This window comes from Rhinatrema bivittatum, chromosome 8 (assembly GCF_901001135.1).
Source record: "Rhinatrema bivittatum chromosome 8, aRhiBiv1.1, whole genome shotgun sequence".
NCBI lineage: Eukaryota > Metazoa > Chordata > Amphibia > Gymnophiona > Rhinatrematidae > Rhinatrema > Rhinatrema bivittatum.
The window spans coordinates 216,727,624-217,015,981 of record NC_042622.1 but is presented as its reverse complement, the minus strand read 5'-3'; the positions used below and the strand labels follow the sequence as shown (position 1 = coordinate 217,015,981).

Below are 288,358 nucleotides of genomic sequence, written 5' to 3'. Positions count from 1 at the left end.
TTTACGGAGGTTCTTAAAATGGGAAATATAACCACAGACTATCCACTGGCAGAGACAGTCATGCTGCTGGGGTTTTTCCTTACTGTCTTTGTTGAGCAAGCAGTCTTGGTCTTTCAGAAGGAGAAGCCTGCTTTCATTGACTTGGAGACCTTCAATGCAGGATCAGATGTTGGCAGCGACTCAGAATATGACAGCCCCTTCATATCATCCCCGCGTGGGCACAACCTTTATGAGATGGGCCACCGCCACCGCTCCCACAGCCATGGCCTTAATATGGCGCTGACCACTTCCAGTCCCTTGCGACTCTTCAGCCTCGTGTTTGCCTTGTCGGCGCATTCTGTCTTCGAGGGCCTGGCTTTGGGGCTGCAGGAAGAAGGCGATAAAGCTGTGGGCCTCTTTATCGGCGTGGTCATCCATGAAACACTGGTGGCCGTGGCCTTGGGAGTCAGCATGGCAAAGGCGTTGCTGGCACTGAAGAATGCTGCTAAATTAGCCACTCTGGTGAGCATGATGATTCCCGTGGGCATAGTAATTGGCATGGGCATCCAGAGTGCTCAAAACCTAGCCAGCAGCGTGGCCTCGGCATTGCTGCAGGGCATGGCAGGCGGCACGTTCCTCTTCGTTATCTTCTTTGAAATTCTGGTGAAAGAGCTAGAGGGCAAGAGTGAGCGCCTGCTAAAAGTGCTCTTCCTGGTACTGGGTTACGCCGTCTTTGCAGGCCTGGTCTTTTTTAAGTGGTAGAGATGGAAATAATGAGATCCCAGACTGAGCAGCACCCCCTGGGACCAGGCAGAGTCATTTCTAGTAGGAAGACAATTTTCCATGCATTAAAGAAAACTACTGAAGTAGAAAATATTGAACGCCAGAAAATACGGTGTTGGACGCTCATGAAGCGGTTTCCTCTGGTATGGGCTCGTAGCGTTAGGGGTGATGGGGTGTTTTGCATAGACTGAAAGGTGGGTAACATTTGTTTCAAAAAATAATACCAGAAGCAGCCCTATGGCTGATATCGGTGCCGCGCACTGCAGGGTGGGGATTCTGGGCTTGGCACCCCTGTTTGTCAGGGATCAGTTGGGCCTAGGTGTGTCACAAAGGCAGTGGTGGCGGGGAAGGATGGAAGGCAGTGGCAGCTGCTGAGGTGGTCCCTGTTGGCTGAGGGTGCAGCTTAGAGGTTTCCTTCAGCTCTTAGGTTGATAATAAGGCTTTCCTTGAGCCACCTTGGCCTGCTTGCCTTGGTAGTAAGGGAGAGTGAGGATAAGTAAGGGAGAGTGAGGATAAAGATTAAAAAAAATTGAAAGAATGATACCGTGGCAGTGATGCATTTAGGCCCAGCAAGAGAGGAAAGCCATCTGCCGTTACTGTGGCAACTTCTACCACTCAGAGAGAGTGGTGCTAAGAGAGGGCCAGTGAGAGTTCCCTGTGCTACCTGACCATGCTGTTTTGGGGTGATGGTATTTGATTAAGTATTGGATAAAAATGTGCAGAAAAAGATGTTGGCATTCTCTCTCTGGGGAGAATTAAATAGAGTCCTCTGAAAGCGTCACCACCGTATGCCTTGTATGTGAATATTGCTAAGGTTTGTCTATGGGTAGCATGAACTTTCTGACTTGGGTGTTCAGGAGTTTCATTCACTCCCAAGCTTAGAACAACCTCAGATGCACATGCGACTGCTCAAACTCAAAAGTATGCTACAAGGAAAACTTGGAGTAGAGTTAAGGGGAGCCCAGGGCCACCACCCAGGAAAGAAAAAAAAATACACTGCCTGTATTAAAACTTCACAGTAAAGAGCTAGAAAATGTCCAGCATGCTGTCAAGTGGAAATATGCTAGAGTGAAAGCTGCCTGTGCTGTATTCTGTCCAGAGTCCCACCCTGCCTGGAGCACCGGCACTGCCCAGAGCTGTTGCTTGCATGCATTTACTCCCTGTCTGGAGCTCTGGGACTGCTGTTGCTCTCTTGCACTGCCCAATCACCAAGTTTCTTGGAATACAAGGTGGGTTTTGTTTTTTGTTTTTTTCAGTCCATATAAAAGCAATTGTATGTTCACGTTGAGCACCCTTTGTGCTGTATCTGAATTTATCATCCTAGGAATATCTTGTTTGTTTTCCACTTTTTAGTGTTCTTTAATTAATTTTTTTTTTCAGTTTGCACTAATCACATTTGAAATCTGTTTTCAGAATTTACATCTTCCTATTTTGTGGGAATTTTCAACATGTGTGATTTGTTTCTTCCCTGCTTCCTTTATGCAGTTGGCATTGATTCATTAAGATTTTTAAAACTGTATTTCACTGTTTATTGAAAGCTGAATTGCATAGAAACATTGAATACATAGTTGTACGGTTATTGTTGCATAGTAGTGTACCTCTGTTTAGTACTCACATATGACCTCCTATCCTGGGGCTCCTGAAAGTATTCTGTGCAATCCATTACAGTAATACCATCTGCTGAAGATCAAGAGAACTGGGAGGCTTAATTATGTCCAAGTGGACAACCGAAGTCACTGACAGGGAATGAACTCTGTGGAAAACAGTGATCTTGTCCTATTACCTCAGGGCTTTCCAAACATGCCCTGATGTCCCCCCTGCCAGCTTTCAAGGTATTGAGATACATTTGCATAGACTGGAGAACCAGTACATGCAGCTCTATGCTATCCAGTTTTGGGGAGCCCTAGTCAGTTACTGAAAGCCTGCCTCTGCTGGGACGTAAGGAACTGGATTTGGAAAAGGGTTTCTCCCTCTTTGTAAGTTTGGCCCTGTTCTGTGTTTAATGTTGACATTTTACTTTGTCTCTTCTTATAATATTCTTATTAAAGTATGGTACATAGATGCATATCAGAAGAGATTATATGCACCTTATGGCTTGTATATCTGGATAGAGTTTGGTGTGGTACCTTATGGGTTATGATGTAGGGCCAGCTAGTCTGGATAAGATGCATACTTATTTCTCCCATCTGGTTTGCTTGTAGTGTGCTAGGCTAGAAAGTTACTGAGTGGTTTATAATCTGTCTCTTGCCCGTGCCATTTAGTATCTCACCTCCTTACTGAATACTCCAAAACTGCTTTATGCTTTGTAGGCTAAAGAGATGACTGGGTTTCTTGATGGCAGTATGTAATTCACTTTCTGTGTGTATGGGACTGTACCTATTACTTTCTTCAGAAAAGAGGAAAAAAAAAACGTGGCCATAAGGTATCAATAAATCATTTGTGCATTTCTTCTGTGTCTTGCTCTTTTTTTTTGTCTGTCATTGTTTAGTCATAAAATAGAAGTTACAATTTTAAAATTAGTTAAATGTAAACCGATATGAGTTAAATGTAAACCGATATGATGTCTCGACGAATACCGGTATATAAAAACCTTAAATAAATAAATAAAAATAGTGCAGAAATTTAGATTTCCTAGTATGTAGCCAGATGGACTTAGGACCAATGGGTTGTGCTCTCTTGCCAGCAGATGGAGACTGAGGCAGGTTTCAAAGCTGACGTCACCTTAGATACACTCCTGCAGTGATCTTAGCCCTTCAGTATTTCTCCATCTCCAGCAGATGTAGACATGCTTTTTCCCTATGAGGATCACTGTACCTTTTGGAAGAAGAAATTCTACTTTTATATTGGAGAAAAGATTGAGCCCCACTCTCCTGTGGTGATACCAAAAGGTCTCTCACCCAGTTGAGAATTCCAGAGGTGATTTCCGAGATCTCTGAGGTGTTCCTTGGTCCGGTAGCTGGTTCCCATCGTGGACTTTACTGCTTAAGCAGCTGAAAGGCAGCGATTGCAGGAAGCCAAGTGTGGCATTGATGGCCAAAGCCCTCTCCCCCCACAGGCGGAGACCGTCTCTGTACTCAGCTGGTAAGCACTTAACCCAGGTAAGTTTAAAAAAAAAAGGAAGAATATTTACCTTCAAAGAAGAGGGGTTTCAGTAAGACTTCCTCTGGTCTCCTTGCTTGGCGCGCCATACCAATGTTGTTCCCAATCCTATTTTGGGCATAGGAAAGTGGGCTTACGAGTGGGTTGAGCGCCCCCCCCGATGGACTAGGTCCTGCTTTAACTTGGCACACCACGTAGTAGGTCACAGCGGCACCATCTTGCACGAATCTTTCTGCGTCTCGTATTGCCTGTCATAGGACATCGGTATGTGCAATGTGTTGGCTCTGCGCACGCATAACGTACGCTTACACATACAATAAAGTAAGCGCAGGATACAGGAAAAGCAGGGCACACAGGCTGTGCATTCACCTCGCCGCACCCCACCTATGTGCTCAAAATTGTGCACATAAAGTTTTAAGCACGAGCCGATTGAATTCAGTTACCATCGCCAATGGCTTCGGCAGCCAAGAAACAAGCACCTTGCTCTCTGCGCTGCGTATCATATTAGGGCTTCTCAGCCTGACCTGGATTCCAATTTTTGTCAGCACTGTGAAGAAGCGCAAGGGGCTTTGGCCTTCTCAGTCTTTGCTGAGCCCAGCTCCTCCCATTCAGATGATGGATTGGCAGCCTTAACTGGAAGTACTCGTTACCCTTTGGTTGGGTCTTCCATGGGAGAGGGAAACTTGCCTGGCCCCACCCCAGTTCCCTCTGGGCTAGGCATGGCCCCGGCGGCCTTTTCTTGGGTGGAAATTTTCCAGGGACTGCAGGCCTTTGTACAGGTGCAGTCTACTTCCTTGCTTATTTGTTTATTTATTTAAAATTTTTGTATACCAACATTCATTAAGCAAACATCACATCGGTTTCCATGTAACATAAACTGGCCAACAGGGCTTTACAATGAAACTGATAAGGGAACTGGGTAGTGGGAAGGAGAGGGAAAAACGGATGGAAAGTACTGTACAAATATACTTGTCCGAACAGAACCCCAGCCGGACCCCTCTCCCTTTCCTGTTGGCAGTCCTCGAGGCATGCCCCGCCTGACTAAGGGTATCCCTAGTGGGGAACCTAATGGCACAGACAAGCAAGATCCCTTGGAAGAAGGGGAAATTCCCCTGGGATTAGAACTGTATCGAACCATGATATGGTTCTTTTATAGAGATGAATTGCTGGCCTTGGTTTTCCAGACCCTGAAAACACTGGGAGTTCCTGGAGTGGAATCTATGACTGACCCAAAGAAGAATCCCATTCTGATTTCCTTGCGCAAAGCCTCTTGCTACTTCCCAGTACTGGAAGCCATCCATAAAAACATAGAAATGATGGCGGAATAAGACCAAACGGCCCATCCAGTCAGCCCAGCAAGCTTTCAGAGTTATTTTTCTCATACTTATCTGTTACTCTGACCGTTGAGGTCAGGGCCCTTATTGGTAACTTTTTGGTTCTAATTTCCTTCCACCCCTGCCATTGATGTAGAGAGCAGTGCTGGAGCTGCATAAAAGTGAAGTATCAAGCCTAATTGGTTCGGGATAGTAACTGCCGCAACAAGCAAGCTACTCCCATGCTTATTTGTTTACCCAGACTATACAATTCAGTCCTTTTGGCAGTAGGAGTTGATTGACTTGGAATGGGATGCCCCAGAAGCAAGTTTTAAAGGGAGCTGGGCTTTAGAACCTCTATACCCGCTGGATCCAGCAGCGAGAGAATGTTTGTGTTTCCCTAAAGTGGATGCACTGGTCTACATTGTCTCTAAGCGACAACTATCCCAGTGGAAGGAGGCGTGGCCTTAAAGGATGCGCACAATAGACGGAGTCTATCCTTAAACAAGCCTTTGTCACAGTATCAATGACCTTAGAGATTGCTGCTTCTTGTGCCCTGGTAGTGCGTTCATGCACTTCTCTCTCAGGAGGTGGATGACTCGGGGTTGAACTCCAGAGCAGCTATGGAACCCGCCGCCGCTTTTTTAGCAGATGTGGGCTTGGATTTAGTCCATATTTCAGCCAGAGGTGTGGCTTTGGTGCTAGTGGCCAGAAGACAGCTATGGCTGCGGAATTGGTCAGCCGACGCAACCTCCAAGGCCAACCTTACAAAAATGCCCTTTAAAGGATCACTCCTATTCAGAAATGAATTGGAAAAATTGGCCAGTAATTGGGGAAAATCTCCAGTCCCCTGGCTACCAGAAGATAAGAGGAAATAGTTGCAAAGCCCCTTGCCTATGAGGGGCTGGTCCAGGGGCTCTCAACGTTTCCGCCCCTACAGAAACTCAACATTTCAGAGGTATTGGCCCTTTGGAAGAACTTAGTCCTTTCATAGTTGACAGCCCAAGAGAGGGGAAGTTCAGGATCGTCCCAAACCTCCCAATTAAATTTTACCAACCCATCTTCGGAATGAGGAGATAGGGGGTCAACTGTCTCTCTTTTCCCAAAGATAGGCCGAGATCACTTCGGACAAGTAGGTACTGGAAGTCATACGAGAAGGATATGCACTGGAATTTCGCAGCACTCCTCGGGACGTATTCATGATGTCTCCTTGCCACTCCCAGCACAAAAAGCAGGCAGTGGAAATTACTCTTTTAAGGCTTCTCAGGATGAGGGCAATAATCCCAGTATCTATGCCTCAGGAAAATAAGGGATGTTATTCCACCTATTTCATTGTACCCAAGAAGGAAGGTTCCTTTCTTCCCATCCTGGACCTCAAGTATGTCAACTGTCACCTACGAGTGAGTCATTTCTGCATGAAAACCTACACTCTGTGATAATGGCTGTACAACCAGGAGAGTTCCTATCTACATATTCCAATCCGTCAAGAACAACACTTCCTACGCTTTGCCATACTGGCTCACCATTATCAGTTTCAGGCACTGCCCTTTGGCCCCAAGAACATTTTTCAAGATTATGGTGGCCGTGGCATCAGTGTTGAGAAGGAATCCTGGTACACCTATACTTGGACGACTGGTTGATCCAGGCCAAGTCTGTGGAAGAAAGTCTCCAGGTGACCAACAGGGTGACCTCCTTGCTTCAGGAACTCGGTTGAGTAGTAAACCTGGACAAGAGCAGTCTCGAGCCTTCCCAGTCGCTGGAGAATCTGAGAGTCCGGTTCGACACCAGGCAGGGCAACGTCTTCCTCCTGACCACACAGATACGGAAGTTGATAACCCAGGTGCGTCAGTTGATGAACACAATATGCCTGACAGTGTGAAGCTATCTTCAAGTTCTCGGTTTGATGGCGACAACTTTGAAGTAGTGCTGTGGGCGAGAGCACACATGCGCCACTTCAGTGCTTGCTGCTGTCACGTTCGAACCTGCAGTCTCAAGAATATTCGATTTGGCTCCACTTACCGATGGGAGTCTGCTCTCACCTCAAGTGGTGGTTGCAGGAAGCTCATCTGAGCAGGGGGTGTCCCTGTCCTGCCCAAAATGGTTCTTACAGTGGATACGAGTCTCCGGGGCTGGGGAGCTCACTGTCAGGAACTCATGGCCCAGGGACGTTGAACGGAGGAAGAGGCCCCCTGGAACATCAATCGCTTGGAAGCCCAGGCAGTGAGGCTGAAATGCTTGCAATTCAGCTATAGACTCCAGGGTTAAGCGGTACGCATAATGTCGGACAACACAACAAAGGTAGCCTACATCAACTGCCAGGGAGGAACCAAGAGCCAGCAGGTGTCTCAGGAGATAGATTTCCTTATGGAACAGGCAGAAATAATCTACAGCCGAAATCAGCCTCACACATCACAGGAAAAGACAATGTCAGAGCAGACTTTCTAAGCAGGGAAAGTCTAGATCCAGGCTGTTGATTGAAGCCTTTCAACTAATAGTAGATCACTGGGGCCTCCCGTCCATCAACCTGCTGGCTACATTTTGCACTGCGAAGGTTCCCTGATTCTTCAGTCACAGAAGAGATCCGTGGTCCCTGGGGATCGACACTCTCATTCAGACCTGGCTGGAAGAAGACTTGCTATACGCCTTCACTCTGTGGCCCCCTGCTGGGCAGGATCCTTTGCAGAATCAAGCACCACAGGGGATTAGTCCTGCTAGCAGCTCTGGATTGGCCCAGGTGTCTGTGATATGCAGACATGTGGAGACACCGTCCCCCCCTTGCCTCCCACCGCACAGGGACTGGTCCTTCATGAGGATCTGACTCGATTCTGTCTTACAGTCTGGCCCTTGAGAGGGCTCGCCTGATGAAGCTAGGATATTCTGTGGCGGTAATTGCTACCTTATTCCGTGCTTGGAAGTTCTCTATGGCCCTAGCATATATGCATGTCTGGAGAGTATTTGAGGCCTGGTGCGAGGAACGCGGTGTCCCCGTCCCCTTCCTCTCAGTCGGTCAAAATCCCACTTATTCTGGAATTTTTGCAGGACAGCGTGAATAAAGGTTTGGCCCTTAACTCCTTGAAAGTGCAGGTAGCGGCTCTCTCCTGTATCAGGGGCAAGGTGAACGGAACCTCCCTGTCGGATCATTTGGATGTGGCCCATTTTCTGAAAGGAGTGCAGTACCTTCAGCCCCCCTTATGGTGGCCGGTTCCCTTGTGGAATCTTAATCTAGTATTGGAAATTTTGGCAGGGCTCTACTTTCAGCCACTGCACAGTCTTTCCTTGCATTTATTAACCTTAAAAATAGTGTTCCTGGTGGCTATATGCTCGGCATGTGGCCTCTCTGAACTGCAGGCATTGTCTCAGGAACCGTTCCTCTGGATGACTCCAGGAGCATTTCAGCTTCATACTGTTCCATCCTTCTTGCCCAGGGTAGTCTCAGAGTTTCATTTGAATCAGTCCATTTTTTTGCCTTCCCTAAATAAGCACAGGGATGCAGAGGAATACCGCCGCCTCCTTCATTTGAATGGCAGTAGACTTTTGGTGCTGTATCTGGAAGTTTCAGATCCAGGGCTGAAAGATGGACCGCCTGTTTGTCCTTCACAGCAGAAGAAAGCAGGGCGAAACCAGCTTTGTGGGCTTCCATAGCTCGCTGGATTAAGGAGGTGGACATGGCAGCCTTTGTGGAGGCAGGAAAGCCATTCCCTTCTCAGGTTAAAGCTCATTCCACCAGGGCTCAGGCGGTCTCATGGGCGGAAGTAAGACTGCTGTCCTACCTTAATATCTGCCGAGCGGCGACATAGTCCTCCTTGCACATCTTCTCCAGGTTCTATTGCCTGGACGTACAGGCCCAAGAAAACGCAGCCTTTGCAAGGGCGGTATTAACCAGACTACAGGCAGCCTTCTGGGAGTAGCTTTTGTACATCCCATTGGTCCTGAGTCCATCTGGCTACACACTAGAAAATGGAGAAATTACTTACCTGATAATTTTGTTTTGCGTAGTGTAGCCAGATGGACTCAGCAAACCGCCCACAGCTGCCCAAGAATGGTGCCGAGGATTCGCTGGTGGAGTGGATCTCGATTCCAAGAGATTACCGTTAAGCCATCATCCAGTCCCTAGATAAGGGCATTTATAATCTTACTGGGTGGGGTTCAGTTTTTGGATGAGTACAGTTACTGTTATTCGTTTTTAATCAAGCTTATTCAATAGTATGTCCACAGTGGCTTTTGAAGAGAGTATTGAAGGACTGAGGTCACTGTAGGGGTGTATCTAGGGTGACCCCAGCTTTGAAACCTGACTCTGTCTCCCTCTGCTAGTAGGGGAGCACAACCCATTGATCCTGAGTCCATCTGTCTACACTAAAGAAAATGAAATTATCAGGTAAGTCATTTCTCCATTGAAAGCTGACCCTTTATTTTTAATGTTCCCTCTTTTTGCACACCATCTATGTGTACAAAGCATGCCATCTCTTACAGGGTTTCTTATTGCACCCCTAACCTGGCCAAGAATCTTTTTTTAAGATGATTCCGCCCTGCCTGCATTGTTGCAGTTTGTACAACAGAGGCTAAGAGACAGCCAATAAAGACCACAAGTCTGCCCCTTGTGTATTTATTTTTATTTATATTTCACCTTTCAGACACTTCAACGCAGATTACGGTGTAGGTATTTCACCCATGTACTGCTGCAAACATCCAGGTGAATATCTGGACAAATAAGATATCACCATCTTAATTCTGTATTTTGATTTCATTCTTTAGGAAAATTTTGTTTAACGTTTTCTCCTGATAAGCCATGTCCACGGGCTGCAGCCACATCATTTGCAACCTGTGCTGGCAGCACTCTTACCTTTCTAACAGGTCAATACAGTAAAGTGCGGCCGCGGTTACTCTGCTCCTAACCCGCTTTCTACTCACTTTTCGGCCGCGTTGAATAGGTTAAAGGGGATAGTGTATCGTGGGTTGGACCAACCTACTGGTCTTAAGGCTTTGCGAAGATTTCTCGGATTCACAAACTACTACAGGTCCTTCATTCATCACTACTCCACCTTGACCACGCCTCTTACAGCCATGACGCAGAAGGGAGCCAATCCTTCTCATTGGTCTACAGAAGCCGTTGACACCTTCCATAAACTTAAAGAAGTGTTTTTCCAGGAACCATGTCTACGCCATCCCAATCCCCGACAACCTTTCATTGTTGAGGTAGATGCTTCGGACATTGGAGTTAATGCTGTCCTTAGTCAACACAGTGACACCCGCACATTACATTCCTGCGCTGCCTTCTCTCAGCAGTTCTCCCCTGCTGAGCGGAATTATGGGATAGGAGACAAGGAGCTACTTGTCATCAAATTGGCATTCGAAGAATGGCACCCATGGCTCGAAGGTGCACAACACCAGATAGCGGTCTACACTGACCATAAAAATCTTGAATACTTTCGTCATGTGCAACGCTTGAACCATAGGCAAGTGTGCTTGTCTCTATTTTTTAATTGATTTGATTTCTTACTGAAGTATTGTCCACCAGATAAGAATACCTGGGCAGATGCACTCTCCTGTTCCTTTAAGAACATAAGAAATTGCCATACTGGGTCAGACCAAGGGTCCATCAAGCCCAGCATCCTGTTTCCAACAGTGGCCAATCCAGGCCATAAGAACCTGGCAAGTACCCAAAAACTAAGTCTATTCCATGTAACCATTACTAATGGCAGTGGCTATTCTCTAAGTGAACTTAATAGCAGGTAATGGACTTCGCCTCCAAGAACTTATCCAATCCTTTTTTAAACACAGCTATACTAACTGCACGAACCACATTCTCTGGCAACAAATTCCAGAGTTTAATTGTGCGTTGAGTAAAAAAGAACTTTCTCCGATTAGTTTTAAATGTGCCCCATGCTAACTTCATGGAGTGCCCCCTAGTCTTTCTACTATCCGAAAGAGTAAATAACCGATTCACATCTACCCGTTCTAGACCTCTCATGATTTTAAACACCTCTATCATATCCCCCCTCAGTCGTCTCTTCTCCAAGCTGAAAAGTCCTAACCTCTTTAGTCTTTCCTCATAGGGGAGTTGTTCCATTCCCCTTATCATTTTGTTAGCCCTTCTCTGTACCTTCTCCATCACAATTATATCTTTTTTGAGATGCGGCGACCAGAATTGTACACAGTATTCAAGGTGCGGTCTCACCATGGAGCGATACAGAGGCATTATGACATTTTCCGTTTTATTCATCATTCCTTTTCTAATAATTCCCAACATTCTGTTTGCTTTTTTGACTGCCGCAGCACACTGCACCGACGATTTCAATGTGTTATCCACTATGACACCTAGATCTCTTTCTTGGGTTGTAGCACCTAATATGGAACCCAACATTGTGTAATTATAGCATGGGTTATTTTTCCCTATATGCATCACCTTGCACTTATCCACATTAAATTTCATCTGCCATTTGGATGCCCAATTTTCCAGTCTCACAAGGTCTTCCTGCAATTTATCACAATCTGCTTGTGATTTAACTACTCTGAACAATTTTGTGTCATCTGCAAATTTGATTATCTCACTCGTCGTATTTCTTTCCAGATCATTTATAAATATATTGAACAGTAAGGGTCCCAATACAGATCCCTGAGGCACTCCACTGTCCACTCCCTTCCACTGAGAAAATTGCCCATTCAATCCTACTCTCTGTTTCCTGTCTTTTAGCCAGTTTGCAATCCACAAAAGGACATCGCCACCTATCCCATGACTTTTTACTTTTCCTAGAAGCCTCTCATGAGGAACTTTGTCAAACGCCTTCTGAAAATCCAAGTATACTATATCTACCGGTTCACCTTTATCCACATGTTTATTAACTCCTTCAAAAAAGTGAAGCAGATTTGTGAGGCAAGACTTGCCCTGGGTAAAGCCATGCTGACTTTGTTCCATTAAACCATGTCTTTCTATATGTTCTGTGATTTTGATGTTTAGAACACTTTCCACTATTTTTCCTGGCACTGAAGTCAGGCTAACCGGTCTGTAGTTTCCCAGATCGCCCCTGGAGCCCTTTTTAAATATTGGGGTTACATTTGCTATCCTCCAGTCTTCAGGTACAATGGATGATTTTAATGATAAGTTACAAATTTTTACTAATAGGTCTGAAATTTCATTTTTTAGTTCCTTCAGAACTCTTGGGTGTATACCATCCGGTCCAGGTGATTTACTACTCTTCAGTTTGTCAATCAGGCCTACCACATCTTCTAGATTCACCGTGATTTGATTCAGTCCATCTGAATCATTACCCATGAAAACCTTCTCCATTACGGGTACCTCCCCAACATCCTCTTCAGTAAACACCGAAGTTCAGTAAACACCGAAGTTCCAGAGGACAGTAAACATCCTCTTCAGTAAACACCGAAGTTCAGTAAACACCGAAGTTCCAGAGGACATCCCGGACATACCACGACATATCATTGACCCTACCAACGTTCTTCTTGCAGCTACACACACGGTTCCTGCCAGGAAGACAGTGGTACCTCCCTCTCTCAGGAAGAAGATCCTCAGATGGGCCCATGACTCTCTGCTTGCAGGTCACCCTGGACAGTCCAGAACACTCATCACCTTACAGAGATATTATTGGTGGCCTTCTATGAAGGAAGAAGATGTCGGGCCTACATCGAGTCATGTCCTACCTGCTCAACACAGAAACCACCAGTCGGCCATCCCTGGGGACTCCTCCAACAATTGTCTGCTCCTAGTGAACCGTGGACACACATTGCCATGGACTTTATTGTTGATCTGCCCTTGTCCAACAGTAACAATACCATCTGGGTTACCATTGACCGTTTTTCTAAAATGGCAGATTTTGTGGCACTACCCGGCTTACCTTCTGCCCTGGAGCTAGCAAGGTTGTTCATCCGGCACATCTTCGTCTACATGGCATGCCTAAGCATATCCTCTTGGACAGAGAGGTTCAGTTTACAGCTAAGTTCTGGAGATCTCTGTGCAAAAGATTTGACATCTAATTGAATCTTACATCAGCTTACCACCCGCAAGCCATCAGACAGATGGAGAGAACGAACCGCACATTAAAACAATTCCTCTGTGCGTATGTCAACTCCAGACAAAGCGACTGGTCTGAATTGCTCCCCTGGGCCGAATTCGCTCTGAACTCACATCAGTCCGCTTCAACTGGGTCAACTCCTTTTCAACTAGTTTACGGACATCAGCCATTACCTCCACTACCATTATGCATCAGTTGTGGGAACACCCAAAAGAACTTCTCCAGAAGGCTGGACAACAGGCCAAGAAGTTCTATGATGCCCATCACAGAGCCACACCGCAGTTACAGCCCGGCGACAAGTTATGGCTTAGTACCAGCTTCATCCACCTTAAATTGCCATCGGTTCACTTTGCACCAAGGTACATGAGACCCTTTTCAGTTCTCCGCCGCCTGGGTCCAGTCACGTACAGTTTGAAGCTACCACCAGCACTCAGATTACATATTGCATTCCATATCTCCCTCCTGAAGCCACTCATCCTGTCAAAATTGTCCAGGAAAACACCGGAGCCCCAACCTCTCTCTGCCAAAGAAGACATCACATATCAAGTAGAAGACATCCTTGATGTAAGAAAACATGGCAGACAATGGGAATATCTTATTTCCTGGGAAGGATTCAGTCCTGAGGAAAACAGTTGGGAGCCTGCATGTAACATCCTTGACAAGGAGTTGATCCAACAGTTCCACAGGACACATCCTAGGAAGCCGAAACCCCCAGAGAGGAGCCCTAAGAAGGGGGGTACTGTTACACCTGTCAGTCGCAGACGGCTGCGACCTCTCATGCTCACTTCTTCTTTTTTTTCCCTGCTCCATCAAGTCTGGGAAGAATGGTTGTCTCTGCCAGTCCCCGTCGACCTCTCTGGTGTTCCCGGGACAGCTTGGGCGCTGGCGACCGCCATCTTGGACCCGAAGTTACCTAGACGCATGCGCAAAGGCCTCATTTGAACATGTCTTGACGGGACCCTTCACCACCAATAAGAGAAAAGTGCAAAACTTTATTATCACAACTTTCAAAAGTGTTTTGGAAATGTGTCCATACAATATAAAATCGCACACACTCTCTCATTCACACCATAAAAACATTAGAATGCACACAAGTGCCAGCATACCAGGCTCCAATGAGCCTATATAATTGTACAATACCTTTTGAATGTAACATGTACTTAAATACCCTGTGGATATATCCACTTACAATCTACATATTTCTGACTCCCACCTCTGTTTTCTACTTGTAATAAACTCGGTATATCAATTTAGCACATTAATAATATATGCTAATAACAACGCTGGACACTATGTGGAATTCTTATCCTTGTAATGTCCGTTTTCAACTTCACCGCAGATGTAACTTCACGTGGTCTGACCCCAACAAGCGGCCCCTGTTTCACATGCACTTGTGTGCATTCTAATGTTTTTATGGTGTGAATGAGAGAGTGTGTGCGATTTTATATTGTATGGACACATTTCCAAAACACTTTTGAAAGTTGTGATAATAAAGTTTTGCACTTTTCTCTTATTGGTGGTGATGATATATAATATAGAGAAAATAGTTCTCGTTCCCCTGTGAGTGTACCTTGACGGGACACTTGACATTTGAACATGTCTTGACTTCACCCAATGACGTCAACCTGCTAGTGTATTTAATCTAACCAGCCCTTGCCATCCTCGAGTTAGCAAGGAGTTCCATCCTGATGAATTCTCCACATTCAAGGACTTGCTGTTCCTGACTCGGTCTTGGCATCTGGACGCTCTGAGTAACCGCTCCTCGGAAGGCCTTCCTGCCTGACTGCTACTGGATCTGCTTCTTAGGTCTCTATCCTTTTCCAGGAACCATCTACTCTGAGTACCTCTACTGGCTTCTACTATACAGTCTGCATTGAGGATTCCATGCGGCGTACCCCGAACCTCAGGCCACTACCGCCTTTCTTCAGTGGAAGTCATTCAGCCTTCCTGCTCTACAGCCTACCTACATACCATCTACAGGAGCCAATTCCGGGTTCCGGCATCACTAACAGTTCTTCAACATCTACTGTACAGACATCCTCGGCATACCCCACTCCGAGGGCCATTACCGGATCTTCTCAGCTATGTCTCACTCTGGGTAATTCCCATCGCCCAGGTCTGTACTACTATATCTCCAATTCTGTGGACATTACTTTTCCTTCCTACTTAATAAAAGTCTCCATTTCTAGCTGTATCCCACACCACTGAGACTGTGCCTGCTGACGGTGAGGCTCACAGGGCTCCTCCCTGTGGGCGGAGACATCTCTCATCTCAGCCCAGGGTTCATATCTATCGTTAAACATAACAATATTAGTAACTACTACCACTTGTCACGTCTAAAGTGCTACTAGATGTGTGCAGTGCTGTACCGATAACTATGAGAGATGGTCCCTACTCAATAGAGCTTACAGTTTAGTCAGGAATCTATAGAAAATGTAGAGAAGGGGTTTTATTTTTCAGTATTTATTTAATTGATACCATATTAGCTGATAACAATAGTAAGTATAGCCAAGCAAGCATATAAAAGCTAATTTTTAATAATATAACAAAGCCCAGCTCTTTATAGATTCCCAATATTGCATCAGTATTTTCAGATTCACACACAATTCACCCCTCATTCAGTCGTATACTTTACATATGCAGCCTTATTTGGTATTAAGCTACCCAATTAACAGAGTATCCTGCTTCTTGTTACTTCTCTGACAGTCATTAGCAATAAGAAATAAACATTTCTCCAAGCTTGCACATAGTCTTTTGTTACTCTTCATGCAGTATAGACTATTATCAAGGTGTTCAGTTTGATTCCATTTCACCATATGCTGTTGCCACAACACTGCTGAAGGCACTTTATCTTTGAGCCAATGCAATAAAACACAATGCCTTGCTATTAATATTACAATTTGCACAAACTTTTAATAGCCTACAACTAGACTAGTCACCCATGAAATAGAGCCCAGTAACAACCATTTGCTATAAAAGGGAAGTTTGGACATGATTTGTTCTAGTATTTTAAATATTGCATCCCAATTACATATCTTAGGACACAGCACAAAATTATGTATCAAATATCCATTAGATGTATGGCATTTAAAGCAAGCAGCAGCAGGAGTATTGTCCATGTTGCATGCTTTTGCTAAATCTATATAAGAGTGATGCAAAAGCTTAAATTGCATTTCCTGGTAACCAGCATCAATAGATATTTTACCAATACTTGAAAAAAACGAATCATGTCATTGGGAGAAGCAGTAAATCCTATTTCTTTACTTCAATAAACAGGCATATTTTCCATCATTTTGGGTCCTATCTTAAGTAATCTCAGTGTATACCAGTAGGATAATTTATTTCTTCAGCTGCCACTAACATTCATTTTGTTCTCCAAAGTTGCAGACTGAAATAGAAACATCGTTTTGCAAAGAAGTATAATGTTGGACTTGCAGATAACATTTTACACTTATTAGAAAGATAAATTGTTCTCTCAGTTGTTCAAACATATAAAGGCTCTCTCATGCTCTATTATAAGACATGGAGATATTCCTTAATCCTTCCATTCCTCCATAAACACTATTTCCATGTCGGCAATGAATTCACCATTACCTACTAATGGTAAGAATTTGGATATTAAATGAGACTTGCACACCATTTATAAAAATATCCCCGTGCTTGCAGAGTAAATTGAGATAAGGGGCAATCCCACTATCATAACTACATCACTCATATGTATTGCATGTTTTAAGGAGTATGTGCAATGACTGTGAGCCCTTGTGCTGTGGTGTAGTTGATGCAGCCTAGTAGGCAGATCTACTAGATCCATGCCAACAGCTGGCAAACACGCCCTGGTCTGGGGCAAGCGGGAGCTTTGCCTTTACCAGCCCTGTTCCCCACAGGTTAAGCCCTTGGGTTCCAGGGCCCAGCAGGACATAGGAGAGTCCCAAGAGCAGTCCGAGAGAGAGTCTGGAAACGGGCTAAGGTCAGGGCTGGCAGCAATCAGAGTGGTACCGGATTTGGGCCGAGGTTTGGGCAAGCAGAGCGTAGTCCGGGTACATAGCGAAGGTCAGGTCCAGGTGGCAGGCAAGAGAACAGGCGAGGTCCATAGCAGAGGTGAGGTCCAGGTGAGCAGGCAGAAGGACTGGAAGGATACGGAAGAAGGCTGGAAGAGGCAAGGCTGGAAGGCAGGACAGGACAAGCAACAAGCACTGTGCTAGGCAGGAGGACCTGTTGCTGAGGCGATTTGGTGGTGAGGCTGGGTTTAAATGCCAGTGATGTCATCAGGGGGTGCTGGTGCTGGGCTTTCCCACTGTGGAGCTTGTAAAGGCTGGTGTGCAGTGTGTGCGCGTGCCTAGGGAATGGCATGGCAACAGGAGATATGATTGCGGTTTTCAGGCCAGGAAGAGGAGTCAGGGTGCGTGCCAGTCACGGGGCCACTCTGCAGCTGGCCAAACATAACAACATGGAACTATATGAGCCTCTACCATTTCCTGGGTACAAAACTTAAAAGTCTAAAGTAAGCCACTCCCGTAAAAAATGCATCTGACAAGCTACATTGTAAAACTGAAAATCTAGTCAATTTAAATCCCCCAAAATCTTTAGTGAGCAAAAGTATGCTATAACTAATCCTGGCCCATCTTTTTCCCCAGACAAATGAAATTAGAGTTGATTTTAACATATTAACATCTTTCTTTGATAGTCAACAAGGAACCATTTGCCTAACAAAAAGTAATTGTGGAAAAAGAATCATCTTAAACCACATACATCTCTCGAATAAAGGCAAAGAAGTTCAGCCCAGGCTGTCATCTAGTCTGAAATAGTTCTTATTTTAGGGGCCACATTCAGCGAGTATAATAATGTGAGATCTACTGCAATACATACACTCAGATACTTAATATAGTCTATTTTTTTTTTTGTATTTATAAATTTACTCATTACATTTCAAGAAATACTTGAATTTGCAAGTAGAGAAAAGGTAATATAAAAAGAAAGAAAATAAGCAAAAACAACAAAATACTTCTGTATATCCAGTCCCCACCAAATTAATCCAAACACACCCACAGGAATATCATAAATGAAAATAGAAATATAGGGTCTGAAACAGGAGCTAATATTAAATGATGGAGTACAGCTACAGATAAATAGTGCATAATCAGCAACTATAGGAGAGGAAGAAGTTACAGGTAATTCTTCACCCTTCAAAAACGGAATAAGTTGAGAGGGAGTATAGAAAATATAGGTCAAATTCTGATACTTAACCATACATTTGCATGGATATTTTAATAAGAAAAAGGCACCAAGTTGTAAAACTTGGGGCCTTCATTGAAGAAATTGTCTCCTTTTCAACTGAGTTGATCTTGCCAGATCTGGAAAGGCACTGATTTTCATATCCAGGAACGTCTCTAGATGATGTCAAAAAAACATCCTCAGGATCCATTCTAGTAAAAATTAAATTATTAAACTAGAAGGTTTAACTTGTTCTCTTTGGGTTGTTTCAAGAATATTAGTAATGTCCAAATCTGGAATTGCCGGTGTCAAAACCTGAAAACCTTTTTGAGAAGGAAAATCCATTTTAAATGGAGGAATATAGTAGGCTCTGGAGACCAACGGCATGGCTTACTCAGGTATTTTCAAAGTTTGCATAAGATATTTTTTCCACATATCTTTGGGTGGTATCAATGGATCTTTAGGAAAGTTTATAACCCTGAGATTCTTTCCCCCTTATTTTTTCTCTAGGTGCTCCATCTTGGAAATAGATTGATTCTCTCCAATAACATTCTGAATTAAGTTGGAATAGGATTAAATGGACAATTTTCTCAGTGGAAGGGAGTGGACAGAGGAGTGCCTCAGGGATCTGTATTGGGACCCGAGCTTTTCAATATATTTATAAATGATCTGGAAAGAAATACGACAAGTGAGATAATCAAATTTGCAGATGAATCAAAATTATTCAGAGTAGTTAAATCACAAGAAATATGATAGAGGTGTTTAAAATCATGAGAGGTCTAGAACAGGTAAATGTGAATCAGTTATTTACTCTTTCGGATAATAGAAGGACTAGGGGGCACTCCATGAAGTTAGCATGGGGCACATTTAAAACTAATCGGAGAAAGTTCTTCTTTACCCAACGCACAATTAAACTCTGGAATTTATTGCCAGGGGATGTGGTTAGTGAAGTTAGTATAGCTGTGTTTAAAAAAGAATTGGATAAGTTCTTGGAGGAGAAGTCCATTACCTGCTAATAATTAAGTTGACTTAGAAAATAGCCACTGGAATTACTAGCAACAGTAACAAGGAATAGACTTAGTTTTTTGGTACTTGTCAGGTTCTTATGGCCTGGATTAGCCACTGTTGGAAACAGGATGCTGGCCTTGATGGACCCTTGGTCTGAGCCAATATGGCATGTCTTATGAGATTAGGGGCCTCATTCTCCAATATCGCATTGGGGGGCGTTACCAATGCAAATGAGGCTTCTTTCGTGCAGTGGGGAAACATCGCGTGCGGCGATGTTTTCGCCATTCGCGAAAACATTAGCACTGCACAGACAGGCTCCGGGGTGGGGGGAGGAGAGAGAGAGAGAGAGAGAGAGAGAGAGAGAGAGAGAGAGAGAGAGAGAGAGAGAGAGAGAGAGAGAGAGAGAGAGAGAGAGACTTACTATAGTGCCTATGCCCTAGACAGGTATTTGAATCCGTATGGGAGGGCCACCTACTAACTCGGGGTGGGGATTAGGTATGAGCGTCGGGGGTTGGGGGCCACTTTCGCATTGCACATGAGACCTATGGACAGAACAGTGGTCTCTAGTGCAGATTTGCTGGCCGTCGGAGTGAGGACGCTCACTCCAAGAAGTGGTTTGGGCAACGTTCTCTCTACCTAGCTTGATGGACACTCTACCTGGGCAACAACATGCTAGGTGGAGAGAATGTTGCCCAAATCTCCTCTTGGAGTGAGCGTCCTCACTCCGACGGCCAGCAAATCTGCACTAGAGACCACTGTTCTGTCCATAGGTCTCATGTGCAATGCGAAAGTGGCCCCCAACCCCCGACGCTCATACCTAATCCCCACCCCGAGTTAGTAGGTGGCCCTCCCATAGGGATTCAAATACCTGTCTAGGGCATAGGCACTATAGTAAGTCTCTCTCTCTCTCTCTCTCTCTCTCTCTCTCTCTCTCTCTCTCTCTCTCTCTCTCTCTCTCTCTCTCTCTCTCTCTCTCTCTCTCTCTCTCCTGAAACAGGCTGTCCGGAACTATCGTGGATGGCAATAATCCCCCGTAGTGCAGGCCCTAGGACTCTTCACCTTGGAGAAAAGACGTCTGAAGGGAGATATGATAGAGGTCTATAAAATAATGAGTGGAATGGAACAAGTAAACATTAATCAGTTGTTTACTCTTTTGAAAAGTACAAAGACCAGGAGACATACAATGAATTTATTGGGTAATACATTCAAAATTAATAAGAGAAAATATTTTTTTACTCAAAGCATAAATAAGCTCTGGAATTCATTGCCAGAGAATGTGGCAAAAGCTATTAATATAGCTGCGTTTAAAAAGTGGACAAGTCCCTGGAGGAAAAGTCCATTAACAATTATTAAGGGATTTGCAGAAATTCACTGCTTATTCTTGGGATAAGCAGCTTGGAATCTGTCTACCCCTTGGGATCCTGCCAGGTACTCGTGGCCTGGCTTGGAAACAGGATACTGGGATTGATGGACCCTTGGTCTGACCCAGTATGGCAAACCTTATGCTCACTCCAGAACTCCCCAGTGCCTTGCAGAAGCCTGGGATGGAAGCATTCCAGAGCAGTGGTTCTCAACCCAGTCTTCAGGACACACTTAGCCAGTCTGGTTTTCAGGATACCTGCAATGAATATGTATGAGGTAGGTTTGCATACATGTAATGCAGGCCGATACAGTAATCTAGGTGTTAAGAAACTGTGCACTGGCTTTCAGTACACATTGTTAAGGTCCAGATTATTATTTTGTTTAAATCCCAATGCAGTAAACTGTTTTAAATGTGCCACATGCTAACTTCATGGAGTGCCCCCTAGTCTTTTTATTATCCGAAAGAGTAAATAACTGATTCACATTTACCTGTTCTAGACCTCTCATGATTTTAAACACCTCTATCATATTTCCCCCTTAGCCATCTCTTCTCCAAGCTGAACAGCCCTAACCTCTTTAGTCTTTCCTCATAGGGGAGCTGTTCCATTCCCTTTATCATTTTGGTTGCCCTTCTCTGTACCTTCTCCATCGCAATTATATCTTTTTTGAGATGCGGCGACCAGAATTGTACACAGTATTCAAGGTGCGGTCTCACCATGGAGCGATACAGAGGCATTATGACATTTTCCGTTTTATTCACCATTCCCTTTCTAATAATTCCCAACATTCTGTTTGCTTTTTTTGACTGCCACAGCACACTGAACCAACGATTTCAATGTGTTATCCACTATGACGCCTAGATCTCTTTCTTGGGTTGTAGCACGTAATATGGAACCTAACATTGTGTAACTATGACATGGGTTATTTTTCCCTATATGCATCACCTTGCACTTATCCACATTAAATTTCATTTGCCATTTGGATGCCGAATTTTCCAGTCTCACAAGGTCTTCCTGCAATTTACCACAATCTGCTTGTGATTTAACTACTCTGAATAATTTTGCATCATCTGCAAATTTGATTATCTCACTCGTCGTATTTCTTTCCAGATCATTTATAAATATATTGAAAAGCTCGGGTCCCAATACAGATCCCTGAGGCACTCCACTGCCCACTCCCATCCACTGAGAAAATTGTCCATTTAATCCTACTCTGTTTCCTGTCTTTTTTAGCCAGTTTGTAATCCACGAAAGGACATCGCCACCTATCCCATGACTTTTTGCTTTTCCTAGAAGCCTCTCATGAGGAACTTTGTCAAACGCCTTCTGAAAATCCAAGTACACTACAAACGCCTTATTCCAAGTACACTACAAACGCCTTCTGAAAATCCAAGTACACTACATCTACCGTTTCACCTTTATCCACATGTTTATTAACTCCTTCAAAATCTCCTTCAAGCAGATTTGTGAGGCAAGACTTGCCCTGGGTAAAGCCATGCTGACTTTGTTCCATTAAACCAAGTCTTTCTATATGTTCTGTGATTTTGATGTTTAGAACACTTTCCACTATTTTTCCTGGCACTGAAGTCAGGCTAACTGGGTACTTTTTTTGGGGTACTTGCCAGGTTCTTATGGCCTGGATTGGCCACTGTTGGAAACAGGATGATGGGCTTGATGGACCCTTGGTCTGACCCAGTATGACATGCTCTTATGCTCTTATGGTCTGTAGTTACCAGGATCGCAGCTGGAGCCCTTTTTAAATATTGGGGTTACATTAGCCATTCACCAGTCTTCAGGTACAATGGATGATTTTAGTGATAGGGTACAAATTTTTACTAAAAATCAATAATTTCATTTTTTAGTTCCTTCAGAACTCTGGGGTGTATACCATCTGGTCCAGGTGATTTACTACTCTTCAGTTTGTCAATTAGGCCTACCACATCATCTAGGTTCACTGTGATTTGGTTCAGTCCATCTGAATCATTACCCATGAAAACCTTCTCCGGTATGGGTATCTCCCCAACATCCTCTTCATTAAATACTGAAGCAAAGAAATCATTTAATCTTTCCACGATGGCCTTATCTTCTCTAAGTGCCCCTTTAATCCCTCGATCATCTAACGGTCCAACTGACTCCCTCTCAAGCTTTCTGCTTCGGAAATATTTTAAAATGGTTTTACTGAGAGTTTTTGCCTCTACGGCCAACTTCTTTTCAAATTCTCTCTTAGCCTGTCTTATCAATGTCTTATATTTAACTTGCCAATGTTTATGCTTTATCCTATTTTCTTCTGTTGGATCCTTCTTCCAATTTTTGAATGAAGATCTTTTGGCTAAAATAGCTTCTTTCACTCCCCTTTTAATCATGCTGGTAATCGTTTTGCCTTCCTTCCACCTTTCTTAATGTGTGGAATACATCTGGACTGTGCTTCTAGGATGGTATTTTTTAACAATGACTAGGCTTCTTGCATACTTTTTACCTTTGTAGCTGCTCCTTTCAGTTTTTTTCTATTTTTCTCATTTTATCAAAGTTTCCCTTTTAAAAGTTTAGCACGAGAGCCGTGGATTTGCTTACTGTCCCCCTTCCAGTCATTAATTCAAATTTGATCATATTATGATCACTATTGCTAAGCATCCCCACCACCGTTACCTCTCTCACCAAATCCTGTGCTCCACTGAGAATTAGATTTAAATTGCTCCCTCTCTCGTCGGTTCCTGAACCATTTTGCTCCATAAAACTGTCATTTATTCCATCCAGGAACTTTATCTCTCTAGCATGTCCCGATGATACATTTACCCAGTCAATATTGGGGTAATTGAAATCTAGCTTTAAATCAAGGGCGAGTCTAAACAGTTACCCACACTAGTAAACTGTAACAAAAAAATGAAAACAGAACACTTAATTTTCTTCCGTATCTTCCAATGGGCTTTCATGCATCTTCAAAGTTCTTACCATTTCTTTAACTGCATGGTATAAAATATTTTTGATTTGCAGTTTATCATCATAATATATCATTCTATATACTCTATGGATCGGGGATACAAAATATTAAAAATTCTAAGAGGACTAAGGATTTTATAGAAATAAACAAAAAAACAACAATCTTTTCTAAAAAAATATTTTTGAATGAGATTAATAAAAGTAATTTTTGTGAAGGTGAATGATTAGAAGACCGGTTGGTTTCTTTTGAAACATACAATGTCAGACTTGCTGACATCTTCACCTAGGCTTTTGTAGAATATATTCTATGGTTCCCATTTTTTTGTTACAGGTAACTGAAATCTCCCATTATTACCGTACTACCAATTTGGTTAGCTTCCCTAATTTCTCTTAGCATTTCACTATCCATCTTACCATCTTGACCAGGTGGACTGTAGTATACTCCCATCACGATAGTCTTCCCCAACACGCAAGGGATTTCTACCCATAAAGATTTGATGGTGCATTTAGTCCCATGCAGGATCTTTATCCTGTTGGACTCTATGCCATCCCGGACATAAAGCGCTACACCACCTCCCGGGTGCTCCTTTCTGTCATTGCGATATAATTTGTACCCCTTCCACCATGTCTCTGAGATGCCAATTAAGTCTATGTCATCATTCGCTGCTATACACTCTAATTCTCCCATCTTACTTCTTAGACTTCTGGCATTAGCATACAGACATTTCAAAGTGTGTTTTTTGTTTGTATTAACTTTTTGCTTTTTAATTGATAGGGATAAGTTAGAATTTTTTAGCTCAGGTGAGTTTTTAGTTACAGGCACTTAGACTACTTTTCTTATTATTGGAACCTCACTGTTGGGATGCCCTAATTCTAATGCATCATTAGTATCCTTTGAAGATACCTCCCTCCGAACCATGCGCTGCTGAGCGACTGTCGGCTTTCCCCTTTGTTCTAGTTTAAAAGCTGCTCTAGCTCCTTTTTAAAGGTTAGCGCCAGCAGTCTGGTTCCACCCTGGTTAAGGTGGAGCCCATCCCTTCGGAAGAGACTCCCCCTTCCCCAAAAGGTTCCCCATTTCCTTACAAAACTGAATCCCTCTTCTTTGCACCATCGTCTCATCCACACATTGAGACTCCGGAGCTCTGCCTGCCTCTGGGGACCTGCGTGTGGAACAGGGAACATTTCAGAGAATGCTACCCTGGAGGTTCTGGATTTAAGCTTTCTACCTAAGAGCCTAAATTTGGCTTCCAGAACCTCCCTCCCACAGTTTCCTATGTTGTTAGTGCTCACATGTACCACGACAGCCATCTCCTCCCCAGCACTGTCTAAAATCCTATCTAGGTGACGCGTGAGGTCCGCCACTTTCGCACCAGGTAGGCATGTTACCAGGCGATCCTCACGCCCACCAGCCACCCAGCTGTCTACATTCCTAATAATCGAATCACCAACTAGGACGGCCGACCTAACCCTTCCCTCCTGGGCAGTAGGCCTTGGGGAGATATCCTCGGTGTGAAAGGACAATGCACCACCTGGAGAGCAGGTCTGTACTACAGGATCCTTTCCTGCTGCACCAGGTTGATGCTCTCCGATTATGAGACCTTCTTCCTCCTGCTATGATAACATGTGTTTTGTGGATCCTTGGGTGCTGTGGAGATGACTACGCCCACGGGGAGGAGCCCCGTGAGGAGCCACAGCACTGGGCTAAACTCGTACACACAAAACACAGGACAGTGCTTTATTGTACAGCTTGAAGATCTCCACCAGAGGTGGCAGTAGTGAGGCAGTCTATGGTTGTATTCTCAGGGACCTCGGCAGAGGGAGCCCTTCTCTCTTTGATGACATCAGGAGGTTCCGCAGCAGGTCTCCCAGCGAGGAAATACTGTGGATGAGATTAGACTGAGAGAGGGCTCACTAGATGTTGCTGTTGGTATGCGATTCCACCAGGTATGTTGTAGAATGTACAGGCACCGAGGCAGGGAGAGCAGGCCCTCGAGGAGCGAGTACCTGTTCCCTGTAAGGCACCTGAAATAAAGCAGAGGGCCCCCGAGGAGCGGGTACCCAGGTTAGCGATTACCCCGAAGGGCAGAAAGAGAGCTTCCTGTGGCAGCATGGAAGTGGCAGAGTAGCGTAGACAGGAACGGATTCGAGTCCTTGCTAACTCTGGGAACTAGCAAATGAATGAAGGTAATATACCCGGATGGCATGACGTCAGCATAAGGGAACGCCCTCAAGGTTCACGCCAAGGGTGGTACAAAGACGTGGGTTGCACAGGCGCACTCTAGTAGATACCTGGTAGGAGCAATGGTGGGAGGCTGCACCATAGCCGTTCTGGGGACGCCAGAGAGGTTGGCTTGACGACGCTGTGATAGCCATCTTTCCCAGGTAAGCGGGAGGAGCCATGAATAAGGTGAGGCAAACGGGGCGAAGCCGTCGAGGACCGATGGACGCAACACCTCCAAGGCAGCACCAGGGCTGCCAGTCTGAAGTTGGGACTTGGCTACTATGTCCCTGAAGGTCTCATCTATATACCTCTCTGTCTGCCTCAGCTCCTCCAGGTCTGCCACTCTAGCCTCCAGAGATCGGACTCATTCTCTGAGAGCCAGGAGCTCTTTGCATCGCATGCACATGTACAACTTCTCACCGGTGGGTAAAAAATCATACATGTGACACTCGATGCAAAAGACTGGGAAACCCACCTCTTGCTGCTGGACTGATGCCTTCATCTCAAATTTGTTCAGTTCCTACTTAAGTTTTAGGTTGCTATGGGAGTAGGACTGTGACTAGTTAATATCCTTTAAATGTATTAGTGAATTCACTATATGACTGGTAGTGGCCTACAGGGGAATGATCAAACTCTTAATAAGGTTTTGGGGTTTTTTTTGTGTGAAAGTGGCACCTGCCTATAAATTAAAGGATGAGCTAGGGGTGGGAGGGTTGGGAAATACAAACAGTCTAACTTCAGTTAGTCTCTTGATTAACAAAAGAGATGGATTTGTATATATTGGAGACCCAGGACATGCAAATCTATCTCAAACCAAAGATGATTTTTTGATATAATTCCTGGATGAAGTGATGCCCCTGTAGAAGAATTTCATCTTTATATAAAGGCTCTCGCATCTGCATATGTGGCCAATCGTACACCATTTACAAAGACCTGGAGGTGTTTTTTGAAAGTCTACAACTGCTGGCGTCCCACAGTTGGCAGAGAGGGCATTAATTTCATTTCACAGAAGTCTTGAAGACTGGCACTACTGCTCCCAAGTTTCAACATGTGCTAACTTAACCCCTTCTTGTATCTGTTACTGTGTCCAATATTTGTGCACATACCTTTCTGTGTAATTAACAGCATGACAAACTGCTGATACTGAGGGCATTCTCAACATACTTGGAAAGATGACAAGGACTTTCTCAAGAAAATATATAAAGGATGGTTGCACTATTTCAATTCAAAACTAAAGTTACATTTCAAAATTAAAAGACTTCATAAATTGACAATTTGTGGACTTAAAACATTTTTTAATTTGTATATTGTTTATAAACTAAACTAACAATATGAATGTTTTTTTATTTAAAATGTTGACTTTTTTTCCGGTCAGAGGTGTGAATCTTTATGCAAACTATGCAAATTTGCCCCAGAATCTTGAAAAATCTGTCACAGGAAACTGGGAGTTCTGCCCTTGAGCTCGGGCTTATGCAAATCACCGGGGTGCACACGAAGTGCTGCCACGCCAAGCTTCTGCAAAAAACTAGAGCAGGGGTAGGCAACTCTGGTCCCGGAGTGCCACAAACAAGTCTGCTTTTCAGGATATCCATAGAGAATATGTATGAGGTATATTTGCATGTGCTGCCTCCATTATCTGCAAATATATATATATTTATTTATTTATTTTTATATCTTTATATCTTTTATATTTTTATATCTTTATATCTTTTATATTTTTATATCTCATGCATATTCATAGTGGACATCCTGAAAGCCACACCTGGTTGTGGCACTCCAGGAGCAGAGCCGTCTACCCCTGCACTCGAGCGCTCTGCAGTGCTGCTATCCCAGGCTTCTACAAGGCACTGGAGTGCTCTGCCAGCAACTATTATTAGCAGCTGCTTCTTTTAATTGCTGTTGAGCTGAAGTGAGTATGAATCATGCTTTCTGTCTTTAGCCAAATGTGTGAGTTTTCAGCAAGGCACAAAGCAAAGCCTGCAAAGCAATCTGGCAATCCTTTCTGTATGGGAAACCTGCCCTCCGTGCCACCCTCACGAAAATTCCCCTTTTGTGTTACAGTTCTGTTATAACAATAACCTCCATTTATAGCTTGTCCTGCAACCAAGGTGTCTCTGTAAAGAGTGCGTGCAGGTGGTGGTGCACAGGGACTTTGAAGAAAAGACAGATAAGAAGGTCAACAGCAAATAAAATAATATACCAGTCTGTCCCTTCAGAAAGACACAGGCACAAATCAAGTTAGGAGTAAACTGAATTTAGATACTGAAGGGAATTCTTTAAAAAAAATAAAAGCACTGACGTAGTAACCTAGAAACATAGTAATGATGGCAGAAAAGAACCAAAATGGTCCATCCAGTCAGCCCAGCAAGCTTCTTACGGTAGTATCTGCCGCGCTGGGCAGGTTACCCCCTGTTTCTCTTTTACTATTGTTTAATGTAACGCCTTACCGGCGACAGTTTTGCTATATGGAAACCGACTTGATTTGATATGTATATCGAGAATGTCGGTATATAAAAACCATAAATAAATAAATAAATAAATAAATACTGTGTTATGAGCCTTCTTGAAAATTAGACAGTGCTTTGCTTATGGACGGCCGTAGAAGCAGTCCTGTGCTTTCCCCCTCCTGTCTGTGTATCAGTACCTCTGGCCGTAAAAGTCAGGGACCTCGTTGATTTCATCTGACTCCATTACCTCTTTCCACCCCCACCCCCACAAGCCCGCCATCAAAGTGGAGCGTGATGTTGCAGTTACGTCAAAGGAATCAAGTAAACCCATGCCTTATGTTAAGGGTAGTAACTGCCAGTCCGAGCAGGTTATCCCATGTTTATCAGTTTCCCAGACCATAAATGTTGGGGCCTTCGTTGGTTGTTGTCTGAATCCAATTCCCTTTTTCCCTCTGCCGTTGGAGCGGAGAGCGATGTTACAGTTGCATCAAAGCATCAAGGCTTATTGGTTAAGGGTAGTGATCTCCAAGCCTTCTGCTAAGGGTAGTAACCGCAGCCCCAGCAACTTACCCCCATGCACTCTTTTTCTCTTCATTTACATCCTCCAGCCTTTAGGGATCCACAATGTTTATCCCATGCCCCTTTGAAATCTTTGACTGTTGTCGTCTTCACCACCTCCTCCGGCAAGGCATTCCAGGCCTCCACCTGACATTGGTTCTGAGTCATGCCCCTTACAGTTTCATATCATGACCCCTACTGATTTCTTTCCACCGGAAAATGCTTGAAATTCATGCATCATTAAAATCTTTCAGGTATCTGAATCTGAAGGTTTGTATCATATCTCCCTTGCACCTCCTCACTGCAACAACTCAGCAGCATTGGGAGGTTCTTAAGAAAGAGCTAAAAACAGGAATAGTAGGAGGTGCTGTGGGATAGTTATTTGAGTGCACTGGTAGAACGCCCTGTGTCAGATTAAGGGATATGGAGAAAGGAAGTACCTGAATATCAGGAGGTCTTGAAAGGCAGGACTGAATTGTATCAGCAGAGTTCTGTGTGTGCTTCTCAGTACTAGAAAACAGGGGGGGGGGGGGGGGTATTCAGGGCAGGATGAGGGAAACTGGTAGAGGGGTGTGTGTGTATTGGAGCTGGGGGGGTGTCAGAGTTCTGGAATACCACAATGTGCTTCAAGGTCAATGTTTCCTCTAATTTTTTTGTGGGCCGAGTGTGCAAAACATTTCTTGTGTGCAATATAGGTGTACACATTTGTGAGCCATGTTACTTATTTATTTATTTATTTATTTATTTATTTAAGGGTTTTTTATATACCGAGGCACGTTTGCAAAACATCACTTCGGTTCACAATGTAACATAACTTAGCAACAGGCTTTACAATAATAACATTTTTTAACAGGGAGAGGGTTAACAAGGGCAGGAGTATGGAATGAGGTGCCTTGGTAGAGCTGGGAATGGGAAATTTGCCCAGTATATACACTTACTTTAAGTCATTCTGAGAACTTTTTACTTTACTATTGCATTGCATCCCTCCAACATGTAAAAAGACCTTTAAAAAATGTCCCATTGTCTGTTTAATGGTGCATTGACTGAAATAATAATAAAAAAACAAACTTTCTTAAATGTGTTTTAAATCTGCTTTTAGTTTCATGGGATGCTCCCTAGTTCTTGTATTATCTGAAAGGGTAACTAACCATTCCCTGTTTACCTGTTCCACCCACTGACAATTTTATAATCCTCTGTCATATCCACTCCCAGTCATTTCCTCTCCAGTTTAGTCTTTTTTCATAAGGGAGCCACTTCATCCCCTTTATCTCTCTATCTTGTCTACTTTACCTGTATATTTTTTGAGATGAAACAACCAGAACTTCACACATTGTATATAGAAACATAAAAATATGATGACAGAAAAAGACTATACAGCGTATCCAGTCTGCCCATCCACACACACTGCTCAGCTCCGCAATCCCCACCACTCCCTCAGAGAGATCCCCTGTGCACGTCCCATGCAGATACTGTCCTTCACCATTTCCACTGGGAGGTGCTTCTATGCATTCACCATGCTTTAAGGTGAATTTTAAAACCCATGGGCCAGATTTTAAAACTTATGCGCGGGCATAGATTTGTTTGCGCAACCCGGCGCGAACAAATCTACGCCCGATTTTATAACATGCGCGTGCTGCCACGCGCATGTTATAAAATCCAGGGTCGGCGCATACAAGGGGGTGCACACGTGAACCTTGTGCGCGCTGAGCCCGAGGGGAGCCCCGATGGCTTTCCCCGTTCCCTCCAAGGCCGCTCCGAAATCGGAGCGGCCTTGGAGGGAACTTTTTCTCCGCCCCCCCCCCCGCCACCTTCCCCTCCCTTCCCCTATCTAACCCACCCCCCAGCCCTAACTAAATCCCCCCCCACACCTTTGTTGAAAAAGTTATGCCTGCCCGAGGCAGGCGTAACTTGCGCACACCGGCGCGCCATGCCCCGGCACAGGCCACTGAGCACTCGACACCACCCCCGGACAGCCGCCACGCCCCGTCCACGCCCCCGGACCACAGCCACGCCCCGTCCACGCCCCGGACCATCCCCGATCCGCCGCCACACCCCTGGACCGCCCCTTTTTGCAAGCCCCGGGACACACGCGCGTCCCGGGGCTTGTGCTCGCCGCCGAGCCTATGCAAAATAGCCTCGGCGCGCGCAGGGGCAAATTTTCTCGGGTTACGCACATATGTTGCACGTGTAGCCTTTGAAAATCTGCCCCCCAGTGTGCACATTAATTAGAGGATGTGCGAATACATTGGGCTTGCGCATGCCGGCCATATTTTAAAAAGCACCCGGATACGCACGTAAATGCCGTGGCGTGCATATCTCAAAACTTTTCTAAAAGGGGAGGGGTGTGGGTGTGGGATGGGTGGGGCATGGGCGGGTTGTGGCCGGGCCAAGATATGTGCATGTAAATACTTTACACGCCCCAGTGCGGGTGCTAAGGTCCCCTACCATGTAACTTTACTTCTGCTATGGATGACTTGTAAGTTATAAAATAAAAGGATCGAGCCATTTCTGAGGGGTTTTAAAGGGTCTTCGGTAACTGGGGAGAGTGTAGGCTATCAAACTGGGATGGGGATTGGAGGACCCAGCTGTTAACTGGGTGAACTGGGAATGGCATGGGCATGCACTCCTTTTAAAATCCCCTGATTCACGCAGCAGAAGCGAGATTAGTGCACCTATGCATGAGCCCACATAGAATTCAGCGTACGTGTGTGTGCGGTGAGGCTATTTTATAACATGCACGCATGCAAGTTAGAAAATAGCTGTGTCCCTGAACATGGCCGACATACAGGCACAAATGTGCACCCATGCACCGGTTTCAAAGTTTCCATCCTTCTGTAAATAAATACTTCCTTAGATTAGTCCTGAGTCTACTCCCTTTCACCCTCATGTCATTACTCCTCAGTCTGGTGTCTCCTTTCCTTTCAGGCCGATACAGTAAGGTGCGGTAGAAAGAGGTGCGTTAGTGCCGGGCGCACCCGCGTTTGCCGCACGCACAGTTCGGATCACATACCGCTCGATACTGTATTTAAATGGCATGCAAATGCAAGCCGCGTCCAATGTGCGTCTTGCATTTGCATGCCTTGTACCTGTCATTTCAAATGACATTTGAAATGACAGGTACAAGGAAGTGGATACAGGAGAAGGGCTGACTGACCCCCTAACTGACCCCCTAACTCCCCCCAAACTTTCCGCCAGCCCCCGCTCACCTGCCCTGGCCGCGTCCATCTCCCGCGCTGACAGCTCCGGAGCAGCCCCAGCCAGCCCCGCTTCACTGCCTGACCCCCTAACTCCCCGGGACAAGACTGAAGTGAATCGGGCAAACTTTCCGCCAGCCCCTGCTCACCTGCCCTGGCCACCTCTCCCGCGCTGACAGCTCCGGAGCAGCCCCAGTCCTCTCTCCCCTCCTCCCGGGGACAGCCGGCGGCGAGAGCAGCTTCAGCAGCCCGGGACAGATCGGGCGCTCCCCATGGCTCCCTAATCTCTAAAAGGTAATGAGTGCACGCCGTGACCTTGGATGTCCAGCCGGGTGCTCAAGTCACGGCGTGCGACGTCCGAGGTCACGGCGTGCACTCATTACCTTTTAGAGATTAGGGAGCCATGGGGAGCGCCCGATCCGTCCCGGGCTGTTGAAGCCGCTCTCGCCGCCGGCTGTCCCCGGGAGGAGGTGAGAGAGGACTGGGGCTGCTCCGGAGCTGTCAGCGCGGGAGATCGGCACCCATGGACGCGGTCAGGGCAGGTGAGCGGGGGCTGGCGGAAAGTTTGCCCGATTCACTTCGGTCTTGTCCCGGGGAGTGAGGGGGTCAGGCAGTGAAGCGGGGCTGGCTGGGGCTGCTCCGTGGCCCGTGAAATTTCATCTCGGCTTGCCTGACGCTCCACACTAACGCAGGGGTAAGGGTAGGCGGTAAATTTGCAGGTTAAATGCGCGGCAAAACTGCAGGTTTAAAAAGCGATAATCGGGGAACCCGTTACTGTATGGGAGGGAATAGCTAATCCGATCGTTTACATCTCATATACATGCCGCGGGCGGAAAGGGTTACCCGTTGATTTAAAGAGGCGGTAAGGATGGGTTAAAAGGGATAGTGAATCGCAGGTTGGAATAACGCGGCAAAATTGTGAGTAGAAAGCGGGTTAGAAGCAGGGTAACCGCGGCCGCACTTTACTGTATTGGCCTGTGTTGAAAGAGACCCCACCTCCTGTACATTGATACCTCTGAGGTGTTTAAATGTCTCTATCTTATCTCCCCCCTCTCACCTTTTGTGTACGGTATACATGTTTAGATTTTTAAGTTTGTCTCCATATGCCTTACAGTATAGATCTCCGACTATTTTAGTAGCCACTCTCTGCACTGACTCCATCCTGTTTATATCCTTGTGAAGGTCCAGAATTGTACACAGTATTCCAAGGGGGGTCTCACCAGGGGCTTATACAGGAGCAATAGCAGCATATTTTTTCTGCTGACCATTTCTCTTTCTCTGCACCCAAACAACTTTCTGGCTTTTATGTCACCTTATCCCCCTGTTTGGCCACCTTGAGATCATCAGATACGATCACCCCCAGATCTCACTCTTGTTTTGCGCAGAGAAGATTTTCACCCCCTTGAATGTATTGCTCCCTTGTGTTTTGCATCCTAAATGCATAAACCCTGCATTTTTTAGGATTACATTTTAGCTGCCATTCTAGACCATTCCTCAAGCTTTGCTAGATTCTTCCTCATGTTTTCCCACACCTTCTTGGCTGTCTACCCTGATGCAGATTTCGATATCAACCACATAATGACCTTTCCTGATAGTCCTTCCACAATATCACTTACGAAAATGTTGAAAAGAGCCGGTCCAAGGACCAATTCCTATGCCACACCACTAGTAACACCCATTTCCATGGAGCGAGTTACATGTAACACCACTGCTTATGGAATTGTATTGGTTGCTTGTAGAGTACAGAATCTTTTTTTAAATTTTGACATTGAAATGAAAGTGGTTCATGGAGGTTTCCACAGTACTTGGCCACACCTCTGCCTCCTTACCAGCCACGAATAACTTTACAATCTCTTCATCTGGAATTATTAGTAATCCCTGTGCCAACTGTGGCTAAAGTGGAGCTTACACGTTCAACTGCTTTTAGTTATTGTGCACCTGCTCTTTGGAACTCGCTCATGTTGGATTTATGGCAGGAAAGGGACTATATAAGAAGAATTGGGAAAGTTGGCTGTTAGTAAGGCCTTTTATGAATATTTGTATTGTGGGATTTTTATCATTGGGTTTTAGGTTATTAGAATTTGGAAGAATGTTATATGTATATATATTTTTTTTTGTGAGTCCAAAACTTCTATTTTGGCTTCACAATTAGAAACTTGTTTTTCAATAGCCAAAATTCGGTGTTTAATGTTCAAAGATATATATAGTTAACAAGGAAATAGAGGCTTCAAGGGAGACCATGGCATTCCACACTGCATCCAGTGTAATTACAGCAGGTTTAAGCAACACTGATTTCGCAATCAGGTTATTCTGTGCCCCACCACCAAAACTCTGTACAGTGTCCCCCTCGGCCGGTGTTGAGGCCCGAATCACCGCTCCAGGAGCACCCACAAAAGCGGGGCCTTCCACACCGGCAGGATCCAAGTCTGCCGAGGCGGCAGGACAGGGTCCCCCAATCTCTTCCGCAGCTATCCTCTCTGGCACTGGGATTCCCGGACTTACCCCGGGGGGGAACTGACAAGAGTTCTGAATGTTCCAATTGTGCCTGGTTAGAGGGAGAAGGAGTAGCTAGCGCTCTGGGGCTTAAAGAAGTTTCCTTGGCCAGCAGAGTTGACTTCCACTCCTCATCAAATCCCGCAGCAGCCATCACAGCCAAAGTAGAAGTCGGCATTGTAGTAAAAAACCCTTCAATCCATGGCTGGTGAAGATCCGACGAAGGAAAATTATTAAAAATCTCCCTTATTTTAGCCTTACGCTTTGTATGTGTTGCACTCGTCGGTCGCAGACGGCTGCAACCTCTCATGCTCACCTCTTTTTTCCCTGCACCTTCAATCATTGGGAGAATGGGGGCCTCCGCCAACCAATGCCGACTTCCCCGGCGTCCCCGGGACAGTGTGGACGCTGCGGACTGCCATCTTACTTCCAGCATCACCTAGGCGCGCGCGCACAGGGCCTCCTTATGAGTACATCATGGCGGGAACCTCGGGGGCGCCCCTCCCGATGACGTTAACGCCGCTAGTGTACTTATACTGATTGGCCCATTGCTAAGACGAGTTAGCAAGGAGTTCTCTCTCTTGTTAAATCCGCTCTAACTTGGATCTTCTGTTCCAGACTCTCCTCCTGGCATTCGGATGCTCTGAGCACCCGCTCCTTGGGGGGGTGTTTATCCCATGCCCTCGTCTTTGCTATCCACTCCTCGGAGGGCCCTCCTGCCTGGGACTTCCTGACCTGCTCCTCGGGTATCTCTGCTGGGACTTCCTTGTGTGAGTACCTTCGCCAGCTTCTATCTATGTACTGAAGATTCCATGGTGTACCCCATCCTCAGGCCACTACCGTTCTTCAGCCTGTCTACTCTACTCTATCTGTGCCTCAGGATATTACACCATCCATCCAAGGTCTACGGCTTGGCTCCTGTATCACTGACCTCTGCCTCCTTGGCATCTTTAGTACAGTTTCCTTGGCATACCCTGCGCTGCGGGCCACTACCGGATCTGCACTCAGCCTGCAGGAATCCCCGGTGTACCCCGCAATGCGGGTCACTACCAGACCTTCGGATCTACATCATCATCCTGACTACTATATTTGCTCTAAGACTGTGTTTATTACATTTCCTGCTCCTCGGGTTATGTACTATATTCTCTCCTTAATAAAGTCTCTCTCACAGCTGTGTCCTACGTTGCTGAGACCATGCCCATTGATGGTGAGGCTCACGGGGCTCCTCCCTGTGGGCAGAGACATCTCTCACCTCGGCCCGGGATTCACAAATTCATCAAAACCATAACAGTATGTGGCATGGTAAGAAAAGGTAATACGAAGACAAACCAGTGGTAAAAGTCCAAAGCGGGACAGGGCTCCTCACACAGCGGCCATCTTGGTCTCCGAGAATTTTATATGTTGATGTAAACTGTATGTAATTTTTTTTTTTACTGGAAACCACTTTGATATTAATTTGAGATTGAGGTATATAAAGAATCTGAATAGACTAAACTAAACATTTACCACTACCCTTTGTCACATCCCACTCAACCAGTTTCTAACCCAATCAGTCACTATATCAAAGATGCTCATTATTTATAAGTCGTCTATGTCGAATGGTGACAAAGGCCTTACTGAAATCCAAGTACACTATTTCTAACATGCTCCCTGATCCAATTCTCTGGTCACCCCGTCAAAAAAAAAATTGATCAAATTTATCTGTGAAGAGATCAAACTCGATTGTATGATTTGATTTGGGGCCCATATTAGAACTTTTATAACTCTCTGTGACTTGGTTGTCATTATAATGCCTGCTGTTATGTGCCGACTGAGGTTAAATAAAAACTTACAAATTTGTCTGAGAGAAATAATAGAGGTATTACACTATTCCTTTCTGAATAATTCTTAACACTTTATTTGCTTTTTTTTTTGTAATCTGAGATTTTGAATGAGGAAGTGCATCAATACATTCAATGCCAATAACATAACATAATATATATATATAGATAGATAGATAGTTATACACATAATACCATTCAAACAGTGCACAGACCAGTGTGCCCCAATTACCTATCTCCATTATTGGTATAACTATAAAGGCATCTTAATTGTGGCATCCCTCCATCCCTGTTTAAACTCCTTCCTTTCTACATCATCCTCTAATCTGATTCTTTCCTCTCACAGCCTTTCCTAGGCTATTCCTCAAAATTAGGCATAATTAATAAATTATTGCTATTTGCTTTTGTGACTGCTGCTGCACACTGGGTGGAGGATTTCAATTTATTGTCCACAAAGACTCCAAGGTCTTTTTTCATCATCATCATCATCTTTATTTATGACACACTTTTCCAGCTGGGGAGTTCAAGGTGTTACAAAATCGGACTGTTCTATACAGTGCAACCCAATACACTGTGCAACTACAGGAGCACTTAATAAATATGGGTTACAGTGTGGCACAGTGTGATTAAGTACAACACAGCTGCTGATTGGGGTCAACATAACACAGTATAATGATTAAAGGCATCATAGGGTTTCTGAGTGGTATCTTCTAATACAGAATCCAGCATTGTGTATGTGTAGCTATGATTAACATTTTTTTCTAATGTGCAGGAACTATGTATTCTGCTTATGTCATGTGGGAATGCCTTTTTTTAGAGAGATGCTCTTTGAATTTCTCATTTGGCTGATTCAAGCTGTTTTATAATTGTCCTTTTTAATTGTTTATTTAACTTGATAGCAGCACAGTTAGCTGCATCTTCCATTCAGAGACTATCTCCATAGTTATACACTGAGACTAGCCGGCTTCAGCCCTCCTTGAGCAGTTCATCCTCTTATCTGCATAGAACAATTGTTAAAATAAGACCAATATTTTAGTCCAGATTTTATTGTAAATATCGTTTCCCATTAAGAGTGAAAGCTAATGTATCAATTAATGTGACTTCAAACACCTGTTTTCTCCAGCACTGAACATTAGAAGTCTCCTTCCATACAGACCAATGGTATACCTCTGGATCTTCGTTTTTAGATTTTTTTGAAATTTTTGCCCAGAATGTATCAATGTTTATTGCAACAAAAACAAATTATATTTATCTGAAAAAATGGTGAGTCTTTTTTTCATTGATTTTTCCTGGTTTTTTGCTCTTGATGCAATAAACATTGATAAATTCCTAGGGGAAAAAAAATAAAATAAAAACTGAAAACGATAGTCCCTGGGTATTTCTCATTGTATGGATGAAATGATTACTAAGCCTCATATCTCTTGCAGATATGTTTGCATCCTGCGGTAATCCCAGTGAACAAATGATGGCTGTTATGGTCCTTATCCTTTTGATGATATTAATCTCCTCGGATTGACTAAAATAGTCCATTCTAGCATTCCATTCTACCTTGAACACAGGGATTAAACACATAGAAAAGGTTCAGAATGGATCCTGAAAGTGTATGCAATGGTTACTACACTATGAGGCTAGCTGCGTCTCTCTCTGTATCCCACTGGCGCAGTCATCCCCCACCTGACCCACGGAGTACGCCAGACCGGTCAGTAGTGCCTGTTTGCAAGCACTTGTTCTGATGAGCTCAGCACATTTCCCTTCTCCTAATTTTAGCCCGGGACCCTAAATCGGCCGAAGCCCTGGGGGAAGGACCGCTGGCGTTGGGTTTGCAATCCAACGGCGTCAGTCTCTGCCTCCTTCTGCCCCCACTTCCAGAAAAAGACGGCGCGTGGTTATCAGTCCCTTTTTGTAAGGCGGTAATGCAGAAATCCGTCAGATGGTCCCTGCTACAATGACAGCCTGAAAGGCGCTCGAGGTTCACAATCACGACACCATTTTGCGGGGCTGCTCCGTAGTCGCGTTGCCGAGGCAGGGTTATCAATGCCGCTATTTATGGCTTTTTGTCATAATGTTTATCGCCACGCGAAAGGAGTTGCCCCCACACCGCCAGGCAGCTCTGAAAGCAGCCGGGGCGAGCTGATCCCGGCGCTCCCCAGAAGCACTGCTGCCACCTTCCGAAATCTACCTCCCCCCCAGCCCCCCCCCAATAAAGGCTAATGCCCAGGGTCCTCATGAGGGTTATTGACCTCTTCCCGCCCGCGGGCCTGAACGCCCGCAATCTCTCCTTCCGGAGCCGAGCGGTGGCCGACGAAAAGCGTCCCTCCCCGCCCCCCCCCCCCCCCCCGCGTGATTAATCGCCCGAGGAGGCGAGCGCGCTGGGCGAAAGTGCCGCGCTGGGGCTCTCTCTAAGCGGGGCGCGCAGCCGGCGGAGGGCTGGGACTCAAGCGCCCCCTTCGGCAGCAGCGGCGGCGGCAGCAGCAGCAGCAGCAGCAGAGGGCGAGACCGGCGCCGAGCCCGGAGGACCCATGTAAGCCCAAGCGAGAGGCGCTGGAGAGCAGCAGCAGCCGCAGAGCCGGGAGGGGAGGACGCGCCAAGGTAAGGGGCAGCGCGGAGGGGGAGAGCGCGCGCGCGCTGGCATCCGGGCGCGGTGGCAGATCAGGAAACAACAACAACAACAACAACAAAAATCCTTCCGCAAAGGCTGGGTGGGGGGCGATAGGGAAGGGAAGCGCCCCCCCCGCCCCGGGTGCCAGGGGCTGCTCAGCCGAGGAGGGATCGCTGGGGCTCGGTCCGGCAGCGCCCGGGGCAGAGCCGCCCCCTCGCTCCTTGGCTGCGGTTTATTCGTCCGGTTATCGGTCTGCAGCTGCAGAAGGGCGCTCGGTGCCGGGGCGGGGGAGCGGTCCTGGTAGTAGCAGCGCGCACGGGGGGGGGGGGGAGGCGTTCGTGCCTGGGTCCCGTTCGTGACTGTGGTTCGCCCTCCCGGGAGCAGGAAAAAGGCAGCGGCTGCATTCCTTTAAGCAAGGTGATGAAAACAGGCTCCTGCCCCCGTGACTCGCCGAAAGCTCGCATTAACTCGCAAATAAGAGCAGTTTTATGATGCCTTTGGATAAGCGAGATGCAATATCGCATTCCCTCAGCCGTGAAGATAGTGATGAGAAACAGAAACCGTGGAAGGCAGCCTCTGAAGGATGGCAAGCAGTCGCAGCCATGGCCCTGTCTCTGCCCGGTCCTCATCTTTCCCTACCCGGTCTTCTCTAGCCTGCCTATCCATCCTCCCCTTGCGGAGTCCCCTCTCCTCCATCTCCCTTGCCTGATTCTCCCTTTCTCTGCATGATCCTTTCTCCTACCTTGTCCATCCTCCCCTCCTCCATTTACCCTGCTCAATCCTCCTATATCTACCCTGCCTTTCCACAGGCCCAGACAACAGGCAGTTAGTTGCCTAGTAGGGCACCAGCTTTTGAGTCTGCCTCTTCTTGCTTTAGGGCCATGAGCTGGCACTCTGCTACTGGGTGCCCACATGTTTAATTCCGTCCTACCTCTCCATCCTTGACTCCTCTAGCTACCCTGCCTGATACTTTCTCTCCCTACCCACCCTATCCATTCTCCCCTCCAGTATCTCCCTTACCTGACACTCACCGCTTGTACCTGCCCTGCCTGATCCTTACCTCTCCTGGCTCCCCTATCTGATCCATTCCTCCTTCTCCTTTCCTCTACCTACCCTGCCCTCTCCTACCTATCCTGCCTCATCCTCCCCTCCTCTAGCTCCTTTGCTCCATCCTATTCTGATACCTCTCTCTTTCCGTTTTTCAGTTCTCTGCCTGTCCCGCCTGATCCTTCCTCCTTCTGCTTACCCTGTCCCCTTTTCTGTCAGCCTCTCCTTAACCTATCCAGTCTTCCCCTTGTCTCCATACCCTTTCTGATCTTTCCCTCCTCTGTCTACTTTGCCTGGTCATCCCCTCATCCATCTTCCTTGCCTTCCTTGCCTCTTCCTTGCCTCTCTTCCTACCCTGCTCTTCCTCTCCCTATCCTGCTGGCTCTCCTTGCCTCTTCCTTGCCTCTCTACCTACCCTGCTCTTCCTCTCCCTATCCTGCTGGCTCTCCTTGCCTCTTCCTTGCCTTCCTTGCCTCTCTACCTACCCTGCTCTTCCTCTCCCTATCCTGCTCGCTCTCCTTGCCTCTTCCTTGCCTCTCTACCTACCCTGCTCTTCCTCTCCCTATCCTGCTGGCTCTCCTTGCCTCTTCCTTGCCTTCCTTGCCTCTCTACCTACCCTGCTCTTCCTCTCCCTATCCTGCTGGCTCTCCTTGCCTCTTCCTTGCCTCTCTACCTACCCTGCTCTTCCTCTCCCTACCCTGCTGGCTCCTCCCACCCTTTCTTTTCCTCTTCTCTCCTCCTCTGCTTTATCTACTTGGATTCCTCTTCCTCCCTTGCCCTTTCTTCCCTCCCTCCCTCTCCCTGTCTTTTCTGTTCCTTCCCTCCTCTGCCTGATCCTGCTTGACCTCACCTCCTCTTCCTAGCCTGATTTTCCTTCAGTCCTCCTTTCTCTATCTACCCTGCTTCCTTCTGTCTGTCTACTCTTCCATACTTGGACCTTCCTTCTCCTACCTAGTACCTTGCACTTTGTCTCTCAAGAGACTTAAATCAGGAGTAAGAACAAACAGTGTTCCTGATTATAAGAATGTTAAACGGTGATCATATAATACAATTCAAAAAATCTCCTTGAAGCAGGATAATATTGCTGAAATATGGCCATGTGAGGATTGGTTTTTTTTATATTGTGTAATTTGAAATGTTTTCATTTCTTAAAGCTTTTGAATAATAATTAAGTTGTATCGTCTCTGGGAGCATCCTTGTACTGTCCAACCAGTGAATAGGAGGACAGATGCAACTTAGTTTTAATGATCCATGGTCATCAACAAACCTTTTCCATTGGAAACAATTTAGTAGAACTAGGGGTCATGATTTGAAACTCCAGGGAGGAAGGCTTAGAACCAATGTCAGAAAATATTTCTTCACAGAGAGGGAGGTGGATGCCTGGAATTCCCTTCCGGAGGAAGTGGTGAAGATTAAAACTGTGAAGGATTTCAAAGGGGCATGGTATAAACACTGTGGATCCCTAAAAGGCTAGAGCAGTGGTTCTCAACCTTTTTTCGGCCGGGACACACCTGACAGATGGTTCTCACATGCGTGACACACTGAACATGTGACCATCACGGGACAAAATGTAAATATACATTCTGCATCCTCAGGAACCACGTCGACCCCCAAAAATGGGTGCAGAGCAGAACTAGGGCATTACCCGTACGGCTCACCATACAAAAAAAAGATATTCTGGATCTGATGACATCTCAGTAAAAGCAAAGCAAACTCTCTTTACTGGCAAGCACAATACCCCTCCTTATGAAAAGACAGTAATTAACCAGGCCCTAAACACTAATACACCTCCTATTGGGAAAACAGAGCAAGCCAAGCTGCTATAGATACCCACTTAGAAATAATTGTAAAACTATACTAATAAATGTTACAAAACAGCTGATGAACGGAATAACATCCAACAATTAAAAACTCATAAAAATTATTAAAAATTGTCTAAATATCAAAATATTTCAAAACAGCAGACACATCACATAACACCCAATAATTAAAATGGCAATCAATCAAGAAAAATAAACTTAAAAAGCTGCCTTTACTTACCTTCTCCAGCAACTCTCCTACTCCTTTCCCTTGCAGACCAATAGCACTCACCAGAAGCAGCAGTGGCTGCTGAAGCTCTGTCCTCACAGTCCTCTTCCTTAGGGCCCACAACCAGTCACAACCAGTCTCTGTCTCACACAGACCAGTAACTTCCATAACTAGTATCTCTTCCTCACACACACACCAGTCACCTCCCTGACCAGTCTCTGTCTCTCACACACACACACCAGTCACCTCCCTGACCAGTCTCTCTCAATCACACACATGCTGTCACTTACATTCAAGCACACACATACTCTGTCACTTACAACCACACACACTGCCACTTATGCACCCATTGTACCACACACACACACACAAGCTATCACTCATGCACCCAGGCACCCATTCTACCACATACACACACACACTGCCACTCATGCAACCAGGCATGCATTCTAACACACACACACACAAAGCTGCCACTCACGCACCCAGGCATGCATTCCAACACACACACACACACACACACACACACAAAAAGCTGCCACTCACCACTCAGGCACCCATTCTACCACAGGCACACAAGCTCTCACTCATGCAATCAGGCACCCATTCTAACACACACACACACACACACACACACACAAAGCTGCCACTCACGCACCCAGGCATGCATTCCAACACACACACACATAAAGCTGCCACTCACGCACCCAGGCATGCATTCTAACACACACACACAAAGCTCCCACTCACGCACCCAGGCACCCATTCTACCACAGGCACACAAGCTCTCACTCATGCACCCAGGCACCCATTCTAACACACACACACACACACACACACAAGCTCTTACTCATGCACCCAGGGACCCATTCTACCACACACAATCACACAAGCTCTCACTCATGCACCCATTCTACAACAGGCACACAAGCTGTCACTCATGCACCCATTCTACCACACACACACAAGCTCTCACTCACGCACCCAGGCACCCATTCTACCACAGGCACACAAGCTCTCACTCATGCACCCAGGCACCCATTCTAACACACACACACACACACACAAGCTCTCACTCATGCATCCAGGCACCCATTCTACCACACACACACACGCACACAAGCTCTTACTCATGCACCCAGGCACCCATTCTACCACACACACACACAAGTTCTCACTCATGCACCCAGGCACCCATTCTACCACACACACACACAAGCTCTCACTCATGCACCCAGGCACCCATTCTACCACACACACACACGCACACAAGCTCTCACTCATGCACCCAGGCACCCATTCTACCACACACACGCACGCACACAAGCTCTCACTCATGCTCCCAGGCACCCATTCTACCACACACACACACGCACACAAGCTCTCACTCATGCACCCAGGCACCCATTCTACCACACACACGCACACACACAAGCTCTCACTCATGCACCCAGGCACCCATTCTACCACACACACACACGCACACAAGCTCTCACTCATGCACCCAGGCACCCATTCTACCACACACACACACGCACACAAGCTCTCACTCATGCACCCAGGCACCCATTCTACCACACACACACAAGCTCTCACTCATGCACCCAGGCACCCATTCTACCACACACACACACAAGCTCTCACTCATGCACCCATTCTACCACACACACATGCACACAAGCTCTCACTCATGCACCCATTCTACCACACACGCACTCAAGCTCTCACTCATGCACCCATTCTACCACACACACACGCACACAAGCTCTCACTCATGCACCCAGTCACCCATTCTACCACACACACACACGCACACAAGCTCTCACTCATGCACCCATTCTACCACACGCACACATGCTCTCACTCATGCTCCCAGGCACCCATTCTACCACACACACACACGCACACAAGTTCTCACTCATGCACCCATTCTACCACACACGCACACAAGCTCTCACTCATGCACCCAGGCACCCATTCTACCACAAGCACACATGGAGCCTCTTCTCATTGTTTGGCCTCCACTTCTCAGCCACCTCTGGCCTGACCTCCCGCGGTACGCAACGTCTCTCCAGCCGCCTCCCGCAGTGTGCAGGGTCTCTCCGCTCTTCAGCCGCCGGCAGCGGCGCACAGTGTGTCTCTTCGTTCTTCGGCCCCGCCGCCGGCAACGTGCAGGTCTCTGCGCTCTTCAGCCACCGGCAGCGGCGCGCAGCATCTCTTTGTTCTTCGGCCCCGCCGCTGGTGACGCACAGGTCTCTCTGCTCTTCAGCTGCCGGCGGCGCGCAGCATCTCTTCGTTCTTCGGCCCCGCTGACGTCGGCGCGCAGGTCTTTTCGTTCTTCGGCCCCGCTGGCGTTGGCGCGCAGCGTCTCTTCGTTCTTCGGCCCCGCTGACATCGGCGCGCAGGTCTTTTCGTTCTTCGGCCCCGCTGGCGTTGGCGCGCAGCGTCTCTTCATTCTTCGGCCCCGCCCCTAGGGAGAAGGGAAGCACAAGCGGGGCAGTGGAACACCGGGAGCCGCGACATACCTGCCGGAGCTTGGCGACACACTGGTGTGTCGCGACACACCGGTTGAGAACCACTGGGCTAGAGGATGGGAATAAATAAAAAAGCTAAATCTAAGAAAAACATGGGGGTAACCTGCACGGAGCAGCAGTTACTACCCTTAAGAGAAACATGGGGGTAACCTGCACGGAGCGGCAGTTACTACCCTTAAGAGAAACATGGGGGTAACCTGCACGGAGCGGTAGTTATCACCCTTAAGAAAACATGGGGGTAACCTGCACAGAGCAGCAGTTATTACCCTTAAGAGAAACATGGGGGTAACCTGCACGGAGCGGCAGTTACTACCCTTAAGAGAAACATGGGGGTAACCTGCACGGAGCGGTAGTTATCACCCTTAAGAAAACATGGGGGTAACCTGCACAGAGCAGCAGTTATTACCCTTAAGAGAAACATGGGGGTAACCTGCACGGAGCGGCAGTTACTACCCTTAAGAGAAACATGGGGGTAACCTGCACGGAGCAGCAGTTACTACCTTGGGAAGCTTGTTGGGCAGACTAGATGGACCATTTTGGTCTTTTTCTGCCATCATTACTATGTTACTATTTTAAAGATTTTTTTTTAATAATAATATAATGGACAGTCTCATTCAGAACTGATGCTTATTACCAACAGGTAAGATCTCGTTAGTAGCCTTGCATGGTACATATGATTGTCCCATGTTAATCAATGTAAACATTTTTTTCCTCTCAGAAATGACATTTTTAGGTTCACATTTTGTCTCCAGTGCTATACTTTTAACATACATAACTGTACGGTTGACTATTTAGTTAGAAAGAGAACAATTTGCAATGTGGCCATCTTGACTTTTGCTTCATTGTCCTGTCTTTTTTTTTTTTTTGCAAGTATTTTGCAGTCCTCCTCATTTATTCTCGGAGCATCTGCTCAATGCTGGGTTTGGGTTTTTTTTAATCGTAAAGACTTTACATTTTTTATTTCTCCCTTGAAGCTTTTGAAAGTGGATTAGTACTGTTCCTGCTGCCTGACTCAGAGATACCTCAGTCCCTGCATCGCTGCTTTTTCTTTGTCTCACTGGTACCTTAGTCACATTACTGCGCTCAGGATTGCCAATTAACTCTAAGTCATTATGAGCGACACATTCAGTTCTGGTGGGGTTTTGTTTTTTTTTTTTGTAATATCCCTTTTCTAATTATTCTGGGATTTCAATGCTTTTATTGATGTGAACATTTGAAGAAGGGAGATTAGAATAGCTCCCTGGATTAGAGCACTTCTCAGAACTTGGTCAGCAGCTCTGGGCTGGCTCCAGACGTCCTGGTAGTATAGGCCTTCAATCCAAATCAAAGACTAGCACAGGGGTGGCCAACCTCAATCCCTTGAAAACCGCAAGCAGGCCAGGTTTTCAGGATATCCACGATGAATATGCCTGAAATAATGTGTATGCACTGCCTCCAATGTATGCAAGTCTATCTCAGGCAGAGTCCTTGTGGATATTTGTTTATTTACAGTCATTTACAGACTGCTCGTAAAGAGAAAACCTGGCCTGCACGTGGTTCTCGAGGACTGGAGTTGGCCAGCCTTGGACCAGCAGACGAGAGACCTCTTATAAAGAGCAGAGGCGTCTGGAACTCATACCCAGGGGTGGATTGGCCTATCGGGGGATCGGGCATCCCCCGGTTGGCCGATCGCTCCAGTCACGTGGTCTGCCGTGCGCAGCCGTGACAGAGCCGTGCTCGGCAGACCACGTGACATGTCCTGGGCTGGCGTGGGCGGCAAATACCCGGGCCGGTCCGACATCGTGAGTCCACCGCTGCTCATACCTGGTGGGATCAGTTAGTGTAGGAAGGATCTGGCGTTGATGTGCTCACAGGTGCTGCTGCTCCAGCACGAGGCCAGGCTATTGCTAGAGGAGGAAAGAGTATGATACATCCACTGGTCCTAACCACGTTAGTACTTTCAGCTTTGGAAGTTGCTGCAATTTGGGTTTCTTTCCTTGTGTTTGTAGCAAAACTTCAGAGCAAACATAGGGGGTCATTTATTAAGTATTTTTCTCATAGACACAGAAAGGGAGAAAACCTTTAGCAAATGACCCCCATGGTTTCAAAAAACAAACAAACCAGTGACTTAGGAATATGGAAGGACTGGATCTAGTAAGGGCAGCTGAAAAGCTGCAGTCAGCCAACAAAAGCAATCCTAGCTACCAAGCAGGACTGATAGCAACAGCACAATACGTAAACTAGATTACCAGATAACCTTGTTTTTAAAGTGATTGTTGCCCGTTGTATTATATTTAAAGAAATCTTATTTGGGTCCGTGCCTCTGGCTGGAGTGCTGTGCCCCGTGGTATGGGGGATCCAGCTTTGAATCGCTCATCTGTCGAGGCCGCCTCGTTCTGGAAGTGATGCACTTAGGCTCAGGGAAGGTAGGAAGGTGGCTGCTGCTGCTGCTGTGGCAAGTGCTGTCAATAGAGGGTTTCCGATGGAGGAGGCACTCCTCCAGGCTTTGGACCAGTGAGGGTCACCTGACCTGCCATCTAGGAAGGGGTAAAGAAAAGCTATAGACATCACTGTAGAGAAAAAGGGGAAAAGAGAAAAAACAAATGAAATGAATTTGCGCTGGGTCCTGGGAGTTTATAAGAAGGATCTTCTTAGTGTTTGGGTAATTGTCAGGTTCTTGTGGCCTGGATTGGCCTCTGTTGGAAACAGGATGCTGGGCTTGATGGACCCTTGGTCTGACCCAGCATGGCAATTTCTTATGTTCTTATGTTCCCTATTTCAACATGTTGCATGTACTGTCTCTGCCTGTGTGTTTGTGGATTTTAATAGTTGTATGTCATAGAAACGTGGAAATGATGGCAGATAAGGACCTAATGGCCCATCCAGTCTGCCCAGCAAGCTGCCATACAGGCCGATACAGAACAGTGCGCTCGGCTGAGCGCACCGTTTAGCCCCCGTTTGACCTCGTGTTTTACACGCGCTATAAGGGGTAATAACGTAATAACGCTCCTCCCCCTCCCCTACCAACCCCCGCCCTCCTGAACCCTCTCCTATACTTTCCTATAAGTAACCCACTTAAATTTGTATTCTTTCCTGTAAATAGCATGTTACAGCCTCAACTCTTGTAAATAATCTGCCTAAACTTGTATATAGTCCTCTAAATAGCTCGTTACAGTTTTAATGCTTTCATTTCTATGCCCCCTGCTCTATGTATAATCCTCCTTGTTTTCCCCTCCCTGTTGATTGTAATTTCTGCCTTTAGTTACAATGTGAACCGGTATGATGTTTGCATACTAATACCGGTATATAAAAGTTTTCAAATAAATAAATAAATAAAACGCGCCGCCAACCCTCCGAAAGTAATAGCGCTCATCACATGCAAATGCATGTTGATGAGCCTATTAGTTATCCCCACGGGATACTGAAAGTAAAATGTGTGTCCAAGCCGCACATTTTACTCTGAAATTAACGCCTGTCCAAAGGCAGGCGTTAATCATGGACAACACCGGGAACGTGTACAGAAAAGCAGAAAAAACTGCTTTTCTGTACACCCTCCGTCTTAATATCATAGCGACTTAATATCATAGTGATATTAAGTCGGAGGTCCCAAAAATAAAAAAACCCCCCACAAACTTACAAAAACCCCCCAAAAAACTGTCCGCCAGCCCACAGGTTGGAAAACGGACACTCAATTTTACCGGCATCCATTTTTCGAACCCGTGGCTGTCAGTGGGTTCGAAAACTGACACCAGTAAAATTAAGCGTCAATTGTCGGACCCGCTGACAGCTGCCACTTCCACTAATAAGGAGATGCTAGGATGCGTTAGTGTCCTTAGCACCTCCTTCTTAGCGTGGGCCCTAGTTTAAATAGAGAATCACGCGCCCAGGAGAGGTGCCTGGACGTGAGTTGGGAGAGCGGGTGCTCAACATGGAGCACCGGCTCTCCTGCGGGTTTTTTTGAATCGGCCTGATAGTTATCAGTTTCCCATACTTATCAGTTACTCAGATCGTCAAGGTCAGGGTTCTTTTTGGTTACTGTTGAGTTCAATTTCTTTTCACCCCCCTGCAGTTGAAGGAGAGAGCAATGTTGGAGGTGCATCAGAAGTGTAGTATCAGGCTTTTTGGTTAAGGGTAGTAACCGTCGCATCAAGCAAGTTACCCCCATGCTTATTTGTTTTCCCAGACTGTACAGTTCAATGTCCTTGATGATTGTTGTCTGAATCCAAGTCCTCTTTTCCTCTTTTCCCCCTGCCTTGAAGCATCGAGCATTGATGGAGTTGCATCAACAGTATGAAGGCTTATTGGTTAAGGGTAGTAACCGCCACACCAGCAAGTTACCCCCATGCCTCTTACTACATTCCCCTCCCCCTTGCCTTTAGGGATCCACAGTGTTTATCCCATGCCCCTTTGAAATATTTCACAATTTTTGTTTTCGTCACCTCCTCCAAAAGGACATTCCAGGCATCCACCACCCTTTCTGTGAAGAAATATTTCCTGACATTGGTTCTGAGTCTTCCTCCCTGGAGTTTCATTTCATGACCCCTAGTTCTATTGGTTTCTTTCCAGCAGAAAAGGTTTTTTGTTGATCGTGCATCATTAAAACCTTTCATGTATCTGAAGGTTTGTATCATATCTTCTGTGCTCCTCCTCTCCTCTAGGGTATATATTTTTAGGTCCTTCAACCTCTCCTCATAAATCATTTGATGGAGACACCCCCCACCACCATTTTGGTCGCCCTTCTCTGGACCGCCTCCATCTTGTTCTGTCCCTTTTGAGATACGGTCCCCAGAACTGAACACAGTACGCCAGGTGAGGCCTCACTAAGGACCTGTACAAGGGGATACTCACTTCCTTTTTCTTACTAGATAGTCTTCTCTCTGTGCAGCCCAGCATTCTCACTCCCAAGCTTCTCATTTTGTTCATGAGTCTTCTGTGCGGGACCATATCAAAGGCTTTACTAAAATCCAAGTAAATCACATTGAGCGCTCTTCCTTGATCCAGTTTTCTAGTCACCCGATCAAAGAAATCAATCAGATTCGTCTGACAGGATCTTCCCCTGGTGAATCTGTGCTGTCTCGGATCGAGCAACCCACCAGATTGTAGGTAGTTCACTATCCTTTCCTTCAGCAGAGTTTCCATTAATTTTCCCACCACCAAGGTGAGGCTAACTGGCCTGTAGTTTCCAGCCTCCTCTCTGCTCCCACTCTCGTGAAGCGGGACCACCACCGCTCTTCTCCAATCACTCGGCACCACTCCCGTTTCCAGGGATCTATTGAACAGGTCACTCAGCAGACCCACCAGTACATCTCTGAGCTCCCTCAGTATCCCATGATGAACCTCATCAGACCCCTTGGCTTTGTCCACTTTCAGTTTTCCTAGCTCTTCCCATACATTCTCTTCCATAAACGGGGTTTTGTCAAATCCATCTCCATCCACAGCCTTGTTAACCAGCGACGATTTTCTCCAGGGTCTTCCTTAATGAACACTGAACACTGAACTGAAGTATTTGTTTAATATTTTTGCCTTTTCTTCATCTCTTTCCACACATTGATCCTTTTCACCTTTCAGTTTCACTATACCACTGCAGACCTTTCTCCTTTCTCTGATGTATCTGAAAACATTTTTGCCACTTTGCTTTACCTCTTTGGCAATCCTTTCTTCTGCCAGATTTTTTGCTTTCTGATTACTTTCTTCGTCTCCCTCAGTTTCACCAGATATTCTTCCCTGAGTTCCTCTTTTTGTGATCCTTTATATTTCTTGAACACTGTTCTTTTTATTTTTATTTTATCAGCCACCTCCTTTGAGAACCAGATTGGTTTCTTATATCTTGTTAGATTCTGCAGAAGGGATCCTCCAGTCTACGTCCAGAAGATTAAAATCTCCAACAATCAACACATCTCCCTTCCTTCCCACTGTTTGGATGTCTTCAATCAGGTCTCTGTTTAGTTCTTCTGTTTGAGTCGGAGGCCTGTAAACCACTCCAGTAAAAATTGAAGCACCATCCTCTTTTTTTTTTAGGCTGGCCCATAATGCTTCTTCTCTACCCCCTATTCCTTGCGGTTCAGTTGCCTGGATACTGTTTTTGACATAGAGAGCTACTCTTCCCCCTTTTCTGTCCTCTCTGTCCTTCCTTAACAAGTTATAGCCCGGTATGGCCGTATCCCAATCATGAGATTCCATGAACCAGGTCTCCATAGCAGCACCAATGTCCAAGTCCACCTCCACCAATAGGGCCTGCAGATCAGGGATTTTATTGCCCAAACTACGAGCATTTGTGCTCATAGCTTTCCAGTTTCTCTCCTTCCGTTTACTGCTTTTCTTGGACTTGTTTTTTGCCTTATTCAGCTGACTTTTTAAACCCCCTTCACCCTTTTCCTTTGTTTTTGTATATTGTTTTGTTTTGTTGTTGTTGTTGGGGGTGACATTTCAATTTCCTTCTGCCACCCCAGTTGTTTAGTTTAAATGCCTTATGGCATAGGATTTGAACTTATCCCTTAGTATCCTTTTTCCTGCCACAGACAGATGTAAGCCATCTTTGACATGGAGTCCTTTTCTGTTCCATAAATGGCCCCAGCCTCCAATGTATCCAATACTTTGTTCCTTACACCAAGTTTTGAGCCATGTATTGAATTTATCTATATGGCTTAGTCTCTCTTTCCCCATTCCATGAACAGTTAAGACTTCTGAAAAGGCAATAGTCTTCACCATGTGACTAATCTGCTTCGCCAGGGACCGGAAGTCTCTCTGTACCACTTGGATGTTGCTTCTAGCAAGGTCGTTGGTTCTCAGATGGATGATAATATCAGCTTCAGAGTCCTGACTGTCTGGTGGCACAGACAAGCTAGAATTAAGATGACTCGTTTATGGATGTCAAAGAGATGTAGAGGCTTGGCCTTGCCTAATTTTCAAATACACGTTTAGTGTGCTTGAAGGACTGGTTTGGTTTAAACAATGTCTTGTGCCTGCATATGGAGAAGGAACAGGTGGAAGGAGTCAATTTGGCAATTTGCTTTCCTTTTTTGCCTCCCACTTCCCCTAATCGCAGACTCATCTCCAGCGCGAATGCAATTTTAGCTCACCTTCTTCACAATATGGGATCTTGTTACTAAATTTCTTGGCAAAGATTGGGAGGTTATCTTCTCCTATTGCCCCCATATGTGAGAATCCTGCCATTATGGGATGTACTTTTGTCCCCCGTAATCATGAAATGGGGAGATAAAGGGCTCGTCTTGATCGCTCAGCAATGGCATGACCTGAAGTTTCAGTCTTTTTAATATCTTTGACAGGAGTTTGAGTTGCCCCCTCAATCACATGTCACATATTTATAACTGAAATTAGCACTAGGGACTCATCTTGTCCTAGCCCAGCCCCTCAGACCCTTGAATAGTATGGAGGACTGATGCTTCAGGCAAGGGTATCGAGGCTATCTGGGGCATATTCGCAGACAAATACGGAATGAGACCCCCACAAACTATTATTAAATGCCTAGAACGCAGACTTAAATGTTACCCTAAATACTAGGGCCTGAAAATTTTATATGGGTGTCAGCCCAACACATCTCAATATGTACCAGACGGACCAAATTGATGGTCAAACTATTACACAGAACTGGAGGGGATGCGGGGAGTCAGGCACATTTTTTCATACGTGGTGGCATTGCCGGAACATGCATCAGTTCTGGTTACAAGTAACACAGATGACTGCAGATAGTCCTAGACCTCTCTATTTTCGTGGGCTCATTGCTAGCACTGTTGGGTTGTTGGCATGGCTCTGCTGTTCCAGTTAAATATTGCTCTCTGATCAATCAGCTCCTTTTGGCAGCCTGTTTTACCATAGCCACTTTTTGGAAATCTTATCCTGGTTTAGAATACTGGCAAGCCCAGGTATGGGACATAGCGGATCTAGAGAAATTGCAATGTGCTATAAAAAATGAAACCTTTAATTATAATATGATATGGGATCCCTATAGCACATTTTATGGTTTGACATAGGTTATCTGCACTTATGTTTGCATAGGAATTATCTGCAGAGTATATTATATGGTAGATTTTAGTGATCTACTTATTGTGAAAACATTATATTTTTCTCTTCTCTTATGCCCTTTTCAAGCTCTCGTGTGCTGTGACCATTTGTACAGATCCAGTATGCTGCACTGTTCAATTGTATGCCAAAAAATTTACTTAAATAAACAGTTTGAAAAAATACTGTATATTGCAAACACTGAGGAATTTTGAAGTTGATGTAATATGCAGGGCACCAAACTAAATGGACTGATACAATATTGATAAAGACTCTCACGGTGCACATAGAGCAGATGATGTTCTTGCAAATCCCCATTTCCTCATTTAGAAATCCTGCAAAGGCAATTCAGACCAACATACCAGAAAGGGCATCAGAATAAAACCTGTAATGCCAAGAAACACTCCCCACTGTGGGAAAGTCTTGACTGTTAATGGAAGGTTTTATCTTCTGAGGCAGATTTTATCTTACATAGTTTTTCAGGGTTTTTCAGTATTTAATTCTCTATACCATGTGATAATTATTATTATACACCTCTTCCGACAGCCTTCCAAAAGCTGGCGAGGTAGTGTATAAATGGTTAAAATAAATAAAGTAGGAAACACTTCCATCATTGGTTTTTCTCCTCCTGCTGACAAAAGACAGAGGCATTTGATAGCTCATGGTCCTCTCTAATGGTGGCTAGCTATTAGTGCCCTTTAGTGGTGGCTAATTCACAATCCTACGGGCCGATACAGTAAAATCGCACGTGATACAGTATTTTAATTTATTAAAATTAGGGCCGGCGGTAAAAAGAGGCGCTAGGGACACTAGCGCGTCCCTAGCGCCTCTTTTTTGACGGAAGCGGCGGCTGTCAGCGAGTTTGACAGTGGACGCTCAATTTTGCCGGCGTCGGTTCTCGAGCCCGCTGACAGCCACGGGTTCAGAAACTGGACGCCGGCAAAATTGAGCGTCCGGTTTTCGACCCGCGAGCAGCAGGCCAATTTCAAATATTTTTTTCTATTTTTTTTTACTTTTTTTAACTTTTGGGACCTCCGGAGAAATTAGCGCCTACCTTTGGGTAGGCGCTAATTTCTGAAAGTAAAATGTGCGGCTTGGCTGCACATTTTGCTTTCTGAATCGTGCGGGAATACCTAATAGGGCCATCAACATGCATTTATATGTTGCGGGCGCTATTAGGTTCAGGGGGGTTGGACGCGCATTTTGGAAGAGCTATTACCCCTTACTGAATAAGAGGTAAAGCTAGCGCGTCGAAAACGCACGTCCAAGCGCGGGTTAACAGTGCGCTCCACCGGAGCGCACTGTACTGTATCGGCCTGCTAGTTAGCGGTGATTAGCTCATGTGTCTCTTTAGCAGTAGCTACCTTGAGATCTTCCTTTGGTGTGACTAGCTAACAATTCTTTGTAGGGTTGACTACTTTACAGTCTTGTGGCTATTTTTATTGATAGATTGATAGGCTACTAGCAATCTGTAACCCATTGTTAAAAACAGCCGCAGTATCTGAAGCGTGAAGGGTGATCAATGTAATGACAATTTTTAAAAAGGGCCGCTAGGATGATCCAGGAAACAATAGACTGGTGAGTCTGACATCAGTGCTGGGCAAAAAAGTAGAAACCATTCTTAAAAACAAAATTACTGGCTACATGGCTACATGGTGAGGAGCCAACATGAATTTAGCAAAGGAAAGACTTGATTTATCAATCTACTGCAGTTTTTTGAAGATTTTAATAAACACATGGATAGAGGTGAGTTAGACAGTAAAGTATATCTTCACTTTCAAAAGGCATTTGACAAAGTCCCATATGAGAGACTGCTAATATAAGGACATAAGAAATAATATATGGGTCATACCAAAGATCCCTCAAGCCCAGGATCCTGTCTCTGACCCAGTAGGATCCCAAGGAATAGATCCAATCCTTCTTGCTCATAACCAGGGATAAAAAGTGGCTTTCCCAAGGCTTATAACTTGTCCTCCGGGAACTTGTCTAAACCCTTTTAAAACCCAGGTACACTAACTGCTTTCACCACATCCTCCAGCAACAAATTGTGTGCTGAGTGAAAAAAATACTTTCTCTGTTTTAAATGTGCTACCTATTAGCTTCACTGAGTGTACCCTAGTGCTAGTACTGTTGCAAAGGGTAAATAAGTGTTCCCTATTTACCCATTCCACCCCAATCATGAGTTTATAGACCTCTATCTCAGCCATCTCTTCTCTAACCTGTTTAGCCTTTCCTCATAGGGAACAGGTTCTTTCCCCTATTATTTTATCTGCCTTTCTCTGTACCTTTTTTAGTTCCACTATATCTTTTTTGAGATGGGTCAATCAGAACTGCACACAATATTCAAGATGCAATTGTACCATGGATTGAAATAGAAGCATTATGATATCTTCTGCTTTATTTTTCATTCCTTTCCTAATAATACCTAACATTCCTTTTGCTTTTTTGACTGTAGCTGCACAGTGAGTTGAGAATTTCACAACATTGTCCACAGTGACTCCAAGATCATTTTCCTGGGTGGTGACACCTAATATGGAACCCAGCATCATGTAACTATAATTTGGATTATTCTTTCCTATAAGCATCACTTTACATCTTTCCACATTAATATAGAAACATAGAAATGACGGCAGAAGAAGACCACACTTATTTTTCTCATACTTATCTGTTACTCTGACTGCTGAGTTCAGGGCCCTTATTGATAACTTTTTGGTTCTAGTTACCTTCCACCCCCGCCATTGATGTAGAGAGCAGTGCTGGAGCTGCATCAAAGTGAAGTATCAAGCCTAATTGGTTAAGGGTAGTAACCGCCGCAATAAGCAAGCTACTCCCACGCTTATTTGTTTACCCAGCCTGTGCAATTTAGTTCTTGTTGGTTGTTGTCTGAATATACATCCTCTTTTCTTCATTCCCCCTATCATTTATATCCCCAACTCCCCAGTCTCACAATGTCCTCCGGCAATTCCTCACAATTGACTTGTGATTTACCTATGAATAACATTTTATCATCTGCAAATCTGATCACCTTTACTCATCACTCCCTTTTCCAGATCATTTATAAATATATTAAAAAGCACCAGTCCCAGTAGAGATGCCTGAGGTACTCCATTATTTAAGTTTCTCCACTTAGAGAAATGACCATTGAGTTCTACTCTGTTTTCTGTCTTTTAGCCAATTACTAATCCACACTAAGGCATTGCTTCCTATTCCATGTCTTTTTTTTTCCCTGATGAGTCTTTCATAAGAAATTTTTTTTCAAATGCCTTGTAAAAATCTAGATACACCACATCAACTGACTCACTCTTATCCACTTTTATTAACCCCTTCAAAAAATTCTAACATATAGAGAAGACAAAACTTCCCTTTGCTAAATTCATGTTGGCTATGCCCCATTAATCTATGTCTATCCAAATTTTTGCGGTTCTGGCCGCGAGCACCGAGGCCAGGCCCTTACCTCCGGGCTCCCGGACCTGCTCCCGCTTCCAGAGGCCTGGTTTGCGGCCTGGTTGGCGGCGTCCCCGCTGGGGCTGTGCCGCTGCGAGCTCTCCCCTGGACGCTTGGCTCCTAGGCGTGCGCGCGCCACTTGGGCGCTTTTCTAGGCCGTTTCCCGCCAGTGGTGACTCCGCCCAACTCCTGACGTCAGACGCCGCGGCCTTGATAAGCCGGCCGCGGCCATCCAGTCTTTGCCTTGCAACGGGTTAGCCTCCCGGTTTCCTGTTGCGCTGTGCCCCAGAGTGACTCGCTTTGCTTCGTCGCTCTGTTCCTGCTACAGTACCTGCCTGGTTCCTGTCTGCCTGCTACAGTACCTGCCTGGTTCCTGTCTGCTTGCTACAGTACCAGCTTGGTTCCTGCTTGCTTGCTACAGTACCTGCTTGGTTCCTGCCTGCTACAGTACCTGCTTGGTTCCTGCCTGCCTGCTATAGTACCTGCTTGGTTCCAGCCTGCCTGCTACAGTTCCTGCCTGGTTCCAGTACCCGAATCCTGCCTGGTTCCAGTACCCGAATCCTGCTACAGTTCTTACCTGGTTCCAGTACCCAAGTCTTGCCACAGTTCCTGCCTGGTTCCAGGACCTGAGCCCCGTTACAGTATTGCACTGTCCTAGTCTGGTTCCAGTTACCTGTTCTGACCCCCAACCCACCTAAGTCCCAGCGGCCGGGCACCTATGGGCTCCTCCTGGGGGGGCTTCGGCTTCCAAGGGTGAAGCCACCTAAGTCCCAGCGGTTGGGCTCCTACGGGCTCCTCCCAGGAGAGTACCAGCTTCCAGGGTGAAGAGCATCTACATCCTGCCTGAACATCTGCCTCCCGGCCTGCTGTTCACTAGAGACATTGACCACCTTTCCCAGTCTCCAGCAGGTCGGCCCAAGGGTCCACTAAACAGAGACTCCCATAACACAAATAGCCAATAATTTTGTTGTTCAGAATAGCTTCTACCATTTTGTCTGGTACCAACTGCAAGCTCACTGGTCTGTAGTTTCCCAGATCATGCCTGGAGCCTTTTTAAATTGGATGTTATGCTGGCTACCCTCCAACCCTCAGGTACTGTAGTTGATTTGAATGAGATGTTAAAGATTATTAGTAATAAGCCTGCAATTTCATTTTTGAGCTCTTTCAGATCTCCAATATTTTGTTACCCTTTAGAATATCAGTTTGCTCTATTACATCTTCCTGGTTCACTGTCATTTGTTTCAGTTCTTCTAATTCATCAACCTCAAAATAATTTTTCCAGTGTAGGCACCTCTCCAACATCCTTCAGAATAAACACCAAAACACAGAATTCATTTTGTTTTTCTGCTATGGCCTTGAATTCTCTGAGTGCCCCTTTTACCCCTAGGTCATCTAGTGGTCCAACAGACTCCCTCAAAGGCTTCTTGTTGCGCTCCTGCTCGTGGGCCTAGCCACGAGCAGGGGCTTACCTACGTGGCCCGGAGGCCACCATCTTGCTGCCATCGTGCTGGCACGGCAGGAGCCGTACCGGGGTTCTCCTTCACGGCAGGAGCCGCCTGAGTGTCCTCTCAACGCGGCAGGAGGCCGCCGATGCTCCTTCCATGCGGCCCGGAGGCCGCCGACGTCCGCCTTCTCTCTCACGGTCCGGAGACCGCCATTGTTCCTCCATGTGGCCCGGAGGCCGCCGAAGTTTCCTGACCCTTCCATGGGGAGGGGCCTTCAGCTCCGGCTCCGCTGCGGCAGGGAGCCGCCTTCAGCTTCACCTCTGTGGCCAGGATGCCGCCGCCCCGATGTCAGGCCTGGTCACGGCCTGCTCCAGCGCCTCCTCTTCTCTGTGTCATCAGCAGGGTCGCTGTCCAAGGTCCTGCAATCCTGTTTCCTGTTCCTTAGGTGTGGGGCCGCGCCCCCTCCTTGTTTTAAAGGGCCAGCGAAGGAGTGGTCCACTGGATGATATCACATGGGTGTTTTCTGTTCAGCCCTACAAAAGGGCTCAGTTGCCATTCCAGCTTTGCCTTCGCAAGGAGTTGGTCCTTCCTGGACTTCTTGCTCGCTGCTCTTGCTTGGCATTCTTGTCTTCTTGGGATCCCTCGACGTTGTTCCTGTTGTCTGTTCATTCCATGTTCCTGAAATGTCCTGATGTTCCGGTTGTTCCTGTCATCCTGCTGTTCCTGATGTGTCCTGATGTCTTCGTCTATGTTCCTGATGTTCCTCATCTAGAGGTTTTCTGAGACTCCGCTATCCCATCCCTGCGTGGTCCGCGACCAGCCTGGCTGGGCTGAGTAGGGCGCGCAGTGGCCCAGTGGTCCGCGACCATCCCCGCTGGGGTGTGTAGGGTGCTTGGCGGGATTCCTCCATCCTATGGGATTGAAGATCCTCCTCGCCCGTCGTGTCTTGATGTCCTCTGTCTTGGATGTCCAGATGTCCTTGTCTCATTCTGGGTTCCGGATTGACCCCTAGTCCATATGTATTCCGCGCATTAAGAAAGGTGGAAGGAAGGCAAAACGATTACCGTCATGGTTAAAAGGTGAGGTGAAAGAGGCTATTTTAGCCAAAAAAACATCCTTCAAAAATTGGAAGAAGGATCCATCTGAAGAAAATAGGATAAAACATAAGCATTGTCAAGGTAAGTGTAAAACATTGATAAGACAGGCAAAGAGAGAATTTGAAATGAAGTTGGCCATAGAGGCAAAAACTCATAATAAAATCTTTTTAAAATATATCCAAAGCAAGAAACCTGTGTGGGAGTCGGTTGGACCATTAGATGACAGAGGGGTTAAAGGGGCTCTTAGGGAAGATAAGGCCATTGCAGAAAGACTAAATGAATTCTTTGCCTCCGTGTTTACTAATGAGGATGTTGGGGAGATACCAGTTTCGAAGATGGTTTTCAGGGGTGATGACTCAGACGAACTGAACGAAATCACTGTGAACCTGGAAGATGTAGTAGGCCAGATTGACAAACTAAAGAGTAGCAAATCACCTGGACCGGATGGTATGCATCCTAGGGTTTTGAAGGAACTCAAAAATGAAATTTCTGATCTATTAGTTAAAATTTGTAACCTATCATTAAAATCATCCATTGTACCTGAAGACTGGAGGGTGGCCAATGTAACCCCAATATTTAAAAAAGGCTCCAGGGGCGATCCGGGTAATAGACCAGTGAGCCTGACTTCAGTGCCGGGAAAAATAGTGGAAACTATTCTCAAGATCAAAATTGTAGAGCATATAGAAAGACATGATTTAATGGGACACAGTCAACATGGATTTACCCAAGGGAAGTCTTGCCTAACAAATCTGCTTCATTTTTTTGAAGGGGTTAATAAACATGTGGATAAAGGTGAACCGGTAGATGTAGTGTATTTGGATTTTCAGAAGGCGTTTGACAAAGTCCCTCATGAGAGGCTTCTACGAAAACTAAAAAGTCATGGGATAGGAGGCGATGTCCTTTCGTGGATTACAAACTGGTTAAAAGACAGGAAACAGAGAGTAGGATTAAATGGTCAATATTCTCAGTGGAAAAGGGTAAACAGTGGAGTACCTCAGGGATCTGTATTGGGACCGGTGCTTTTCAATATATATATAAATGATCTGGAAAGGAATACGACGAGTGAGGTTATCAAATTTGCGGATGATACAAAATTATTCAGAGTAGTTAAATCACAGGCAGACTGTGATACATTACAGGAGGACCTTGCAAGACTGGAAGATTGGGCATCCAAATGGCAGATGAAATTTAATGTGGACAAGTGCAAGGTGATGCACATAGGGAAAAAATAACCCTTGCTGTAGTTACACGATGTTAGGTTCCATGTTAGGAGCTACCACCCAGGAAAAAGATCTAGGCATCATAGTGGATAATACTTTAAAATCGTCGGCTCAGTGTGCTGCAGCAGTCAAAAAAGCAAATAGAATGTTAGGAATTATTAGGAAGGGAATGGTTAATAGAACGGAAAATGTCATAATGCCTCTGTATCGCTCCATGGTGAGACCGCACCTTGAATACTGTGTACAATTCTGGTCGCTGCATCTCAAAAAAGATATAGTTGCGATGGAGAAGGTACAGAGAAGGGCAACCAAAATGATAAAGGGGATGGAACAGCTCCCCTATGAGGAAAGGCTGAAGAGGTTAGGGCTGTTCAGCTTGGAGAAGAGACAGCTGAGGGGGGATATGATAGAGGTCTTTAAGATCATGAGAGGTCTTGAACGAGTAGATGTGACTCGGTTATTCACACTTTCGAATAATAGAAGGACTAGGGGGCATTCCATGAAGTTAGCAAGTAACACATTTAAGACTAATCGGAGAAAATTCTTTTTCACTCAACACACAATAAAGCTCTGGAATTTGTTGCCAGAGAAGGTAGTTAGTGCAGTTAGTGTAGCTGGGTTCAAAAAAGGTTTGGATAAGATCTTGGAGGAGAAATCCATTAATGGCTATTAATGAATTATACTTAGGGAATAGCCACTGCTATTAATTGCATCAGTAGCATGGGTTCTTCTTAGTGTTTGGGTAATTGCCAGGTTCTTGTGGCCTGGTTTTTGGCCTCTGTTGGAAACAGGATGCTGGGCTTGATGGACCCTTGGTCTGTCCCAGCATGGCAATTTCTTATGTTCTTATGTTCTAGTGGCCGTCTTCAGTCCAACTTCGGGATATCCCTCTCTTGCGTCTTCCATGCTAGGTCAGAAGTTCCTCTTCCATCTATTGACCTGTCTGGTGCGTCAATCATGCCAGGCTCCCAAAGCTCAGTCCAAGACATCGCTCCTTGGAGTGTTGGCCGGATTCCTTCATCCTTCTGTCCAGATGTCCGTCTTCCCATTCCCGGATTCCTTGTGGAGCCATCGTCTGTCCTGTGCTCATGGCTGCTCTTCAGTGAAGTGTCTACCAGCAGCGGGAGGTCCTCCGCCCTCCTGGAGTCTCAGACTTTTAATTGTCTGATTTTAGCTTGACTATGTCACCGTCAGTCCCAGAGTCTTCGTCTGCTCCGCTGTCTTCAATATCCACGCTTGTTTGATGTCCTTGTCCTCCTCTGCCTCATGTCCAGCCTGCCGCCTCTGCCGTTACCCAGCAGCAGGTCCAAAAGGGATTAGAGTGGTCGGAGGACTACTCAGAGACCAACCTTGCGTGGTTGGCCTCACTGAGGCTGTGCAGGTCGGCATGGGTCTGGACTCCTGGTCCCAGCCCAGATGGGACATCATCTCACCTGGCTCGGTGCTTCCTTGGAGCTCCTCTCCAGGTTCGCCGAGGACCAAGGGTACACCTCCCCAGAATCGGGAGCGCCCCCTAGTGCTCCCACCTACAGTTCCAGAACACGTCTTGCTTTGAATATACTTGAAAAAGTTTTTAGTTTGAGATATTACCTCTCTGGCATGCTTCTTTTCAAATTCTCTTTTGGCCTTCCTTATTAATGCTTTACATCAAACTTATTACTGCTTATTTTCATTATTATTTTCCTCATTTTAATCTGCTTTCCATTTTCTGAAAGATGTCCTTTTGGCTTTAATAGCCTCTTTCATCTCACCATTTAAGTATGCTGGCTGTCATTTGGTCTTCCTTGTACTTATTCTAATGAATGGAATACATATGTTATGAATGGGCCCAGCAAGCCCTGGGAAGGGCGTAGAGGCACAATCGCCTGCTCCTGAGAGAGAGTGAGCCCTTGGGCCCCGAGGTGGCTCAGGTAGGAGCCCCAAGACACACCCCGAGGGAGGGGAGCAAGTACAGGCATGGGCGGAGCAAGAACACAGGAGAAGGATGAAGTGGGTCAACTCTCTGTTAAAGCAACATGTACTAGTGAGGACAGATGGAAGCAGAGGGCTGGAAACTATGAGGCAAGGTACTGGAGTAGGAGATTCCAGACTCGAGAGAGTAAAAGAGTCAGAGTACATAGGGGAACGAGGACTTCTGGAACTTGGACAAGAAGAGGACTCCTGGACTGGAGGAGACGAGACGAGACTCTTGGAGACTTGGACAAGATGAGACTCTTGAGACCTAGACAAGATGATACTCTTGAGACTTGGGCAAGACGATACTCTTGAAGACTTGGATGAGACAGAACTCTTGGAGACTTGGATGAGACGGGACTCTTGGAGACTTGGGTGAGACAAGACTCTCAAAGACTTGGACAAGATGGGGCTCTTGAGGAGGGAGAGTGCTGTCCCTCAGGGCGCCCTACACAGCCCGGCATGAACTGGTCACGGACCACCCTGTCCCACTACACGCCCTACACAACCTGGAAGGCTGGTTGCGGACCACACGGAGAGCGTGACATGCACGGAATGGGGAAGAGGGTGTGCAAGAGGGGAAGCCTCAAGCGCAGGTCATCTGGACATCTGGAACTTAGAACCAGAGGATGATCTGACGAGGAATGAAACCTGGAGCATCATATGGAGACATCAGGAACAAGAAGACATGGAACATGAAGTCTTCCGGACAGGAGCAGCAAGATGGACTACGATGGACGCAGTGGAACTCCATGGACGAAGTGTAACTCCATCCGAAGGCACTGAGGAACTGAAGCAGAGCCTTTAAATAGGGCAGGTCCAGGAAGAGCCCTAAAGACATCATCTGGAGGGTACAGGAGTACTTCCTGTCTCTGGCCCCTTAAGAAGAGGAGAGAGATGCACGGCCAGCCCCTAGGGGAAGCCCTGGAGGAAGATGGGTGGAGCTGAGGCCTGCAGCGGCATCCTGGAGGAAGGAGAACACTGGCGGCAGCTCCTGCCGCTGAAGAGGAGCTGCGCTGGGGCAGAATCCGGCCCCAAAGAAGAGGAGACAGCGGCGGCGGCTCCCTGCCATGAAGAGGGACTCCAGCGGCAGCAGTCAGGCCGCAAAGGAGGGGAATCCCAGCAGGGAATTCCCCCATAGGAGGAGTCAGTGGCATGGCTCCAGCCACACAGGAAGGAGCAGCAGCAGCAGCAGCAGTGTCGGCAAGGCCATGTGAAGATGCAGAGAGGCACGGCTCGGTGGCGGTCCGGGCCATGAGGGAAGCAGCTGCGTCGGCCCAGCACCAGAAAAAGGTGAGGGACTGCCCACAGAATGAGGTCCGCGGGCAGGGGCGTAACAGTGCCCCCCTCCCGGCCTGTTTACTGGCAAAGGGTGGAAGGCATAACTCCAATGCCAGGTAGAGCTACTGGAGATTCGGCCACAGGTCTTCAGTGTTGCGAGGAGTTGAAGAAGGACGAAGCAACGTGTTGATGACTTGACATAGACACAAGAAGTTATAAGTAGGACGATCCAAGTACAACATAAACACTGCCCTGAGGAGCGGGGAGCATAGACAGTCTCTTGTGTAAAAGGTTGGCACTGCCCCGAGGAGCGGGGAAGGGCAGGAGACAGTCTCTGAAAAGAGCGCATGCAGGCCCCCGAGGAGTGGGTACCTGAACTAGAGGCCAGGGCGTTTGGTGAAACAAGAGAGTCCAAGGAATGTGGTACCAAAGGTGGAAAGCTTGTCATAGCGGTATGAAGATCCTTTGCTGAAAGGTCAAGTGAAAGGTCAAGTGGAAGGAAGCTCAAAGTTACCAGTTCCAATTCTTTTACGAGGACAAGCGGTAATAGCGATTCCTCTTAAGTCTCTGAAAGGAGAAAAATGTCTTTCAGGAAGACTACATATAGATGCAGACTCCCGTATGGTAAAGGAGCAGTTCAAAAGGAGCGTGGAAGGATAGATAGCTGGGTGGCTGGTGGGCGTGAGGATCGCCTGGTAACATGCCTACCTGGTGTGAAGGTGGCGGACCTCACGCGTCACCTAGATAGGATTTTAGACAGTGCTGGGGAGGAGCCGGCTGTCGTGGTACATGTGGGCACCAACGACATAGGAAAATGTGGGAGGGAGGTTCTGGAAGCCAAATTTAGGCTCTTAGGTAGAAAGCTTAAATCCAGAACTTCCAGGGTAGCATTCTCTGAAATGCTTCCTGTTCCACACGCAGGTCCCCAGAGGCAGGCAGAGCTCCGGAGTCTCAATGCATGGATGAGACGATGGTGCAAGGAAGAGGGATTCAGTTTTGTTAGGAACTGGGGAACCTTTTGGGGAAGGGGGAGTCTCTTCAGAAGGGATGAGCTCCACCTTAACCAGGGTGGAACCAGACTGCTGGCGCTAACCTTTAAAAAGGAGATAGAGCAGCTTTTAAACTAGAACAAAGGGGAAAGCCGACAGTCGCTCAGCAGCGCATGGTTCGGAGAGAGGTATCTTCAAAGGATACTAATGATGCATTAGAATTAGGGTATCCCGACAGTGAGGTTCCAATAATTAGAAAAATAGTCCAAGTGCCTGTAACTAAAAACTCACCTGAGCTAAAAAATTCTAACTTATCCCTATCAATTAAAAAGCAGAATGAAAATACAAACAAAAACAAACTTTGAAATGTTTGTTTGCTAATGCCAGAAGTCTAAGAAGTAAGATGGGAGAATTAGAATGTATAGCAGTGAATGATGACATAGACTTAATTGGCATCTCAGAGGCATGGTGGAAAGAGGATAACCAATGGGACAGTGCTATACCGGGGTACAAATTATATCACAATGACAGAGAGGAGCACTCGGGAGGAGGTGTGGCGCTTTATGTCCGGGTTGGCATAGAGTCCAACAGGATAAACATCCTGCATGAGACTAAATACAAAATTGAATCTTTATGGGTAGAAATCCCTTGTGTGTCGGGGAAGACTATAGTGATAAGGGTATACTACCGTCCACCTGTTCAAGATGGTGAGACGGACAGTGAAATGCTAAGAGAAATTAGGGAAGCTAACCAAATTGGTAGTGCAGTAATAATGGGAGACTTCAATTACCCCAATATTGACTGGGTAAATGTATCATCGGGACACGCTAGAGAGATAACGTTTCTGGATGGAATAAATGATAGCTTTATGGAGCAATTGGTTCAGGAACCAATGAGAGAGAGAGCAATTTTAGATCTAATTCTCAGTGGAGCACAGGACTTGGTGAGAGAGGTAATGGTGGTGGGGCCGCTTGGCAATATTGATCATAATATGATCAAATTTAATTTAATGAAAAATTAACTAGCTATGTGAATCAGCATGGACTGCAAAGTGAATAAATAAATGAGATTGGTCTCTATTAACAATAGATGAGTACTGTGACAATAATTTTTATTTGGAGATAAGACCTCAGTATTGGCAGGAGATCTGAATTAACAGAAACTTCTTATGGCCAATTGGTCCAATCATCAGTCTTATAATCTCTAGTTTTAATTTTTAATAAAAATGATTTTATTGAATTCAATTTTAACTTTTATCACAAACTTCCATTTTAATTTATTTTTATTTTTATTTTTAAAATTGGACACGTGTCTATAGACAGTTGTTTAACAATACTGTGAATTTGAATATATTGGCTGTTCTAAAATTGCTTTAATCAAGCTTAGTTTATTTTCTGTTTCTGTAAAGGATTTATTTATTTATTTATTTATTTATTTATTTAAAAGAATTTATATACCACTTTATAAATTAGTTTTTTGTCAAAGTGGTTTACATTGGAGAAAATACTAAAATAAAAGAATAAAAAGAAAAAGGTAATAAATAAATAAAATTAAAAGTACATAAAATTACTTAATAGCTGGAACGAATTCCAGCTAGAAATAAACACGTGTTTACTAAAGTAAATAAAAATAAAACTGTTGCCGTGGAACTTTACTAATAATATGGGAGGAAGGGAAGAGGGTAGAGAAGTGACAAAATGAGTCCGAAAGCTAGGGAACAGATGGGAGACGAAAGGAAGGGAGGGGAAACGAAATGAAAATGAGACGGGAAGTATGATGGTGGCTGTAAATGAAGTAGTGGATAAGACTTTATGTTTGTTCTGGAGTAAGTGTTTTAAATGCTAATTGAAAAAGATGGGTTTTGAGTGATTTTTTGAAATGGGAAGGATTTGAAATTGAACGAAGAGGGTTGGGAAGGGAATTCCATAAAATGGGTCCAGCTACCGAGAAAGCTCGTTTTCGGGTGACTTCTAGCCTTGCTAATTTAGGAGAGGGGATATCTAGAAGATTTTGTGTAAGAGAACGTAGATGACGGGTAGGTTTGTAGATCCGCAATGATGAGCAAAGCCAGATGGAGGTTGGGTTATGGATCAGGCCATGTATAATAGACAGAATTTTAAATTGTATCCTAAATTTTACTGGGAGCCAATGTAACGATTGAAGGATTGGGGTGATATGGCAGTGTAGAGGGGTCCTGGTTAATATTCGGGCGGCACTATTTTGAATCAATTGAAGGGAATGTAGAGAGGAATCAGGTAGTCCTAGATAGAGTGCATTGCAATAATCTAATCCAGAAAATACTAGTGATTGAAGAATGGTTCTATAGTCACGGTAAAAGAGTAATGGTCGAAGATGTTTTAATAGTCGTAGTTTATAGAAGGATTTTTTGGTGAGTGAAGAGATTTGCTGTTTCATGGAGAGATCTGAATTAATAATTATGCCTAGATTAGTAGCATAACGAGTTATGGGGATAGATATATTATTTATTGTCAACTGTGCAGGTGGACCTATTGAGGAATCTGTGATAGAGGAGAGATGTATGATTTCTGTTTTTGAAGAATTTAATTTTAGACGGTTGTGAGAAAGCCATGAATTTATAGTGGAGAGATAAAGAGAAACCAAGGCTAGTGTTGCAGACCAGGATGTTTTGTATGGGACATAGAACTGAATATCATCTGCATAAATTTTGAATTGTAAATTTAGAGAAGATAGGATATTACATAGAGGAAGAAGATATATATTAAACAAAATAGGAGATAATGATGAACCTTGAGGGACGCCGGAATTAATAATATAAGAAGTGGAAGTGTGTTGATTAAAGTTGACTTGCTGAGGGCGGTCTAAAAGAAATGATGAAAACCAGTTTAAAACTGTACCTGTGATGCCAATGGACTTTAAACCAGAAGTGAGAATTTGATGGTCTATTGTATCAAAAGCTGATGAAATATCTAAGAATACTATAATGTAGTCAGTGTATGAGTCGAAAGCACGGAAAAAAGTGTCAAAAGATGATAGTAGAAGTGTTTCTGTTGAATGTCCCTTTCTAAATCCATGTTGAAATTTTAATAATGCTGCAATGCTAACTATATAAGAAAATGATGTTGCAATATTACTTTTGTTTCTTAGATGATGATCGTGGAGCAATTGTTTTTGTAGCTTATTGTAGCTAATTTAAAGAGATGATGTAACAAATTTGTTCACAAACCAAAACAGACGGCTATGCTGCTTAAATGGACCCGATCGTCTCAAAGGAATTTCATTTTGTTACTCGTCGGCAACTTTGTAACATCTTGTTAGGCTGAAATGTCTCAATATAGATTAAAGCACAGTGTTTGCTGGTAGAACTTTGCCAAACTCAAAGATCGGACGAATGGTATTAATCACTCCGTCTCACATATGATTTTGAATCCCGACAAATTTTCAGTCTGAACCCGACCATAGTAGAAGAAGTTTCTCTCCAAAAATTAGTCCGCCCTGAAGCAGCGTTTTTTGCGAAACGCCGGCCGCGTTGGCGGCGGTGACCAGATCCTCAGGGTCCAAGTTACGGCAGAGCAGAGTGGTGAAAAATCCTAAATGCATGTGATCATCATGAATTTCAGATAAGTGCTCTGTCGTTTTCAAATTTGTTGGGATTCAAAATCATATGTGAGTCGGAGTGATTAATACCATTCGTCCGATCTTCAAATTATGAGACTGAAATGCGATTGCTAAAGTTTGTACAACAAGCCTGGCTGCAGAGAATTTTGTTCTATTGATCTTGAGATACTGTGCCATTGGACTAGTTTGGCATGGACTCGATTTCCTCTTGCTTCCTGGAGGCCGCTCCTCTCACTCTCTTCACCGCGGCCAGAGCCGCGGACTTCTCTGTTCTTCTATGCAGCACGGAGCTGCTGCCGACGTCCTCTTCAACTTCCCGGCTGAGGCTGCAAGCCCTGGACTGGATTGGTGGCTGGAGCCGCCCCCGGGGCCTCCTGCAGCGGCTGGAGCCGCTGCCGTCATCGGGGCCTTCCTTCAGGCTCAGCCCTGCTGCTTCGCGACGTCGACATCGAGCAGGACCGCTGTCCACAGTCCTGCACAGCTTCCTACCTCCTTCCTCCTAGGCGGGCGGCCACGCCTCTCTTCTATATTTAAAGGGCCCACGGCCAGATATGCCCTGGGCCCCACCTAGTGACCATTTCCTGTTGCAGCCCTATAAAAGGGCTGGTCTTGCCATTGTTCTTTGCCTTGCATCAGAGTGACTTCAGCCCTGGAGGCTCCTGCCTGCCAGCACTCCGACAAGTCCTTGATCTTCTTCGTGGAGCTCCTCATCTCGTCTGCTTCGTACCATGTCTTCGTGTCATGTCTTCATTGCCTGAGGTCCCCGTCTAGGTGTCCTGGTGTCTCATCTCCTGGTGTATCGCTTCCTGGTGTTCCAGCCCTCCTTGGTGTTCGTTTTTGCTCCGGAGCCTTCTGTTCTGCCGGCCGTGGATCTCCGGGTGATGTAGCTTTGTCATGGGAGATGCCGGCAGTGGACTGGTGTCCTGTGCTCCTGAGCCATCTTGTCCTGCCAGCCTTTGGGATGCTTCGGATGACATCTGGCTCCGTCGTCGAAGTTCTGCCTCGGCTGGATTCTTCCCTGCGCTCATCCCGCTCTCCTCATGGTCCGTGACCAGCCTCCTTGGGCTGTGTAGGGCGCGTAGTGGGACAGGGTGGTCCGCGACCAGCCCATTGGGTCCGCCAGTGAAGGTGGGCTGAGTAGGGCGCCCTGAGAGACAGAGCCAGTGTCTACCTGCCCAGCTTCTCGTCTCGTCTGGACCTTGTCAAGTTCCTCATCTCGTCCCTGATGCTGTTGCATCAACCCTGGTGTCATGTCTTCACATCAACCCTCATCGGTGATGCTGTCGCATCAACCTTGGTGTCATGTCTTCGTGTCAAGGCCTCCGCCTGCCCTCATCCTCAGGCCGGCCTGCTGCTCCATGCCGTTCCAAGCGGCAGGTCCGAAAGGGCTCGGAATGGTCAGAGGACCGTTCTCTTTCCAACATCATCATGTTGTTGGCGCTGGGAGCTTGCAGGCCTGGCAGAGGGTAAGACCGTGTCTCTGCCATCCTGGGACACGTCGCCAACCCTCGGTTCGGTCCTGGATCCATCTGGGGTCGGGCTGAAGCCCAAGGGCACACTAAAACACCCTTCTCAACAGAATGCAAGGCTTCTCGAGGCCGCCTACACAACAGAATGCAAGGCCTTCCGAGGCCGTTCCGACTGTTACACAACATTGAGGAGAGTCTGTGAGTGAGATTAGAAGAGTTTCAGTACTGAAGAATTTATGGAAACCAAATTGGGAGGGGAATAGAATATTATGTTTTTCCAAGTGGTCAGAGAGTTGGAGGTTTACTACTTTTTCGAGGAATTTTGCTAGGAAGGGTAAATTAGAAATTGGCCGAAAGCTGGCAAGGTCATTTGGGTCGAGATTAGGTTTCTTTAGTATGGGTTTGACTATGGCTTGTTTTAAAGAATCAAGAACATTTCCATGGGTGAGGGCGCAGTTGATGATACCAGCTAGTGGTTGGGCTATTAAGTTTGGGATGGACAGGAGGGATTTAGTTGGGATAGTATCAGATGGGTGCAATGAGAGTTTTATTTTCTTTAAAAGGGATTCTGTCTCGGTGGCAGAGGTGGTCTCAAAAGAGTTCATAGTAGTGTGAGGGTTTATTGGGCAAGATTTGGTGTGCGGGGTGGCTGGTGGAAAACGTAGTATCAGTTTTGCAACTTTGTCGTGGGCGAGGTCATCACATTTTGATTTGGAGTCTTCATCTGATATTGGTGGGTGGAAGTTTTAGTTAGTTCAGAAACGTATGCGAATAGTGCTTTGGAATTGTATTGCAGGTTGTGGATTCTAAGGGGTAGATTTTAAAAAATAGTGCGATCGCGTACTTTTGTTCGCGCACCAGGCACAAAAAAAGTATGCTGGATTTTATAAGCTACGCGCGTAGCCACGCGTATCTTATAAAATCCGGGATAGGTGCGCGCAAGGCTGCCGATTTTGGCCAGCCTGCGCACACCGAGCCGCGCAGCCTGCCTCCGTTCCCTCCCCTCACCTTCTCCTCCCTTCCCCTACCTAACCCACCCCCCCGGCCCTATCTAAACCCCCCCCTACCTTTATCCATGGATTTACGCCTCCCGGAGGCAGACGTAAATCCGCGCATGCCAGCGGGCTGCTGGCGCGCCAAGACCCGACCCGGGGGCTGTTCCGGAGGGTGCGGCCACACCCCCGGAATGCCCCTGGGCCGGCGCCACGCCCCTGGGCCCGCCCCCAAACGCCGCGTCACGCCCCTGAAACGCCGCGTCATTTGGCCACGCCCCCGACACGCCCCCGACAGGCCGGTGGCCTATGCAAAATAGGCGCGCCAGCGCACGAGGGCCCTGCTCGCGTAAATCCGGCCAGATTTACACGAGCAGGGCATTTAAAATCCGCCCGTAAGGGCGTAGAAATCTCATTTGGTTTTAAGGATAGTCTCTCGGTAGAAGTGCAAGGAGGATTTGTATATTGCCAGCTTAGTGGGGGTGGGATCTTTGCGCAAATTTGTTGCCTGCTGAATACCCTTTTGTCCTGACACCTCTGTAGGGTTGATTGGCTCACAATCCTCATTAGTGGTGGATAACTCACAGTCCTCATTAGCAATGATTAGTTTACAATCCTCTTTAGGGTTGACTAGTTCATAATGTGTTTTATTTAAGTTTTTTATAAACTAATGTTAGTTATATCTATTTTTTAAAATTTGGTTTTGTTGGATTGATCATGATGTTTTAATGTAATTTTGGTTTTTATTTTAGTTAAAGAAAGTTTTATTTCATATTTGTTTTTATTTTATTTTCTATAAAACTTACAAATTTAAATTTCTTTTGAAAATATTGTAAACCGCTTCGGTCATTTCTAGTATTTGGTGAAACGGTATATAAATGTATTAAATAAATAAATAAATAAATAAATAAATAAATTTTCATTAGCAGCATCTACCTCAGGATCCTCTTTAGGGTTGACTAACTCACAGTCCTCTTTAGTAGTCATTAGCTTACAATCCATGAAGGTCAAAAACTTACTGTTTAGATATGGATATGCTCACCTGTCTGGAAAGAAATTACTTTGACTTTTGAGACTGATATTCACTTAACATTGGTGAAGAAAGACAAACAGTATTCTAATTGAGGCACCTGAAAACTTGTCAGAGAGAATTATTTGGTAGCTATTTGAATTGTAGTGTGCCCTCTGGGTCTCACAAGGTAGCATGCACCACTTGATCTGTTTTTGGAATTAAGTGTAGGAGAAAATCCATTAATATCTTATGACTACAGTATACTGGCTCCATCTCTCTTGAGGTGGAAGCCAGATAGCAGTTTGTTGGGTTGATGTGGAATCTAATAGTAAGGAAGAAGAGCAGAAGCCTTAAAGAAAAGTATTATAAACTAAATGCATTGGCTAATAGTTGTTTTTTTAACTCTTTATTTTTTTATTTGTTTTTAATCACCAAATGTAACAAGGACAACACTTCTTTTCTATAGTACAATACTCTGCAGGAATCATACAAATGTCGAACAAGCTTATTTGTGAGTAGCACAGACACTAATTTTAATAACAGACCTTGTTTCCTCTTTGTCAGAAGTGATTTTTTATTTTACCAGTTTGTTTACACATTGTTTGCTATTATTTTCAACTCTCATTATGTTTTTCCAATTTATATTTTAGGTGTGAAAGAAGCTGCCGTTAAAATGCCTGAGCAAAGTAATGATTATCGGGTGGTGGTGTTTGGGGCTGGGGGTGTTGGCAAGAGCTCCCTTGTCCTGCGCTTTGTGAAAGGGACATTCCGAGACACATACATCCCTACTATCGAAGACACCTACCGGCAAGTGATCAGCTGCGACAAAAGCGTCTGCACACTGCAGATCACCGACACAACTGGTAGCCACCAATTCCCAGCCATGCAACGACTCTCTATCTCTAAGGGCCATGCCTTCATCCTGGTCTTCTCTGTCACCAGCAAGCAATCTGTTGAAGAGCTGAAGCCCATCTACCAACAGATCCTGCAGATCAAGGACAGCATTGACAGCATCCCTGTCATGCTAGTGGGCAACAAGTGTGATGAGACTCAGCGGGAGGTGGAGACCAAGGAAGGTGAGGCCCTGGCAAAGGAGTGGAAATGTGCATTCATGGAGACCTCAGCAAAGATGAATTACAATGTGAAGGAACTGTTCCAAGAATTGCTCAACCTGGAAAAAAAGAGGACCATGAGCCTCAACATTGATGGCAAGAGGTCCAGCAAGCAGAAAAGGGCAGAGAGGATCAAAGGGAAGTGCAGCCTCATGTAGATGTGCTGGAGAAGTCATTTCCATCATTTCCTTTCTCTTTCCTTTTTTAATTCTTTCAGTGAGTCAGAAGTTAGAATTTTGGCGTCAAAGATCCAAAATGCTTTGTTCTTTGATGCTTTTTATCACTGTGACTGCACTGGGAAGTGGCCAGGCACTTTTCCCTTGCAGCATTCTCATGTGCTTTTGTCCACCTAAACTACCATCACTCTCTCATAAAATTACGTAAGATGTGGGATTTAATACAGGTCACTTGGACTTACTGATCTGATGAAGGAGAAAGAATCTTCCGACAAATCGGTTGCTGATTCACGTGTTCATGGATTTATCTCCATCCTACTTCCCTGATGATGTTGGCAGCCTGTTCAGTTGAGACATTCAGCACTGCATCTTCTAGAAGGGTTCCTGAGCATGGCCACTGCCTCTCATGGAAGGAGGCTTCCCTGAATATGACATTGCCCCTAGTGGAAGACAAGTCTATAAGCTAGACAATGCTTTGGGTGGCTGGAGACTCCCCTGGTGGAAGAAGTGTGTGTTAGCAATGGTATTACTTCTGGTGCAAGGAGCATCTCTGAGTATGGCACTACCTCTGATGGATGAAGTATCCCTCAGCATTACATTGCCTCTCATGGAAAGAGACTTCTCTTAATGTAACATATCCGGTGAAAGGCGTGTCCCTAAGCCAGGAAGAAGCATCCCTGGGCATGGCATTACCTCTGGTGGAAGAAGCATCCCTGGGCATGGCATTACCTCTGGTGGAAGGAGGTTCTTCCGAGGCTGCTGCAGATGGGCAGTGAAAGCATTCACACAGATCCCTTGATTTCTTAGTGTAATCTGAAGAGTGACCCTTAGCCCTTCAGATTTGCATTTTTACAGTTTTCATCTGGTGACTGATGTAATTTTTTTTTTTTTTGAAGAAGTCCAAGTCCAGACAAAACAATACTTGAAAGTAGAATATTTTTGCCAAGTTGGTGAGACACACCGCACATAATGCTCCTTTCTATATAATATACCAGGGAAAAATCACTAGTAGACTGATCCTAAAGGGAACATTAAAGAACCTCTTAACGTGAAGCATCGTATGATGTGAGCATTTTCTCAGATCTCTGCTCCATTCTTGAGAGGAAGCAAATGTCAGCAGAAGATGGGTTGGAAAGTCACATACTCCCCTTCACACCTGGCCTTTAAAATGTAAGAGGAAGGGATGGACTTTGAGATCCCACCAGAAGATCAAAGATGTTTCCTGGGGAGACAAAAAAAAAAAAAAGTATATCTGGCTTCTGATTTTTACAGTCAGAGGGGAGATGCAGCTACTGCTGGACATAAATAATGGAGAAACTGATGTGGCTGTCTTGGGAGTTGGCTTCCTGTATCCTTCCATCCATGTAAAAAAACTTTGTTTAAAACATACCAAAACCAAGGATGCTCTGCTTATTAACTTCAGTAACAAATGTAATCACTACAGTTCACCCTACTTTAAATTAAAAGTATGTGTATGTATATCTGTCTATATAGATAAATGTAGATACATATGCACACACATATATGAAGTTTGCCTTCTGTAAATAGGTTAAATGTCAATAATATAACTTATGAGCTAATTAGTGTGAAGTTAAGAGCTGCACTTATCTCCAGCTGGACGGATTGCCAGTAGCAATAGGACTAGACAATGGGACCAACGGCCAGTGTCTCCCAGTCTCCTCATTCAGGTACTGAGTGATCACACCTCCTGTTGTCTTTGGTACAGATGGGATTGTATTGAGTGGTTATGACACTTTTCATGCATGCTTTGCTCTAGTGTCTTCTCTGGTGCACTCCTCTGATACCTGTAAGAGGCAGCATTGTGGCATAACAGATTGATCCTAACACACCCATTTGGCTTCTGTTGCTTTTCAGGTGTGTGTTTGTATGTGAACACAGCAGCACAGTTGGAATCAGGAAAACCATCTTTCCTTGTATCTTTAGGGTGACCGATTGACTCTGATTTACTTCCTAATTCTTGCACTCTGAAAAGATTCAAGGAGACAGCCTTAGTCTAACCACACTAACTGTGCTTGAATTCATTGCCTCCTTCCTGGCTATCAGCAGCATTGTGTAGGTTTTGAACACTTACTGGGGTAGTTTGGCCTGGTTAAAAGCTGACCTCCTCGGACTGACAGAGAGTACACACAGGCTTCCACAGTGCAGGTACTTTTAAGCCAGGGTGGAAACAGGAATTGCCAAGAGCGTGGTTTAGCCTGGGGAGAGGAAATATGCGTTGTGGGTGCATTGTCATTTTCAAATATATGTGTACTGATGCACCCCTGATTGTCCATCCACAGGAATAGCAGGTGGGAAGTATGTACACCATTTGTGCACACACATACTTGGAGCTAATTTTTCAAAAGACACCGATCCAGGCAGTTTCTCTTTGAAGATCAGGTGCAAGGTACATATACAAAAGTGCGCACCTATCTTGCAACTAGGCAGGCTAGTCAGAATGGTTCCCCAGGACTGATTGGAAGTCTTCTGTGGTCTCAGATTGCAATGCGGTAAAACAATTCCTGCCTCACATACAAACATTCACACTGTACATTAGAAGGCCTGAAGTGCTTGAATGAGCTGTCCCACTTGGTTGTGAAATATAATGTGAGTTGAAATGATTCCCACTCACTAGCCAGTGTTCAACTGTGAAACGGCAGTCTCTGGACATGCTCCAAAATGTTTTTTGTTTTTTTTTTGAGGGGGAGAAGGAAGAGGAGAGGAGAGATTAGGAAGTGGAAAGATTTAATTGCAAATAGCTGCTATTTTGCACTATTATGATTTCACTAAAATGCAGAGAACAGGTAAGTGATCTAGTGATAGGGTTCAACAAGTTCTCTAATATTCAAACTACTTAAATATACAGAAAGAGCACCTCAGACCCAGCAGTCCTCTCTCTCTGTAGAAGCTTGTAGCTTTTATTACATCCTGCATTTCAAAACCTCAGGCAAAAAGCACAATTTCTATATTAGCTCTTTATCAAATATTGAAAAATAAACCCCACTCACCAAAATAGCACAAATTCTAGCAATTAGGATCCTGCCTTTAATCCCCTAGAAGTAAGACCAGCAATATTGACTCCGAGAATGCAGCTTGGAATGCACAGAATGATTTTATCAGAGGTGATGCACAAATGTAGGGAATTCGGAACTCAGGTTTTCCAAAGGAAAAACTAACTTCTTTAATCCAGCATTAAAAAGTCCTTTTTGTTCCTCGTTTATTTTTGGCTGATTTTTTTTTTTTAACCAACCAGCCTCCTTATTGGAACTCGATTCTGCCCTGACTGTGGTCTGGAGCTGTACATTTCTATTTATTGTTTAATTTTATTTAGGTAACAGGACTTTTTGCTTTAAAGCTGCACCTCTGATGGATGAAATTAGTCTACAATCTCAGTTCGTGTTGAATGACACCCACTTTCTCCTTCCCCACACTCACAGATCCCCTGCTGAGTGGTTTTCACAGAAAAGCATCTGTGGATTATTCTTTCTGGTGTGTGGGGTTTTTTTTTTTATTATTCTGGATGTTTCAGCTATTGTAGTCACATATGGACAAAGAGATAAATCTCTTTTGTGATTAAACACCCAGTTCGTTTGTCAAATAAAGATCCAGAATGAGGTAGGGAAGTCCTAGCATGCATTCCAGGAGCAGCAGAACACAAGCACTTATTTCTTTCCTCTCTATGATACTTTTCTCTTTAGATAGCAGACATAGCATAGAGGTGTAGGCTACTGGTTAGGCCAGCAGACTGAAAAGGAGAGAAACCAGGGCTCATATCCCACCAGTGTTCCTTGGGCCAAGTCCCTTAACCCTTTTATGACCTCAGGTACAGACACAGGGCCCTATTATTAAGCATTCTCCCCACAGACATAAAAGAGGAGACAGGTTTTAGTACAATAAGCCCTCTGGAGACAGGGAAGTGCCTGCAGTACCTGCAGGTCATCCGCTTTGAAGTGGCTGACCAGCCACAAAAAGGTGGAGCATACATAAAAAAAAAAAAAAGGAAATCAAACCAAGTCTCAATCTATGCAGCAAGATTGGACATGAAACCTCTGCACAAGGCAGAAGCCTTCCTTCAGCACATAGGAAACAGGTCCCAGGAGAGGGCATGCACAGTCTTTCTAGGACATGATGGTGAGCTCCAGTCTTTGAGTGTATCAAACAGACATGGGCTTCTGCAGGGATCCAAAATAAGATTTATTCACCTAATTTGTCTCTCCTGAATACCAGACCTGTTTGTAACACTTGAGGACTTGTTTGCCATTCCCAGGGTATATAAAGTGTCTGAAGGAAAACAAAGGTACTACTGCTATTTAACATTCCTATAGTGCTGCTAGATATATGCAACACTGTACAGATGCACATAAGCGAGAGTCCCTGCTCCATGGAGTTTACAATCTAGTCAACCACAATTTTACAATAATTCAGTTGGCAGCTAGAGCTAATACAATTATTAACATTCTGCTTTTCTTTCCAATGTTTATTTTGCTTTGAAGGAGAAATAAGAATTTGAAGCTTTTGAATATCCCCTACTTAGCCTCTCCCACCACTATAGGTCTGTGGCCAGGAACACCAGGGTGGTGGTGTACTGATCATTATCAGAAACATTTGCTAGAACCACCCTGCTAAGTCTAAATTAGGAGTAGAGTATGAAACAGCTGAACATGTTTGTGAACGAGAGGAAATAGAGCTGTAACAAGAGCTGAATATCTTTTATTCCAAATTAAGCACTAGTCCATGCACAATCCAGTTTTCATAAGAATAAAGATAAGATGCTCTTGTTCTCACATATATCAAACACTTGCATAATATTAAAGAAAACACAGTGACAAATAAGATTACTGTTTAATATTTTATGATCTTGTACTTTGCATCATTTGACTTGTAAATCTCTGTAACTTCTGATATTATGGCCCCAAATGCCAGCATGCGAGAAGTAACAGGCTAAGATGCATCAGAGACTTTTATAAAAGTGCAATGTAGCATTTATTCTAGAAATAGTCTTCCTAAAATTAAATAAACTGCTCCTGCATCCCACATGATGTGTCTCTTAAATGATTTTGCAATTAAATGAAAATATGTATTTTATTTATTAGTATTTATGGGGAGGGCAATAATGAAAGACCTTTTTTCTGCTGGTAAAAGATGGTTTTACTCATGGACATGCGCCGTTTGATTATCGCCCACTCTCTGCGCAGGCAAAAGTATGTGCGTATGTCAACAACATGCATACATTTACCTGTGTACTTTGTAGGCGTTCCCAGGGCAGGGATAGGTTGGGAGAGTCAACTACCCATGTAGCTTTTGTGCCAAAAACGTATGCACAGAGCAAACAGGCACAAATCTGAGCATAATTTTTTCCTTTGGGCAATAATTCCAATAAAACTATCGGCATAGTTTTGCTTTGATTACTGGTAGAAACCCCATGGGTAAAAGCAGCTGGGGAGTTAGCACCAAGCTCTCCGTTTTGATTATTTACCCCAGAGCGTTTCAGAGCAAAGCACCATGGTAACATTGTGGGCAATTTCCAAACAGGATTTCTGTTGGTACCTGCAGAAAAACCCTTCTGACAATGACTTCTCCCTCTCCATTACAGTGTGTGCTGCAAAGTGGATGAAGTAAACCATTGCTTTTGAAATTCACTTGCAGGCTCAGGGGTACAGAGACACCCTAGGCCTGCAAGCACCATGGATGGTTCCAAAATTGCCCTCTTTGTTAATGATAGCAGACGAAGACCCAAAGTGGCTCATCCAGATGAAATTCATCCGCTTTGGGTAGATACACATACAAATTCCCAAATGCGAACCACCACCAGCTCCCTTCCATATATGTTCCAAGCATTCCAAAAATCTTGTTACACCGATGGCCGTTTCAGGACTTGCCATCTCATAGGTGTCAGAATGGGCCACTGGGACCATGGCCCGACCAAAATCTGGCCCTTCTCACAGACTTTCTGCAGGAGACCTGGGGCCAGATTGGGCAGGACGCAGCTGTTTAGCCGCTGGAGGAGAGTCGACAGCTCCACCTCTGCAGCTCTGGGTCTGACTTCTGCTTTGAACTGCTCAGGACTCAGCACAGCCATTTGGTTCAGAGGCGCAGTTGGACCGGTTGCCTCCTGCCACTGATCAGCACGGGGAGGGAAGAAGCAGGTGGTAAAGGAGAAAGGGAAAGAGCAAGAGGGAATGGGGAAGAGACAGGGAGCAGGGGAAGAGAGAGAGAGAGAGAGATGTGGCACGAGAGGGAGGGGAGAGGATTGTGGGGCAGGGAGAGAAAGCAAAACCAGTGAGGGAAGGGTGAAGCTTGGTTGGCTTGTGTGTGTGCCCCCCCCCCCCAACAAAAAGGCATTCTGCTGTCCCTGTGCCACCTTCAGCTTCGATTCTTGCAAAAACAATAGTGAAACCAACACAGAGGCCCCTTTCTATAACTTATGACTAAGCTTTGCAATAATCCCCACAGCCGCCAAGGTTAGCGATGCTATCGTAAAAAAATAAAGTTCAAGCTGCCCCATGCTCACTGAAGTTTGGGTTTTACCCAAGGTAACTTCGTGCAGGTCACCCCAGCCTTCTTGGAAGCCCAGTGTTGTTTAAGGGCATAAACCACCGCTCTGTGCAGGTGACCCCCAATGCTTTCTTGGAGGCGCGATGCCGTCATACCACTGCTGTTTAGGGCTGTAACTGCTGTTCTCTGCAGGAATCCCTTCATCGGCCACACTAATGCCTTGGTGGACTCACAATCCTGTGAAGCAGAACAATCTGGGTCACTGATTTGGACATTGGTGTGATCTCTAGAAAGTAATGACGTAAGTTGAACATGATTTCACTTCTTTGGAAAACAACATACAATATTCTGTTAGGTACCACGTCAACCTTGATTTTTGAAAACTTGGAATGTATTCTGTATTTTACAGGTCTGTTCTTGCTTACTGCAGTTTTTTCTAGAGTGTAGCACCGCTGATATACTGCCCAGTAGCATGTTATATAACCAGTCTCCAAAGCAAAATGGATAGGTTAACAGTTTGGAGTCCTACAACCACCAGTTTGATTCCCAGGAAGGCAAAGAGTCAGAGGATCAGAATGACTGGGTGGGTCAATCAGGGCCAGGGTAAGGGTCTGTAGTGCCCTAGGCAGACCAATGTTACACTGCCCACCCTGACTCTCTCTTATATATATAAATAAATATATGTGTCATGCAAACCTAGTGAGTGCTCCGTGATTGCTTCTTTCACATTTTTTAAAGTGCCGTCCTCACGCGCTCTGGTGGTGCCCCGCCCACTACACTGCCCTAGGCAACCTCCAAGTCCCATCTAATGGTCATGTCGGCCCTGGGGTCAATTGGTCTTTATGTCAAAACCAACCAAATAAATGAAAGAATTTGCCCTGCCGGTGCCATTCATCTATCTCTTCAAGCATAGGCAGGGCCGCTGGAACCACTAGGCAAACTAGGCGGGGGCCTAGGGCACCAGGGGCAGCAGCTGCGGCAGCAAGAGCCAGCAATCTGCCCGTCCTCACCTGACCCAGCGCTTCTCTCAGCCATGCGGTAACCTGGTCCCCTCCCCCCCCCCGTGGCGGCTCCGTCAGGCCAGACCCTGGCTCGCGCCGCCTCCCACCATCTTACTCCGGCTTCCTCTGCGTGAAGGTGTGGGAGAGAGTGCACGAGCCCGGGTACAGCGGGGTGGCATGACGGGACGGGAAGGGGGGGGGGGGGGGCAGGTGCAAGGCAGAAGGCACCTAATACCCTTGCACTGGCCCTGTGCATAGGAATGTATGGAGACTGTCAAGAAGAGCCTTAATTGTTCACTGAAAGCAATTTGGGCTAGGGAATTTTAGTGAGAAAAAGAATAACTTTTGTCCAAAAAGAGGAGGGAGAAACGGAAACTGCATGGCCTCCTGTTTTCATGTTCTCTTTGCCCCTTACTTTCACGTATCCCTTGCAATCAGCCCCCTCTAGTGAGGAAAGCCTGGAAATGAGCAGCTAGGACTGCTCTCCACTCTGCCTATACTATTTTGGTTTGTTTAAAGCATTGGGAGGGAAAGATTTTCTAGTGCAGTTTTTCTTGCTTTGCATATGTACCACTTTAGAGAGCAGTAGGTGGCAACCAGAGGTGGGGAGCGATCCCAGGATCTGTGCGAAGGGCAGTTTCTCTCTGCTCTTGGGGCTTGGAGAGAGGATTCCTGGCCCCGCACTCACTCGTTAATCCCTGGGAAGCACTCGCTGCCTTTCTCTGCTCCCGGGGGCCTGGAGAATGGATTCCCAACCCCCCCCCCCCCGACTCATTTTCTTTCTTCTCCTGGGGAAAGGATCCCCATCCCTTTTGTCTGTCTGTTTCCAGGATCTAGGGAGAGGAGCCCGGTCTCCTACTCGCTGTCTTCCTCCTCTCAAAGCCCACAAAGAGGATGCTATGCCACACACACACATTTTTCTTCTAGGGAGCAGGGAGGGATTCCTAGCCTCCGTTCACTGTCTTTCTCCTCCCAAGACCGTAGAAGGAATCTCCAGACGCACACTCTTTCTTCTGGAAAGCAGGGAGGGTTGTTGTATTTTGATTATATAAGTCAGAGCATGGCAGAGATTCACTGAGATGCTAGTTGGTATAGATAGAGGGCATAGTGCATCTCCCAGAACACTTGTCTTGGAATTTCTTATAATTTTTGAAACACTTATGGGAGATACTCAGGGTATCGCTAGCTCCTGCTCACTGATCCTCTCCTTCCAAGGCCCACTGAGGAATCGCCAGCCGTGCACTCTTTTTTTGTTTTGCTGGGAAACAGGGAGGAGATCCATAGCCTCTGCTCGTTGCCTTTCTAATTGGTCAGTTTTTCCTATTGTGGCATGCCTTGGGAATCTGAACCGGGGCCAAGGTTGTTTAACTTAATTCCTTAACGAGCTGGAAAAGGGAGACACAAAAATATTCAAGGTGGTTAAAACACAAACAGACTCGGGCCAATACAGTATGGTGCGCTCAGCCGCGCGCACCGTTAGCCCCCGTTTGGCCGCGCGTTTTCGACACGCTATTTTTACCCCTTATACAGTAAGGGGTAATAGCGCATGGAAATCGGTGCGCACGGCCAAACACCCCCCCCTCCCCGAAACTAATAGCACTCATCACATGCAAATGCATGTTGATGAGCCTATTTGCTATTCACCCGCAATACAGAAAGCAAAATGTGTGGCCAAGCCGCACATTTTACTTTCAGAAATTAACGCCAGCACAAAGGCAGGTGTTAACCATTGACGGCACCAGGTAAGTGTACAGAAAAGCAGAAAAAACTGCTTTTCTGTATACCCTCCGACTTAATATCATAGCGATATTAAGTCGGAGGTCCCAAAAATAAAAAAATCGGCCCGCGGGTTGGAAAACGGACGCTCAATTTTGCCGGCATTTGTTTTCCGAACCTGTGGCTATCAGCAGGTTCGACAACCGATGCCGGTAAAATTAAGTGTTGGCTGTCAAACCCACTGACAGCTGCCGCTTCTGCCAATGAGACACTAGGGACGCGCTAGTGACCCCTAGCGCCTCCTTATTAGTGCGGGCCCTAATTTTAATACAAAATTGCGCGTCGGGAGAGCGGGCACTTGCCTCGGAGCGCTGGCTCTCCCGCGCAGTTTACTGTATCGGCCTTATTGTGAGGTACTGCAGAAGAACCTTGTAAGACTAGGGATCTGGTGAAAGCAGATAAAATTTAATCTAGCTACACAGCGCTGGGTTCTGTTCTAGTTGCCATCATCCAGGAAAAGGACCTTGGAGTCATTGTGGACAATACATTTAAATCCTTCGTCCATCATATGGAGGTGGTGGTGCTGGCAGTCAAAAATTCAAACAAGATGTTCGGAATTATTCAGAAAGGAATGGAGAGTAAACCAGAGAATATCATAATGTATAGATCTATGGTGTAACCACACCTTCTGTATTTTCATGCAGTTCTGGACATTCCATCTCAAAAACGATATAGTGAAACTAGGAAAGGTACAGAGAAGGGCAACAAAAATGATAAAAGGAGATGGAAAGGCTAACAGGTTAGGATTTTTTTGGCTTGGAGAAAAAATGGTTGAAAGAGGATATGATAAAAGTTTATAAAATCATGAGACGGTTGGAACAGATAAAAAGGTAGTGGTTATTTTTTACCCCTTCAAACAGTCAGGCCGATTCAGTAAAGTCCGCGGGAGAGCGGACGAACGCCTGCTCTCCCGGCGCGCGCAATTCTGTATTTAAATTAGGCGATGCGGTAAAAACGGGGAAAAGGAGGCGTCGGTTCTTGAGCCCGCTGACAGCCACGGGCTCAGAAACCGGACGCCGGCAAAATTGAGCGTCCGGTTTTCGGCCCGATAGCCGCAGGCCGAATTCCAATTTTTTATTTTTTTTTTTTACTTTTTTTAACTTTTCGGGACCTCCGACTTAATATCGCTATGATATTAAGTCGGAGGGTGCACAGAAAAGCAGTTTTTAATGCTTTTCTGTGCACTTTCCCGGTGCCGGAAGAAATTAGTGCCGACCTTTGGGTTGGCGCTAATTTCTGAAAGTAAAATGTGCGGCTTGGCTGCACATTTTACTTTCTGTATCCCGCGCGCATACCTAATAGAGCCATCAACATGCATTTGCATGTTGAGGGTGCTATTAGGTGCTGCGGGTTGGACGCGCGTTTTCCTCCCCTTACTGAATAAGGGTAAGGGGAAATGCGCGTCCAAGAGCAGGCTAACAGTGCGCTTCGTCGGAGCGCACTGTACTGTATCGGCCTGAGTATTAGGATTAGGGGACACTCCATGAAACCAACTGGTAGCAATTTAAAACAAATTGGAGAAAATATATATTTTTTTTCACTCAAAATACAATTAAGCGGTGAAATTTGGTGCCAAGGATGTGGTCAAAGCATCTAGCATAGCGGGATTTAAAAATGGTTTGGACATGTTCCTGGAAGAAAAGTCCTAATCAATTATTAGCCAGGTAGATGGGAGGAAGGCCACTGCTTATCTCTGGGAATGGGCAACAAGAAATGGATCTACGCTTTGGGATCTGTTGGGTATTCCTTAGTGATTTAAGGAGAGAGATGCTGGGTTTGATGAACCCTTGGCCTGATCCAGCAAGCACGTCTGATGTTCCTCGCAAGGCCTGCAGAGGGGATCCTCAGCCATGCACGCTTTCTTCTTCAGAAAAGCAGGGAGGGGATCCCCCTCCATCTCCTGTTCACTGTCTCTGGCCTCCATCCATCCAGAGATGATTCCCAGCCGCACAGCCTTTCTTTTCCTGCAGAGAAGACAGGAGATCCCAGATTCTCAGAGGATCCCCAGTTATGCACACAGGGAGAGGATCCCCTGGCCACGGTGGGCCACATAATACAGTAACCCAGTAATAATAATACAGTAATAATAATTACTTAATAATTAATAATTAATAATAATTAATAATAATAATTAATATAATAATAATAATTAATATAATAATAATTAATATAATTATTTAATTTAATTAATAATTAATATAATAATAATAATTAATAATAATTAATAATAATACAGTAACCCAGTAATAATAATACAGTAATAATAATAATACAGTAACACATAATACAGGAACCCAGCATCTCAACATTCAAGAAAAGACTCAAGACGTGGCTGTTCACGCAGGCCTTTCCTAACTCCAACATTACTTAACCTCCTCCAATCAACATTCTTCGCTAGTAATAGCATTAATAGCCACCTCTTATAATGTTATTATATATATATATATATAATTATCTGATCTTCATTTTCCTTCTTACTCCTAGTTATTGATTCCCTGTTACATGTAACTGCTTTTCTGCACCATTGTTCAAATTGTAAAGTTTATTGCACCCCTGTTTCTTGTGAACCAGCATGATGGGACTACCGTCTTGAATGTTGGTATATAAAAAAACTTAAATAAATAATAAATAAATAACCATTGTTTGGTTTTTTTCCTCCTTTTTTTTTTTTTTTTTTTTTTTAACAGCAGTTGATGTAACAGCTGCCACATATCTTTTTTTAATTTTTATTTTTGAGTGCATGTCATTTTTTAAAGCACCCTTTTTTTTTTTTTGTCAAACTATGGGTTCTACTCTTTCAAAAGCATGGAAATAAATGTTAAGAAACAAAAAAAAATAATAATAATGTAAGGCGATATGTTATTATTGGACTAACTTAATACATTTCTTGACTAGCATTCAGGATTTAACATTTATTTGCTCAGGTCCAAAAGCTGACTTGGACAGAGGTCATAAAGCAAGCATAAGCTACATTATTTACTTTTATTTGTGCCAGAAATAAAAAAAAAAAATGTTCTTGTCCCTTCTCACCACTGGCTGCATTTTATGTCCATGATTTGGAGATTTGTGCTCATGCCATGCCGGAGATTACCCTCTCCTTCAGGGCTCTAGGAAAGCAGAACTGCGTCATTTGCTGGTTGCTGTGGAAACCATCAGCTCATCTGGCATGTTAAATCTTGCCTCTGTGTGCGTGTAAGATGGGGGAGGGGAGAACAAAGGAAGAAAGTTAAGAGCAGAGGGGACAGAGCTGACGAAGAGAATTAAATGAACTGTAGATAGGGACCTACGTTTTCAGTTTTTATTTGATTCCCCCCCCCCCCCCCGCGAATTTATCAGTGTTTGTTATAACCAACAAAAAGCATTGGGGGGGGGGGGGGGAAATAGGAGTCATTTTATATGTCCACTGATTTTCTGTGGCTTGGTTGGTTATAATAAATGCTGATAAATTCCCAAGGAAAATAGGATTAAAAACTGAAAATGAAGATCCTAACTGTATATAAAAGGCTGGTGCTGGGGTATTGGGCACGCTAGGTGAATCTTTAGCCTTGTACCCCCTTCCTAGGATTTTGATAAATATACTAATGATGATCCCTACCATCACCCCTCCCAGAACTATCCAGTAAAAAAAAAACAACCAGATAATTGGACATCAGACTTTTAAATATTTAATTTTCTTTCATAAATATACATGTACTAGGGACTTCCTTCACTGCCCTGGCTGTTAGACTTTCCACTCTATACGTTTCTGCCTAGGTGTAAAATGCAAGAATGGCTGGGTGGTGCGACTGCTAACATACTGACAGACTGCTTATTCAACTAATGGAAAGGAAGGGTGAGGGCCCATCACTCCTTTACCCCCCCCCCCCCCCGAGTATGCCTGCACCTCAAGGGAAACCCCAAAAAAGAGTAGAATTGCATGCCAACTTCAAAAAAAGCGTTGTATGATTCCATGACCCGTATTTGTCCGGTTTGAGTTTGTGCACCTGTGTCAGGGGTGGGGGTGGTGGAGGTGGAGGGTGGAGGGTTAGGGAGCTGGTGATTTAGAGGTAAGTGTATGGGGGTGGAGAATATATGTATGGTGGGGAAGGTGATGGTGTATGGGTGTGTGTTTGGTTGTGGGGAGAGGTAGAGGTATAAAAGTGTGTATATATAGTGGGGTATGGAGGTGGGAGGTGGTGTAGGTGGAGCAGTTAGTGGTAGGATGGAGGTGTTTGAATGTGCAAGAGGGTGGTGGAGTTTGGGGATGTGTGGTGATGTATGTGGGTAGTCTGTGTCTAAGTGTGGAATATGGTGTGTGGACAGAGGTATGTGCAGGTATGCAGGGGTCGAGGTATGTGTGAACATAAGAACATAAGAAATTGCCATGCTGGGTCAGACCAAGGGTCCATCAAGCCCAGCATCCTGTTTCCAACAGAGGCCAAACCAGGCCACAAAAACCTGGGAAGTACCCAAACACTAAGAAGATCCCATGCCAGTAATAGCAGAGGCCATTCCCTGAGTCAACTTGATTTATAGCAGTTAATGGACTTCTTCTCCAAGAACTTATCCAAACCTTTTTTAAACCCAGCTACACTAACTGCACTAACCACATCCTCTGGTAACAAATTCCAGAGTTTAATTTTGTGTTGAGTGAAAAATAATTTTCTCCGATTAGTCATAAATGTGCTACTTGCTAACTTCATGGAGTGCCCCCTAGTCTTTCTATTATCCAAAAGTATAAATAACCGAGTCACATCTACTCGTTCAAGACCTCTTATTATTTTAAAGACCTCTATCATATCCCCCCTCAGCTGTCTCTTCTCCAAGCTGAACAGCCCTAACCTCTTCAGTCTTTCCTCACAGAGGAGCTGTTCCATCCCCTTTATCATTTTGATTGCCCTTCTCTGTACCTTCTCCATTGCAACTATATCTTTTTTTGAGATGAGGTGACCAGAACTGTACACAGTACTCAAGGTGCGGTCTCACCATGGAGCAATACAGAGGCATTATGACATTTTCTGTTTTATTTTTGCACACTCCTTTCCCCTTCCATCCCTTCCCTCACACTCTTTATCCCTCCCTGACACTTTCCACTTCCCACCTGTCTCCACTACCCCTCTGGTATGTGGGGGTAAGAAGGGTGTGGTGGGATTCGGGGTGTGAGTGTTGGGGGTGGAGAGCTGGTAGTGGGCGTGGAGGTTGGGGGTGTGTGTGCACTTTTTCCACCTTGCACGCTCCACTTCCACCTTCTCTCCTTTTCTGTGTGTGAGGGGGTGGTGTTTTCGGAGGTGTGTGTACGGTGTGCGGGAGGGGGTAGAGTATGTGAGTATAGGGGTGGAAGGTTGGGAGTGGGTGTATGGTTGATAATGGGTATCTCAGGGTTTGCACACACATGCACTTGTTGCGTCCATCAGGCTCAGACGACTTCGCCCGACATGCCTCACCTTTCTCTCACCTTTCTCTCAGCTTTCTCCACCAGCCTCGGGAGTATGGTGTCTGTGGCGTCTCCCTGCCGCACCCTCCGGCTTCCCCGGAGCGGCTTTAGTGCGGTGTTCAGCCATCTTGACCGGAGGTCTCCTTGGGCGCGTGCGTGCGCGTCCCTACCTTTGTTGCAGTGTTGGCGCGAACCTCGGGGGCGTCCCCCCCGAGTGACGTCACTGCTTCCACAAATTTAAGGTTGCCCATTTGCTTACTCTTGCCGAGTTAGCAACGGATCGGTATGCCCCGGTCTGAAGCTACTCTGCCGCTTCTATCCACTGGAAGCTACCTTCACCCTTCGGGGTTCTCTAACCTGGGTACCCACTCCTCGGGGGCCCTCTGCTTATTTCCAAGTGCCTATCCTCTTACAGGTACTCGCTCCTCGAGGGCCTGTGAGTCTATCCTGGTGCTTGCTCCATTCTTCAACCTGCTGGAAATCCATCTATCAGCTACAGAGAGTGAGTACAACTTCTACCAGTCTGTCTCTCATCAGTTCCTCGCTACCTCTCTGCATCAGGCCCTATACCACCATTGTGGAATGGGTCTCCTCTGCCGAGGATTACGGACTGCTAACACTTAGCCTCTCTACTGTTCATTGGGATTCTCTCTACTCAGCTACAGGAGTGTGTTTAACATCTGCCAGTCTGTCTCTCCTACAGTGCCTTATTGGACATCTGCATCGGGGCCTTACACCACCATTGTGGGAAGGGTCTCCCTCGCCAAGGATTACAGACTGCTACCAGCTATATGGGTGGATGAGTTTGTGAGTGTGGATAAGAACATAAGAACATAAGAAAATGCCATACTGGGTCAGACCAAGCCCAGCATCCCGTTTCCAACAGTGGCCAATTCAGGCCATGAGAACCTGGCAAGCACACAAAAAACAAGTCTATTCCATGTTACCATTGCTAATGGCAGTGACTATTCTCTAAGTGAACTTAATAGCAGGTATTGGACTTCGCCTCCAAGAACTTATCCAATCCTTTTTTAAACACCGCTTTACTAACTGCACTAACCACATCCTCTGGCAACAAATTCCAGAGTTTAATTGTGCGTTGAGTAAAAAAGAACTTTCTCCGATTAGTTTTAAATGTGCCCCATGCTAACTTCATGGAGTGCCCCCTAGTCCTTCTACTATCCGAAAGAGTAAATAACCGATTCACATCTACCCGTTCTAGACCTCTCATAATTTTAAACATCATATCCCCCCTCAGCTGTCTCTTCTCCAAGCTGAAAAGTCCTAACCTCTTTAGTCTTTCCTCATAGGGGAGCTGTTCCATTCCCCTTATCATTTTGGTAGCCCTTCTCTGTACCTTCTCCACCGCAATTATATCTTTTTTGAGATGCGGTGAACAGAATTGTACACAGTATTCAAGGTGCGGTCTCACTATGGAGCGATACAGAGGCTTTATGACATTTTCCGTTTTATTCACTATTCCCTTTCTAATAATTCCCAACATTCTGTTTGCTTTTTTGACTGCCGCAGCACACTGAACCGACGCCTAGATCTCTTTCTTGGGTTGTAGCACCTAATATGGAACCCAACATTGTGTAATTATAGCATGGGTTATTTTTCCCTGTATGCATCACCTTGCACTTATCCACATTATTTTTATTTATTTATTTTATTTTTATTTATTTATTTAAGGTTTTTATATACCGGCAATCATGAGCACATATCTTGCTGGTCATCTGCCATTTGGATGCCCAATTTTCCAGTCTCACAAGGTCTTCCTGCAATTTATCACAATCTGAATGTGATTTAACTACTCTGAACAATTTTGTGTCATCTGCAAATTTGATTATCTCACTCATATTTCTTTCCAGATCATTTATAAATATATTGAAAAGTAAGGGTCCCAATACAGATCCCTGAGGCACTCCACTGTCCACTCTCTTTCACTGAGAAAATTGTCCATTTAACCCTACTCTCTGTTTTCTGTCTTTTAGCCAGTTTGCAATCCACGAGAGGACATCGCCACCTATCCCATGACTTTTTACTTTTCCTAGAAGCCTCTCATGAGGAACTTTGTCAAATGCCTTCTGAAAATCCAAGTATACTACATCTACCGGTTCACCTTTATCCACGTGTTTATTAATTCCTTCAAAAAAGTGAAGCAGATTTGTGAGGCAAGACTTGCCCTGGGTAAAGCCATGCTGACTTTGTTCCATTAAACCATGTCTTTCTATACCATTTCCAGCGAAAAGCTAGCTCAATACTTCAAAGACAAGGTCAACACCATCATCGCCAAGATTCCACCACCTCCAGCCCACCCCGAAGCAACACAACATCACCCACTTAACGCTACGTGGTCAAAATTCACTCCGGTTGCATCAACTGAAATTGAATCCATCATCAAAACAACCAACCCTGCATCCCACCCCGTAGACCCCATTCCCATTAAAACCCTAAAGTTTATCAGCTCGACCATAACCAAGCCCATTACCGACATCATCAACCTTTCACTTGAACAAGGAATATTCCCGGACAAGCTAAAAAATGCTATAGTCAAGCCAATCATCAAAAAACCACAACTTGACAAATCTGATCCAGCTAACTACAGGCTGGTATCCAATCTCCCGTTCTTAGCCAAAATACTAGAAAAAACAGTCAACAATCAACTGACAGAACACATCGAAACCTTCAACATCCTACAATCTGCACAGCATGGCTTCAGAAAACTATTCAGCACGGAAACCCTCCTTCTTACACTGACCGATACCATTCTCAGAGGACTTGACCAGGGACAATCATACCTCCTGATACTCCTCAACATATCCGCCGCATTCGACACCATCAACCACAGAACCCTCCTCACCAGACTCAAAGAAATCGGACTACAAAACACTACATTCAAATGGTTCTAATCTTACCTCACAAATAGATCATACAATGTAAAGATAAACACCTCGAAATCCTCCAAAATATCCATCACACACGGTGTCCTGCAAGGATCATCCCTATCATCCACCCTTTTCAACGTATACCTCCTTCCACTTTGCAAACTCCTAACAGAATTACATCTCACATATTTTGTATATGCGGACGACATCCAAATATTACTCCCAATAAACAAAACCATTGAAAGCACCCTAGACAGATGGAACCAAATTAGCACAAAAATAACACTTCTGCTATCACAACTATCCCTCTGCCTCAACCAGAACAAGACAGAATTCCTACTCATCTCCAATGATCACCCCTCTGCCTCCCTCAAAATCAACACCTCCATAAAGAACATTGGGGTGCAACTCACACCAGTTACAAAAAACTTGGGAGTGACTATTGACAAAGAACTCAACTTCAAGCACCACGTCTCCAACATGATCAAAGATGGTTTCTTCAAGCTGCAAACACTGAAAAAGCTCAAACCCCTTCTTCACGCTCACGATTTCAGAACAGTCCTGCAAACAATAATCTTCTCGAAAATTGACTATTGCAACACAATACTTCTCGGTCTCTCTGAAGCCACCATCAGACCCCTTCAACTACTACAAAATGCCGCCGCAAGGTCAATAACAAACATAAAAAAATGCAACCACATCACTCCCACACTAAAAGAGCTTCACTGGCTTCCCATCAACCAAAGAATTCAGTACAAAACCCTCACCCTCATCCATAAGAAGATAAACAACAATGATATGAATTGGTTAAACAATGCCATACTCCCTCATTCCACACATAGAAACCTCAGGTCCTCAAACACCGGACTCCTAGCTGTCCCAAACTCTAAAACAGCAAACCGCTCATCAACCTGCAAACATGCCATATCCGTGGCAGGCCCCACACTCTGGAACACCCTCCCACCCCCCCTCAGAAATGAACCCTCCACTCAAGTATTCAAAAAACAACTCAAAACCTGGCTCTTTAGAAAAGCCTTCCCACCAGATACTTAACTCACCCCCTCCGCACACAACCCTTCCCCCCTCCTATTCCCACTTTGTCTTTCTGCTACACCAATGGGGACTGGGAAACCCCACCAGCCTTTCTGCTGCCGGTCTCGATGCTGCCATCACTGTGGGGCTAAGCCTGAGGTCTCCAGTACTGCAGTGGCATGCCGACGTGTCCCTGGGCTTCGGGTACACGCACCACAATGCTCATTTGGAGCCCTTATTTTTATAATATGGAGATATATACATATATATAAAACAAATACATTTTAGAAATCATGTCACCATGTCTGTTGAATGTGCCATCTGTGATTTTTAGGGATAAACTGCAAAATAAATAAATAAGTAAAATCAAGAAGTAAATACATACTGCATTGGCTGAAGGTAGTCTCTGAAATGGTTGGCTGGGCTGAACTCAGATGTTCCTTCTTACTACTCACCATACAAAAAAATTTCTAATTTTGTTGTCACCTCAGTAACAGTGACACAAATTCTTTCCATTAACAGTTTTTTTGTGAAGTACAAAATGTTTGTAAAACATTAATAAAACAGGCCAAGAGAAAATTTAAGAAGACTTGTCAGAGAAGCAAACACTAATAACAAAAAGAAGTCAGGGAGTAGCCTAGTGGTTAGAGCAGTGGGCTATGAACCAGGAGACCAGGGTTCAAGTCCCACAGTTGCTCGTTGTGACCTTGGGCAAGTCACTTTACTCTCCATTGCCTCAGGTACAAACTTAGATTATGAGTCCTCTGGGGATAAAGAAATGCCTCCAGTGTAAAGCAGAATATAAAAACTGTTTCAAGTGAGGGAGCCAGTTGGGACATTAGATTAGTGATTCCCATAGTTGGGATTGTAGAACAGTAGTCAGAGTTCTGGTGTTGCACCTACGCTGGCTGTTTTGGAAAATTTGAGCTTTGTGATACCTGTAGTCCTTGCACTATTCTTGTGTTGACTGGTGAGAAAAGCTGAGTAGAAGCTTCATGGCTCAGAGCTGTGCAGAGTCAGCGGGAGCACTGAAGATGACAGTGAATTATTGAGAGGAAGGAGGCAGAGTGAGCAATGATGGCTGGGGGCTTGTGAAAGTGAAAATTAGCGTGGGGTGGGAGGGAGGACTGGGAAAAGGTGAAGTGAAAATGTGGATAAGGAGGAATGAAAATGAGGAAGGAGGGGCCGGAAAAAGGGGAGGTGAGCTGGGGCAAGAGGGTGAATGAGTAACAGGGTGTGAAAAAAGAAATATGGATGAGGGAGGGATGAGAGTGTTTTCCTTTCACTTGTTCCTGAGGAAAAAAAGTTTGAAAGCCACTGCACTAGGCTGTTCCTCTTGTTGAAGAGTTAAACATTTTTTCAGTGGAAATGAAATTCTGATATGAGGGTCCAAGGAATTATTTTGTCACAGAAAGAGTGAAGGATGTGTGGAATAGCCTCTCAGGGAATGTAATGGGGCTAAAACAGTAATCAACTATATGAAGGTATGGAATAGATACAGAGGATCCTTAGTTGCAGAAAAATAAAGAGATAGCAGAAAGACAGATAGTGGCATGTGTTTAAGTTGCAAATTACCCTATTTGAACAATTTAACAAGTGTTGTGGCTGCCAGCTGGGTCTGTCTGACAGGCTGCAAGCACAGTAATGACTAGAAGTCCTAACCGAAACACAAGGCATAGCCAGGTCTGTCTGCTAGGCTATGCAGGAGACTTTAGGGATCAAATATTTGGGAAACAGTGGTGCTAGTGTTGGTAGTTATTTAGATTATCAGGAAGAGGGGGGCTTCCTTTGCAAAGGGACAGGGGCCTATGTTTGTATGTAAACAGGGCTCAGCAGCTTAGTATGATAAGCAGTTGGAGCTCAGTGTGAGCAGAAGCTGCACCTCTGTGCTCTCTCTTGAGAAAGTGAACAGAGAGAGGGACAGGGAACAAGTCCTGGCTTTGTTTTCAGATGTTTCTACTATCAATACCTTAATCTTTCTCACCCTACCCCAGGGTCTGCCTTTCTTAAATAGTCTTCTAAGGGTATAGGTCAAATACCACTCAATTAAAGTAAGCGGTAATCTAAGGGATTCTTGGGAATGACTGAGTGATAGATGACAAAGGGTGGCAGTAAATGGAATTCATTTGTCAAAGGATTAGAAGGAAAAGTCTGTCTTTTTGGATGACACTAAAATCTGAAATAAAGTGGACACACCTGAGGAAGTAGCCAAAATTAGACGTGATCTAGTTCTTGGTAATTGAGATTCAATGCAAAAAAAGTGCAATGTCGTGTATTTAGGGTGTAGAAATCCAAAGGAGATGTATGAGATGGTGGGAGAGAAGCTAAATGTGCACTGACTAAGCCAGAGAACTGGAAGTGTTAGTGTCTGATGATATCAAGATAGCAAAACAGTGTGATGAGATGGTGACTAGAGCCAGAAGAATGCTGGGATGCAGACAGAAGATTAATTAGCAGAAAAAGGACATGATCATGACAATATACAGGTTTTGGTGAGGCCTTCTGGAGAACACATCTCAACAGGGATAGAGAGAAGCTAGAGGCAATCCAGAGAAAGGCAACTAAAATCCTGGGGTCTGCAACATAAATCATAGGAGATGAGACTTGAGGATCTAAAAATATATACCCTAGAGGAGAAGAGAGACAGGGGGGATCAGATACAGAATTGTAAATATCTGAAAGATAGTTGTAATACTCAAGAAGAAAATCATTTTCAGTGGAAAGTAAGTTCTGGAATTAAGGAGCAAAATAGGAAGCTCCAAGTGGTTAAGACAGGGGTGGGCAACCTGTGGCTCGAGAGCCACACATGGCTCTTTTATGTACAAAATGTGGCTCTTGCCCTCTGGCAATTGGCAACTGAGGGCAGAGGGGAGGGACTGGAGCAGGAAGCACACCCAATAGAACAGAGCAGAGAATACTACTCATCCTGCTTTTTCTACCCTCACCCCCATCTGCAGTAAGCAACAGTAGAGAACAGGAGGGAGTGAGATTGGAGGAGAGCCAGTCAGCTCCCTGCTCCAGCCCGCCCCATCCTGGTCTCTTTTCCAATCTGCTGTCTGGAAAGGAAGGCCTAAGTGTACACAGCCCCAGGCCTAGCAGCTCAGCATGCTCCCATGACTTGGTATTCAGTCAGCTCCTTGCTCAAGCCCTCCCCCCATCCTGGTCTCTTTTCCAATCTGCCTTCTGGAAAGGAAGGCCTAAGTGTACACAGCCCCAGGCCTAGCAGCTCAGCATGCTCCCATGACTTGGTATTCAGCTGACAGCACCCAAAGCTCTGTTCAGGCCAGAATAGTTTGTGGCAAGGGAAAGCAGGTGACTGTTGAAAGTGGGTGAGGGGAGATGGGAGTGAATATAATTGATGAACTCTTGGGGAAGCAGTGCATCAAGTGAATGCTTAAAAGAGAAATGGTGCAAAATGGGGTGAATGCTTCTGAGGGTAGTGACATGAAAAGCAGTGAATGTTGTAAGAGTTGGGGGGAACAACACAAGGAGGAGCTTATGTCGTGGGGAAAATGCGGGGTGGATACTGTTTCCCTCCCCATCTCCTTGCAGTGAGCAATACAATGGGACTGTCTGGCACCTAAGGTTCATGCTGCCACATGTTCTGCAACAAGTGTGAGGGGATCAGGGCTTGGATGGGGAAAATGGAGAGAGAGAGAGAGAGAGACAGGATAGGGTGCTGTATGAGAACCATGTGGGAGGAGTGGAGGTGGCATGAGAGAGCTATAGAGGGGGGTAGAAGGGGTTCAAAAGAAAGAGGAAAGCAGTAAAGGGATGTGAGAAAGCCAGGGAGAGGGTATGTATACAAGAAAGTTAGCAGCAGTGATTGGGGGAAGGGTGAAAAATCAGAAATGGCATCAGGGTGGAACAGAGGTGATGATGGGGTGTGTGTGAGAGCAAAAGGGGGTGAAAGGGAAGGGAAGAGGCTAGGTGATAATTGTAAGTAATGAAAGTGGAACAGATGGTGAAGGAGAGCCAGAGGGACTGGGGGGGGGGGGGCAGGGGTAACAGAGCCAGAAGTGGTGATGGAACATGAAGAAGGATGGAAGCTAGAGGTGTAATGGGGTGGAGGGGTGAGAGTGCCAGGGATGGTGATTGGAAGGGGAAGGATTTGAGAGAGACACATGTACAAGAGAGGATGAATATTTCTTGGGAGAGTGACTTCAAAGGAGGTGAATTTTCGGGGAGAGGTGGTGAGTATATGAGAGCCAGAAGGGGTAATGTTGGAGGGTGTATGCAAGAAAGCCAGAGGGCACTGGGGGCAGGGAGATACTTGTGGTAGACAGAGGGTGAGGGGGTAGGGGACAGAATAGCACAAGGGATTGGGCAGGAGGTGTTAATGTTGGAGTCACCGAGCCCTTGTCATTGTTCTTGTAGGATTTGGGGAATGTTATGTTGGGGCAGACTGAGGGAGTGTGATGGGGACAAGAGAGCGAGAGAGAAAGACAGACATTGGGCAGAGAAAGAAGATGCTGGTCAGAGACAGGTGGGGCCCTGGTGGAAGGATTGAGAGAGACTGGTGGGGACAAAGTGGGGGAACTGAGAAAGACTGGTGAGAGGATTGAGAGATTAGGAGATAGGATGGGCCTGAGAGAACAATCGGGAGGCCTGAAGAGAGAAACTGGTAGGAGAATTGAGAGAGACTGGTGGGAACAGAGTGAGAGGATTGAAAAACTTTGGGAGACAGGGTGGAAGGGTTGGGGTATTGAGAAAAAGAGAGGGAGAGATACTGTTGGAAGGGGCCCCCCACAACTCGTCTTTTGAAAACATGAGTTAGGGAGTGCTAGGAGAGCGGTCCCATTTGAGAGGAATGTGTGTCCTTGGGCCATGGCACATCCCCAGAGGGCTCCAAGGCGGTACCAAGGCAGGCGAGACGTGTCCAACCATGGATGGAAACTGAAGGTTCGAACTCTCCACCGGACCTGCACACTTCAGGAAGACCAACAACGCAATGGTGGTCTTTGAATGGTCCTCTGACCATTCCAAGCCCTTTCGGACCTGCTGCTGGGTAATGGCAATAAGTGGCAGGCTAGACGGAAGCCATGGACAGACGAAGGCCTTGAAACATGGTAAGCTCAGACAAGGAACGTGGAACGTGGAAGGCTCAGACGAGGAACTTGGAACGTGGAGACTCAGACGAGGAGGCAGGCTTGTGCCAGGACATGGCACGCCAGGAAAGGTGATGACAAGGAACCAGGGGCTCAGGACATCAAAGCAGGATCATCACGGAACATCAGGACTGGATCACGGAACATCAAGAACATGAAGAATGGATCACGGACATCAGGACAGGATCACGGAACATCAGGACAAGTAACGAAGATTCAGGAATCAAAACAGGACATGGAGCTCCAATGAAGACGAAGACCTGACGGAGCGCTGGAAGACAGGACTTCCAGGGACATGAAACTCCAATGCAAAGCAAAGGTTGGACTGAAAGTGAAGCCCTTTTATAGGGCTGAACCAGGAGATGCCCTAGGAGATGTCATTAGGTGGGGCCTGGGGCATATCCGGCCGTGGGCCCTTTAAATATAATAAGGAGGCGCAGCCCCGCGCCTAGAGAGGCAGGCAGAAGAAGGGACAGCTCGGTGGTGGCATCCATGCCGCGAGGGACAGGCAGGGGCGGCACTAGGCCACAAAACTGAAGGTGCTGGCAGCTCCCTGCCGCTGTAGGTAAGCTGTCTCGCGGCTCCCTGCCGCGAGAGAAGGTGTTAAGTGTGGCGGTCCAAGTCGCGACAGCGTGGCAGCAGCGGTGGCCTCCTGGCTGCTTAGGTGGTCGGCAGTGCGGTGGTCCAGGTCGTGACTGCCGCGGGACGGCTCCAGCATCGGTGGCCTCCTGGCCATGTTGGAATCGCAGAGCAGCAGAAGAAAGAGGTGGGAAACTGCTTGCGGCTCAGCCCGCAAACAGTATCACAACAACATGAGGTTCTTTGGTACTGTGCATCTTGATTTTTTGGCTCTTGGTACATGAAAGGTTGGCTGCCCCTTTCTTCACAGAAAGAGTAGTGGATACTTGGAATGCCCTCCCAATGGAGATGGTAGAGAAAAAAAATGGTACCGAAATTAACAAAGGCATGGGATAAACACAAAGATTCCCTAGGATGGTAATAAAGCACTGGGGTAACATGCATGGAGCAGCAGTTACAGCCCTAAAACAGGTATGGGAATAACCTGGACAGAGAAGCAGTTACAACCTTAAAAAACCCATTTGTGTCTTTTTCTGCCATCATTAACTATAGAAAGGCGGGATGCTGAGTGTGAACCAGTGGCGTAGCCATGGGTTGGCCTGACCTGACCTTTGCAGGGCTGTCACAGAGCTCAATCCGAATGGCCCAAGAACAGGCCTGACCGTCGCAGGGCCATCACAGAGCTCATCCCGCGCGGCCTGAGGAGAGCCCCAACCGTAGCAGGGCTGTCACAGAGTTCATCCCGTGTGGCCCGATAAGAGAGGCCCGACCATCAAAAGGCCGTCGCAGAGCTCATCCCGCACAGCCCGAGAAGAGAGGCCCAACCGTCATAGGGCCATCGCAGAGCTCATCCCACGCGGCCCTATGCCTGAGAAGAGCCCTGATCATCGCAGGGCAGTTGCGGAGCTCATCCCTCGTGGCCCAAGAAGAGAGGCCTGACCATCAAAGGGCCATTGCAGAGCTCATTCCATGCGGCCCGAAAAGAGACCTGTCACAGGGCCATTGCGGAGCTCATTCCATGCGGCCCAAGAAGAGAGGCCTGACCATCACAGTGCCATCACGGAGCTCAACATGCATGGCCAGAGAAGAGGCCTTGCAGCAAGGAGGCCCGGAAGAGAGAGAGAGGCCTTGACAGAGTGTGTGTGTGTGTGTTTGTGTATGTATGAGAGAGAGACAGAATGGGAGTGAGAAGCATCTGTGTGTGCATATGTGTGAAAGAGCATAGGAGTGAGAAGCCGGTGAGGGTGTGTGTGTGTGTATGTATGTATGTATGTATGAGAGAGAGCACAAGAATGAGAAGTCTCTGTATGTATGTATAAGAGAACATAAGAACATAAGAAAATGCCATGCTGGGTCAGACCAAGGGTCCATCAAGCCCAGCATCCTGTTTCCAACAGAGGCCAAACCAGGCCACAAGAACCTGGCAATTACCCAAACACCAAGAAGATCCCATGCTACTGATGCAATTATTAGCAGTGGCTATTCCCTAAGTAAACTTGATTAATAGCAGTTAATGGACTTCGCCTCCCAGAACTTATCCAAATGTTTTTTGAACCCAGCTACACTAACTGCACTAACCACATCCTCTGGCAACAAATTCCAGAGCTTAATTGTGCATTGAGTGAAAAAGAATTTTCTCCGATTAGTCTTAAATGTGCTACTTGCTAACTTCATGGAATACCCCCTAGTCCTTCTATTATCTGAAAGTGTAAATAACCGATTCACATCTATTCATTCAAGACCTCTCATGATCTTAAAGATCTCTATCATATCCCCCCTCAGCCGTCTCTTCTCCAAGCTGAACAGCCCTAACCTCTTCAGCCTTTCCTCATAGGGGAGCTGGGAGTAAGAAGCCTATGTGTGTTTGTATGAAAGAGCAATTTGGAGTGAGAAGCATGTGTGTGTGTGTGTGTGTGTATGAGAGAGAGCATGGGAGTGAAAAGCCTATGTGTGTGTATGGAAGAGAGCATGGGAGTGAGAAGCCTGTGTGTGTATGGAAGAGAGCATGGGAGTGAGAAGCCTGTCTGTGTATGAAAGAGAGTATGGGAGTGAGAAGCCTGTCTGTGTATGTATAAGAGAGAGCATGGGAGTAAGAAGCCTGTGTGTGTGTATGTATGAGAGAGAGCATGGGAGTGAGAAGCCTGTTTGTGTATGTATGAGCGAGAGCATGGGAGTGAGAAACCTGTCTGTGTGTGTATAAGAGATGGCATGGGAATGAGAAGCCTGTGTGTGTGCACGTGTGTGTGCGTGTGTGTATGATTATGAGAGACAGCATGGGAATGAGAAGCCTATCTGTGTATGTATGAGAGCATGGAAGTGGACAGCCTGGGGTTGTATGTATGAAAGAAAGCATGTGGGTGTGAGAGACTGTTGATGTGAGTCAGAGCATGTGGGAGTGGAAGCCTGCATGTGGGAGAGAGCATGTAAAGGAGCCTGAGTGTGTATATGTGGGAGTAGAAACCTTTGTGTGAGTGGGCACCTATATGTGAGAGTGGGAGCCTGGGTAAAAGAGAGTGTGTGGGAGTGGGATCTTGTGAGTGAGAGCCTGATTATGAGAAAGAGCATATGAGTGAGAGTCTGCATGTGAGAGACAGCATATGAGAGTGGGAGCCTATGTATATGTGAGAGAGAGCATGCAAGAGTGGGAGCATGGGTGAGAGAAAGCATGTGTTTGAGAGAGTGCTTGTGAGAGAAAATCTGTGTGTATGTATGAAGGAGGAAGGAAAGAAGACGAGAGAGAAGAAACAGAAAGAATAAAATAGACCCTGAAAAAGGAACTAGGCAAAGACAGACAAGGGGATAAAGAGACTGGGAACAACCAATTAGATAAATAAGATCAGACAAGAAAGGTAAAAAAAAAAAATTTTTGACTTTCAGCAATTCGAATAAACCATCTTTGGGAATGTGCATTTCTCATATATTTGTATTTTGCTGTTTCTTCAGTATTCACAGAGGCTGAGGCTGGTTTCTCAGGCTTTCCAGTATAGTTTTGTCTGTACATTTGTTTCTAATTTGTAGTCCTTCTTCTATATTAGGTAAGGCTCTGTTGTTACGATGCTGCTTGCGGAGCCCATCCCGTGAGCAGCCTCTCACCTCCCGCCTTCCCTTCATCTTCGCGGCCAGACACCACTGTTGTTATTTCTTTGTGGCGTGGAGCCGCTGCTGCTGTCCACAGCAGAAAGAGCCGCTGCAGTTTCCACCCTTCGCAGCATGGAGCCACTGCCGGGATGTTTCTCTTCGCATCCCTGGTGCTGCCAACGCCTTTGTCTCTGCGCGGCAAGGGAAGCCACTGCCGACTTTGCCTTTTCGCAGCAGGAGTGCCGCTGCTGACTTCTTCCTTTTGGCAGGGACGCTGTCGATGCTGCTGCCTGCTCCTACTTTGCACTGGGTTGCTACATAGGCACAGGCGCCACCTCCTCTCAGCATTTAAAGGGCCAGCGGCGGGAAAAGCCCAGCGGCCCCAACAGATGGATCTGTTTGCATGGATCCTCATAGTTGTCTGTGCTTCTTTCATCATGCAAGGTTCTCCGTGGTGTCCGCCTGTCTTGATGGTCTTCATGTTTGATGTTCTTGGTCTCCTATGAATGTTCCTGGTCTTGTTCTTTGTTGGAGCTCCTTTGTCGTCTCTGTGGTGTCCTGATGTTCCGAGTTCCTGATGTTCCCATCTCCGATTCTTCGTCCTGCTTCCAGGTTTCCTGCTGTTCCACCTTTCCTGGTGTGCCACCAACATGGTCCGTGACCAGCCCATGGGGGTTGATTAGGGCGTTTCGTGGCATAAGGCCTGTCTTCATATCTGCAGTGCAAGTCTCCAGAAGGCCCTTGCTTTTAATGCCGAGGTCTGTTCCTGAATCCGAGTTCTGAATCCTTGAATCCTGAGTCTTAAATCCTTGAATCCTGTTCCCGGTCTTCTGAGTTCCTTGTTCCTGCTTTCATCCATGCCCTAGACTCAAGCCAGAACCTGCTCCGTTTCAGCGTGGTCCGCGACTGGCCACAGGTAGTGTGTGGCCTCGTTGGAGGCCTCTCCTGAATCTTCGCCATGTTTCCAGTTCCTAGTCTTTATCTTCTTGTCTGGAGTCTGCTTTGCTTTCGGCGTGGTCCGCGACCAGCCATGGGTGGCTGTGTAGGGCGCACTGCGGTGCAGTACTCACCCTGTTCTAGTGCCTGAATCCTGAATCCTTGTCTGAGTCTTCCAAGTTCCTCGAGTCCTCGTCTGAGTCTTTCAAATTCCTCAGTTCCATGTCTCGTCATGTTCCTGCCCTCAGTCTCTGTCTGGATTCACACACTTGTCATTCCCAAGCGGTAGGTCCGGATAGGATACCGAATGGCCGGAGGGCTACTCTTTATTTATTTATTTATTTATTTATTTATTGTTTTTGTTATACCGAGTTTCATGATAGGCATCACATCAACCCGGTTTACAAATAACAAGGAGTGTAAAGCATAACGTAACGTAAAAAAAAAATTTATTATAAGAACCTTGAACTTTAAATACAGTGAATCAGAAAAAGGGAGAGGGAAAGTTACAAAAAACAAGGAAAATAAACTTGGGATGGAAGGGGAGAAATTGAACAGCACAATATTTACATTTCAGCTTATTGATACATTAGAATAGCAAGTGAAAAAATAAGACTATGAAACGGTACATAGGTAATCAAATGAATAAATATGACACAGTTGTGAATGGTAATAGTATGATAAATATTCAGCAGGAATTAGTGAGAGAGGGTTTGAGGCTGGTTGATTCGTGTTTACATTCCATTATTGCATACGAGTTAGTGCTAGTGAGAGGAGGTTTTATTCAAGGCTTGGAAATGCTTTTTTGAAAATACTCTTTTTTTTTTTTTTTTTTTAAATACTCTTGAGACCAGCATTGCGTTGCTGGGTCTCACCTGTGCATGCAGGTCCAGTGGAGGTCTGAGCCTGCCTTGTTCCAGTTCCTCAGATGTTCCACGTTTCAATCTTGGTCCAGCCTTGTTCCAGCTCCAGCCCTTGCAGAAGGCCATGAGCTCAGTGAGCGTGTGAATGCGATGGGCTCAAGTTTCCTGGACTTTTTGATATCCTGTTCCTAGCCAAGAATTTTTTTCTTTTTTCATGTTGATGTCTGGAATTTTTCATGACCTGTAGGAAGCGCCTACATCCAGATCCACTTCAAGTTTAGTCTGGTCCTGGAACTCCCCTTGACCTGCAGGAGGCGCCTGCAATTATTCCAGGGACTATCTCGGTTCAATCCACAAGAGATGACTGCATTTCTTCCTGGGTTCCATACTATCCGCAGGAGGCGCCTGCACCCAGGTTTCAACACTTGTAGTTATTTCAAGTCTCCTTGTTCCTCTGCTGAGTACCATCGATCTTCAGGGGGTGTATACCCTCGTAAGTTACAGATTCCACAACAACTCCAGGTCCTTGGGTTTTAATGATCTGCAGGAGGCGCCTGCACCCTAGGCCTTGTTCCTTCTCGCCAGTTTCAGTCCAGTCCCTGCTTTACACATCTCTGGTTCATGCCACGAGACCATCTACAGCCAAGGTCCTGACTCTGCTCTGTGCAAGTGGTGATTCCAGCCACTGATCCCATTCCAAGTTTCATTTTGTTTATTACTTCTCCATAATACCGACGTGGTGAGTCGTCCTGAACCTATAACTTGCAGGCCACTTGTTGTGATCCTACTCACAGAGTTCATCCCGCGAGCAGGCCCCCACTCACCGCTATTGCTGCTGACGCCGCCGTACTTTGACTAATGTAGCCTGGACTGCCGCGTTGCTCCTACTTACCACCGCTGCTCCACCAGGGCCTTGTTGGTGTGGCTGGATGTCGCTGACACGATCTTTGTGGCCTAGTGCCGCTGCTGCCGACTCCGCTGGGACCTTTCGCGGCAGGCTGCTGCCGCCGCCATCTTTAGGCGGCCAGATGTCATGCCTGTCGTCTGTTCTTGCAGCAAGGGAAGCCGCTGCCGCTTCAACGCCATCCTGTGGCCTGGAGGCCGCCCCTGATGTCTGCCTGCTCCTTCTTCCATGCAGAGGCCGCCACTGTCCGTGGTCCTGTTTCACCTCCTGCTCTCAGGCCCTCTAGGTGCCGGCGCACACCTCTTCAATCCATTTAAAGGGCCAGCGGTGGGAAAAGCCTGCAGCCCCACTGGAAGTCTTCAGCTGCTTCATTTCCTGCTTCAGCCCTATTTAAGGGCTCACTTCCAGTTCCTTGGGGCCTTCGGATCAGACTTCATGGCTGTCCATGATTTTCTGTGCCGGTCCAGGTCCTCAATGGTCTTCATTTGTCTAGATGGCTTCGTTCTGTGTTCCTGGTCTCCTCGTCCTGATGTTCCTGGTCTTGTCCTTCGGAGCTCCTTCGTCGCCTGTTCCATGCTCTGATGTTCTGTGGTTCTGTTCCTGAATCCTGATGCTCCAGATATTTTGGTCCTGATGCCTTCGTCTTCACCTCTGCAAACAGTTCCCAGTTTCCTGCGTCCACTTTTCCTGGTGTGCCATCGTCATGGTCCGTGAAAACTTGCCTGAGATCTTCTGAGTAACCTGAATCCTTGTCCGAGTCTTCCGAGTAACCTGAGTCTTCGTCTGAGTCCTTCCAAGTTCCAAATCCTCATCTGAATCCTTCCAAGTCCTCATCTGAGTCCTTCCAAGTTCCAAGTCCTCGTCTTGTTCCTGCTCTCAGCCTCTGTCTGGCCTCACGCACTCGTCGTTCCCAAGCGACAGGTCCAAAAGGGCTTTCGAGTGGCCGGAGGGGCTACTCCTGAGACCAGCATTGTGTTGCTGGGTCTCCTTGGTGCGTGTAGGTCCAGCGGAGGGCTGATCCTGCTTAGTGCGTGTTCTGAATTTCTTGCTTGAGTTCCAGTCCTGCTTTGTTCCTGCTCTGCCTGTGCTTGCATGCGCTCACCTCCCGCAGTGTGGCTTGGGGCTCCTCTCTAAGTCGAGCTGTGGTTCAGGGGCTCACACTCTCCCAAGAGCTAGCGGCTGCACCCGTATCAGGACCTGTAGGTCGTGGCCACAACAGGATCCAAAGGCCATGAGCCCGGTGAGCTGTGCCTGCGATGGGCTCAAGTTCCTGGATATATTTTGAATCTTGTTCCTCGCATAAAAAATTTTTTTGCTCCTAGTTCCTGGACCCTTTTGCCTGGGTAAAATTATTTTGTTATTGGTCTCTCTTCTGAGTATGTCCAGATTTTTCACGACCCGCAGGAGGCGCCTGCACTTGTTCCAGAGACCAATTCTACTCATTCCGCAGAGATGTGATGTTCCATCCTGGGTTCCATACGACCTGCAGGAGGCGCCTGCACCCAGGCTTCTACATCACCATTACCAAGTTCTGCTTCTTCGCTGAGCATCTTCAAGCTTCAAGGAGTGTACGCCTACTTGAATTAAATTACAGCAACTCCAGGTCCTTGGGTTTGACTGATCGGCAGGAGGCGCCTGCACCCTAGGCCTGGGTTTGTTCCACCAGTTCTAATTCAGTCCATGCCTTTTCCAGCTTGGTACATGTCATTGAACCAATTACAGCTTTAATCCTGACTCTGCTCTGCACAGTGGGAGTTCCAACTTCTAATTCCACTCCAGCTTTCAGAGGTGTCACCTTGTCTCTTTTCCTTAATTCCAGTGTGGTGAGTTGCCTTGTATCTACAGCTATAGACCACCATCCATCCTTCTGGTGTCCGTCAAACACCTCCTGTGTTATGTTAGTGGATCCTTGGTCCGGGGCGAGGGATGATACCCACCAGCGGTGCCCAGGTGTGCTCGTCCCCGGAAGGTGGAATGTACTGCAGCACAGCGATGAGAAGTTCCACTGAACTGACCAGACCCACGTAGCGGAGCTGGATCGGCGACGACAGGAGATCCCCGAGGAGCGGGGACAGGAAGACGAAATCAAGTCCAGGCAAAGGGTTAGAGGCAGGCGGCAAGCAACAAATCCAAGTTCCAGGCAAAGGGTCCGAGGCAGGCAGCAAGCAACAAAGTCCAAGTTCCAGGCAAAGGGTCCAGGGCAGGCGGCAAGCAACAAAGTCCAATCCAATCCAAGTCAAGCCAGAAGATAGGGAATCAGAAGAAACTAGCAGGCAACCACTGGAACCTTGTTGCAAAGGCATCTTCCTGTCTTCAGGGAGAGGTTAAAATCTCCCTGGCTGATGATGTCATCTTCTGGGGCCGGCCTGGTCTTCGCACCGCATCTTCCCTGATGCTGCTCCCTGACGTGCGGAGGCAGTTGCGCCGCGGCCCGTGCGCTGCTGGCCGCCATGAGCGGAACCCTGTGCCAGCAGCGCAATTGAGGTAGGGGGGCCTGGCCGCGGGTAAGCGCGGCCGGGAACCATAACAGTACCCCCCCCTCTTATGCCCCCTCCTGGAAGGACCCGTCTTGTTAGGATACGTATGATGAAAGTGTTGAAGTAAAGATTTATCCAGGATATTCGATGATGGTTCCCAGGAGTTTTCTTCCAGACCAAAACCTTCCCATGCAATCAGATATTCCCACCAGAATTTCTCGTACTTGATAAATGGGATCATCATCGGACTCAATGGCAGGAGGTTGGAGTGGAGTATCGTGGAACGAAGAGGAAATCAAGGGCTTTAGCAAGGAGACATGGAAAGAGTTATGAATGCGAAGACTGGTGGGAAGTCACAACCGATATGTTACCGTTACCGGCCCCAGACGTTTACTGATGAGAAAAGGTCCAATATAACTGGGAGCGAGCTGCATAGAAGGAACCCAGAGGCGTAAATGACGCGTGCAGAGCCAAACCCGATCTCCCGCATTGAATTGTGGAGCAGGTTGATGACATTTGTCGGACATCTGTTTTGCAGTCTCGGCAGCATGTAGAAGGTGAGCATTAGTAACCTCCCAGAGTTCATGGAGCTGTTGTGCCGAAAGTTGAGCCGCCGGGGAGGCGACTGTAAGAGGCAGGGGAAGTGGAGGCCGAGGTTGCTTGCCAAAAACGATTTGAAAAGGAGAATGTCCAGTAGTCGGGTGTACATGGGAATTATGTGAAAATTCGGCCCAGGGTAAGAGTGTGGACCAATCAGCTTGGTGGTGGTTCACGAATAGGTGTAAAAACATCTTCAACCCTCTATTGAACCGTTCCGCCAGCCCATTCCCTTGGGGGTGAAAAGCTGTGGTAAAATCCAACTGTATGCTGAATTTTTTGCATATTTCACCGTGAACTGGGGACCTCTATCTGAAGTTATGTGAAGTGGAAGACCATGGAGGCGGAAAATATGCCGGAGGAACAGACTCGCCAAATCAGGGGCAGATGGTAATTTGGGCAGCGGTACAAAGTGTGCCATTTTGGAAAATCCGTCGACTACGACCCATATTACCTGATTCCCGAATGACGAAGGAAAATCTACTACAAAGTCAGTGGATATATGGGTCCAGGGTTCTTGAGGAGGTGGTAGAGGCTGGAGGAGGCCCCGGGGTCGACCGGGTAAAGGTTTTTGTTGGGCACACTTTGGGCAAGAGGCGACATAGGCCCGCACATCCTCTTTCATATGTGGCCACCAGTAATAGCGAGATAACAGTTCTAGAGTACGTGCTCTCCCGGGATGACCTGCGGTGAGGGAATCATGTGCCCAGGATAGCACTTGGGGGCGATGTCGAAGCGGAACCACTGTCTTCCCTGGTGGTGCATTGTCGGTCGTGGCAAGAATCACCTTGGCTGGATCTATAATATAACTGAGTGTCTCTTGTGTGTCCTCAGTCTCGTATGATCTGGAAAGAGCATCTGCACAGATATTCTTGGTTGCCGGACAATATCGTAATACAAAGTCAAAGCGACTAAAGAATAATGACCAGCGGGCTTGGCGTGGGTTTAGGCGCTGAGCTTTGTTGAGGTATTCTAAGTTCTTGTGGTCAGTATATACAGTAATGGTGTGTTGTGCCCCTTCCAACCATTGTCTGGAGTTCCTTGTTCCTCCTTCTGTCCATGCCCTAGACTCAAGCCAGAACATGCTCCACTTCAGCGTGGGTCTTCCAAGTTCCTTGAGTCTTTGTCTTCCAAGTTCCTCAGTTCCATGTCTCGTCATGTTCCTGACCTCAGCCTCTGTCTGGCCTCACGCACGCGTCGTTCCCGAATAGCAGGTCCGGAAGAGCTACCGAGTGGCCGGAGGGCTATTTTTGAGACCAGCATTGTGTTCCTGGGTCGCACCTGTGCGTGCAGGTCCAGTGGAGGTCTGAGCCTGCTTTGTTCCAATTTCTCAGATGTTCCACATCTCGATCCTGGTCCAGCCTTGTTCCAGCTCCAGCCTGTGCTTGGACACTCTCACTTCCCACGGTGTGTGTCTTGGGGTTCCTCCTTGAGCCACGCCTTGGTCCAAGGGCTCAAATCTCTCTAGAGTAAGCGACCGCACCTCCGTGCTTGCAACATCTGTGTTGCACATGTGTGACAGAAGTGCAGTATTTTGTCTAGCATGTAGCTTCTCAGCAAGGATTTATAGCGTTTGGCTTATTGTGTATACCCACCACGTAGTGTTTTAGTGTGCTAGGGCTTGGTGTAATGTTTGCCTTTGCTGCCTTTTTTTACATTAAGTTGCTGCTGTTCGAATCCTGAGAGTTACTGCTCTTATGGTATGGCATAGGAAGGTTCTAGGTGTTGTTGTTGGTTTTTTTTTATTGTAGGGATTTGTCTTACTTCACAAAGTGTTTGGAATTGGAGGATGTTTGTTTGCTGTCACTGAGGTGGCACCAGCATTTGAATATATATATTTTTAATGTTCTAGTTCTGTTCCTCACCTGTTGCAAATCTTAAGTTCTAATGATGATTATTATGACTATTGATGTTTTATTGACATATGATATTCTGTGCATTTTTGGAAAGAGGATTCATAAAAGAATATATTTATATTTGTTTTATTACATAATTGGATTGAATGTTTTACTTTTTACATGATGTGTATTTTTAAACTGCAATAAATATAAAATAAATTAATATAGATTAATAAGATATGTTAGCATTAAGTGCTTGAAATAATAGAATTAAAATAGTTTAAAGCAACACTCATGATGAAACTAGTTAGAAATCCATTGTCAGATGCACTCTAAGGCATTATTTATTGATGAGTACAAATAGTAGGGCCTAGACTTGTCAACTGCCCACTCATGTTAACCTTGGGCCCCCCAAAAAATTCATTTCTGGCTATGCCACTGGTGTGAACTAAGCATGGGATTTTGTATGTTCCTCTGCCTTAGACAGTAAAGTACGAATGAAGATGTCCTGGATAAGTTGGTAGCTGGGATATATCCTTTGCTCTGTAGGCTGGAATAACTGGACAGACTGAATGGGACAGTTGGTTTTTTTTTTTTTTTTTCCCCCTGATCTATTGTTGTTATATAAAAGGCAACTTTAAGGGTACCTGTGTATAAGAAGACGGGGGAAAAAAAAGGCAAGTTTTGGAAATGCTTGTTTGTGCATGAAGGAGAGAAAAGGGCAGTGGTGTGGATTTCTGATGGAATTTATATATAATTTAAAAATTAGAAACTTCAAAGTCCAAACAGAGGAGATAGCGGGTGGCAGAGTAGAGAATGCAGATGGTAACTAATTTGGGTGAATATTGGTCTGACACAGATTTGAATTAGAATCCTCCTCACAGCTCACCTCTGGGGGGGGGGGGGGGATCCCCCGCCCCCCCAATCCTCTCACAGCCCCAAATCCTGGGATTCCCCCTCACAGCTCATCCCACCACATCACGTCCCCTCACGGTTCACCCTGAGACTCTTTCCGCACCAACACATCGTCTCACAGCTCACCCCGCTCCGACCCGACCCCTCCCCCCTCACTTCTCCTCACGCCCCGGGGGCCTCAGCTCGCGCACTCTTTCCCGCCTCGCCGGTGTGATAGCGTCGCCCCGCCCCGTCTCCCCTCACGCGCCGCCCCTTAACCGTCTCACGCCCCCTCTGCTCCTGCCGCCGCCGCCGCCGCTGCTGCCGCCCGATTCTCGCCTCGGATTTCGGCGTCTGGGACCGGCCGGTGAGTGCGGATGTGGCGGGTCCGGCGGGGAAAAGGGATGGCGGGGCAGGAAGTGGTGTAGCGGCTTCGCCAAGGCGAAAGGTGGGCGCTGTCTACCAGGGCCTGGAGTTGCGGTCGGCCATTACCGGGGGGGATGGAGAGAAGCAGGAGAAGCGCAGGGCCCGGGGCGCGGTACGCTCGGACTATCGAGGGGGCTGCGCGGCTTATTTGGAGGGGGAGGGGTGTCGGTGATTGCTACGATGAGGTCGAACTGGTATTGGAATCAGTAATTGGGAAAGAGCTGTAGTGGTTATTGGGGGAGGGCAGTGATTTGGGATTTGGGGCTGAACTGGTTATGGGGTCAGTGATTGGGGGGGGGGGGCATCAGTGATTACTCGGGTGAGGCTATTCTGAGTGTAAGTGGTTACTGGGAAGGGGGGTAAGATGTCTTATGAGGAATAGTTATTGAGGAAGGACAGTGGATATGGTAGAAGGTTAGTGATTATTGGGATTGACTGAGCTGCCTATGAGGGTCAGTGGTTATGATGATGGTTATGTGGGTGTCGATTGAGGGTCAGCAATGGTTGTGGGAGTCACTATTGGGGAGGGGTGACAGTGACTATGGTGGGGAAGACTAATTAATTATTGAGGTGACTGAGCTGGTTCTGGAGGTTATTGATTTTTGGGATGGGGCTGAGCTGGATATGGAGGTCAGTAGATGAAAGCAGTTTAGGACATGTGTCAAGGTAAGACCGCTGACGGGCTTGAACTGAGGCAAGCTCTAGTGTTGAGGATGGGAATCCTAACCACCGTACTAATAAGTAAACTGGAGCAAGCCACAATCCCAGAGGAAAAGGCCATGTCAGATTTGCCTCAAGGCCACACCCTAAGCATCAGGGATTGGCTAAGGCTCAGGTAAAAGTGATGATGGGAAGCAGGAAACTGTTCACAGTAACCGAAAAGTTAACTTGTCTTTTGGCTATTGTACTTCTTACACGTAGAATCAGTGTTGCCAAGTTTTTTCTGATACATGCTTCCAGTTTTAGTTCATTACTAGTTCCTGCTCCAGCTTGTGATCTGCTTGCTGACTCCAATTCTTGGCCTGCAGTTCCAGCTCGCTTCTAATTATGTTCCAGTTCTACAGCCTGCCTGGCTCCAGCTCAAGGCCTGCAGCCCTGGTTCAACTCCAGCTCTTACTATTTACAAATTCCAGATCCTTGCCACTGTTCACCCAAGTACAAGCACCGACTCCCAGAGCACCTCAGCTCTAGAGTCCAGGTCTCTATCTATTAAGTGCAGTTCTAACTCCTGAATGTTTCCTAGCTTATCTTGGGCTCAGCTTGATCATCCATGTCAGGAGCTCAGCCCTTCTCTGAGCCCCATAAATACTTTAAGGGCAGTAACCTGATAGTTTTGCTGCAAGCCTTGTTCGATTTTCTGTGCTCTCTAGCTACACAGTATGGAAGAGTATATTCCCACAAAGCAGATTGAATCTTTGCAGGCAGATTGCCATACTGGTTGTGGAAAATCAGGTTTTGTAAGAAATACCCTGGTTGCATGCTGCTCTACTACCTCTGGCCCAACCACCACCGGTACATCAGATACCCTGCCATTGCTGGAGCACTTTGATGTTAAATTGGAACATTTCCAGGGGTTTATAAACTATTGCTGCTTGCACAGTTTGATTAAGTTGTAGAAGTTCTACAACAGCAGCACCAAGAAGGATTTGTGCTAACTTTTTCTTATGAGTAAGCATTTATATATATTTCCCTGATTTTGGAGCATAACAGACCTCTTGTGGGAATCTGGGAGATTTTCTACAAGACCTTGTCCCAGACTTCTGATTTCCATTATGCTCATACTTCCAAGATGGTGCATCAGTACATGAAGCAGAGCTCCAGGTCCATTGTCAGTTGTGCTTCTCAGTTCAGCCCATTAGTCTTAGAGGTGGTATGGAGCAAAACCACCTAGTGATAGATACCTATTCTGGAGAAGGACATCAAGGTCGAGTTAACCAGAATGGATCCCCGTGAGGGACCGAACACATTTATTAACCTCTGCATTAGAACTGGCTTTCATCTAAGTGAGCAGTGAGAGAATATAGTGAACAGCAAGGTTATGTGAGGCCAAACTCTACGGGGCAGGTGTTCTGGAAATGCCACCATCAGAACCCATGCGGATTTCTACAGGTTGACTGTGTCTCACCCCTGAGAAAAAGGAATACCGGCGATGCTTGAATCTGTGCCTCTGCTGTAGAGAATTGGGGGAACTATTCTCCATCTTGTCCCTGGAAGTGCTCAGCTGGGAATGACTGGGCTCTGGCTGCCATAGGAAGGGAACTCCAGGCATGCCAATTTACAAGTGGTTCATGTATTCCTTTTCTCCTATCGATAGCCTCAGATATGCCCTCAAGCTCTAAGATTGTCTCGCACCTGGCTTTGGAAGCTGGAATTGAATCTGTATTTCCCCAGAGCTTCTCAAGAATGCCTGACCCAGTGTGCCATGCTGGATTCGGGTGCGAGTGTCACCTTCATGAATATTACTATGGTGATATTCTTCATCTTCCCTGTTGGATCACATCAGCCCTGGATCTGGTGGAGACCATTGAGAGAACCTTCAGGTCCAGGTTAGAAACCCAAGAGACTGTACCATTAGAGACTGTATTGGGCACACAGAGAGTTTATAATTTTGGACTTTTCCTCCTACTTGCCAGTCATTTTAGGAATCTGTTGGCTAAAAGAGCATCATCCTCAAATAGATTGACTGAGTGGGATGATGACATTTCCTTCGGAATTTTGTGTCACTTAGTGTTTCCTGAGCTCAGAAAGTAAATCCATAGAGAACATCAGCCTAGCGATAGGACTCTGCTTAGAATGTCAGTTTCTAGTATTGCAGAATATTGGCAATACTTAGATGTTTTTGAGAAGAAAAATGCTGATCACCTCACCTCATTGGGGTAATGACTGTGCTATTGTCCTGTTACCTGATGCTAAGATGCCCTATAGGCGAATCCATGCAATGTCAGAACTATTACTCATAGCCTTTTATTTATTTATTTCTCATTTCTTATATACCGCTTATCAGATTTCAGATCTGGCCAGAGCAGTTTACAATTAAAACACAATAAAATACATTCAGAATAAAAAATTCAAAACATTAAAAAAAAACCCTCTCAAATCTGTCTATACCACTCACCACTTTTATCTTTTTCCTAAAGCTGAGATAGTTCTGTTCTGCCTTCACCTCCAAAGGTGCAGAGTTCCACAATTCGGGACCACTAACTGAGAACATTGTTTTCTTATTAGACATTTTACAGATGTCCTGTCTAGATGGAACACACTAATGTCGCTGATTTAGAGCGTATATTACGCATAGGGACGTAACAGCTGATCTTATGAGAATATCTCCAGGAGAGCCTACTAAAGAGCTTCATCAGATGATTCACCTCCTCAGCAACAATCCTATTCATAAAGAATAAAGATGGAACCCTATGCATTTGCATGGATTATCAAGCTCCAAACAGGGTAAGGGTTCAGAACTGGTATCCACTGCCCTTGATCACAGAACTCTTGGATTGGTTTCATGTGGTTTGCATCCTTTCAAAACTGGATCACTGAAGAACCTACAGTCTCATTTGCATTAGATCTGGGAATGAATGGAAGACAGATTATCATATCATGGACAATTTGATTACCTTGCCATGCTGTTTGGCCTTACGAATATACCCACCATGTTCCAACTGTTGGTCGTCGACATATTCAGAGATGCCTTAGACCTGCTTGTGATGGTGTATCAGGATGATATCCTTCTCTATTCAGAGACCACAACTCTCTACAAGCAGAATGTGGCTTTGGTACTACAGAGACGCTGAGAACATGAATTCCATGTTAAAGCTGAAAATTGTTCTATTGACCAGTGATCTGTAAAGTTCCTAGGCTACATACTTTCTTTTTGGGAAAGGGGTAAGGGTGCAGTTGGATGGAAAGTGAAAGAGTATGTCATTGGGGAATCCCACAAATCATCTGAAATATCCAGTGTTTTATTAGTTTCACAATTTCATACAGAACATCTCAAAGATTGTTGTGCCACTGACATTCTTGCTGAAGAAACCAAGTTCCATTTGACCCCAGAGGTGTGACAGTCCTTCAACCAGTTAAGAATGCCTTCATGTCTGCTCCTCTACTGGTCCACTGTGACCACACGCTTCCATTTGTGGTGGAAGCAAACAAATATGTCTCCAGCAGCAGTCTTGTCACAACAACAAGGCTGTCACCAGGATTTGCCCTCCTCTCTCTCTCAAACTATCAGCTGCAGAGCATAACTATGCCATTCTAGACAGGGAACTTTTGGCCATAAAGACTACCTTCAGGGTGTGGAGGCATCACCTTGAGGGAGTCACTCTTCCAGTACAAGCGTCTACTGATCATCATAACCTGGAGTATCACCAGATAGCTAAGGCTCTGAACCCCCGATAGTTACTGTGGGCACTGGTTTTACTCTTAAAATTAAAAATAAATAAATAAACATTTACAAATCATGTATTGCCCAGTAATCCAAAAAGGAAAGCTGATGTACCGGCTCTCTAAAAGGTGCAAACTGCTGGGACAAATCAGAGCACGAGTCTTCCCTACTGGGCATCATTTATGCACAGTGGATTGTCAGGGCCACCCCTCTCTCCAGACCTGCTGGAAAACCATATGTCATCAAATCATATGTTCTATAGCATATCACCCACAAACTTGATGGTCATACTGAGAGGATCAACCAGATTCTAGAAAATATTTTTGATGCTTCTTGAACTACCATCCAAGCAACTCGGTCAAGCTTCTACCATGCTGAATTTGCCTGTAATAATGCAGAGCACTTTTCCAACCGCCAGACCCCTTTCTGTGCAAATTATGGGTTTCACCAACACTTCCATTCATCAGTGCTTCTGGATTCTCTAGTTCCTGCAGCCACAGAGGTCCTTAGTCATTGCATCAGATTTAGGAGGAATTAAAGAAGCAGCTGGAAGCTGCTAATGTGGCTTGTAAAGCTCAAATTGATTGAAAAGGCAGGATGGTTTGGCTTACAAGGTGGGTGAGAAAGTGTGACTAGTCCATGTAACTATGCCACAAACTAGACTATATCCTATCCTGTGACAGATAGCTCCAGTTATGTTTGACCTGTTGCTTCCATGGTTTTTCCAGTGTTCCATGTGACTTTACTGAAACCATTTATGGATACTCTTTCCAGGCCAGATCCTAGTACTATCTCCCCCCAATCCAGGTCAAGGGGCACAAGGAGTACCTAGTAAAAGCTATTTTGGATTCAATAATAATCCAAAAGAAATTGAAGGAAAATTATGGCTCTGAAGAACACTCCTGGGAGCCTGCTGAGAACATCAACATCTTAGCAAAGATGTATGATTTCCCTAGAAAATACCCCCCAAATGTTGTACTTGGGGATGGGGTTAATATCAAGATAAGATCCCATGAGTGCTTAAACTGGAATTAGCCCTAGAGTTGCAGACGGGAATCCTAACCTCCAGACCAGCTAATAACCTGGAGCAACCCAGGATCATAGAAGAGACCATTCCACATAAGCCCCACTCCTAGTCATCAGGGATTGGCAGGGACTCACACTCCTAGTCATCAGGGATTGGCAGGGACTCAGTTAAAAGGGATTTCTGGTAAGCAGAAAACGGTTTCCAGCAACTTGAAGGCTAAGCTGCCCTATTGCTGTCAAACTTCTTACATGCAGAATCTTTACTGCCAAGTTTCTTTGATCCAGGCTTCCAGTTCTAGCTCAATGCAAGTTCCTGCTCCAACTTGTGATCTGCTTTCTGATTCTAGTTCCTGGCCTGTAGTTCTGTTTCAGCTTTGCAACCTGCCTGGCTATAGTACAAGGTTTTCATCCCTGGTTCTACCCCAGTTCTGCTTCAGCTCTTGCTATCTGCAAGTTCCAGATCTATGCTGTTTACCCAAGTGCAAATTCCAACTCCAGCTTTTACTACCTGCAGATGCAGAGTTTGGTCCCCAGCAGTTCTTTAGTCCTGGACATTTCTTGGCTTGTCCCAGGCTCATCTTGAGCACCTATACCTGGGGCTAAGTAAGCCCTGTAAGTACCCAAAGGGCAGTAAGCTGACAACATACTGAATAAAAGGATTTTGTCACAGATCCTTAGTACACGGTGTTTGGTGCCACACCTGCTGGAATGTTCATAACATTTTTTTTATGCAGATCATAGCATATGTTGTATAAAATGATGTGGAATCAGGAGAGGCAAGATGGCATCCTAATGACAGTCACCCACGGGAGGAGTTCTGCTGGCCCAACTTTTGTTTGAATTTGCTCATTCTTCCTAATCTTTTGGATGAGTATAAGGAAGGGGAGACTTTGGACCTACCCTGCAGTCCCTGTATATCCTGGATTGAACACAATAGATTTCTCCAGCGCAGTCAGCCTTCACCACAATAGCAGGGCATGTGGTCGTTTGGTGGGTGGAAGATGTGCCCTTGCTTCTTTTTGACCCAAATACTACTCTTAGCCCTGATGCGAAATGGCCGCCCCCCCCAAGCTGGTGTTCCTGTGGAGGGGAGAGCATTTCCTTTTGCTTTGGCACCATCTGATGATGCAAATTCTGAGACAGGTAGGAAAAGTGCAGGGAGGAGGCTCTGCAGCTGCTGCAGTGTTGATTCAGGAGGACAGACGTTCCTAGGATATGGCTTTTCCATCTTCAGGACTTGTAATGGATTCACAGGTATCTGAGTTCCGGTTGGGCAAGAGGTTCCTGCATTTGGCTTCTAGTTAGAGCAACCCTCAGAGTTTATGCTTGAGGAGATATGGAAGGCCATACAGGGTTGGGTAAGATCCTAACTGCATAGATGTGTATGATAGTGGATAAAATCAAATTGTTGGAAGCAAGTATTAATGTACAGGAGGCCCAGATTGTTGACATTGGGAATTGCCTGGAAATTGTGGAAGAAAAGGTTAAACAATGTACTGACATTCAGGAGGTTATTATTAAAGATACGGTTTTTCTCTACTCCAAACTTGAAAATATGGAAAAATTGCTAAGATGCCAAAATCTACATTTGATCAGTTTTCCCAAGAGCCAAACATCTATCTCTGCTGTAGTGGCTTCTAAATGTTATTTTGGGGGAAATGTTGGAAGATTCCATATCATATGATGCCCCTTGTTATAAGAGCTTATTTACCTCAGTTTGTTAAAAAAGAAGTTCAAGGTGGACAGTTGGATTTGTCACCTATATCTATAGGTAGTATGAATAAGACTACAAAATTATCTTCTAATGAGAATTTATTTCTGCAACTTTTTCTCTAGCTCTGGAATCTCATAGGGAATAGATTTTGCGTTTTTTTTTTTTTTTTTAAAGCATTGTGAAGAAGCTTTTTCTAAATTAGGGAAGGAGATAGAGCAGTTTTTAAACTAGAACAAAGGGGAAAGCCGACAGTCGCTCAGCAGCGCATGGTTCGGAGGGAGGTATCTTCAAAGGATACTAATGAAACATTAGAGTTAGGGCATCCCAACAGAGAGGTTCCATTAATAAGAAAAGTAATCCAAGAGCTTATAATTAAAAACTCACCTGAGCTAAAAAAAATTCCAGTTTATTCCTGTCAAAACTGAAAAGCAGAATGTAAATACAAACAAAAAACACACTTTGAAATGTTTGTATGCTAATGCCAGGAGTCTAAGAAGTAAGATGGGAGAATTAGAATGTATAGCAGTGAATGATGACATAGACTTAATTGGTATCTCAGAGACATGGTGGAAAGAGGATAACCAATGGGATAATGCTATACCTGGGTACAAATTATATCACAATGACAGAGCAGAGCTTCTTGGTGGCAGGGTGGCACTTTATCCTGTTGGACTCTATGCCATCCCGGACATAAAGATCCTGTGTGAGACTAAATGTGCAATTGAATCTTTATGGGTAGAAATCCCTTGTGTGTTGGGGAAGAGCATAGTGGTAGGAGTTTACTACTGTCCACCTGGCCAAAATGGTGAGACGGACAGTGAAATGCTAAGAGAAATTAGGGAAGCTAACCAAAACAGGTAGTGCAGTAATAATGGGAGGTTTCAATTACCCCAGTATAGAATGAGTAAGTGTAACATCAGGGCATGCTAGAGAGATAAAGATCCTGGATGAAATAAAAGACAGTTTTATGGAGCAATTGGTTCAGGAACTGATGAGAGAGGGAGCAATTTTAGATCTAAATCTCAGTGGAGTGCAGGATTTGGTGAGAGAGGTAACGGTGGTGGGGCCACTTGGCAATGGTGATCATAATATGATGAAAGTTGAATTAATGACTGGAAGGGGGACAGTGGTAAACTTTCAAAAGGGAAACTTTGATAAAATGAGCAAAATAGAAAAAAAACTGAAAGGTGTAGCTACAAAGGTAAAAAGTGTGCAACAGGTGTGGACATTGTTAGAAAAAAAAATACCATCCTAGAAACTGTAAAGCGCACTCTATGCTTATGGCCAGGGACACAAGAACACTTAGACTCAGTAAAAAGTATAATGTATTTTTATTAGTCAATATAAGTGTTCTCGAGAGATGCTGGGTACTGGGTGCCCTTAGACTTACAAACTGACCAGCATCTCGTCATATACAGGAAGTGACCCTTCTTTTATAGATAACATACAATATTGTGGAAGCTTCTAGATTTGCATGACTGCCCAAAGAATCATTTACATAAGTTGTGATGTCAAATGCATGATTAAATCATCCCTAACTATTCTTGATTGGTTTACTAGGAAAGTATATCCCATTTCCCATGGCTTTGGAGATAGTTCTTTATTCTGTTAAAGTCTTTACTGGTCAAGATAATCAACACGTCTGTAGCTGTGTTGATTACAAACTCCTGAGAATATTGCCTGAAGCTCCCCTGTGATTTCTTCTTTGTGACTCTATGAATAGACATCACCTGTCTGGTGCCAGCTTGCCTGCCTCTACAGATATCCAGGGACATTCTGTAAGTCATGCTCAGAAAGTCACTCAGAGTCCATTCAGTCCAGGCCAAAGAAAAGCAGAGGCTTCTGGGGATTTCCTTCTCCATGTTGGTTTTCTATTCAGGCATACTTCTCAAAGCACAGACCAAATGTATTCAGTGCATTAAGAAAGGTGGAAGGAAGGCAAAATGATTACTGGCATGGTTAAAAGGTGAGATGAAAGAGGCTATTTTAGCCAAAAGATCGTCATTCAAAAATTGGAAGAAGGATCCTTAGAAGAAAATAGGATAAAGCATAAGCATTGGCAAGTTAAATGTAAGATATTGATAAGACAGGCCAAGAGAAAATTTGAAAAGAAGTTGGCCATAGAGGCAAAAATTCACAATAAAAACTTAAAAAAATAAATAAATATAAATAAATAAATATATATATATATATATATATATATATATATATATATACCGTATTTTTTGCTCCATAAGACGCACCTAAGATTCAGAGGGGGAAAATTAAAAAAAAAAAAAAAAAATTGTGCTAAACCGGCACTGCGTCTGGGCGTCTTATGGAGCAAATTAGGGGAGTGCATAGCTTTTTTTTTTTTTCTCCCCATTTTGTTTTCGGGTCTGGGGAGGGCCATTTCGGTCCACTCCCCAGATCAGAAAACCTTTTTCTCTGGGAACCCCTCCCCCCCCCTCCCCCCCCCCTCCCCCCCCCCTCCCCCCCCCCAAAAACCCCCCCATCCCACACTTTAAATTAACAACCCCCACCCTCCTGACTCCCCCAAGACCTACCGACTTAATTTACCGCAACCCCCCACCCTCCTGACCCCCCCCAAGACCTGCCGACTTAATTTACTGCAACCCCCCACCCTCCTGACCCCCCCAAGACCTGCCGACTTAATTTACCGCAACCCCCCACCCTCCTGACCCCCCCAAGACCTGCCAAACATCCCTGGTGGTCCAGCGGGGGTCCAGGAGCGGTCCGGGAACGATCTCCTGGGCGTGGGCCGTCGGCTGCCAGTAATCAAAATGGCGCCGACGACCCTTTGCCCTTACTATGTCACTGAGACCGACCAATAGCAGCGGTCGGTCCCAGTGACATAGTGAGGGCAAAGGGCCGTCGGCGCCATTTTGTTTACTGGCAGCCGACGGCGGAAGCCGAGGAGATCGCTCCTGGACCCCCGCTGGACCACCAGGGACGTTTGGCAGGTCTTGGGGGAGTCAGGAGGGGGGTGGGTTGTTAGATTTTTGTTTGTTTTTTTTTATATTCGCTCCATAAGACGCACATACATTTTCCCCCCACTTTTGGGGGAAAAAAAGTGCGTCTTATGGAGCGAAAAATACGGTATATATACATATACACCCTGTTTCCCCGAAAATAAGACATTCCCCGAAAATAAGACCTAGTAGAGGTTTTGTTGAATTGCTAAATATAAGACTTCCCCCGAAAGTAAGACCTAGCAAAGTTTTTATTTGGGAGCATGCCCGTCGCACAGAACACCAGAGCATGCAGCTGAGATTTTTTTACCCTGCAGGATTCACAGTTAGTTGTCATCACAAACCATCATAACCAGACAACTATTCAGAATATAATAAATGTTCATTTTTTTGTTCAACAATATATGTGAATTCTTCTTCATGGAAAAATAAGACATCCTCTGACAATAAGGCCTAGTGCATCTTTGGTAGCAAAAATTAATATAAGACACTGTCTTATTTTCGGGGAAACACGGTATATATGAAGCAGAAAGCCTGCAAGGGAGTTGGTTGAACCTTTGGATGATCAGGGATTAAAGGGGCACTTAGAGAAGATAAGGCCATCACAGAAAGATTAAACTATTTCTTTGCTTCAGTGTTTACTGAAGAGGATGTTAGAGAGAGATACCTTCCGGAGAAGGTTTCATGAGTGATTTCAGATCAACTGAACCAAATCACGGTGAACCTGGAAGATGTGGTAGGCCTGATTGACAAACTGAAGAGTAGTAAATCACCTGGACCAGATGCTATACACCCCAGGGTTCTGAAGGAACTAAAAAATGAAATTACAGAATTAATTGTAAAAATTTGTAACCTATCATTAACATCATCAAATGTACCTGAAGACTGGAAGATGGCCAATGTAACCCTTATATTTAAAATGGGATTCAGGGGTGATCTGGGAAACTATAGACCAGTGAGCCTGACTTCAGTGCTGGGAAAAATCGTGGAAACTGTTATAAAGAATAAAATTACAAAACATTTAGATAGACATGGCTTGATGGGACACAGCCAACATGGATTTACCCAAGGGAAGTCTTGCCTCACAAATCTCCTATATTTTTTTGAGGGGCGAATAAACATCTGGACAAAGGTGAATTGGTAGATGTGTATTTGGATTTTCAGAAGGTGTTCGAGAAAGTCCTGCATGAGAGACTTCTAAGAAAACTAAAAAGTCATGGGGTAGGAGGTGTCCTTTTGTGGATTGAAAGTTGGTTAAAAGCAGAAAACAGAGAAGGATTAAATGGTCAGTTTTCACAGTGGAGAAATGTACACAGTGGAGTGCCTCAGGGATCTGTACTTGGGCTGGTGCTTTTTAATATATTTATAAATGATCTGGAAAGGGGTGCGACGAGAGGTGATCAGATTTGCGGATGACACAAAATTATGCAGAGTAGTTAAATCTCAAATGGATTGTGATGAATTGCAGGAGGATCTGGTGAAGATTGGAAGATTGGGCTTCCAAAAGGCAGATGAAATTTAATGTGGACAAGTGCAAAGTGATGCATATAAGGAAAAATAACCCTTGCTATAATTACACAATGTTAGGTTCTATCTTAGGAGTTACCACCCAGGAAAGAGATCTAGGCGTCATAGTGGATAATACATTGAAATCATCAGCCCAGTGTGCTGTGGCAATCAAAAAAGCAAACAATGTTAGGAATCATTAGGAAGGGAATGGAAATTAAAACAGAGGATGTTATAATACCTCTGTATTGCTCCATGTTGAGACTGCAGCTTGAATACTGTGTGCAGTTCTGGTCACTGCATCTCAAAAAGGATATAGCTGCACTGGAAAATGTGCAGAGAAGGGCGACCAAAATACAGCTGACCTATGAGTAAAGGCTAAAGAAATTAGTGCTGTTCACTTTGGAGAAGAGATGACTGAGGGGGGATATGATAGAAGTTTACAAAATCATGAAAGGACTTGAACAAGTTAATGTAAATTGGTTATTTACTCTCTCAGATAATAGAAGGACCAGGGGGGTACTCCATGATGTTAGCAAGTAGCTCATTTAAAAAAAAATCAAAATTCTTTTTCACTCAGTACATAATTAAGTTCTAGAATTCATTGCCAGAGGATGTGGCTACAGCAGTTAGTGTAACTGGATTTAAAAAAGGTTTGGATAAGTTCCTAGAGGATAAATACAATGAACTCCCTTGTTCATTGTAAGACATATGTTGTCATTGTTTTCTACTTGTTATAATGTAAACCGGAGTGATAAGTAATCCTGTTACCTGAACTTCGGTATAAAAAAAGTTATAAATAAATAAATAAATACATCCATAAACTGCTATTATGGTAATTAATAAGCAATAGTAGCATGTGATCTAGCTAATATTTGGGTACTTGTGACTTGGATTGGCTATTGTTGGAAACAGGATACTGGGTTTGATGGACCCTTGGTCTGACCCAGTATGGCATTTCTTATGTTCTTAGGGTTTTTCTTGATGTTGCAAAAACTACACAGAAAAGGCTTAAATGGTTTCTTTCACTGAGACCCAAAGTACTTCAATTAGATGCTCTGTTTGTATTGACATTTCCTTGTAAACATTGTATTAAATTTCAGATTTCTTCTTATTTGTCTTTTGAGCCTGGAAAATTAAGTCTTTCTTAGTGACAGGATTGTTCAGCCAGATGATGCTCTACCTACTTCATCTCCCTTGTAATTTCTTAATTACATCTCCATTTAGTTAAACTGATGATCTACTGCACTAGAGAGAGTTGATTCCATTATTCCTATTCCTATTTATTTTCTATTGCTTTTCCTTATGGCTTGTTATATTGCGCCTCCTAATATTCATGAACTTTTGAGTCTTAGATAAATTCAAATTACCATGGGAAGAGTCAAATCTTAGGTGTTTTTTGTTGTTGTTGTGATCTGACTCTTGTATTTCATCTCATGTTTACTTGATTATTATATAAAATGTGCATAAATAAAAAAAAATGATGTGGAATGTTTGCTGGTAATGTGGAAAAATGATTAGTATCTCTGAATGAATGTGTATAGAGTAATGGACTCAGTTGAAATTTCAGTGAAATGCTTCAATACACCTTAGACTGGGAGATGTGGAGCATGATATAAATAAATAAAATTCATTTAAAAAATCTTATTGGTAAATCAAATAAGGCAGGCTATTATCCAAGAATAGGTGTTGTCAGGAAGTGTTAACATTTAGTGCATTAACATCTATTTTTCCATCGATAAACAGGTTGAATTAGCCATGCTGTTTGGGTCATCTGTGCTCTCACGGACTTTTCTCCTTGAAGGCAAAGCTTTGATGTGGTGTGCCTGTGTGGCCCTTCCTGCGCACAGCATGTCATCTGTCTCCTCCAGTGCTTTTTTTTTTCCACACTCAAGCATGGACGTATGTATTTTTTTCTCCTCATCACATCTCCTCATGCTGTAATGTTTCTTCTACCTTTCTGGGCAAATGATCCCACAAAAAGCACTTTTCAGTGCTACCGGGCGATGTAAAAGAAGCTAGAGTTTAAACATTGCCAGTGCGGGGGCACAATGTCCATCACTGACAACAACAATTACTGTTACCTATGCCTTGGCCTGGACCATGACCAGGCATCGTGCAGGGACTGCGGCCATATGACTCCCCAAGCAAGGAGGCAGAGAGCGGAGAAAATAGCCCATCTTTAGGACAAAGAAGAGTCCTGCTCAGACACTTATGCACCCTCCCTGCGGTGCTTGACTCACTCCTCTCTGAGACCTATGGTTAAGGTCCACAAGGTGCAGCAAAGAGTGTCTTCTATGGAGCTGCTGTTGCGACTGTTGCTGCCTGACGTGTCCACTTCGCCCACCTTACCGCATTGGCGACTCCCTCCAGGGTTGATGGAAGGCTGGCTGCCGTGGTTTCTCTCTGTTGACCTCATCCGGCGTCCCCGGACCGGCCCGACGCTGCAATCTGCCATGTTGACCTGATGTCTAGGGGTGCGTGCACGGTGCGGCCCCGCCTCAAGTACCAGAAGTGGCGCGAACCTCAGGGATGTCCCCCTGAGATGACGTCATCCGCTTCAGATATTTAAAAGTCTCGAATTGCTAACAAGTCGAGTTAGCAAGGAATGGCAAAGGACTTGCTACGACTTTCCAAGCTACTCTGCCTCCTCGGACTTACCAGGGTTACCCGCTCCTCGGGGGCCTCGTGCTCTCTCTTACTTTGTAGGTTGCAGTCTGGAACTGGTACTCGCTCCTCGAGGGCCCTCGTTCCTGGACTTCTTCTGAATTCACTTCTGCCTGGAAGTCATCGCTGCCTACTACATCTGTGAGTTATCGCTCTCTCAGAGCTTTCCCTGGAACCAGGTACTCACTCCTCGAGGGCCTACTTCATTCCAGCTCCTGGGCTTCTATGAGACATTCTGTGAGTGTTACCATCAAGGTTCTGTCCATGAACTCTGCATACCCTGCCTACTCACTATATTCAGTTTCTCTACAGCTCAGCCTCCAGGGATCGCTGTTCCAGTATCTGAGGGACTACAGCCCAGCTGGGCATTCCAGCTCACTACTGCCACCTCTGGTGGTTCAGTATACTGTCTAATAAAAGAACTAGTGTGTGTCTGTCTCCTAACTTTGAGCCTGACCGGTGGTCCCTCTTGGGATCTTCCCCCGGGGGCGTGGTCATCTGCCATCGGTCCAAGGATCTACCCACAACTCTCCTAAATAAGAACAGCCGCAGGCGAAGCCCTGTTCTAAACATAAAATATTGTGCGAGAAGGTAGCTTCAGCACCCTCAAAATCCAAGTCGGGACCCGTAGATGAGCCCAGAACTGATGCAGACACAGGTGCATTGATGGTGCAGGCGAAAGCCTCGGAGCATTGCCCCAAACAGCCTTCTGCGTCGAGCTCTCATCGGCATCGCAACTCATCCACATAGGTGTCAAAGGAATCATCCCATAACAGGTACTGTGCCGCACACGAAGAACCGACGGCAGCGTTGAAGCAGGTTCTGGCGTTGGAGGATTTGATGCAAGTCACCATGCACTCCAGAAAGCACGGCGCGTCAACGCATTTGAAGCCTCCTACCACACATGAGAGCCTCACGAAGCGCATGCATCGTCCAAAGAGTCAGGTAAAAGGGAGTGTGATAATTCTCTTAAAGGGCATGAACCCCGGGATTCCCAGAGTCCTTATCCCAAGAAGAATCGGGAACAGACACCATCTGCAGGGAAGCAGGTAGACCCAGTTGTTGGACATCTTATCACAGCCTCCTTGGGGTTCACCTCCCAAACCTGTGTCACTTAGTTCCAGGTCACCATCTTCCCAGGGGGACCGCACAATCTGATCCGGCTTATCAAGTCGTACTCATCTACAGTGTTCCATTCTTCAGGAAGAACTATCTCTAGGGGACAAGATGGCTCTGCCAGAAAAGGGCTCCTGGGCCCTAACTCAGCATTCCTCAGTCATTTTGTCCACAGCTATACGCTCAAAAGGAAATCATTCTCCAGTGGTCATAGGGGAGAAAAATCAATGGGCCCTCCCAAACCCGCCTCTGATCCAGTCACAACAAGTCATGGATCAGATTTCTGCGATCATACAAAATCTATTCTCTTCTTGGTATCTAGGTTTTTCACGTAGATAAGCAGCTGAATTAGCCATGCTGTCTGGGTTCGTCTTCCGTGCCCCTAGGTGGCGAAGCTCTCTAAGTCTAGTAAAGTCTTTCAGCTAGGTGCTCCCTCTTGTATCTTCTCCAGACATTATTCAGAGTTTTGGAGGTAAAACAGAAGAAATAAAACTTTTCCACCAAAAGAAAGGCTAATTTTACTATTATGCCTCACCCAGGACTTAAATTCTGCGCTTGTGGTAAAATAATGTCAGTGACTGATCGCCATCAGTCAAGTTTTATATATGCCTAGGACCTGATCATGATCAGGAAAGTTGCAGGGCCTGCGGACATATGTCCCCAAGAGCGCAGTGCCAGCAAGCAGCTTGAATACAGCAACTTAAGGCAGCACCATCAAGCTCCTTATGCCCCTTCAGAGGCCTCTACCAGGTCTTCTCCAGGCCCTGAATGAAAAAAGAAGGCAACAATTCACAGAAGGGCTTCTTCTGTTGACTCTCCCCCAGGGAAAAAATCCACAACCGATGCCCCCTCAAGAACTGGGGCAAGGCATGGCAGATGTGTCGATGGCATTGTGGCCGTGCACCTTACAGACGCCAACGGCTTCCCGAAGCAAGGATCAGGAACTGCGTCCGAAGCACCCACGCATCGATGCATCTAAAGAGCATTGGTGCACCGACACGAAGAACTTAGTGCGTCGCAGCAGAGTTGAGTCGACGCATCCGGAGCACGTCAACGCCGGATCTCAGAAACCAAAACAATCCGCTGCCGACGCACCCAAGGCCCAAGAAACATACCTTTTGGTCATAAAAGATCCAGGGAGCCGCCTCCACTAATTGTGGTCGACTCTGACAGAGACATTTCTCCACCATATCTCTCAGGCAGCCAATCATCCTTTCCTGGATGGATATTGGATCCAATTCCAGTACATCCTAAAAGTCCGTTGCTCACAGTACCTCCTACTGCTCCATCGCTCGTAGAGCCACTACTGTCTACACCAGGGGTGGGCAATTCCAGTCCTCGAGGGCTGCAAACCAGTCGGGTTTTCAGGATATCCTTAATGAATATGCATGAGAGAGACCTGCATACACAATGCCTCAGTTGTATGCAAATCTGTTTCATGCATATTCATTAGGGGTATCCTGAAAACCCGACTGGTTTGCTGCCCTCGAGGACTGGACTTGCCCACCCCTGGTCTACACCATCAACCTCTGGGCTAGCTTCGCAAGCTATGACCCAGATCACAAACATCCTATCGCAAGTTTTGAAGTCGATTGAACATCAACAAAGCCTGCCCCCACCGCTTCCTCCAGTGCAGGTTCCATCTATACCGGAAGACCCACCTATTCCAGGGCCATCACCGAAGGTACAGCCACAGAGGCCATAGACACCCCTGGAAGAGTTTACTCTTACATCTTCTTCCGATGATTCATCAACAGGATACCCTTCAGATCCAACTGAAGTCCTACCTGAACTGGCATCTCCACCTGAAGATTTAACCTATTCACAGTTTATAGAGAAAGTAGGTTTACTCCTAAATGTGGAGACCAGAAAGCTTCACGATCGTTGTCAGGAGATGATGGGCATTTTAAAAATATTTGATACATCAAGTAAACCAGTTGCATTGCCTCAACACCAAGTGCTAAATGCCCTCATGGAAAAATCTTGGGATACCCCTCTAACTTCTCCATCTACTTCACGTAAGATGGTATTAAATATCGTATGAGGGACTCCCCCCTACTATTCTACGGTGCAACTACTTCATCGGTTAGTTGTTGTAGAATCGGCAATGCAAAAGGCAAAAAAGTCTAGGTTGCGTTCGAATACACCACCGTCCCGAGATGCTAAATTATTGGATGATTTTGTGAACCGATCAACACAAAAATTCAAAACAATCAATTTTTTATTGCCCAATACCTGTTCGAAAACTTGCAGATTCTAAAACCATACCTAGCGCAGAGCTCTTCGGATTCTACCCTGCCTGCAGAATTCCACAACATGGAAGAAGGATTAAGACATCTTCTACATTCCATATATGAAGGGAGGAGGAATAGCCTAGTGGTTAGAGCAGTGGACTATGAACCAGATTGTAAGCCCTCTGGGGATAGAGAAATACCTACAGTACCTGAATGTAAACCGGTGTGATATCTCAATTGAGATGAATGTCTGTATATAAAAATAATAAATAAAATAAAATAAATAAATAAATAAATATGAAGGGTTTGAGATGCAAATTCTATAGCTGCAAGATGGTTAGCATGGCTCCGAACAAGTGCAATCAGGGACGATGTCCATGATAAGCTGGCTAACGTCCCATGCCGACCGGTTAATCTATTTGGTGACAGATTTACTGAAACAGTCACAAACCTAAAAGAACAGAAAACAGCTGTACTGTCTCTGTCCCCATATCAGCCTGGATCGTTCAGACAACAATACCCATCATACAAAAAACACACTTATCAAAGAAACTACAGGCCATACTCTTACTATAGACCTCAACCTTACCAACTGACTCGACAACAACCTTATCAACCACAAGGTTCGCGTCCTAAGCCAAGAGCCCCTCGACAAGCTCATCAGACAAAGGAATCCCAGCCAACAAAGACACAGCAATCTTTTTGAGCACAATTCCGCCACTGGCTTCGACATTGGCAGTAGGGGAAAGATTAGCAAAATTCCTCCCAGCATGGTCCAGCATCATATCCAATCAATGGGTTCTCACTATAATAAAAGAAGGTTATTCTCTTCACTTTACATCGGTTCCAACTATACCACACTTAGTTCCCCAGAAACATCGAGCAGCGCACAAGGGCCCTCTACTATGGGAAGTCAAGATTTCTTCTCCAACAAAACTGCATTTGGGAACTACCTTCCTCGACACTGCACACCGGTTTCTATTCACAATACTTCCTCATTCCCAAGAAATCAGGAGGACTACATCCAATCCTGGCCCTACGTGCGCTCAACAAATTCATTCAGAAAGAGAAATTCAAAATAACTTCTCAAGTCCATCCTTCCCTTTCTTCAGCCCAAGGATTGGATGTGTTCACTGGACTTAAAGGATGCATATGCCCACATACCAATGCATCCCAATTCCTGGTTTTACCTCTGTTTTCAGATGGACAACCGGAATTTCCAATACAAGGTACTACCATTTGGCCTCTTCTCTGCCCCCAGAGTATTCACAAATGTCTAGCAGTAGCGGTGGCACACCTCCGTTGTCAGGGGGTACAAATATTTCCTTACCTGGACGACTCGCTGTTAGTAGCACCCAACCTGTCTCTCCTGCAAAAGAATCTACTTCTCACCATTTCTTGCCTCGACAATCTGGGTCTCCTGATCAACTACGAAAAGTCGAACCTTCAACTATCACAAACCTTACAGTTCATCGGAGCCCACATAGACACCATTCAAGATAAAGCATTCCTACCGCACCCACGGGCACTCGCTATTCGCACGCTATCTTCACTTCTTCTGCAAACCATGGCTGTTCCAGCCCACCAAACCATGACCATCCTAGGACAAATGGCAACATCTATCTATGTGATCCCGCACACACATGCGACGCCTCCAATGGGGCTTCAAACATCAATGGACTCAGTTCCTACATCCATTTTTGACCCCTGTACACATAACGTTCAGCATGAAGAAAGACCTACAATGGTGGCTACTTCCATCAACACTATCTATGGGATCGCCTCTGCGACCCTCCTCGACATCAGGTAATACTCACCACAGATGCCTCTCCCACGGGCTGGGGAGCTCACCTAAACCATCTTCAGACTCAGGGGTTATGGTCCACGACGAAGCGCAACCGACACATAAACCTACTGGAACTCCGAGCGTTACGAAACAAGGTCAAAATATAATGATTCACACAGACAATTAAGTCACAATGTTTTTACATAAGAACATGCCATACTGGGTTAGACCAAGGGTCCATTAAGCCCAGCATTCTGTTTCCAACAGTGGCCAATCCAGGCCATAAGAACCTGGCAAGTACCCAAAAACTAAGTCTATTTCATGTTACTGTTGCTAGTAATAGCAGTGGCTATTTTCTAAGTCAGCTTAATAGCAGGTAATGGACTTCTCCTCCAAGAACTTATCCAATCCTTTTTTAAACACAGCTATTCTAACTGCACTAACCACGTCCTCTGGCAACAAATTCCAGAGTTTAATTGTGCATTGAATGAAGAAGAACTTTCTCCGATTAGTTTTAAATGTGCCACATGCTAACTTCATGGAGTGCCCCCTAGTCTTTCTATTATCTGAAAGAGTAAATAACTGATTCACATTTACCCGTTCTAGGTCTTTCATGATTTTAAACACCTCTATCATATCCCCCCCCCCCCCCCCTCAGCAGTCTCTTCTCCAAGCTGAAAAGTCGTAACCTCTTTAGTCTTTCCTCATAGGGGAGCTGTTCCATTCCCCTTATCATTTTGGTTGCCCTTATCTGTACCTTCTCCATCGCAATTATATATTTTTTGAGATGCGGCGACCAGAATTATACACAGTAGTCAAGGTCGGGTCTCACCATGGAGCGATAGAGGCATTATGACATTTTACGTTTTATTCACCATTCCCTTTCTAATAATTCCCAACATTCTGTTTGCTTTTTTGACTGCCGCAGCACACTGAACCGACGATTTCAATGTGTTAACCACTATGACGCCTAGATCTCATTCCTGGGTGGTAGCTCCTAATATGGAATCTAACATTGTGTAACTATAGCATGGGTTATTTTTCCCTATATGCATCACCTTGCATTTATCCACATTAAATTTCATCTGCCATTTCGATGCCCAATTTTCCAGTCTCACAAGGTTTTCCTGCAATTTATCACAATCAGCTTGTGATTTAACTACTCTGAACAATTTTGTATCATCTGCAAATTTGATTACCTCAATCGTGTTTCTTTCCAGATCATTTATAAATATATTGAAAAGTAAGGGTCCCAGTACAGATCCCTGAGGCACTCCACTGCCCACTCCCTTCCACTGAGAAAATTGCCATTTAATCCTACTCTCTGTTTCCTGTCTTTTAGCCAGTTTGTAATCCATGAAAGGACATTGCCACCTATGCCATGACTTTTACTTTTCCTAGAAGCCTCTTATGAGGAACTTTATCAAACGCCTTCTGAAAATCCAAGTACACTACATCTACCGGTTCACCTTTATCCACGTGTTTATTAACTCCTTCAAAAAAGTGAAGCAGGTTTGTGATGCAAAACTTGCCTTGGGTAAAGCCATGCTGACTTTGTTCCATTAAACCATGTCTTTCTATATGTTCTGTGATTTTGATGCTTAGAACATTTTCCACTGTTTTTCCTGGCACTAAAGTCAGGCTAACCAGTCTGTAGTTTCCCGGATCGCCCCTGGAGCCCTTTTAAAATATTGGGGTTACATTAGCTATCTTCCAGTCTTCAGGTACAATGGATGATTTTAATGATAGGTTACAAATTTTTACTAATAGGTCTGAAATTTCATTTTTGAGTTCCTTCAGAACCCTGGGGTTTATACCATCTGGTCTAGGTGATTTACTACTCTTCAGTTTATCAATCAGGCCTACCACATCTTCTAGGTTCACCGTGATTTGGTTCAGTCCATCTGAATCACTACCCATTCAAACCATCTTACTTCTTAGACTTCTGGCACTAGCATACAAACATTTCAAAGTTTGTTTTTTGTTTTGTATTTTCATTCTGCTTCTTAATTCATAGGGTTAAGTTAGAATTTTTTAGCTCAGCTGAGTTTTTAGTTACAGGCACTTATAATTGTAACCTCACTGTCGGGATGCCCTAATTCTAATACACCATTAGTATCCTTTGAAGATACCTCTCTCCGAACCATGCGATGCTGAGCGACTGTCTGCTTTCCCCTTTGTTCTAGTTTAAAAGCTGCTCTATCTCCTTTTTAAAAGTTAGTGCCAGCAGTCTGGTTCCATCCTGGTTAAGGTGGAGCCCATCCCTTCGGAAGAGACTCCCCCCTTCCCCAAAAGGTTCCCCAGTTCCTAAACTGAATCCCTCTTCTTTGCACCATCGTCTCATCCACGCATGGAGACTCCGGAGCTCTGCCTGCCTCTGGTGATCTGCGCGTGGAACAGGGAGCATTTCAGAGAATGCTACCCTGGAGGTTCTGGATTTAAGCTTTCTACCTAAGAGCCTAAATTTGGCTTCCAGAACCTCCCTGCCACACTTTCCTATGTCATTGGTGCCCACATGTACCATGACAGCCGGCTTCTCCTCAGCACTGTCTAAAATCCTATCTAGGTGACGCGTGAGGTCCGCCAACTTCGCACCAGGTAGGTATGTTACCAGGCGATCCTCACGCCCACCAGCCACCCAGCTGTCTACATTCCTAATAATCGAATCACCAACTATGACGGCCGACCTAACCTTTCCCTCCTGGGCAGTAGGCCTTGGGGAGATATGCTCGGTGCGAAAGGACAATGCATCACCTGGAGAGCAGGTCCTTGCTACAGGATCCTTTCCTGCTGCATCAGGTTGATGCTTTCCAATCATGAGACCTTCTTCCTCCAAGGCAGCACCAGGGCTGCCAGTCTGAAGTTGAGTTGGCTACTATGTCCCTGAAGGTTTCATCTATATACCTCTCTGTCTGCCTCAGCTTCTCCAGGTCTGCCATCTAGCCTCCAGAGATTGGACTCGTTCTCTGAGAGCCAGGAGCTCTTTGCAACGCATGCACATGTACAATTTCTCACCGGTGGGTAAAAAAATCATACATGTGACACTCGATGCAAAAGACTGGGAAGCCCCCCCTCTTGCTGCTAGATTGCTGCCTTCATCTCAAATTTGTTCAGATCCTACTTAAGTTTTAGGTTGCTATGGGAGTAGGAATGTGTCTAATGTCCTTTAAATGTATTTGTGAATTCACTATATGTCTAGCTGTGGCCTACACGGGAATGATCAAACTCTCAATAAGGTGTTGGTGTTGTTTTTTGGTTTTTTTTTTTTAAAGTGGCACCTGCCTATAAATTAAAGGATGAGCTAGGGGTGGGTGGGTTGGGAAATACAAACAGTCTAACTTCAGTTAGTCAGCCAGAGTGACTCACTGCTCTCTTGATTAACAAATGTTGGTACCTAATCAAACCAAATCACACTACCTCAACATTTTTCCAAGGTGAGTAGCTGAACTGAACTTTTCAACCTTTTTACTTAAGTATACACTGCTCGCTTATTTCTATGATATAGAGGATACAAGAGGGAGCACCTGCTAAGAGCTATTTACAAATCCTTTGAGACCTCCTTCTGGACTTCCACCACTGCAATTGTGCGTTGGTTAGCATGGCTCCGTTCCAGCTCCATTAGAGAAGATGTCCACGACAAACTGGCAAACTAACCATGTTTGGAGAAAATCTATTTGGTGACTTGCTGAAAGACACCGTATCCCAAAGTAAGGAACATAATGTGGCACTACAGTCTGTCATCAATGCTGGACTCTCAGTCCACATCGAGAAGATTTTACCAGCCCTATTGCAAATCCTATTACTATCAAAGGAGGCCCTTCAAACATTTTCAGGCCGTATAGTCTTAGCAGCAGTTCCAACAATCTCATGCATAGAACTGAGAGCTCATCGGAGACCGTAAGCAGCAAAAGCCCTCTCAGCCAGCAGCCCAAAAGCCCCCTCAGTCTTTTTGAGGATAACTCAGCCACAGCTTCACTTGCTATTGGGAGGCAGAATAACTCACTTTTTCCCTCTGGATGGAGTCATATCACCTCAGATCTTAAGGATAGCGAGCAAGGGGTATCACGTAGACTTACTACCACACCCTCCCTTCCCCACCTTGCCAAACAATTGAAGGATGTGTCTCAGCTACTTCAGCTGCAGCAGGAATTCAAACCTTACTCCGTCAGCAAGCCATCCGGTCGGTGCCCAGACATCAAATCAACACAGGCTATTACTCCCAGTACTTCCTTCTTCCCAAATGATCAGGGGGCCTTTGACCCATTCTGGACTTACGTTCCCTGAACAAGCACATTCAGAAAATTAAAGATGACTTCCCTCAAGCTAGTCCTTCGTTTCATTCAAGAGGGTGATTGGATGTGCTCTCTGGATCTCAAGGGTGCTTACCCACACATTCCGATACACCCTTCCTGTTGGTAGCTCCTATGCTTCCAGGTGGCCTCGACTCACTACCAGTACAAGGTCCTACCATTTGGCCTTTCATCAGCCCCGAGGGTCTACACCAAGTGTTTTACTATGGCAGTAGCTCATTTAAGGCAACAGGGAATCTGGAATTTTCCCTATCTAGATGACTGGTTAATAGATTCCCCCAACCAATCTTCATTACAGGCACACCTGGAGACAGCCATCACTTGCCTCAAATCTCTGGGATTTCTCATCAACTACAAGAGGTTTGTACTCAAACCAACCCAAATACTTCAATTCATAGGAGCAAAGTTAGACTTGATCCGTTCTCGTGCCTTCCTCCACAAGACTGATTTGAAAGGATTCGTCATCTCTGTACAGAGTTGCTTGGCAGATCAGAGATCGCAGTACGCCAGTTGCTAGTACTCCTGGGACACCTGGTATCAGCCATTCATGTAGCTTTTCACACCCACCTGCATATCAGATGCCTCCGGTGGGGTCTGAAATCTCAATGGTCCCAATACTCTCAACCTATGACAAGGAGGATAATCCTATTGGACTCTTTGTGCAAGGACATTCATTGGTGGCTGCAGCTGGAGGTACTGACATTGGGATCTCCTCTCTGAGAATCGACCCACACTCTTGTCCTCACCTCAGATGCCGCACCTCAGGGTTGGGGTACTCATTTTCTGAACTACAGAACGCAGGGCCTTTGGTCGTTGGCTGAACAGTTCTACCAAATCAGCTTCCTAGAACTGAGAATCATGAGATACGCTTTAACGACCTTCATTCATCTGTTAAGAGGCCATACCCTCGTGATCCACGTGGACAATCAGGTGGCCATGTTCTATGTGAACAAACAGGGAGGATCAGGCTCCTGGCTCCTTTGTCGAGAGGCGGTGTGGATTTGGGAGCGGGCCATAGAGAACTCTGTGACTCTTTTTGTGCAACATATTTGCCTGGGATAGCAAACATGTTAGCGGCTCATCTGAGCAGAGTATTTCACCTCCATGAGTTGTCCCTCAACAAGAGGCAAGTGATGTTGTCTCTAGGTGTGCCTGTAATGAAGATCTTCAGCAATGGGATAGACCATCCTTGGACTTCTTCGCCACTGAGGAAAACCGGAAAGTGAAGGAGTTTTGTTCAAGGTCTCAGCCATCTTAGAAAGACGCAAGATGCCTTTCTTCTATCTTGGTTGATTGGCCTACTCTATGCTTTTCTTCCGATTCTTTTGATCTCCAGAATGGTTCTGAAGTTACTTCAGGACAGGGCTTGAATGATTCTCATAGTCCCAGCATGACCGAGGAAGCATTGGTTTGCGTATCTGGTGCAGCATTCAGAGGACCGCCCCATTTTTCTCTGTTGCGAATCAGATCTAACGCAAGAAGGGGGCTCTCTTCTTCCCTCTCTGGATGTTGAACGCAAGATTTTGCAGGACTTAGCTGTCTCCCCAAGCATTCAACAAATAATTGTGGCAGCAAGGAAACCTTCATCTAACAAAGTTATTCCTTCAAATGGAAAAAGTATTCCAAGTGGTGTCAAGATAACCATGTTAGCCTCTTTGTCTTCGTCACCAAGGGAGCTTCTTAATTACCTTCATCTCTCAGAATCAGGCCTGGCCACGTCATCAGTCAGGGTCCATTTAAGTGCCATAGCCACTGACCACAAGAAAGACAGACTCCTCGGTGGCTTCCCACCTGTTAGTGTCTAGTTTCATGAGAAGGTCGTCTTAACCTTCACTCTCCCATCAGGAAGCCGCCAGTACCTTGGAATTTTAAGGTGGTTCTGTCTGCTCTCATGAAGGACCCCTTTGAGCCCCTACAGTCCATCCATCTGAAATTCCTTTCTTGGAAGGTGATATTCCTCGTGGCTATCACCTCATCTTGACGAGTCAGGAAACTCCAGGCCTTAGTACACTTCTTGCCCTACTTGCAGTTTTACCGTGACAAAGTGGTGCTTAGAACACACCCCAAATTCCTTCCAAAGGGATTTCCCTGCTTATCTTTTTTTCCTGAGCCACACCGTAATAGGAGGGAAGTTATGCTACGCTCTTTGGACTGTAAGAGAGCTTTGGCTTACTATAAACAAGAACACAGTCACCCCGATGTTCATCACAGCTGTTTTGTCTCATTTAATCCCAACTCACTTGGTGTGGCAGTCTCCAAGGACAATCTCCAATTGGATCACAGACTGCATTAACTTCTGTCATCAGTCTGCTCGTACTTCATTGCAAGGATCCATCAAAGTGCAGGCTACGGCGTCCTCCAGTGCGCATCTTCGGGACGTACCGATTGAGGATTTCTGTAGAGCAGCTACCTGGACATCTAGCCATACTTTCACCTCTCACTACTGCCTGGACCAGCTGGCAGCTTCTGATAGTAAATTGGGACATGCGGTGTTATCAAGTGTGGATGGCAGAAAAGACATGTCCGCTGGGGAACCAGGGTTTAAAAAAAAATTTTCTATTTTTTTTTAAATTTTTATTTATTTTTATTTTTTTTGGCAGAAATTGGGTGAAAGGGGGCATGGTCACTAGTTAACTCAGGTTTCCATCCTTCGCCCTTCAGTTTAGTTTTTTTCTTTTTGCCGGAGCTTTGGACTCCCAAACAGCATGGCTAATTCAGCCTGCTTGATGGAAAAAAGCAAGTTTGCTTACCATAAACTGTGTTTTCCGTAGATAGTAGGATGAGTTAGCCATGTGTACCCTCCCTCCTCCCTGGACATGTCTGTTCTAACCTACCAGATCAGGGCACAGCCGTATAGCTTTTTTATATCACTGAGGAGACCGAAGCTGCGCATGGGAAGAACTGCGCAGGTGCAGCACATTGAAGCTTTGACTTCAAGGAGAAAAGTCTGTGAGTGCCTTCGATGTCGTGACCCAAACATCATGGCTAATTCATCCTGTTATCTACAGAAAACACTGTTTATAGTAAGCAAGCTTGCTTTAACCTCCAAAATTGATGTTCAGTGAGCATTTTAAACATGTTACTGGGTGGCCAAGGATGAGGGGAGGAGAGGGGGAGTAGCTGGAAAATGAATGCCATGGGGAGTCGTAACTCAGGGCTGCTTTCCCCTTTAAGGATTATGGGAAAGAACATGTTTCTATGGGTGTAAACATTTGGATGTTACTGTTACTGGTAATATTCATGGGATCAGTGTACTGTGATAGTCATTAAACTTGAGTGCTCGGTTTCTGCAGTTTATTGAATACTGTGGTAACTAAACTGTGTGTTAATGCATTTTAGTAATTGGGCCCCCAAGAATGTAAATATGTTTGTCTGGATTTATATTGCAAGCTTCATGGGGCAGGGACAGTCACATGTGTCTGTACAGTGCTGTGTTTTTCTAGTAGCACTTTAAAAATGATAGTAGTATTATGTGATGTGGGCTTCCCTTTCTAACACCACTTCCACACATTGTGGTGATGTCAGTACCTATTCCATTGTAACCCTCTGCTTAAAAGAAATAACCCTTCATTTCAGCTTTTTCTCCCCTTATCCCATTTCCAGTCTCATTTCTTAGCCAAGTTCTTCAGAAAGTAACCTTTTCTCGCTTCAAGAAGCCAGTGAGGGAATCGGTTACCCATTAGGTGATAGGGGCTAAAAAGGTGTGCTCAGGTAGGATAAGCTACCGCAAACGAACTAAATGAATTCTTTGCTTTGGTCTTCATACAGAGGATATTATGAAGATGCCCACACTAGAACCATTCTTTGTAGATGATGATTTAAAGGAACTGAAACAAATGCAGTTAACCAGAACCTGATGGTATTCACTGCAGAGTTCTGAAGGAATTCTAATATGAAATTGCAGGCCTACTGCTAATCTGTAGCCTGTCATTAAAATCTACCACTGTACCTGGGAATTGGAGGGTAGCAAATGTAATGCCAGTTTTTAAAAGTGGATCCTGGGGTGATCCAGGAAACTTCAGACCAGTGAGCCTGACATCAGTACCAAGTAAAATGGTGGAAGCTATTGAGAACTGAATTCCTGGGAATATGGATAATCCTGGCATTATGGGGAGGAGCCACCTGGATTTAGCAAAGGAATGTCATGCCTTACTAATGTATTAGAAATTCTTTGAAGTTGTAAATATGTAGATGATGGCAAACCAATTTATATAGTGTATTTAATAATGTCCCTCATGAGAGACTCCTCAGGAAATAAAAAAAAATCATGGGATTGAAGGCAGTGTCTGGTAACTGGTTAAAGAATAGGAAACAAGTACTAAAGGGTCAGCTTTCCCAGTGGAGAGAGGCAGTGTCCCAGGGATCTGTACTGGGAACAGTATTGTTTAATGATCTGTAAAAGGGAGCAGTGAGTGAAGTCAAATTTGCAAAGTATTTAAAACGAGTAGACTGCGAGGAATTGCAAGAGGACCTTGTGAGACTGGATAACTGGACATCTAAATGGCAGATGAAATTCCGTGTGAGTAAATACAAGGTAATGTACTTGGGGGGAAAAATAATCCTAACTATATTTACATTAGGAATTAGTTAGGGAGACCTGGGAATTGCCATCCCCTACTTTTTGGGAGTGAGCAACAAGAATTGGACTTCCTCATTTGCATTTGCTGGAATACTGGCTATTGATCCAGATTGGCCACTGTTGGATGCTTGGTGGACCACTTTTTCTGACCTAATGCCCTGGGCTGGTTTCAATCTTGATTTCTCTCTGGCCATGACAACAAAGCTACTTTTACTTGTGTAGTTAAATTTTTTTTTTTCGCTGAATACTGGTAAAGGTTCATCTTTTTTTTTTTATCCTGCTGCAGCCTTTGACATACTGACCAGCATAAGCTTAGATCATCGTCCTCGGGGAAACCTTATTAATGCTCGGTTGCTATTTGAGATCATAGCATGATCTCAAAACTCCCCATCTGTGCACCAAATACTGCTCGATGAACAAACAGCTAGGATTCCTAGACACTGACCTTCTCTGCTTTTAATGTCTAATATCAACAAGATGCAGAAACTTGCTTTTAGCTTGTTTTGCACATACAGGTTTCAATAATCTAAGAGAGAGACAAAATAAATATATAAGCAGGGCAGCAAAAGTGTCCAAGTTATGGAGAGCATGGGCAACGTGTCATCTTGCTGTAAAGAAATGCATGAATTGCTGTGTGCCTGGGGGCCAGGGAAAACCCATGTACTGAGTTAATTGGTTTTATTAACAAGCACTGTACATAATACCCAGCACAATGAAACCTCCACTCCCTTTAGAAGGAAACAGCCTACATTTCCTAGTAGTAAATTGCTTTACATTTCCTTGACAGTTGTAATAGGAAGGGTAACTACTAGCCCACATAGGGTTAAAGTCTGTGAGTACTTTGTGCCCGCAGCCTTTAGCCTGAATTTTCAAAGTGGACTTGTGCACACATCCGTTTTGAAAATTCATGGTCTTATGCACAGACTTGCACACAGATTGTTACATCCTGCTCAGAACAAGTGGAACTTCCTGTGTGTAGATTTACATGCATACTTTTGAAAATCAAAAGTTGCAATGAATCTTCTTCCCACCCAGAATGCCTACTTGTGGTACACAAAGTCAGTATTTATGCTTTCTTTTACATGCACAACCTCTAGGTTGGTTTTCTAAGCACCACTTATACTTTGTAAAACAGGGTTTTATCCACATGAAGTGCTTTGAAAATCAGATCCTAAAAGACCAGATTACTGACTGCTGTGTGGCATGCACTAACACCTGTAATAGCAAAGTGGTTTTATTTTCCAGCCATGAATATACTTGCCTGTTCAGCATTGTCCAACACACATATCCTTAACTGAATTGTACAGCCTGCTGGTATTTGAGCTGTTCAAGTGCATTAATGTATGATACAGGAATGAGGATTTATAGAGGAGTTGATCAGTGTCTTGTTTCTCATGCTTATTAGTTTTCCATTTTCTTGCAGTTTTCTTTTGAAATGTCTTTCACTGTGGGAGTGTGAAGTACTCACTAGTAATGCAAAAAACAGATTGTGTCCTGCACATGACTGAAATAGACTATGTCCATTTGTTGCTCATGTGGTGGTGGTTTGGAAAAGCTGTTGCATTAGTGAATAAGAAACCTTTATGTAAAACAGATGATAGAGAATGGCTGTATCTCTGTGATCATCTGCTGCTTCATACTTAACTGTGCTGGGTGGAATATGGCAGTCAGGTCATCTGTGCTGAAATGACAGATGTTAAACCAGTTTCTCTTGTCTTGAGAGAGTGGCAAGTAGTACGTCTGGACAGTGTACCTCACTGGCTTTGGGTCTAGATGCATATGAAGAACATTTTCTTGGCCTTTATTTGTTAAATCAGTCAAAGAGGAAGAGGGTGTGTAGCAAACAATTTGCTAGGAAGTGCTGCGGACCTGGTGCCATTTACTGCAAGAGATACAGTGGCATTGCAGGCAGCAAAGGGTAAAGTGAACAGACTTCTGTTTTGTGAAGGATATGATGAGGCAGTCTTTGATTTACGCCATCGAAAAGTAGGATTACAGGTGCACAGATGTAAGGGGAGAAATCCAGGACTGACTCGGTCTTCCTGTGATGGCATGGAGCCATCTAGGCACTCTAGCATATGGGGTTGCAGGAATCAGGAAGGGGAATATTGTGGCATGGCAGAGATAAGTGCTGCTGTCTAATTATGTAATTGCTACGCCTTACGATCAGGTTTTCTCTTCCTTTCTTTATGTAATAACAGTGAATGCAAATGATATAATGTGATGTCATAATTGTAACACAATTGATAATGCTACTTTTGTGTTAGAGATTTTAATGATAAGCTGCACTTACTGGTGATGCTTGTATTATGCTGATGATAAATCCAGGACTGAATATTTTTATTTTTACCTTACAAGGGAAGCACTTATTTCAGGTATCCGCTGCTTTGTGAGGGAGCCCTCTGCTGACTCCTACAAGAATTGCCATTCAGCAGAAGTAGCATCACTCCTTTATTTTTAATATGAATTTGGATGGCAAATGCTTTCCAATAGTAACGGGACTACAGTGTAGTTCTTGTAGGTGAGGATCACAAAGGTGAGAGAGAAATGGTGAGTTTTTAATTGAGATTTTGAGCAAAGTATTGTAGTTGCTACCTGCAGCTTGGTGGTTGATTTTTATTTCTACATAATTGGAATTTTAAAAGATAGAGTGCATTGAACTGAAAGGACACATTGAGATATTTTGACAGAGGATGTGGTGATCTGAGACTTGTTATGGAGAATGGAGTTGCTCAGGGAATGAGGTGAAATGGCAGACTAGGAAGTGACTAGTAAATTTGGCACCTGGAATTCATTAAGAAAAAGTGGTTGAGCCTGAGAATTCTTCTTCCTCCTGCTTCCTATAACATCTGTAAGCAGGGGTGTAGCCAGAACTAAAATTTTGAAGGAGCCCAAAGTTAATGTGTGGGTACTGTGGCCAGCAGCACTATCCCACCTCCCTTCCCCCATCCTATGTTGATCTTTATGGCAGCAACTACAAAATCTTTTTAATTTTTGGCAACACTCTTATCTCATGTCTCTTCAGTGTTTCTCACTCTGTCTGGTTAAGGCAGCTATTTCATACAAATGTTTATTTCTCAGGCTGCTGGAAATAGGCTTCCACCCTGTCCAGGCATTCCTGAATTTTGAAGGTGCTGAGAGGAAGAGGAATAAATAATTACCTGCCCAAAGTAAAGAATTTGATGGCATCTGACTTTTACATGTCTAGCCGAAGGTCAGTGGGGTTCCCATTTGTTAGCCTCCTTTAAAGATGCAGGGGATCTTCGGGTAGCATGCCTCCAGATCCTCTAACTTCTGAATTGTTAAGGATCTGATTTAGATGGGACATGTTCCTGCTGTGTTAGGGTTGCGGGCTGAGCCAAAAATGAGGGGGTGCGGTGCTATGAGTAGCTACACCTCTTCCTGGAAGTGTTCAATCTTTGTGTCTAGAGGCCTAATTGAAATATTGAAGAAGGAAGCTGTGGTCTAGTATTGATTGAATTATATCGCTGCTGCCTAACTTTTTGAACAAAACTAGTTTCATACTTAAAAGTACTTTTTCTCATCAAATATTCTTCATAATAATTTGTTTTATATTCAGTCTGTCTGGCATGGGCCGGCCTTGAACCATGTCTTATGGGTTCTGAGTCACCCTGTTTCCAGGAGTTGCTTTTGGCTCCCCTGGAGATTGCTGTTTAATGTGGTTACTTCTGTCTGTGTAGCCTAGCAAGTCAATTTTAAAAGCCCTGTATGCGCCAAAACCAAGAGATATGCACACAAGTTGGTCTAGTATGCGCCGAGTGGATTTTAAAAGGCACCTGAGTACGTGTGTATCTCCTGCTTCATGCACAAAAATCTTTTCTTGAAAAAGGGGCGGGTCATTGGCTTTCCTGGATTTATGAATGAAACCAGCACGTAAGTATTTACGTACAAAAGCTCATGCCGGGGTCCGCTACCCAATAACTTTACTTCCCTGTACGTACCCAGATTAGTCCAGACTCCTGGGTTTTGTCTCCCCTCCAGCAGATGGAGTCAGAGACAGTTACATTGACATTTAAGACGAGGTGCCTCCTGTAGTCCCTAAGTATTTCTCTGACTCCAGCAGATGGTGGAGATGCAAAGCCTGCAGACTGACTAACAAAAAAATAAAAAATATAAAGGGCACATAGGCTTCTGTTTGTGCCTCCCATAAGGTTGTTAGACCTGGTGGGGTCATCCCTTCTGGTATGTGAGGCTTGAGAGCAGGGGGTCGGGGGCCCTGTGTTGCTCGGTTCCCTGGCCGGACAGGGCTGATACCCGGGGGTCCCGGATAACTTGCTCTGTGGGATCTTCACAGCCTGTCACCTCTTCAGGAGCCTGCTGCTGCTTTTTTAAGGAAAGTGCCCCTTTTTTCCTTTTGTTAGTTAATGTTTGTTAAAGTTAAAAAAAAAAAAAAAAAAAAAGACAGCATCTACAGTGAGAGGTTTCTTTCTTTCCTTCAGGGGCAGTGCATTTTCACCTTTCTTCAGTCCTGTTGTCTGGCAGCCAACATTGGAGCTTTTATTTTCTTCTCTTTCCTTCCTCATTCGGCCTCTCCCATGTGGTGCTTGACTGGCGGGGGTGGGGTCCCCCAGTCTCACTCGTGGATGCCACATGGGGCAGCCTGTTCTTCCTACGAGGATGCGCAGTCGTGTCTTTTCCGCACCAACCTCTGCTCCTGATGCTTCCCCGGGTGGGAGGGGCCATCTGGGAGCTCCGCAGGCGATATGGGCACTGTCTCCCATGTCTTGGGGCAGGGTGGGCCGTGGAGGGGAGTTCGGATCTCTCTCCCCCATTGTCTCTGGAGCCCCAGGCCTCTGGGGGAGGTCGTCAGCGGGCTGGGGGCCCTCCTGGCAGCGAAGAGGACCACGGGGATCCTTTGCATTCATCATCTTCATTTTCTTCTGGTGTTGTGCTCCTGCTCTTTAAGGCCAGGAAGGTTGCACGTCGGGGTGCATCCAAGGAGGCCCCGGGACAGTCTGCCAAAATGTCCAGGACCTCTGCGGCCACAGGGGCCCCTAGGGTCCAGCGGCTCCTGAGGGCTGCAGTGCCCGTGGCGCCACAGATTCTTCCTCGACCGCCTAGGATACCGAAGGGGCCCAGGGAGCAGATTCCCAGGAGTCCAGATCTGGGGTCGATCCACTGGATCCGAATCTGTTCTTCTTACAGGGTACAACCCTCGAGGATGATGACCCAAAGGTGGTCTGTTCCATAAGGAGGTGCTGAGCCCACTTATTCCAGTAGTGTTGGAGGAGTTGGGCATTGAAGTCCCGTCACAGGATTCCAATCTGGGGGCGGTGGATCTGGTCATGGTTGGCCTCCGGGGTCCCGCAAAGTCCTTCCTGTTCCATAGTTCGGTCAGTGCTCTTCTGTTCCGGGAGTGGGATACTCCGGACACTGGTTTGAAGGTCAGCAGGGTGATAGACAGATTGTATCCATTGCCCGAGGAGGCCCTCAACCTGCTCAAGGTTCTCAAGGTGGATGTCGCAGTTTCTGCGGTCACCAAGAAGACCACCATTCCAGTCACTGGAGCAGCAGCTTTAAAGGATCTTCAGGATAAAAAAAAAAATAGAGGTATACCTCCAAGAAGATCTTTGAAGTTTCCGCACTCAGTGCTCGGGCTGTCATGTGTGGCAGTTTCATGCTGTGAGCTGGTCTTCGCTGGGTTCAGTAACTGCAAAGTGACAAGTCTTTTTCTGAGGCTGAGGCCCTCCAGGCAGAACGGCTGGAGGCCGTCATGGTGTACAGTGCTGATGCCTTATATGACCTCCTCAGGACCTCTTCTCGGTCTATGATGTAGGTGGTTTCGACCCGGTGCCGCCTCTGGTTGAGAAATTGGTCGGCTGATGTTTCCTTCAAGGCGCAGTTGGGATCTTTGCCTTTTAAGGGAAAGTTACTCTTCGGCAAGGATCTTGAGAAAATGATCAAGTCTCTGGGAGAGAATAAGGTCCATAAGTTGCCTGAGGACAGGCCTAGAGGCAAGAGTTTCCAGTCTTCTTGTTCCCGCTTCAAGGGGAATCGAAGATTCCGAGGGTCCAGACCCTCTGGTCCGGCTCAAAGACAGTCTCTGCTCGACAACTGTCTTGGTCTCAGTCCTTTCGAGGTTGTCGACCTGACAGGGACAGATCCTCCCAGGGAGGCAGTGGTGCCAAGTCCTCTCAATGAGGCAAGGCTGGTCCACTCTTCAGTTCTTCAGATAGGACGCCTATCTCTCTCTTACGAGGAGTGGACCAAGATCACGTCTGACTAGTGGGTCTTAAGTGTGATAAGGCATGATTACGCTTTAGAGACCGATTTCTCATGTCTCCCTGCTCATATCGACACAAGGATCTCACGGTGAGGACCACCATTGGCCGTCTGCATCAGTTGGGAGCCATTGTCCCCATCCCTCCAGACAAACGAGGTTCCGGAAACTACTCCATTTACTTCATCATTCCAAAGAAGGAAGGCATGTTCCACCCAATCCTGGATTTAAAGAAGGTGAATGTGGTGCTGAAGGTTCCGCGATTCCGAATGGAGACTCTGTACTCCTGTGATTGCGGCAGCCCACAAAGGGGAGTTTCTGGCCTCTCTGGATTTGACAGAGGCTTTTCTGCACATCGGAATCCGATCGGATCACCAACGATATCTGAGGTTCATGATTCTGGGCGATCACTTTCAGTTCTGCGCTCTCCCCTTCGGTCTAGCTACGGCACCCAGGACTTCCACCAAGGCTCTCTGAAGGGAGGGTGTTCTAGTTCATCCCTATCTAGATGACTGGTTGATTCAAGCGAAGTCTGAATCCCTGTGCCGGACAGCAGTGGATTTGGTCCTCAGTCATCTCCGATCACTAGGATGGATCGTCAATTTAGCCAAGAGTCATCTGGTTCCTTCCCAGAGTCTGGAATTCCTGGGGGCACTTTTTGACTCGAGGATGGGGAGAGTCTTCCTTACCGAGCAGTGCATTGCCAAGCATCAGGCTCAGGTTCGGGAGTTGTTAGCCAAGCGGGTTCCCAGAATCTGGGATTATTTACAAGTGCTCGGGTCTATGGCTTCTATCTTGGAGTTGGTACCCTGGGCTTTTGCTCACATGAGGCCTCTGCAATCAGTCTTACTGTCTCACTGGGACCCAATGTTGGAGCATTATCAGCTACCTCTCCCTCTCTGAGAGCCTGTATAGTCCAGTCTTTCATGGTGGCTCCGCCGGGACAAGTTGAGTCGCGGTGTGGACCTCGATGTTCCAGTCTGGACGATCATTACTACCGGTGCCCATCTTTTTGGCTGGGGAGTGGTATGTCAGCATCAGTCGGTGCAAGGCTATTGGTCCCCGGAGGAAGTTTCCTGATCCATCAATCTGCTAGAGACCAGGGTGGTACATCTGGACTTGCTAGCATTTCTCCCCTTAGTGAGGGGCCGGTCGATGAGGATCTTGTCGGACAGTGCGACAGCGGTGGCCTATATCAACCGCCAGGGAGGCACCAAGAGTCATTCCGTGGCTCAGGAAGCTCTGCGTCTGGTGGGGGTGGGCAGAGCAGCATCTGGAGCGACTGGCAGCCTCACATAGCGGGCTCGGACAATGTGCAAGCAGATTTTCTAAGTTGCCAGCAGCTGGATCTTGGGAAATGGGAGCTGTCCGAGGAGGTGGTGTCCCTCATTTGTCATCGGTGGGGGACCCCATGTGTGGACTTCAATGGAAACCTTCCGAAATGCCAAGGCTCTGCGTTTCTTCAGTCAGCGGAGAGAAAGAGGAGCAGAGGGAGAAGACGCCTTGGCCAACGGATGTCCTGCTGTATGTGTTTCCTCCCTGGTCTCTGGTGGGCAAAATTCTCTGGAGAATAGAGGTTCATCTGGGACCGGTAATTCTGGTGGCACTGGAGTGGCCATACTGTCCATGGTTTGCAGACTTGATCAACCTAGCGGTGGACGGTCCTCTTCGGCTCGCCCATCTATCGAACCTGCTGCGTCAGGGACCAATTTGTTTCGATCGGGCAGATCAATTCTGTCTAGCAGCTTGCCTTTTGAAAGGTGGTGTCTGAAGGAAAAAGGTTGTTCAAACGCGGTCATTGCTACACTCTTGCAATCTAGGAAGTCTTCCACCTCTCTATCTTACGCGAGGGTGTGGAGTGTTTTTGATTCCCAGCCTTCACAAAACTGTGGGTTAAACAGTGCACTAGGCTGAGCGCAGTGTATTGCATTGGCCTGAATATTGTCATTAACATACAGTAGACATTACACAAACAAAATGCAAAACACATTAAAAGCAGACTAAAATACTCCAAAGATCACATATTAAATGATACAAAGTCTCATGCATCCATTATATTGATGACTGAAACACAAGCACCTAAAAACACCACAAATCATATACGAAGTAATGCCAAATATGTCACATCCAAGTGTTGTATTCATGGTTATAACAAACAAATATCTAACAGAAAGGCATCACCCAGCTCAATTGGACAAATGCCAGTTTAAAGAGCCAGGTTTAGGAATCTTCCTTTAAAAGGTAAAACTTTGACAATCTGACTAAGAGTGGAGGAGTAGCCTAGTGGTTAGAGCAGTGGGCTATGACCTTGGGCAAGTCACTTTACCCTCCATTGCCTCAGGTACAAACTGTCAGGCCGATTCAGTAAAGTCCGCGGGAGAGCGGACAACCGCCCGCTCTCCCGTGCGTGCGATACAGTATGCAAATTAGGTGGTGCGGTAGAAACAGGCAAAAGGAGGCGCTAGGGACACTAGCGCGTCCATAGCGCCTCCTTTTAGCCCGGAGCAGCGGCTGTCAGCGGGTTTGACAGCCGATGCTCAATTTTGCCGGCGTCTGTTCTCGAGCCCGCAGACAGCCATGGGCTCGGAAACCGGATGCCGGCAAAATTGAGCGTCCGGTTTTCGGCCTGATAGCCACCGGCCCATTTAAATTTTTTTTTTACACTTTTTTTTTTACCTTTCGGGACCTCCGACTTAATATCGCCATGATATTAAGTCAGAGGGTGCACAGTTCTGTGCACTTTCCCGGTGCCGGCAGAAACTAGTGCCTACCTTTGGGTAGGCGCTAATTTCTTACAGTAAAATGTGTGGCTTGGCTGCACATTTTACTTTCTGTATCGCGGGGACTACCTAATAGGGCCATCAACATGCATTTGCATGTTGAGGGCGCTATTAGATGCCGCAGGTTGGACGCGCGTTTTCCGCCCCTTACTGAATAAGGGGTAAGGGAAAACGCGCGTCCAAGAGCAGGTTAACAGTGTGCTCCATTGGAGCGCACTGTACTGTATCGGCCTGTGTGATTGTAAGCCCTCCAGGGATAGGGAAATACCTACAGTACCTGAATGTAATCTACTTTGAAACGCTGAAAAAGCGGAATATAAATCTAAAATCTAAATAAATAAATTGTGCTCTTACTTAGTACCTAAGGATATTGCAAAAGTAGTTCATGTAGTTATGACTAGTCAAGTCAATTTTATTTTAATTGTCTATACCATGCCTTGTCTCCATGGCAGATCAATGATTGATTGCACCCTGGTGCAAGCTTTCATTTTGCGGTCTTCCCCCTCTTTTAAATACAGACAACCAATGTGCTCGTGCCACAATCCCCCCACTCTACCAGTGCTCTCACCGCACATTCCCCCTACCCCTCCCCAGTGCTCAGAACCCTCCTATATTGGCCTCTGGCCTCTGCACATGGATCCTGCCCCATACACCTAAGTCTCCTAACTCTTTCCCTGTCCAGTATTCTAATTCCAAACCCCCTTCCTTCCCCATTCTCACTCCATACTCCCCCTACTGCAAGAGTTCTCACCCCACACTCCCTCACCTAGTGCTCTCACTTCACACTACCCCTGGTCCAGTGTCCTCATCCAATATGCCTTCCTGTCCAGTGCTTTTCTCCTATATCCCCCCCCCCCCCCCCATACACACACACTCAGGGCTATCACCCCGCTCTCCCCCAGCTCAGTACTCGCAACCCAACTGCCCAGTGCTCTTACTCCTTCCTGACTAATGTTCTTACTCCACACTACCCCCTAGCGCCCAATGCTTTCACTTCACACTGCCCTCCCCCCCAACCCCTTTCAGGGCTCTCACCTCATACATCCTACCCAGTGCTGTCATCCCGCTTTCCCCACATGCTCACCCTTCTCCACCCCATGCTTTTGTCCCTCTTCCCCAGTATACTTCTTTCTTTCTCTCTATGCTCTTACCCCACCCCCCACAAGGTACATTCCCCTTGAACTTACCTCCTGCTGACCTATGTTACTGTAATAGTGGGAAGAAGCTCTTCCTAGCCCAAGGCTCTTTCTCCCACTCCCATAGCTTATTGCATCTTGTGAACAGAATGATCTAATTAATGTTTGAGAAGCTGGGTAGCAGCTCTCAACAGGCTTTCATTTCTCCTCCCACTGCTGGCCTGAGAAAACAAGAGAAGAGGCAGCGGGGACTTCCAGCCTGGAGCTGTCCTCCCTGTCTCTCACCCCCAGTGCCTCTGCCCTGGATTGCCTGGGACTTTTCGTAGGCAGTAAAAGTTGCTTCAAAATACTGTGGCTAGATTTTAATGGGCATGGAAAAGTGTCATCATATTACACCTATTCTGTATGATCTGCAGTAGCTCTCAGTAGATGCCAAAATACAGTTCAATGTACTGACTCTGATTTTTAATGTTTACATCAGTGTTATATTACATATTTGGAGTTGTGAGCCTGTACCATGTTTATTGATGATATAAACAGCTTTGACGATATTATATGGATTAGCAGCCAATCAATTAAACAATACTATATTTTCCCCAGCAATATCTGTTATGAACTCATATCTTTGAACACACAACTTTCTAAGATGTCGCACAGCCTTTAGCTGTTATAGGTTACTTCTCTGGAACTCCATTCCATTGGAGTTGAGGAACAAGGCTGAATATTTAAGGTTCAGGAAGCGGCAAAGAATGGCACTTTGAAAAGTCTTGCCTGGTGTTGAGGGCAATTGATTAAAATATGGTACAACAGAATATATCAGAGGTGGGTACAGCTAGAGTTAAGGAATTTTTTTACGTGAGAAGTTTTTATGGACAGTTTTAATGATTTGTTAATGAATCAGATGTTAATGAATAAATCTGGTTCTAAAGAGTGGAAGTAATTACTAAAAATGTGCCTTTTGCCTTGTGGTGGCCAACCTGAAAACCTTGGGAAATCAGATCTCTATTAAAAAAAAAAAAAAAAAAAATTGTCACAGGTGTGAAGACAGCACCTTGAAGTAAAAAAATGCTTTCTCAAATAACATTGATCTGTATCATGTAGAAGTTTAAAAGTTATGACCTGCAGATTAAACATGGAGTGATATCCTATAGGAAGCCAGTGTAGACACTTTAGAATTGTATTGATTATGTTTGAAGGGGTTTTTTTTCTGTTTTTGCAGGAACAGTCTATTCATAGATTTTGAAGCTTCTCTGCTCCGATCAGATTCCATCCTGAACCCCTTACATAGGTAGGATATTCAATTTCTTTAGTACAAACAAGTTATGTAGTAATCTAGTCTGAATTTTTAATCTCAATTTTTGAAATCAGTGTAAGAGGGCAGATGATTGCCATATGATTTTTATACAGATAAGTGCAAATTTTCAAGCAAAAAAAGTTAAAACCCTGAAATTCTGCACCTAATGAATGTTTGTAAGATAACAACACACTAATCTCTTGCATTGTTGCATGCCCCTTTAGCTTAAGCATTGGTGACTTGGACTGCCGTTCTTCTGCAAGTGTGTGTGGAGAGATTAAACCAACAGAAGTGCACCTTGCTTATTCAGGTACGCAACTAACATTTCTGTATCCACAATTCATTTATGATATAGATGATTCAGATAATGTACTTTCAATATAGAGAAAATGAAAACCAGGATATAATTGGGTGGCAAGATCTTTGTGCCAGAACAGAAATACTGTTTTTATTATACAGATCTAATGTGGTCTTCAAATTGAAGCTTCATGACCCTGATGCCTGCCATGCTGGGACTCTTGTTCTTAATGATAGTTAAAGATCCAGTATAAGGGCGCTCTTTGATGATCTTCTGCACATTGGTCCTCTTGCAAAGATGGTAAGCCCCTTAGATGGAGGCAGCTACATTTATTTATTTATTTATAGTTTTTTATATACCGCCGCTCAACAAAGATATCACGTCGGTGTACAATGAACAGGAACTTACGCCGGAGCGTTATACATTTAACAGGATTAAATAAGCATTATACATTTAACAAAAGTAAGAATATATATATTTGAACATAAAACAAGTAGAATCATTTGAGTTTATAATGCTGAGGATAGGCTTCATCTGAAACATTTTGGAATCTTATATCAATTTTTTGCTAGCTGGCTTTGAGAGCTCTGACCCCTGTGATGAATAACAGTCTTGCTGATCCTTCTTGCTCCAGGAGTCATGTTGCCTGTGCCAACCTAAGACATGGGACCAGGGCCTTGCCTGGAGCTTCTGACTTTCTAGTTTCATTTCCTTCTTGTCACATTTAATATAAGGGTGCTTTTTGCTGACAAACCAGCTGGTGGCACGTGTTGAACAAGAATAATGTACGCTGTTCTGAAGCAGGCTCTGATCAAGCCAAACGTGAAAATTACAGCAAGCTGATTGGCGTCAAACTTAGATAAGAGAAGTGTAGTAACATGTTTGAGTAGGAATGGTAAGAGGAGGTTGTTGCATTGGTAAATGTAGTAGGGATAATACAGGGAGAAGGAGAGAGGAGGGAAGGCATATAAAAATTTACAAAGCTATCATAAGCTGAGCTCTACCGACCTTTTACCTTTATACAGCCTTCTGCATTGCTCTACGAGATTCTGCTTTCCAACTATTAGTGTTCAGTGTTTGTTCTTATAGAGGGAACAGTGCCCACAACAGCAGTAATGAGAATATTTTCAAATTTGGGGGAAAAGTGAACATAACATGATAACATTAAGTAATTATAGTTATGTAATTTAAATAAAAAAAATGTTTTTATGGGGGAGAGGTTTTATTTTTTTTGTAATTAGGAATATTCCATTTTTTTTCCAGTCAATTTTATATATCAAACTGGAGTTCTGGCAGTCCAATAGTAGCAAACATAGGGGTGTATTTTCTAACATGTGTTGTTATTAAATAGGCCCCTTCCTTCACATCCTACAGACCAGTCCAATCATGTGGGAGGCATCCTCTGGCCAGCAGATGGAGGGCAGAGACCCAAATTCAAGAGCAGACTTTACTCTCTATAAAAGGTCCCGTGCTGCTTCAGCTCCTCAGTATATCTCTGCCTCAGCAGATGTTCACACATGTTCACTGGTACTGCAACAAAGAGATGGATATATAATAACTTGTTCCTGTGGTGTCTTCATTCAGGGCTTCCAGGAAAACGGGCAAAGAGCCCAAATACAGACAACAGGCCTGTATTTTCTGCTAGAAGCAGAAGCCCTGGAAAGCAGATAAATTGCACTGAAGATCCTGGTGGAAGTGGGTTCCCAGGGTAATATTGACAACAGGCCCTCAGTTAAATCCAGACTTTTCACGTAGATAAGCAGCTGAATTAGCCATGCTGTATGGGTACGTCTTCCGTGCCACTAGGTGGCGGAGCTCTCTAAATCTAGTAAAGTCTTTTAGCTAAGTGCTCCCTCCCTCCTGTATTTTGAAAATATCTATATATATAATTTTCAAAATAAAAGGAAGAATTTCTGACTACATTGACATAGATATACATATTGACAGATATAAAAAAAAAAAAAAATCTCGTGAAGACCTGCCCTCGAGAGATTTTTTTTATACATCTCTGGGCACCCCCTTCCCCCACCGGCCGAGTCGATGCCCTAACTTTACCTCCTCGGTGGACTCCCCTCTGTCTTTCCGGACAGATACCGAGTGGAGCCGGGGGAAGGGCACCACTGGTTCAGTAGATTGGTGCACTGGTGTTAAGGACCGCATCGTGGGAATTAAAAAAAAAAAAATTGCACTTCTGGGGAAATCCCCTGTTTTTTGGGACCCCCATTGGGCCATAGAAGCCCCTTGTAGTGCTTGCCTCCTCGGTAACCTCCAGGTTCAGCTGGCCAAGCACAGAGTTGAGCTCCTGTGCACCGTTGGACAACGCAGAAACTGTGACGCGCCGGGCGCATTGACGCGCGGCTGCCGTAAGCATCGCAGGGATGCGGCCGCCGAGCGCATCGATGCGTGTGCTGGCTGGATCGACTCATCCGCCGGGCTAAACCCTGTTGAGTAGTTGTTGCATTCTAAAATTTTGCAAAGGTTTGACTGAATGCAAATATAAGACAAATAAAGGATTTCAGTCACCAGCTGTTACTCAATAGCAGTTACTATCTGGCTACCCATAACCTTTCTGGATGCGCTCTGTTGCATCTACCCACATCTGCACTGAACTTGTAGTCTGCCAGACAGATCTAGTTGTGGGTGTGTTGGAGCACATCAGGGACAAGTGCATTCACCAAAACGCCACAGTGTCCTACGGCACACCAACGCATCCTTGACCCTAACAGCCGCTAAATCTGCGGGTGCATTGATGCCTCCGTCTGCACGCTGATGCATATGCCGATTTAAAAAAAAAAAAAAAAAAAAAAAAAAAAAGTTCACAGGGCCCCCGAAGCGACAGCCACAGAGACCTCAAACCATAAAAAATAAATAAATAAAATGCCTAACAACAGCGAAAGCCCAGAAAGGGGTAAAAAAAACCAAAACAAAACCCAATACCACCCCTTAATATGTACCGTGAGCAACAAAGCTCCTGCCCGGAAACTGGCATACTACGGCTCGATGTGTCGGGGACACTTTCTACCACAGATGTGTACACGATCAGCCGACACACTGCCTGTCGGTGATTCGACTCACGAACGCATCCGAAGCTTGTAGCCATGCTCATAGGCTGCAACATTCAGTTTGACAGCTTTCCTAGACTGGTCCTGGAATTGACTTGAAATATGGAATGGAAAGCTTCTTTTTTTTCCATACTACCGCTCCACTTTCCCATCAATTCGTGGTAGTTGGTTGGCAATGTAAACGGCTCGTACGTACATGATCTGTTCCAACACACCACCGACTACGACTAATAACTCATTGGATGACTTTGCCAAAACATCAATTCCTTTGCGATGCTCAATGCCCACATTCAAACCACCAGTTTTACACCGCACAATATCCCTTTGATATTCTACAAGACTCGGCTAACGCCTGTTTACCTTCTCAAAACCTTACCTTTGATGAAGGGTTGGGGCACTATTGATGATCTATTTACGAAGGATTTAGGTCTCTTCTAAAACTTCAGCAAATGCCTAGGCATCCAGATGCCTTGCATGGTTGCATCCTATCGCCATAAGAAACGATGTTCCTGACAAGTGGGCGAATTTACCATGTCATTCAGAAAAAGTGCTTCGGAGATCAGTTCATCATTCTGAGACGAAGCTCAAGGAGCAGAATTCAAGGGTCCTCTCCTAGCATTCCCTCAACATCCATTTACATTACGACGTCAATATTCAGCTCGGCCCCCTACCGAAGGTCAACTTTTACCACATTTAAGCCTTACCTTGTTATAAGCCTCCGTCTTATCAACTACCAAGACAGCAGGCTTATCAGCGACGGGCACCATGCCAGCATACTGGAGCGCCTTGCCAGCCGCAACATCAAGCAGACATTCAATCTGCAAAAACCCAATCAGGGGTTTAGGCATCAATACGCCACCGTCATTTACTGTGGGAAACTGTTGTCCAACTACCTTCCAATAGGGAATCAGTTTACATTGGATCAATGGTCTTCTCGATTATACAGAAATTGCCTAACCGGAATTCCGTCAAAAGGTTTCTTCCCATTATTTCCTTGTTCCCATGAACTTGGGAGACTTGCCCAATTTGGGACCTTGGTATCTCAATAAATACCTCTACAAGGGGAAGTTCCAAATAACTTTATCAAGTCCATTCTTCCCTTTCTTCAGCCCGAAGATTGGATATGCTCACTAGTCTTGAAGAATGCATAAGCTCACATTCTATTATACACAGTTCCTAGTGTTCCTCTGTTCCCAAGCAGACTACCATCACTTCCAATACAAACTTCTTCCATTCGGCCTTTCCTTGGCCTCAAGATTTCACCATATGCAAGGCATTGGCGGTGGCGCACCCCTTTCGTCAGGGGGTTTCAAATATTTCTCTACCTAAACGGTGGGCTCCTAGTAACATCCAATCCAACACTACAAAGAGACAATCTTTGCAGGTGATCTCTTACCTAGACAATCTAGGCCGCCACATTAACCACGGACAATAGAAACGGGAGCCCACTCACTCTTACACTTCAAATGTGCCTACATCGACAAATTCCAGTCAAGGTTTCTTACATCACCCGAGAGCAATAGCTCTCTCCACGCTGTCTACCATTCTACTTCACAGGAAGCACCTCGCCAATTCCTACCTGTTTGGGGACCATGGTGCCACCCATCTACATATGTGTCCACACATACGCCACCTTCAATTGAGTCACAAGCACCAATGGCTTCCTTTCTCCATCAGCTGTCCACTCAAATTTCCTATACCATCAGGAGGGAGAGACACCTCCAATTGGTGACTACTCCCGTTGACACTATCGACAGGCTCACCCCTGCACCCCCTTTGATATCAAATAAAACTCACAGGGATGCATCCCCCAAAGGAAATTAATCTGAAAGAATTGCAGACACAAGGTCTAGGGACTTCGTACGAACGTTCACTGCACATACACCTTTGGGTACCCAAAGCGGTAATCAACACCCTTCAACACTTCTAAGATTCCCTACAAGGGAAGATATTCATTATTCACACGGACAACCAGGTTACAATGTCCTATATAAACAAAGATGGGGTGTTGAATTCAGGGAACCTCTGCAAACCAGCAGTTCCAATACTGATCTGGGATCATCAGGGATCCATCTCGCTGCAAACAATTTATCTACTTGAGATTTACAATTCCAGGGCGTCAAACTCAGTGGCATTTTCAGCCTCGCTAATGGGAACTGAATCCAAAAGTAGCCGTAAAGGATTCTCAGTTCAGAGTCTCCCTGCAGTCTATCTATTTCCGACAGAGAGCAGCAGGAAACTGCAGAATTTTCTTCGGTTTACCTGAGCCACTCCGACTCACTCCAGATGTTTGTCTCATCGATTACTTACAAGCCCACTCTCTGCATTCCTTTCAATACCACTCCTCTCTCGCACAATCAAGAGATTCCTAGAGGACCGAGCGGATCTGTTCCTTACCCCGCCAGCATGGCCAAAACAACCATACTACAGTTCCCTACTACGTTTTTCAATCCGCAACCAAATTCCCCTGGTTGCCAGCTCGCAGCAAGGGAAACACTGCTGCATCTTCTTAACTCCTCCTTACACTTCACGGCATAGAGATTAAACAGGCTTGCTTGCTATCGATTTAACATTCCTCCTTCCCTTCCAGATGTCGTCTTCTCCTCAGGAAGGCTATCCACCTGGCTCAATTACCAGAAAACGTAGTTCTGCTACGCTTCCTAATGTTTATCAACTGGTATCGACCCATTAACCTGCCCACCTAACTTACTTCGCTCCTACCTCCATCCACTTTATAGCAACAACCTTGCTACTTCATCGCTACATTCTTCCTTAGGAACTATAGCAGCTTCTCACATTCATTTAGATGGAAAGCACATTAGTTCCAAGATTCATGAAGGAGCTATTCCGCCTATGTCCAGCTATGCATAAGCCACCGGTGCCGTGAGACATTACTCAGTTCTCAAATAGCTACTAGTTTCTCCCTTTGAACCTTTCGACACTTGTCACCTTTGCTACCTCATGGAAGGTGCTTTTCCTGGTTGTTTTAACTTCTACAAGGAGAATGAGTGACTTCTAAGCATTAATTCACTAGCCTCCTTATCTTCAATTTCACCACGGGCTGAAGAAAGGGTGACCTTGCGCACTCACCCTTAATTTCTATCAACAGAATTTTTCAGTTTCCACATTAACCAAACCAATCCCTTACCACGTTCTATCTTAACCCTCATGCACATGACTATGCGGTAAGGTTACACACCTTAGATGGTAAACGTGCGCTGGCATGCAACAAACAGTGCACTCTTTCACCCAATTGACCATCACTGCTATTTCTTTCATTCATTTCAAACGCACAAGCACGTCCAATAACGAAAATCACTTTATCCACATGGATATCCACCTCTATCCAGTTTGTTATAAGACAAGGTCGCAAACACTATCTGCGACCCCCAAGGACACATCAGGTGCGTGCATCGGCAGCCTCATTTACCTATTCCCATCATGTACCTCTCATAGACATCTGTAAAGCGGAGACATTGTCATCGCTACACAGTCCATATCCCACTATTGTTTTGACAAACGGAGACTGAAGCCATATTGAGACGGACTATCCCACAGGAGAGCACTGCTTCCACACAAAAACAGCCTTCATGGGAACTGTCTGCCATTTTTTATCGTATTCAGCAAAAAAAAAGAGGGAAGTACATAGCACTTCACAGATATTAATTGCTCAATACGTCAGCTGGGGACTCCCATACAGCATGGCATTCAGCCATCTACGTGAAAAGAGCAAGTTTGTTTACCGTAAACGGTGTTTTCCATAGATAGCAGATAAATTAGCCATGCTGACCCGCCCGCCTCCCCGGACAGTTCTATCATACCTACCTTGTTTTGATACTGACTGAGGAGCCTGAGGTAATCCTGTCAGGATACAGGAGGGCGGGAGCACCTAGCTAAAAGATTTTACTAGACTTAGAGAGCTCCGCCACCTAGTGGCATGGAAGACGTACCCATACAGCATGGCTAATTAATCTGATATCTATGGAAAACACTGTTTACGGTAAGCAAACTTGCTCTTTTCAGGCTAGTGCAAGGTTCCCCTTTCCTCCACAGAGCGTGTAGGAGCTCAAACAGAGCTGGGTTTTTTTTTTATAAGGGGACTCTGAAGAGAAACAGGACCCAAGGCCTTAAGCATGTAAAAACAGACTCCCAGGGTATCAGGCAGAGAATGCTGATTTCCCTAGTTGAGTGGACTCCCAGGACAGCAGGCAGTCTCATTTTGTCCCTGCCAGGAGCAGGAATTAAAGATGATACCACAGGTAAGGCTGAGGAAATCAGCATGTCAGCTATGTATGAGAAAATGTTGGAGTGTTTTGCCTGGGTTATCAAACCCAGGCAAAACTTCCTGGGTTTGATACCCAAACCATGTCATTTACCATGAGTCTCCTTCAGGGAAAGATAGCTATGCTCAGTGATTGGAGTAACAAGTTCTCAGCTGGGAGAAATTTCTTGAGGGTGTATCTCCAACAAGCAGGCAAGGTCAATTAGCAGCTCCAAAAAAAAAGAGATTCAAAACTCCCAGATCTGGAGGACGAAGGCTTGGCTCAGTCAGGCTTCTCTTTCCTTTCTTTCTCTAGACTGCTAAGTATGATCATTAGTGTTTTAAGACCTCTTGCGGTGAGGCTAGCATTCCTCAATAGAGGCTATGCTGACAGTTTCTCACAGGACAAGCAGAATGGTAGCCCTTACATATGGGTGACATCATCAGGATGGAGCCCAATCACGGAACACTTCTGTCAAAGTTTCTAGAACTTTGACTGGCCCCTACTGGGCATGTCCAGCATGGCACCAACCCTGCAGCCAGCAGGGGTCCCCCTTCAGTCTTGTTAAAAAGCTACAGGTAGTGCCAAAAATAAAATAAGAAAACGTTACGAACCCAACACCGCGGGGCAGCGGGCGGGTTTCGTGAGGACTAACATCCTGCTGTCCTGTGAGAACACCTGTTACAGGTAAGCAACTCTGCTTTCTCACAGGACAAGTAGGATGACATATGGGTGAGTACCGAGCTGAGGATGTCAGAGTATGCACCAAATGTACCCAGGTGTGCAAGGCACTAGGCCTGGGATGAAATTTGGCCGAGGGCATCCTGAACCCCACCGGGCAGGCGGAAGAGTGTTGGTACGTCACGTTGTTAAATAGGTTGCGCAAGACAGACTGGCCGAAGATGGAATCTTGTCTTGTGGCTTTGTCTAAGCAATAATGGGCTGTAAAGGTATGGAGAGAACTCCAGGTGGCAGCCCTGCAAATGTCAGGAAGTGGCACAGAGCATGTGTGTGCTACTGAAGTCGCCATGGCCCTCACAGAGTGTGCTTTAACACGGTCTTGAAAGGAATGCCTGCTTACTGATAGCAAAAGGATATGCAGCCCGCCAACCAGGAGGAGAGAATCTGTTTACCCACAGGCTGCCCCAATTTGATAGGATGGAAAGAGACAAACAATTGAGTGTTTTTCCTGTGGGCAGCTGTATGGTCTAGATAGAAGGCTAGAGCCCGTTTGCAGTCAAGGGTATGCAGAGCCTGCTCTCCTGGATTGGATTGGGGCGGGGCCTGGGAAAAAAGGTAGGTAGTTAATTGTAACTGCTTCTTTTCATCACGTTTTATTATGTTTTTTGGTTGTATTCTTCGCACCCCTGTTTTCTGTAAACCGACATGATGTGAACGAGTTCATGAATGCCGGTATAAAAAAACCTTAAATAAATAAATAAATATAATGGATTGATTGAGATGAAACTACCTTGGGTAAGAATTTAGGGTGAGTGCGGAGTACTGCCCAGTCCTGCAGAAGTTTAGTGTAAGGTGGATAGGTAACTAGAGCCTGTAATTCACTAACTCTGCGAGCGGAAGTGATTGCCAAAAGGAAAATCACTTTCCATATGAGATATCGAAAGTCACAGGATTGAAGAGGCTCGAATGGTGGTTTCATGAGCTGACCCAAAACTAGGTTGAGGTCCCAAGAAGGGGCCAGAGGAGGCTTGAGGTAAAGCTAGCCTTTCAAAAAACGTGTTACAAGGGGTTGTACTGATATGGGAACATCCCCGACACCTTTATGGAAGGTGGCTACCGCACTGACATGCATCCTGATGGAGGAAGTTTCCAGACCTGACTCTGACCTGCCAGAGAGAGTCCAGAAACTTCGTGATTGGACAAGTAAAGGGGTCAAGGGATTGAGAAGAGAAGGGAATTGTATAATTCATGATATCATAATGGTGACACTAGATATAGAAGCTTTATACACGAATATACCCCAGTTGGCAGCACTAGAAATCATTATGCAGATATTACAGACACGTACGATATATAAACGCATCCCTAATGAATTTCTGATTAATTTGCAACAATAGCATTTACTAAAATTTTTTTAGCTTTAACAAAAACATATATCAGCAGATAAAAGGAGTAGCTATGGGGTCCACAATGACCCCATCAATTGCAAATCTATATTTAGCCAAATTCGAAAAAGACTTTTTAGTAATTCATGAATTTGTAGGAAATATATTACTTTGGAAAAGGTTTATCGATGACATCTTTTTATTATGGAAGGGTGATTTGCGGACTTTAGAAAAATTTCATATATGGTTGAACTCTTTGGATTCTAATTTGAATTTCACCATGAATCATAGTAAATCATCAATTCCCTTTCTAGATATTCAGATTAGTTTAATCAATGGTAAATTCATTACAGACATCTACAGGAAGCTGACCGATACCAACAAATTATTGCATTATACGAGTAGTCATAGTAGATCTTTGTTAAAAAATAAAAAAATAAACCTACCGTATTCACAATTCTTAAGGTTAAGACGACTTTGCACCACTGAGACGATTTTCAAAGAAAGATCGATACAGATGAGACAGAGGTTTTTGCAGAAGGATTACCCATTACAGCACATTCAGAATGGCTTTGAAAAAGCATTGAAACAGAAACGGTCTGAGTCATTGAAGAAGAACAAAAAAACAACTAACCATGTAGTCTGCCCCATCACTTTTTCCCACATGTCACACAATATCATTACTGTTTTGAAAAAGTTCTGGCCCATAATGCAGGTTTTACCTGCCTTCAAAGAAAAGGATCTAATGATAGCTAAAAAAAAGAGATAAAAACTTAAAGGATTTACTAGCTCCATCCTCTTTGCCAATGAATTCAGTCCGCGATAAGAGACCACCGGGCCACCCAGTGTGGTAATTGTTCAGTTTGTAAAGTTAATATTAAGACAGATAAGTTACAAATACATAGAAACAGAAATGACGGCAGAAGAAGACCAAATGGCCCATCCAGTCTGCCCAGCAAGCTTCCCTCATTTCTTCTCCCATACTTATCTGTTTCTCTTAGCTCTTGGTTCTAATTCCCTTCCACCCCCGCCATTAATGTAGAGAGCGGTGGAGGAGCTGCATCCAAGTGAAATATCTAGCTTGATTAGTTAGAGGTAGTAGGAGTAGTAACCGCCGCAATAAGCAAGCTACACCCATGCTTATTTGTTTTTACCCAGATTATGTTATACAGCCCTTATTGGTTGTTTATCTTCTCCCCTGCCGTTGAAGCAGGGAGCTATGCTGGATATGCGTGAGGTATCAGTTTTTTTCTTCTCCCCTGCCGTTGAAGCAGAGAGCTATGCTGGATATGCATCGAAAGTGAAGTATCAGGCACATTTGGTTTGGGGTAGTAACCGCCGTGACAAGCCAGCTACTCCCCGCTTTGTGAGTGTGAATCCTTTTTTCTTCTCCCCTGCCGTTGAAGTTATGCTGGATATACGTGAAGTATCAGTTTTTCTTTTCCCCTGCCGTTGAAGCAGAGAGCTATGCTGGAAATTCGTGATGTATCAGTCTTTCTCCGATGCCGTTGAAGTAGAGAGCCATGCTGGATATGCGTCAAGAGTGAAGTATCAGGTACATTTGGTTTGGGGTAGTAACCGCCGTAACAAGCCAGCTACTCCCCGCTTTGTGAGTGCGAACCCTTTTTTCTTCTCCCCTGCCGTTTAAGCAGAGAGCTCTGCTGGATGTGTGAAGTAACAGTTTTTCTTTTCCCCTGCTGTTGAAGCAGAGAACTATGCTGGATATGCATTGAAAGTGAAGTATAAGAATGGAGTGATCAAGCTAGTTGAAAGGCATCAGGAATAGAGGAAGGTGGAGGTAGTAATTTGGATATTTGGTTTGGGGTAGTAACCGCCGTAACAAGCCAGCTACTCCCGTCATTGTGAGTGCAAATCCTTTTTTCCACATTTCCTCTTGCTGTTGAATCTTAGAGTGATGTTGGAGTCACAGTAACCATGTGTATGTTTATTGACTAAGGGTATTGTCTCCAGGCAGTAGCCATCATTCTGGCGAGTCACCCACTCTTCATTGGCGGCCTCTTGACTTTATGGATCCACAGTGTTTATCCCATGCCCCTTTGAAGTCCTTCACAGTTCTGGTCTTCACCACTTCCTCCGGAAGGGCATTCCAGGCATCCACCACCCTCTCCGTGAAGAAATACTTCCTGACATTGGTTCTGAATCTTCCTCCCTGGAGCTTCAAATCGTGACCCCTGGTTCTGCTGATTTTTTTCTTATGGTAAAGGTTTGTCGTTGCCTTTGGATCATTAAAACCTTTCAAGTATCTGAAAGTCTGTATCATATCACCTCTGCTCCTCCTTTCCTCCAGGGTGTACATATTTAGATTCTTCAATCTCTCCTCGTACGTCATGCGATGAAGATCCTCCACCTTCCTGGTCGCCCTTCTCTGTACCGCTTCCATCTTGTCTTTGTCTTTTTGTAGATACGGTCTCCAGAACTGAACACAGTACTCCAGGTGAGGCCTCACCAAGGACCTGTACAAGGGAATAATCACTTCCCTTTTCTTACTCGATATTCCTCTCTCTATGCAGCCCAGCATTCTTCTGGCTTTTGCTATCGCCGGGACTGAATAATTATTTTAAACTTAAATCATTGACGAACTGTAAGAGCAAAGGAGTGGTATACACGGCGATATGCCTATGCAATAAATTTTATATAGGCAAAACAATTAGAGAGTTTAACAAGCGTATTATAGAGCATAAGAGCAGTATGAAATGCTGTGTGATGTCGAAACCCTTGGTCGAGCATTCTGTAGAATATAACCATAAGTTTGAGCAATACAAGTTCTGTGTGATTCAGCAACCCACTCTTAACTGGAGAGGAGGGAATCTGGAGAGACTATTGTTGCAATTAAAACAAAGATTTATATATGAGTTTAACACCATGGCTCCGAACGGATTAAACATGGAAACAGATTATTCCGTGTTTTTATGAAAATTTTTATGAAAATGTTTACTGTCTGTAATACTGTATTTTACCAGCAACAATTTTTGGCTGCACTTTTATTCATTTATGGGACATTTTTTGGATTTTTAATGGTTTTAACTTTTAGTCTTTGTTTATTTTTATATGATCCCCACATGTTTTTACAATCTGAGTATTTGTTTCACTATATAATGGGGTAGATTTTATAATTCTACGCGTGCGCGTACTTTTGTTCGCGCACCAGGCGCGAACAAAAGTACGCCGGATTTTATGAGATACGCGCGTAGCCACGTGTATCTTATAAAATCCTGCGTTGGCGCGCGCAAGGGGGTGCACATTTGTGCAACTTGCGCGCGCCGAGCCCTGCGCGCGCTGCCCGTTCCCTCCGCCTCCCCTCACCTTCCCCTCCCTTCCCCTACCTAACCCACCCCCCCATCTCTGTCGCAGAAGTTACGCCGTGCGCCGTGTTCCGGTCCGGGAGCTGGTCCAGAGGCCGCGGCCACGCCCCCGGAACGCCCCCAGGCCGAAACCACGCCCGCGGATGACGCGCCGTCCGCGCCACGCCTCCCGACACGCCCACCCCAAGAAAGCCCCGGGACTTGCGCTCGTCCCGGGGCTTTGCGTGCACCGGAAGCCTATGCAATATAGGCTTGGCGCACGCAGGGGTTTTTAAAAATGTTATGCGCGTAACCCTTTTAAAATCCAGCCCAAATTGTTTTTACAATCTGAGTTTTGGTTTTACTATATAATGTGTGCACAATATACAATGACTGTTTACTCATTGTCAGATACCTGTCTGACATTTGTTTATATACATTCTGACAGACATATTTTTTAAAACATTTTTACACACAATTTTAGTAGCACTTAATGCATAGAATACATATGTGGCTTTAGAATGGCATTTTTACTACAAGTCATATAAACTGTATGTCCCTCCGGTTTCATTACTCTCTAACCACGCCCACCCAGTTGATTGACAGCATGGAATTTATATTTATCTTTTTTTTTTTTTTTTTTTTTTAAAGATAGGTTCTTATTTACCTCATATTTATTTTATGTTTTAAATAATTCTTGACATTTTTCTGTCAACATCTAGTATTTTTAAAGTATTTGGGAAGCTTTTAATGTTTTTATTTTTTGGCGCCAAAATCGCTCTTTAAAATGGTTGTCTGACAGCGTCTAGAGAGCTATCAGTAGAGACTGAATTCTTGACGGTGTTCTGCAAGGTAAATATCTTTTTTGACTCTGATCGCGTTTCTTAAGTATAGTTTGTTGCCTGTGGTATGCGCTTTATGTTCACTTTGAAATAGACACCCCAATCTGGATTTATCAGTCGGCATATAATTATAGAATTATAGATATTGCTTCACATACATGAGCATCGCTGCTTTTTCATAAAAGGCTACGAGTTAATGTAATATATGCCTTCATTTCTATACCGCGTTTAGATGAATAATCGATGTGTTCATGGTTAAGCACTTTTAAGATAAATGCTCTCGATTATAAACGCGTTCAGATGATTAATCGATGCGTTTATTTTATTGCTTGCCCGTTTACAGTATAACAATCTCGGTGTTTTTGAGGACTTGTCTTTGGCACCGATTTTCTTTTTTAATTGGACAACCGGCAGCGTCTACATTTTCTTTTATTTAAGTACAGACTGGATCTAATATGATTTTAAATTGTTTTTTTATTTATAAGTTTCTTTTGATAGCACTTTGTTTAAGATCCGTTTTAAGCCTTCAGTTTATTATTTTTTAGTCAATACTTATTTTTATCGGACTGATTCTATTTTACATTATAGATCATGTACATATTTTATACAGCACTCAGTGATGTTTTTATTACGCTTTCAACAATGTGCTGGTTTCAATATATTTGAAGTCACATGTTTACAACTTAAACATAGTGTTAAGTTACAATGTAACAAAAGGACTAAGAGATCAATGCAGTTGGAAGGTAAATAAATTTTATTTGGTCATGGGGATAGTTACAATAAAGGTTAGCATTTAAAAAGGGACTATAAAGGTTTTTTATTAATGGCTTGTACATCTTTTGTAGTTGCTATGCATTGCTGATACAGTTATTTGTTCCTTGATGATTCCACACCACTGTATTTCATTCGAGACCTTTGACTGTCTGAGGTAAAGTAATAAATATTGGTCATTATATAGTGATAGAACATATTTTCTTTCTGTATAATAAACGGAACGATGGTTCTCTTTATGCTGTTTTTTTACTTTGTTTAAATATAGATGTCACCATTCTACAACATTTTAATTTTAATTGCTCCACAAGTCATCTGGATGTTGTTAGAAGTTTTAGGTTTATTGATTGTATTTATTATATGGTTTATTTGTAGCCCCTGAGGCAGCCGCTGTTGAGCTGCGAAACTCGGCTTGAGTCTGGCAATTTTAAGAATACGTCTCTACTTTAATAAATATTTGAAAAAGATCAAAGCATCTATCTCTCTGTGTTTACCCTACTGCATCATTTTGCAATCTTCCCATGCACCTATTTCTTTTCTATCCATAAGATATTTCTCAGCTCTGTTTTCTGCACTCCCAACAAACCATGCAGATATAAACACTGGATCTATTCCAAGCTTCCAGTAAAACTGAATTCAAAATCTGCTTTATGCTGTCTGAGTGGAAAGCAAATATTTCATGGCATCAGAGTTGTAGTCTATGAAGAATGTATTGTAAGCAACCACCCTTCAATCCCTTGAGAGAAGCTAGTTTGCTTGCTATAAATTGTGTTTTCTGTAGATAGCAGGACAATTTAGCTATGCTGTCTGGGTGACGTCATCCGGCGTCACAGGGCAGAGTTTTTTAATCTCTTAGCTCGAATAGCTTTGCAACTGTGGCTGCGAGGCTGTTCCCACGCTCCTCGAGCTGCTCTCCTCGGTTAGTTTTAAGCAAAGTCTTATGTGTGTAAAAAATGGCTGTCCAGGGAGGTGGGAGGGGATGCATGGCATCATCTATGGAAAAAGCAAATGTTGCTTACCTGTAACAGGTGTTCTCACAGGACAGCAGGATGTTAGTCCTCACATATGGGTGACATCACAGGATGGAGCCCAATCATGGAAAACTTCTGTCAAAGTTTCCAGAACTTTGACTGGCCCCTACTGGGCATGCCCAGCATGGCACTAACCCTGCAGCCAGCAGGGGTCCCCCTTCAGTCTTATTTAAAAGCTACAGGCAGTGCCGAAAAATAAAATAATAAAACGTTACGACCCCAACACCGCGGGGCAGCGGGCGGGTTTCGTGAGGACTAACATCCTGCTGTCCTGTGAGAACACCTGTTACAGGTAAACAACATTTGCTTTCTCACAGGACAAGCAGGATGGTAGTCCTCACATATGGGTGAGTACCGAGCTGAGGATGTCCGAACATGCACCAAATGTACCCAAAGGTGTGCAACAGGCACAACAACAGGGGTGGAGTTTGGTAGAGGGCATCCTGAACCCCACCGGGCAGGCGGAAGGGTGTTGGTATGTCACGTTGTAAACAGGTTACGAAGGACAGACTGGCCAAAGATGGAATCTAGTCTTCCGGCTTTGTCCAAGCAATATATGGTTGATTTGTAGCCCCTGAGGCAGCGGCTGTTGAGCTGTGAAACTCGGCCTGAGTCGGGCAATTTTAAGAATACGTCTCTACTTTAATAAATATTAGAAAAAGATCAAGGCATCTATCTCTCTGTGTTTACCTGACGGCCATTATAGATCGCCCACCTCTTTGTCTTTTGGGACAAAATGATGCAGTAGACCAGCATTGTTGGGAGAAGTACTTAGAAAACGCAATCTGCTGTGTTTTGTATATCAGTCTTCGGAAACTGTAACTCTTGTGCATTATTTTTAATTAAAAATGTCAGTGTTGCTTTTTAAATTTATTGCATTTATGGCTCCACCCTATTTTTCTAACGTTTCTTATTATTCACTTGCTAGGCCATTTAAGGTCATCCCAAATGGGTTTACTTTGTGTTCCAGGGGTTTGGCTGGTGAGGCTGTCTAAGTTCTGGAATTTGCTTCATTTCCAGATAAGAGCTGTAACTGATCTTGTTCTGTAAGCATCTTAAAGCTTGGCTTTTTTTCGGCTAGCTTTGCTTGAGTTACCGCTCTTAAGTTTGGAATGTATCCCATTTTTAATTTAGAATTTTAAATAATTTTGGTTTGCTTTGCTGAATATTCAAGTTTGGCTTTCTTTTTGGCCTGCCACTATCATGTATTTTTATTTGCTTGAGTTCTCTAGCACTTTTGATTTATTTTCTTACTGCTTTGGTGATATTAGGCATGTCATTTTCAGCAGCCTGCATATGGCAAAAGTCTGCAGAGGTTAGCCCAAACTTTCAACGTGGACTTTTGCACAGAAGTCAGCTTTGAAAATTCCCAACTTGTGCTGGTGTGCATGTACAAGTAGACAGGAAGTTAAACCTGCTCCTAAGTAGGTGTAATTTTCTGCATGAAAACTTTTTCCACATATTTTAGCAAATTGAAAATGTGTGTGTGTAAATGCTTTCCCCATCTGAATTCTGCCTCCTGAAACACCAACTGCAATTGAGGGCAAAGGTCCATGCCTAATTGAGTTATCTGCATACTCTTCCCCTCACAGCCCACGATAGAATTTTCAAAAGGCAGTTTATACACACTAACCCTTTTGAAAATTACTCCCTAGAAGTAAGATAATGTAGTGAATTTGATTGCATTGTATTGTACAATTTAATCTGTTATGAATATTTTTTTATTGTACACTGCATTGAGCTTTTCTTTACATTATGTGGTTTAAAGATATACTATATAAAAAAAAAATAAGAGCGTAGCGAAGCAGAACTGGTTAGGTTTTGGAGTGTTAGTAGTTACTGTGTGATTGTGAGTGTCCTCTGAAAAAGAAAAGAGCAATGCACTAATGAAATACTGGTCTGTTCTAGGTAGTCAGTCTTGGGCATGTTGTCGATTTAGCATTTATTGTAGACCTCGCTGCAGCCCATTCGGTTTTCTTCTGCTCACCCTCCAGAGTCTTGGGTTTATTACTTTTGACCATTCAATGCAGTTGCATGTACCCATATATGAAGATCACAGTATTAGGATTACCATATGACCCAAATATAAGACCAGGTTTGTTTTGGAAATGTGCCTGAAAGCACTGCACTTATTCACCTGGCCCAAACTTACTTCTCTCCTGATGCTCTGCAGCACATTTTGCTGTTCCTGTATTGAGACCCACATACAGCTTTTCTAATGGACCTTGAGTCTAGTCTGACTAGTGTTATCCCTATTCCAAAACTGAACGCTTTATGCATTTTTACTAATATACGCCTCAGTCCTGGTCAGCTGTATTCTCTGTTGTTCTGATACTGAACCGCATACTTGCAACTCTGCCAGTGCTATTCAGGTGTGATTTAATAAGATCCTCGTTATTCCGGTATTTGGCACTGCCCCACACACATCTGTCAGAGTCCTTTTTAAATGAGGTCTGAAAGAGCTCCAGAATGCATGATTTTCAGCAGAAGCTGATGGATTGGAAAGATGACACTGTACTAGAAAGCTGGATATATATACTGGAAATAGTCCATTTTCTTGTGGAAGGAAGAGGATGTTCATAAATGGTTTCAGGTTAATGCCCAGGTGCACAGTTTACTGCTAACTTCTCAGAAAATGACAGCTTTCTAACTGGGCAAAGAATAAAATTGGTCTTTTCTAGATAGAAAACATGCGACAAGACTGAAATATAATTTGCTCTGTTTTCCTTCCCTACTGATTACAGCTTTTTGTAAAGATGCCACATTTCCTCTTGTCAGTTGTACAGCAAGAGGTTCAGAAATGTAGATACTTGAGGGCAGGAAGTCTGTATGAACAAAAGATTATACTGGAATGTAAAGCTAGGATGCATAAGTTTAGAACATAATATAATGGAAACATAGAATATGACAACAGTTAAGGGACATATGGTAAGTCCCATCTATTCAGTCAAATTTACTTCCTGTTACAATACCTTAGATTTCAGCTAATCACTTATTTATCTAAATTGGATTACATACCTTAGGGAGCAAACCTTCAAGGCAAGGAGCAAACAAAGAATCCATTTTGCTTATCTAAGGCTTTCTTGAATTCTATTACTGTTTTTACCTCCATCACCTCTACTGAGTGACTGATCCATGCATTCACCACCCCTTCTGTGAAGCATTATTTTTAAATGTTACTTCTGAGTCTAACCCTTTTGAGCCTGCTCTCTTGACCTCTTGTAGAACTTCCCTTCCACCAAAACGTTTTCTTGTGTATTATTTAATATCTCTGAGATGCATGAATGATATGGTATATCATTTTAAGAGAAAACTGCTCACGTATGTGACCATGCAAATTAATCTGTAAGTTAGTTATTGAATGATTGCTCTAATAGAAGATAATATATATTGGTTTTTAAAGTATTTTTCTAAAACTGTTTTATGTTCGTAACTGGTGCTTTGAAAATCAACTGGAGGGCTGCGGGTGTAAAAGTACGGGTGAAACATGATTTCACATGTCCTTTTGCCTGCACTTGCAGTAGGCATTCCAGGAAGGGCGGGCGGGTGGCACATGGAGTTTGGATGGGGAGAGGATTTATGTGCCTACTTTGGACTTTTCTAAATATGCACGCACAAAGTTATACCTGCTTGGTTTGAAAATTTGAGCTTTAGCCCTATATGGACTCTGAAGGTACTTTTCAAAAAGCCTGCACATGGCTGAAGTCTGTGGGTACAAAGCATTAGTCTGCTTTGAAAATTTGCAGATTGTCCCTGTACATGCATGAACATATGTGCACAAAGTTACACCTGCTCCCGAGCAAGTGTAACTTTGTGTGAGTGGAGTTACATGCATACATTTTGAAAATCAAGTGTGTGTACATTTTTTCCTCTCTCCAACTCCGCTCCTGGAATTTCCTGCCACAAATGTGGGTAAGAGTGCATGAAATTGTGTGTTAAGCATAATTTTATGTCCATACCCCCAACCCCTAAAAATGCCACTGTATGCAAATAAACTTATTGCATATTCATTGCAGACAGCCTTGAAAATCAGAATTCATGGCAATTGTGGAGGGGGCTGGCGTTTGATAATCCCTGGTCTAAATTATTACATGGTGCTGTTTCATTCCATTAATAAACATGTATTGTAGGTTTATTAAATGAGAATCATGTCTCCTTTTTAGGATTTGCAGTCCCTTCATCCCCATCTCCCTTTGGTATCTGTAGCAAGATTCTGAGGTTTCTCTCCAGATCCTAGGATATAGCCTTGATCCATTAATTCTAGTTCTAGCAGTTGTAAATCGCATGTAGGGCCAAATATACTAAGCATTTTTTTCATCAACCCAAATAGGAAAATCCATGTCCCTCAATTGTTATGATCTTTAGCTGTGATTTTACAGCATGAGTAAAACCTCAGTACTTTGTGCCTGCTATTTTGTGCAGGTGGCTCAGATGTTGGATGGGTGGAGGGGCAAATTAGCATGTGTATGTCTGAAAATCTAGAGGTCCATATTCAGACACAATCTAGATATCAAAGTTAACCAGATAAACATATCTGGCTAACTTTGGAGGTATATTCAATAGTACAGTCCTTCTCTTGAATAGGTCTTTGGCCTGTCCGGACTTAGTTGGCTAAGGTAACTGGCTAACTCGATTCCTCCCAGTTACACTCCCGGAGCATCTCTTAACTTAGCCAGCAAAATTCTAGCTGGCTATCTTTTTAGCCTGCTAGAATTTAGCTGGATAAGTGTCCAACTATTTAGCTGGCTAACATCTGAGTTACTCAGCTAAATGCTTTTGAATATGGACCCCCTAATGTACATTCTTGACTTTCTTCCACCTAAACTCCCCTCTGAGAGTGTCTTTTTAACCTAGTCAAAAGTGTGTATATTGTGAAAGTTGGTGCATACTTTGAGACAGACGGAGGGTAATTTTCAGCCAAATCATTTTACCTAAGTAAATGGCTTTGCAAAATATCTTCTAGAGGTTGCTGATCAATAGTTACTAATTTGGTTACCATTGTCTTGCATATGTTGAAACAAAGATTAACATATTGAACTAACCTAATTTATGACTTTTAAATTGGATCAGGGCTGAATGATGATATCTAAATATACAAGGCACACAAAGGGATTAAATTAGCACAAGTTTGAGATTTGTGAGCAGGCATGCCAATTTGGAAGACTTAAATCTTAGGTACTATCCATTCATGCATCTTTCATGGACAACCATAAATGTTTCCTTAAAAATTCAAAAAAATGTATTATGAGTAATTGTTCTGTTGATTCCCCTTGTGTAGATGGGATTACACCATTAGTGTTTATTTTCAAAAGTGAATTGTAAAATAAAAGGATGTTCTTCCATGTATTTTGTTTGTTTAGGTATATAAAGATCATACAGAGGGGTTAGAATGAGAGAAGTAAAACAGAATTGCAGCTATTGGAAGACTACAGAGTATTGACAGAGGAAGCCAATGTCTCTAAATCCCTCTGTGTTTGTTTCAAAATATTTGTTTATTTTATTCAAATGTCTTGTGTTCTGATTTGGCTTTGAAGGTGCATGAAGTTGTTGTGTCCTGATCAGTAGGTCATTGATGTAATTATCTGGCCTGGCAAAATGTTCTCTCTTAGGTTTGTCACCTGCTGTCTTGTATTTGTGGAGTTTATTTTGGTCTTTTTCACATTTCCTACATTGGATAATGTACATCACATTAACCGGGAAGCATGAATAAAATTATTTTATTCTAAATGTATTGCCAATGTGGGTAACTGTAAAATCCTGGTTTATGCATACTGGCAAAGGTTGCATTGTGGTATTTTTCAGAATTTAGTGCCTTTTCCCTTTTTATAAAACTTACTTCTTATTAGGTTTTGCTTTAGATCAAGAAGCTGCAGGAAAGCTAGAAACAAAGCACTAGCTAATTATTTAAATGAAGATTAGATGTTATTTCCTCAGAACTAATGTTATGATATCATGACGATATAATCATCTGCTTGGACTATTCTGTAACAGATTTTGATGATATATAAGCAGAGTAGTGTGACTAAACCATAAAGCACATTCCTGGGCTAATGTAATAAGACACATGCTCAAAATAGGCATATTCCTAGCTTCCATCTTGAAACAGGGACAGGGGGGAGGGTGCCCTTAAAGCTCTCTTTTGCTGTCTCCCTGTCTCTCTCTCATACCTCTCTCTTGCTTTCTCACTTACACATGCTCTCTCCTTCTTTCACTCACATACTTCTCTCTCTCTTATTCATACACACACTTCCTCCCTTTCTCTGATTCTCAATCACTTTTGCTGCAGCCAGTGGCCCTGAGGACCACCCTTCTCTTCAGTTACCAGTATGATGTACCCCACGCTGTCACCCCATCTTTAGCAAACTGTCATGCATGGCAGCAAGTCATTGCTGATGAAGGGCAGGCTGCAGGAGGATATTGGTGGGCCAGATCCTACTGCAGATAGCTGCAAGGGCAGTCGAGATGGGCCAGTTCCAGCCTGTGAGCTGTAGTTGCACATTCCTGTGCTAGAGGGTGTAGAAGAACTGGTAGAGGTATCTGTGAACTAGCAATTCCAAGTACGCATGCAACTAAATATTTTCAGAGCAATTTTTGTGTTTACTTTATAAAATAGCTGCCTCCGTGTTTCTCTTATTATGCATATATTGTTACAATTATTTTGCAGGTAAAATATACGTGCATTTATTTAAAATGCTTGGAGAAAGTATGCATTATTTATTTATTTATTTAGAACTTTTTATATACCGACAACGTTTGCACATCGTATCGGTTTACAAGTAACTCAACTTTCCGGCAATGCCTTTACAGGGAACAATAACTATGTATACAAGAACTTGCAACTAATACAGAAATGCATTACAAATATATGTATGTACTTTTAGGACAGAAATAAACATTTTCCGTTGATAAGCAGGCTGAATTAGCCATGACAAATGGGTAATGTCATTTGGCAGCACGGAACGGACTCATCACTCCTAACTAGTAGATCTTTGAGCTTTACTGAGCATGTGTGGGAATTCCTGCATAAGTGTTGCCTCGTGAGCCGCCTCAGTTATTTTTTGTCTGAGCACAGAATGGATATGTACTTACTCTCCAGATAAGTTTTTCAGTATCTTTTTCAAAATGTTAATTTTTTCATTTTGATTTTCAGTTTCTTCTTTAGTTGCTTTGGTGCCCCTGTGGCACCCAAAACAGCACTTTTCACTGCTACAAAACAAATCACATCAAGATGTCTGGCTAAATGAAATGCACAGCGAGTAGTTTTAATTGCTGTTTCTGTGGTAAGGTGATGTCCCTCGTTTACAGACTGTCTCGGTCTGGACCATGACCAAGGCTATGCTTGTGGAAGAATTTTCCTGTTTACTTAACAGTCTGGGATGCACAAAATAGAGGAATTGTGTAAACCCCTCAGAAGTCAGTCAGTCCTTTTCCTGGAGTGCTGCTTTGTCTGCCTCCCCAGGGCATGAGTTGAGGAGGAGCTCCTCAAAAACTGTCCTGTCAATGCACCAGGCTGAAGCCCCGAAATAGTGCTGTGCATCAGCATCCTTGCCTCTTGATGCATTGATGTGGTGCTTGGGTCTTGTTGACACGTGCATTGACACCACCGATGCATGGCCCATTGTCACATAGACACAAGGTGCTAGGGTCCCCTTGATGCAAGCAATACTGATGACATTGATAAATGCTCTCTCAATGCATTACTGCTTGGCACCAGCTTCATCAACACAAAGCAAAGCAGCTCAAGGAAATTGAAGTATGCTTTCTCAAAGTCCCTGAAGCACCCGGTATCATCAATACATAAGTCCAAGGCATCCAGGCATTAAGCCTCAGACCATGGTCATCTTGGGAGCAGAAGGAGATAGGTTATCTATACCTCCTTCCATAACCAGAACGCTTTCATCTTCCAAGCTTCTGGCACAGGACTTCTGTTTTTGGAGGTATCAGACCCCATCTGTTCTCTGTACTGCTAACCTCCAATAATTCTCCTATACAAGAACAAACTGGGACTCCAGTTTTCCTTATTAAGGGAAACACATAAACAGAACTTTTGCTATGAGGTTCCTTATCTCAAGCAGAGTTCACTCAGTCTGAGGTTGGGGACCAGGGATTCTCCTTTCAAACACAACCAAGAGAGTCCCCCCTCCACCCCCCCCCCTCCGGATTAGTGGTATTACATTCTTGGGCTCTGAGGAAGGTTTGAAAGGAATATCTTCTGAACCACTTCTGTAACCTCCATTACATTCCTCTCCTCCAGAAGACCTGTCGTCTTCTTCAAAATTTTCAGAAAAAAAATGGGAAAAGCACTCTAGAATAATAGTTTGCAGGAATATAGACCCCTGTATGGAAGCCTTGAGTCTCCTTCAAATTCTGGAGACTTCTTCCAGTTCATAACATTCTAATCAACTACAGATGATAATTTGGGAAACTACTACATCTTACTTGCCAACAGCAAGGACGTTGGACCTTAAGTTTAGAGTGCATAAATCATCTATTTCCTAGCGTGCAGCAGATGGACTCAGAACAAGTGGGTATAGTGTGCTCGTGCTAGCAGTTGGAGACGGATCTGACGTCAGCACGGGTACATATACCCCCACAGGAAGTGAAGCAACTCAGTAATTTTCCGTCTCCAAAGCAGTTTGGAGCGCCTGCACGCTCGCTGAGCGTGTTTTCCAATACTACTTTCTACTTTCTTACCTAAAGTTGTCTCACAATTTCACCTCAACCAAACCATATCTTTGCCAACCACAGCGAGTTTGAAGAAATCAGAAGAAGGGTGTTTGCTACGCCATCTCAACATTGGCAGATTGCTGCCCAGATACCTGGAAAAGACAGAAGCAGTACGAAAGACGGACCATCTGTTCGTCCTTCACAGCGGGAAGAAGCAAGGGGAAGCGGCCTCTTGGCCTACCATAGCCTGTTGGATCAAAGAAGTTATCAGAGCGGCCTACGTAGAGGCCGGAAAGACACCACCTCTGCAGGTCAAGGCTCATTCCACCAGAGCGCAGGCGGCCTCTTGGGCAGAATCTAGGATGCTGTCGCCTGCAGAGATATATAAGGCGGCGACATGGTCCTCCCTCCATACCTTTTCCAAATTTTACTGTCTGGATGTCCAGGCCAGGGAGGACACAGCATTTGCGAGGGCAGTCCTACGCGATCCTCAGGCAGCCTCCCGCCCCGTTCGGGAGTAGCTTTTGTACATCCCACTTGTTCTGAGTCCATCTGCTACACGCTAGGAAATTTGAGATTACTTACCTGATAATCTCCTTTTCCTTAGTGTATGCAGTTGGACTTACCATCCCGCCCGGCTGCCAGTATACATGAATCTTTGCCACTTCCAGTTAAGGCATGTCATTTCTTACACGAGAGCGTCCACTCTGCCAGGTGTCGACGCCTTCCGGTTGGAAGCGCTGGCGGTCTCCAGCTACTATCAATCGGTCAGGGGAATCCTGTTTCACTAATTCATTGATCGGTCAGTACACATATATCCATAACAGCTTTTGCAAGGAAGATTACTGAGTTGCTTCACTTCCTGTGGGGGTATATGTACCCGTGCTGACGTCAGATCCGTCTCCAACTGCTAGCATGAGCACACTATACCCACTTGTTCTGAGTCCATCTGCATACACTAAGGAAAAGGAGATTATCAGGTAAGTAATCTCAACAATTTAATTCAATTACCTCATCAATGCGTTGTGGTGGAATCTGCCCTAAAGAAGATAAAGAAGATGAGGATTCATTTGATCCCTCCACTAGAGAAGGACCAAAGGCTGCTTAACAATTTTGGAAAGAGAGAGTTTCAAAGTTCAGTGCTAACTATTCGTTTCTCAGAGGACAATCAGGATGGCAGTCCTCACACATAAGTGACATTATCCGATGGAGCCTGGCACGGAAAAATTTTGACTGACCCTTTCTGAGCATGTTCTGTCATGCAAAGTACCCCCATGTCCACTTTTCTTTTCCGTGGAGCCCAGTGTCTCATGACGAAGTTTAGTGCCTACTTCTTCTCTGCTTCTTCAAAAGTTTTCTTTCATTCTCAGTAATTTTGATATATCAGGGCTCGTGCAGTCGATTCGAGTTTCCTCCAGTTGTCCCCTTATTGTCTCAGTCAGATTTTTCGACGTTTTGGAAGGTTCCTTTTGCAGTTGATCCTCCTGGGATGGCAGTGCACATGGTGCCCGCCAACCACCACCATTGATTTCTACAACATGTTCCTTTTCTTTTGTGATGGCATGTCATAGATGGGTTTCAAGCAATGCTCTCTGTGCTCAAGAACCATGTCTATCACAGACCCCCATGATAGATGTATCCTCTGCCTGGGACCTTCACATGATATCTGGAGTTGCAGCAAGTGCACCCAGATGACCCAAAAAGGAGGCTGGGGCTAGGGAAGACCAATCCATTGGAGGCATCGACATCAGTGGTGCCATCTGCTCTATTAGCGTCAACAGCTTCCAGGGATGCCTGAGACAGGCCATCGCCTGCCTCTTCGAGGTCGAAGACATCAGGATTGATGCACCATCTTCAGCTTTGTTGCTCCCAAATTGACCCTGTGATGAAGAGCACCAGTCCTCCATGGATCCCAGGAGTCTGTGACAGCCTCCACTGATTCCGATGTCCATCGGTGATCCTCCTCTGTTAACGAAGAGGATTTGGTCATGCCTCCTAGATCTGTCAGTCCTGGCATCAGTGATCTTTGAGGAGGAGCTGGAAAAGCGCGTGCAGCTGGGTGTGGAGAAGGCTTTGTGGGTCCTCTGTCAGGGCACCAACGGCACCGGGCCCAGTACAGTATTTCTTCAAGCCATTGCTCGAATCCCTACTCACGCTCATCGGAGTGCTACAGACATCTTCACCAGTGTGTCCAATCCCCGGATCTTACCCCAGTCACATGGCTGGGGCAAGGATAGATTGGTTCCGTTTGGGAAAACTGCGCCGGGTGCAAAGGTGTACCCAGCCCTGACATGGGATCCGCTTTTAAGTACAGGGGGTGTGGGAAGGGGCTGGAATATGATGGTATTTCCTTTCAGGGAGAGAGGGTGGAGCCTGAGACCATTTCTCTTTTTTTTTTTTTATGGGGGGGGGGAGGTGTCAAAACTGATTTGGGAAGGGGGAGTCCTCACTGGCACTTGGGGGGATGGGGGGGAGGCAATGGGAAAGGGTGGCCGGGGCCAGAGCCTTTATTGAGTTGGAGGGATGGGGGGGGGGGGGGGGGCAGGGCTGTTGCAGTGTGGGTGCTTTTTTTTTTTTTTTCTTTTCTTTTCTTTACATTTTCAGGCTTTGGGGCTGCTTTGACTGGTGACCCTGTGTTGAAATGGCGTCAGCACTGACCCCATCTCAATCTCCCCATTTGCCACGACTTTGATTTTTTTTCCTGCAGCTTTAAATGTGTGGCAGGAGCCTCAGGACCTGTGTTAGGCCTCCCGCTGCACAAAGAGGTGATAATATTTAATCACAGCTGACCACCTTCCCAGTTGGCCGCAATAAAATGTTAACATCAAATTGGCTATGCATGACCTTCTTTGCATGCGTTTGTAGTATTCATGCATGCAAATCACATGCAAAGGTGGTCATTGTAATGAGGAGGGTATCTGGGCGAGGCGATGCAAAATATTGCATATATCTTGTAATATACGTGCGTTAGAGCACTAATGTGACTTGATGAATGACCCCCTAAGTTTGTACCTGAGGCAATGGAGGGTAAAGTGACTTGCCCAAGGCCACAGATTCTAGTGGGTTTTGAACCCCTGGTCTCCCTGGTGTGTAGCCCGCTACTCCTCCATTTTCAGATGCCTCTGAAAGACATTGCAAAGTTGCAGTGTAGTCATCAGAACCAGTTTGTATGTCCCACTACTGTCTATAAAGCCTCTCGAGGACTGATAGAAAATTTGGAAAAGCAGTTTTACGTTATGTGCAGTAGTCTATTCTCCATGGTGGAGTCAGAGTTGCTTACTCAGTAAACATTTTGTTGCAACCCTCAGCTTGGGACTCCCCATTTGTTATGGCTAATTCAGCCTGCTTGTCGATGGGGGAAAAGCAAGTTTGCTTACCGTAAATGGTATTTTCCCTAGATAGGATGTATTAACCATGCAAAATACCTCTGCCTCCCTGGAGAGTTGATCTCATACCTAGAATTAGCTCTGATATCAGCTGAGGAATGAGGCAATGCCTGTGCAGTAATTCCTGCATATGCTTAGTATTTATTTTATTTATTTGACAGCTTTTATATACCGATGGTCATTGGGAGCATCTCATCGGTTAACAGGAAACAAAAAATTAGCAACAGGCTTTACAATGAACATAGAACTGGTGGATATATTAATGGGAGAGGGGGGTGTGATAAGGAATAAGATCAGGGAGGGGGGTGGAGGGAGGGAATAGAGGTAAAGATCATGTGACAGGGAGTTAAAGGAGTTTACATTTAAAATCAAATTTTTACAAGGAGGAATTATATAGAGCTCAAGAGGTTTGCTGCTAGATGACTTCACCTATTTGTCATGGCTAATTCATCCTGCTGTCCATGGAAAACCATTGTTTTACAGTAAACAAACTTGCTGTATTTTATAAACTATGTGGCTCCCATCTCACAGGTTATAAAATATTAGCACAAATCTCTGCATGCCCACTTAACAAATTGTGGAGCTAATTTGTTAAGCTTTTTTCTAATTTTGTGTCCATGGGGTGAAAAAAACCTTATAAATTAGTCCCAGTGTTCCTTAAAAAAAAAAAAAAAAAAAAGAGCAGCTTTCCTTGACTTAGCCGCTAAGTGGCAGCACTTGAAGGCTTATTTCTGGTTTCTAGACATTAGAATTGCTGGGACTCTTCCCCTGAAGCCGATGTAATAAGCTGAGTGTTTAAAACTGTGTGCACTAAGACGAGGTGAGGTTTTTTGTTTTTTAATTTTTATTAAATTTTAACAATACATTTTTGTTAGAATTGAAAAGGATACATATTGGAATCCAAAAAATATACATATATTAGTAAATTATTTGCACTCTGTAGTACTTCCAATAAACCAAGTCCACATAATGGGAGGCTATAACAAAATATTTAAAGAAAACACTGCAAAATTTACAGCTTATAGAAAGAGAGACATTTTCTTTACCTTATCATTCCACACATACTAAGAAATTTGCTTATCTAGAAGAAATGTTTCTAAATGACTTGGATCTTGAAAAATAAATCTGTTTTTCTGATAAATAACCAGACACTTACAGGGGTATTTCAAAAACAAAACTGCCCCCAAGGACAGCACTCTAGGTTTTAACATGAGAAATTGCTTTCTCCTCATTTGAGTGTTCTAGAAACGTCAGGAAAAACCTGAATCTTTTGACCACAGAAAGATATATCTTTATTTCTAAAAGATTTTTGAAGCACAAAATTTTTATCTTGCTCGCTACAAAAAGATACTAGGAGTGTTGCCCTTGTTGGGTATGTCATCAATAGATGCTTCCAAAAAGGAGGTCGGTTTTTTAATGCACATTCTACAAGCTTTTAACTCCTGATGCAGTAAGCTAATACATCAGGAGTTGAGAGAGGTTGCACCGACCCTGAAATGTTCATAAAGAAAATGCTTAGCGTGTTCATAAACCATATTTTCTGTGCAGAAAAACTGTTTTCACTGCAGAAAGCAATTTTTGTAAATTGCCCTGGCTGGTATGCATGTCAAAATTCACACATACTATGGTTTCACATGTACTTTTACACACATGGCAAATAGACATTCCGGGAGGAGGGCAGTTTTGGGGCAGGGTCAGAATTTGCGCATACCCATGCACAAAGTTACGTCTGCTTTTGTGAATTTTCAAAAGTGGATTTTTGGGCATAAATCTGCTTTGAAAATTCTGGCTAAAGTCTGCTGGTAAAAAGCACCTGCAGACTTTAGCCAGTGTGGGTTGTTTGAAAATTACCCTCAAAATATTGAGCATTTTACAGTAATTAGCTTGTAGAGTAAGGTAAATTTTTTAAGTGATTTAACATTCAGCGGAGTGATTTGCAGTGCTGTTAAACACCATGCAGTGTGAGAACTGGGAGACTATTGGGCAATAGGTACTGGGACCAGAATGCAGAATGCATTCAGACCTAGGTGGATTGTGGAATACACGATCCAGGGAGGGTCCATAACTGCCCTTCCCTATACTGGTAGTAATGTGGTAGGTGTGAGGCCCAATGGTATATGGGTAACCAGTAAAGCATCCTGAAGCTGGAAAGTAAACTTAGTAGATGGCACAAAAACTGGTAACAGACCACAAATTACAAAATGAATATTCCTAAGAAACATAGTAGACTAGCTACAAAATGTCCATAAAAGTAAAAACCTACTGGGAAGGATAACAGCAGGAAGCAACATAGTGAGTGCATTTCTTCCCTGACAGTAAGCCATGTACCAGTTTTCAAATTGCTGAATGTCTTATGTTTAAACTTAAATTGTTTGGAAGTTTATTGCAAATATATTTCTGCCTTTAATGAGAAATTGATGATATTTTACTATTCATGACCTTAAAATGAGTTCTTAATTGGAAAGAGTTCTGTCCTAGAGATACATACTTGATGAAATATAATGGGCCGGATTTTAAAGGGGTTACGTGCGCTGGTCCTAAAACCCTGGGACGTGTGTAAGTCCCGGGGCTTTACAAAAGGGGCGGTCCAGGGGCGGGGCCAGAGGCCTCTGACATAGTGGCCATTGCTGCCGGCAGGCGCTAAAGGTAAGACAAGAGTTGGGGGGGTTAGAGTAGGGCTGGGGGGGAAGGTTAAGGGGAAGTGGTGGGAAGGTTAGGGGGAAAGGAAGTTCCCTTCCAGGACGCTCCGATTTCGGAGGGAACGGAGGAGGGCAGCGTGGCTCGGTGCACGCAAGGTGCACAATTGTGCACCCCCTTGCGTGCGCCGACCCCGGATTTTATAACATGCGCACGCCTGCGAGCGCATGTTATAAAACTGGGCGTAGATGTGCGCGCGCCGGGTAGCGTGCGCACATGTAGGCCACACGCTTCTTTTAAAATCTACCCCAATATGTTTTGATATACAAATTTGAAAGTGTTGTGGCCAAAAAATATAATAGAAAATTTCAGGAAATCTGGAAACCTGTAGATCATTCTGTACCCCAGGTACTGTAATTGCAACCTATTTTGTTGTATTAGGTAAAGTATGCTGAGCAATATGGTAGTAGGATCCTCGCAGATGAGTTGGTTATGCTCGCTAAAGGGTAGATTTTTTAAAAATTCGCTTGCATCCAAGTGCAATTTTATAACATGCTCGTGCCAGTGCACACGTTATAAAATCGGCGGCGGCGCACGCAAGGGGGGGGGTGGGGTGTCAATTTTTGTCTACATTTGTGTAGCAATGCATCGGGGTCTTTCTCAGTTCCCTCCCAGTCCGCTCTAATTTAGGAGCCGACTGGGAGGAAACTTTCCTACCCCTACCCTAACCTCCCTTCCCCGTCCCCTCTCCTCCCCACCGTCTAAAACCCATTTTTAATTTTTTGTACCTGTTATTTTGCAAGTTACGTCAGGGCCCAACCTGAAGTAACTTGCTTGCGCCGGCAGTCGGGACAGCGAGGAATGATGCTGTCCTGGCGTTTACACGCATGGTCAGGCCGGTTTGAAAATTGGCCTGGCGCACATAAGGCCTGGCTATGCGCGTAAACCCTGGGATCTATGAGCACCGGGGTTTTAAAATCCGGCCTTAAGAGCCTAACTTTCAAACCTATTCGTGGTATAGCATTTGCGCACATCTGTAGAAGCTTGGAGATTTGGCCTAATATTTTATAAAATGTACAGCTGGAGCTGCACAGTTTAGAAAATACCATGTAGTTCTGCTCTGAAAGTACAGGCATATGTTTCAGTAGGCGTGAATATTTTCAGTGCAAGAAAACACATACTGCCTCTACCTGTTTTATAAATGCATGTTTGTATGTTTTAGGTACAAAAAAATATATCATCTATGTGCAATATGGGGGTATTTTATAAAGTTTGTACGTATACTGTCCTGAAAATACTTTGTTTTTGTCTTTTTTTTAATTTTGTCCTGAAAATACTTGCACATGTAATTGAAATCACCAATTCTCCAATACAGCCATCAGTTCACCCAGTTTCACTCTAGTTCAGCTAGACCCTCTAGCACTTCACTATCTATCCTCACCCATTCACCCAAAGCTCCCAGCCAAAAATTGCAGCCAACGGACAAGTACGTTGTAAAAGGTGTACGAGCAAGTTTGGTAATGTATGTCCATCTATCTCTTACAAAATAGCAACTATCATGCCTTACTTCTGTGCCACACCACAAGATGCCCCTAGCCTGCCCCTTTTTCCCTGTCAGTACAATATACGTCTGAAATGGAAATTATGTGCATGTACTCAATCTTTATAAAATAGCGTATCCATGAGTACAGTACTTACTCGCACATATACTATTTTTTGCACAAAACTGCTTTGAAAATGTACTCCTAAGTGGAATTTGTATAAAAGAAGTCTTATGAATTCAATAAGAATATATATGAACAGAGACACAAAAAGCATTATCTTCTACCATCTGCTATATAGGAATTACTGGAGATTCCAGGGGTTGACCAGATGTGATTAAAAAGTAATCACTTTGTGAAGTGTTCCAAGCTTTGGTAGAAAACTTCTGGGGTTTTTTTTTTTTAATGCTTTGTCTGCAAAGTTGCTGATCTTCCCAAAGGAAGATCTTTATTAGCGTCATCTGTGCCACATGCTCTGTGACTCATGTGCTCTTTTAGTAAAAATGTTAGACAGAATGAATATAAACAACTAGTTCAGTGAATACTCTGGAGTTTAAGAGAGGACTGAAATTATGTTATAGAAATTCTGTTGAGAATTAGCTTTGACTGAAAGAACCTGGTATTAAACTCTGAAACAAGTCCACTTTTGTCTGTATGTTTGTGAAGGGAGTTCTCAGAGATCAGGAAGGACAGCACAGCTATGAGGGAAAAAAAGCATGCAGCAATTCCTTGGCAACAGAGAAAATGTGGGGAGCTGAGAAACCTTTTTTATTTATTTTTTTGTGGGTGACAGAAGTGAGCCATCAACACTAGAAAGTGTAGGCCCTATACAATACTAGGAAAATGTCAGGTGATGCTTTGGACAGTAGTATAGCCATGATTAGTAATTATCAGCAAATAACAAAACAGCTTTTGATGATATTACCCTGGTGAGTGAAGCTTACTGTAAGGCTTCAACACATTCATTTCCATTGCAACCCACTTGATTCTTTTAACTTGTCTTTTCTCTTCAATTTCTTATTGAGTTTCAAATGAAGTGGTACAGCCCTGCCTCTGTTCTGTTCTTGTATTCAGTCTCTGGACTCCACAGGCTTCGAATTCTGTCAGATGTGACTGTGGTTCCCACATGTTTAGCCAACAGCTATAGGCAAAGTATACTTTTTTTTTTTTTTAATTAAAGCTTTGTTGTAAATGCAGTTTTGCTAGGAAAATGTTTGCTTTTTTCATTTAATTAAAATATAAATGGTTTTAATGACCAATTAGAATGTTGGCATTCAGAAAAGGGTCATTTTTCAGCTGATGAAAATTCATAGTTTTCTTCTTTACCGTTGCAGTTGTGCATAGCGGCTGCCTTGGAACACCTGAAACCCTGTTCGTGCTAGGGCAGTTCATTCTATTCCTCGGTGAACCCGTCCTGGAATCCTTTATCCTATACTTGCATCACATGTGCGGTGAGCACCTAGGTGTGTCACCTTGGAATGTGCTCCTACACTGGCCTCAGGTCAAGGTGTAAACAGAGCCCTCATCTGTGTGCTGAAGAATGGACTCTGTTTACTTCGGTTACATTAATAACAGGCTGCAGACAGTTTGTTTTCAACTTTTTCCCGCTTCATTCCGCCCAAGTGTGCTCCTTGGCGTTTGTTAACAATTAAAGAGGGATGTAGGGATAACCTGTATCCTTCTGTCAGAGTATTAACTGTAAAGTATGCAATGGAGGGCTGTCAAGGAAACGACCACCTTAAGTCTGTGGACCATGGTGTTGGTGGCAATAATTTAACTTACAATACTAAGATTTTTATATGTGCACTTGATACAAAGAGCTCCTATCTCTCAGAGAATGAATTCAATTTCTGGAAACTAGAATGGCAGAGCTGGAGGAGTTGAAACAGACAGGAATATAGTGGAGACTTTCAGGGAAAGAGTAGAACAGTTTGATCTCCAGCCTGGCAGCTTCTTTGCTCCCTTGCAGGAGCAAAGTCACTTGGAAGAAGAGCATCTCCTTGCTGTGGCAAGAAGTTTTCCCATAGCTAGGACTTATCCTCCAAGTGATGCAGTATCCTCTCGCACTGAGAACGTGTCTCCAGGGGTGTGTGCCCAAAAGAGAAAGGTTAGGACTGCTGTTGTAGTTTGATTCAATCATTAGGAATGTAGATAGCTGGGAGGCTGGTGGGCGTGAGGATCACTTGGTAATTTGCCTGCCTTTTGTAAAGGTGGCAGACCTCATGCATCACCTAGATAGGATTTTAGACAATGCTAGGGAGGAGCCCACTTTTGTGGTGCATGTGGATACCAATGACATAAAGTGTAAGAGGGAGGTTCTGGAAGCCAAATTAAGGCTTTTCGATAGAAAGCTGAAATCCAGAACCTCAAGGGTAGAGTTCTCAGAAAGGCTCCACCTGCAGGACTTTGAAAGTATGCAAAACTCCGGAGTCTCAAGGCATGGATAAGGTGATGATGCAGGGAAGAGGGCTTTAGATTTTTAAGAATGGGGCAACATTTTGGGGAAAAGAAGCCTATTCCGAAAGGGTGGAACCAGTCTGCTGGTGCTAACATTTTAAAAGAAGATAGAATAGCTTTTAAACTTATTCATGGGGGGAAAGGTGACAGGCGCTTAGGATTGCTTGGTTCAGAGTGCGGTATCGTCAAAGGATACTGGCATAATGGGGGAGTTAGAATAATAGAGAGTTCTGATAAAGGCAAATGTATCATTTTAAATAAAGATCAGACAAATATATGATATCACAACTCCCATTTCCACTACTATGGAGGCAATAATACAGTTAAAAATCATACTTTGAATTGTCTGTATGCAAATGTCAGAAGTCTAAAGAAAAAAAGATTGGAGAGTTAGAATATATGGTACTAAGTGAAGATGTAGACATAATAGGCATCTCAGATATGTAAAGGAAGGACTATAACCAATGGGACACTGTGATACCAGGGTACAAATTATATTGAAATAAGTTGGGTCAAATTGGGAGGGTTGGTGTTGTATGTTAAGGATGGAATAGAATCAGACAAGAGAAAAGTCTTGCAAGAAAAATATACACACTGGAATCTCTATGGATAGAAATTCCATGTGTGATGGGGAAGAGTATACCTGTGGGGGTATACTAATGTCTCCCTTGTCAGGATGTGACACAGTGAAATGCTAACAGAAATTAGGGAAGTTAACATATTGGGTAACATTGATAAAAATGTGAGACTCGAGGGAGGTCGTTAAGGAAAATTACTGCAGTAGCATTTAACTTTAAACAAGGAGACTATGATAAAATGAGGAAATTAGAAAAAACTAAAAGGAGCACTTGCAAAAATAAAAATTTTTCATGAGGAATGGATATTGTTTAAAAACAATATCTTGGAAGCACAGATTAAATGTATTCAATACGTTAGAAAGGATAGAAAGAAGTCAAAATAACTGCCAGCATAGTTAAATGGTGAGGTGAAAGAGAGGTTATTAAAGCCAACAGGGGATCTTTCAAAAACTGGGAAGTGGATCCAAATGAAGGAAATAGGAAAGAACATAAGCACTGGCAAAATAGATGTAAAGCATTAATAAGGAAGGCCAAAAGTGAATTTGAAAAGAAGCTTTTCAGAGAGGCAAGAACCCAAAATAAAAGTTTTCAAGTATATTTGAAGCAAGAAACCTGTGAGGAAATTGGTTGGACCACGAGAAAACCGAGGGTAAAGGGGTGCTCAGGGAAGACAAGCTATAGCAGAAAAACTAAATGAATTCTTTGCTAGGGTATTGGGGAAATACCTATGCTGGAAACATTCTTTGAGGGTGAAGATCCAGAGGACCTGAAATATTTCACGGTGAACCAGAAAGATGTAATAGAGCAAACTCACAAACTAAAGTAACAAATCATTGGGACCAGATGGTATGGACTCCAGAGTTCTGAAAGAATTAAAAAATGAAATCGCAGGTTTATTACTAGTAATTTCTACTTCACATTTAAATCAGCTATGGTACCTGAGGATTGAGGGTGGCCAATGTAATGCCAGTTTTTAAAGAGTTCCACGGGTGAGCTGGGATACTACATATCAATGAGTTTGAGTGTGCCAGGCAAAATGGTAGAAGAGATTTTGAAGAACAAAATTACTAGCCATCTGGATAGACCATAGATTAATGGGGCAGAGCTAGTATGGATTTTAGTATATTTGGATTTTCGAGAAGTGTTTGACAAAATCCCTCATCTGGATTTCCTTCTCTGGAAATTTAAAGAATCATAGGATTTGTATCTGGCTAAAAGATATGAAACAGAGTAGGATTAAATAGTCAGTTTTCTTAGTGAAGAAAGGTAAATAGTGGAGTCCCCCAGGGATCTGTAATGGGACCAGTACTTCTTAATATATTTATAAATGATCTGGAACAGGCACAATAAGTGAGGTGATAAGATTTGCAAATGACTCAAATTATTCAAAATAGTTAAATCATAAGCTGATTGTGAGAAATTGCAAGAGGACCTTGCAAGACTGGAGGATAGGGCATCTAAATGGCAGATGAAATTTAATGTGCACAAATACAAAGTGATGCATATAGAGAAGAATAATCCAATCTGTAGGTACATGCTGCTGGGTACTATATTAGGCGTCACTACCCAGGAAAAGGATCCTGGAGTCACTGTGGATGATATTTTGAAATGTTTGGCTTGGGGTGCTGCAGCAGTCAAAAACAAAATGTAAATATCATTAGGAAAGGAATGCAAACTAAAACAGAGGATATTATAATATGTCTGTATGTGTCCATGGGTTTCATTGCACCTCGAGTACTCTGTGAGGTTCTGGTCACTCCACCTCAAAAAAGATATAGTTCTGTATAGCAAAACTAGAAAAGGTACAGAGAAGGGGGACCAAAATGATAAAAGGGACGGGAACGACTTCCTTATGAGAAAAAATTAAACTGGTTTGGGCTTTTCAGTCTGGAGAAGAGATGACTGAGAAGAGATATGCTTCAAGTCTGTGTAATCCTGAATAGAGTAAAACTGGTAAATAGGAAATGGTTATTTACCTTTTCAGCTAGTACTAGGACTAGGGGACACTCCATGAAGGGAATAGGTAGCACATTTAAAACAAACCTGAGAGAGTAATTTTTTACTCCTTGCAGAATTAAACTGGAATTTATCAGACAATGTGGTGAATGCAGATATCATGGCTGGATTTTAAAAGGGTTTAGATTAGTTGCTGGAGGAAAAGCCACTGCTTATCCCTGGTTATGAGCAAGGATTGGACCCATTCTTTCCAATCTCTCTGGGTGCTTGTGACCTGGATTGCCCATTGTGAGAGGATACTGGGCTTGATGGACCCTTGGTCTGACCCAGTATGGCAAGTCTTATGTCCTTAGATGTTAATCCCCTGCTCATCTTTTGATGCCAGGCACAACTATCCACTCCTGTTTTTGTTCATTTCTTTTTATTTTTTGACCTAATAGTTTCCTTGTACTCCTTTGCATTTTTGACCCAGGGCAAGAATCTGGCACCATAAACCTTCCTTCACAATTACCCAGGGATTTTTTCCCCTGTTTTCTATCCCCTCCCATCTTACTTAAGTTCAGGGATTCCTCCCCCCTCCCCACAGGTCTGTGAGTGCCACCTCTACAGAATCCTCAGCCCTGGTCTACCTGAGCCAGAAATCTAAACCAGGTCCTCTGCATGGCAGTGCACACCACTGTGCCTGAGTTAGCAGGCCAGCCCTCCCTACTTTTGTTCTTGGGCAACTTTTACAAATATTAGTATATAAAAGCAACACATGGAGGATTCTAGCACTGAGATAGTGCTGTGATTGAATGTGTATCTGGCTGCCTCTCTTTGGCACTTCAGCAATTGGCATCAGAAATAGAGAGAACCAAACCCATCCCCCACAAACTAAAGCCTGCTATCTGGACAATATTCAGGAGGGCATGGGAGCAGTTTGAAAAGGAAAGCAAATGGAGCCTTCAAAGCAGAATGCCTGAGCGATGGTCCATTTTTGAGTCTTTAATAGCATTTGATAATTTTTTTTGTGATTAACAGTTTTATTAAAAATCACCAAAAGAAAACACCAGTTGACATATTACAAAAAAAGTACCATACATAGGGGTAGATTTTCAAAGGGTTGCACGCGTAAGATACGCGTGCAACCCCAAAAACCTACCCCTGCCTCCCCCTGTGCGCCGAGCCTATCTTGCATAGGCTTGGCGGCGCGTGCAAGCCCTGGGACGCGTGTATGTCCCGGGGCTTCGGAAAATGGGCGGTCCGGGGGTGGGGCCATGGGCAGGGCCGCGGTCTGGGGGCATGGCCAAGTGCCCCAACAGAGCGGCCTGTGTCGGGGCCTGGTCAGCCAGCGCGTGCAAGTTATGCCTGCCTCAGGCAGGCGTAACTTTCTCAACAAAGGTAGGGGGGGGGGGATTTAGTTAGGGCTGGGTTAGGGAGGGGGGGGGCCGGAAAAAAAGTTCCCTCCGAGGCTGCCAGGATTTTATAACATGTGCGTGGCAATGCGCGCATGTTATAAAATCGGGCGTAGATTTGTTCGCGCCGGATTGCACAAACAAATCTACGCCCACGCATATGTTTTAAAATCTGCCCCATAGGTTGAACCCTTCAACAACATGCAAATGCTGTGTTCTCAGTTCCCAACGGAACTGAGAACACAGCAAAACTTAAAAACCTTCAAAAAAGAGCTAAAAACTTGGATGTTTACAAAAGCCTACTTAAATGCCTAATGACACTATACTCGAACGGCTATACCAGGATAGACCAGACCATACCAGAATGTCCATATGAAAGAGTATATACCCGAATGACTGAAAAAGCCATATTATCTAATGTATGATTGTATAATTTGATCCTGTTGTAAACCGTTGTGATGGCAAAACCGAACGACGGTATATAAAACTCGATAAATAAACTAAAGAACATTGTATGTAATACTATGTAAGTATCTGTAGCAAAAATTCAAATACCCTTAAAAGGGAACTAAAATATAGTACATTGCTTCATTATGTCTGAACAGTAATAGTAAAAATAAAGCAATAGAACTATGCCATTACAAATACAAGAATTTTTACTAAATCTTGGTGACCTCCAAAGCTTAATTCCCAACCCCACCCACCCAATTCTCTACATCATACACCGTAGAACTTAAAGAATGCGGGGAGAAGCAAATATAGTTCACTTATAAAGAGGAAATACTAAGTGGGAAGAATCAGAATCATGCTAGCTTAACAGGTTAATAGAACAATGGTCATGATACTGGGGTGTTAACCTCTTTCCAAAGGATACAGTAAGACCAAATTTTATTAAATTTATGTAGTCTGTTGTTTTAAATGCTGTAACCTTACCTAATTGGTACACTTGGTCGAGTCTAGCTTTAGTAGTAATCAACTGTGGCTCCTTATGATCCTGCCATAACCTAGCTGTCTCACAGCGGGCAGCCACAATGATTTGCTGAACTAACAATCGCACATATAAATCACCGTGTGAAATAGGAATATTTAACAAACCAAGAGAGAGAGGGACCCTGTATGAGGGGATGTGTGTGTGTGTGAGAGAGTGAGCGAGCCTGTATGAGGGGGTGTGTATGTGCACTAGAGTGAGGGAGCCTTGGGTATGTGTGTGAGAGTACTGCTCTCCTCACAGTCTCTCTCTGTCCCTTTCTCTCTGACAGAGGGGTCAAACTCTGGGAGTGGAGATAGAGGAGGAGGGGAGAGATACTGGTAGGTGGAATAGTTGGGGCCTGAGGGAAAAGTGGTCAGGGGAGTAGGGAGAGAGTGGAAGGGAAACTCTTAACGGTGAACTTCTAGGGAAATTCTGCTCCAAATATTTAAAACTCAGCATCTTTAAGAAATAACTTATTTCTGTATTACATTTTAAATTAATTATTTACTGTCATGTATATTGTGTTATTCTGACCAATATAAAGTATGCAGAATTTTGCAGAATTTTACATTTTTTTGTGCAGAATTCCCCCAGGAGTAAAGGGTGCAAAATTTAAACAAAAAAAGAAAAGTTTTTATGCTTGGTTTATTTATTTTATTTTATTTTTTAATAGAGAAATAGCAACGAGACTCCATTTCAGATGGGATCAGTGATGGCAAAGCACTCAGTCTGTTTATCTTTGGAAATGTTTCATTTACAGTTGGGTTTAGTTTGAGATTTTCTGAAACCAGAAATGCACTAATAGCAGGAATAACTGATTTATTTGATTGCTTTAAGAATGATTTTCTAGAATATGCTACCTTTTTTGTTTAGTGGTGAACGCTTTTACAAAGTTGTCGTCAGTAGCGATTGAGTCCACAAATTTGCAGTCCACAAAGACATTGCCTCCTATCCCATGACATTTTAGTTTTCTTAGAAGCTTCTCATGAGACACTTTGTCAAATGCCTTAAAAAACAACTATTGCCTTTTTGGAAAGGAAAATGAAAAGAAGGCTATGCCATATAGATAATTTCAATTCCTGGCTCAAACCTGGCATAAAGAAAATTGTTTTGGATACAGTGGAGGTTAGAGCTGTGTATGGAGCCGTAAAAGGTTTTATGGTAGAGATGGTCTACATTTGTCTGTGGCAGGAAAGAGGATAGTAAGTGAGAAATTCGGATCATACATTATCAGGCATTTAAAATAGGGAGTGGGGGTGGTAGGAGGTGGCCAGCGAAATTGACAGGTTATCCCCAAGAAATATAGGAAGTGAGAAGTGAGTAATAAAATCAATCTGCTCAAATAGGCAGAAAAGATGACTAGAAATAGCAGCTGGAAAGCTATGACCACAAATGCTTGTAATCTGGGCAATAAAATTCCAGACCTGCAGGCCCTAATTGTGGAAGCAGACTTGGACATTGTTGTTGTTATGGAGACATGGTTCACTGATTCTCATGATTGGGATACGCTTATCCTGGGCTATAACTTGTTTAGGAAGGACAGAAAAGAGTGAAGAGTAGCTCTTTATGTTAAATATATCCATGCAATTGAATTGCAAGGGATGTGGGGTAGAGAAGAAACATTATGGACCATCATAAAAAAGATGGTGCTTCCATTTTTACTGGTGTGATCTACAGGACTCCTCAGACAAAAGAATTGGACAGAGATCTGATTGAAGATATCCAAAAGGTAGAAAAGAAGGGAGAATTGTTGCTCATTAGGTATTTTATTTTGCCTGGTTGTGGATTGGAGTATCCTTTTGTGGAATCTACAAGAAGCAGAGAGATAGTGGATGTCCTTCAAGGGGCTCTGTTCAAACAAATGGTGAGGGAGGGCGTTATACTTGACCTAGTGCTCACTAATGGGGATAATGCTTCTAATGTCCAGGTAGATGCCCACCTGAGCACCAGTAATCATTAGACAGTATGGTCTGATATTGTGAACCAGATATAGAGGTGTCACGTGAAGACCAGAGTTTTGAATTAATGGGGATGTACCTGGAAGAAGAACTGGAAGACTGGGAGAAAATGGGTGAGGTGGAACAACAGTGGGCCATATTAAAAGGAGCTATTACAAAGACAGCACATCTATATATTAGAAAAGTGAACAAAAGTATGTGGTTTCTTTCTTTTTCCTATCTGGTTCTCAAAAGGAAGTGGCTGACAAGATAAAGGCAAAAAGAACAGCGTTCAAGAAGTATAAAGGATCCCAAAAAGAGGGACACACAAGAATATTATTATTATTATTATTATTTATTTCTTTTATATACCGACATTCAATCGAGATATCACATCGGTTTCCAGATAACCAAGGGAATAGGGCGTAGTCCGCCCTATTTTACAAAAAACAATTATAACATATTATAACAGTGGTACATGGAACAAAAGGTTATAGGATATAGAATATATAGTGAAATCGAGGGAGACAAATCAGGAAAGCAGTTCAGAGAAGGGCAATTAAAATGGTGTGGAAGGATCTAAGTATGTATTCTGTTGGAAGAGTGGAGGTTCAAGGGAGATATGATTCAGACCTTCAGATACCTGAAAGGTTTTAATGATGTACAAATGTCCAACCTTTTCCATCAGAAGGGAAACAGTAGAACTAGGGGTTATGAAAAGGAGGCTTCAACAAGGATGACTCAGAACCAACGTTAGGAAATATTTCTTCCCGAAGAGGGTGGTGGATGCTTGAGTGCCCTTCCGGAGGAGGTGGTGAAGAAGAAAACAGTCAACGAATTCAAAGGGGCATGGGATAAACACTGTGCCTCCTGAAAGGCTAGAGGATGGAAATGAAGAGGGTGCATGGGGGTAACCTACACGGAATGGCAGTTACTACCCTTAACAGAAGGCATGGGGATTACTACCCTCAATCATAGCCTTGATGCTTTTGATGCAACTGCAACATTGCTCCCCATTTTGATGGTGGAGGGAGGGGAACTGGTTACAGACAACAACCAACATGGTCCCTGATTTTTATGGTATGGGGTAAAAAGCACTTCTGTGGCCAAGTCCCAAAACCAAGAAAGTCAAGCAGCATTGTCTGAATTATCAAGAAGGCTCCTCGCATAGTAAAAATGTTGCTAGCAATAATTTATGGGTTTGACAGTTGTTTGGTTTTGATTCATTGTAAATATTACTACCCTTATCATGAAGCTTGGGGGTAACTGCATGGAAACTGTTTAAAATTGATTAGAAGTTTAGAAACCCTTATTTAAAAACATCAATTTATACACTTTTTTGTTTTTTGGGTCCTAGTATAGAAGTGGTCAACTCTAGTTCCCTCATGAGCCACCTACTGACCTGGTTTTCAGGATATCCACAATGAATATGCATGAGAGAGATTTGCATGCACTGCCTCCATTGTATGCAGATCTGTCTCATGCATATTTAATACTGAAATCCTTGAAAACTAGACTGGTTTACAGCCCTTCGGGATTATAGTTTGGCAGCTCTGGTCTAAATTAATCCAGAAGATTATTTACAGAGGGAGACAAAGCAAAACCCAGAATAAAAATACAGACTTAATTGATTTATTCCTGTACATTTAGGGCCTATTTTACTTAAGGCTTTTCTTCCATTCTGTATCTGGGGGAAAAAAATCTCAGTAAATTGGGCTGAAATGACATTGTTGAGATGGCAAGGCAGATTCTTTCGGGCTCTGACTGTGAAGGGAACAGGGTTGATTCAGCTTGTGGTCTGCTGTGATGGTCTGCAGGCTTCTGCATTCCAGTGACACTTTGGATCCTGGAGGAGAAAGTCCTGCTTCTCCTGCCCCTTGACTCTCTTTAGAGCTGGTGACCTCGCAATAACATCAACAGTGGGGGGCTAGGGCCGAGGCTTCATTGAAGCCTGTTTGGCGATACTGGGGCCTGGATGCTGCTGTCCTGGTCCAAAGGCTCATGCCCTCATAAAATATTATAACCTGGGACTCTTGAGAGCCCCAGGAGCCCCCTCCAGCAAATTACTGGTATGAATTTGTCTAATCATGGGCTTGCCCTCAAACCTAGCCTAGTAGAGCAGATAGATTACAGAACCTGGATTCTGGATATTTATTTATTTATTTTATTTATTTATTTATAGACTTTTCTTTGCTGACATTCATGAAGCACATCATACCGGCTTACATTGAACTGAAAGGAGGAAAATACAATGAACAGAATAACATGTCATAGTTAAACGCAAATGGTGTAAGATATAAGCATTGTAAAAACATTCTGAGATTATATATAACAACATAAAAGAACTAAATAGCTATGGAGGAAAAAGGTAGAAAGAAAGAGAAACTTTGTACAAAGAAAACTTTATCTTTAACAATGAGAAAGTGGTATAGGGGTTATGAAGTGCAGCAAAGTTCCAGGGGGGGAGGGTAGGGGCACAGATGGAAAAGGAGAAGAGCAAGGGGGGGGGGGGGAGGAGAGGGGGAGGGCAGGTAGTGGAGATTCTTAGAAAGGTCCATTTAGGAGGGGTAAGTTTCAAAGGGACACCTGTGGGTAATGCAATGTTTACAAAATTGCCTGTCGACTTAAGTATGTAAGATAGTAACATAGCAATGACGGTAGAAAAAGACCATTTGGTCCATCCAATCTGCCCTACAAATTTGATCTTGCCCATTTTTTTAAAGAAAAGATTGAGAAAATACTCATATGCTTCCCCACCTCCACCACCTCCACCACACCCACAAACCTCCTCCAAAAAAACCCTCAATGCCATCCTAGACTCACTCGATGCCACCTCCCCCTCAAAAAATCGAAACCATCCTAAAGAAAACAAACCCTCCTCACACCCCCCACGGACACGATTCCACCCCCATAGCAGAAATTATTAACTGCGCACTATCTCATGGCAAAGTCCCAGACTGCCTAAAACAGGCTATAGTCAAACCCATCCTGAAAAAACCCAACCTTGACCCTGCCGATCCAACTAGCTACAGGCCCATCTCTAACCTTCCATTCCTCGCCAAAATCATGGAAAAAGTCATTAATACACAAGTCACTGAGCACTTAGAAAATCACAATATTCTCTTCCCAATTTGGCTTCCGCAGGTTCTCCAGTACAGAAACACTCCTTATCTCACTCAGACACCCTCCTTAAAGGCCTTGACCGTGGCCACTCTTACATCCTCTCCCTCCGTGACATCTCTGCCGCCTTTGATACCATAAGCCACAACATCCTAATTAACCACCTTATTGATATCGGCATCTCTGGAACAGCTCAAGACGTGACGCCACATGTCGTGACGCCAAACGTCGTTACGTCACGCCTTGAGTGGCCCAATTGCACGCACAGGGGCCGCTTTCGCCCGTGCAGGCGTGAATCTTCGCGGGCAGCTAGAGGCAGGGGAGCCGCGGTCGTCTTCGCCGATGTCCGTCTCCGGAGGGGGGCTGCAAAAAAAGTAAGTCGCTTCGTTGCTTTACACTGCCAGTCCTCTCTCCCCTCCTCCCAAAGCAAGGCTGCTTTTCGTGCCTTGCTTCGGGAGGAGGGGAGAGAGGACTGGCAATCCCGAGCATAGGATTGCCCGTCCCCTCTCCCCTCTCTCTCGTGCAACTTTTTTTTTCGCTTTTTCGCTTTTTTTTTTTTTTGCTTTTTCGATTTTTTTCTGCTTTCGTTGCTTCGGGAGGAGGGGAGAGGACTGGGGCTGCCCCAGAGACCAGCACCCATGGACGCGGCCAGGGTAGGTGAGCGGGGGCTGGGGAAAAGTTTGCCGCCTACCCTTACCCCTGCCTCTAACGCAGGGGTAAGGGTAGGCGGTAAGTTAGCAGGTTAAACGCGCGGCAAAACGGCAGGGTAAAAAAGCGATAGTTGGGGCGTGCGTTACTGTATGGGAGGGAATAGCTAATTTGATCGTTTACATGTAATATACATGCCACGGGCGGAAGGGGTTACCTGGTGATTTAAGGACGCGGTTAAGAGTAGGTTAAAGGGGATAGTGTATCGCGGGTTGGACTAACGCGGCCGAAAAGTGGGTAGAAAACGGGTTAGGAGCAGGGTAACCGCGGCCGCACTTTACTGTATTGACCTGCCTGTTAGGAATGAGGCAGCAGAGAGCTGTACATCCCTCTGCCCCACTGGATATAGTGACACGTATCTACCTGCTTGGTCTGTTGCAGCAGCATTCCCACGCCTGGCTGGCTCAGACCAGACTGATAACTAGCCACTAGTATCAGTCACCGAGAGAAAAGAATAAGCAGCATTCCAAGGTCCACTCACCTGTTTGCTGCATCTGACTAGGAGAACAATGTACATGCAAATTAAGTGCTTTTTGTGCCCTAGTGTCTGCTGCAATCATACGAGCTGGGTAGAGCTGAAGCAGGCAGGTGGGACAGGAGCCGTATGTTAGCATCCACTCTGACTAGAGATGCTTGTGCCTAGGGCTAGTGTTTGGGGCCAATTGTGTGTGTGCAAGAGCAGAGTGAGGGAGATGAGTGGGATGAGGGAAGTAGAGGAGAAAACTGACTGTGCCAGGATGGGGAAGCAGGGGAGGGGGAAAAGAAAGGAGTGAGTGAGCTGCGTGTTAAGGTGGGGAGTAGGGATGTGAATCGGATCCGATATTGGATCCGATTCACATCCGATATCGGATCCGATTCACATCTATAGAGATGTGAATCGGAACCAGAATCGGATCCGATATCGGATCCGATTCACATCCCTAGTGGGGAGTATGAATTCCCAATGTACTCCTGCCATCTACAACCTCTTAAACAAAAGTTATTAGGAGTGGGGAAGGGGGAGGCAGGAGTACATGGTGATTGCTTTTTGTCCTTGGTGATTAAGTGCTGGAGGTATAGAATGAATTTGGAAATTACATACATCATGGAGTACACCTTTCTAATCTAGTTATTTACAAATGCCACCAGAAATAAATGTCATGTTTGTGCATTAAATTTACCTGGACTGAGCAGAGGTGGTTTGGATTTAAAAGGATGTCGGCACAAATTTTCAATTAAAATTTATGTACATTTTAGCAGTTATAACTTGTGCAGGTAGGTTTGGTGGGATAAATTTGAAAGCTGACTTGTGTGTAAGTACGCTTTGAAAATTGGTATAACTTTAAATGCATTTTTTCTTTCATGTGTGGGATGTTTGAAAATTACCCCTAGACAATTATCTTTCTCACCTTGGGCTTAGTGCCTGACCTAAATCTTTGTAAACCTTTGAAGGAAGCCTTGTAGCAGGATAAAGCATGACATAGTAACAGGTTTAGAATGAAGCATTCTCGTGCTTCTTACTGTTATGCTGATAGGGAAGTTGTAGAAATTTGTGTGTCTGTACTCTGTTACATATGCAGTGTCCGGCAGCTCGTTCTTTCCAATACATCCAGTACTGCTTTTTGATTGATCTGTAGGGGTCGCTGTAGGAATATTGTTCGGCACCTTCCCATCTGTTCCCCTTCTGTCTTGGGGCTGTTCTCTATTAGCACTTTCACTTCTGGCCAGCTCAAAGATTAAGAGTCTGACCTGGCATTGAACCTATATTTCTGCTTGGACAGCATGTGGAGTATTAACCTAGGTTACCAAACCAGCCCTATTCGTACAGCATTTGTTCAGCCATGGGGAAACATTCATCTCCTCCTTTTATAGTATTTTAGAATATGAAGTGACTTCTGGATAACAGCACATGTCAGGGTCTGTCAGTAACTGCTGATTCATCTCCTACTGTATAACTGAATGTTTTTCTTATACAGTGTGGAATTTTTCATCGGGAAACTTCAGTTATAAGGTAAGTCAGAGAGAGAAAAGATGGTGGTTCATCCAAGTCAAATATGCTGTTGGTCTTTTGGTTTTCTGCCTCTCTAATTTTATTTTTCTTGTACCACCAAGTACAAAAGTTCTGAACTCCAGCTTGCTTTCAGTAGTATGCATGCAGCAAGGGTTTAGTTAGCAGTTATGTCAAATGTAAATACTCAGGTGTATACATTAAACAGAATGAAGGGTGCTAAGTCCTTAATGTATTACCGTCTGCCCAGAGACTTATGGAGAAAATATCAAAAATATTTTTATGGGTAAAATGGCATGTAATTTTGCCCCCATTGACAGAAGTGTTTTCACGTAGATAAAAATCGGCGCAAGGTGTGGGGGATGTGTCTGTGGCATCGTGGCCATATGCGTCACTGACGCAGTCAACACATTGGCGCTCTAAAGATAAATGTGCTGGCTCCGCTCCGAAGCATCGACGCACCACCAAAGGAGCGAAGCATCCACACAAAGAGGTCACTGACGCATCCTCGCCCGATCGACGCACCATCGACGTAGTCGACGTGCATCGGCGCATATAGCACCTTACCGACGCACCCGACGCAAAAACAACTAAAAAACATCACTCAGGCCACAAAAGACCCAGAGAGGTTTCTCCACCTAGTTTATCAGACACAGCTTCCACATCATCTGGTGCGTTATTGGCTATTTCTCTGACCTCCATGGGCGCCTTTGCCCCTGATCAACCTCAGCCAACACCACCAGTTATCCCACCCAACAAAAGACGAACACAGGCAGATGTACTCTGGTCCACTCTACCTCCAGTTGCAGAACCACCTCTTACACCATCTGCATCTGGACTGGCTAATCAGGCTATGTCTCAGATTACCAATATATTGACTCAATTTTTATAGTTAGTAGAAAAACTCATCTGACACCTCAACTGTCTCCTTCTATATCACAGACAGTTCCAGAGGACTCAGCAATACCAGGTCTAGCACCAAAAGACCATCCAACCTCACCTTCATCTCCGGTTGAGGAGATTTCAGATTCGGATACATCATCAGATTCGGGTTACTCTTCTGATCCAGCGGAGGTGCCCCCTGAGCCCTACTCTCCTCCAGAGGATCTTACATACTGTCAGTTCATAGAAAAGTTTGGTCAGATGCTTAATGTGGAAACAAGGAGAATCCCTGATCGCCTAACGTCAGGAGACGTTAGGCGTTGTTAACATTTTTGACACCCCTAATGAACAGGTGGCACTACCACAATATCCTGTTTTTTGACAGCGTTGATAGAGAAGTCGTGGGATACTCCGTTATCCATTCCTCCAAGATCATGCAAAATAGATCTCAAATATAAGATGAAAGATTGTCCCTTTCATTCATCAGTACAGCTCCCACATCATTCAGTGGTAGTAGAGTCAGCAGTGCAGAAGGCTCGTAAATCAAGACTCCATTCCAATATACCACGACCAGAGATAACAAAACATTAGATGACTTTGCAAAAATGTCCTTCCAATCTGGGATGCTGAATGTGCATATTCAAAACCACCAATTTTACATCGCGCAATATCTTTTCGACAATTTACAATCACTGAAACCACATCTCCAACAAGGCTCCCAGGATATCAATTTGCCTCCTCAATACCTAGAGGAAGGTTTGAGACACCTGCTAAGGTCTATTTACAAAGGATTTTATGTCTCTTCTAAAACTTCAGCGAATGCCTTAGCAGCAAGACATCTTGCATGGCTACGTTCCAGCGCAATAAGGGATGATGTCCATGACAAATTAGCAAACCTGCCATGTCATCCGGAAAACTTGTTTGGAGATAAGTTCACAGACACAGTGACGAAGCTTAAGGAGCAAAAAACAGCAGTCCTTTCGCTAACATTCTCTAATCAACCAACCACATCACGGTGTCACTATTCTTCTGTTCCATACAGAAGAGCAACTTTTAAAACATTCAAACCTTATTCATACTACAAGCCTCAATCATATCAACCGTCGAGGCAACAACCTTATCAGCATCAAACACCACGCCAGCGTGCCAGAGCCCCTTGTTAGCCACGTCAACAGGTGGACCCTCAGCCTGCAAAAACCCAGCCAGGTTTTTAAAAATCATGCTGCCACAGTCAGTCACTCCCCGTGGGGGGCAGGATGTCCAACTTTCTTCCAGCCTGGAGCCACATTACTTTAGATCAGTGGGTCTTTTCAATAATAGAGCAAGGTTACTCTCTCCATTTCCCATCCCTCCCAACCCTCCCTCACTGAGTTCTTCAGAAGCAAATAACATCACACAAAGCACCTATTCTACAGGAACTCATAATTTCCCGTCAATAGCAGGGCTGAATCAGCCATGCTGTCTTGGGCTGTCTGTTCAGGCCTGGGAGGTCGAGCTTTTCAAAGCTCTTACAGAGAGCTTAGCTCTGTGCGGCTGTGCGTGAGTTCCCGCGCTGGAAAAGCAGATTCTCCTCAATCTTTGTTGTTTTCCGCGCGCGGGAACACACACGAAGCTTCAGATTCTCCTCAGCGACCGACAAAAAATAAGTAAAAACAGTTTAAAAATAGATTAAAATTGAGAGGAGCGAAGGACATAAGAAGCCCAGGCCATTGGGGTTCAAGCCATGCGCCTGCGGCAGAATTATGTCGCTTACAAATAGGTATGAAGCCTGTTGTGTGTCTGATCCCAGACCACATACAGGAATCCTGCAAGCATTGCAGAAGGATGTCACCTAGGGCTCAGCGCCAAAGGGCTGACGAGATTGAGGTTGGCTAGAGGCTTCTATGCCCCTCCTTCTGAGTCACATTCGTCGCCGGGACCAGTGACACATCAGGCGGAAAGGAAGCAGAGAGCTGCGTCGATGGGGCCTACCTCCTCAAGCTCAAATGAGGTTAAAAGGCACAAAGAACTCTCCCATAGGAAGGGACCTTCCAACTCCAGAGTAATCTCAAAGACCTCTAAAACATCGTGGCATGCATCGGAGACGGCACGTGTATCAACGCCGATGCACCATGAGTCTCTGGTTCAAGCTTCGACGTCAGGGCATGCAATGACGCAGACTCATCAACCGACGCAGCTTCCGCAGCAAACACACCCACTGGTGCTGGCGCAACCACTAAAAACACCTCAAGACTCGACATGAAAAGATCCGTCGAAGCACCTAGATACATCTCGAATCCCAAAATCGAGGCATCTATCACCTAAACCTCATAAGAACCCGAGGAGGGTTCAAGAACCATCAAAATCCAAGCAAGGGATAGTACAGAACCCTCAGTTACTGAGAGCCCACTCAACTGAAAAAGTACTTGGGTCGAAGCATTCTTACAAGAGAAAGCACTTAGCACATACCTCGGGTGAAAAATCACCAAGTTTTCACCTGTCTCATCCAGACTCATGAGATTTCTCACCTCTAGGATTGGCGTCTGGTCAAAATAAAGGGGCGAGATCACATATGGCTGCCGAGGATGATTTATTACACGTTTCTTCGCACTCTACCCACTCTTTGTCTTCCTCCCTGGAGATATTCTCAGATGTATCATCCCTTGCACATGAACGTCATAAGGACATACAAGAACCTGTCCATATGAGAAGGAGGCTAGTGCGTAGGATTTCTCCAGAATTATCGAATCCAGACATTCAGCTGCCTCCTATTCCTCACACGGTTCTGGCCATCGGACAGACTCCGCAGATGCCAGACGTCGCCTAGCAGGCCATTACACAGATTTCAACAGTTTTAACTGGGCTTATTACTTCTTTACAAGCCTCCTTTCAAGTTCCTCAACTTCCATCTCATAGTCCACAAGGATCTTCAATACACTCAGTGGAGTCGTCTCCTCAACGACCTAGAACTCCTTTACTGCTCTCGCCTGGACCATCACTACCAATGCTAGAGCAACCAGTACAACCAAGCTCTAATAGACTGCCTCAGCAGCCAAAATTGATTCCATCTTCCCCAACATCTTCAATGGGATAAGAACATAAGAAAATGCCATACTGGGTCAGACCAAGGGTCCATCAAGCCCAGCATCCTGTTTCCAACAGTGGCCAATCCAGGCCATAAGAACCTGGCAAGTACCCAAAAACTAAGTCTATTCCATGTAACCATTGCTAATGGCAGTGGCTATTCTCTAAGTGAACTTAATAGCAGGTAGTGGACTTCTCCTCCAAGAACTTATCCAATCCTTTTTTAAACACAGCTATACTAACTGCACGAACCACATTCTCTGGCAACAAATTCCAGAGTTTAATTGTGCGTTGAGTAAAAAAGAACTTTCTCCGATTAGTTTTAAATGTGCCCCATGCTAACTTCATGGAGTGCCCCTTAGTCTTTCTACTATCCGAAAGAGTAAATAACCGATTCACATCTACCCGTTCTAGACCTCTCATGATTTTAAACACCTCTATCATATCCCCCCTCAGTCGTCTCTTCTCCAAGCTGAAAAGTCCTAACCTCTTTAGTCTTTCCTCATAGGGGAGTTGTTCCATTCCCCTTATCATTTTGGTAGCCCTTCTCTGTACCTTCTCCATCGCAATTATATCTTTTTTGAGATACCCGGCAGAGGTACATCAAGAGCCATACTCTCCACCAGAAGACCTGGCCTACCCAAATTTATTGACAAAGTGGGTACAGCTCTACATCTGGAAAGTTAGTAGTAAACCCTGAACGGCAGAAGGAAAGCTTCCCGCAGGCAGCAGAGAAGCGGCAGAGTAGCGCAGACAGGAACAGTTCTTGTCCATTTGAGTCTTTGCCAACTCAATGAGCTAGCAATCTTGAGAAGTATATATACCCGGATTGGCATGACGTCAGATGAGGGAATGCCCTCGAGGTTCGTGCCACTGGGCGTACTTAGACGTGGGTTGCGCGCGCCCATGGGAGGAGCAATGGCGTACGACTGCACCATAGCTGTTCCAGGGACGCCAGAGAAGTCTGCTCGACGACACTGCGGTAGCCATCTTGCCCAGGTAAGCGGGAAGAGCCAATATAGGGGTGCAACAAGCGGGGCGAAGTCGTCGATCACCGACGGACACAACAGTACCCCCTTCAAAGGGCGTCCACACAATGACCTACCAGGTCTAGGTTTTTGCGGATGTAGATGATGGAAATCCTATAGCATCATCTTATCCAAGATATTGGACATTGGAGTCCAAGAGTTGTCTTCTGGGCCATAACTATTCCATGACAGGAGGTATTCCCATACTCTGCCTCGTTTTCTTACATTGAGAACTGAGTCAACTTTGTATTCGATGTCGTCTTCATCTACTGGAGTAGCGTCAGGTATCTTGTTGGAGAATTCACTGAGTATCACTGGTTTCAATAGTAAGACGTGGAATGCATTGTGGATCTTTAAAGTAGCTGGTAGCTTCAGACTGTAGCCCAGTCGTTGGATAATGGGAAATGGTCCAACGAAGCGAGGAGCGAATTGAGCTGAAGGAAGTTTGTTTTAAATGTTTTGTTGAAAGCCAGACCTTGTCACCAGGTTTGAAGTCTGGAGCCTTGCGATGATGAGCATCGTATCCTTTCTTGGCTCGTATTCCTGCTTTCACAAGCATCTCTTTAGTTTGAGTCCAGAGTTGATGGATATCTGTAGCAGTAGTCTGTGCTGCTGTGGACGACACTGATAATGGAAGTGGCAGTGGTGGTAGTGGTAGTCATCCATAAACCACTTCAAATGGTGTTGATCCAGTGGATGTTGCTGGATGAGAGTTTATGGCAAATTCTGCCCATGGCAACAGTTCGCGCCAATCATTCTGTCGGGTGTTCACGTAGGCATGAATGAACTGTTTGAGTGTCCTGTTCATCCTTTCTGTTTGGCCGTTGGACTGAGGATGATATGCCGATGTGAAGTCAAGGGCTATATCGAACTTCTTGCATAATGCCTTCCAAAGGTTAGCTGTGAACTGAACTCCGCGATCGGAGACTATGTGCTTAGGCAAGCCATGCAGGCGGAAGATGTGCTTGATGAATAATCGGGCGAGCTCCATGGCGGTGGGTAAGCCTGGGAGAGCCACGAAATGTTCCATCTTCGAGAACCTGTCAACGGTTACCCAAATGGTGGTGTTCCCTCCTGATGATGGTAAATCTACCACAAAATCTGTGGCAATGTGTCCACGGTTCTTCAGGGACCGGCAAGGGTTGGAGGAGACCCCCATGAACATCCTGGCAGTGTCTTCTGTTTAGCGCAGGAAGCGACATAGGTGAACGTGTCCTCTTTCACAGTGGGCCACCAATAAAAGGTTTGCAATTTAGACAACGTCCTTCGTTGCCCAGGGTGTCCTGAGAGTTTGGAGTCATGGGCCCAAGCCAATAGCTTTTTCCTGAGGTTCTTGGATACTATAGTCTTTCCTGCAGGCACCGGATGGGTAGCTGCCAATATGACCTTCTCAGGGTCAATGATGTGTTGTGGCTCTTCGGGTACATCCTCGGAGAGGAAGGAGCATGAAAGAGCATCAGCTCTGATATTCTTGTCTCCTGGACAATACTTGAGCACGAAGTTGAATCTGTTGAAAAACAGAGACCATCTCGCTTGTCTATGGTTCAGATGCTGTGCATGGCGGAGATACTCCAAGTTCTTATGGTCTGTGAAGACAGCTACTTGATGTTGCACTCCTTTGAACCAAGGGCGCCATTCTTCGAATGCCATCTTTATGGCCAGAAGTTCCTAGTCTCCAACTCCGTAATTTCTTTCGGCAGGAGAAAAGTGACGGGAGAAAAATGAGATTGGATGTGGGACCTTAGAATCGCCAGCCTGGCTTAGCACTGCCCCTATGCCAAGGTCTGAGGCGTCAACCTCTACGTTGAAAGGTTTTGAGGGGTCTGGATGTCGAAGGCATGGCTTGGTTGAAAAGGCATCCTTCAGCTTTTGGAATGCAGCAATCGCTTCGGGAGACCAATTAGCCACGTTGGCACCTTTTCTTGTCATAGCGGTCAGCGGTACTGTGAGTGAGGAGTAATTCTTGATAAAGATCCTATAATAGTTGGTGAAACCCAAGAAGCATCTGAGAGCCTTTAACCCGGTGGGTTGTGCCCATTTCTTGATACTCTCCAGCTTCTGTGGGTCCATTTGGAAACCACCTTTGGAGACAATGTAGCCTAGGAAAGGCACTGATTCCTTATGAAATTCACATTTAGATAGCTTGGCATAGAGATGGTTCTCACGAAGCCTCTGTAGTACTCTTGACATTCTCGTGGTGAGTGGTGATGTCTTGTGAGAAAATTAAGATGTCATCTAAGTAGATAACACATTTATAGAGGAGGTCTCAGAAGATGTCTGTCATTAGATTTTTAAAGACAGTCAGATCATTGCACAGGTCGAACGACATCACTAAATACTCGAAGTGGCCATCTCGAGTGTTGAAGGCCATCTTCCATTCATCGCCATACAGCCTACTTCACTTTAATGCGAAGTAGGCTGTATGCTCTCTTCAGATCCAGTTTTGAAAAGATCTGGGCTCCTTGTAGTCTATCAAAAGGTTCTGAAATCAGAGGCAGGGGATAACGGTCCTTAATAGTTATTTCGTTAAGGCCTCTGTAATCTATGCAAGGACGCAATGTGCCATCCTTTTTGCCCACAAAGAAGAAGCCTGCGCCCGCAGGAGACTTGGACGGTCTAATGAAGTCCTTGTTGAGATTCTCCTGAATGTATTCAGACATGCCCTTGTTCTCGACCACATACAAGGGGTACACTCTGCCCTTTGCTGGCTCCGTATTCAGCTTCAGACGAATGCGGCAGTCATAGGGTCTGTGAGGCGGAAGTATATCTGCAGCTTCTTTTGAAAAGACATCTTGAAAAGATGTGTATTGAGGCGACAGGCCCGGCATTACTGGGGTGGTAGACAATCAAGGTAATGGCTTAACCTCAGTCAGGCATCGCCTATGGCAGTCTGGACCCCAACTTGGCAATTCCAGAGTGACCCAATCGAATTGAGGCATATGCTGTTGTAGCCACGGTAATCCCAGTACGATGGGGTGCATAGCCTTCTCTAAAATAAAGAATGAGATGGTCTCCGTATGGAGAGCACCAGTACGTAGACACACTGGTTTGGAACGTAGTGTTACTTCTCCCGGCAAGGGTTCTCCGTGGATGGATGAAAGAAGTATAGGAGGTGACAAGGTGAAAGTAGGGATCCGTAGATGTTCTACTAGTCATTGAAGAATGAAGTTGCCTCCTGCCCCTGAGTCCACTGGGGCAAGAGTCTGGAATTGTAGAGGACCGCAGATGAGAAATACAGGAAGAGAGAGCGGAGGAGAAGGAGTGGTGAGACCTAAGAAGAGTCCTCCCGCAGGACTTAGATCTGTCCGTTTCCCGGACATATAGGGCAATTTGGGACAGCATGACCAGCTTGTCCACAGTACGTACAAAGCCCTAATTTCTTCCGCATTCTCTCTCTTCTGACGTCAGGTGGCTGCGGCTTAATTGCATCGGTTCCTCTTCGCCGGCTGCTGGGATCGTAGGGGCAGTCCTGGATGCAGTCTTGACTCGGACTTCACTCAGAAAGGGTCTCCTAGAAGTCTTGGTTTCTTGAACTTTATCTCGAAGCCGGCAGTTGATTCTCGTTGCCAGTCTCACCAGTTCAGCCAAGGTTTCAGGCATCTCTCTAGCTGAGCGTTCATCCTTCAGGCAAGTGTTCAGTCCTTCAAATAACAGCATCTTGAGGCATCGTGGGTCCCAGGATAATCCAGACGCCAGTGTCTTGAATTCGATAGCGAAGTCAGCTAGGGTCTTGTTCCCTTGCTTTAGGTGAACCAAAGAAGATCCTGCAACAGAATATTGGGCAGGATCATCAAAAACGGATTTAAACAGTTTAAGGAATCCTTCAATTATGTGAAGGATTGGGTCTTCATGTTCCCACAGCGAAGATGCCCAGGACAGGGCTCATCCATCTAGGTATGACAGGATGTACGTAGTCTTCGCATAAGCTGTGGGAAAATGTCCAGGTTGTAACACAAAGGGCCGTATTTTAAAAGCCCTGCGCGCAAGTCCCGGGGCTTCGTAAAAGGGGCGGGAGGGGGCGTGTCTGGGGGCGTGTCCGGGGTTAGGGGGCGGTTCGGGGCAGGTCCAGGGGCGTGGTCGAGGCCTGCGGACCAGCCCCCGGGTCGGGTGATGGCGTGCCAGCAGCCCGCTGGCGCGCGCAGATTTACACCTGCTTTCGGCAGGCGTAAATCTGCCAACAAAGGTAGGAGGGGGGGTTTTTAGATAGGGCCGGGGGGGTGGGTTAGGTAGGGGAAGGGAGGGGAAGGTGAAGGGAGGCGGAAGGAAAGTTCCCTCCGAGGCCGCTCCGATTTCGGAGCGGCCTCGGAGGGAACAGGCAGCTGGCGCCAGGCTCGGCGCGCGCAGGTTGCACAAATGTGCACCCCCTTGTGCGCGCCAACCCCGGATTTTATAAGATACGCGCGGCTACGTGTGTATCTTATAAAATCCAGCGTACTTTTGTTCGCGCGCGCGTAAATTTATAAAATCTACCCCAAAGTGCATGCAGCACTGGTTAATGAAGTCTCTGCATCTCCATACTTCTCCCGAGAAGCGGGGTAGGAGCTGCTAGAGGTACAGTTGTCTTGACCGTCACCTCCGGTTCAGCCTCTTTACCTGAGGTGGAAGGGGAGTTCATCTGTTTGTGTAACAAATTAAGTGCAGTGGTCAGTCCTTCCAGCGCAGTCTGCTGTTCGGTGATCCGCTGGGCCAGGCCTGGAATGAGCCATGAGCTGAGCCGGATCCATGGAGTTGGCAATCTGTTCTTACGTGTGTTTTAGTGGATCCTTGGGTACTGTGAAGATGACCACACCCACGGGGAGGAACCCCGTGAGGAGCCACAGCACTGGGCTAGACTCTTATACGCAAAACACCGGAATTGAACTCTTTTATTATACAGCTTGAAGTAGCCACCAGGTGGCAGTGGTGAGTTGTAGTCTCAGGGACCTCGGCAAAGGGAGCCCTTCTCTCCTAGATGACGTCAGGAGGTTCCGCAGCAAGGAGATACTGTGGATGAGACAGATGAGAGATTAGAGTACTCACTCGGTGTTAGCTGTTATTGATGCGATTCCACCAGATACTTGTCATTGGTACAAGCACTGAGGCAGGGAGAGCAGGCCCTCGAGGAGCGAGTACCTGTTCCCTGAATGGTACCTGAAAATAGAACAGAGGGCCCCCGAGGAGCGGGTACCCAAGTTAGTAGTAAACCCCGAATGGTAGAAGGAAAGCTTCCCGCAGGCAGCAGAGAAGCGGCAGAGTAGCACAGACAGGAACAGTTCGTGTCCATTCGAGTCTTTGCCACCTCAATGAGCTAGCAATCTTGAGAAGTACATATACCCAGATTGGCGTGACGTCAGATGAGGGAACGCCCTCGAGATTTGCGCCACAAGGCATACTTAGACGTGTGTTGTGCATGCGCGCGCACCCTAACAGGTACCTGGGAGGAGCAATGGCGTACGGCTGCACCATAGCCGTTCCGGGGACGCCAGAGAAGTCTGCTTGACGACGCTGCGGTAGCCATCTTGCCCAGGTTAACGGGAGGAGCTGAGATAGGGGTGCAACAAGCGGGGCGAAGCCGTCGAAGACCGGACGCAACACTACCTAAGGTAGTTTCCACCTTTCATTTGAACCAAACCATAGCACTACCAATCTTTCATCCTAAACTGCAAGCAAACAACAGAAAGCGGCGTCTTCATTCCTTAGACTGTAAACGTGCTCTTGCATATTATAAACAACGTACTCAATCTCCTACCAGACCTTCGCAACTCTTCCTCTCATTCAATCCAAATGCGCCAGGTCTTCCAGTTTCAAAGGAAGAGAGGTATCTTTAAAGGATACTAATGATGCATTAGAATTAGGGCATCCCGACAGTGAGGTTCCAATAATTAGAAAAGTAGTCCAAGTGCCTGTAACTAAAAACTCACCTGAGCTAAAAAATTCTAACTTATCCCTATCAATTAAAAAGCAGAATGAAAATACAAACAAAAAACAAACTTTGAAATGTTTGTATGCTAATGCCAGAAGTCTAAGAAGTAAGATGGGAGAATTAGAATGTATAGCAGTAAATGATGACATAGACTTAATTGGCATCTCAGAGACATGGTGGAAAGAGGATAACCAATGGGACAGTGCTATACCAGGGTACAAATTATATCGCAATGACAGAGAGGAGCACTCGGGAGGAGGTGTGGCACTTTATGTCCGGGATGGCATAGAGTCCAACAGGATAAACATCCTGCATGAGACTAAATGCACAATTGAATCTTTATGGGTAGAAATCCCTTGTGTGTCAGGGAAGACTATAGTGATAGGGGTATACTACCGTCCACCTGGTCAAGATGGTGAGATGGACAGTGAAATGCTAAGAGAAATTAGGGAAGCTAACCAAATTGGTAGTGCAGTAATAATGGGAGACTTCAATTACCCCAATATAGACTGGGTAAATGTATCATCGGGTCACGCTAGAGAGATAACGTTCCTGGATGGAATAAATGATAGCTTTATGGAGCAATTGGTTCAGGAACAGACGAGAGAGGGAGCAATTTTAGATCTAATTCTCAGTGGAGCACAGGACTTGGTGAGAGAGGTAATGGTGGTGGGGCCGCTTGGCAATAGTGATCATAATATGATCAAATTTGACTTAATGACTGGAAAAGGAACAGTGTGCAAATCCAAGGCTCTCGTGCTAAACTTTCAAAAGGGAAACTTTGATAAAATGAGAAAAATTGTTAGAAAAAAACTGAAAGGAGCAGCTACAAAAGTAAAAAATGTCCAAGAGGCGTGGTCATTGTTAAAAAATACCATTCTAGAAGCACAGTCCAGATGTATTCCACACATTAAGAAAAGTGGAAAGAAGGCAAAACAATTACCAGCATGGTTAAAAGGGGAGGTGAAAGAAGCTATTTTAGCCAAAAGATCTTCATTCAAGGATCCAACAGAAGAAAATAGGGTAAAGCATAAACATTGGCAAGTTAAATGTAAGACATTGATAAGATAGGCTAAGAGAGAATTTGAAAAGAAGTTGGCAGTAGAGGCAAAACCTCACAGTAAAAACTTTTAAAAATATATCCGAAGCAGAAAGCCTGTGAGGGAGTCAGTTGGACCGTTAGATGATTGAGGGGTTAAAGGGGCACTTAGAGAAGATAAGGCCATCGCGGAAAGATTAAATGATTTCTTTGCTTCGGTGTTTACTGAAGAGGATGTTGGGGAGGTACCCGTAATGGAGAAGGTTTTCATGGGTAATGATTCAGATGGACTGAATCAAATCACGGTGAACCTAGAAGATGTGGTAGGCCTGATTGACAAACTGAAGAGTAGTAAATCACCTGGACCGGATGGTATACACCCCAGAGTTCTGAAGGAACTAAAAATGAAATTTCAGACCTATTAGTAAAAATTTGTAACTTATCATTAAAATCATCCATTGTACCTGAAGACTGGAGGATAGCAAATGTAACCCCAATATTTAAAAGGGCTCCAGGGGCGATCCGGGAAACTACAGACCGGTTAGCCTGACTTCAGTGCCAGGAAAAATAGTGGAAAGTGTTCTAAACATCAAAATCACAGAACATATAGAAAGACATGGTTTAATGGAACAAAGTCAGCATGGCTTTACCCAGGGCAAGTCTTGCCTCACAAATCTGCTTCACTTTTTTGAAGGAGTTAATAAACATGTGGATAAAGGTGAACCGGTAGATATAGTATACTTGGATTTTCAGAAGGCGTTTAACAAAGTTCCTCATGAGAGGCTTCTAGGAAAAGTAAAAAGTCATGGGATAGGTGGCGATGTCCTTTCGTGGATTGCAAACTGGCTAAAAGACAGGAAACAGATAGTAGGATTAAATGGGCAATTTTCTCAGTGGAAGGGAGTGGACAGTGGAGTGCCTCGGGGATCTGTATTGGGACCCTTACTTTTCAATATATTTATAAATGATCTGGAAAGAAATACGACGAGTGAGATAATCAAATTTGCAGATGACACAAAATTGTTCAGAGTAGTTAAATCACAAGCAGATTGTGATAAATTGCAGGAAGACCTTGTGAGACTGGAAAATTGGGCATCCAAATGGCAGATGAAATTTAATGTGGATAAGTGCAAGGTGATGCATATAGGGAAAAATAACCCATGCTATAATTACACAATGTTGGGTTCCATATTAGGTGCTACAACCCAAGAAAGAGATCTAGGTGTCATAGTGGATAACACATTGAAATCATCGGTACAGTGTGCTGCGGCGGTCAAAAAAGCAAACAGAATGTTGGGAATTATTAGAAAGGGAATGGTGAATAAAACGGAAAATGTCATAATGCCTCTGTATCGCTCCATGGTGAGACCGCACCTTGAATACTGTGTACAATTCTGGTCGCCGCATCTCAAAAAAGATATAATTGCAATGGAGAAGGTACAGAGAAGGGCTACCAAAATGATAATGGGAATGGAACAACTCTCCTATGAGGAAAGACTAAAGAGGTTAGGACTTTTCAGCTTGGAGAAGAGACGACTGAGGGGGGGATATGATAGAGGTGTTTAAAATCATGAGAGGTCTAGAACGGGTAGATGTGAATCGGTTATTTACTCTTTCGGATAGTAGAAAGACTAGGGGGCACTCCATGAAGTTAGCATGGGGCACATTTAAAACTAATCGGAGAAAGTTCTTTTTTACTCAACGCACAATTAAACTCTGGAATTTGTTGCCAGAGGATGTGGTTAGTGCAGTTAGTGTAGCTGTGTTTAAAAAAGGATTGGATAAGTTCTTGGAGGACAAGTCCATTACCTGCTATTAAGTTCACTTAGAGAATAGCCACTGCCATTAGCAATGGTTACATGGAATAGACTTAGTTTTTGGGTACTTGCCAGGTTCTTATGGCCTGGATTGGCCACTGTTGGAAACAGGATGCTGGGCTTGATGGACCCTTGGTCTGACCCAGTATGGCAATTTCTTATGTTCTTATGTTCCTAGCTTACCAACTGCATATGTTTCTGTTAACAAAAGCGTTCGGAATCATTATCTACCACACCCAAAGCACGCCAAATTCGTGCCATGGCTGCTTCTGTTGCTCACTTTCATGATGTGTCTTTCTTAGATATCTGCAAAGCAGCCACATGGTCTTCGCATCGCACTACTGCTTGGAAAAACAGGCATAGGATGACGCAAAAATAGGGCGGATAATTCTCCAATAGAACACTTAATTAGTTCATTCACTTCAGAATTGTCCGCCTCCTATTCTGTATTGAGCAATAACTGACATACAAATGACCACATGCCTACTACGCTCAATACTTCAGCTGGGGACTCCCAGACAGCATGGCTAATTTAGCTGCTTATCTATGGGAAAAAAAACAAGTTTGCTTACCGTAGGTGTTTTCTGTAGATAGCAGATGAATTAGCCATGCTGACCCTCCCGCCTCCCCGGACAGTTCCAGCATTGCATATCGTCTTGCTTTGACACAGACTGAGCCTCGAGCAGGCACAGGTATAGGCAGGAGGGATCACCTCATTTAATGATTTTGGATGATCTTAGAGAGCTCCGCCACCTAGTGGCACGGAGGACGTACCCAGACAGCATGCTAATTCATCTGCTATCTACGAAAAACACTATTTACAGTAAGCAAGCTTGCTTTTTTGTATTAATTTTCTGCTGTACCTATACTGATACTGAATTGTATAGTTTGAGGCTCCAGAATCTTTCTTGTGGTCAATAGATTTGAAATGACACACAATAAAAGAAAACCATTAATGTATTTAGAGAGGTCTATCAAGTATGAAAAATGTAGTTTCTGTATAGTTTTTTTGTTTTCTGAGAGGCCTATTTTCTCGGTTCTTTTCAAATACCTTCTTGTGAAATTTTTTGATTTGTGCTACCAAAACATTTTTTTCATTAAACTTTTTCTATAGGAAATTACACCTTTTTGTGGGTAAATGAAGGTTGTAGCACTTTCTTCCTCCTCAGGGAGGAGGTGGCAAAAGCACTGTGTGACACTGCATCTTAACTGCTGGGGACAAACTGCCTACCCCTTAATCAAAGTGTGTGATAATCTGTGCTCTCCAAAGGCTGGTGAGCAACCTATGACAGAGCGAAGGCTGACTCTTGCTGCTGTCACTCTTTTTTTTTTTTTCCTAGTTTTTCTTTTAGCTGCTTGGTCATAATAAAGATTGAATTACTGCCAGAGGAAAAAAAGAACATTTTGTCAAGAAAATGAATATATGAATCTAGCACTTCTGTTTATTTGCTTACAGCCAAAAAAAATTTTTTTTTGCATTTTCTGAGTAATTTTTTTTTATTTATTTATAATTTTTCATTTTACACTTAATAATCCTTCCATATAGGATTGTATCACATTTTAATCACTTTTACATTATTTAAACATTATTTAAACCAATAAAATATCTGAGATTGAAAAAGAGGTTCAAACAAACGCTAAAGTCAACTCAGCAATTATAAAAGAACAACTAACATCTTCGAGACGTCTAGAATTATTAGAAAATGGGCTGAGAAAGTTGAATGTGAGAATCTTATGGGGGAAATGCCATATATTACTTTAAAAAAATTCTTAACAGCCTGGGTTTTTCTGAGCAAAATATTCCCTCTATTAATTCTTGCAGGTTTCTAACAAACCGGGCAACTGTTAAAAATGAGAATGTGAATATTGAATTACCATCAAACTTGACTGGGTTTCTAGAATCGTCCAATGTGGAAATAATTGAGAGGAAAGTTCTTTTGGTTTCATTTATTACAACCCAAGATGTTATGAACATAATGAGTAATTATTTTAGGAAATTTCCTGTGAACTTTTGTGATCAAGAAATTAGGCTATATCCAGATATGGCCCGATTACCCAATATCGCAGGAAAGAATTTTTATCACTCAGACAAGATGTCATTTCTTTAGGTTTTGTTTTTTCATTGCGGTATCCCTGTAAATGTATTTTAGAAAGGAGAGGAAACATTTTGTGTTTTTTCAAGTTGATCAGTTAAGGCAGTTTATTGAAGCCCGAAGGCCAGTAACATCTTCTCCCAACGCTTAGAGATAGGTCTATTTTGAATTTATCTCTGAGAGTAATTTTAACAACGCGAGAATCTGATGCAGCAGCTACACACACAAATTGTGCCAATTTTTAATGCAAACTTATGCAAAAGTACACAGAGAAGCTTGCCTGCACAAAGTTACATCTGTTCTTTGCACTGTGTAACGTGTGTAGGTTAATTTATATGCATACTTTTTAAAATCAAAAGTGCACATATAAATCCAAACTCCACCCCAACTCTGGCGTTCCTCCACCTGAATGCCTTCTTTTTTTTTTTTTTTTTTTTTTTTTTTTATACATGTAAAATTGTGCAGGAGTTTTGCATATATCATTACTTGCTCAAACCCTGGTTAATTTTATAACAATCAAAAAAGGACCTTCATATCACTTCATCAAAAATAACTTTTATACATATAAAAATCTTACTTTCCTTTAAGTAACAGACTTTACATGTGAAGAAAGCTATTTTTGATAGATTTTATGTGCATATAAAAAATTATAAACATTGAAACGGTACTAATGATTATATACCTTTCCACAAGACGTTTGCTTGCTTAATAAAATCTCCACGCTGATGATATGAAGATTATCCCTAAATTAATTTTAATATCGGAGACTGCCTGTTTTCTGCCACTTGAGTGGTTTCTGCAGAATAGTGACAGAATTGTTTAACATCCTTGTGAAGTATTGTGTAATTGGCAAATACGCAATATAAGACCGAGATACTGTTCGGAGATACTGTACCTAAAGCTGCTGCTTTTGCTACTACTTTCTACAATGCTACTAGACATGCTCTGCATTGTACAGATACATATGTGAGATCTAGTCCCTCCTCTGTGAAGCTTACAAACAAATAAAATGAACTTCATGTGTGCTTGATTCAGCCCTGTCCTTTTACTGCAGTAAAACTCTTGCTGATTCGTTGACTCTTGAGTTTTCCCTCCCTCTGTCTGTGGGATGGTACAGGCATGACTGTATTGGAAGTAACATGGTAGGAGGGTTCCCTAACCCTAGAGCCTCTGATGATTCATTCCATTGACGTCAGTTTATCAGCATCAAAGGGGTTGTTGCTTAGCTGCCATGCTGAAGCCTCTCTTTTGTTACTTTATTGTACAAATCTGTGAAAAACCCACATAATTTTACTCTGAACAACCCTATCACTTCTCAGCCTGGATGCTGATTATCAAAAATGTCCAATAATTTGTTGAATATCTGTGTGGATTCAGTTTTAGGATGAAGGTACGGACACACTTGAAACTAAAGTCTTATTTCCTTGAAAAACACCAAAGATTGAGCATGATTATCCCTGTTAAAATACTGAAAAAACTGGGTTTTTTCCCTTTTTTTTTTTTTTGCTGCAAACTCACAGAAATATCCGAAGATTGTGCTGCTTTTATCTTACATTCTACTGCTAATGTGACAAGTAGGTCTAACTCATTTCTTATCATGTAACTAAATGGGAAGGATCAGAACTGTGAAGCCTGGTATGCCGGGATACTAAGGTTAAATTTCACCTCTATCATTTTATTTTACTTTTTTTTTGTTCAGATTTCTTGACTGCCTTTTCCAAGCAGGCTATTGAGTAGTGTATAAAAAACATAAATACAATTAAACACAATAGGATTAATTAGAATATAATAGTCAGAACCAAAACAAACCTGTTTGGTTTTAGTTTTACTCTAGAGAGTATAAATTGCTCCAATTTTGCGCCATAGATAAATCTGCAGCATGATTTTTTATAATCCTTATACCACCTCTTCCCCTATTCAACCCTGTTTTCCAAAGAGCATGCTGGTGTAGAAGTAACTGTTGCATTGCTTCTCCAAAAATGTGGTTGTATTTGTGCTTTGGGAAATATTTATGAAACCAATCTTTTTATTTTTGCACTGGCCAACCTAGATATAAAGCTGTAAGAGGTAGGAACATAAGACCATATTCTGAATGCCTGAAATGCAAAAGCATACTTTAAAATGGAAATATTTTTCATAATAACAATTTTATTTACTGAACCATGAATAGTACCTTGCTTAGCACTGTAACTTCTTTACTATGTGAAATATAATGTTCCTGGCACCAGTTTCTTCTCTAGTACACACTGCATGTAGCTGTTGAGCAGTCAGAAACATGATGATGTTGTACACTATCCTGGGGAGAAACACTAGTTTTGGCAGGTATCAGAATTTTTGTGCAGAGCAATTTTAATATTAGTAATTAGGAGGCCATTCTAAATGAGCTTGCTATGGAAAGTGGATTATAATAAAATGAAAGGGACTTCCTGAATGTCTCCACCCAATGCCATAAAAAAGTTGCATGGCTGCCTCCTGCTTGGAGATCATAAAATATGTTCCACTGTAGTTTCACTTGGCATAGGTACAAAGCCTAGTTTTCCATCTTCCTTTTTAGACCTTCATTTTTAAATCATTTGTAAAGATATGATTTTTGGAAAATCATGTAAGTCTAAAAAGTAAATGACTGTGGTTTAGAATTATTAATCATTTTTGGATATTTTTTTAACCTGCCTTTCCAAATAATGCCTAAGGCAGCTTACAGCATTTTTAGTATTCAGATACAATAGGTTCCTGGCCCAAAGAGTTACAATCTAAGCAGGTGCCTGAAGCAACAGGAGAGTACGTGACTTTCCAAGCTCGCAAGGATTGTCAGTTGGAGAAGTGATATTTAAACCCAGTCCATTGCTTTAACCACTGAGCCACTTCTTCACATTTTGCATCTTTCAGTATGGCTTCCTCCATTATTAACTAGAAAATAAGCCCAAGGATATGAGGAGACTCTGTAAAATTCCATGTGATTACATTTTATGTCCAGTAATTTCTGCAATGGCTAAGCCAGACAGAGAGAGCAGTGCAGGAGGAACAGAGAATATTACAGTAGTATTTTATAAACATGTCTGGGCTGGGGAAATGAAAGACCTACACAACTTTATCTTTTAACTGCTTCCTAACAGGTCGATACAGTAAAGTGTGCTCCGTCGGAGCGCACTGTCAGCCTGCTCTGGACGCGTGTTTTCCCTTACCCCTTATTCAGTAAGGGGAGGAAAACACGCGGCCCACCCGCGGCACCTAATAGCGCCCTCAACATGCAAATGCATGTTGATGGCCCTATTAGGTATGCGCGCGGGATCCAGTAAGTAAAATGTGCAGCCAAGCCGCACATTTTACTCTAAGAAATTAGCGCCGACCCAAAGGTCGGCGCTAATTTCTTCCAGCGCCAGGAAAGTGCACAGAAAAGCAGTAAAAACTGCTTTTCTGTGCACCCTCCGACTTAATATCATAGCGATATTAAGTCGGAGGTCCCCAAAAGTAAAAAAAAGTAAAAAAAAAAAAATAAATTTGAATTCGGCCCGCGGCTGTCGGGCCGAAAACCGGACGCTCAATTTTGCCGGCGTCCGGTTTCCGAGCCCGTGGCTGTCAGCGGGCTCGAGAACCGACGCCGGCAAAATTGAGCGTCGGCTGTCAAACCCGCTGACAGCCGCCGCTCCAGGCCAAAAGGAGGCGCTAGGGACGCGCTAGTGTCCCTAGCGCCTCCTTTGGGTGACGTTATCCATCGCCTAATTTGCATACTGGATAGCTCGCACTGGCGAAGGGCCGGTGCGTGCGCCGGGAGAGCGGGCGTTCGTCCGCTCTCCCGCGGTTTTACAGTATCGGGCTGTAAGGAAGTTGGAAGATCTTTGTTCTTTCATTTAAAGCTATTCAGGTCAATTTTCAGAAGCTGTCTAATTGCCCACCCTTTCTCAAGATAAAAGTACATGATGGATCAGGGATCAACAATGTGTGTACTTTTACATGGGCAAAGGTAGATGGGCTTGGGGACAGGATTGGGTTGGGGAGGCAATAATGCATGTAGTTTTGTATTTTCAATTCCACACATATTTTCCATGGAAAAATCACACAAAGGTGCAAATCTTTGCAGGTACACATGTGGGTGACGTTATCCGATGGCACCAACATGGACCCAGCTCTCAGAACTCAGTAACAGTCTTACTAAGCATGTGCAGGAGTGCTACCTCATGAGTCCCTTCGTCTTTCTTCATCCAAGTTATAACATGGATGTGTTTTAGTCTCTCTTAAAATGTTTTCCCTTTTGGCCTTGTTTTCTTCTTCAGTTTGCATTTGTGATTCCTTTTTTTTTTTTTTTCCCCTATCTCTGCCTTGGCAACCCCTCAACAGAACTTTTCGGTTCTAAAAATGAAAGGATATGGAGACATCCAAGGCACAGGAAGCCTGCAGTTAGCTGTTTGCAAATCACAGACACCCATTCTGTCTGCTACAGCTTTCTGGGTTCGTATCATGATTTTTTCAATTTTATAGTTGTGACTGGATGTCCTTGAGGGTGCAGCAGTATCACAGGTAGAAGATGAAGATCCTGCGGAAGATGTGAAGTCTTGGTGCGAGGCTGGGCAGAGAAGCCACTCCTCTCGAAGCAAGGTCTATTTGGTTTATGAGCACCACAAGAAGATGAAGTGAGATTCAACTCTCTTTCCCCACAAGTCACAAAAGGTTCCTATTCTCCTGACCCTCGCTCCTGAGACTGACATAGGTCACGGGTTGAGTGAGGTAGGGAAGATAGTGGTGCCAGATGAGGTACTGAGAAGTACCTAAGCAGTGTGAAGGATCTCTGGGGCCATTTCCTTTGGCACCAAAGAAACCAGTGCTGTCAAGCGTAGTTCCTTCCTTGATGCCAAGATGAGAGGTCGCCTCCTCAGTGCAGGTGCCTTCATCCTTAATGGTATGGAAGATTCCTATTGCACCATGTCATTTTATTCTGTCTGGACCTGATGCAAGCCCTAATGCCATCTATCTCATTGGTGCAACGTGTGCATTCTGGGGAACAGTCAGCCTGTTCAGCGCAGAATGCTAAAGCTCTTTCAATCTTGTAGGGTTAGAGCGGAGTACCTCTACACACGAGTACAAGAGTCCTTGAACCATGGAAGGCAGAGCTATGGCACAGAAGGTAGTTTTACCAGCACTGATGATCAGACCTGGTGCTGGTTAGTAAATAATACATCATACACCTGTATAGAAATTTGACTATTTATTGTAACAAAATTCTAAAATATCGCAATTAATATATCAACACAAACTCCACACATTCCACCACTCATTCACAACCACTCACAACAAAGACTTATTGCACATATTATCCCTTTCCAAAAAATACAATCCTAAAAATGTATCTAAGGTACTATTGCAGTGGTTCTCAACCCTGTCCTGGGGACCCCCCCAGCCAGTCGGGTTTTCAGGCTATGCATATTCATTGTGGATAGGGTTGAGAACCACTGTACTATTGCAACTTGATTGGTATACACAAATAAATTAAATCAAAGCTCCATCAATATCTTATTGTTCTTTTTTTGTTTATTCATCCAAAATAGGTGATGCAATCCTCTCACTCTTCTTCTTCTATATATTCCTTCTATATATTTGGGAACATATTTGCCAATCAAGTTGCAATAGTACGTTAGATACATTTTTAGGATTGTATTTCTTGGAAAGGGATATTATGTGCAATAATTTTGTTTGTGAGTGGTGGAATGTGTAGAGTTTGTGATATATTAATTGTGATATTTTAGAATTGTTACAGAAATATTCAAATTTCTATACATGTATATGATGTATTATTTGGGAATGTAATACCTGTTTAACTCTTGTGTTTGTGTGTTTAGCTGGTTAGTAAATGGCATTGGTGTAACCAGCACAAAGGGAATCGGAACCCACATCTTCTACAGTTGCAACCACTGCGGCTCTGAGCTCCTATTTGTTGCAGCTGGCATCAGCAGCTCTTGGTGAGGATGAATCAATCTGGGTTTCTAAAGAGGATGTCTCTCCTCCAACTCCTGTGTAAATGATCTCTCAGCCAGTGGGAGCCCAGCTACCAGAGCTGCCTCCTTAAACTCTGAAGACTAGGAGGGAACCTCTCCTGTCCAGAATGGAAGAAATTCTCCTGCATGGTGGGACCATTCAGTGTCCCCCAGAGGTTCATATCTCACTTCAGGGACCTCAACTGGTGACATTAAGTCCCTGCCCTTAGATAGTAGATTCACCCCCTCCAGTGGAGTCCTTTCATGGATCAGAAGGGGAAGATGTTGGGTCCAGCTCGTTCTGAGTTCCTACAGACGTTTTCCCCTCTGTTAGATTCCTGGCTCAGCATACCCCCATGGTCAGGGGAGGAGGACTCAACGAGAATTCCTTTAGATCCCCGGCCACACTTGCTTCAGCATACATCTCCTCTGGAAGATCTCAGCTACTCATACTTGTTGGATAAGCTAGTGAAGATGTTGTCCATCAATGATAGTAGTGACTGCTGTGTTAGTCTCCTTGAATGCTTCAGTACTAGGAAAGAGCAGGACCCAAGAATGGATGTCTTCGGGCTGTTGCAATTTCGCTAACCTCCAGTGGACTCTATATCTATTCCAGTACATAGCCTCCTCAAGGACTGCAAATGAGAATTTGGCAGGCTCCAATATCATGTCTTCTGGTATCCCAAAAAGCTTGGTCTGATGTATAGATTCCAGGCTTTCCCAGGCTTTGGCGTAGTTCAGTTACCACACCATTCCGTGGGGATGGAATCATTGTTGAAATATGCAAAGTGCATCAGAGATCTTGCTTAACATACCTCCTGGGAAGGATCGAAAGGAATTAGATGCATTTGGGAAGAAGGTCTTCCAGAAATTCAAGCTTAGTGCTCTGATTTCAATTCACCAGTTGCTCATGGTGTAGTATCCATATGAATGTGTGCAAAAACTAACGCCTTTGAAGGTATTGTCAGATCCTGACCATGCAGAGTTTTGTCAAGCTATGGAAGATGTGAAGGAGTGTGAGAAGCATTGTATCAGCTTCGCATACAAAGCTTATGACACTATGGCCAAAACCTCAGATACTTCTATAGGAGCCAGAAGGCTTAAGAGGTTACGAGCGAGTGAGCCAAGACCATCTGGTGGAACTTGTTTGGGGTTAAATTGCAAGAGATGGTGGCTCTGATTAAGGAGCATCAGTTCATTCTGTAGTTGCTGTCTGCAGCAGCAGGGGACCAGTCGGCCCCAGCCCAATGAGAGTACTTTTCCAAGTGTCTGTTTTTCCAAAGAAGGCCCTTCCACTCTTTTCAGCATTATCAAGCTTCTCCTGCTCTCCAGTAGCAGCAGCTGCCCATGAGAGAGTGACAGAGGTAGAAGTACCAACTGAAGGCCCAGTAGCAGTTACAGCTTAAGCCTGGGAACAGTTTTAGATGTTCTTGAGGCCTGCCGCCTCTGGTGGAAGGAGGAGTCCAGTCTTTCCTTTCAGAGTGGGTCCACATCACTAAGAACAAAATGGGTCCTGAAGATTATGGCTACTATTTGTACTTATCTTAATCCCATCTAGTCCAATAGAGGGAGGTCTTTAGTTGCAACCCCTTCTCAATCTGTTCAGCAGCAATTGGAAGTAGCCTCTCTTCTTAAGCAGAAAGTGATTGAACTTGTTCCACCTCAAGAATGTGACCAGGGATTCTCTTCCTGATATTTCCTCATCCCCAAGAAATCTGGAAGATTGAGGTCTATCCTCCCTGCATTTCACAGTGTGGAGTTTAGGAGGAATCTCTTACCAGCACTTGCACATGTCTTCTGCTCTTCAAGACATATAATTCTCATCGAAAAAAAAAAGTCAACTAACCTTCGATTTTTTTCAGGCAAAGTGATCGCGCTACACTTCCTGGTGTACATCAATGTGTCTTGACCCATTAATTTACCGCCTGAACGGCTTCTCTCCTATCTCCATCTCCTTACAGCAGTGACCTTGCTGTATCCTCGCTACGATTTCATTTAAGCTCTACAACAGCTTATCACATTCATCTAAACGGAGAGCCTGTTTCATGCCCTTCCTTAGTATCCAGATTCATAAAAGGAGTACTGCAACTACGTCCACCTTTGCATAATCCCGGGTGCCGTGACACATTAACGTACTTCTCGATCAACGGATGCTTTCACTTTTGAACCTTTGAATACTTATCACCTTCACTTTCCCAGATCGTCAACTTGCCACCTTTCCTCCAAGACCTCGGGCGAAGGCCAATGAGAAGGTGTCACCCAACTGGGATTGCAGCCGTGCGCTAGCATGCTGCAGAGCGCACTCTATCACCCACTCGACCTTCACGCCTGTTTCTTTCACTCAATCTCAACGCGAACGGGTGTCCAGTGATAAAGGAACTCTATCCTCAGGGATATCTAACTATATGCAGTTTAGCCATAATATAGGTTCACACACGCTATTTGCGACCCTAAAGGGCACATCACGTATGAGCAGTGGCAGCCTCGATTGCCTTTCTCCATCCAGTACCTCTCATAACCATTGATGACCAACGACATGGTCATCGCTTCACATTTTTCACATTCCACCACTGTTACACAAACAGACGGCGGATGATTCCCTTTTGGAACGGACTATCCTATAGAAGTGCACAATTTCCAAATGAATACAGACTTCCAAGGAACTGTCCGCCATTATTATCGTATTGAGCCAAAAAAAAATTAATTAAAAAAAAAAATGTTATAACACACTATCTGCTCAATATGTCAGCAGGGGACTCCCATACAGCATGGCTAATTCAGCTGCTTATCTACGTGAAAAGAGCAAGTTTGCTTACCGTAAACGGTGTTTTCCGCAGATAGATGAATTAGCCATGCTAACCCGCCCGCCTCCCTGGACAGTTCTGGCATACCTTCATTGCTTTGATACCGACTGAGGAGCCTGAGGTACTCCAGTCAGGATACAGGAGGGAGGGAGCACCTAGCTAAAAGACTTTGCTAGTCTTAGAGAGCTCTGCCACCTAGTGGCATGGAGGACGTACTCATACAGCATGGCTAATTCATCTGCTATGTACGGAAAACACCATTTATGGTAAGCAAACTTGCTCTTAGAGTGGAAGAGAAATAGTCATGTTGTGGGAATGCATTACTATACCAGCAGTACAGTATGGTTTCTGTGTGTTTTCCCTTGGATATGTAAAAATATAAATCAACAATTAAGTTTTAAGTGAGTCTCTTCCATTAAACTAACAATATATTTGTAGCTTTCAAGAGCTCTGCTTTCAAGTAATATGGCTGCCATATTAGTCTACTTGGAGCGGGAACATAGTTCTCACAACTAGAAATGTGTTTATTTTTTAAATTGTTTTGCTACCAATTTATTTGTTGATCTTTTATTTCTCCATGTAGAAGAGGATAAATAATCATGTTTCTACAAAGTAGCCTTTTGCTGTATGTAACCCCTGCTCTGGAGAGCACTGGATTCTATCAACTGGGGTGGGGGAACACTGTCTTTCTTTGGGTCCCATGGAACGGGGCAGGCTCTCCTGCAAGGCCAGTGGGGCAGAGGTTACTTTGTATAAAACAATTCACACAGTCCAGACCAGGATGGTGCTTTAAATAGAAAAAGTTCACTTAGAAAATTAAGTAGTTCAGCACAAAGAAACAAAATTCAAAAACCACAGCAAAACAGGTAGAAATGGCAGAAAACAGTTCAAATTCAAAACTTCACAGTCCAAACTCCTTCACTTAGTCTCCATACTTCACTTCAGATCCTGAACACTGTAAATTACTCCCAGAGTTAGCCCTGTGCTTCTTTGTCCCAGGCCTTTGTGATCCCAGAAACAAGTTAGTCTCTCCTGAAAAGTTCCCAGATTACTCTCAACGTTTACAGAAATAGCCAAGACAACTTCTTCCTCTTTCTTCAGGCAGTTGAAGTTTCCCAGTCCCTTCACTGGAACACCAAGACAGGAACATAGCCTCTGCTGTCCCTCTGGCCCCCAGCACAGCTACTGCTCAAGGGCTTCAAAGTCCCCAAAGTCTTCCAAACTCCTCTTAGTGTTTGTGAGAGTGCCAGTTTCAATTTCCCATTTCTTCTTTAATCCCTAATCTGTGCCTTGTGGGAGATGGTTATATTGCCCCCCCCCCCCCCCCCCCCGCTTTTTTAGAAGAGCTACTACCCTATCACTCAAATAGCTTTCTCTTACACCCCTTTGACTTCCTGTGAACCCTCTTAGCTAGAAGATTCCCCATTGTAATAGACAAAAGGACACTTCAAAACACCTCTGACCCTTTACTGAACCCTCCAAGCTGGAAGATTCCACATTTTCACCTATAAACCACACTCTAGTGTCTAAGCAGGGACCACATCTATATGGTGTATGTACACTTCTGCTGCCTTTCTCCTCCTTTGTTTTAGGTGTCAAATGTGGAAGGTTTACTCTTTATGGGAGTGATTTTCAGATTCTCTGTACTGGGACAAAGTCTGCAAATACTTTTTACTCTTTGACTTTGCATCAATTTTCAGCGAAAGAGAGTATTCATATTCTTTCACTTTGAAATTTGCTGCAGGTGCACTGGTACCTTCATTTGGTGTGGATACTTTTTCCATTGAAAATAACAGCGCAGAGAGTTGGAGATGCAATCTTTGTGCATTATTGTCCTCCTCCAATCTAAACACGCCTCTAAATTTGGCTCCAAGTGTGCGCATTGTGAAATAGCATAATGTACTTTTTGCCACAGTGAAGGAGACAGTTTTCAGATAGACTGTCAGCACATGTCAAATTGCTATTAACTTATCTTCACTATCTGTTTAGCTGTTTAGAGGGTAATTTTCAGTAGTCTGCATAAGGCCAAATTTTCAAAGCGATCTTATGCACAGACGTTTGCTTTAAAAATGAGCCAATATGTGCAAAACGCAGCACTGCATGCATGTACATGTTCACATCTGCTTGTTAGCAAGTGTCAATGTATACGAGTAGATTTATGCACATACTTTCGAAAATCGAAAGCTGTGTGTAAATAGTATTTTCCGTCAATAGCAGGGCTGAATTAGCCATGCTGTCTGGGAGCATGTACGTGACCGAGAGTAGGCGGAGTTTTCCTCAGTGAGTCACAGAGCTTTGCCTCTGTGCAGCTGTGTCCATCAGGCTCTTTTTTTTTTTTTTCCACAAGCCGTTTGCCGTTTTGCACGCAGGGTTTTTTCCTCTCACATTTTTCCAACTTTTTTCGAGTTTTTGCTGTCACAATGGCTCTGAAGCCATCGGGATTTAACTTTGCCACATTGGCAGTATTTATGTCCATCGCTGATGGGCACTACTATTGCTACATTTGCCTCGGGCCGGACCACAACCAAGCCTCTTGCCGAGACTGTGGTTGAATGTCCACCCGGGCCCACCGTCAGCACGCCGAAAAAATGGCGAGACTGCAGATCAGGCTCCTATGCCCCGATGCACTCCTCGCTGGTACTGGTGAAGAAAAAACAGAAGTCGTCGATGAAGAGGGCCTCCTCACTTGGTCCACGGAGCCCTCTCTGCGCCATTCTGGGTGCCGGGCCCAGGTTTGATAAACCTCCTACGCCCGATAAAAGAGCCCAGGCATCTACTCAGTTGCCTCCACGGGACAAAAGAACCCCAGATGCGTCGATCAGGACTCAGGGACCTGTTCCCAATCGTCCGCGCTGTTCAGCACCGAAGCCGTCGAAGCGCTCGACATAACCAGAGCGTCCAACGACTGCAGCGCACTTGGCGCAACTGGCACGCATGGCGCACTTGACGCACTCGGACCGCACGGCTCACAAGAAGCGTCTGCATTTGACACACTGCACGCGCCCGACTCACACCACGACGCAGCCCGGCCATAAGGACCATTCACCGCATCCTAAGCAGTTGGACCAGACCTAGCATACTCACAGAGCCCCATCCACTCATTCTGAGCACTCTGGTCACTCCATACCACTTAAACGGCCACGAGAAAGCCCTGACGTGGAGGTAGAGTTCTTGTCGAACCCGGATTCCATATCCTCAAGAGGTCCATCGGGAAGTGGAGACTCCTCCGACTTATTCTCTGTATCCCGAAGCAAAAGGTTGTCTCCTCAGATGCAGGTACCGTCTCTGATCATTCCACCGGGTCCTCAATTAAAATGCACTGATGCACAGGATATTCTTCTGGCAGCACTGCCTGCAAGACCTCCATCAATTGTCGGTCAGATGCCTCCACAACCAGGTAACCTAGCAACCAGAGCCATGCTGCAGATTTCACAGGCAGTAAGCGCTTTCTTTAAGGATATGGAATCTATGCAAGCAGGATCCAAACTACCGGTGACATCTCCTGGCGATGATGACTCCTAGACCAGCTGATCCAGCTAACTTTCCATCTCCAATTCCAGTTCCCCCACACAGTCCGGATTTGCAAATCTCATCCACATCATCTCAGAGTTCCTCTACAGGCATGCCCTCTTATCCACCAGAAGGATTGCCAGAACCATATTCACCACTGGAGGATCTCTCCTATGCAAAATTCATTGAAAAGGTAGGAAATCTACTTAATGTGGAGACTGGTAAAATTACAGACCTCCAGGCCGAGGTGTTAGGTATCTTAATCTTTGAGATGCCACCAGAATCGAAGGCTTTACCACCCCATTCAGTTTTGGTCGGAGTCCTCCACAAGATGTGGGAAACCCCTTTTTCGACCATGGCCGTATCATGAAAAACGGATCTAAAATATTGAATGAGGAACTCTACCATCTACGACTCCACCCAGCTACCCCACAATTCCATTGTGGTAGAGTCTGCATTGGCAAAGGCAAAACGATCAAAACTTCACGCAAATGCACCTCGGGTAAGGATCATAAATGCATAGATGACTTTGAATGTAGGGTGTACCACACTTCCATGTTGTCCACGAAAATCCACCACCATCAATTCTATCTGACGCAGTACTTATACAAGTGTCTACAGAAGTTACGTCCAATTTGTCTCTCGGCTGAGAATATCTTGCTGCAGCCCTTCCTAGATATGGAAGAAGGCCTACTCCATTTGCTTCGGTCAGTTTACGAGGCATTCTAATCCTCTGCGAGGTCTTCTTCAGCCATCATTGCTGCCCGGCGCATTGCTTGGTTAAGGGCAAGCGCGATTCGTGAAGATGTCCATGACAAACTGGCGGACATACCTTGCATGGGAGACAACTTTTTCGGTGATAAATTTGGGGAAACAGTTTCCCACCTAAAAGAGCAAAGTACTGCAGTGCTCTCTCTCACTTCCCCCTCAGAACATCATGCAGTGCCTTCAAAAGAAGATCCTACCCGAGTGGACAATTCAGACCCTTTCCTGCATATAGGTCACCACACTATGGTCAGCCAAGACCCTCAAATCAACCCCATTAGTCACAGGGACGGCCATGCCAACAACGTCAGCCTAAGCGAAGCCTGGCAGCTCCACAAAAACTGCCGCCTGCTTTTTGAGTCTCATCGAGCCACCCCCTCCGCCATTTATAGGAGGTCGCCTCCAATATTTTTACAGCAATTGGGAGTCTATCACCTCAGATCATTCAGTTCTCGACATCACCCGAGAAAGTTATCACCTGAATTTCATGGCTCTTCCATCCCTTCCTCATGTACCACCTCTTCGAAGTACATCGACCCAATTACCATCCCACCGGACAGAAATCACAAGCCTTCTACTACAAAGGTCTGTTCAAACAATCCCTCATCAACAACAGAATTAGGGATTCTATTCCCAATACTTTCTCATTCCAAAAAAGTCAGGGGGCCTTCGCCCCATTCAAGATTTACGGAACCTCAACAAACATATTCAGAAAGAAAAGTTCAAGATGACCTCTCTCAAAAACATCCTGCCTCTCCTGCAACCCAATGACTGGATGTTTTCTATCGACCTGAAGGAAGTGTACTCCCATATACCCATGCACCCCTCTTCCTGGCGCTACCTCTGTTTTCGAGTTCAGAACAGACACTATCAGTACAAGGTCCTACCTTTTGGCCTGACCTCAGCCCCAAGAGTATTTACAAAATGCTTAGCGGTGGTGGTGGTGGTGGCTCATCTCAGACAACTATCAATCCAGATATTTCCCTATCTGGACTGGCTATTAGTGGCATCAGACCAGACTACTCTACAGGCGCACACAGTGCGCAAATCAATTGCCTACAAACCCTGGGATTCCTGATAAATTATGAAAAATCGCATCTACAACCTACCCAGTCACTGCATTTCATCAGGGCCCTCATCAATACAGTAGAAGAGAGCCTACCTTCCACAGGACAGAATTCTAACTCTCTCCTGCCTGGCGCAGAAGTTATGCAGCCAATCTCATGCCTCGGCACGCCAAATACTTTAACTGTTGGGTCATATGATGGCAGCTATTCATGTGGTTCTCCACACGAGACTACACATGTGCTGCTTACAATGGGGCCTAAAATATCAATGGTCTCAGTTCCTATAACTGCTAACAACCAAGATACACCTAACCGGACCAATGATCATGGACATTCAATGGTGGTTCTCTCCCACCAACCTATCCTCAGGAGCCCCCTTCCAAGTGCCTCCTCATCAGCTGACACGACAGATGCTTCCAGGAAAGGTTGGGGAGCCCATCTCGCCAATCTCAAAACTCAGGGGTTGTGGTCTCCCCAGGAATCCAAATACCAGATCAACCTCCTAGAATTACGCGCAATTTGGAAAGCACTACGGACCTTCTCCTCTCAAATCCAGGGGAAGCTCCTCATGGTGTATACAGACAATCAAGTCGCCATGTTTTACATAAACAAAGAAGGAGGGTCCAGTTCATGGACACTCTGTCGAGAAGCACTTTGCATACTCCATTGGGCGATCGCATTCCAACGTATCACTCCAGGCCACCTACCTACCGGGTCTGGACAATGTCATGGCGGATCGCCTGAGTAGTGTTTTTCACCCGCATGAATGGACTTTAAATCTAGAGGTAGTCCTCACCATATTCCAACAGTAGGGCTTCTCAGCAATCGACCTCGTTGCCATAGAAGACAACTGGCAAGCACAAGTCTTTTGCTCCATTTACCCCAGCAACCTTCGGTACACCCTGGACGCCTTCCTCATTCCTTGGATGGAGAACTTGCTGTACGCCTACCCTCCCATACTGCTAATATCAAGGACAATTCAGAAATGTATTCAAGACATAGCGGACATGATTCTCATAGCTTCAGCTTGGCCGAGACAACCATGGTATGCGTATCTCATTCAACTTTCCATACACCCACCGATCCTGCTGGGGGCCCACCAACAACTGCTAACACAAGAAGGAGCCTCCCTCCTCCATCCAGTGCATCAATCCCTCCATTTTACGGCGTGGAGATTGAAAGGCAAATATTAAACCACCTCGGTCTACCTTCCCAGGTGGAAGATATACTTATAGCATCCAGGAAGCCTTCAACCAGACGCAACTATGCAGGGAAATTGCATCACTACGCTGCATGGTGCAAACCACAGAAGCTAGATCCATTCTCCTCTGCCGCCATACATCTACTGGAGTATCTCCATACTCTTTACCAAGCTGGTCTGGCTACCACATCAGTTTGCGTGCACATCAGTGCTATTGCAGCTTTTCATCACTCTCACAATGGCCTTCCCATTTCCAATCATCCTTTGGTCTCCAGATTCATGTGGGGCATGCTTCACCTCTGACCGCTGGTGACAAAGCCACCTGTACTCTGGGATCTGAACATTTTCCTAGAACAGCTCATGATGTCTCCCTTCGAGCCTTTAGATACATGCCATGTAAAATACCTCACCTGGAAAACTGTATTTCTGGTGGCCATCACATCAGCTAGGGGAGAGAGTGAATTGCAAGCCTTGGTTCACTACCCTCCTTACTTAGTTTTACCACAACAAGGTTACCCTTCGACCTCATCCCACCTTCCTTCCCAAGGTGGTCTCCACGTTTCATGTTAATCAGACCATCACTCTACCAATCTTCATGCCGAAGCCTCATCACAATGAGCGAGACAGACTCCTGCACTCGCTAGACTGTAAACGAGCTCTAGCTTACTAATAAACAAAGAACTCAGTCTCCTTCCAGACCTTCTCAGCTCTTCCTTTCCTTTAACCCAAATGACCCTGGTCAACCAGTCTCTAAGAGAACCATTGCCAGTTGGTTATCGTAGTGCATTCAGTTCTGCTATGACAAGCGTTCAATCAAACTCGACAAGAAGCCTCAGGGGCACCAGATACGCGCCACAGCAGCATCAGTTGCCCACTTGAGACAGGTTCCGTTACTTGGATATCTGCAAAGCAGCTACTTAGTCCTCCATTCATACCTTAACATCACACTGTTGTCTTCAACAACAAGCGGCCTCTGATGCGGCACTAGGCTCAGCAGTCTTGTCAACCCTTCAAAACAGATGAGACTGTCTACTCTTCCTAAGGGTTGGTGTCCTGACCATCTAAAACATACTACATGGACACAACCCGGAAGCTTGGGACTCCCAGACAGCATGGCTAATTCAGCCCTGCTATCCAGGATGAATTAGCCATGCGATCCCGCCCTCCTCCCTAGACAGTCACACACAGAGACTGAGGGAAAATGGAGGTTCGCGCGGGAAGACGACCGCGCAGCTGCACAGAGTCAAAGCTCTGTGACTCAGTGAGGAAAACTCTGCCTACTCCCGGTTGCGTACACGCTCCCAGACAGCATGGCAAATTCATCCTGCTATCTACGGAAACACCGTTTACGGCAAGCAAACTTGCTTTTTTTTCTACTACGCATAAATGTATGCATAGGGTTAGAATCGTTCTGCATGTATTTTAACATGTACAGCTCTCATTGTAAATCCTTTTGAAATTCAGATCCTTAAAAGCATACTTGCCATGGGACTTGGCAGTGAGTGGTGTGTATTTCAACCATCTTTTTGCTGTTTCTGAAAGAACCCATTGCTTCTTGCTCATGTACAGTCCCTTATGACTGTTTTTCTGCTCATTTCAATCCAGTTATTGTTTTTCTGTGAACAATTAGGAAGACAAATTTCTGCATTTTACTGGCAGGTTAGCATGACTTCCTGTAAAAAGGAAGATAAGTCTGCCTTCTCTTTCCCTTCATTCAAACCCTGTTTTCAGTAGCAAAGTGTGGGATTTGCTGCTTGATTGCAAACATTCACATGCTCATCACATACAGCAGAGCTTCTGCAAGGTGGTCACATGCACTCCATGACTCCTTTTCTCCTCCACCACAGCTGCCCCCTCACTCTTCCTCCATCTCTTATTTTATCTTGTAGTACAATTACTTATAATGAGCTCAACAAGTCTGTGCAGTCATCGGCATACAACCAGTTGCATTGTAATGCAATGAATTCAGAAAGAGAACTCCTTGTCTCACTTTTATTTTTAGCTGAATTAAGTGTGAGTTTTGAACTCGCTTACCAGAAATCTATTTTTGATTTTTTTTTTGTTTGTTTTATTGTTTTTTTGTTGTGGCTGTGTCATTCTTGTGTCTCACTTTTTTTCAAAACAGCCCTAATGAAAGCAAATTTAACTTTAGGCAAATGATAAATACTGTCACGAGAGCTCAGTATATACGGCTGTGCTTGTACATTTTAAGATTGCTTTCTATTTCTTTCTGACTTGCAGCACGTGGTTTGGAGCACTATTTAGAGTCATGCATATTTATAGGGAAATTTCAAGCCACAGTTGAGTCTGATTCAAGTATTCAGTTTAAAATCTGTAGCTTTTCATCTATCATAGAAAGATGTTTTGGACACATCTCCAAGTCAGATACTATTTCTTTTAAAATAAATCACTAAGAAACATTTCAAAATAAAAATACACAAATAACACTTAAGTACTCGTGTGTTTGGGAGCAATTCACTTTAAATGTTTTTTGATATGAAAACTTTAGTGCAAAGAAATTGGTTTAAGCAGGTTTTGGGGGGATTGTAAACATAAATAATTACCAGTGTGTTGTGGGTGTTAACTTTAGATGTAACATTTCTGCATGGGGCTAACCTGGTTGGAGTGTGGGTTACTACACCAAACTGCTTGCTAGGCAGATTGGATGGAACATTTGGGTCTTTATCCACATCGTATATTATGTTACTATATTAGTGTGTTCTACTGTAAGTATATAACAACTTGTCACAATGATTTCAGTCTGGGAAACTCTTGGGAGAGGAATCACAATTGACTGGTTGCTCCTGTGAGATGCTGCAGTCAGAGAATATTTTAGAGCGCGTACTTGAAAGAAGCCGTACTCACAAAACTTAACTTGCGTAGTACAGGTGGCAGTAAAACGCTAGGCATATAAAAACGTCCTTTTTAGGCTTTCATTTACAAAGTAGAAGAAATGCCTAATGAATAGATTGTGTCCATCCTTCTTTCTGTCTGGGACCTCATTTTAGTGACAAACCACAGAGCAGACAGAGGAAATTTGAGACAACTTGGAGAGGTAGAATGCTCTGCTAGCCTTCGTTTCCATTTGGTTGCTTTATATTCCAGTTGGCATTAACACTTGCTTACCTGTATGTGTCTGAACTAAGCAGCATTTATTTGCACTAACCTCTATCAAGTAAATTTTCAAAGGCCCATGCACGCAAATACCAGGGTTTACGTGCGAGGCTGGGCCTTGGGCACGTTGCACATGTTTTATAACTGGCCCGGTCTTAATTGGAGCAGTCTGGGAGGGAAATGGGGGAGGCCCGATTGCATCGCCTTGCGGATTTACAAAAAAATCCCCCCCCCCCCATGTGTGCCGCCCACACATAAGGGCGCCGCTACCGGATTTTATAACATGCACACCAGCGCATGTATGTGTGCGCTGCTTTTAAAATCGACCCCTTTGTGCATGTAAATCTCATTACCGCCTGGGAAATTGACTTAGCCCCATTGTGGGAGTACAGTTTTTTTGGTTTTGTTTTGTTTTTTCACAGTATATGTAGCCCCACTGGGGAGTTCAGTTACTTGTAATTCTAACCTATATTTTAATCAGGAGAAATTGGTATGCAATATATTTTATTTTTTAAATCTGTTTTAGGAATATCAAAATGTACCTCATCACCTTGTGCATAGGGTGGAGAATTTTACAACTCCTTGCTTAGCAGTAAAGTCTGCTTGCAAGTTATATCCACAGCCTTTACCAAGGATTTTCAAAGCAAACTTGCATGCACAAACTCACTTTGAAAATTCCTGGGCAAGTGACCAGGTCCACGCAGCAATTCACTCATGTAAAGTTAGACTTTCTCTTTGGAGGGCGTAATTTGTGCGCATAAACTCACGAGCATACTTTTTCAAAATAAAAAAATGCATGTGCACTTATCAACTCTGCCCATTCTGAGTTAAGCGCTTTTATGCGAACACAGCCCCTGCTCGATTTTGTAACAGCCGTTTACACACATAAAACCAGATTTTATATATGTAAATGTCTTGCCCACATAGGGCTGAAGGCTGTGGTTGCTGTATATACAGGCCTGGATTTAGGCATAGGCAACTGCCTAGGTGCCAAATATGTAGGCCAAGGAGGAGCTTGCTTCTTCTAACCTTAGGGCAGACTGCTGGCACTGCTTTAAAGGGGCACCACTGTGGTACTCTGCCTTTGGACACCAAAATTGTAAATCCTGCCTTGTGTGTATCTGCAAATTTCAGCCCAAATTTCAAAGTGGACTTATGTGCATAAGACAGCTTTGAAAATTCCTGGAAGACCCTGCAACACACGCATAATATTACACCTGCTCCCAACAAGATGTAGCTTGGTATGTATAGATTTTACACACAGACTTTCAAAAAGCAAAAGCATGTGCAGAAATCCATTCACAACCACAATTCCGCCACCTGGAATGCCTCTTGTGAGTGTACATAAGCACTACGTAATCAAGTTACTTGCACACTTTTACACATGCTGGCCCAGTTGATTTTCAAAAGGCCATTTATGCACATAAACTGGGTTTTGCACACACATACACCCCTTTGAAAATCTACCTCTGAGGGCAATTTGAAAAACCAGTTTCTGTGGGTAAAATGTTTTTTTGCCTTCATAAAGCAGCTTTTTGAAAATTGCTTAATATTATGCATGTTCTACCTACTTTGAAGGAAAGCATTCCCCAATGTGTGTTTAGGTTGGAGGAGAAAAATAAACTCACAAATTGCATTTTTAAATCAGCATGTATTTATTTTCCTTTACAATCTTGCCCACACACAGATCATGTACAAGTTCAGCCATGGTTTGTACCCATGGCAATAACCAAAGCAAAATTCCCATTATTTATTTATTTAGAATTTTTTATATACAGACAGCCGTTTGCACATCGTATCTGTTTACAGATAACTTAAAATTTTTTTGGCAGTGCCATTACATAGAACAATAACTATGCGAACAGGAAAATAACAAGATAACATGGAAACTAGGTAACTATTTACAGCAAAAAACTCAATTGTATTCCTTCTGAGTCAACTCTGTAGGTACATCAAACTGTTTTGTCAGACTGTAAAAACGTGTTAACTGGAACCATTGCTAGCACAGGAGAACTGCCCTGGGTTCCCAGGAGTGGAGTGTAGTCTAGCGATTAGAGCAGCAGGCTACAACCTAGGGAAACCAGGGTTCAAATCCCGCTGTCGCTCCTTGTGACCTTGGGCAAGTCATTTTACCCTCCGTTGCCTCAGGTACAAAATTACCCCTAGATTCATCATAGAAACATAGAAATGACGGCAGAAGAAGACCAAACAGCCCATCCAGTCTGCCCAACAAGCTTTCGCACTTTTTTTTTTCTCTCACATACTTATGTTTCTCTTGGCTCTTAGTAACCTTTTTTTTATTCTAGTTCCCTTCCACCCCCACCATTAATGTAGAGAGCAGTGTTGGAACTGCATCTAAGTGACATAGCTTAATTTAGTTAGGGGTATTAACCACTGCAATAAGCAAGCTACACCCATGCTCATCTGTTTATTCAGACTGAGTACTTTAGTCCTTGTTGATTGTTGCCTGAATATAGATCCACCTTTCTTCATTCCCCCCTGCCGTTGAAACAGAGATCCATGCTGGCTATGTATTGAAAGTGAAATATCAGACTTGCTCCCCTGCCGTTGAAGCAGAGGGCCATGCTGGATATGCGTGAATTGTCAAATTTCCTCCCCTGCCGTTGAAGCAGAGAGCTATGCTGGCTTTGCATTGAAAGTGAAATATCAGACTTGCTCCCCTGCCGTTGAAGCAGAGGGCTATGCTGGATATGCATTAGTAATGCATTAGTAACGCTTTAATGCCCGCGATAAGAAAAAGGGGTGTGTTTAGGGAAATTTTAGAATTACCACACCATGCGATAACATACCACTTCGCATCAGAGAGAGAGAGAGAGAGAGACTATCTACAAGGCCCTCATAGTAGTCAAGTATTTATATCTCTGTAGGAGGACCATGTAATAGGTCTAGGTGAGGTGTTTAGGGTTTAGGGACCAGTTTCTCATGTAGAGTGAGACATGCGAACAGCACAGAAGACCCTGACAAAATTTCATCTTTGTGAGACTTTCCTCACTCCAAATGATGTCAAATCTTCACCAAAGTGTACTGTGCTATTTGTACATCTCACTCTACATGAGAAACTGGTCCCTAAACCACCACCAACACCTTACCTCAACTTATTATTTGGCCCTTCTATAGAGAGAGAAATAGTTGTACACTGTGAGGCCCTCCCCAGAGTCTGTCTCTCTCTCACTCTCTCCTCCCCAAGCCCAGAAATGGCTGAAATGGAATTCTAAAAATTTATTGCGAATTGCATTATGACCATTTCAGGCATATTGCACAGCCTAATTTCAGGAAAAAATATGTAGTTATTTCCAGTGTTAACACATGCTATCGCATGATGCGATATTGCCCCTCATTTTCCTAAATCCCGCCCAAACTCCTCCCTGAGCCCACCCCTCCCAAAAATTTGTATTCGCATCATGCATTTCTCTTCGTAATGCATGTGTGCGTTAACACCATAACGCGTTTTGATGAATGACCCTATTAGATTGTAAGCCCTGTGGGGATAGGGAAATACCTGTAGTACCTGAATGTAATCCGCTTTGATGTACACTTTGAACTGCCAAAAAGCAGAATATAAAATCTAAATAAATAAATATCACAGGTGACATATACAGCATTAGTTCTCTGCCATGCAAGTAATAGTTGTAGTATTGGGTAGGGGTGTGCATCCGTTTTCGACGTATTGGCGATCCGCAACGTATTTTGTCCTATCTGTTAAATACGTGGGGAGGCGAACGCATCGCAACTCCCCATGTATTTAACGGATTTTCTGTTTAATTTGGTGTGCCCAGCGGCGCGCGCTTTTCTTCGCCCCCATTAGCTACTTACTATCTACGATTTGCACAAAATGGCAGCGCCCCTGCGGTAACCATGCCGACCTGTCCGATCCTTTCCTGTGAGTCACAGTGACTCACAGGAAAGGGTCGGACAGGTCGGCATGGATACCGGAATGCAGCGTATCCGCGCTGACATTGTCTGAGCTGCACTGAATGCAGCCAATAGCGCTGTCATTCAGTGCTCTCTGTCGATTTTACTGATGAGCCAGCAGTATATAAACATCAGCAGGAGGAGCCACGCACTTATTTCCAGCGATGCTGTGGGGAGGTGGGCTGGGTGGAAGAGGGAGGAGGCTGAACTAAGAGAGAGAGGCTACTAGTAAAGGAAAGAAAATTATTCTTTGTTTTGCTGCAGTGCCAGGGTCAGCTACAACTACTACTAGTCCTGTTTCTTTCAAGCTGTTTATTTTGGTCATCTCTGACTGAGAAGAGAAGCTGTGCTAGGTCAGCTAGCACTGACCACCATTTAGGGTGTTGGGCTGGCTTGGAGAGATATATTATTTTCAATTTTATCCATTTTTCTGGAGTGACAGAAATTCCTGCTTTTTTAAATTCCAATTACTTAGTCTCTCAGTGCACTGGGCTTCACTGGGCAGTTTAACAGGCTGGGTCTGTGCAGTCAAGTGCCCAGGGAGTCTACCTCTTTTGTGCTTACAAGCAAGCAGCGTCTGTGTGCACGCCACGCACATTAGTGCACAGCCAGGTACCGTGACAGTGGGCACTGTTACTACTCAGTCACATTAAATCCATAATGTCAGGGAAAGAGAGATGTAATCGAGTGATTGGGACTGGCAGAGGAGGCACCTCAAAAGACACTAGTGCAACACCACCAGTACAGCTAAAAAGGCAACTGTCGCAATCTAAACTCTTTGTAGGGGATGGCAGTTCCATGCCAAAAAAAATGAAATCTGACCATGATACATTGCCATCGCCACCACTTGTTTCTGGCCCTGTAGTTTTGGAGGTGAGGGAAGGGGAGGCAGAGTCATGCCAGACAAAATGTAGACACCCAAAAGCAGCAGGGGGACAGAAGTCTCGACTAACACTTAGCGTTGATAAGGTAGCGCCGTCACTGTTGCTTCTGATTCAGATGAAGAATCTTCTTGTGTGGGATTCTCATCAGAAACGGAAGAAGTAATAGCTGACGAATCTTCGGTAGAATCAGTTAGTCCTGTCTTAGCCTCCAGAAATGTGCAGCAGGGGAGAGATGACAGTGATAACGAGGAGGAGGAAGAGCAGTCAGTATGGGCACAGAGGGTGACTGATGCCCCCTCTGGCATTGCTTCTCAGGGTTCACCCACTACCTCAACTCCAGTGCCAGCATCCACCCCCAAGGTGTTAGAGAGGGGAGGATCACGAAAGACATCTCCGATCTGGAAACACTTTAAAGTGACGGAAGACCCGCGTTATGCTCGGTGTAATTACTGTGCCAGGGATATTAGCAGAGGCAAGCAAATGGGACATCTAACTTTGGCATGAACCATCATATGAAGAGGCAACACCCAACAAGATTACTGCGATCTGGGGATGGTGGCAGTTCCAGTCGGGGGACCCCTTCCAACCAGTGTGCAGTGGTAGGAAAGCAGCAGAGTCAGCCCACGCTCTCATCCCCTTCTAGCAGTCAGGCGGCAGGCCAGCAACCCCCTGACATGTGGCAGAAGCGACAATCCACCGAGGAGGAAATGGGGTGGAGTGCGGTAACGCTATCCCGGGGTAGGAGGCAGGCAGCCTCAAAAGTTGTAACCAGGATCATTGGGTAAATGATTGCCCTTGATGACCTGCCCTTGCAGCTAGTGCAGAATGTGGGTTTCAAGCGTTTTTTGAAGGTTGTACTTCCAAATTACAAAATCCCGTGCAGAACCACATTTAGTAGAAAGGTCATCCCCAGCCTGTACAAGCAGTGTCGCAGTCGCATGCAAGCACTGCTAGCTAAGGCAGACGGAAGAGTGCATTTCACCTGCGATATCTGGACCGCCATGAATGCTGCACACTCTTACCTCTCCTCTCTGACAGCACACTGGTGGGACATGGCTGAGGCAGGGGCAGCCAGCAGCTCTATTACTGAAGAAGTATCAGGATGGAGGTGGGCTTTACTGCACACCCACCTGACGGACCAGGCCCATACCGCAGCCAATATTTTAGCATGCATCAGACAGATGCTGGAGGGCTGGCAACTACACCAGTGAGACAGGAAAACGCAGGCAGCGTTCTTTGTCACAGACAATGGTGCAAACATGGTTAAGGCAATAACCGATGGGCGGTTTAAGAACATCCGATGTTTTGCACACACTCTGCACCTGGTAGTGAAGTCAGCTCTGGGCTTGGAGTCCAATGACAAAGAGAATGAATACCTGCATAGGTTAATACAGAAGTGCAGGAACATAGCAGCACACTTCCACAGAAGTGTCAAGGCGAGGCAGGTTCTCCGACAAAAGCAGACTGATTTGGATATGCCTCACAAGCATCTCATTCAAGACATTGCCACCCGGTGGAATTCCACCTTTATGATGCTGGAGAGGTTACTGGAGATGCAGACACCCCTTCATGAACTTTCTGGTACAATGGACATAGGTGTGCCGAATCCCCTAGGGCATCATGATTGGTTAGTCATGAGTCAGCTGGTAAAAATCCTGCAGCCCTTCAAGGATGTCACGGAGGAGCTGAGTTCCAGAAGTGCCACCTTGGCTGACATCAACCCTATAGTTAATTTCCTGGATGAACATTTGGAGGCCTTTAAACAGGAAGAGGGAATGACTGCTGAGGTGCTGCAGTGTCTGGACGTTTTGCAGCAACAGCAGGTGCAGTTAGTATAGCTGTGTTTAAAAAAGGATTGGATAAGTTCTTGGAGGAGAAGTCCATTACCTGCTATTAAGTTCACTTAGAGAATAGCCACTGCCATTAGCAATGGTTACATGGAATAGATTTAGTTTTTGGGTACTTGCCAAGTTCTTATGGCCTGGATTGGCCACTGTTGGAAACAGGATGCTGGGCTTGATGGACCCTTGGTCTGACCCAGAATGGCATTTTCTTATGTTCTTATGTTCTTAGGTGAAAGACAGATTAAGGCCTTTAACAGATGACCGCACATACATGCTCGCCTCTGTCTGTAATCCCCGTGTGAAAGGTAAACTCGCCCTACAGTCCAATTGTCTGTCATTTGTGAAGGAGCTGCTGTTAGCAAAGGTCCATGAACAGGAGCACCATAGGCGGAGACAGATTAGGCTTGAAGCAGAGGTGGAAACAGCAGGCACGTCAGAGAGTTGTGCTGCTAGCCCAAGCAGGAGCAGCACTGTGTCAGCGACAGATAGTACCTCCTCCTCCATGTGAGAACGCCCAAGGCATGTTGCCCATAAAGATTCATCAGTTGTGCAACGGGCGAGAGAGAAAGCAGCTGGATTGAGGGACTCTGAGCCCGCCCAAGCACAGGAGACAGCAGCACAGCTGTCAGTGACATGGTATCTCTCATAGCCGATAGAGAAAATGCAGACAGATCCGCTGGCATATTGGGCACACAAGTCCACTGTCTAGCCACACCTAGCCAAAGTGGCTCAGCGATATCTGTCATGTCCACCAACCAGTGTGCCCAGTGAACGTATCTTTTCAATGACAGGGGATATCATGAGCCCTCACCGCTCAAGGCTGGCACCAGAGTTGATGGAAATGCTAGTGTTTTGAAAGTAAACCTGCCTTTGCTTGGGTTTCCAAATTTTCCCTGTGAATGGCAAGATGAATAAAAGCAATTCAAAGCCTTGCAGCAGCTCCAATTGCCTCCTATGCGCCAGATAATATAAGCACTGCAGCACATGTACCTGACATGAAACGCTGTGCCTGACCATCAACTGTCCAGGCCTTGTGTTCCTACAAGTGTTTGACCTCCATTGCTGTGCCTGTTCATCCAGGCCTTGTGTCCCTAGGTGGGATTGACCTCTGTCCTCGACTGCTTTGCCTGTCATTCCGGGCCTTGTGTTCCTTCAAGTGTTTGACCTCGATTGCTGTGCCTGTTCATCCAGGCCTTGTGTCCCTAGGTGGGATTGACCTCTGTCCTCGACTGCTTTGCCTGTCAGTCCGGGCCTTGATTCCTACAAGTGTTTGACTTCGATTGCTGTGCCTGTTCATCCAGGCCTTGTGTCCCTAGGTGGGATTGACCTCTGTCCTCGACTGCTTTGCCTGTCAGTCCGGGCCTTGTGTTCCTTCAAGTGTTTGACCTCCATTGCTGTGCCTGTTCATCCAGGCCTTATGTCCCTACCAGGGCTCCACCTCTAACGCTGTGCCTGTCTGTCCAGCTTGGAGCTAGGATTTAGTTTTCATGACCTTCATAATACGGGCCATTTTCCCAAGCTGTTTCTTTGTTGCTACATTAATGTTTCTAGTGCTATAGAAAACTGGTGGTAGTTGTACTCTAGTTCATCCTCTGTGTTCCCATTGTTTACAGAGGCACTGTACGGTACAAAGTCAACATAGGTTGATATTGCAGATTTGGACTTGAGTAGCAGTATTCTTATTTCTGAGAGCTCTTCAAGTTCCTTTGTCATCAGCTGAAGTGCGTAAGTACAGTCTGTATACACTAGACACCAACGGTATTCACTAGATGCCAACTGAAACAACCCACTCTAGGGGTGAACCTGTTCTAGGGAGTCCTTTCCTGCACAAAGGAAAGGGAACTCTCTCCTGGGCCAGCTTGTCTTTCCCCTATCAAAACCACAGGGACCAGACTACCTCCACTCTGCCAGCCTGTCTTGCCCCTATCAGCTTTCTGCCACTCTGCTTTGCTGCCATACAACAGATGACTCACTTAACTCCTTGTAGTGTTCTTGCCACTCTCATGGTTCCTCAGTGTATTGGTGCTAGTCTATCTGCATGCTATGTTCCCCCTTCATTGTGCTGTTGGATGTCAATGCCACTTGTCTTGCCGCTTTGCCTGTCGTGCTGCCTTCGATGGTTCATGCATCTGCTATCGGTGCTCTCTTTTGAAGCTGTGGTGTGTTTTTGACATTCTCACTGCTGCTTTGTGCCTCTGTTAAAGCACACTTGCAACTTCTGGTACCCCTTTGCACCTTTATAGTGCCTTAGGCTATTCATGCCACTTTGGTGCCACTTTGCCACAGTCTAAGTACCTTGGAGCTCTTTTGTTGTTGTGATGATTGCTCCCCAGAAGTTTCATGAAAATTGATAATAAAACCCCAATTCTGCAGCCAAAAATAGGCTGGAAATCCTTCCCCCATTGACTTTAATGGGAACCGAAAACATATTGACATATCGACGTATCGGATTCTCCATATGTCCGAATGCAACGGAAATGACCCCCGACGAATACGTATCATGAATGCAACGAAAATTTTTTGGCTGCACATCCCTAGTATTGGGTCCCTGCAGTACAGGCAGCAGCTTCAGTGCTGGTTCACACAGTGTTATACACTTGCGGATATGATGACTCACTGATCTCTAGGTGGATATGTAATGTCTTCTAAACACACATCTAAGGAAGCAGTTTTAAGGCTACAGCTTTTTCTGGAGCCAAGGGTGGAAACACCAAATAATAGCTTGTGTAAATATTTAACCTTGTACTGTTGCAAGAAGTATTTTTTTAATGCATTTACTATCCAAAAATAGAACCGGGGTATGACCATAATGGAGTGATTAGCATGCAAATCCTCACTGCAAGGGTTATGTGATTTTTAGTAGCTTACTGTACCAATTCTTGGCAAATATCTGAATTAGATCATAGATTTACTTATATATCACTCTATGTCTCTTTAATTTCTTTCTTTGTGCATCTTTCTCTAGAATGTAGATTATATTATGTCACCTGTCTGAATTGTCAAAATCAAGGTCTCTTATTTGTGTTATTTTCTACAAAGTTCTGTGAAGGTAATGGCTTTTGTAGTAGGTTCTTTATATATTAAGTGCATATACTCTAAAACAGTGGTTCTCAACCTTTTTTCTGTCGGGACACACCTGACAGATGGTTCTCACATGCGTGACACACTGACCCATGATCGTCACAGGGCTAGATGTAAATGTACAGTTTGCATCCACGGGAACCCCCCTGATCCACAATAATGGATGTAAAGCAGAATTATGACATTCCCCATTCAACTCATCTACAAAAAAGATATTCTGGTTCTGGTGTCATCTCAGTAACAGCAACTCAAACTCCTTCTACTTTCAGGCTCAATAGCCCTACTTATGAAAAGACAGCAGTTTACCACCAATGCATGTCCTCTTGAGAAAACGCAACAAATAAGACTGATAAAACACTTACATGCTAGTAAAATATATCGGTAACAGACACAGAACCGACCTAACATACTCCCAGGATCTGTAGTAATGCACATAAACTAATCCACACACAGTTACACCTGTATTATGGAATACACTCAAACAGGAGCAACCCTATCTATGAAAAGGCAACACTATAAATATTAAAATCAGGCCCTAAAAACCAATACACCTCTTATTAGGAAAACAGAACTAACAAGCAGCTATAGATCCCCACACAGAAATAATTGTAAAACTATACTAATAAGCAGAATAAATGTTTCACAACAACTATGAACAGAATAACATCCAACAATTAAAAACTCATAAAAACTATTAAAAATTCTCCAAACACCAATAAAATATTTCAAAAAAAGCAGACACATCACATAATATTAAATAATTAAAATGGCAGTCAATCAAGAAAAATAAACTTAAAAAGCCACCTTTACTTACCCCCTCCAGCAGCTGTCCTACTCCTCTTCCATGCAGGCTGTAGCACACACCAGAAGCAGCAGTAGTGGCTAAGCTCTATACTCATGGTCCTCTTCCTTAGGGCCCATGTCTCTCACACACACACACCATACCAGTCATGCCCCCATGACCAGTTTCTGTCTCTCACACACCAATCATCTCCCAGTCTTTGACAAACACACCAGTCACCTTCCTGAACAGTTTCTCTCATGCCATACACACACACACAGGCTTCCCACTCCCGTGTTCCACTTACATATATGGGCTTCTCACTCTCATAATCACTTTCTCTTTCTCACATACACTCACCAGTCTCTCACTCCCATGCTTGTTCTCTCCACATGCACAGGCTTCTCATTCCCATAATCACTTTCTTTCTCTCACACATACACACACACCAGTCACCTGATCTCTCTCATGCATACACACACACAGGCTTCCCACTCCCATGTTCTCTTTCAGATATACAGGCTTCTCACTCCCGTGCTGTATCTCACACACTCCCATGCTCACTCTTCACATGCACAGGCTTCTTATTCCCATAATCACTTTCTTTCTCTCTCTCACATACACACAAACACACACCAGTCACTTGATCTCTCTCATGCATATACACACACACATAGGCTTCCCACTCTCATGTTCTCTTTCAGATATACAGGCTTCTCACTCCCATGCTGTGTCTCACACACACACAGGTTTCTCACTCCCATGCCCACTCTTCACCTGCACAGGCTTTTCATTCCCATAATCACTTTCTCTCTCTCACACATACACACACACCCGTCACCTGATCTCTCTCATGCATACACACACACAGGCTTCCCACTCCCATGTTCTCTTTCAGATATACAGGCTTCTCACTCCCGTGCTGTATCTCACACACTCCCATGCTCACTCTTCACATGCACAGGCTTCTTATTCCCACATACACATACACACACACCCGTCACCTGATCTCTCTCATGCATGCATACACACACATACACAGGCTTCCCACTTCCATGTTCTGTCTTACATACACAGGCTTCTCCCTCCCATGCTGTGTCTCACACACACCCAGGTTCTCACTCCCATGCTCACTCTCTTCACATGCACAGGCTTCTCATTCCCATAATCACTTTCTCTGTTACACACACATACACACACACCAGTCTCTCTCTCTCATTTCCATGCTCGCTCTCCACGTGCACAGGCTTCTCATTCCCTGAATCACATTCTCTCTCTCACATTCACATACACACCAGTCACACCGTCACCTTACCAACCAGTCTCTCTCATATACATGCACACACACAGGCTTCCCACTCCCATGCTTTCTCACATACCCAGATTTCTCACTTCCATGCTTTTTCTCTCTCTCTCTCTCACACACACACAAACACACATCCCTGACTGTCTCACATACACATCAGTCATCTCCTTGAGCAGTCACTTTCATTGTCTCTCACATATACACATACATCAGCTCTCTGACCAGTTTCTCTCAATCACACACATACTCTCGATCAAATACATTCTCTCACTTACACACAGGCTCTCAATCACACACATTCTCTCACACACAGGCTGGCTGGCTGCTTCTCTCTCTTTCTGTCACTCACTTCCTCTCTCTCTCCCTCCCCCCCCCCCCCCCCCCCCCCCCCCCCCAACGGTAGCTGCTCCTCCTCCTCCAGCCCCCGCAGGCCAATAAGGAAGAATTCCATCGATCGCGGGAGGCTCCTGCTGCTCTCTCCTCTCCCGATTACCGTCTGCTGCAATAGCTTGGGGGCCGATGCTGCAGCGGCCGCTGCTACTTCATCACGCGGCACGGCCTTTCTTCTTCCCGCGCACCGCGTATCACTTCCTGGTCCGGGGGGGGGGAATGCAGGCGCGGGAAGAAGAAAAGGCCAGCCGCGGATGCCACAGATTTTTTTTTTTTTTTGCACCGCTGCCGTTGCCGCTGGGCTTGAACGTGCTGATAGCCCGGCGGCAACGGCAGCGGTGCAAAAAAAAAAATAAATCTGTGGCATCCGCGGCTGGCCTTTTCTTCTTCCCGCGCCTGCATTTCCCCCCCCGGACCAGGAAGTGATACGCGGTGCGCGGGAAGAAGAAAGGCCGTGCCGCGTGATAAACTAGCAGCGGCCGCTGCTAGTTTATCACGCGGCACGGCCTTTCTTCTTCCCGCGCCTGCATCCCCCCCCCCACCCCGGACCCGGAACAGGAAGTGGTGCGCGGGAAGAAGAAAGGCCGTGCCGCGTGAGAAAGGCCGTGCCTGCTAGTTTATCACGCGGCACGGCCTTTCTTCTTCCCGCGCATCACTTCCTGTTCCGGGTCCGGGGGGGATGCAGGCGCGGGAAGAAGAAAAGGGCAGCCGCGGATGCCACAGCTTTTTTTTTTTTTTTGCACCGCTGCCGTTCCCGCTGGGCTTGAACGTGCTGATAGCCCGGCGGCAACGGCAGCAGGGAAGAACGAGCAGCGGGAGGGACCGGGAGCCACGCGACACACCTGCCGGTGCTTGGCGACACACTGGTGTGTCGCGACGCACCGGTTGAGAACCGCTGCTCTAAAACACATCACTAGTAGACTCTGTCATTTTTTGGAATCCAAATAAGTTTGAACTGAAAGTACACCAGAGAGAATTATAGGGCTATGCAGAAAGGCTTAATATGGATATTAAGATGGTCTGTCAACATGTTAACATGTATGCATTAAATCTAGCACCTGCATGAATGTAAATAAGGGAGCATCATATGCAAATGAGGCTTTACTAGGCTTACAGTAAATAGCATGGTATGCTGACTTTCACCTGTTGTTTACTGTGAGCTCAATAAGGCCAATATGTTATCACCTGTCTCAGACCAAATGTTAAATTTTGTCAAGAGCACTGTAGCTCAGATGTCCGCCTGCTAATAGGTATTTTCACTTCAGATCTGTTAGCAAGGGAGATTTCCTGCCCCCTGAACTCTGGTGATGAAAACCTTTTCCCTTTCCAAATCTCCATGTTCCCCCAGCTCCCTATCCCCTCTCCCCCAGCATGAAGATCTGACCCACCTCTCTGGAATGAGTTTACCATTCCAGAGGTTTTGGTGCTTCATAGGCAAGAAGGACATTAAAGCCCTCATGCCTGCACCACTGCAGTCACTGAATGATGTCACTAGGGGTACTTCACCCCTATTGCATGGCTCCATTTTTTATGCCCTCAGCCAGCTAGATCTGGGGATGATGTAGAGTAATTTAACCTAGAACTACTATATGACAGTGTGCAGCACTGCCCCAAGACTGCTAGGCCTGCCCATCCTATGACTTTAATCTATAGCCCATGTGGTGTGATATGTTCTCTGAGGACAAGCAGGATGGCAGTCCTCACATATGGATGACAACATCCAATGGAGTCCAGCACAGAAAATTTAAGTCAGAGTTTCTAGAGCTTTGATTCAGACTCTCTGAGCATGCACCAGCATGCAATAATTACCACATGTCCACTCGGGCTCTTCTCAGTTTCTTCTTTTCCGCGGAGTTCAGTATCTCTAACTTTTTTTTTTTTTCTCCTCTTGGTCTGAATCTGTCAGGTTTTTCAATGTTTATCAGTAAACTTCTTTTTATAGTCTATCCCCTGAGGTGATGGTGTGCTCGGTGCCCACTGGCCATCGATGGCTGCCACCATAGATTTCGACATTGAGTCCCTTTTCTTTCATGTTGGCATGTCATCAGGCGGTTTTAAGCAATGTCCTGTGTGCACGAGGACTGTATCATAGATCCTGATGATAAATGTCCTTTGCCTGGGAGCATTGCATGACAACAGGAGCTGCAGCAAATGTGCCTAGATGACCCCAAAAGGACGCCAGGCCTGGCTAGACAGGATGGATCTGCTTTTTGGGCCCAGGAAGTCCAACCTGCATCAGAAGCATCAACATCAAGGGACCTCTGAGCCACACTGATGGCAATCAAGCCATAGACATCGGCAGGGCCATCTGTTCCAACAGCATCTGGCTTCTAGGTATCACCCACCTCCTCCAAGTTGAAGACCTCGGGTTCATCATTTTCAGCCTTGGCACCAGGGAACCAAGCCAAGCATAGAGGGAAGCCAAAGAAGCATTGGCATTGGCCCCCATTGAGACATGGTGCCGGACATGGGGATACACCAGCCTTGGCTGTGATTCCCCCGAAGTGACCCCAACGATGAGGAGTGAAAACCCTCCACGGTACCCAGGGGTTATCCATGGATTTCACTGATCCTCTTCTCAGTTCCGAAGAGGATCTAGCCATGGGTGGGGGTGGCAGGTATCCTTCCACATTCCTTGGGTCCAAATTGCCCTGACCAAGGATGCGTCCACCCTTGACTGGGGAGCCCATGTAGATGGACTCAGCACCTAGGGTCTCTGGTCTGCCCAGCAACATCTGTCAGATTATCTTCTTGGAGCTCCATGCAATCAGATATGCACTGTGAGCTTTCAGAGATTGTCTGGATCAACACAATTTTGTTGGACAGCCAGACAACCAAGTGACGATGTACTACATCAATAAGCAGAAAGTTATGGGCTCTTACCTCCTGTGTCAAGAGATAGTTCAGATTTGGTCCTGGACCCTCTCCCATGGGATGAGATTCAGAGCAACTTATCTGGCCAGTACAGAGAATGGGATAGCAGATAGACTGAATTGCTCCTTCAGACCCCATGAATAGTCTATGGTCCAGGAGGTAATGAATTGGATCTTCTGCCTCTAGGGAAGCCTGGAGTTAATCTGTCCATGGTTTCTTGGAACAGGAAGGTACCTCAGTTCTGTTCCATGTTCAGGAAACGCAGCAAGCTAGCCTCTGATGCATTTGCCCCTCATTGGAGCCAGGGTCTCCTGTACGTACGTGAATCCTCCAGTTCCACTGGTGGCGAAGATGTTGTTGAAGCTAGAGGAGGATAAGGGGACTACGATTCTCATAGTCCCCCATTGGCCAAGGCAGATCTGGTTTCTACTCGACGTGAGTTGTCCATCTTGAAACCGGTCAGACTGGGGACTTCCCCAGATCTCATCGCCCGAGATCAGGGCCAGTTGTGACATCCCAACCTTCAAGCCCTGTCTTTACAGCTTGGATGTTGAGAGGTTGATCTTGCAATCCTGCAATCTCTTGAACAATGTGTCTCGTGTCCTCCTGGCTTCTAGAAAACTTTCTACCAGGAAGTTCCATGGACTGAAGTGGAGGAAATTTTCCATATGGTGTGAGCAAAAGGCCCTAGATCCTTTCTCCTGCTCATCATACAAACTGTTTGACTACCTTCTACACCTCTCTGAAGCTGGTCTCAAGACCAACTCTGTTAGAGTTCATTTGAATACAATTGGCGCATATCATCATGGTGTAGAAGGTAAGCCCATCTCTGTACAGCCTATAGTTGTACGCTTCATGCGGGGGCTGCTTCAGTTGAAGTCTCCCCTAAGGCCTTCCGCAGTGTCCTGGGACCTCTGTGTGGTTTTGGCTCAGTTGATGAAAGCTCCTTTTGAGCTGCTGCGATCCTGTGATTTGAAGTTCCTGACCTGGAAGGTCATGACTTTGGTGACATTTGGCGAGTTCCAGGCTTTAGTGATTTATCCACCTTTCACTAAGTTTTTTCATGATACAGTGGTCTTGTGCACTTACCCTAAGTTCCTGCCTAAGCTGGTGTCTGACTTCCATCCTTAACTGGTCCATCATCCTACCAACGTTCTTTCCCAGGCCTCATTTGCACCAAGGCAAACAAGCCTTGCAAAATTTGAACTGCAAGAGAGCCATAGCCTTCTATCTGGAGAGGACAGAATCCTATAGACGGTCCACCCAGCTTTTTGTTTCTTTTGACCAGAAGAGGCTGGGGATCGCCGTTGCCAAGCAAACACTTTCCAGTTGGCTAGCAGATTGCATCTCCTTCTGTTATGCTTCAGCCAGATTTCATCTTGGGGGTCATGACAAAGCTCACTCTGTTTGAGCCATGGTAGCATCAGTGATTCACTTGTGAACAGTCCCCATGGAAGTTCCATCCACTCATTCATATCACCTTGTTTGGATAGGATTGGCTGACGTGACGGGTTTGGCCAATTTGTCCTTCAGAACTTGTTTGAGGTTTAGAACATAACTCTGTTTCTGCCTAGAGCCCGTTATTTCTGTTCAGGCTGCCCCCCTCCTGTTGCCAATAAAATGTTGTTGTTGTGCCCATTAGCACCTGTAGCTAGGGATTCAGCCATGTGTGAGGACTGCCATCCCACTTGACCTCAGAGAAGGCAGCATTGCTGATCTGTAACAGGTGTTCTCAAAGGCAGCTGGATGTTGGTACTCACGAGACCCGACCACCTTCCTGTGGAGTTGGGTCTCCACTGGTGGGTTTTGTGTTTTATTATTTTATTCATAATTCTATAAGATTGAGGGGCCCCAATTGGATATGTGCCAGAGCATGTTCAAAGAGGCTGAATCAAAGTTTTAGAAATTGTGACATAAATTTTCTGTGTCTGTTCAATAGGATGATGTCACCTGTGTGACGACTGACACCTGTTATAGGTAAGCAACTCTGCTAGTCGCCTGTGATGAAAAAATCAAAGGTCAAAATATATACATCACATTAGCTATTTGCTTGTTAAGAGTCTACAATTCAAGTAGGTAAGTGAAAGGAAGTATTGCTTAGCCATTGACTTTTATCTTGCTTATAATTTTATTTTTTATTCTGTAGAGGGATAAGTTAGGGAATACTTTCTAGCATTAGCACACAGAATAGGTCAGGCTTGAATTTTGTACACCACAATTGCCATTTATAAGTAAATATTAAGTCCATATTGAATCCAGACAAAGCAGACTTATGTACACAATTTTGTTTCATTGTCTTCCAAAGTTATTTGTTAAACAGTACAGAAATGTGTTCATCTTTTATGTGCATTAGCACTTGTAAAATAAAATAAGTTTTCCATTTGAGTTTATCTACTTCCCATTTGCCAGAAAGTTTTTCCCATCTCTGTTGGAGATATTTTTGGAAGCCTGATGCACCACAGCCTACAGGTGGGAATTGTTTCTGAGGGTGGAGTGTGTTGTGTATCATTTCTTGACAGAACTGTATGCCTCATTCATCTAGGTGAAACATGGATATTTTGGGATGTCAAGGAAATAGTTTAAGCCACCCACAAATAATTCCTGAATAATGTGCTCCACCAGCAGAACGGTCATGCTTCCTTAAACAACTAAATATATGGCACTTAGCTTTCTGTGATTGCTTATTAGGACTTCCCAAACCAGTCCTGGTGAGCCCACAGTCTGGTTTTCAAGATATCCACAATGAATATGCATAAGATAAATTTGCATATATTAGGTCTCCAGTATATACAGATTTCATGCCTAATCAGTGTGGCTATCCTGAAAAAAATGTGATTGTGATGAGACTATTTTATATTGATTACTGTATTTTTTTAACTGTGATGTAAACCACTTTGGGTTCATATTTATGTAGTAAGGCAGTATAAAAGTAATTTTAACACATTCTCCTGTTTCCCACCCTCTCCCAGTGTTGAAAAATTCCTCCAGGACTTAACTCATGGGACAAAATACACTAGCTGTGATCTCCCATCATTGCCTCTGCCCAATAATTTTTTTTTTTTTTGTGGGGGAAGAGTGGCAGGAATATTTAGTGCAGGGGTCAATTCTGGTCTGCGAGAGCCACAAAACAGGCCAGGTTTTCAGGATAGCTGCAATCAATATGCATGAGAGGGATTTGCATGCACTGCCTCCATTGTATGCAGACCTATCTCATGCATATTAATTGTGGATATGCTGAAAACTTAGCTGTTTGAGGCTCTTGAGGACCGGAGTTGGCCACCCCTGACCTAGTGATCATATTTCTTCCCTGGCGAGTGCACACACTGCCTGCTCCCACACTCCTGTGCAGCCCTCTCTTTCTCTCTCCTCTTCCACTTCTGTCTCATCCAGGTACAGTTCTCTTTCTTCTCCTTCAGCTCCTACCCCCTTACTTTTCCCGTCTTTCCCCTCGCCTCTTTTACTGTTTCTCACTTTCTTTTCCCTTCCTCCCATCTGCTGAAGTACTCTATCTCTCCTCCCAGGATCCACTTCAGGCTGAAGATTTGGTCTCTTCCTCTTGCCATGGGCACCAGATGGGCCTGAAGACACTATTTTACTTTCTGAAAAACTCTCCCAGGTGAGCAGGCAAGTAGTTTTTCTAAACCTTGCTGATTGAAGATGATGGCAGTGAGTCAAGCAGAACTCTGTTAGAATAGCACTAATTAGTTAGGTGAAGGTCAGTGAATGAAAGTTCTGCAGGAGGGTGACTGCACTGAGAACTGGCAGAAAAATTCTATCTTCTGCCCATTCCTGCAACAAGTTTGTTGCTAATGGTCACATGTGGCTGGTAGTTTTAAGATTCCCGCCCCCCCCCCCCTTGATAATATCATGCTTATAGCACTGGAGCAAGAGCTTGCAAGTAGAAAATACTACTCGAGGAGCTCAAATTTGTCTCAGGTTATGGTAGATTATCTTCATATTTTTCATTCATGGTTCCATACATTCTTTTCAATATACTGTACATTTTTAGAACCTTGCTTTTTATGTCGTCCTGATGAATCAGTGGAGTCAGAGGTCAGGTTCTAAATCTAACTTCAGTTTTACTTCTGGACCAAATGGAGACAAAGATCCTGCAAAGGCAGCACTCAGTCCTTGAGGCGCACATTTTACTCTCTTTCAGACAGCACCGGGAAAGTGTACAGAAAAGCAGAAAAACTGCTTTTCTGTACACCCTCCGACATATCATAGTGATATTAAGTCAGAGGCCCCAAAAATTAAAAAAAAACAAAACAAAAACAAAGCTGCTTTAAAAAAAAAAAAAAAAATCTGCCTGCGGGTTGGAAATCGGATGCTCAATTTTGCCAGCGTCTGTTTTCCAAACCCGTGGTTGTCGGCGGGTTTGACAACCGATGCTGGTAAAATTAAGCGTTGGTTGTCAGACCCGCTGACAGCCGCCGCTTCCTCTAATAAGGAGACGCTAGGGACGCGCTAGTGTCCCTAGCGCCTCCTTATTATCGCTGGCACTAATTTAAATACTGTATCGCATGCCCAGGAGAGGTGCCTGGGCGCCCATTGCGAGAGTGGGCACTCACCTTGGAGCTCCGGCTCTCCTGCAGTTTTTTTTTAATCTGCCTGAGTGTGAGCTATCTATTTCTATAGGAGTCCTTTGGGTTTGCTTCTGCGACCAGAAGGGTTATTTCAACCACATTCTCTTGTGTGAGCAGAATATATGAGGCTGATTAGGAGAAAATCCATAGAGGGCTTTGGTGCCTTGGTTTCAGATTCTCCTTCCTCCCCCCCCCCCCCCCCCCCCCCCCCCCCCCCCCCCCCAAATACACACAACCATCTCATGTATTAACAGCAGCATGGGAATGGCCTGGATCTTTAAAAGAAAAAGTGTTACAAAAATACAAAATATTCTGTGTCCTCTCCATAGAGTGCGGTGTGCACAAGATGAGTCCCTTCATGTATTCACTGCACAGAACATACATAGACCAACTTGGTGCATTTTGTAAATTCAGTAGAGATGTGCATTTGTCTGGGACGAATTGGACAATTTCAACGAAATTGTCTAATTCGTCCTGTTTTAGCAACCCCGAAAAATGAAGCAAATTTTCCCAAAATTTCATGAAAGTTCATTTTTTGGGATTAGTGCACTCTAACCCAAAATTCGGGGCGGCTGAAAAAAAAAAAAAAGGCCCGAACCGCGGGAAACCAAAATTTCAGCAGTTTGACTGATCGTTCTTTGATGCATTATAATTTATTGTATCAAAGAATATAAATTATCGAGTTAACATAAGAGTTTTGATATTTTGGTTGAAAGACATCAGCAACATCTAGCTCAACCATCTCTGTATTACCCACATTTGAGCAATTATTTAGAGTGATCCAGAGGAAGATAAAAAGCCTGCAAATCTTCAGCCAATTATATTTCCTTTGGTAAGAAGGGTAATCTTGGTTTCTAATGGAATTTCAAGCAGTTTTTATGGAATGAAGGAGAGTGTTGTGATTGTGAAATGGAAATGCTTATGATTTGAGACTGAAGGATCTAAATATATGGGATACCCTGGTGGAGAGGAGAGACAGGTGACATGGTTGAGCTATTGACATGCCTGGAAGGTATAAATAATGCATAAGAAGCAAACCCTTTTTAGAGGAAAGAATGCTGTAATATGAGGCTCCACGCAGGAGGGCTATGCAGGAACAGGTGCTTGAAATAGCATCCCAAGGGAGCAGTGGAGACAAATGGTAACTGAGTTAAAGAAAGCTTAGGATATGCAGAGAGTTTCCTAGATGCAAAGCAGTGAAGGAAAAGAGAAAAATCAACCAAGAATGAAATTGGGTAGACCAGATGGGCCTTCTGGTCCTTTTCTCTGTTTCTATATTAAATAAGCAAGCAGAGTAAGACCAGAGGAATGTCCTACTAGCTGAGCTCAGGGAGCAGCATGCTAGTGCTGTGCTAGTGTACTTAGTCTGGAGATGGAGGATTGCAGGTTTACGTTTTTACTACTACTATTTATCATTTCTGTAGCATTCCCAGATAGATCCATTGTTGGAGCAAGAGGATCTGCTATCGGTAGTGTTACTATGAGTGTGAAGTTGGCAGCAGAATTTATGGTGGAAGAAGACAATAAGGGGTAGATTTTAAATGAAGCGCACACATCACGGAGCGGACTGGGAGGGAACGTCCCTACCCCACTACCTCACCTTCCCTACCCTTCGCCTCTAAACCCTTTATCCTACCTTTCGATTTTTTTATTTTGTTGCTTACTGCCCCAACAGAGCAGTAGCAATTTGCATGCACCTTCTGTCCCTTCCCCAGTACAGCGGCAAATGGGGGTTACCAGCATGGCTGGGCCCCTTTGAAGATGTGCAGGGTGCACACAAGGCCCAGCCACACGTGTAACCCGTTTTTTGCGTGCGCGCGGGGGATTTAACATTTGGCTGTAAGAGTATTATGTCTCGAGGAAAAGGAGTGAGCACTAGCACTGAGATTAGGGAGGCATTAGGCACAGGATCCTGGAGAAGCTGTGACCTGCACACTGAGTAGGGAAGGCAGAATTTCAAAAGGATTAAAACTGGATTGTATGCATGTAAACGCACTTTTGAAAATTGCTACAAATTTTTTTAATTGCATTTTATTTTCACAAACAATGGAAATTATTATCCAAAACACAATACTCTATCTCAATATGCATGCAACATTATCGAATTGATCAATTACCCCCCCCCCCCCCCCCCATAGAGCACCTGAATTACCATTGGCAGGGAACTGGTCCTTAAAAATCCTTTGATCATACAATTTATGCTATTGAATTGTCAATAGGTTTTGTGCACGTAAGTGCACTTTAAGCATGTAAAAGGGCTTTTGACAATTGCTATAATATATGCTACTTGCATGTAAATCCTTTTGAAAATTACCCCCATTGTACAATAGTTTCTTCAATATCAAGTCCCCTGCTGCTCTGAAAAAAACATTTGTATGTTCTGTGAACAATAGAGCAGATATTCACGTGTAGAGAAAATAATTAATTGGCTTGTCTGGCAAGCTAGGAGTGGCTGCTTTTAAAGTATGAAAAATATGTGGAGAATGCGAAAACTAAAGACATGACTACATATTTTAAAAATGATTTTACTTCCTGTCATTAAAATGGAAATGAGGTCCTGGGTGGAGGCTGCATTGGCTCCTTTGAAGAAAGAGAAAGGGATTTGTTGGTCAACATTCCAGTTTATAAAAGGTAAATTATTAATATAGAGGTGTCATGCCAGCAGTTTAACTTAAATTCATTCATGCTATTGTAATGAAAACGTGTTCAGACAAGACAGTATAATGCTGCTGTTCAAGGTGTAGCTGGGGAGGTTATGCTTACATTTTATAATTGAGTTTGCCCTTTATCAGTTGAATTCAAGGTGGAGTTGCTCGATACCAAAATGTTTTGCTGCCTTTTTGAATTCCAGTGAATCATTTTGATACAAACTCTAAAAACTCAAGCAATTATGGACCAGTTTTCAAAGAGATCTAGCTGGCTAGATCCCACAGGGTGAACATTTCTCCCCTCTCTTCCCCCCTCTGCTAAGCTGGTAAATCGGCAGTTAGATGGGTGGTCTTGGGGGCAGGGGAGATGAAGTTAGCCGCCTAGCTCTGATTTTCAGAGCTAACAGGCTTACTTTAGTCAGCCAGTTCTGGGCATAGCTATTGCAGATTTATATTTAGCTGGCTAGGTTATGGCTCAAAATCAGCTTAGGAGAACTTGCTAAAATATAGCCAGCTATTTTAAACACTCTGCCCTATACTGAAAATCATATATTTGGAAGTTAATTAGTAATGATAGTTATGTCTCACTAAAAGTTTCAGAAACTTTGCATTAAGGCTTGACATTGTAACCATGTTCAGGCCAGCCTTACATTCAGGCCTTTGATTTCCCAAAATATTGTCTTGAGTTCTGTAGTTCAGTTCAGCAAACATTTGTGTCTCTGCAAGTTATTTTTTCTAATTATTTGATCTTGTTCTGTTTATATTGTCCTTCTCATTAGTATCAGTGTTCATTTAGGGAAGCTGGTTGTTGGAGCAAAGAATTTTTAAGTTTCCTCCCTTATTCATAAAGTTAGAGGAGAGCAAAGCAATGCTGAGTACAGGAAGGATGTGGGACAACCTTCACTGGTAGAAACATTCCACAGTACTCCTGTGTAATAAACACATTTGTTATCAGACAGAAAAAAATAGTGAATTTCCCTCTTATTGCAGCTGTTTATCATAAAGGAATATGATACAGATAAAGGCCTTGATGTCTGCATAATTTCATTCCAGGGCAGTGCATAGATCTCAGCTGATTTTTGGCTTTCCCTTCATTTCCTTTACAAGCAGGATACTTCTGTACTTATCCACAGTTTTCTTGAATTATATCACTCTCTCTTTCTCCACTCCCTCCCTGGGGAATCCATTCCATGCATCCTCCATGCTTTTTGTGAAGAAATACCAGTTTGCTCCTAAGTCTATCCCCTTGGATCCTCATACCATGACCTCTTGTTCTAGAGCTTTCTTTCTCATGAAAATGGCTTGCTGCTTGTACATTATTTATACCTTTGAGATATTTGAATGACTTTCCTCTCTAGGGTATGCATATTGAGATCCTTAAATCTCATTTCATAGGATTTTTAGTATTTTAAAATTAAATAAATATAGCGTTCAGAGCTTTAATACTGGAATATGGCACACAAATGTTTCTGATTTTGCAATGATCTTAGCTCCTTGTTCAAATGAGAGACTATTTTGAAAATGAGTGGTTTCTACACAGGGAGGGGTAATTTTTCAAACAACCTGCTTATTGCTAAATTCTGCAGGTTCTTTGTACCTGCAAACTTTAACCCAGATTTTCAAAGCAGATTTATGTGCATAAATGCAGAACAGATTTAAGCAGGCTTGTTAGAAAAGTATCCACTTTGGGGGCCTTTTTGAGAAAGCATTTAAATACATAAAACCCAGTTGTATGCATGTAAATGAAGGGCTTTGGAAAATGAAACGAAGGGGCTTATGCATATAAAAGTACACCTGATTTGAACAGGGCCTGGAGAAGCATTCCAAGGGATGGAGGTGGTGCAGAGTAGTATGCACATAAATCTCCATGCAGAAGGTTACACCTGCTTAGGAGCAGCTAGACCTCTGTGCATATATGTCCACACGTGTAGCAGGGCAACCTATGGATTTTCAAAGCATGCCTATTTTACACCAGTTTTCCAAGGCAAAATATGTACATACTTTCCTTTTGAAAATCATCCCACCAAAACTACCTGCTCATTTACAGCTGCTAATATGTGAACAGAATCTCTTCAGGAAAATTTATAGGCAGCTTTAGAAAATGCAACAGTATGCACATAAGGGCCAATATTCTCCACCCCCATCCCCAGCAATACCACTGCTCCCTACAGGTAAACATAGATGTATTTAAAGGTGAATTTTAAAAGCCTGGCATGTGGCAAACCCAGGAGATAGTGAGCATGAGTTGGGCTCGTGCACACCGAGAGGATTTTATTAGCCGCCGGGATTCGCACGTACATGCCATTGGGCGCACAAAGTTTCCAGAAAAGGGCATGGGTATGTCCTGGACAGGCTATGGCCCTTCAGGGGCTTTACCATGAAATTTGCATGTACATTCTTACATGCATTGGTGCTCACCAGGAACCCCTACCACATAACTTTACTTCTGCTATAGATGATGTGTAAACTTTAAAACAAAACACTTAGGCAAGTCAGCAGGGTTTTAAGGGACAGGGCTAGGGGGTTTGGAAGTCCTAGCCCTTAAATGAACAAACTGGGAAAACTAGCACTGGCTTTGGTGCGCATCCATTCTAAAATTTCCCTACTTACCCGGTAGAAGCGGGATTTGCACGCACATGGCTCATGTCCATTTAAAATTGGGCACACATGTACACGCGTCCAGCCTATTTTCTAAAATGCGCAGATATACACACACAAAATGACTGTCTCCCTGAGTACGGGTCGACAAACACATGCACATGTGTGCCTGCACGCTGGTTTAAAAGTTACTGTCCTAGGATGTACACACCTAACCACATATTGGGTAGGCATTTCGTAAAAAGCCATTTCTGTGGGTAAAGCATTGCTTTACCCACAGAAATGGCTCAGTTTTGGCTAAACCGAGACACAATCTTGTAATCATATACCACATAGTTAACCATGTCTCATAATTATTTTTTTAAGTTTTTCTTCACAAATAAAATTCAGAAGCAGTACTGAAGAAAAATAGCCCAAGATAAAGGTTGTACTTATTTTATGGTGTTCTTATTCAATTTGTGTCCTTCTTACAAAAGAGAGTTGTTTTGAGGGATCAGATATGGCTTCACAGTTCTAGCAACTTTGGTACACGGTGGCGATAGAGAGCTGAAATCTCAAATCAGAGACCCCCCCCCCAGGTGTTTCAGTGAAAGGAGTCCCTTCTTCAGAGGCCACAAAAAGCTGCTGCTACTGCAAAAGTCAACAACTTTATATCACATAAATTTAGTGGAATAACAAATGAAAAAAAATATGGACCCAAGCTTCAACATGCATTTTTCATTTATAATAGTCTCATCTCATAGAGATTAATCTATGGTGGGATTGAAGCCTTTTTAAAGAGGCCTTCAGTCCAGAGAATAACCAATCACAAATAGGACTTATAATACAACAGCCAGTCAGGAGGCCATGAAAATTAAATAGGTGAAAAATGCCCAGTATAATCTGAAAATGTGAGGCAGTACTATATTCAGGGGCAATTGAATGTGTGTATATCAATTAAGTGGACAGTATTTTAATTGGTTATTCCCTGCCACTCCCCACAAAAGCAGGCGGTGGATTGTACAATGTCAAGGCTCCTCAGTTTGAGGGCTCTGGTTCCAGTATCCATGTGTCAAGAAAATACAAGTCTATATTCCATCTATTTCGAGGTGCCCAAGAAGGAGAGCTCCTTTCGCCCCATCCTGGATCTCAAAGGGATCAACTGTTATTTGCAGGTGGCTCTCTTTTGTATGGAAACATTGCGCTCAGTGATAATGGCCATACATTTGGGGGAATTTCTGACTTCCTTGGATTTGTCTGAGGCATGCCTCCATATTCCTATCCAATTGGAGCACCAAAGTTTTCTACGTTTGCGGTGCTGGGGTGCCATTATCAGTTTCGGGTGCTGCCTTTTGGTCTAGCCATTGTTCCCAGAACCTTTTTCAAAGGTTATGATAGTGGTGGTGGCGGCAGAGCTGAGAGAGGATGGAATCCTTGTACACCTGTATTTAGATGACTGGTTGATTCAGGGCAAGTCTCTGGAAGGGGAGCCATCTGGTGACCTGCAAGGTGATCTCCTTGTTACAGGAGTTACATTCAGGTTCTCTAGGTATTTCTCTGTCCCCAGAGAGCTCACGATCTAAGCTTGTACCTGAGGCAGTGTAGAGTGACGTGACTTGCCCAAGGTCACAAGGAGTGTGAGGAAAGAACTCCTAATGCAACAGTAGGTTTGACCAGTCTGCCCTGAGAAATCTTTGAAGCCTAGACCCCAATTCCATCCCTCTTCATAGTGTCCACTGGTTTTTTTGTTTGTTGTTTTTTTTTTAAATCAGGCTGTCCTATAAAAGACAGAAAATACCAAATTAGCTTGTTGCCACCAAAAGTAGTTTGTGCCCATTGGCACTGTTGTGGTTTTTCCCCTTTTTATGTTCAGTGCAGTCAAGGTAGGGATTCTCCATGTGTGTGGACTGCCATCCTGCTTGTCCTCAGAGAAAGCAGAGTTGCTTACTTATAATGGATGTACTCTGAGGACAGCAGGATGTCCTCACAAAACTAAGGAATTAAACTGAAGGGGGCCTTGCTTGGATGTGTGGCAGTATGGCATGCTGCACATGGCCAGTAGGGCATTCTTATCGTTTCTCAAAACTTTGAAACAAAAGTTTTGTGCTGGGTACCATCTGATGAATATGTCCTCTTATGAGGACTGACATCCTGCTGTCCTCGGAGAATACCTGTTAAAGGTAAGCAACCCTGCTTTACCTAATATGCTGTCCATAGCATGTTACATAAAATATCCATAATCATGATTGAGCTCTTGAGCTGCTTTTGTATCTGGAGCATGTCCCACCAGGCCCCACTCATCTGTGGAAAAACTTCAGAAGGAGCCGGCTGTTGTGGTACATGTGGGAACCAACGATGAAGGAAAATGTGGGGGAGAGGTTCTGGAAGGAAAATTTAGGATTTTAGGTAGAAAGCTGAAATCCAGACCTTCCAGGATGGTATTCTCTGAAATGCTCCCCTGTTCCATATGCAGGTCCCCAGAGGCAAGCAGAGCTCCGGAGTCTCAATGCGTGGATGAGACGATGGTGCAGGGAAGAGGGATTCAGTTTTGTAAGGAATTGGGGAACCTTTTGAGGAAGGGGGAGACTTTTCTGAAAGGATGGGCTCTACCTTAACCCGAATGGAACCAGGCTGCTAGCACTAACTTTTAAAAAGGAGCTGCTTTTAAACTAGAACAAGGGAGAAAGCAGACAGTCACTCAGCAGTGCATGGTTCGGAGGAATGTATCTTTGAAGGATACTAATGAAACAGGAGAGTTAGAGCATCCCAACAGAGAGGTTCCAATACAAGCAAATGTAGTCCATATACCTATACATAAAAAATCACCTGAGCTAAAGATTTCCAAATTATCCCTATCAACTGAAAAGCAGGTTAATACAAACAAAAAAAATGCAGTTTGAATTGTCTGTATGCCAATGCCAGAAGTCTAAGAAGTAAGATGTGAGAGTTAGTGTGTATAGCAGTAAGTGATGAGATTGACATAATTGGCATCTCAGAGAATTGGTGGACAAGGGATAATCAATGGGACAGTGCTATATCAGGGTACAAATTATATTGCGATGATAGGGAGGATCAACGTGGTGGGGCTGTGGTACTTTGTCCATGAGGGTATAGGGTCCAACAAGATAAAGATCATACAAGAGACTAAATTTTCAGTAGAATCTATAGGTAGAAATCCTATGTGTGTTGGATAAGAGTTTAGTGATAGGAGTATACTACTGTCCACCTGGCCAAAATGATGAGACAGATGATGAAATGCTAAGAGAAATCAGGGAAGATAACCAATTTGGCAGTGCAGTAATAATGGGAGATTTGTTACCCCAATATTGACTGGGTAAATGTAATATCAGGACATGCTAGAGACATAAAGTTCCTGGATGGAATAAATGATTGCTTCATGGAGCATTAGTTCAGTAATAAATGAGAGCGGGAGCTATTTTAGATTTAATTGTTAGTGGAAAGCAGGATTTGTTGAGAGGTAATGGTGGTGGGGCTACTTGGCAATAGTGATCATAACATGATCAAATTTAAACTAATAACTGGAAGGGGGATAATAAGTAAATCTACAGCTGTAACACTAAATTTTCAAAAAGGAAACTTTGATAAAATGAGGAAAACAGAAAAAAACTGAAAGGTTCAGCTGTAAAGGTTAAGTGTTCAACAGGCGTGGACATTTTTATAAATACAATCTTAGAAGCACAGTCCAGATGTATTCCACGCATTAAGAAAGATGGAAGGAAAGCAAAACGATTACTGGCATGGTTAAAAGGTGAGGTGAAAGAAGGTATTTTAGACAAAAAAAAAATCCTTCAAAAATTGGAAGAAGGATCCATCTGAAGGAAAAAGCATAAGCATTGTCAAGTTAAGTGTAAAACATTGATCAGACAGGCTAAGACAGAATTTGAAATGAAGTTGGCCATAGAGGCAAAAACTCATAATAAAACCTTTTTAAAATATATCCGAAGCAAGAAATCTGTGAGGGAATCAGTTGGACCGTTAGATGACCGAGGGGTTAAAGGGGCTCTTGGGGGTTTTTTCTTGCAGAAAGACTAGATGAATTCTTTGCGTCTGTGTTTACTAATGAGGATGTTGGGTAGATACCAGTTCCGGAGATGGTTTTCAAGGGTGATGAGTCGGATGAATTGAACCAAATCACTGTGAACCTAGAAGATGTAGTAGGCCAGATTGGCAAACTAAGGAGTAGCAAATCACCTGGACCAGATGGTATGCATCCCAGGGTCTGAAGGAACTCAAAAAAGAAATTTCAGATCTATAAATTTAAATTTGTAACCTATCATTAAAATCATCCATTGTACCTGAAGATTGGAGGGTGGTCAATGTAACCCCAATATTTAAAAAGGGATCCAGGGGAGATCCGGGAGACTATAGACCAGTGAGCCTAACTTCAGGGCCAGGGAAAAATAGTGGAAATCAAAATCACAGAGAAATATAGAAAGACATGGTTTAATGGAACACAGCATGGATTTACCCAAGGGAAGTCTTTCCTCACAAATCTGCTTCATTTTTTTGAAGGGGTTAATAAACATGTGGATAAAGGTAAACCGGTAGATGTAGAGTATTTGGATTTTCAGAAGGCGTTTGACAAAGTCCCTCATGAGAAGTGTCTAAGAAAACTAAAAAGTCATGGGTTAGGAGGCAATGTCCTTTCGTGGATTACAAACTGGCTAAAAGACAGGAAACAGAGAGTAGGATTAAATGGTCAATTTTCCTAGTGAAAAAGGGTAAACACAGGAGTGCCCCAACGATCTGTACTTGGACCAGTGCTTTTTCAATATATTTATCCATGATCTGGAAAGGAATATGAGTGAGGTTATCAAATTTTGTAGATGAAACAAAATTATTCAGAGTAGTTAAATCACAAGCAGATTGTGATAAATTGCAAGAGGACCTTGCAAGACTGGAAGATTGGGCATCCAAATGCAGATGAAATTTAACATTAGCAAGTGCAAGGTGATGCATATATGGAAAAATAACCCATGCTGAAGTTACACAATGTTAGGTTCCATATTAGGAACTACCACCCAAGAAAAAGATCTGGGCATCATAGTGGATAACACATTGAAATCGTCGGTTCAGTGTGCTGCGGCAATCAAAACAACAAACAGAATATTGGGAATTATTAGAAAGGGAATGGTGAATAAAATGGAAAATGTCATAATGCCTCTGTATCGCTCCGTGGTGAGACCGCACCTTGAATACTATGTACAATTCTTATCACTGCATCTCAAAAAAGATATAGTTATGCTGAAGAAGGTACAGAGAAGGCCGACCAAAATGATAAAGGGGATGGAGCAGCTCCCCTGTGAGGAAAGGCTAAAGAGGTTAGGGCTGTTCAGCTTGGAGAAGAGACGGCTAAGAGGGGATATGATGGAGGTCTTTAAAATTGAGAGGTCTAGAATGGGTAGATGTTAATTTATTTACTCTTTCGGATAATAGAAAGACTAGGGGGCACTCCATGAAGTTAGCAAGTAGCACATTTAAAACTAATCAGAGAAAATTCTTTTTCACTCAGCGCACAATTAAACTCTGGAATTTGTTGCCAGAGGATGTGGTTAGTGCAATTAGTGTTGCTGGGTTTAAAAAAAGATTTGGATAAGTTCTTGGAGAAAGAAGTTCATTAACTGCTATTAATCAAGTTGACTTAGGGAATAGCCACTGCTATTACAGGCATCAGTAGCATGGGATCTTCTTAGTGTTTGGGTACTTGCCAGGTTCTTATGGCCTGGATTGGCCACTGTTGGAAACAGGATGCCGGGCTTGATGGACCCTTTGTCTGACTCAGTATGGCAATTTATGTTCTTATGCCTGAGGGCCTCTTTAAAATGGCTTTGATACTGCCATTTTAGGTTAACTTCTATGAGACAAGGCTTTTCCTGGAGCAGTTCTCTGTGTAGCTGAGGGAACACCTTCTGTACCTTTCTGGGCATTATTAGAACATGGTTCTGCACACTCATAATGCCTCTGTGTACAGTCTCTTAAGTGTCTTCACCATGCTGCTATTCATCACTTGTTGCAGTCTCTCCCTATTCTTGTATACAGATGAAAATATCTGAATTTTGACAGTGATTCTTTAGAGAAGATTCCTCTAAATCTTCATGGCATTTGATTCCTCAGGCACAGAAATAGTAGAGTAGCTTTACCTTCTTCCAGTGCTGGAGTAGGCACATTGAAATTACCAGGTATTTTCCCAAACATGACAATTTCTTGTGCTTGGAGACAAGTGATTCAAGTTTCCATGCACTACATTATGCAGCAGGTAATATTTATGCCAGTGAACAGTGAGATTCCTAGTTCCCAAAGGATATACCCATGAACTATAAATTTGAGGATCCCAAAGTGTAAGCAATCTGCATGGACAGGCTGCGGGAAGAGAATCAAACATACTTCTAGGGTTTTGATCCAGGATGGCAGCAGCATTTTAGGCATCTCTTGCTAGCCTGTTTAGCTGTCCCATAGTTTATGGCTATGCCTGTTTTCACTTTCTGTTGTGGTGAAGAATAAAGTTAAATCTCATGCATACCTGTGCAGCCAATATCAGGTCCGATGGGCTTGTTTTGTATATATTATGATGAGCATGAACATCGTTCTTAAGACAGGGCATGTTGGATGCCATGTTGGCCTCTCAAACATAATGCTTGGTTGTGCCAAAAGGAGCTTTCTTCTGGAGCTTATAGGTGAATAGGCAAAATATCAAGGTGCATGTGGAAGTTCTTTTTAATCAAACCAGTGGTGCCCATTACAGCTGGAACAATTTATGTATCTTTCTGCTTCCTTTTCTTCAATACTAATTGCATTTCTTAGTACTTGATGATCTTCTCTCCGTCCATACGTTGCATGGAATAATTGCTTGGTACTGACACTCCTATTAGTAATGTCATTCTTGCATTTTTCTTCTTTACCATTGAATTTCTACACAAGCTTTTTATTGGTTGTAATGGAACTGTCCCAGGTATTGCCAGAAGATGTGATGAAAGTAGTTAGTGTAGCTGGGGTTGAGAAGGGTTTTGATAAGTTCCTGGAGGAAAAGGCCATAAACCATTTAAAGCTGCAGTGTAGCTTTTTGGAGGTGCCCTCTCTTCATTCTGCCCACTTAGGTGAGACCCACAGGAGGGCCTGTGAAATAATACTCCTGAAGGGCTACATATGCTGAATTGCACTTCTTGCTTCAAACAATTACTGCAGACATTTTTATTTGAACAGGCCTTCAGTTTAGACAGTCAGCAATGCTGATGAGTGCTCCAGATTAGAACTTTTCACTTATGCATTTTTCTCAAGTGCTCCTTTTTGTTGCTTTGCTAAGGATGCCATGAGATATAGTACCTAGCAGGAGTCAGATTTTTTTTTTTTTTTTGTGATTTTGTGCTATGTTTTGAGGTTTTAGGGTGAGGGTTGTCTGTAGCTTGTTTGTTTTTATGTCATGCTGGTATATTAGTCATTTTGTTTGGTCATTATTTTATTCTCAGTTTATGTATTGTTTAATTGTAACCTGTCATGAACGTCTGATATGTGTGGGTTATAAACCTCTTAAATAAAATAGCTATATAGACTTGGGAAAGCCACTGCTTATCCCTGGTTATGAGCAAGAAGGATTGGATCTATTTTTTAGGGATTGTGCTGGGTACTTGTAACCTGGATTGGCTACTGTTAGAAACAGGATGGGCCTTCTAGATCTTTGGTCTGACCCAGTATGGCATTTCTTATGTTCTTATGATCACAACTTGTTTGTTCTCTGCCATTCTCTGAGGGTTGTGATCCTAGTGTTTTTTTTCTGGAACAGAGATATTACAGTGTTTACATGGTGTCCAGTGAATGATAATGCTACCTTATTGTGCCTTTCTGCATTCAGGCCTTCTGATATCTGCATTTCATTTATCATAGCAGTGCAGTGTCTCCTGGCCATTGGTGACTTCTTCCCCTCAGGCAAGATCAGTGTCTTCAGCAGTTAAACTATCTCCAGTACAGAATTGTTCACACTGTAGAGCAGTTTTTTCAAACATTGGGCCCCCACAAAAAAAAGCTGCTTTTTCTTTTTAATGCAGTACAATGCACTGTAATTCAAGTTATACCAAATCAAATGTTTTGTGCCCCCACCTGATCCATCCTGTGCCCCCCAGTTTGAGACGTACTGCTGTAAAAGTGTTCCCATAATCTGTTTTATTAAACCATCTTCATGCATGCATGCCATTACTAAAACAGTTTAATTAAAACAGTTCTGTACACCCTGAGCAAGAATCATGATTGCTTCTCAAGAATGCTTTTAGCTGTCCAGGAGTGCAGATGATAACTGTGTTAGTGACACTTAAACTGGATTAAGCTTGTTAGAGTGATTTAAGATTTGCAGTGTGAACAGGGCCTAAAATTCCAGGCTTAGAAAGTTAGATCTCTGTCCTTTTTCAAAAGCCCCCATACTTCCCCTTTTCTTGCCCACCATAATTGGTTATCTTTTTGTTTTATAATTTTATTTAAACAGGTTTTCAACATGATGATTAATAACAGCATACACCATTCTCTGGTTATTTTTATATTGTATTACTGATATATTATTTTGTATGTGTGAATAGGGATAGAAAATTGATTTTCATTCCATATATTTCTGGTATGATATCCAGACATCTGGAGAATGTGAGGACCAAAAAAAAAAACCTTGTATTGTACTTTTATGCCAAATTCTGAGAAGTGAACTACACCAAACACTTTTGACCACCTGGCCCACCAGTGACACAAGCTAGTTTTCCCTTGTAGAGACTGTACAAAACTTGTCCTTTAAATTAAATCATGATTCACAAGTTTCACTGATTGTCTCTGTGAAACTGGACAAGTCACTTTCTTGCCTTGTACCTCCAGGATTCAGTTGAAAATGAGGTAGTTTCTTAATCTGGCTTTCCTGGTCAATACATTTTAATTTTAATTCATTATACTGGGAATCAAGGAAGATGGAGTGCTGATTATCAAAGCAAGCTAAATATGAAATTGAATCCTTTCTACAGCTTTTTAAAAATAGTTTGGATTTATTTTGCCATAATATTGGCAACTAGTACATTTTTAAAGTGTTTGTATTATCCATGTGCCAATGGTGCCCTCGGTGAAGTGTTATGAGCAGAAAGTAGCTATGTCTTGTCAACTACTAATTTTTCTCATTCCAGCATTCTTTCAAGTGTTTGGATTTAGAACCGATGGCAGACAATGTCAACCACTAACAACATAGCACAGGCCAGGAAGCTGGTGGAGCAGCTCCGTCTTGAAGCTGGCATCGAGAGGATCAAGGTAAAACTTTCCTATAGTACCATTAGCAAAATATAAGATAAACATAATGAACAGGGGAGCTTTTTCTTTCAATGTAGAAATAAAACAAGTATATTTTTGCTGACTGCTGTAAAATAAAAATGAAATCTAGAGGAAAAGATGGATGAGATCTCAAAAAGATATAGTTGCGCTGGAAAAAGTACGGAGAAGGGCAACCAAAATGATAAAGGGGGGGGGGGAATAGAACGGCTCCCCTACAGACTCCAATATTTCTCAATAACAACCAACAAATTGCGAACTTTCTTTGCTAAGTCAATCTCGGAGTAATAATTGACAATGAACTAAACCTCAAACAACACATATCATTAAAGGTTAAGGAAGGATATGCTAAACTCATGATACTAAGAAAACTGAAACCATTACTATCCTTACAAAATTTTCGCACTGTACTTCAATCTCTGATTTTCGCCAGCACAGACTATTGTAATGCCTTGCTACTAGGCCTGTTAGACCGGTTAGCCTGACTTCAGTGCCAGGAAAAATAGTGGAAAGTGTTCTAAACATCAAAATCACAGAACATATAGAACATATAGAAAGACATGGTTTAATGGAACAAAGTCAGCATGGCTTTACCCAGGGCAAGTCTTGCCTCACAAATCTGCTTCACTTTTTTGAAGGAGTTAATAAACATGTGGATAAAGGTGAACCGGTAGATATAGTATACTTGGATTTTCAGAAGGCGTTTGACAAAGTTCCTCATGAGAGGCTTCTAGGAAAAGTAAAAAGTCATGGGATAGGTGGCGATGTCCTTTCGTGGATTGCAAACTGGCTAAAAGACAGGAAACAGAGAGTAGGATTAAATGGGCAATTTTCTCAGTGGAAGGGAGTGGACAGTGGAGTGCCTCAGGGATCTGTATTGGGACCCTTACTGTTCAATATATTTATAAATGATCTGGAAAGAAATACGACGAGTGAGATAATCAAATTTGCAGATGACACAAAATTGTGCAGAGTAGTTAAATCACAAGCAGATTGTGATAAATTGCAGGAAGACCTTGTGAGACTGGAAAATTGGGCATCCAAATGGCAGATGAAATTTAATGTGGAAAAGTGCAAGGTGATGCATATAGGGAAAAATAACCCATGCTATAATTACACGATGTTGGGTTCCATATTAGGTGCTACAACCCAAGAAAGAGATCTAGGTGTCATAGTGGATAACACATTGAAATCGTCGGTTCAGTGTGCTGCGGCAGTCAAAAAAGCAAACAGAATGTTGGGAATTATTAGAAAAGGAATGATGAATAAAACGGAAAATGTCATAATGCCTCTGTATCGCTCCATGGTGAGACCGCACCTTGAATACTGTGTACAATTCTGGTCGCCACATCTCAAAAAAGATATAATTGCGATGGAGAAGGTACAGAGAAGGGCTACCAAAATGATAAGGGGAATGGAACAACTCCCCTATGAGGAAAGACTAAAGAGATTAGGACTTTTCAGCTTGGAGAAGAGACGACTGAGGGGGGATATGATAGAGGTGTTTAAAATCATGAGAGGTCTAGAACGGGTAGATGTGAATCGGTTATTTACTCTTTCAGATAGTAGAAGGACTAGGGGACACTCCATGAAGTTAGCATGGGGCACATTTAAAACTAATCGGAGAAAGTTCTTTTTTACTCAACGCACAATTAAACTCTGGAATTTGTTGCCAGAAAATGTGGTTCGTGCAGGTAGTATAGCTGTGTTTAAAAAAGGATTGGATAAGTTCTTGGAGGAGAAGTCCATTACCTGCTATTAGGTTCACTTAGAGAATAGCCACTGCCATTAGCAATGGTTACATGGAATAGACTTAGTTTTTGGGTACTTGCCAGGTTCTTATGGCCTGGATTGGCCACTGTTGGAAACAGGATGCTGGGCTTGATGGACCCTTGGTCTGACCCAGTATGGCATTTTCTTATGTTCTTATGTTCTTACCCAACACTACAGTAAGACCTCTGCAGATTTTACAGAATGCTGCAGCTAGAATTCTCACTGGAAAATACAAGAGATCACATAACAGATACAGTCGCCACCCTACATTGGCTTCCCATAGAACAAAGAATACAGTTCAAAGCACTGTGCTTAATACACAAACTTATCCATGACGATAAAGCAGAATGGCTGAACACAGCACTTAGAGTACATGTCCCACACAGAAATTTAAGGTCAGCAAACAGAGCACTCCTTCCCATTCCTTCTGTGAAAACCGCAAGACTTACCCAAGTGAGGGAGCGAGCTTTGTCTCTAGCCGGTTCCATATTATGGAACTCCATGCCCTTTGACAGACTCCAGAGCAATCATAAACTTTTCAAAACACATCTCAAAACCTGGCTTTTCATACAAGCCTTCAAGAAAGAAAATTGATGCAGGCAATTAAGCAAGGATATGCGGCATAAAGCACTGAATGCCTAATTTAATGCTCCTTACTGACTTAGTTCAACCTTTTTTAACTGTAGGCAATCTTCAGGACACATTGCTATGAAACACTCAATCCCCCAAATAAATGCCTTTTTTGTTACCGAATATTAATGGCACCACCTATGTAATGTACGACCCATATTTTTTTGATATAGGTGCCCTATTGTAAACCATTATGATGGTGAATAACTTAATGACGGTATATAAAAACTCTTAAATATAAAGAAATATAAAGAAAGGCTGAAGAGGTTAGGGCTGTTCAGCTTGGAGAAAAGACAGTTGAAGTGGGATATGATAGAGGTCTACAAAATCATGAAAGGACTTGAATGGGTAAATGTGAAATGGTTTACTCTTTTGGATAATACAAGGACTAGGGGGCACTCTATGAAGTTAGCAAATAGCACATTTAAAATAAATCAGAGAAGATTCTTTTTCACTCAATGCACAATTAAGCTCTGGAATTCATTGCCAGAGGATGTGGTTAAGGCAGTTGTATAGCTGGGTTTAAAAAAAGTTTGGATAAGTTCTTGGAGGAGAAGTTCATAAACTGCTATTAATCAATAGGGAATAGCCACTGCTTATTGTCAGCATTAGTAGCATGGGATCTATTCAATATTTGGGTACTTGCCAGGTACTTGTGACTGGATTGGGCACTGTTGGAAACATGATACTGGGCTTGAAGGACCCTTGGTCTAACCCAGTATGGCATATCTTATGTTCTTATGTAAGATAAGATTGAGGAATCAGAAGATTAAATTTAAATGTCTACCTTGTCTCTGAATTTGCATGACTCTGGATAAAATCACTTTATCTCCCGGTCTCAGTTTACCCAGTTGTAATTGATAAAATGATTGTTCCTTTTGACTCCTGGAAATTCATTCAGTCCAAGCACTAGAAATGGTGCTACTGGACCATCAACTTCTGAAGCAAATGTTTGTGTTTCTGAAATGTGCCAGTTGGAAAATGTTTGAAGTGATAATTGTTGTCATTATTTTCAGTAAAACACCCTATGTAATTTTGAATTCATTTTTAGACTTAATATATAATTGTTACCTTTCCAAGCTTTCTCTCCTTTCAGTGTTTTGAAAGCACAAGAGATCATGTGATGAATCCAGGTTACTAGCCTCCAGTGCTGAACAATAAAATCATCCCTTACAAAATCACACCTACAGAGCATCTTAACCTACTTCCTTTCAGCTGTAACACAGATTCTTCTAGGACAAGCAGGATGGTAGTCCTCACACATGGGTGACATCATTGGATGGAGCCCTGCAAGGAAAACATATGTCAGTTTCTAGAGCTTTGACTAGGTACACTGAGCATGCCCAGCATGCCCTTATACCATGCGTCCATGCGGGGTCCCTCTTCAGTCTTTTTTCTGCGGAGCTTTCGCCTCACGGCTTTTGTTATAAAATTGACTTGGAAAATTTTTTCACATATTTTCTTTTTTGGTCATTCTTCATATCTTTTTCGGCACAGGTCCCTCTCTCTCTGGTTCCCCTTAGACTTCCAGCCATGTTTTTCGGCGGTTCAGTAAATTTTATTTTACTTCCGTCCCTGTTTCTCCCCCCCCCCGTGGTGGCGGTGCCTCAGTGCCCGCTAGTGTTGGTCGCCCGCCGTCACTGCTTCTCGTTTTCGCTTCTTCAGTTCGCTTCGTCATGGCTTTGTCTGCTTTCCATTGATGCCCTCAGTCCCCGAGGACCATGTCTATTACGGATCCACATGGTATGTATCCTCTGTTTGGGGGCATTGTATGATATCCATGGTTGCCGCTTCTGCGACCAAATGACCTCGAAGGGACGTCATGCTCGCTTCAACAAGATGGAGAAGCTCTTCGGGACGAGAAAGTCTGAGCCATTGATGCCAAAGGACCTTGAAGCACAATGTCAAATAAACTTCCTGGAGCTCTGGATGATCAGGTACGCTCTATGGGCTTTCAAGGATCGGCTGTCCAACAAAATTGTCCTGATCCAAATGGTCAACCAAGTAACAATGTGGTATGTCAACAAGCAGCGGTCCAGAGCCCAGATCTGGTCCTGGGCTCTATCCCACAGGATGGTGCTCCAGGCCCTATATCTGGCTGGAATGGAGACCATGATAGCGGACAGACTGAATCGAGCTTTCAGACCCCATGAGTGGTCGCTGGACCCAGGGAGTGGTGAATCAGATGTTCCGTCTCGGGGAAACCCAGACGTGGACTTGTTTGCATCCCCTGCAACAGGAAGGTGATTCTGTTCTGCTCCCTGTACAGGTCAGACAGCAAACCAGCCTCTGACGCCTTTGCTCGCCATTGGGGCAAGGGTGTTCTATACACGTATCCTCCAATTCCTCTAGTAATGAAGACTGTCCTGAAGCTTTGAGAGGACTGAGGGGCTATGATCCTCATAGCCCCTCATTGGCTGAGACTGGTTTGCTTTCCACTCCTTTGGGAGTTGTCCTTCCGGAGACCAATCAGTCTGGGGGACATCCCCAGATCTCATCACGCAAGGTCAGGATGTTAGACCTCAAGAAACCCACCCGCTACCTCACGGAGTTGTGTTTCTCCTATTTTTTATTATTTTATATTTTATCATAATTCTATATTATGAGACTGGAGGCGTGGACGCGTGGTATAGAGCATGCTGGGCATGCTCAGTATACCTAGTCAAAGTTCTAGAAACTTTGACATATGTTTTCTGTGCTGGGCTCCATCCAATGATGTCACCCATGTGTGAGGATTAACATCCTGTTGACCTAGAACACCTGTTACAGGTAAGCAACTCTGCTTTCACACAGGACAAGCAGGATGGTAGTTCTCACATATGGGTGACATCATCAGGATGGAGCCCAATCACGGAAAACTTCTGTCAAAGTTTCCATAACTTTGACTGGCACCTACTGGGTACCCAGCATGGCACTAACCCTGCATCCAGCAGGGGTCCCCCTTCAGTCTCTTTTTTTTTTTTTTTTTTTTCTGTGTGGCTATGGAGCTCTCTAGAGATTCCTGACAGGAATTTTCCTCACAGAACCCTTGGTCTGAACCAGTATGGCATGTTCTTATGGTACGATGCCTGTATCACGGTGACGTAGTGACCAAGCCCGTGATTGTGTAACTTTATTAGAAAACGTAAAAAAAACAAAAGGGACACACAGGGTGTCCCCAGCTTCAGAACAGGGTTCCAACTGTGAAAAGGTAATAAAAAGACACTTGGCCACAAATTCAAGTAAGATTGTCAATAAAGGTTTTAGCTGCAAGGTGTGATCTTCAAAAACGTGCGTCTTGCCCCCATGCCAGATCTTGAGGCAAGCAAGAAACTGCAAAGCAAATTTCAAATTCTTCTGCAGCAGAGAGGCACATAGTGGATTAAATTCTCTGTGGCGTTCTGCAATTTTTGCGGATTAATCCCAAAAGAATCAAACTTTACTGTTCTGAAATGACATCTCCCGATGTTTATGGTAGGCTTGTAGGATTTGTTGTTTGTGCGCCCAGTTTCGAAATTTTGCTATAATAATATGGGGCTGCCAAGCCGATGTGGTCTTTCTATTTTTAGTAGACCCTGTAAGCATGAAATTCTCCCTTCAGCCATCTCTAATAGCAGGGTAACTTTGGCAAGCGAATCCTTGCGTTCTGAAATTCTGTTCAAAAATAGATTTTATGAAAAATCTTTTTATTATTATCAAGCAAGAGAACATCAGTCAACAGTAGCTGAGCAGGACAACTCCAAGAATTATATAGATACATTACAATAAGTCAGAACTAATACATACAGAGAACAGCAAAGCCACTAGTCTGCAATGCTCTCCCACCTGGTATAACACCCTCCCTCTCCACCTTGATATAATAAAATAGAGGTAATCAATCTAACTGCAGAGAATTGACTTTTTGTCTTATGTAACAAGTTGTTTTTCAAGAGTCTACATTTTTACTGCATGAAATTTTAAGCATGAAATTCTCCCTTCAGCCATCTCTAACCATGGCAAGTGACTTCTGAAATTTTGTTCTGAAATAGATTTTAATCTGGTGACCAGAGCCTCAATCACTGCACCGGTCTCTTTTAATGTCAAGAGTATCCATAGCTTGCATGTTCAAAGAGGATTCACTCTGGTTTTTCAGAATCGGTGGCCATTTTTTCGGAGGTTCCTTTCGGCTTTTTCTCTCATTTTTCAACCTTTTATAGGCATATTTACCTGAGATTTATGCATGTACGTCCTCCGCTGTAGCTGCCCAAATTAAGCTGTTTGAGTTCAGATGCCGCCAGATTTAATCAATGTATGGGGGATGGTGTCTGGAGCCCTCACCAGCAAGTCTGATCCGGCTTACCACATCACATGGCCTCCAAGTGTGATTTCCTTAAGGAAGGGATGTCCAATAAATTTTTCCAGTGAGATCTCAACAGCTGCGAAGGTGAATACAACTTTAGCACTGAGCATAGACAGGCAGGAGCCTTTGCATTGATTTAAAAGCTAATGTTAAAATCTTGAATCCAATAAGCCAAAAAACTGGCAAACAGCGCAAAATGCTAAGGGCCAGATATTCGTACCTACGAGCAGGCGTAGATTTGTGCGCGCAACCAGGCGGGCACAAATCTACGCCCGATTTTACAACATGCGTGCGCAGCCGCAAGCATGTTATAAAATCCGTGGTCAGCGCGCGCAAGGCAGTGCACCTTGCGCGCGCCGAGCCCCCTAGGGGAGCCCCGATGGCTTTCCCCGTTCCCTCCAAAGCAGCTCCGAAATCGGAGCAGCCCCAGAGGGAACTTTTCTTCCGCCCCCTCCCCCCCCCCCCCCCCCTTACCTTTATCCTATAAGTTGCGCCTGCTTCCGGACAGGCGTAGGTTGTGTGCAAGCCAAAGGCCGGCCTGCGATCCCGGGCACAGCGGCAAATGGCCCCGCTCCCGGACCTCCCCGCTCATGCCCCGCCCTTTTTTTCAAGCCCCGGGACATATGTGCGTCCCAGGGCTTGCGCACGTCGCCGGGCCTATGCAAAATAGACTCGGCACGCGCAGGAGCAGCTTTTCGGGGTACGTGCGTAACCCTTTTTTAAAATCCGCCCCTAGGTTTTGATGAGAAATGTGATCCCTCTGATGCGCTCCTGCAAGCATGCGTCCATCTGCACTCCTTACAATGCTTTTAAAACTGAGGCTAACAGCCTCATATTGCAGTAATCAAACATGGATAAGGTTCTTCCCCCTAGAATCCCAGAAGGAGTTCTAATAAGCAACCCCTTCAGCAGCAAATATTGAAAAGCTGGCTATTGATTGCACTGTAGGTCACTTCCAGCTCTCTAGTTGACCTAAATTTGCCTTAATCAAATTGTCGCATGGTATATAAATTCCTTACTTTGCCCAATATGGGAAGTTACATCTTGTAAATGCAGTGAAAGATCTTTATCCCACAAGTAACAGTGAGAGAACAGAAGAGAGAGCTGTGGTTCATACATTTTTCCAAGTATCGGGCCGATGCAGTAAAGTGCGCTCAGGCTGAGCGCACTGTTAGCCCGCATTTGGCCACGTGTTTTCCACGCGCTATTTTTACTCCTTATACAGTAAGGAAAACGCACGGCCAACCCCCCCGAAACTAATAGCGCCCGCAACATGCAAATGCATGTTGATGGGCCTATTAGTTAGTCCCTCGCGATACAGAAAGTAAAATGTACAGTGAAGCTGCACATTTTACTTCCAGAAATTAACTCATGCCCAAAGGCAGAATTAATTCAGACTGCACCGAGCAAGTGTACAGAAAAGCAGAAAAAACTGCTTTTCTGTGCACCCTCTGACTTAATATCATAGCGATATTGTCAGAGACCCCAAAAATAAAAAAAAAAATTAAAAATCTGCCTGTGGGTTGGAAGACGGACGTTCAATTTTGCCGGCGTCAGTTTTCCGAACCCATGGCTGTCAGCGGGTTTGAGAACTGGCGCCAGTAAAATTGAGCGTCGGCTTCAAACCCACTGACAGTCGCCGCTTCTGTCAAAAAGGAGGCGCTAGGGACGGGCTAGTGTCCCTAGCACCTCCTTTTACCACGGGCCCTCATTTACATATTTTTTTTCAGAATCGCGCGCCCAGGAGAGTGGCCGCTCGCCGGCTCTCCCACGGGTTTTTCTGTATTGGCCCGTATGTAATCTAGCCCCAGTAAAGGGGCATTGTCCTAAGGTGTTAACAGTTGCTTTCAGTATTATCAAAGGAAATAAGTGAAACCCGTTGTCCTGAGCCCATTCTTTTTCTATACCAACCCAGTGTGGGGTTTTTTTTCTGCCTTACTATGCCATGCAGTGACAATCTTTAGGTAAACTGCTACTTGGTATTGATGAAAATTGGGAAATCCTAGCCCATCCCTCCCCCATTTCTCGAGAAGCATTCTGTACAATGCTTGGCCTTGTTTTCTAGCCATATATTTCTTAGTATTCTTATACCTATGGAATTGCGTGGGAAGCATTTGAAATGAGGGAGGAGAAGGTGCAAAAGAGATTCTGGGAGGAAGGAGGCATAATGGAAACTTTCTAAGACTGGCATGGACCTGCTGAGCCAGCAGATGGGGCTGTATTCAGCATGGTCCAAATGTGCAAGAGAACAACACAAAGAATTAGCGGGTAAGAGACATGCCTTTGGTTTGGACTGTGACTCTATGGTAGTCTGTCTGTTTTCAGAAAGAGCTTTTAAGGGTACAGCAAGAGATTTCTAAATTAAAATCATTTGCCAGTGACATCAGTTATGAAACCTGTTATTTCAGTAAAATTTCTTAAACTATTTTAAAAATGTTGGAAGTTGGGAAAATAAATGGTTTGCAGTGAAAGGGTACCCAAGGGACTGCAGGCTTTGGATGGTGTATAAGTGAATTGCACTTGTAAAAGGGTGGAATCCATTTAAATGATAGGGACAAGCCAGCATAAGCACCGTTCTAGAATATCTGGCTGGTCTTTTTTTTTTTCTGTCTTGGTAGTTTCCTCCTCCTCCTTTGAATGCCCAGCTCAGTTGGATCCAGGGCTGGGATCTTGGTGATATGAGCCTTCATTTTGAACTGCCCTGGGATTTTCACTGTATTTTATAATCCCTTTTCAACACAGTTAATCTGGGCCTTGCTGGAGGTCATGCACCATACTCTTCTGAAACTCTGCAATAATCAATAGACACTCTGGAGCAATGATTATAACTCCTTCCCTCCTTTGAAAATTACCTCAGTTTTCATGCAAATGTTTTGTCCTCTTTCTTTGCTAATATGTCATTTGCAATAAACTTATGAGAGCAATTTTTATGGGTAATATTGGAGGCTGGAAAAATGTGCCCTCCCCCTCTGCGGATAAAAGTATCCATCCAAGTTTCACAATGTGGGTACCTTTGTCCGTGCTGCACAGGGGTGGGGGAAGCAGCATAGGAGGGTGGAACTGGCAAAGAGGGGATTACATTTTGAATTCCCTATGCTTGCTTTATGGTGCAAATTTTCCACTCGCATTGCCACCGGCCTCAGAAGGTTCAAAGGGAGACTCTGCTTACAGGTCCACTGGTGCCTTTATACCCTGCAGACATTTTACAAAACAGCCCAAAGAGCTCCACTGAACGGTGTCCCACTCACCAGAAAGGTTTCAGATCAAGAAGTTCAAAGTACTGAGTTTGTATGTGTTTGGAGCGATCCCGATCTTTCCAACTATAAAGATTCTCAGTTTTCCTTTTTACTTTGCAGGTTTCCAAAGCAGCAGCCGATCTAATGAATTACTGTGAGCAGCATGCAAAAAATGACCCTCTACTGGTTGGAGTACCTGCTTCAGAGAATCCTTTTAAGGACAAAAAGCCCTGTATCATCCTATAGCTCCGCTCTTGTCAGCAGCACTGCTGTTCCGTATCGGTTCAATACATCTTGAGTCTCCATGTGGAGGATTAAAACGCTAAATGGTCTAAAATAGAATTTAAATTAAATTTGATTAAAAAAAAAAACAATTTGCGTGTTTCAGAAGGTTTAAACTGTCGAATGAAGAGCAGTTTATAAAATCTTAGGAGAGGGATCATGATTTAAATTAATAAAGGATGGGAGCATTTTTCATATTGATATTTGGATCATGGCTTAAACTAAACTTTGTTAAACTGTAACTTCTTTGTGTGTCTGCTTTAAAGGAGGACGTTATGGAGTACATTTATGAAGGATAAGGACACAGTGGGTGGGTTTAAGATCAGGTACAGTATTTCTGATGAGCTTTGCAGCATCAGCAGCTAATTTTGGTCTTCATTTCTTGAACAGATATAGTAACACGTCAGAGGGTATGTGAGGAGGAGGGTGCTTTTTAATATTTATTCCTTTGCTCCTCTTTGTTTTTCATTCATATGCACTGCTTAGTTGAGATATAGGGAGCTTTTCAGTATTTGATGACTGTATTGTAATTTATCATAATCTCTTGAAATACATAAACTTTGCCATGTGTCATCACATGCACATACAATGGTATTTGTAAGAATCCAGCCTAAGACACCCATTATAGAGATTACATTTTAGCTATTTCAGTCTTATCAATATATTGTACTGTGGAATTTTGATTATTTTTTAAGCACAGAGAAATGTTGGCAATTTGGGAATGCAAAGCTTTTTGTACCTCTTTTCTTGGGTTTTGATTCTGTGCTTTGTCACCACTATTTACCAAGCAGAATCACAGCAAAGACGATTTTAGGTTCCTTATAGAAATCTTTTACAGTTTTAAATCTAAAATTTCCGAGACTGTTGGTTTAAAATATGAGGCCAGATATTGATTAGTACATATTTTTCTCTATACTGTATAGTGTAAAATCATGTAAAAATACATTGTTTTAGGTAGAAAATTTTCGATAATTGAATTCTATTCCTTGGACCCCCTTCTATTCAGGAAAATGTGAGATTAAGAGAAATCAGTTGGTCACTGTCCATTTGACCACTTCTCATTTTACCATACACACAGTACAAACTGACGCCCGAGATACAGGGAAAAAGGGGTGCAGTGAGGTGAGAGAACCACAGGCTGCAGCTCACATACACAAGTATGTAGCTTGTCAGAACCTGGCCAGCATCTCTAGGTGCTGGGTCCCTGCAATATGGCCTGGTCTAGGCTTGTGAGAAAGGGACCAGCATTCAGGAAGCAAAGCAAACTATTTTCAACCAAGCATTCCAGTAACATCAGTTTACCTGTTTCCTGTACCTTTATAAGTCAGCTGGGCTTTGAACAAATCCTCCACCAGTAAAACATGGCATTCCTTTACCAGGCATGGGATATGAAAGAGGATGATCTATGCCAACAGTTATAACCAACTGTCTGGGAGAAAGCTGGAGTGAGAGAGGAAAGCAGCAGAACTCACATCACACATGCATGTTGTACATTAATATTTACATAAAAAATGTACAATCTCTTTGAGATCTCACAAGTAAATTACAATCCCATAATGGTGAACCATATAGAGGGAAGCTTGTGTGCTATTGTGTTTTGCGCTCGTTTTTTTCCTAACATAGACTCCTGAGCTTGTTAAAAATGTTAGCAAATCCCTATATTTCCATCTCCTCTTGCTTTATGGTTTCTAGCCTTCTTGTAGATAGTCAATAGATTTCTTTCTCATCTCATTTAAAGGTCAGTTTTCAAAAGGTTTAGATGCCAACCTTTAGGAATTCAGCACCTAAATCAGCCTTTTTGAAAACTTACTAGGGCTGAGCACCTAATTTACATTCCTATAAAGTGGGCAGCTATGGGGAGGATGAGGGATTAGGGCAGGGAAGAACAATTTGGAACGTAACACCAATTTTTTAGCACTAGACATCTAACTTAGGGACCTAAAACTAGATAAATAATTTCAGACCTAAATCTAGGGATATGTTTAGCCACCCATCATAGCTAACTAAATGAAGCACTGAGCATATTTTTGAAAATTGACCCCCAAGTAGTTGCAAGGTTTCTTTTTTTTTTTTCAATTTAATAGGCTTTAGGCTTCCATCTCTGCGTGCATGATGGTCACTAGGCAGCCTTCTTTTCAATTAATTTAGTCCTTATCTCAGTAAGTGGTTACTAAATTTCTTCCATTTCTAGGTGCTGGTCCCTTTCATTTTGTTTTTAGTGCTTAGTGGGAAACATTTTCTGAAAATACTGAAAAAATAATTTAAAATGTATTTTTCCCTTTTGGCTACTGCATTTACACACTAGGAAAAAGTATTGTGGTTGCCATGTTAGTCTAATTGAATAAGTAGAAACAAGGATCAACAGACAAGTTGCAGGTGAGATCTTTTTATCGCACTAATTCATTATATTTGTAACTTCATTTTCCAGAGCTTTTCTGACCTTCACTGACTCCGTGAAGGGAGCCAAGTTCTCAAAAACTAGTCACATATGTATTGAGTTATTTACAAAATAAAGCCCCTTGAGCCACCCGGGCCAAAAATGCACTGTGAAGATTCAGTGGGATAAGCAGAACCCAATATGAGAACAGAAATAGTAGAGCAAATAAAGGCAGGTGCTAGCACTGTCCAGTGAAGTACATGTGGATAAGTCTCCTGCATTACTACATGATAATGCAATTTAAAAATGCTTTCAGACACATTTAGCTGCTTTGAATAGCAAGAAATAATCTTCATCCTCCCCCTCTCTTCATTTTATGTGAATAGATTGCTCATGTCTTTTCTCGGAGTCCTCTGTCACTTGGTACACATCTCTGCTTTTATTTGCTTCTGTAACAAATTCTTAAAACCAGAGTTTTTAAAAGTACCAGGGAGAATGCAATAATACAGCATATTTAGAAACCATGGGTTCAATAACTCTATTCTACTTTGCTTTATCAGATGGCTTGACTTTAAAACAAATATAAGCATTCATCATATTAACATATCAAATTTGAATTGTCTGCAGTAGTTTAACTTCTGAATTTCAAGGGATCCTGGACAAATTGTTGGGCTAAAAGATACATTTCTTTGTAATAGTTATGGCTCTAAAGCAAGAAAATGTAATACAAGATTACAAAGAAAACACAAGACCAATGCCCTGAAGGGTAGCTTGCAGGCTAAGGTCATTTAGCGTGCACAAAACACAGTGTGCTATTCATAAGCATCTTAGCATGCACACTAAAAGGGGGGTCAGAAGATGTTAGCAAGTACATACTAAATTATCATGCAAACAAAGGAACACTATATTCCTAAGCCTGTAATAGGTGCCTGGAAAATACTGTGGCATACTCTCCTCTACCCACTATTTAATGCCTAAAATGTACTACCCACCTTGGACTAAGTGTTAACTTTTCAGTGTGCATGCTACTAAAAGGATTCAGCTAGCAGCAGGCATTGAGGCAAAAGATGGCACTGTAAACGTTTTATCCTGGAGCTAGAACATGTATGTGCTGGCCATTACAGTGCTTAGTCTGTCCAAAGACGACAGCACGTGTTGGGAGACCTTTAGCTGGAACAGCTGTCAACATGCCATTGCTGTGCCAACACTAGATGCTTTTACAGGGGGAAATGCTCATATGCCAGTGTCCTCCTGGCTCAGGGCTGGTAGGTTGCCCTCCCTGGTATTGATGGAACGGATGTTCTAGGTGTAGCTGAAACATCTTCTGATGCCAGGCCCTAGCAGACATCTGGGGCACATGGTTTGGTTCTTCCATTCTTTTCTCCTGGGGTCCAGATATTCTGCTTCTGACTTTTTTGTTTTTAATACAGATCTGCAGTAAGGAGGCTGCGCATGCTCCGATTAGCACGTATCTGCTGTTTTTGTCACTCAAGCTATTTAGCACTTAGAAGCTATAGGGTTGATGGGTTAACGTGCTCGCTAATAGTGCCCTTGTAGTATTAACACTATTTTTCTTTTAGCAGGTGCACTAAAAAATTGAGGTCATTGCCTGCTAATTTGATATTTTTGTGTGTATAATTAAATTTTTAATGACGCACATGCTAAATATTATAGCAAGTTTAGTGCAGAGTTTCTTATATAGAAAGAATTACCCACTTTACAAGGCAGTTTCAATTCCAATATGAAGTAACTACCTGCACACACAAGATTTTACATAACCAAAGGGGGAAAGGGTGCTAGGGAGAGGGGGAAAGGTGCTGCCTTCGGCTTAGATATACAGTTCTTTATAAAATCTCAGTTTTATAACCGTTAAATAAGGTACAAACAGAATATTATCTTCCCTAAAACAAATACATACACAAAACCCCACTCCCCCAGTACTATTTGTCTTCTCTTTCTCTTATTCTTCTCCTGTTTTGCAGTCCCCATAAACTTTAGACGGTTGCTGAGAAACGTAAAACTTTGTATGCTAATCTTTATTTAGCCATTGTGATCTGTTCTCACCCATTTCGCTACCACCTTTACCATCCTCAGCAAGATAACCAGTGAGAAGGAAGGAAGCCTAAACATCTTCCTCCTTTTTCTTTATCTTCAAGAATAATCCATTTTTATACTGTAGATAATACAAGCTGTATTTACAGTATATGTAGGTTACATTCTTCCTTTATTGTTGGTGTAGTTGCCAAAAACTGAATAAAATACAGCACTTTACAAGCACTCTGTAGCCTGAGGAGGAGCATTGTACACTTTATGTTCCTGCCAATAGCAAAGAAATTAATCCTGGCTCTGTTTTTCCACAATTGTTATCAGATCTGTGGTAATGTATTGTGGCAGGGATAGGAAATGTTAACTTACTCTAAATGCCAAGTAGAAGGATTTTACACCCAGCCTTGTGTGCCACCGTGTATCTGCTCAGGAAATATTTCTGTGAGTTTCTTCACTTACCACATTGTTGTTCTATAGCAGAAATCCTTTAAAGTCAGTTACATTGTAACAAGATATTTTGATACTTTTAATACCGAAGTGTACAACACGCAGATTGCCAGGATGTCTTGTGAGGCCCACAGCAACTCAGGTGCAACAGAAATTCAACTGTAGGACAGAGCATCTCAGAGGAAAGTGCTTTGCTTTCCTGCTTTGCTGCTCTTCCCCCCCCCCCCCATGACCTTCAGGATTTAGCATAGGAGAAGGGAAGTCAATAGGGAGCAGGAACAGAGTTCAGGAGCCAGAGGTATTCTTAGTTTCCTTTGTAGCTGTGCATTTTAAATCAGCTCTGAGAGTAAAAGAGAGAGAGCAAAGCAGGCAAAGGAGAGAGAAAGACCAAACCGAGGTTACTGGGCAGAAATGAGCAAAGTGGGGAAGTGGACGGGACAGAGTAAAAGGGTTGAATGTCAGAGAGCACTGCTGCAAAGATGAGGAGCTGTGACCCCAGGGCTCTGTACACAGGAAGGAAGAAGAGGGATACAGCCAGACCTTGTGATAGATAGCTAAGAGGAAAGAATAGGGGTGGGGACGGAGGACGTCAGCATTTACTGATACACATGGAGGTGCCAGAAATCACGGTGCAGGTGCCAATGATTCTTTCCCAACGATTGGTTTCATTAAGGTGGGTCACTTCCTGTTTTCTTCTGCAGACCTTGGTGGCAGCTACTTGCACACTATTTCTCGTTAGGAGGCTTAATCCTCTTCAGCCACGGTTAGAACCCAGTTTTGTAGCCTTTGGGGGTCAGGTGGCAGGGCATTAACACTCCTCCCGCCACCTCCGCATATTGTGCAAGTTCTACGGTCTTAGACCAAAGGCCATAGCGCAGACCTTACGTTTGATCTTCAACAGGAGTTTGAGAAACACAAAATTAAAGCTAGTTTTGCAGATTAACTTCTGACCAGCATTTTGATGAGGAAAAGAAGTTGCTTCCAAGCGCAGGGCCACTGTTGAGTGATAGGGACTTGAAGAGATATAAAGAGTTTGATTTAACCACTATTTTAATTGATCTGTAATTTTTTGCAATCTGACTCCGCCTCCTTAGAAAATACTTACAAAGTCAATGACCTTAAAACAAAATCCTGTGTATTGTATAAAGTATGTGTGCTATCAGACGCCCTATTTTGCCAAACTTCTAATGTATTGTTGCCAAACACAAATTTTGTAGATCTTTATTTTGATAGTGATCTCAGTGTATATACTGTCAGTTCTCACATTTTTATTTGAGATTTATTTCCAGTGTATCATACACCATTTCCTTGCACAGTGTTTACTATTTTGTGGAACTGTTACAAAGTGTATTAATAGCAGAATAAAATATCACTTTTCATTTTAATTAGTGTCTTACCTTCTGTCTGTGTCCACCAGGCACTTATGTATGACTGATTTTGCTTGATACTTGTAAACTGTATCTTAACTGTAAGTTTCTGTATTTCATGCAGATGAGTTTTCCTTGGCATTCCCTTTTGAATTTGTCATGCACCTCCCTTAATTGATACCATTGAAACCCTCACTATTATACTGGTTTCTTTATTTTTCATTTGTGTAGCCCTTTTCTCCATCTTGTTTTTATGCTGAACCCTGTAGACCTTTCTTTGATCTGGAGATTCATTCACCTCATTTAGAGACTGATGCAATAAGGTGCGCTCAGCACTGATCGCAGTTGAGCCCTTCGTTCTGCGCACTTTTTTTGTGTTCAGTCTTTACTACCAATGCAATAAGGAGTTTTGTGCCCAACCTACAGGCCAATACAGAATGGTGTGCTCAGTTAAGCACACCGATAAGCCCCTGTTTGGCCGCGTGTTTTACACGCTCTATTATTACTCCTTATATTGTAAGGGGTAATAGTGTGTGTAAAACACGCGACCAACCACGCGAAACTAATAGTGCTCATCACAAGCAAATGCATGTTGATGAGCCTATAGTTATTACCCCGGAATACTGAAAGTAAAATGTGCAGCCAAGCCACATATTTTACTCTCTGAAATTAACGCCTGCCCTTAACCTTAGAAAGCACCGGGAAAGTGTACAGAAAAGCAGAAAAAACTGCTTTTCTGTACACCCTCAGACTTAATATCATGGCAATATTAAGTTGGAGGCACCAAAAATAAAAAAATAAAAATAAAAATCTGCCTGCCAGTCGGCGGGTTCGAAAACAGATGCTCAATTTTGCCGGCGTCCATTTTCCGAACCTGTGGCTGTCAGCAGGTTCGAGAACAGACGCCAGCAAAATATAGTGTCGGTTATCAGACCCGCCGTCAGCCGCCGCTTCTGCTAATAAGGAGGCACGAGGGACACGCTATTGTCCCTAGCGCGTCCTTATTAGCACGACACCTAATTTAAATAGAGAATTGTGCGCCCAGAAGTGCCTGGGCGCATGTCGGGAGAGCGGGCGCTCAACTCGGAGCACCGGCTCTACCGCATGTTTACTGAATCGGCCTGAATGTGCCTTTCTGTTAGCACCCACACATGGAAATTCCATGCTAATGATGGTATTTACTATTACCCCCCAATGCAGAGATGTGCACTGGTTTACCTGGTGTTTTTTCTTAGCACTGGAAACTTAATTTCTAGTGTGAGGTGAAGTTTCCAGGGCTAATGTTAGTCTTTCGGAAGCTGGCATTCCATAACTGGTCCCAACTGATATCCTCCAGCTGTATCTCGAGTTCCTCATTCCATTTTAAGATTAAGGAATGAACCCTATTTAAGTTAACAAAACTCTCTAGCATTGTGGTACAATAAAATGATTCTACTTTTTTTTTTTTTGGGGGGGGGGGGGTTGTGATCTATTAGTACATAACATCTGGTTTCCTAAGAGAAATTATTCTATTGGGTTTTTTTGTGATCTATTAGTGCATAATAATATTTGGTTTCCTAAGGGACCAATCTTTGTTCTGAATACTCATAAGAAAATCCTGCAGCTGTTTCTGCAGGAATGGCACACTTTTTAACTAAATCTTCAAATGTGTTTATGCTATCACTGGAGCATAACTGCTGCACAAACACCAGCCCTCATTCCTCCCAACATTGTAAGTGAGAGGAAAATAAACCAATAACTGTCTGGGTTTCCCCAAATATACAACAAGGGTGAAACCCTACTATGTTCACTCATCAAGAACATACTTTCTACTAAATAGACAAGATGTGAGTGATGACTGGGATACTTCTACATATTTGTCGAGTCAACAGTGAAACAGGATTGCTGGTAATATTAGAAAATATTCAGTTTATCTATAAATCCTGCTTCAGCTGCCTTCCAGGTGGGTAAAACTTTGCACTCTAACCAGGTTTTCATCCAGGATAATCTGGCTGCCCAATAATAAAACTAAATTAGGTAGACACCCCCACCCCCTTGTCTTTCAGCAACCAAAACGTTTACTGATTAATTTGTGGGTGTTTATTGTTCCAAGTAAAACTGAAAACAATATTTCTTAGCGTTCAACAGATGAATCCAGAACCAGTGGGTTATGCACCTGTACCAGCAGGTGGAGATGGAGCAAAGCTGACATCACGGTATATATACTCCCACAGTGGTGGATATGCATCTCCCTACTGAGGGATTGCTTTAAAAAAAAAAAAAAAAAAAAGAGATAAAGGAGAAAATATTAAAGGAGACTATACACATCACTCTCCTGAGGTGATACCAAAGGTTCCTCCCTCAGTTGAGTTTCTCCTGGGGTGATATCCATTCAGACTCCCCCAAGTTGAGTGCCTTGGTCCGGCAGCTGGCTCCCGGCGTGGGACTTAGTTGATGGGAGATCCAGCTGAAAGGCTAGCGGTTGCAGGAAGCCATGTGCAGCAATGAAGGCATTAGCCCTCTCCCCCTGCAGCTGGAGACCGGAGCTATACTCGGCCAGGATGGGCTGAGCTCAGGTAAGGAGTTGTATGTATAAATAAATAAATAACAAGAGTAAGGGGATAAAGAATTTAAGGATCCTCCCTTCTGGTCTCCAATTTCCTGCCTCTGTAGATCACAGCAGGCTGGGTTAGGCGGCCTTTTTAGGTTAGGCCATATTCTCAGGCTTTGCCGTGGCACAGCGTGGTAGACTATGGCAGTGTTTGTGTGTTTTTGTTCTGCGTATGTCCGTCGCACATCCTAGGCCTGTAGTCTGTTCGCAACTGTGCATCCAGATGGGGCATCCACCTGGCAACATACTTGGACATCCAGGAATTTCTGGGCATCCAGGTTTGTGCGTCCAAAGGTTTTTGATGTCCAGGTTGGTGTCCAGGGTTAAACATTCCTTTTCTTGAGCGTCCTTATTTTTAGACACACAGCTGTTTTCAGATGGTGTTAAGCTTGTTGATAGTGGACGCATACCATGGCACCAGTAATAAAAAAGCCTGGGCACCTTGTAGTGTGTGCTGCTTGCCATATTAGGGCATCGCACCTTGGTGTACTCTCTCTAATTTTAATTTAAGTTTATGATTTTACTGATTTTATTATTTTATTTCTTGTAAACCGTTATGATTGATCACAGACTGACGATATACAAAAGTAATAAATAAAACAAACTGTTGGCACTGCGTGGAGGCTCGGGGGAGTTCTCCGGAGGCTTTTGCTGATTTCCAGCCCTTCCCCAAAATAGCAGGACTGGGACCGGAGTGGGAAGTGGTAGATGTTCACCTAGTTTTGAGGTCCCTCTAACTGGATCATCAGCAGGGGGATGAACACTGTGGGTGCTAGACTGTCGCTCCCTGCCTTTGCCATGGATCCTTTCTATAGGCACAAAAGGTGGCTTCGACCAAGGTTGACAGTCTAGGATTGCAGACTGCGAGATCCTGCAAGACTGGCGGAGTGGGCAGGTGTCAGGGTGAGTCTTTCCCTACTGTATGGTGTCGTCCCCCCCCCCCCCCGGAATGGAGGCCATTCCAGAATTGATTGATCTTGAAGCGAATTTTAAAAGGAGACTGGTCTTGGAAGGACTGCATCTCCTGGACCCAGCTGAGAGAGAGAGCAGTTGCACCTTCCGAAAGTGGATGCACTTGTGTGTGCTGTCCCAAGCAAACTGCTATTCCTATAGAGGGAGGAGTGGCCTTGAAGGTTGCATATGATGGAAGAATTGAGGCCATCATTAATGGGAGAAGCATTTCAAGCAATGGCAATGATTTGCAGATAGTTTCTTCTTGTTCCCTGTGGCTTACTCTTGTTTACTTCTCTCTCAGGAGCTCGATGAATCAGGTGTGAATTCCAGGGCAGTAATGGAATTAGAAGCCACCTTTTTGGCAGATGCGGACTGTGATTTGGTCAGAGGGGTGAATTCGTTGGTAGAGACCAAGCATCTGTTATGACTGAGAAGTTGGTCTGTCCATACAACCTTCAAGTCTAATCTTATGAAGTTGCCCTTAAAGACTCGCTTTTGTTTGGGAGCAAGTTGGAGAAAATCGCCAATTAATGGGACAAGTCCCAGGTACCTCGATTGCCGGAGGATAAGAAGCAGATGCCCCATCCCTTTAGCATCAGAGGCCATTCTGGGGGCTCCATACATTTTCGACCCTACAGAGGAGCGGCTTTTCAGAAGATTCGACCTTTCGGGAGGTCTCAGTCCTTTCGTCCCAGACAGCTCAGTTAGGGCATAGACTCAGGTAGTGTAACCTCCCGAGCCTCTAAACGAAGGTGTACTGACCCACCCCCGGGAACAGGAGATAGGGGGTCTCCTCTCGCTCTCTCTTTTATCAGAAGTGGGTCGATATCTCATCAAACCAGTGGGTCCTGGAGATGATACAAGTTGGATATGCGCTGGTGGTGTTGCTGTGTTCATCGGGACATATTCATGGTGTTTTCCTGCCCCTCCCTGCAGAAGAGGCAGAAAGTGGAGCATTCGTTGTCAAGGTTGCACGGTCTGAGAGCTGTGGCTCCAATGCCTACATCTCAGGAAAATAAGGGTCGATATTCAATTTTTGTCATTGTGCCCAAGGAGGAGTGCGCTTTTCACCTATCCTGCATCTCAAGGGGATCAACCAACATTTGCTGGTGGCTCATTTTTGCATTGAAACCTTGGGCTCAGTGATAATGGCCATACAGTCGGGGGAGTTTTTGACATCCTTGGTATTGTCCAAGGTGTACCTACATATCCCCATCTAGCTAAAGCATCGTTTTCTATGCCTCGCAGTTTTGGGGCGTTATCAGTTTTGAGCGCAACCTTTTAATTTAGCCACTGCACCCAGAACCTTTTTCTACAAGGTTCTGGAAGAGAGCCTGAACTCTGTTGAGCGTGGTAAACCTGGCCAAGAGCAGTCTTCAGTCTTCCAAGTTGGTAAAGTCTCTCTGTGTCTGGTTCGACATGAAACAGGGCAGGGTATTCTTGCTGGATGGTCATATTCAGATGTTGATGTATTATTATTATTAATTTTTATATACCGAAGTTTCATGAGAACATATCACATCTGTTTACATTAGTTAAATATTCATTTAAAAATATTTGCATTTCCAAAATTAAATGAAGAGAAGTAAATACAAAGTTTCATAATCTAATAAAAACAAATAAAATAGTAAAATAAATAATTATAACATTTAAACAGTTAAAGAAGCAGAACAGTAAGAGCAGAGATAATACAATTAACTAATTATTTATATTAAAGGGGGTATATAATCCTTAGGTTAAAACTCTTGGATGGCTTGTTTGAATAGCCATGTTTTAATACCCTTTTTAAATATTTTAATGTCTGATTCCATCCTTAGTACCTGTGGTAGAGAGTTCCACAGCTGCATTTATTGATAAACACAATACACCCGACAGTGTGGTCCTATCTACAGGTGCTTGCATTGATTGGTGGTGACCCTGGAAATGGTACTGTGGGCGAGGGCGCATTTGCATCCTCTTCAGTACACTCTGCTATCTAATTGGAGCCCACAATCTCAGGTCTATTCGCTTCAGCTTCATCTACCGATGGAAGTTTGCACACACCTGAGGTGGTGGTTTAAAGCAGATCATTTGAGAGAGTTTCCCTAGGCTCACTGGACTGGCTAGTGCTCATGACAGATGCAAGCCTTCAGGGTTGGGGAGCTCACTGACCGGAGCTGACAGCACAAGAGCCCTGGAGTGCAGAAGAGTCTCTCTTGAGTATCAATCGGCTGGAAGCCCATGCTTGCGGCTGGATGATCGGTTTCAGGGTTGAGCGGTATGAATAATGTCAGAAATGTGACAACAGTGCCTTGCATCAATTGGCAGGATGAAACCTAGAAGCCAGCAAGTGTCACAAGAAATAACCCAACTTATGGAATGGGCAGAAGTGCATCTTCAGAAGGTCTCAACCTCGTGCATTGCAGGAAGAGACAATATAAGAGAGGACTTTCTCAGCAGACAGAGTCTGGATCTAGTTAAATGGGAATTGTCAAACGAGGCTTTTCAGCTGGTAGTGGATCTCTGGGGCCTTCCATTTCTGGAACTACTAACAACTTTTCGCACTGCAAAGATTCCTTATTTATTCGGTTGCAGGAGAGATTTGAAGCTCATGGGCATAGATGCCTTCATGCAGGAGTGGCCAGAGGGCAAGCTGCTGTATGCCTTCCCCTATAGCCTATGTTGGGCAGGATGATTCGGAAGATTGAGAGTCACAGGAGAATGGTGCTTCTGGTGGCACCAGTTGGCCCAGGAGAACAAGGTATGCAGATCTGCAAAGGCTCCTAGCGATCTTTCCCTTCCGGCTTCCAGTTCACAGGGATCTGCTGCACCAGGAGCCTGTTCTTCATGAAGATCTGACTCAATTTTATCTGACAGTATGGCCCTTGCAAGGGCTGGCTTGTTAAAGCATGGATATTTTACTGCAGTGATTGCTACCTTGCTGCAAGCAGGAAAGTTTTCCACTTCATTGGCTTACATGCGGGTTTGTCGTGTGTTTGAGGCTTAGTGTGAAGATTGAGAGGTTGTTCATTTAGTTCAGATCCCGCTCATTTTGGAATTTTTGTAGGATGGATGGAATGCATCCTTAATACCTTGCAGGTAAGGATATCGGCTCTTGTCTGTTTCAGAGGTCAGGTGAATGGTGGACCCTTGTCAGCTCATCCAGATGTGGCCCATTTCTTGAAAGGAGTGAAACATCTTTGTTCTTCCTTGTGATTACTGTCCTTGAAAACTGTGTTCTGCGTGCATTGTTCAGCATGTAGAGTATACGGTCTGTAGGCTTTGTCTTGACAGGAGCCATTCCTTCAAGTGATTCCAGAGGCAATACAACTGTCTATTGTTCCTTCTTTTTGCCCAAGGTGGTTTCACATTTCATCTGAATCAGTCCATTTCCCTGCCGGTTTGGGACAGGCAATGAGATGTGGGGGAATATCGCCTGTTGCAGCCCTTGGATGTCAAGAAGCATATCATAAGGTATCTGGAGGTTTATAAACCTCTTAGGAGGATGGCTGTTTGTTCTTCATGGTGGTAGTAAACAGGGCGAGCCGGCTTCACGGGCTACAATAGCTTACTGGATTAAGGAAGTTGTCATGGCCACATATTTGGATGCTGAGCAGCTGTTGCCTAGTCCAATGGTCTCCAGCAGTGTCATGGGTGGAGGTTAGATTATCTTCTGTCGTCATTTGCCGAGCTGTGGCATGGTCCTCCTTGCACACCTTTTCCAGGTACTATCATCTGGATGTGCAGGCCCAGGAGGAAGCAGCCTTTGCATGTGCAGTTTTGACTGGACCGCAGGCAGCCTCCCGCCCTATTTGAGAGTAGCTTGGGTACATCCCATGGTTCTGGATTCATCTGTCTGGATGCTAAGAAATGAGAAATTACTACTTACCTGATAATTTCCTTTTCTTTAGTACAGACAGAAGAATCCAGCATCCAGCCCTTGGCTACTGAATGATTGTGCTATGGTGGTCCTGCGTGGTTCGTATTCCAGGGAGTACTGGTAAGTGTCAATCTAGTCCCTAGAACAGCTTTCATATATTCTTTGTCTGAGCTTAGTGTTTCTTGTTCACTGAGTGCTGGAATGGATATCTGTTGAATATTCAAGTTTTGTTAGTCTGTCCACATACAAAGAATACTGGCAGGCTGATGTCACTGCAATAATATACATACTGTGATGTCAGCTTTGCTCCATCTCCATGTGCTGGGAGAGGTGCAAAACCCACTGGTTCTGGATTCATCTGTCTGTAGTAAAGAAAAGGAAATTCAGGTAAGTAGCAATTTCTCCTTGTAACTTTTTTAAAATCCTGTTAGGTAAGAGCATGGTAAGTGCTGGAATAGATAGATGAGCTTGGGGAACATATTAATCTTAATATTTATCCTATCTGACCATGATAAATACAACTCTTTCCATTTATTTGTTGTGTTTAATTTTCACTAT

General features: G+C 44.3%; 3 protein-coding genes across 8 annotated transcripts in view; all 3 read left to right on the top strand.

Moving 5' to 3' along the window:
• Nucleotides 1-3,211, top strand: part of SLC39A3 (solute carrier family 39 member 3) — an 8,397-nt gene extending 5,186 nt beyond the window's left edge. For both annotated transcript variants that reach the window (XM_029613176.1, XM_029613175.1), the window contains one exon: nucleotides 1-3,211. In XM_029613176.1, the coding sequence (XP_029469036.1) occupies nucleotides 1-741 (741 nt within the window). In that variant the 3' untranslated portion in view covers nucleotides 742-3,211.
• A 35,605-nt stretch (nucleotides 3,212-38,816) lies between these two features.
• DIRAS1 (DIRAS family GTPase 1) lies at nucleotides 38,817-76,483 on the top strand. Its single transcript, XM_029613482.1, has 2 exons — nucleotides 38,817-39,040; nucleotides 71,807-76,483. The coding sequence occupies exon 2, from the start codon at nucleotides 71,830-71,832 to the stop codon at nucleotides 72,424-72,426; it is 597 nt and encodes a 198-aa protein (XP_029469342.1). The 5' UTR covers nucleotides 38,817-39,040; nucleotides 71,807-71,829; the 3' UTR covers nucleotides 72,427-76,483.
• A 32,035-nt stretch (nucleotides 76,484-108,518) lies between these two features.
• Nucleotides 108,519-280,415, top strand: GNG7 (G protein subunit gamma 7). 5 transcript variants are annotated; one of them, XM_029613161.1, is made up of 6 exons: nucleotides 108,519-108,690; nucleotides 148,417-148,485; nucleotides 148,716-148,801; nucleotides 248,329-248,423; nucleotides 263,783-263,903; nucleotides 273,999-280,415. In XM_029613161.1, exons 5-6 carry the CDS (start codon nucleotides 263,823-263,825, stop codon nucleotides 274,122-274,124), a joined length of 207 nt encoding a protein of 68 aa, XP_029469021.1. In that variant the 5' UTR covers nucleotides 108,519-108,690; nucleotides 148,417-148,485; nucleotides 148,716-148,801; nucleotides 248,329-248,423; nucleotides 263,783-263,822; the 3' UTR covers nucleotides 274,125-280,415. The 5 variants fall into 5 exon arrangements, with proteins under 5 accessions (XP_029469021.1, XP_029469022.1, XP_029469018.1 ...); XM_029613162.1 differs by lacking the exon at nucleotides 248,329-248,423 and adding an exon at nucleotides 195,432-195,466; XM_029613158.1 differs by lacking the exon at nucleotides 248,329-248,423 and having other exon boundaries at nucleotides 108,526-108,690.
• The last annotated feature ends 7,943 nt before the right edge of the window (nucleotides 280,416-288,358 follow it).

Bases quoted from the DNA above. Each gene is read 5' to 3' on its own strand.
- DIRAS1 (XM_029613482.1), top strand. From the start codon at position 71,830: ATGCCTGAGCAAAGTAATGATTATCGGGTGGTGGTGTTTGGGGCTGGG.
- GNG7 (XM_029613161.1), top strand. From the start codon at position 263,823: ATGTCAACCACTAACAACATAGCACAGGCCAGGAAGCTGGTGGAGCAG. The intron at 263,904-273,998 runs GTAAAACTTTCC...TTTACTTTGCAG, and splicing joins CTGGCATCGAGAGGATCAAG to GTTTCCAAAGCAGCAGCCGA.